General features: G+C 56.2%; 18 protein-coding genes across 77 annotated transcripts; 7 read left to right on the plus strand and 11 right to left on the minus strand.

Annotated features, from left to right (window-relative positions):
* The first annotated feature begins 1797 nt into the window (after window positions 1-1797).
* On the plus strand, window positions 1798-20481 carry GRK6 (G protein-coupled receptor kinase 6). Of its 4 annotated transcripts, none has more exons than XM_085236479.1 (16): window positions 1798-1960; window positions 4513-4608; window positions 7000-7112; window positions 7424-7501; window positions 7742-7842; window positions 9114-9206; window positions 9513-9576; window positions 10130-10259; window positions 10903-11047; window positions 11596-11633; window positions 11757-11846; window positions 11934-12142; window positions 12405-12542; window positions 12844-12981; window positions 13183-13317; window positions 14723-16164. In XM_085236479.1, exons 1-16 carry the CDS (start codon window positions 1909-1911, stop codon window positions 14771-14773), a joined length of 1671 nt encoding a protein of 556 aa, XP_085092605.1. In that variant the 5' UTR covers window positions 1798-1908; the 3' UTR covers window positions 14774-16164. The 4 variants fall into 4 exon arrangements, with proteins under 4 accessions (XP_085092605.1, XP_085092604.1, XP_085092603.1 ...); XM_085236478.1 differs by having other exon boundaries at window positions 1799-1960; window positions 10130-10270; window positions 10857-11047; window positions 14073-16164; XM_085236477.1 differs by having other exon boundaries at window positions 1799-1960; window positions 10130-10270; window positions 10857-11047.
* On the plus strand, window positions 20408-21583 carry PRR7 (proline rich 7, synaptic). Of its 2 annotated transcripts, none has more exons than XM_085236481.1 (2): window positions 20408-20549; window positions 20642-21583. In XM_085236481.1, exon 2 carries the CDS (start codon window positions 20757-20759, stop codon window positions 21336-21338), a length of 582 nt encoding a protein of 193 aa, XP_085092607.1. In that variant the 5' UTR covers window positions 20408-20549; window positions 20642-20756; the 3' UTR covers window positions 21339-21583. The 2 variants fall into 2 exon arrangements, with proteins under 2 accessions (XP_085092607.1, XP_085092608.1); XM_085236482.1 differs by having other exon boundaries at window positions 20547-20856; window positions 20950-21583.
* A 93-nt stretch (window positions 21584-21676) lies between these two features.
* DBN1 (drebrin 1) lies at window positions 21677-31493 on the minus strand. 4 transcript variants are annotated; one of them, XM_085236473.1, is made up of 15 exons: window positions 31276-31493; window positions 27526-27581; window positions 27327-27439; window positions 27094-27168; window positions 26873-27019; window positions 26702-26779; window positions 26473-26624; window positions 26322-26385; window positions 26182-26241; window positions 25976-26090; window positions 24688-24828; window positions 23932-24060; window positions 22629-23200; window positions 22446-22548; window positions 21677-22382 (listed from the first exon to the last, which is right to left on the minus strand). In XM_085236473.1, exons 1-15 carry the CDS (start codon window positions 31359-31361, stop codon window positions 22312-22314), a joined length of 1962 nt encoding a protein of 653 aa, XP_085092599.1. In that variant the 5' UTR covers window positions 31362-31493; the 3' UTR covers window positions 21677-22311. The 4 variants fall into 4 exon arrangements, with proteins under 4 accessions (XP_085092599.1, XP_085092600.1, XP_085092601.1 ...); XM_085236474.1 differs by having other exon boundaries at window positions 24688-24825; window positions 31276-31492; XM_085236475.1 differs by lacking the exon at window positions 24688-24828 and having other exon boundaries at window positions 31276-31489.
* Window positions 31494-33301: 1808 nt separating this feature from the next.
* Window positions 33302-49530, minus strand: PDLIM7 (PDZ and LIM domain 7). Of its 34 annotated transcripts, none has more exons than XM_085236633.1 (27): window positions 49405-49530; window positions 48165-48271; window positions 45468-45619; window positions 45144-45174; window positions 44396-44568; window positions 42845-42990; window positions 42562-42598; window positions 41915-41953; window positions 41661-41806; window positions 41346-41382; window positions 40785-40823; window positions 40502-40659; window positions 40187-40223; window positions 39677-39715; window positions 39131-39550; window positions 38593-38634; window positions 38310-38464; window positions 37995-38031; window positions 37378-37416; window positions 37116-37270; window positions 36853-36886; window positions 35895-35953; window positions 35522-35756; window positions 35257-35437; window positions 34961-35081; window positions 34412-34527; window positions 33302-34200 (listed from the first exon to the last, which is right to left on the minus strand). In XM_085236633.1, exons 2-27 carry the CDS (start codon window positions 48267-48269, stop codon window positions 34114-34116), a joined length of 2820 nt encoding a protein of 939 aa, XP_085092759.1. In that variant the 5' UTR covers window positions 48270-48271; window positions 49405-49530; the 3' UTR covers window positions 33302-34113. The 34 variants fall into 34 exon arrangements, with proteins under 34 accessions (XP_085092759.1, XP_085092758.1, XP_085092772.1 ...); XM_085236632.1 differs by having other exon boundaries at window positions 49401-49525; XM_085236646.1 differs by lacking the exons at window positions 44396-44568; window positions 49405-49530 and adding an exon at window positions 43626-43642 and having other exon boundaries at window positions 39131-39158; window positions 39396-39550.
* An 81-nt stretch (window positions 49531-49611) lies between these two features.
* On the minus strand, window positions 49612-52598 carry DOK3 (docking protein 3). 3 transcript variants are annotated; one of them, XM_003210334.5, is made up of 5 exons: window positions 52095-52598; window positions 50818-51108; window positions 50649-50736; window positions 50394-50566; window positions 49612-50317 (listed from the first exon to the last, which is right to left on the minus strand). In XM_003210334.5, the coding sequence occupies exons 1-5, from the start codon at window positions 52149-52151 to the stop codon at window positions 49640-49642; spliced, it is 1287 nt and encodes a 428-aa protein (XP_003210382.2). In that variant the 5' UTR covers window positions 52152-52598; the 3' UTR covers window positions 49612-49639. The 3 variants fall into 3 exon arrangements, with proteins under 3 accessions (XP_003210382.2, XP_085092808.1, XP_085092806.1); XM_085236682.1 differs by lacking the exon at window positions 52095-52598 and adding an exon at window positions 51433-52060; XM_085236680.1 differs by lacking the exon at window positions 52095-52598 and having other exon boundaries at window positions 50818-52060.
* Window positions 52599-52751: 153 nt separating this feature from the next.
* DDX41 (DEAD-box helicase 41) lies at window positions 52752-58122 on the minus strand. Its single transcript, XM_003210335.5, has 17 exons — window positions 57969-58122; window positions 57800-57898; window positions 57565-57724; window positions 57419-57493; window positions 57112-57172; window positions 56374-56510; window positions 56075-56147; window positions 55755-55908; window positions 55512-55648; window positions 55132-55294; window positions 54902-55033; window positions 54648-54719; window positions 54286-54382; window positions 53771-53920; window positions 53554-53625; window positions 53182-53292; window positions 52752-52994 (listed from the first exon to the last, which is right to left on the minus strand). Exons 1-17 carry the CDS (start codon window positions 57990-57992, stop codon window positions 52858-52860), a joined length of 1854 nt encoding a protein of 617 aa, XP_003210383.2. The 5' UTR covers window positions 57993-58122; the 3' UTR covers window positions 52752-52857.
* On the minus strand, window positions 57800-66609 carry FAM193B (family with sequence similarity 193 member B). Of its 4 annotated transcripts, XM_085236628.1 has the most exons (11): window positions 66287-66609; window positions 64496-64735; window positions 63620-63842; window positions 63120-63329; window positions 62273-62687; window positions 61101-61296; window positions 60547-60783; window positions 58984-59998; window positions 58711-58786; window positions 58503-58600; window positions 57800-57898 (listed from the first exon to the last, which is right to left on the minus strand). In XM_085236628.1, the coding sequence occupies exons 1-10, from the start codon at window positions 66578-66580 to the stop codon at window positions 58504-58506; spliced, it is 3003 nt and encodes a 1000-aa protein (XP_085092754.1). In that variant the 5' UTR covers window positions 66581-66609; the 3' UTR covers window positions 57800-57898; window position 58503. The 4 variants fall into 4 exon arrangements, with proteins under 4 accessions (XP_085092754.1, XP_085092753.1, XP_085092757.1 ...); XM_085236627.1 differs by lacking the exon at window positions 57800-57898 and having other exon boundaries at window positions 58216-58600; window positions 66287-66608; XM_085236631.1 differs by lacking the exons at window positions 57800-57898; window positions 66287-66609 and adding an exon at window positions 65745-66235 and having other exon boundaries at window positions 58216-58600.
* Window positions 66610-67123: 514 nt separating this feature from the next.
* On the plus strand, window positions 67124-71235 carry LOC100551379 (lateral signaling target protein 2 homolog). Of its 6 annotated transcripts, none has more exons than XM_085236674.1 (13): window positions 67124-67661; window positions 68274-68414; window positions 68488-68625; window positions 68730-68932; window positions 69006-69095; window positions 69179-69268; window positions 69357-69458; window positions 69529-69759; window positions 69871-69989; window positions 70060-70173; window positions 70376-70474; window positions 70583-70698; window positions 70773-71235. In XM_085236674.1, the coding sequence occupies exons 1-13, from the start codon at window positions 67257-67259 to the stop codon at window positions 70896-70898; spliced, it is 1974 nt and encodes a 657-aa protein (XP_085092800.1). In that variant the 5' UTR covers window positions 67124-67256; the 3' UTR covers window positions 70899-71235. The 6 variants fall into 6 exon arrangements, with proteins under 6 accessions (XP_085092800.1, XP_085092801.1, XP_085092804.1 ...); XM_085236675.1 differs by having other exon boundaries at window positions 70586-70698; XM_085236678.1 differs by having other exon boundaries at window positions 67470-67629.
* Window positions 71236-71609: 374 nt separating this feature from the next.
* MXD3 (MAX dimerization protein 3) lies at window positions 71610-73041 on the plus strand. 2 transcript variants are annotated; one of them, XM_085236683.1, is made up of 5 exons: window positions 71611-71919; window positions 71996-72025; window positions 72099-72213; window positions 72299-72470; window positions 72542-73041. In XM_085236683.1, the coding sequence occupies exons 1-5, from the start codon at window positions 71681-71683 to the stop codon at window positions 72649-72651; spliced, it is 666 nt and encodes a 221-aa protein (XP_085092809.1). In that variant the 5' UTR covers window positions 71611-71680; the 3' UTR covers window positions 72652-73041. The 2 variants fall into 2 exon arrangements, with proteins under 2 accessions (XP_085092810.1, XP_085092809.1); XM_085236684.1 differs by lacking the exon at window positions 71996-72025 and having other exon boundaries at window positions 71610-71919.
* Window positions 73042-73131: 90 nt separating this feature from the next.
* On the minus strand, window positions 73132-74930 carry PRELID1 (PRELI domain containing 1). 2 transcript variants are annotated; one of them, XM_085236685.1, is made up of 5 exons: window positions 74718-74930; window positions 74302-74527; window positions 74120-74233; window positions 73824-73902; window positions 73132-73447 (listed from the first exon to the last, which is right to left on the minus strand). In XM_085236685.1, the coding sequence occupies exons 1-5, from the start codon at window positions 74807-74809 to the stop codon at window positions 73317-73319; spliced, it is 642 nt and encodes a 213-aa protein (XP_085092811.1). In that variant the 5' UTR covers window positions 74810-74930; the 3' UTR covers window positions 73132-73316. The 2 variants fall into 2 exon arrangements, with proteins under 2 accessions (XP_085092811.1, XP_010717294.1); XM_010718992.2 differs by having other exon boundaries at window positions 73132-73415; window positions 74718-74929.
* A 6-nt stretch (window positions 74931-74936) lies between these two features.
* On the plus strand, window positions 74937-77231 carry RAB24 (RAB24, member RAS oncogene family). Its single transcript, XM_010719061.3, has 8 exons — window positions 74937-75130; window positions 75540-75608; window positions 75688-75766; window positions 75851-75918; window positions 76028-76127; window positions 76430-76480; window positions 76572-76634; window positions 76829-77231. Exons 1-8 carry the CDS (start codon window positions 75014-75016, stop codon window positions 76891-76893), a joined length of 612 nt encoding a protein of 203 aa, XP_010717363.2. The 5' UTR covers window positions 74937-75013; the 3' UTR covers window positions 76894-77231.
* A 101-nt stretch (window positions 77232-77332) lies between these two features.
* Window positions 77333-134520, minus strand: NSD1 (nuclear receptor binding SET domain protein 1). 3 transcript variants are annotated; one of them, XM_085236625.1, is made up of 23 exons: window positions 134366-134520; window positions 133479-134116; window positions 120232-120367; window positions 116907-117079; window positions 112316-114899; window positions 108799-108920; window positions 108361-108652; window positions 106862-106971; window positions 105721-105790; window positions 104854-104972; window positions 100468-100611; window positions 99925-100048; window positions 99394-99594; window positions 97936-98115; window positions 97414-97570; window positions 96935-97140; window positions 96297-96409; window positions 94939-95208; window positions 93497-93613; window positions 91795-91936; window positions 91216-91322; window positions 88413-88617; window positions 77333-85370 (listed from the first exon to the last, which is right to left on the minus strand). In XM_085236625.1, the coding sequence occupies exons 2-23, from the start codon at window positions 134094-134096 to the stop codon at window positions 83035-83037; spliced, it is 8526 nt and encodes a 2841-aa protein (XP_085092751.1). In that variant the 5' UTR covers window positions 134097-134116; window positions 134366-134520; the 3' UTR covers window positions 77333-83034. The 3 variants fall into 3 exon arrangements, with proteins under 3 accessions (XP_085092751.1, XP_085092750.1, XP_085092752.1); XM_085236624.1 differs by lacking the exon at window positions 134366-134520 and having other exon boundaries at window positions 112955-114899; XM_085236626.1 differs by lacking the exons at window positions 133479-134116; window positions 134366-134520 and adding an exon at window positions 130878-131025.
* A 4786-nt stretch (window positions 134521-139306) lies between these two features.
* On the minus strand, window positions 139307-144651 carry FGFR4 (fibroblast growth factor receptor 4). 4 transcript variants are annotated; one of them, XM_085236669.1, is made up of 18 exons: window positions 144298-144595; window positions 143307-143576; window positions 143126-143215; window positions 142871-143037; window positions 142666-142789; window positions 142274-142464; window positions 142056-142194; window positions 141780-141973; window positions 141473-141618; window positions 141251-141372; window positions 141057-141167; window positions 140796-140986; window positions 140533-140655; window positions 140384-140454; window positions 140023-140160; window positions 139849-139954; window positions 139605-139779; window positions 139307-139515 (listed from the first exon to the last, which is right to left on the minus strand). In XM_085236669.1, the coding sequence occupies exons 1-17, from the start codon at window positions 144377-144379 to the stop codon at window positions 139633-139635; spliced, it is 2412 nt and encodes an 803-aa protein (XP_085092795.1). In that variant the 5' UTR covers window positions 144380-144595; the 3' UTR covers window positions 139307-139515; window positions 139605-139632. The 4 variants fall into 4 exon arrangements, with proteins under 4 accessions (XP_085092795.1, XP_085092798.1, XP_085092796.1 ...); XM_085236672.1 differs by having other exon boundaries at window positions 139307-139779; window positions 144298-144651; XM_085236670.1 differs by having other exon boundaries at window positions 139307-139779; window positions 141780-141970.
* Window positions 144652-148073: 3422 nt separating this feature from the next.
* Window positions 148074-157007, minus strand: ZNF346 (zinc finger protein 346). Of its 3 annotated transcripts, XM_085236308.1 has the most exons (8): window positions 156853-157007; window positions 156649-156752; window positions 156489-156581; window positions 155489-155639; window positions 154390-154629; window positions 152119-152187; window positions 151692-151785; window positions 148074-150360 (listed from the first exon to the last, which is right to left on the minus strand). In XM_085236308.1, exons 1-8 carry the CDS (start codon window positions 156911-156913, stop codon window positions 150255-150257), a joined length of 918 nt encoding a protein of 305 aa, XP_085092434.1. In that variant the 5' UTR covers window positions 156914-157007; the 3' UTR covers window positions 148074-150254. The 3 variants fall into 3 exon arrangements, 2 of the variants coding, with proteins under 2 accessions (XP_085092434.1, XP_085092435.1); XR_014886492.1 differs by lacking the exon at window positions 152119-152187 and having other exon boundaries at window positions 151692-151840; window positions 156853-157004; XM_085236309.1 differs by lacking the exon at window positions 152119-152187 and having other exon boundaries at window positions 156853-157004.
* Window positions 157008-157039: 32 nt separating this feature from the next.
* On the minus strand, window positions 157040-158424 carry LOC146543335 (uncharacterized). The gene has a single exon (XM_085236931.1). It carries the CDS (start codon window positions 158422-158424, stop codon window positions 157183-157185), a length of 1242 nt encoding a protein of 413 aa, XP_085093057.1. The 3' UTR covers window positions 157040-157182.
* Window positions 157308-190563, plus strand: UIMC1 (ubiquitin interaction motif containing 1). The gene is made up of 14 exons (XM_085236932.1): window positions 157308-157446; window positions 160693-160844; window positions 167139-167229; window positions 171362-171486; window positions 171791-172945; window positions 176198-176262; window positions 178112-178200; window positions 179060-179139; window positions 182297-182456; window positions 186925-187003; window positions 188508-188628; window positions 189869-189932; window positions 190222-190425; window positions 190532-190563. The coding sequence occupies exons 2-14, from the start codon at window positions 160695-160697 to the stop codon at window positions 190561-190563; spliced, it is 2415 nt and encodes an 804-aa protein (XP_085093058.1). The 5' UTR covers window positions 157308-157446; window positions 160693-160694.
* Window positions 190564-190618: 55 nt separating this feature from the next.
* HK3 (hexokinase 3) lies at window positions 190619-195790 on the plus strand. The gene is made up of 20 exons (XM_085236306.1): window positions 190619-190981; window positions 191106-191285; window positions 191375-191429; window positions 191494-191656; window positions 191892-192040; window positions 192116-192235; window positions 192316-192411; window positions 192488-192587; window positions 192660-192843; window positions 192964-193119; window positions 193200-193433; window positions 193505-193809; window positions 193886-194025; window positions 194145-194264; window positions 194353-194448; window positions 194569-194668; window positions 194776-194959; window positions 195038-195193; window positions 195310-195543; window positions 195627-195790. Exons 1-20 carry the CDS (start codon window positions 190758-190760, stop codon window positions 195772-195774), a joined length of 3144 nt encoding a protein of 1047 aa, XP_085092432.1. The 5' UTR covers window positions 190619-190757; the 3' UTR covers window positions 195775-195790.
* A 56-nt stretch (window positions 195791-195846) lies between these two features.
* On the minus strand, window positions 195847-206392 carry UNC5A (unc-5 netrin receptor A). Its single transcript, XM_085236307.1, has 16 exons — window positions 206166-206392; window positions 200135-200356; window positions 199869-200012; window positions 199676-199779; window positions 199423-199603; window positions 199173-199340; window positions 198910-199074; window positions 198649-198837; window positions 197966-198259; window positions 197816-197903; window positions 197488-197656; window positions 197172-197405; window positions 196951-197100; window positions 196715-196879; window positions 196467-196645; window positions 195847-196334 (listed from the first exon to the last, which is right to left on the minus strand). Exons 1-16 carry the CDS (start codon window positions 206266-206268, stop codon window positions 196169-196171), a joined length of 2721 nt encoding a protein of 906 aa, XP_085092433.1. The 5' UTR covers window positions 206269-206392; the 3' UTR covers window positions 195847-196168.
* Window positions 206393-210421: the final 4029 nt, after the last annotated feature.

Here is a 210421-nt window from a genome sequence, read left to right on the forward strand (position 1 = left end):
AGAGGAGGCTCGGCTTCTCCAGCTTCACAGCTCAAAATAGAAAATCTCAAAACATTAAACTTTTGCTTGGCTAAAAACAGCCACCGGCGCCTGGGAGCCGGAGCCCGAGGAACGCCGGCCCAGGGCCAGCTCTGGGGTGCTGCGAGGGATGCATGGCCCCAGTCAGGGCATGGCATGGCCCCACTCCCCGTGGGGATGCTGTGGGACAGGCCCAGCACTGGCCCTGCCGCGGAAGGAGCTGCCCTATCGGCACCGCCTGCTTCCCTCCCGCAGCCAGCCTTCAGGCTTTGCACAATTAAACAGCACTTTGCATCTAAAAATACCCATGAACGTGATGGGGGCACAGCTGGTTCAGCTGTGGAGCAATGCTTCGTAACCCACAGTGACGCCCTGGATGGGTTGCTCAGTCCCCTTCCATTCAGGATTTACAAAATCAGCTTTATCCCCAGCAGCATCACCCTTATTGCTGCTCAGCTGCTGAGCAGCACTGCTGGAATGGTGATCCCCTGCGAGCACTGATTATTCCTGCCTCCATGTATTACTTGCGCTTGCTGGATCTGAATTGCATCCTGTATTTTCAGGCTGTTTCTCACATTTGTCCAGATTAGTTTGAACGATTGCTCTGTGCTGCAAGAAGCGTGGGTTTGCAGAGCTCTCCTCAGCCTCAGCTCCTCTGCAGAGCCCAAAGCAGCTCCACCAGCAGCAGGATACCTGTGCTTGCTGTGATGCAAAACGCTATTGAGGAGGAAACAAAGCTGCTACCTATGGGACCCATGTGCAAACACACGCATACAGAGCAGCTGCATTTGAGGCTTGGGTTAAGTGTATGTCACCTTTAAAAGCAGAACAGCTCTGAAAGAGGGAAGCTCTCAGCGTGAGCTGACGTGGGGACCAACACCGGAGCTCCTCGTTATTGCTGCAGGGATGTAACCAATGATGCAACATCTGATCCCCAGCAGATGCTGGAGGATGCAGCAGACACAGCCATTACAAATTGCACAGGCAACGAGCGCTTGCAATAATGCCTTATTATCGGGAGAGATAATGAGAACAGGAACCGGTTCTTTCCTGCTCGCCGGCAGGGCAGCCTGGGCCGGCCCCCAGAGCACAGGCTGCAGGAAGGTTGCCATGCAGTGCTCTGCTGGGGGGGGCCACAGAAACGCGGAGCACCGCGAGCGCTCGGGGACTGCCCCATAGCGACTCGTTGGTGAGCGGAGCGGGCAGGAGCCTGCCGTATTGCAGCCTTCGTTCAGTCAGAGCCCACAGCTGATGGAAGGGCAGCGGGAAGATCATTAAGTGACCAGAAAGAATGAGCCACCAAAATCAGCAGCAAACAAAGCACAACCAACCCCACCACCATCTGCCCAAAGCCCACCCTCAGCACTGCACTATAAGCAGCCTCTTGACCCCACCCCTAAGCTACGCTCCTATCATGGCCCAGTCCGCCGCGGAGTGGCAGCTCTACAACCCAATCAGAGGCCGTAGTAGGCGGGACCCTAGGGTGGTGGGCGCAATTACAGCTTGCCCAATCCTTGACCGACTCTGCCGTGCGCTTCTCTGACTGACACCTCCGCCTCCAATCATCGCCCGCTCCCGGCCCCGGATAGCTCTTCGCCAATGGCCGCCGCATGACGCGCTCTTCTCTCTCTCCGGCCCGCCCCCTCACACCTCCGCCCTCTTCGGGCAGGGGCGCAGCGGAGGGGGCGAGGCTTCCTGGGGGGGGGAGCCTAACCAATGGGAGCGCGGCGCGGGAGGAGCGTGGGCAGGCATTGGTGGGTTGGGCCGCGGGGGGCGGGGCGTAGCTGCGGCGGCGGCAGCGGGGGGGTGGCGGCGGCGGCGGCGGGGCTCGAGCGGAGCGGAGGGGAGCGGCGCGGAGCCGGGCGGGAGGTGGCGGCGCCGCCCGGGCCCATGGAGCTGGAGAACATCGTCGCCAACACCGTGCTGCTCAAGGCCCGAGAAGGTGAGCGGTTCCCCAGCAGCGGGAGGCGCCCGAGATGGGGTGGCAGGCCCGGGGCCGGGAGGGCCGCGCTCCGTCCCGGGGCCGGGGGTCAAGGCCTGCCCGCAGCGCTGGGACGGCCTGGAGCCGCGGTGGGACGGCCGGGCTGCGCCTCTGAGAGAAGCTGCCCTGCAGCCGCGGCTGCTGCCCGCCTCCTGCCCGCAGCCCTTCTTCCGGGGGGCAAAGAGGGGAAAAAAAGTTCATTTCTCGCCGGCACGTCGCGCTACGACCGCTTGTACCCGCGCAGGGCTGAGCCGTGTGCCCGCGGCCCTCTGTCAGCGCGGGCATGGAGCGGGGCGAAGCGCGGGTGGTGCTGAGGGACGTGGAGCTGAGCCGATCCGGGACACCTCGAGTGGCTGAGAGAGAACTGGGAGCTCCGTCACACGGCTGTCTGGGCCTGGCTTCGCGTAGGGTGTTCATGAAGTTCATGAGATCGCGTAGGGTGGTGGGGAAGCACGGCCCCTCTGTGGCTGTGGAAGGGCCGCGTTGTGCGAATGGCCGGGCCGAGTAGTTTCTGAGCCCAAGGGGCGCACTGAAATCCAGTTAGAGGGCTTTGGAGATTAGATTTGTGGGAGCAAAGAGCATTGAAATTAAATTTCCCTGGGCAGAGACCATTCTGAACTGCTTGAAAATCAGACTTCGTTCAGATACTTCAGGCGTGGAAGCTGTCGAGCAGCGAGTGGGAAATCCAACCGTTGCCATTGTGGTTTAGCTGAAGTCAAACCCAGACAAAACCAAAGAGCAGCACTTGCAACTTCAGGACGTGAAACTCCTCTTGACACGGAGCAGCCAGGAGCACAGCTTCTGCGGTGCTGTGGTTGAAGTGGAGTGTGGGGCTGTGTGAGAGGTGTGGCACAGCTGCTGTCCTGCTTTGAGGTGCTCCTCTCCGCCTTGATGGAGAGCACTTGGTGCAATAAGGCCCATGCACACGCCTGTGCTCAGTGTGCCATCAGGGTGTGAGCAGCAGCGGGCACAGCAGGATGGTGATTTTCCTTGGAAGGATCTTTCCCCTCTTGTTCCCTTTGTCTGCTGGCTGGTGGCAGATGGGATGTGACCAGTCTCAGAAATGTGACTGGGTCAGGCCTGCTTCCCTCTTGCCCTGTCCTCTAAAGGAGGGTTGCTGTGTGCTGCTGAGACAGAGCTGCATGGAGTGCAGGTCCACACTGAGCTGTTTGCTGCGTTGCCTGCAGGGGAGCACAAGCTGCATCTTCTCATCCTCAGTGTGTCATGGGACATAACTGCCTTCTCCTACATGCTCGTGGAGAGTGCCTACACTCCTGTGCTCTCACCTACCGATTGTCCCTGTCCTTGTTTGTGACTGCGAGTTGTGGCTGACAAGGTGTCGGCGCTGTTGGTTTCTTCCACCCCTGCTTACCCTTGAGTCACTTCCTTCCTGAGTTTGTACAATCGTGCGGCCCAGCTGCCACGGGGGGCAGATGCAGCACAGCCACCCAGCGGTGCCAGGGCTCACAGCTGCAGCCACGCTGTCGCATCCCATCCCACCCCACTTACATGCCTGTACTGTAGGTGCTGGCAACCTGGAGCGTGGGTATGGGGAACATCTGAGGACCGAATCACATCTGCGGTGGAGGAAAGCATTATGAAACTGTTTCTCAAGAGCTGATAAATGGTGTTCTACACTGATTTCAGAGTACTGTGCCTGTGGCCCGACTCAGCAGTGAGGTTTAACGCATTTCCAGATTCAGGGGGGAGTTTTTGTGTTTGTTGGCACTGAGCAGAAGGAGCACAATTCCTAGAGGTTGGCTGATCTGAGCAATCAGGCATGCAAGTATTCCAGTACTTAGTGTTTGCTGTGATGTAAATTTTTTGGTCTATCTAGGAGCTTTCCCACCCTTTGCTACAGCATTGGGCATTTACTCCAGCACCTGAAGATGGAATAATATCTAATTGTTGGATCTTGCTTTTCTGAGGCTGGCTTATCTCTGTAGAACAGTGGGAGTGTCCCCACTTCACAGGTGGGAAACTGAAGTGATGAGCCTGGGGCAATGCAGTGAGTTGTCTGTGGAGCTGGGATTAGAGCAGGAATTCCTGTCTCCCAGCTTCATGTCCTTTCTCTGAGAGCCCCTCCCTGCAGTAAGCAATCAGTCTGGAATGAGTAGGTGGCATGAATCTTAACTACAGCAAGAAACCGGCAGTGAAGAGCTTCACACCAAGCACAATTTGGCCTCAAAATGGCCTGGGAGCCAAGGCACAGAGCAACCTGTGGCTATAGGCACTCCTCCCTCTGCCATGATTTTCCCATCTTAAATACGAATGACTGAAATGTCCAGAGGAAAGATCTTACTGTCATTGCTTTGTTCTGCCTTTTGAACAGTCGGAGCAGTCGGTCCTTCCATTTCCTCTGGCAGTCAGCTGAGGCTCCAGCATTCCTAGCCTTCTGGCTGGGAGGCAGCGATACCTCTTGGTGCTGCTCGGGCTCCTGGTGCAACAAGATTCATCTGCAGTCAGACGTCCCTCATTCATAGCTCATCCTGCCAAATTTGTGTGCCCTGCAGGTGGTGGCGGAAACCGGAAAGGCAAGAGTAAGAAATGGCGCCAGATGCTGCAGTTCCCACATATCAGCCTCTGCGAGGACCTTCGGCAAGCCCTTGGTGAGCAGCAGGGCTCTGGAGTTGGGCTGTGGGGCAGGTGTGTGGCTGTGACCTGTCCGATCACAGGTGATCTGAATACAGGTGAGCCGTGGGAGGGTCAGAGATGGGTAATAGGGCACAAATCTTGGCCAAGGATTTGGCCAATGCAATTAAAGTGCAGGGAAGGAACAGTGGGCAGGTAAGTCACAGCCGCATGGCGCTTGCTGTTGATGTACCCGCAAGCCTTCTAGATGGTGAGAAGATTCAGTAGAGATACGTGTCCTTCTCTGCACAAACAAACCTGCCCGCTGCTGTGAGCATTGCTCAGGAGTGCCTTTGCATAAATTACAAAGGTCTTGCTAACATCTTCCTGTTTCCTTGGCTGATGTTCAGCTGCAGATCTCAGCTTCTAAAATTAAAGCAGGAACTTTACTTGAGCAGAATTGGGTTCTTGCTGTGCAGTATGGATGAGAGTTGTACAGCTGAGTAGGGCTTGGTCTGCGATTTTAATTCTGCACTTTGTACTCTTCATGATTTTAATGTTTGTGCAGCAGGTTTGGTCCTGACATCGTATAAGATTGTTTGAGGAGTTGACTTGGAAGGTGGGAGTGATCTGCTTTCTGGGAGGGGGAGAGCTTGTTTAAGTTGTCGCTCCATATTCATCTGCCAGCTGGAGAGCGGCACAGTATTGACTTTGTTTCAGAGCAGGTGTCGCCAGGCTGACTGGGTTTGGGATGTGTCTGCAACTCCAGTCCCCAGTTCTGCACTGCACAGGTGTTCCAGGTCCTGGTACAAGGTCCTGGAAGTCGCTCAAAGTGGTTCCATTTGGAGGCACGTGGGACCATAGCACTTGAAATAACAACCACATTCACCCAGATTATAACTTCCAAGCCCACAACACCCAGTTCGGCTGCTTCATGCTGGGCACCACCTCCGTGGCTCTTTCCACAGCCACTGCAGTCAGCTGGAAACTGCAGCCTTGATACTGGACATGCTGCCTCACTGTAGCAGGTCCTGAGTACTGAGGTGCTTCTGCATGGGCTGTTCTCTACACAGCCACCCTTTTGTAGGTGTCATGATCTGTTTTCTAGCATTGATGTTCATTTTTGTTATGCTGCCCATTTGCTGGTGATGAATGCTGGTGGTTTGTCCATCTCCATTGTCCCACTGTCCCGTGATGCTGTGGAGGTGCCTCCCAGCCTGTGCTGTCACCACTGATGCCCAGTTCCCCTTGCAGAGCCATGAAGGCAGGTGGTGGCTGCCTTGTTTGGTTTCCCTCCAGGAGAGACATCCCCAGTCCCTGTGCTCTGGTGGCTTTGTTGTCCCCTGGCAGCCAGATAGAGGTTTGTTCACTTCCTGTTGCAGAGGCTGGGCAGGGTCCCCAGTGTGGTGGTGCTGCTGCAGAATTGGAATTGTGTGCCATGACTACAGAGAGCAACCTAATGTGTGCCTGGGCAGCAGCAAGGTGACCAAAACCCCCAGTTTTGCTGACAGCAAGCTCCCATCCTCTACAGCAGTGGGGAACTCCTTCCCCTGCAAATGAGTAAACCAGCTGGGGCAGCCAGGATGGTGAAGCAGCCCCCACAGCAGTGGAGGGGGGGAGGGAAGAGGGGATGCACAAGCAGTAGCGTGGCCCCTCCATGCTTGTGCACCACCAGGAAGCCACAGCTTCCTCAGGAGAAGCTGCTGCATGATGGGGGGAAGCCATCAGCACCAAGGAGCACCAACAGCCCAGGGCAGGGTGAAGCGTAGAACTGGAAGTGCTTTGGATAGTCAGAGGTGTGTGTGCCTGGTTCAGAAGACTATGGGGAGATGGGTAGGAGGAATCGCTGGGGGATACCCAAGTTCCAGAGGGGCAGTGGGACTTGGCTGCAAAGAGGTGGCTGTTCCACGGAGCAGGGATGTGTGATGGTGATGTGCAGCATTAACGGGACATGGCTGGAAATGGTTCTCCCCACGTTGGCGCCGCTGCTTTCAGCAGGCTTTGTGAAGCAGAGTGATTTGTGAGAGTTATCAGAGCAGCCCTCGGCCTGGGAGTTCTGCCTCAAAACAAGCTCAGTGCGTTCCACAGGGCCCACGGAAAGTTATGTATCTGATCACTATGGAGAGAGGATCAAGAAGAGAGAGCCTCTAGCCAAGCAGGAGATACCGAGATCCCTTGCTTAAGACAAGATGGGGATACTGTACAGAAGAGCAGTTCAAACCTGTTAGGGAAAACCTTCCATAGAGGGTCATAAAAGCTCAGCCTGTGGCTTCTTGTCCCAGCTGGGTGCATTTCTGTCTCCTGGGAGCCTCTTGGGAGCCATGGAGCCCCTGAGCAGCCAGAAGCCTCATCACTGCTGCTCGGGGCCAGGAGGAGGGCTGCAGCTGCTCCGTGGGGCTGACAGTGTGTGATCTCCTCCACGTTTGCAGAGCGGGACTACCACAGCCTGTGTGAGAAGCAGCCCATCGGCCGTATGCTGTTTCGGCAGTTCTGTGAGACCCGGCCTGAGCTGTCACGCTGCGTCAAGTTCCTGGATGCTGTGGTAAGAGCAAAGCCTGTCAGGCTTCCTTGAGAAAGCAGAGATGTTCTTGGCATCCTGGGCATGGTTCAGTTGGCTCTGGGTGTTCAAGCTATTGCCAGGTACTTCTGGGCAAGGAAGTTTTCCTGTGAGTTGCAGTTTCTCTGAGATAGGGCTGGGCCTTTGCTTAGAGAGGTGTTTGCCAGAGATCTGGTTCTCCAGGAAGGCACACTGTTGTGGTACCTGGGCAGGGTGTTGCTGCTGTGCAGCTGTTGCCTGGTAGCAGGGCCTGGTTCCCAGCTGGGCCTGTCCCTGAGCGTGTTTGCTTTTCGCAGGCTGGGTACGAAGTGGCTCCAGATGAGAAGCGGAAGGAATGCGGGCAGCACCTGATTGAAAAGTACTTGAAGCCAAAGGTGAGTAAGAGGGCTGTGTGTGCTGCCTGCAGTAGTAGAACAGCTGACAGTTGTCATTACCCATGTCCTGCTGCAGTGCTGGACAGGATTGTGAGGATAAAGTCCACCTCGCAAGTGCCTGTGCTGCTTTTCGCACTTATCCTGAAGCAGATGAGCACCCGTGTGCTGTTTCTGTGGCTTCTCCTTCCTGACAGGACCCTTGGGCTCTGCTGCCCACTGACTCAGTCCCTTTGTCCCCAGAGTGAGGACCATGTGCCTGAAGTCCCCTCCCAGCTGGTGGATGCCTGCTGTGAGAGGCTGGAGCAGGAACCTTCCAAGGAGCTCTTCAAAGAATCCACTAAGTGAGTTGGAGGGCTGGGCCAATCCTGCAGCTGTGTCACAGCACAGTGCTGGATGCTGCAGCCAGCTCACCTCATCCACTCCCTTCCTCCAGGACATCAAAGATTGATGCCAGGGCTGGGACTGTGCGGGATGGGGCTAGGGTATCTTGGGGCTAGCAGTGTGCAACGCAGCTCCAGGAATCCAAGCTGCTGCAGAACCTTTGTCACTCCTCTCAGTTTGTTATGGGTTTGAGCTGCCACTTGGGAAGATACCATACCAAGAAAGCCTCAGAGGCTGGCCACGCTATTTCTAGTTTTGTGCCTGGATCTGGTGGGCACACATTGTGCAGAGCTGACTGCAGCAGTTTCAGTGCCAGCTGTCCTCTCCCGCTGACCACAGATGTGGCTGTTGTGGCTAGATCATGGTAGCTGTTGCTACAGCAATCTAAGGTCACTTCAGCTCCCTGAGTTCATCACAGAAACAGTGTCCGAGGTCATGGCTCTGGGTGCGAAGAGGAAGCTGTTAGATAAACCAGGCTTACAGCCCCCACCCCTCTGTGAACAGTAGCAGCAGCACATTGCCTAATCAAGTGCAGGGCTGTGGCAATGGGTTTGCTGCAGTCTTCTGGGGAACGTTAACTCTGTGTGTGGTAACTGGTGCCCTTGTCTGAATGCAGAGCCTCCAGGCTGGGCCCTGCCTTCTCTTGGCAGGCTCTGAAAGGGAAAGAGCCCATCTGCTTCGCCTTGATGCATGTCTCCAGTCTAGACACTAAGTCTAAGGCTTTCTATTCCGCTGGGCAGCCCTGGCACCAGTCTCTTAGGCAGTTAGCTCTCAAGCAGGATCCCCTGTGGCCTTTTGTGCTGGATATTCATCTGAAACTGAACTCAGTGCCTGGTACTGAATGTTGCTAGTAGCTTTCAGCAACTGATTACAGCCTTGTGCATGCATTTGCCCAGTGAGGGGCAATTGCAAAGAGTCCTATCGCCCCCCTTTGTCCTACAGCCACAGCTGCTGCTGAGATGCCATAATTATCAGTGCCAGTCCTGCAGAAGGCAGTCCCAGGGTGCTGCCTTCGTCACAGTTGTGCCTCCAACGCACCTTCCTTTTGGATCAAGACTTAGCACAGAGGGTGGGCTTTAGAGTCAGGGCTGTGCAGGGTGTGTGGGTGATTCAGTGCAGCACGGTGCTGGGTGAGGGGATGGCAAAGCCACAGGGCTCCTGGGGCTCCTCACCTCCCGCTCTGTGGCTGTGAGCAGCTCTCAGCTGCCTTGCTGGCTCTGCTCTCTCCTAGGCTTATCCACGACTACCTGAGTGTGGCTCCCTTTGCTGACTACCTCGACAGCTTGTACTTCAACCGCTTCCTGCAGTGGAAATGGCTGGAACGGTAACATCCTCTGGCATCGCTGGGAGATCTGCACCCTGCAGCACTTGGGCTGCATGAGGGGTCCCTAGGGCTCATTTGCTGCTGGGCCAATGGCCTTTGCACTTCCTTTCCTTCAGGCACCCCTGTTGGCACAAGGAGCCTCTACCAGCTGCCCTAGCCTTGCTTGCTTGCAGGGAAGCAGGTTCTGCTTGAGCAGGGGTTTCACAGTTACCCACAGGCTCTCAGGCCAGGGTGTGGGGGTGGTTTGAGTTTCAGCCCCTGTTCTTTTCCTGTTTCCATCTCACAGCAGTTTCCTTTGCTCCACAGGCAGCCGGTGACCAAAAACACTTTCCGCCAATACCGCGTGCTAGGCAAGGGTGGTTTTGGAGAGGTGAGTGGCCAGCATTTCCTCTGTATTTGGGGTGGACAGGTGGGATGCTGTAAGCTGCTCCAGCACTTGGAGGCAGGTGCTACTGGCTGTGGGATTTTTCTGAGATGTTCATCTGTGTTCTGTGCTGGACGCTGCTGTTCTTTGGGCATTGCATTATCTCAGCTCCCTTATGATAGACAAGAGCTCCCATCTTGCAGATATGGGAGATGCAGAAGGTGGTTGCACGAAGTAGGCAGCGTGTACATTGTGGTGCATGGGTTGAGAATAATTTTCTTCCCAGTCTCTTTACAGGGGAAACTGCAGTTCTGAAAACTGCTGCTCTTTCAGGCTTCTTTTTGTTTCTAGTGTGGCCTTCTGTTTTTGCAGGCAGCAGCCTGCTCCTGTGGCACCTTGAGATGTTGCTGTTCCCTGTGTCTTTGTGGTCCTTGCTCACTTCAGGATGGGGCTGAAACCAGGACAATCTTCACCTTTCTGTGCCTCACTCCAAGAGCAGAACCTAGACTCCCACTGGAAACAGCAGTGGGAAGGTGCTGAGCCTTGTCTCCCACTCCAGGTTTGTGCCTGCCAAGTGCGTGCCACAGGGAAGATGTATGCCTGCAAGAAACTGGAGAAGAAACGGATCAAAAAGCGGAAGGGAGAAGCCATGGCTCTGAATGAGAAACAGATCCTGGAAAAAGTGAACAGTAGGTTTGTAGTAAGTACATAGGAATTGCTCTCACTTTGCTGCAGTGGTTGATTCTTCCCACAACCAGCTGGCCTGGCTCTTCTGTGCTCCTCACACTGTGTGGAAAGGCAGGAGCAGGCTCTGCCTACGGAGCAGGGTCCCAGTCACAAGGCTTGGGTCTGGCAGGACCTTTCACTGCCTCCACAAAATGACCTAACTGCCTCCAGAATGCCAAATGGGCAGAAGCCTAGCCCTGTGCTGTGGTGGATAGCTCTCTCCCTGGCTGTGCAGAGGTGTAGACCATCTGAAACCTCCCACTATGAAGGATTCATCAAATGGTGCCTCAAGGTTGCTGCTGGGTGCTGCTTGCCACCAGAGGGGAGCAGTTCTAGCTCAGAGAGATGAGCATCCTTTCTCTCTGAAGAAAGCTGGGGTGTACAGGGGCAACTGGGCACTTCCAGATCCTCCCTGAGTTTGAAAATCCACTGTCTGCTCTACAAAAGCCTATCCTATTGCTGCCCATATCCTGGCTTCTTGGGTGACAGTGCCCATCAAAGTGTGGGTGTCTCCCTCTTCCAGCTGTGTCTTCTAACAGCCTTTCTGCCCTGAATTGCAGGTGAGCTTAGCCTATGCATATGAAACTAAAGATGCTCTCTGCCTAGTGCTGACCCTCATGAATGGAGGGGACCTCAAGTTCCACATCTACCACATGGGAGAGGCTGGCTTCGAGGAGCCCCGGGCAGCTTTCTATGCTGCTGAGATCTGCTGTGGCCTCGAGGATTTGCACCAGGAGAGGATCGTGTACAGGTGCGTGCTGCCTGGCTCCAGCTCAGGCACTGGCTGCAGGAGCAAGAATGTTTCTGCTGCCTTTACTATCACAGCTGGGACTGTCTGCTCAAGAAAATAAGCTTGCGCTTGAAAGCAGCACAGAGCTGGGTGAGAGGAGATCAGGAACGGAAAGCTGATCTCACAGGAGATGCAGAAAGGCATAGCCTTGTACTGGTGAAAGATCACTAATAGGTTGTGAGTGCTTATGATTGCCTCAGAGAATGCACTTGGGTGCTCAACTTCACAACCAGTGTTGACACTGCTCCTCTCTTGCATGGCCTGCCTTATCTGGAGTTGTGCACCTGAAGAGAAGGAAGTAGATGTAGGCTCAGTGCCTCCTGGTGGAGGGCTGAAGGTTGCTCTGCCTGGGAGGGGGATCTTACAGGGCTAATTCCAGGGTGAGAGCTGCCTGCAGCAGGGCTTTGCATCCCTCTGCTGTTTACCTGTGACTTCTTGAGATGTCACTGATCCCTGTGTCCTTTGCTTTCATAATGGGCTCCTTGTTGATCAAGCTTCTTCCTTCCTAGGGATCTGAAGCCTGAGAACATATTACTGGATGACCATGGTGAGTGCAGAGCCTAGGTCCTTTTCCCTTCCTATACTTGAATCAGAATTGCTCCAAATTCTTGGTAGCTTCAAATATTATCTCATGACTTTGATTTGTTAACTTGTGCCCTTCTCTGCACAGGTCACATTCGTATCTCAGATCTGGGACTGGCTGTGCATGTGCCTGAGGGCCAAACAATCAAGGGACGTGTGGGAACAGTTGGTTACATGGGTAAGAAGTGATCCTGGTTTAATTAAAAAAGTAGCTTCTGACTGTGCTGTACTCTCCCTGACCTCACATTTTCCTGCTTCTGTATAGCTCCAGAGGTGGTGAAGAATGAGCGCTACACGTTCAGCCCAGACTGGTGGGCACTGGGCTGCCTGGTGTATGAGATGATTGAGGGACAGTCCCCCTTCCAGCAGCGCAAGAAGAAGATCAAGCGGGAGGAGGTGGAGCGGTTGGTGAAGGATGTGCAGGAGGAGTACTCAGAGAAGTTCTCGCCCTGTGCCCGCTCCCTCTGCACCATGGTACGACTGCAACCCTGTCCCCTACCACCCCTTTGCACACAGCAGCCGAACGTCAGGACTGCTCCCTGTAGAGGCATGGGTGGGAATGAGGTTTCCTTGCTCTGACACTGGTAACAGGAGGGTCCAGAGTGCCTTAATTCCTTACTCACAGATGCCTTGTGAGTGCGTGTCGTTCCTAAAGACATACTGCAGGAGTCCACCAACCTCAGGCTGCTCCTGCCTGAACTGCTCTGCCTGGAACACTGATTTCCTTATATTACAGCTCCTGTGCAAAGACCCTCTGGAGCGCCTGGGCTGCCGAGGAGCTGGGGCTAGGGAGGTGAAGGAGCACCCTCTCTTCAAACACCTCAACTTCCGGAGGCTGGAAGCAGGCATGCTGGATCCACCCTTCAAGCCAGATGTAAGTGCCTGTCCACCTCCTGACCTCTTCAGTCACTGATGCTCTCAAGGGAAGAAGGAGCCCTGCATTGGCTCACCTGAGGAGATGGGGTCCATCGCTCTTGTTTCTGGGGCTGCTGCTCTGGCCATTCACCTGAGGGTGGGCTGCTGGTCACAAGTGGTTCTGACCAGTGCTCCCTGCGTGGCAGAACAGAGCTCAGGCAGGCAGGTAGAAGGGGCTCATGCTTGGCCAGTATCCAAGTTGTTTCAGTGGGTGTTATCATTGTGCAGCCTGGCATTAGAGCAATGTTTGTGCTGTTTAGCCCCAGGCCATCTACTGCAAGGATGTTCTGGACATCGAGCAGTTCTCCACGGTGAAAGGAGTGGAGCTGGAGCCCACGGACAATGACTTCTACCAGAAGTTTGCTACAGGAAGTGTGCCCATTCCTTGGCAAAATGAGGTGGGTGGGAACTAGCATATTCACCAATCCTTTTTTGCAAGACAGGCCTTTGCCCCTGTTTGTGCTCACTGTGGCTGGGTGCAGCATCCCACAGGGCAAGCAGCAGGAACTCTGCTGTTGCTGCTGCCCTTGCGCTCTGCTGGGCCCTCAGTGACAGGCTTTGCATTGCAGTTGCTGCAGCCATGTTTTGCCCTCTTCCAGATGATAGAGACAGACTGCTTCAAGGAGCTGAATGTGTTTAGCACAGATGGCACAGTGCCCCCAGACCTGGACTGGAAAGGGCAGCCTTCACCACAGCCCAAGAAAGGGTTACTCCAGCGCTTCTTCAGCAGACAGGTATGAGTGCTTGCCCAGTATTTCTTGCACAGCCCTGAGCCCTCTCTCACTGATGCAGAACTTCAGGAAGGTGGGCATGTAGGGGCAGCAGATATGAGCCCCCATGCTGGGCTGAATCCCAGGGCTCTCAGGAGGTCCCTTGCAAGGCTGCAAGGAGCCAACCCTTGCCTGGCTGATATTCACACTGCTGCATGTTGAGGGGGCTGGTATGGAGTGTCCTGGCTAAACATGCTGCAGTTGCACAGAGAGTGATGCTGCTGATGGCACTAAAATAGCAAGTCTTCTCCCTTCCTACATGAATAATACCATCCTTGAAGAAGACCTTCATCTTGCTATGGTCTATATGTGCTTCTGGAGTCTCCCAAACATTTCTACTAGGCCTTGAGCAGACAGAGAGAGCAATGCTTTCTAGGGATGAGGAGAACAGAAACATGCGTCTGCTGTGGGCTTGCCTGCCTGTATGTCTCCACTGAGCCAAACAGTATTTGCCTTCTTTCCAGGACTGGCAAATTTTGGGCTGCTGCCTCAACAGCTGCTAGCAGCTGTGGCACTCGAGCATGGTTGGCTCCAGCCTGCTCTGGACCCACTCCCAGTCACCCGGTGCTGACTCTGACTTCCCCGTTGAGTTCCCATTTGTGCTTAACTGTTGTGCTTGCTGGGAGACACAGCTCTTCCGTGGGCAGGCAAGACCTGCCCAAAGATGGGCTGCCTCATGCAGGGATTGAGCTGTGATTTGCCACGTTTTCTCTTTCCAGAGGTGAGCAGTCTCTCCTGGCTGCTCTGCTCAGGGAAATACCTGGTGGCCCACGGACATGGCAAGATCTGGGAAAGAGGAGTGTTATCCTTCAGTGTCTAACCCTTTCCCCCAGCAGAGCATAAGCTGTTTGTTGTTCTAACTGCCCCCTGAGCCACTAATCCTGCTCCCTGCTCTTGCTGCCTTCCCCATTGTGGGGGAAGCTTTACCCTCAGCTTGAGCCAAAGCTGCCCCTGTACTGCTGCAGCTGGGAGCTCTGCTCCCAGGGGGCTGCGAGAAGGCCAGGGTTCCCCTCTCTCTTCTCTTTGGATGTCCTGGATACACAGAAAAGTTGAGATACTGTGAAGAGTTTGGCATTGTCCCATGCTCAGGCTCCCTCCCCAGGGCTTCAGCTGCTTTCTGTGACCTGATGAGTCCTGAGTGAGGCAGACTGTATGCGCTGGCACTGAGCTGTCTCCCTGGGTGGCTGTAGTCTATGGAGCCCATCTTCCCCCCAGCTTCTGAGCCAATCAGCTATGCACTCACAAGTATGTCTGCTAGGAGCTTCATTTCTCTGCCAGAGGGCAGCTGTAGACCAGGTTGTGTGACTGTGCTTACCCTCTGCTTGCTGTGCTCCTCTCTCCCTCCCTCTCGTTGCCCCTCTGACTTCAGGACTGTTGTGGGAACTGCAGCGACAGTGAGGAAGAGCCCACCCGGCTGTAGAGCACAGCCTGTTCTCCAGCTCCTGGGACCCTCTTGCCTCTCCGGGTGCCCAGAAGAACAACAGCCCAGCCTGAAGGACAAGGTAGCAGTGGCCCCACGAGGTGGATTTGTTTACAACTTTACATGTCTTTTTCTGAAGACTGTGAGGATGGCTCCAGCGCTGGCAGCAGCACATGGCACCTCTGGCTGTGCGTGAGCCATCGTCCCCAGGACAGAACTGGACACTTCTGAGTGCTGCTGGGGATGGTGCTGCTGCTGCCCACCGACTGCCACTCCCCTCTGGGGTCAAGGGCAGGAGGGAGGGATTGTGCTGGTGTGGGCCAAGGCCAGGCTGGAGCAGCTCTGTTGACACATTCCATGGTGTCGAAGTGGCACTGCAGGTGTATATTTATATATGTCGGTCTGTACATATCACATGTCAGTTTTTAATCTATAGGTGGGGGCCTGCACTGCCCCCACTCTGTCACAGGCACAAATGTCCTCCTATGGGGGGAGTGACAGTCCCAGCTATGTACCAGGGAGTCCTGGGCAGAGGCCTTCCGTGCCTTGAGATGCCTAAAGCATCTTTCCTGGACCTTTCTGGCCCTGCTGAGGCGTCCCTGGCTCCAGAGGAGTCCATTGCTCAGCCCTGAGGCACAGGAGAATGCTATGCCAAAGCATCTCCCTTTGCATCCTGGCAGCAGAGCATCACTGCCTCATCCCTGCTTCCCTGCCTGCCAGAGCCTGCTTTCTCCTGCCTTGTCTCACGTGCTGCAAGCTCCTGGGCACTGATCCTGGCCTCTTCAGCCTGCTGGCAGCCTGCCTGCAGCACAGCAGGATGCGGCCACTCCCCCAGCACCTGGCCAGAAGCTGGACCTGAGGGATAGCCCTTCCCTGCGTGCTGCAGGGTTGACCCAGCACAGTTCCACCAGCTCAGCTGGTTTGCCGAGGACACAAGCAGGCCCGTCCTGGCTCGGTTTTGATGGCTGTGCTCTTGAGTGTAAAGCTCTGACAGAGAGACTGGTCCTTGCCCAGGGCTATGACCCTGTGTGGGTCATAGTGGGAGCAGGGCCAACCCGCAGGATCCAGTAGAGCTGTGCCTGAGGGCAGGGCATTGCTATAGGGGCCTGAGCCTCCAAGGGGGTCCTGTGTCCCCCCCAGGGAGCTCAGCCTGGCTCTCCTGCCTCTGTCCTCCGTGTCATGTCATGTCCTGTCTTGTGTATATGTGTCCTAGCTGTGTTCCTAGCAATAATTGGTCTTGTGTGTGTGTGTGTGTATGTGTGTGTACGTGTGTGTGCTGCTGCCCTGTGCTCATTCTGAGCCAGGCCCTGCGGCAGGGCTGAGCACCAACTTGGACCTGTGGTATCATTTGCTTGCCTTGCACTAAAGTTTGAAAGTATTTACATTTTTAACCTTTTGTTAAGTGTAAGATTTGCTGTGCCTTGTGCTGCTGCTGGGTCAAGGTGGAGTGAGCCAGAAGTGCAAGCATTGGGCTTGCTGCATTTCGGGTAGAGCTTTGCTTATGGTGGAGACTGCAGATGGTCCTCTGGCTTCTGCAGGGCAGTTTAGGTCACCACAAGGTGCACAATGGGCACAAACCCTCACTCCACTGGTTGTCCAAGTGTGTGTGCTGCCATACCCTTTGGAACACATCCCCAAGGCAGCCCTAGAGCTGACCCCATTATGCCTGAAGCGAAGTGCTGCTTGCTGTCCCCTTATGCAGGGGAACAGCATCTCCAAGTCCCCACACCCTGCAGAGGTACGCCCAGGGCTTGGGGCCAGCACGGCTGCCAGGAGGGGATGCGGGGGGGACATCCTGGCTGGAGCCATGTGGGGTAAGGCGGTCGGTGGGCTGGGAGCCCAGTGCCGGTAGCGGGGCTGGTGGTGGCCTCGTGCGCAGCGCGGGGTGGCCGCACACAGCTGTGCAGGGATGAGAATAGCAAGTAGGGATCGGTAACTAGGGAACAGTTGCCATGGGAGCGGGCCGAGGAGGAGTTCTCACACTCGGAGGGGGCATCTTGGGGTAAAATCCAGGAAATTTCTGCAGCTCTGGAAAAAAGGAAGGCATGGCGAGGAGTGGGGGGAGCTGCACCCATGGGAAAGGCTGGTGCTGCTGCCAATCGGCACTGTCTCTGGCCTGCAGCACCCAGGCACAAAGTCCTGGGGTCACTGTTTGTTGGTGGGCACTGTGGCTCTGTGGCAGGGTTGGGGCACTGAGCATCCCACAGAGCCACAACTATTGCACAAAAAGTGCTCGGCCTTGACCAGCAGCACCTCAGCCCCAGTGCCTGGGGCTCCCTTGCCCCCATCTATGTGCCCACAGGTAGGGAGCAGCATGCAATGTCCGTGCTGCTGCACAGCCCCTGGAAAAGGCCCAGCTCAGCGAGCCAAGGAACATAACCCTGTGTGAGCCGGGGCCTGGCAAGGGGCTGTGGGGTGCCCAGTGCCCTGCCCTGAGCCGTGGGGTGGTGGAGGCAGCGCCGAGCACGATTTTCAGGGGTGAAGGATGCTCTCAGCTGTTGCCTGGGCAACGGCTCCTCCTCCAGCCCACCATGTGGCTCAGGGAGCGCTCCCCCGCCTGCCATCCCCCCCCCACCCTCCCGCCGCCGTGGGGAAGGCAGCTCCCGGCCCCGGGGCTGGCGGGGCCGCGGGCCCGGCTCCCAACGCAAACCGGCGCCCGATCCCCACCACCCATCCTCGCCCTGGCCTGACGATGCCCGCCGCGCCCCGCGCCTTGCCCGTGCCCGTGGGGAACCTCCCAGCCCCACCGCCCACCCCCGGCGCTGCCCTGCATCCACCGAGCCGTGCCGCGCTGTGAGAGCCGCCGCCGGAGCCGGGTTCCAGCGAGGTGAGTGATGGCCGCAGCGATGGGGACCGCGGGGACAACGCCAGAACGGCCTCCCTCCTGGCACGGCTGCGGTGCCCGTTGTTCCCAGCCCGGCCCTCGGCCAGCACGGAGGAGGATGTCCTTCCGGCCGGGCCGTGCACGACAACGCGCTCAGTGTGCGGCGCCCACGGGGAGGAAGCGGCGGCGGTGTCACGGCCCGTGCGGGCACCCCCGCATTGTGTCACCGCCTCGTGGTCGGATCTGGGTAGCCGGAGGGCGCCGTGGCCTCGTGCCGGCGCTGCTGCTGTCCTGTGCCCACGCTGCCGTGCTCTCAGCAGAGCCACGCGGCACCGGGCAGTGCCCGAGCACGGTGATAGCAGAGCTCTCGTTCCTTGGGGTGGCTGTGACAACGGCTTGGACGTGCCGTGGAACAGCTGGTGACAGCCCCCCGGGGGCGAAGGGCCACAGCAGGGGGACGGCGCTCGTGTGCAGGGAGGGGAAAGGGGGCACAGAGCCCTCAGCGCCCAGTGCCACCTCTGACCCTGGAGCCACGCCGGCACCTTCCGCCCGGCGCAGAGGCCGCCATCGGCCACCGTGGGTCACAAGGCGGCGGGGGGACGGCCGGGGTGGCTGTCCCTGTGGTGCCACTGTCCCTGCGTGGCTGTCACCGCGGACGTGAGGGCGTGGTTGGGTGTCACCCCTCGGCACCCACGACCACCACTCCAAGGCGATGGCATTGCCACGGTACGGAGCTGCCACCCCCCGCGTCGAGCGGCTCAGCCGGAGCTCTCGGCACCCATGGCAGGATCCCCTCCGGGCGCCCGTTCACCCTCCCCACCCCCCCCCCGTCCGGTCCCAATCATTCCCCGCCGGTGGCCGCGGGTCCCGGGGCGGAGGCGCGGGGGGCTCCGCCGGCTGCCGGGTCCCTCCCCGAGCCGAGGGCGGGGCGGAGCGGCGGGGCGGGAGCCCGGGCGGGGCGGCGCGCGGCGGCGGCGCGGGAGCGCTCACCGGAGACAAAGGCAGCGCCGGGAGGCGGCGGCGGCGCCGCGCACCGGGCGCGCACCAGGACTCCCCGCTCCCCCGCCGCCGCCGCCCTATGGAGCCGCCGCCGCCCGCAGCTTGAGCCACGTGCGCCGCCGCCGGTAACGGGAGCCGCGGAGGGAGCGGGCGCGGCGCCCCCGCCTGTTGCGCGGCGGGGAGGGGAGCGAGGCCGGGGCGGGGGCGAGTGGGGCCGTCGGCACCGGGAAGCGGAGGAGGAGGGAAGCGCCCCCGCCCCGGCGGAAACGTGCGCTCCCGGTGGGGGGAGGAGGAGGAGGAGGAGGAGGAGGAGGAGTAGGAGGACGACGTAAGGGGCCGCCGCGCCCGGCACCGGCAGCGGGGAGGTCCCCGCCGGGTGTCCCCATCCCGCCCCCCTCATGCACCACGCGGGGATGCACCGGGCACCGGGACCCAGGCCGAGGTCAGAAGGGGACGGGGTAGGTCTGGCCCAGTTCGCGCTGCCGCCGCCCGGCGTTTCCGCTCCGCACCGAGGGAGCCGCGTGGGTGTCCCCGGCACCCCCAGACCCCACGGCACCGCCGCTTCCCGAACACCGAATAGCCCCGGCCCCGACATTCCCTTCCCACCGCCTTCCCCGCTGCATCCGCCCCGGTCCCTGGCAGCTGCCATCTCTCGCCTTCCCTGGCCCTGCCACCGCCGCTGTTCCCTGCTCTGTTCAGCCGGGTCTAGCGAGCTGCTCCCGCACCGTGCTGCCCTTAGCCAGCAACGCCAGCTCGCGTTTCCCTAGGAAGGGGACCTTGCTCCCCCAAAACGCTGCCTCTGCCCCCGCGGCAGAGCAATGGAGCAGCCCCCACCACCCGGAACAGGGATGGAGTGTGTTTCCCCAGCTCCTCCGTTCCCCTTCCCTCCTTCCTTCCGGCATGGCTCGGCCCTCTGGCCCAGCTGCTCTGCCCGCTTCCCCTCAGCTCCCCGTCACGCTGTGTCCCTGCCGTGATCCCTTCACTGGGCACACTGGCTGTGCTCTGTACTGCCTGGGGAACCTTTGCTGAGCAGGGGCACGTGGCACCGCCGTACTCTCCCTGTCCTCGGCTGCTGCTCCGGCACTCGCACACCTCTCCGCTCCCCCGTTGTGTTTTCTCCCACACTGCGATAACAATAATCCTGACGGGTGCTTACGTGCCAGTCTGCCACCACCCATGGGTGCTGCTGGCTGCTGTGTGCAGCCCCCCCCGGGCACAGCACTCAGCTGAAGGTGACCGAGCTGTCAGCCTACCTACAGCTGCACTGAGTCGACAGTCCCTGTGCCACCTCTACCCACATGTCCCCGACACTGTCATGTGCCCCCTGAAGCCACAAGGCCACCAATGGCTGTGGTGCATGAGCTTCCATGGGCCACGTGATGCAGCTGCTCACTCCTCCTTGGGGCACCCCATGGCACCCTATGGGCACCGTAGGCACTGTGACACTGCAGGGCAGTCAGTACTGGGTAGCCATGTATTTGGGGCACAGCACACATGAGGATGCCACGTGGCCTCGAGGCACATCTGACTCCTGCTCCAGGTGCTCAGCCGTGGCAGGGTGTATGCTGGGGAGATGCGTGGGGGGTGTGTGGGGCCAGGCACGGCTGCACATGTGGAAGTCATTGTGAGAATACTCACGCTATTTTCTGTCTCATTGCAGGCTTTCCCTCAACCCTGTCCCCGTTGGCCCCCTCCCAGCAATGGGCAGTGGCTGGGCCGGGCACCGTGCCATCCCCGTGCCCCTCCACCTGACCCAGCCCCGCGGCCCCATGGCGAGGACGGAGCCCTGACGGTGGGTGCCCACGGGCCAGGAGGAGACGGCAGTGGGCACGGCATGGGGAGGCCATCAGCCGCCTTGAGCGCATCGTCCCTACCGCCACCCTGAGCACCCCGACCCCAACCCCGAGGGCAGGGAGAGGCGGGGGCCTCCCGCACGGGCCGGCGGCGAAGATGGTGATGTCCCAGGGCACCTACACCTTCCTCACCTGCTTCGCCGGCTTCTGGCTCATCTGGGGGCTCATCGTGCTGCTGTGCTGCTTCTGCAGCTACCTGCGGCGGCGCGTCAAGCGGCAGCAGGAGGAGCGGCTGCGGGAGCAGAGCCTGCGTGCACTGGAGCTGGAGCCGCTGCACTACGAGGGCTATGGGGGCAGCCCCCCCGGCATGGCCGTCCCCCACCGCCTGCGCCTGGAGCCCCACCACCACCACCACCACCACCACCACCCCCACATCCCACCCCCCCAGCCCTGGAGCTGCCGGCACGGTAAGGAGCGGCCGCGGAGCGCGCGTCCCCCCCAGTGGGGAGCACGGCGGTACGGGGGCCACGCTGATGCCGAGGGGGGGCTTTGCCCGGCAGAGTCGGACCTGTCGAAGCCGCCGTGCTACGAAGAGGCGCTGCTGATGGCCGAGCCCCCCCCACCCTACAGCGAGGTGCTGATGGACACGCGTGGGCTCTATCGCAAGATCAATGCGCCCTTCCTGAGCCACGAGCGGCTGGAGAAGCAGGAGCAGCCCCCCAGCTATAAACCCCTCTTCCTGGACACCGACTACGGCTCTGCGCTGCACCTGCCCCGCTCAGCCAGCCCCGGGCCAGCCTGCCCGGACCTCTACCTGCAGGCAGAGTGCTCCCCGCGCATGTTCCCCAGCTGGACGGACTCAGAGCTCAGCAGCAGGGACACCTTCGAGCCGGGGCCGTGGCACCTCCCGGTTTCCATGCCCCTGTTCGGCAGGACTACGGCTGTCTAAGGGAGGGGCCGCAGCCACCCAAGGGTCCCCCTCCGGAATGGGGGCACTCAGCTGCCCTCTGTGGGTACCCCATCCCCGGCGCGGGCCATCGCCGCCAGCGCGGAAGGGGCTGGTTCCCCCTCTCGCCCCCACCTGTCATCCCCTGCTGGCACCCCCGCAGCCAGGGGGGCTTGGAGCCGGGCTCGGACTCTGCTCTGTTTCTTATTTTGTTTGTTACGGTTTGAGAATAAAAGTTTGTGGATCCAGCTCGCCTCGGATCCATCGCCACACAGGGCAGAAGGGACCCCCCCACACATCCCTGCTCCGGCCCCCCCTTCCCCCTGGCAGGCAGCAGCCCCTATGGGAGTCGCTTTATTTATTAACATACATCAGCACGCCGCCGTTACAGAACTTGTGCTTTCCAAAAAACAGTTATACTGTATGGGAGGGGAGGGCCAAGCGATGGGTGAAGCAGGGAGAGGGAAATGGGGATGGGGCAAGCCCTGCACTGGGGGCTCCTGGCGAGGAGGGGGCCCCCATCCCTGCAGTGCTTTGGGGTGGGGGCACCGCCGGCCACAGCCTCGCCTCGGTAGGGTCATTTTATTGCCATATTCATTTATTATTATTATTATTATTCCTTTTTTTTAACTCGTGCAAAGTACTGGGGAGGGGGGGAGGGGGCAAAAAGAGAGTGGGGCCCCCATCCCACAGCCGGGCACCACGGGGGTCTCATGTATCCCCCCCAGGATGGGGGGCTGGGGTGGGGAGGGGCCTACGAGGAGTTCACGGGGTGGGGAGTGGGGGGAGGGAGGGCTGACACGTCTCCTATCGACAACTTATAAAAGAGAAAGAGACGGGAGGGGCTGTAAAAGGCACCCCGGGGTGCTGCGGGGCGGCCCCCCCGGCTCCCATCCTGCGGGGCCCCAGCAGGGAGGGGACCCCGGCCATGGCCGCTCGCACCCCGCGCCGGCGGGGCCTCCAGGCTGCACTGGGCCTACAGGCCACCCCCGAAGCTCTCCTCCTCCTCGGGCAGCGGGTCCGTGTCCCAGCACGTGATGTCGATCTCTGCGGGGATGGGGTTAGGAGGCACCCCGCAGAGCCCCCCCCATTCCTGCCGTGCGCACTCACCTGGCGGCTTGTTGTAGAAGACGGGCTGCGGGGCTTTGGCCGACGGCTCCTCAGGTGGCGGGGCCTCCTCCTCCTGGGACTGGCTGAAGTAGCCCTCGCTGGCCTGCGGAATGTGGGGTGCCGCCATTTGCAGGCCCCGTGCCCTCACCCCACCCCGCTGTGCTGTGACCCCACGGCCCTCACCTGCTCACCGCGCCCCGCCGTGCCGTCCTTGGGGCCCATCTCCCCGTTGGTGATGGGGGGCACCTCGTGGCCTTCCTGGTAGCCCTCCTGGTAGCCCAGCCCCGTGGGATGGGGCCCACCCACCGTGGCCTCCTCCTCCTCCTCTTCTTCCTCCACCTCCTCGTGCTGCTCCGCATCACAGAACGTGGCGGGGGGCTCGGGCAGCTCGTCCAGGCCCAGCAGTGTGCCTTCTTCGGGGGGGACCGGTGGTCCCGCAGGGGTGTCGGGCAGGGGCCAGGTGCTGGAGGCGGCAGGGGCCGCACCATCGCTCTGCCACAGCTCGATGAGGGACTCGGCTGCGCCAGGTGTCTCCACGGGCTGGGGATCAGGCACGGTGGGCACTGGGGACGGCTCGGAGGGCTCCAGGGCCACCAGGTCCCCCAGCACGTCAGCCCCCGCTGTCCACGCCGGCCTGGGGTCGGGGTCGGGCTCGTCCCCCGGCGGCTCTGCGGCTTTGTCCTCAGGCCCAGGGAAGGGCCAGTGCTGCTCGGTCACTGCCGGCTCTGCCACCTGGGTGCTGGGGCTGGGGGAGTCTGCAAGGGGGGGGACAGCGGTCAGAGCCCACCCTGAGGATGGCTGAGGATGGCTGAGGACGGAGGGCAGACGGGGGGAGTTTTGGGCTGGGAGATGGTGAAGGGCGGGTGGGATGGGTGGGCAGCGATGGTGTTCTCTGAAGAGGCAGTAGGACATGGTTGGGGTGAGAGGAGCGCTGGGGAGGCAGAGGAGGGCTAGGAGCTGGGAGGCAAAGGGAAGGAAAGGGATGGGAGTGCCCTGGGAAGTGCAGAATGAAAGCGGGGATGCACGGGGGGACACAAAGGAAACAAACATTGCAACAGAAGGTGCGGCAGGGCAGGTGTGTTCCCTAGGATGCAGTGGGGATGTAGGGAAGGATGCACTGGGGAATGAGACACATCCAGCAGAGAAGCACTGGGAATGTGGCAGCCATGGTGGGGATGCACTGGTGTGACACAGCACTGACAATGGGGAATGCACCATGGGCTGCACCAAAAACAGCAGGGGAGCAACCAGGAATGCAGCAGATATATGAGGGGAATGCATCAGTGGTGGTGGGGATGTAGCAGCAGGGAGCAGCAGATGCGGCGCAGATGCAGCAGACGGCGGGAATGCAACAGAGACGCATGAGATGCACCGGGCAATACGGCGAGGATGCACTGAGAGGTGCAAAGGGGACCCTGGGATGCAGCAGCAAGGGATGCAGGTTTATGAGGGAGGATGCAGCAGGCAGCGTCAGCCCCTCGCCCACCTTTGGGCGTTGCCGGCGTCTCTTCAGCCGGGGCGCGGGCACGCTGCTCGCCCAGCGGCGTGGAGGCCGGGCTGGACTCGCAGGGGCTGCAGCCTGCTGCCGAAACCTTTCGGTAGTCAGACTGGCTGCCTGCAGACAATGGAGACATGGCTTGGGGGGAAATGCTTGCATTGGGGGGTGAACACCTGAATGGGGAGGGAGCGGTGCCCCAGCAGTGCCCCACAACAGTCTGGCCAAAAGCTGTGAGACAGACGCACATTGCCACGTACCCACCCCCTACTTGAGTCCCTTCCTTGAGCAGGAGGGAGGCCTGGTGCAGCAACCCCTGTGCCCCTCTGGGCATCCCCACAAGCTGCAATCCCCTGCTGTGGCACGCGCTGCCCATACGCTGCCCCACTGAGCCCTGGCACAGCCTCCGCTCTCTGCAGGCATCACACGGTGCCCCCTTTCTCTAGCTGAAGGGGCACAGCATCATGTGCCCCCTTCTGTCCCATAGGCACAGCTCCACATGGTCCTGGACACAGCCTCATCCATCCTTCACTGCCCCACAGGCACAGCATCACATTCCTGGGCATGGCTCTGCCTGTCCCCATTTGACTCCTGGTGCACTGCGGGGCACAGGAGGTGCCCCTTGGCTCCCTGTGCTTGGCTGTTGATCCCACAGCTCTGTCCTTGCACCCCCGTCCCGCAAGCAGCAGCACTGGGGAGGGGTGCAGAGCGAAGGGGCTGCGTGCCCGGGGGCTCCCAGCTACCTACATGGGAAGAAAGAGGAGAGATTTGGGGTGCGGTGGCAGGTGATATAGGGGAAGGGGGTCCGCGGGGGGGAGGAGGAGGAGGAGGAAGAAGAAGGTGGCCCACTGTCAGCTGTCTTTATGAAAGGACAGTGCAGACGACCTGCTGAGAGAAAGACAGACAGACGGACGGAGAGAGAGAGAGCAAAGAGATGGGTCAGTCCCTGCTCAGAGTGGCCATGGTGGGGCCGGGACACCGAGGCACCGGGATGGGGGAGGACGGCAGGGAAGCAGCACTGACAGCACTGACAGCAGGATGGCAGAACAGCAGGACGGCAGGACAGAAGGACGGCGGGACTGGAGGCAGCACAAGGCCGGGTGAGCAAAGGGGCCAAGACACAGCCTCGGGGCCATCTGTCTGCTCAGGCACAGCACAACCCTACAGCAGGAACCCACAACACAACCCACAGCAAAACACACAGTGCTGCCCCAAGGCACAGCCCCATAGTGTTGCTCCAAGGCAAGACTCCACAGCACAGCCCCACAGCAGGAACACTCAGTGCAGCTCCACCCCAGCACAGCCCCCAGCACAGCCCCCAGCGTGATCCACAGCACAGCCCCACAACATGTCCCCATGGCAGAGGCACACACCAGAACAGCCAGGCCCCAGAGCTGCAAGCAGAGCCCCAAGGCTGCACCTGCACTGTGGGGCAGCCCAGCACCTCCCACCAGCCACCCCACCCTGTAGCCAGGACTCTATAGAGGGTCCTGCTGCCAGGGCCAGCAGGTACCACCAGACCCAGAATGGGCATCCTGCCCACTGTGTACAATCACCCTGGCACCGGGGACCCTTGGGCACGTACACTGTGGAGTACACAATGTGTGCCATATGCATCCAGCCAGGGGCACACCAGGTGCCCCACATCAGCCCCACTGCAGTCACACAGCCCCAGCCCCACCTCTGCCCTTTTCAGCCGTCAAAGCTTCCTTCCCAAGCCAGCACCCGGTCCCCAGGACGCCACCACAGCTGGACCATGCTGCCAGGAGGTGCAGAGGGCACCCAGCCATGAGCAGTTTGAGCTCCCCCACTGCAGGACCCTTTCTTTGCAGCTACAGCCCCATCCCAGTGGCAGCAGGTGCAGGCCCACCCAAGGAGTTAAGGCAGTGGTGGTGCCAAGCAGAATGACCGTAGTCCTCCCAATACCCAGAACCACAGCAAAAGTGGCAGCAGAGGACACCCACACCTCTGTGGATGAGCTGCAAGTGCCTCAGTGGCACTGAACTCATGTGCATTGTGCCCCTCAGCCCCTCACCTGTCCTATGGCTGCCTGGCGAGATGGCGTCACTGCTGCCCGATGCCACCCGCTCCTGCTGCTTGAAGAACTCCCGGGGGTTGTCGGGTCGCTGGGCAATGATGGCAGCGGCCTCCTGCAGGGGGGAGTAAGGCTGGGTCCCCCTGCCCAGACAGTAGGGGGCTGCCCCACACCAGGTCCCAAACAGCTCTGGCTTCTGAGCTCACCTCCACCTCTGACTCTGATTTCCGGAGCTGCTGCCTGTCGTCCTCCTCTTGCTGCTCCCCCTGCAAATATACAACACCATCACCCAGGCACCACCACCCCTGACACCACCACCCGGTTCCCAGCTCCACATGGCACTTACAAAGATGGACTGCTCCTTCAGACGCTGCCGGGCCTCTTCTGCCTCCATGCTCTGCTGCTTCCTCCTGCAACGGGGCCGGGAGGAGAGCTGAGCGTGGCTCCCCGCAACCCCCAGCACCCCTGACACCCCCCACCCCCGGCTCGCCCCATGCCTGTGCTCCTCGATCTGCTCCTCGCGCTCCCGGTAGCGCCTCTCGCGCTCCTCCTGCTCCAGCCGCTCCTGCTCCATGCGCTCCTGCTCGAACCGCAGCCGCGCGTCCAGCGCCTTTTTCCTCTCCTCCTCCTTGCGCAACTCCTCCTCTTTCTGCGGGGATGGGACGTGGGGTCATCAGCCTATTCCGGGGACACCCTGTGCCCTCTGCCCATCCCTCGCTGTCCCACCTTGGCTTGTTCCCAGAACTGCTCCCGGTTGAGCCGTTTCATCTCCACGGTGGCGTCGGTTTTCTGGTAGGTCGTGCCCTGAGATGGAGCAGAGTCAGAAGGTGGCAGGGACAGAGCTGGGATCAACATGGGGGACACCCTGGCCCTAGGACATGGCCATGGGGACATTACCACGGGCTCGGCATTCTCATCCTCGCGCAGCCGCAGGCGGTGCAGCACGGGGCTGGAGACACGCGCCAGCCCGTTGGAGAGCCGCTGCCCGATGGCCCCCGGGTCAATGTCTTCCACACTGCTGGCATTGACGATAACATCTACACCCTGGGGGGGATGGGGGCAAAACCCATCAGAGACCCCCCCCAGCAGGTCCAGTCCCCATCCCTGGCATTACCCACCTGGAAGAACTCTGCGATCTTGGCCACGTGGCTGGCACAGGCACACTTGCGGGCGTCAGGCACATCCTCGCCCACCTACATCAGCCAGGGGGATGCTGAGCCAGGGGGTGTGTGCCCCCACCACCTCGCTGACAACCTGCACCCCCCGTGGCCACTCTTTTGTGCCTCTCTGCAATGGCCCCGGCACAGGACCACGGGTTCAGCAGGAGGTGTCCCCACGCTGCCCAACTCACCCAATTGACGAGGACATATTTGGGGAGCACGGCCTGGGGCTCCTTGACGCTGCAGAAGCCGTACATCACCTTCTGGATCTCAAAGTGCCCAGAGAGCTCCAGCAGACCTCCTCCTGGCACAGTGCACAGCACTCTCAGCACACGACAGCCCTGCACCAGGAGCCCTGGCTGAGATGGGGGTTGGGTGACAAGAGCTTACCTCCTGATGCTGCCAGCTTCAGGTCATCGGAGCCATCCTCGTATGTGTAGAGGGCCCTGGGGGGGTGCAGGGGGTGAGAATGGTTCTTCAGAACACGAGGCAGCCACCCCACCTCCCCTGCTGACACTGATACCAGGGCAGGGTCTGGGGACTAGTGGCAGTGCCAAAGGTCCCTTAATCTGCCATCACACAAAGGAGCCAGCACAGACTCCATAGCACAGGGCACTTCTCCTGCACACAGAATGTGGGGCAGGGCACTTCTCTCCACCCCACAGTTCACAGCTATGGAGTAAGGGACAGGGACAGAGGGGTAACTTGGGCACAAGGACCAGCTGGGTGCTGCCGCACTCACCCCGCATGACGCAGTGCTCCCAGCTGCCCACACACCCATCCCTGTCCCGCAATCCCATGGGGTCAGCTGGCTATGGGGACAGCCCAGCACCTGCATGGGGCTGCTCACGTTCCTGGCTGCGTGAGCCATCGGCCCGCCAGGCACCAGGCCGGGGGAGGACGCCAGAGCTCCAGCAGCAGCAAATCAATGTGCCGCCGGGGTGTGCTGGGGCCGTCATGGAGACTGTTCCTTGGAAACCATTCCCCGCAGCTGGGAAAACCCCCCCGCACCCCCGCTGTGCCCCAATGAGCCCACCTGGGGCTCCACAAGACCCCGTGCACGTCCCCAGGTGTGAGTAGGCGGCAACGTGGGGGGAGAACGCTGTGCCCTGAATTGGTCCAGGGCGGGTGGGCGAGGGGATGGCTGTTGCTAGGCAACCAGCATCCTCCGTCACTATGGCAACCCCCCATCCCAGCTGGGATGCAGCTCGCCCCGATGACGAGGTGATTAGTGGAGGGGAGCGGGGGAGGCAGGCAGGCAGGCAGCGGTGACCTGGCGGGCACCCAAACCCACCACCGTCACGCGCTGTGCCCGGGGGGCCGGAGCCAACCGTGCTGGACTCCCCCCCATCCTTCCCCCCCCCAAATAATCCTTTCGCCGAGTGGGCGGGCAGCTCTGCCAATCAGCAGCAGCGGAGAGCCAAAATCCCTGCGGTGCTGGGGAAGGAGGAGGCCACCGGAGTTGGTGGCTTCCAGGAAGGGGATGGGAGATGGGGATGAGAGATGGGAAGTGGGGATAGGAAGTGGAAGTGGTGAGGGAAAGCAAAGATGGGAGCAGGAATGGGAAACGGGTGCCCCCCCATGGGCAGAGCCCCAAACCGGAGGCACACAGCTCCATCCTGGGCCTCGGCTGCCTCCTTCCAGCTGAGAAATAATGGAAATTTAGGGCCTTGCCTAACAAAGAGGGGGAAACGAGGCTCCCTCCGCCCTGCAGCACCCGTAGCCCCTGATCTCCCCCCAGCCCTGCTCTTGCAGTGAGCCACAGATAATTGCACCAACAAGATTGACTTTAATCCGCACATCCAAATCCAGCTAATCGGCCGCCTGAGCCAGCGCGGCTCCCAGGCTGGAGGCAGCAGGGCGGCTTCACAGCGCCGGAAAAGGTGGCAGCTCCAGCCCTGGCCCTGCTCTGTTCCCCCAGGGACAGGGCTGCAATGTGGGGGGCTGCAGGCAGGACCGGGGGTTCATAAGGCAGAGGGAGCAGGATGCAAAACTAGGGCACAGCCAAGGCAGAGCAGCCAGGGCACCCACTGCCTGCTGCCCACCCAAAGCTTCTCCCATACAGGGCAGCACCCCAAACACAACGCTGCTGCTGGCACCCAGAGGTGCTCCTGTGGCTCAACACTGTGGGCACTGCCCTCAGAACAGCCCCTGTTCCTGCATCAGGAGGAATAATTCCAGTGTCCCCAGCTCCGCACAGAGCCCAGAGCATCACCATGAGCAGGGACCAACAGCACCACGACCCCACGGACCACCTCCTTCCATGCTTCCATCCTCCCATGCAGCTTCCCCAGCACCTGAGCTGTGAGATCACCCATGGGTGATGTAGGGACAGACAGGGAGCAGGGATGCTTGTGACTGGAATCTCCTCATCACTGCCAAGAGACCACTGCCCTTCTGCAGCCCCTATTGCTCTGTGCCAGGCCACAGCAGTTCTCCTGCAGCTGCCTGCCCCCCACGTGGGGTCAGAAATGGGGGGGTGCCCTGTTCTGCCTGCCCCAACCCGGGCACATGTGTTTCCAATGTGGCTGCGAGCTCCAGGGAGTCAGCGTGCTCAGAAAGCAGCACCAAATTCCTTTCCTATCGAGTAATGGGCCCCAGCAGCCTCCGCGAGGCTGGGGAGGGGGAGGGGAGCCTCGGACCCTCCAGGACTGGGCTGGGGCGGGGGAAATCCCAGACTAAACATCCCGTGGCCACGGGGATCCCGGCATCCCCCGAGCCAGCCTAGAACTGCACTCCAGCACATTGTCCTCACAGCCCCAGCTCACCCTGCCCAGTGCCAACATTTGGGGTCAGTCCCACCAGCCACGATGGGCATACGGTCCCCTAGCACCACTCCCCATCCCGCACTAGGCACTAGAGTGGGCACTAGGCCCTGCAGTGGGGATGCTGCTGCTGCTGGCACCGAGCACGACTGGTGATGGTGGACTGGAGGAGATGGGGAGCATGGGGCTCAGCCACAACAAAGGAGCTGTGGGGTTCAGTGCTGGAAGAGGGGTGGCCCGCTCCCAGCGCTCGCCTTCCCGGGAACCGATTCTGCTGCTCTCAGCAGCTTCGGCAGGGAGCTTTGCAGCGGATGCTGGGAAGCCAGATGTACCCTGGGCTGACAGCTGCCTCCTGGCCACCGACATGCACCGCACTCACCCACTGTGCCGCAAGCAGGGCTGCGGGGACCTGGAAAGTGGGACTGGTGGGGAGGAAGCAATGCTCAGGCCCACACCAGTGGACACCTAACAGGAGAGCGCACGCAGCCTGGCAGGAGCTCAGCATGCATGGCACGCACCAATACCAGCTTTTGGGGTGCCCACAGCACCCCCATGCGAGCACCCAGGGGACAAGGACAGGGGGTCCTGGAAGGCAGCTGGGCGCTGGAAGGGTGGCAGCAGTGGGGCTGTGATGGGATTTGCTCCTACAGCAAAGCTGCATTGTAGACTGGAACCACCGGGCCCCCAGCACAGGGTGCCAGAGGGATCGGGCTGCAGGTGGAACACCCCAGGGTGCCCCCATCCCCTACCCCTGCCCACCGCATCCCAGTCCCAGGGCACCCCGCACGGCCCTCCCGGGGACCAGGCACCCAGAGCTCCCCCCGGGGCTGCGGGAACCGGGAGCAGCAGGGCCCCCAGTTCCTTCACAGCTGCGACCTGGCTCTGCCGGGACCAGGCTGAGGGCTCCCCATCCCCCCCAGCCCACCACCAGACAATGGCAAAACTCCGCCGCATCCCAGTACCGGGCCCAGCACCGAAGGTTCCCCCAGGCCCTTCCCACCCGCCGCTCCCCACGCGCGGTGCCGCCGAGAGGAGGGAGATTGGGGGCTCGGAGCGGGGCCCCCACGTGCCGCCCGGCGCAGACAAAGCGGGGCCGCGCCCCGGCCCGGTGCGGTGCGATGCGGCGGGCAGGTGCGGGAACCGGGGGCGGCGGGCCGGGCACACCCCCTCCGCCGTCCCGCCGGCCCCGCCCGCCTTTGTGTGCCGGGGCTCCGGGCCCGGCGCAGGTGGCGGGGGGCGGCGGGGCGGCGCGGGGGGCGCAGCGCGGGGCGCGGTCCCGGTAGTGGCGGCGCGCTCGGTGCACCGGGCGGCTCCGCGCACAAAGGGCCCCGGGCGGCGGGGACAAAGGGGCGGCGGCGGCGGCGGGCGCGCTCACCAGTCGGTGGGGCTGTCCTCGCCGATCACGTCCTGGTAGGAGGCGAGCAGCTCCAGGCGGTGCGCCGCGAAGCCGACGCCAGCCATGGCGGGGCCGGGATGCTGCCGGGGGACCGGAGGGACCGGCCGCCTGCCCGCCTCCGAGACACTGCCGCAGCGGCCGGGCGGAGGGGCGAGCGGCGGGGAGGCTCCGCCCGCCGCCGCGCCCGGTCCTAGCGCCGCGAACGGCGGCCCCCCCTCCGCCCCGGCCCCCGCCCCGGCCCCCGCCCCCGTCCCGGCCCCCGCTGCTCCCCCGGGGCGACCCCTGGGGCACCCCCACCAGCACCCGCCGCGGGGCAGAACTCCTGGAGCGGGGTGCTGAGCTCGACCAGAGGAGCTGCTCTGCACCCCCGGCCCCAAATCCCGACTGCGCTCCCTCTGGGCACCCCGAATTCCGCGGATGCGCCCTCGGTCCCGCTCTGCCCCGGGATCCCCGTGACCTCAACTTCCCGCAGCCCGGGCACCCACAGCCCCGGAGCTTTCACCTCCGAAGACCCCGCTCTGCCATCTCTGCCCCTGCGCGCCGTTGTGCCCTCGCTGCTCCGGGCCCAGCCTTTGTGGGGTTGCCAATAGGATGAAGGGGACCCCTTCATCCCCTCTCATTCCAGCTGCTGTCAGATGTGTCCCTCTGCTCCCAACCCATCCTGGACCCCTCCAGCCTTCGACACGGACATCATCTCCCCCACGTTGTGCCTCTGCGTGAACCCACAAAGTTCCTTCCAAGCTGACCCCGTCTGTGGTTCCGGGGTTTAGCAGTTTTCCATTTACTCCCACACGGGTCAGCATCCTCCTGGGAGGGACAGACACGGCCTCACGCTGCCCGTCCCACGTCCCCATCCCAGGCAGGAGCCGCGCTCGCAGAAACCCGAGCATGGAACTACGGGGTGCCGATCCCTGCAGGTCAGGGCATCGTGCCCGTGGGCGCAGCCCGCGCCCCTAAGCGCAGCGGGACGCAGCGCAGAGCTACTCCCTGCCCACGCCCTGCTCGCAGCAGTTCCCGAGCCGGAGCCGCCCTGCGAGCCTGCGGGAGCAGGGCAGCAGCTGTCGAGCAGCTGCCGGCCGGGGCCGCCCCGCGAGCGGCTCGGCTGCCTCGGGGGTGGGGGCGGCGCGGGGAGCCGCGGAGCCGCGGGGCTTTGTTCTCGGAGCGGAGCGGCGCGGCGCGGCCCCTCCCCGGGCTCCACCTCCGCAGCCCACCCGCGACCCTCCTTCCTGTGCGCGGTGAGGGCGGGGGCCGCTCGGCACCGCTCGCAGAGGCCGTCAGGAGGGAGCGGCGGGCGGCGGGGCGGCGGAAGGGCAGAGCCGCCGTCGGGTGCGGGGGGGGAATTTGCCACCTGCAGAAGGGCGAGCTGGGGTTCCGCTCCCGCAGCCGGCTCCTGCCCCCAGCAGAACGTTCCAACGGATGAGCGAGGCGATTTTCCTTACCGTTGCTCATCACGTTATTACTGACCGCTACAGCTGTCAGTTCGGAGCGCTGGGAGCGGCCGTCCCCACATGCACTGCTCCGGAGCCCGCTCCAGGGCGGCGGTGCCTCGCGCCCGTCCTTCGGGACAGCAGCTGCGCTAACAGGCGGACGGTTGGCTGCACTACGCCGAAGCACGGCCAGAACCGCTGTGCTCGAGCTGCTCGTGCCGGTGACTCGACCCCTGCATGGGCACTGAGGCACGGCACGGACACAGGGACAACGCCGGGTAAGTGGGGATGCCCTTGTGGGGTCACAGCTCAGCGCTGTTGTTGCTCTGCCCCCTGGATTAATTACTGCTTCCCAGCTCTCTGCTTGTTAAAACCAGGCAAGGGCGACCCAGGGACACGGATTCTGCCAGGGGGCAAAGGAGGAGAAACCCCAGGAAACAAAGCTTTCCCTAGCAGCTCGGTGGAGCTGAGTCAGGCCACAGGGCAGGGCTCCAGGCAGGAGCAGGGTGAGGGCCACGTGTGACCTTCCTGGCCCCACCACACCACGCTCGGCAAAACCACAGTCCCCAAACAGCAGGCACTCGCAAAAAAGTGTTTATTCAAGGCACTAAAAGCACCGTGGCTACATCAAATGCAGCCCAACCGGAGAGTGGGGGTTTGGGAGAGGCATTTACAGTGCTGGGATAGCGGTGGCACACGCTCTTTGGTAGGAAGCAGTTTTCAAGCCTGATGGGAACCCTTTAACCAGGGGCTGGTGTGCACTCCCAGCCCACAGCCAGGGCAGGCATGGCACACAGTCCTACTCCATGGCATGGCGGTGCTGCCACTAGACAGCCCCACGGCCTCCCCAGCTCCATGGCATGCAGCCATGTGGGGGTGGGTAGGAAACCACCAGCAGTCTGCTGGGCTGTGGGGGTCACTGTGGGCAGGGGGAAAAGAGCCAGTGCTCAAGCCCCGTGTGCTGAGTATGAAGCTGGGGAGGCGAGGGAAGGGGCAGGGGCTGGGGGCTAGAAGCATCCCTGCCCTGGTGCCGAGTGCCAAGGCAGCTGGGCCCCATCAAAGCAAAGGAGCAGCTCTGCTGCAACCAGACCCTCCCCAGCTACAGCCTCAGCACGGCCACAACCATTGTGTTGAGTACCTTCAGGGCAGGAGACCTCTGTGGCATCCCCTTCCCCAGGCTCCTGTGTCAGCTAGGGGGGCACAAAAGAAGCCAGCCAGATGGAAGGGGCCAGTGCTGCTTCTGCCAGGGCCTGGCCAGGAGTTGCCAGGAAAGAGGCAGGAGTAAGGGGAACGGGTGAAGTCTTAGCCTGGCTCCCTGGGGCAGGGAAAGGGGTGGGAAAGGAGCATGCAGGAGCAGGGGCATGCATGGGCACAGCTGAACTCTTGCCCCTCACACGTGGGAGAAAGCATGGCTCTTGCACAGCGGCTTGTCCTTCTTGGAGTAGAATGTCTTCCCTTCCAGATTGGTCTGGCAGATCTGGGGAGGAGAGCGCAGGCAGTCAGGAGGGCTGAGCCAGCCCCCAACGTCCCCTCCCATGCTGAGCCCCAGCCACCAGCCCAGAACAGATGTCAGGGAGCAGCAGTCTGAGCCACCAGGACAGAGCCAGGTGGAGAAAACCTGATGGCAGCATGCACCCCGTGTGAGACACAGCTCACAGCAGGGGGAAGCAGGTAGGCACATGGCTCACCGCACAGACGAAGCAAGTGTCATGCCAGCTGAAGCCCAGCGCCTCCAGGAAACGGTCCCCAGCATCAATCTTGAAGTCACAGCCACGACACTTGGTGCCAAACATCTTCTCATAGTCTGTGAGCATAAGCAGAGCACAGGTCAGTGGTTCCTCCAAGACTGCAACCCCTCATTCCTGTGCCGCAGGGCTGCAGCACAGCTCTGGGACAACTTGCTTCCAGCTTTGGAGAGGGGCAGGACTTGAAGCACAAGAAAGCACCGGGCACTTGGGGAAGGGTGGCCCTTGCCACCACTGGGCCACAGGGAAGAAGTGAATCTCCCCAGCCAGGATGCAGCTTTCACATTTGATGTAAATCATCCATCATCACCATGGCAATACGCCAGCAATGGCACCACCCAGCACCAGGGAGGATAGGGATAGAGGGTTCATGGGGGTCCCCTCCCTTCCCTGAATCCTGGGGAGAGCTCCACAGCAATTCAATCCTCGGTCCTACCAGTGGGCAGTACCCCGGGGCTGTGTGGGGTGACGTGGGTCCTCCCCTGGTCCTACCTCTCTCGCAGTAGGGCTGTCCCTCCTCCATGTAGAAGGCACGGTTGCGGATGGGAGTTTTGCAGGCTGCGCAGGTGAAGCACTGCACGTGCCAGGTCATCTTCAGTGCATGCATGACCTCCTGGAAGAGAACCGCTATCAGCCAGGAGGGAGCACCCCACACCACAGGGAACCCCCACAGAAGGCTGAAAGGAACAAGAGATCCCTGTGGCAGGACGAGAAGGGACAGGGCTGGGGACACATGGGTAAGCAGGGAGCAGGGATGGGAGGTGCAGGGCAGACTGAAGGACACTCACCCCAGTGATCTTCTTCTTGCACTTAGCACAGCTGGGCGCGTAGCGCGTGTCGTAGCACTTGGGGCAGAAGATGGAGCCCTTTTCCTCAAAGAAACCACCCTCATCCAGCACCTTCCTGCACTGGCAGCAGGTGAACTCCTCGGGGTGGTAATAATGTCCCAGTGCCACGAGGTAGCGTCCTCTGTGGTGGGACAGAGCCACATCAGCCACAGCGGGGCCTGGCAGTGCCCAGGACGGCGGCAGGGCTGCAGAGGCCGGGGCTCACCTGATGATCTTGTTGCATTTGTAGCAGAGGGGTGTGCGGCCGGGGCCCTCAGGTGCCTGCTGGGCTGCCTGCACAATGGAGCTGCGGTTCTGCATGGGGGTCGGCGTGGCCGGCTGGCTGTGCTTGCTCAGCACTGTGCTTGTCTTGTCTGGGGCGTAGCGCTCAGCAAATGAGGGGTCCACAGCCCAGGGCGGGCGGCTGGTAGGGCCAGGGGTGGCAGCAGGGGTCCTGGGAGCTGCACAAACAGAAGCTTCTTGAATGATGTTCCCAAGCCCTTTGTATCCACTGGTAAGCAAGATGCATCCACCAGTACCAGCCCTACCCATATCTCCACTCCCCTTGCCCCAAACTCAGAGAAAGTATTTTTTCTCACCCAATCCTGGTTCTGTCTTCATTGCTGCTCCCAGGGACGGGTCCGGTACGGAGACCTGGCTACAAAACAACCAGTTAATCCTGCTGGCCACACTCACCCCCAGGACGCAGGCTGGCTTGTGCGTGCAGGCATGACCCCCACTCTGCAGCCAGGAGCTGACCAAGTCCACATGCCCAGCCAGTAGCTACTTTGGTGCTGGGCATCGAGCCAAGCACCTTCAGCCCCGCAGCACCCCCAGGTCTGTGGCACCCAGCAGGGTGGGAGCACAGGGCCACCGTGCTCTAATGCTGAGGTGCTGTGGGCTGGCCAAGGACTTGGGGCATCACACACACTGCTACTTGCTCCGATGTGACAGTGTCCAGGCACACTTCCACCTCTCACACAGCATCCAGTAGTGTGGGGAGCCCTGGGCCAGCTCCAGCAGAGCCAGGAAGGGCAGGGATGGGTTGGTACCACAGGGGGCAAAGTCCGTGCTCCCCCAGCACCCTGCCATCACTGGACTTGTAAGAAGCCAGGGCAAGCAGCACCCAGAGGAGCAAGGACAGTGTCAGATGGAAAGCCAGTGCCTTTGTGCCTCTTGAGGGCAAGGACAAGAAGGAGCTAGCTATAAAAACACAAGTGTTTAATTGCAACAGAGCAAACCAGGCAGATCTGGAACTGAGCGGTCACAGCATGAAGGCAGGAGGGATGGTGGAAAGGCAAAGCTGTGTCGCAGCCCTAGCCTGTGTCCTTCCTTGCTTCCATGCAGGGCCTTGAGCCTCAGGAACTCCCCACCTGATCTCTAAAAGATGCACAGCACCTCCCAACACCCCCAGCAAGGTCTGCCAGTGCCAGCACACTCCTCCTCACCCCAGCTGCCCGAGAGACCACAGTGCAGCTCAACCACCCCAGCGCAGTGCCAGCAGTGCCCACAGGCCTGGACATACAGCCCAGGAATCTGTGCTTGCACCCCCCTTACCTGGGCTTTTTAATAAATACATCATCATCTTCCACTGAACGCAGCGGGAAGAAAGGAGGAGACAGAGTCAGTCAGTGGCAGCACGGCCCCACACAGCGCAAAGGGACGAGGAGTGGGTACCCCTCCCTGCTTCCCCCACACCAGCACCCCGGGCACCACACACACATGGCCAACACACAAACAACACAGGAACATCATGGCCACAGCCCGGTGCCACCTCGACCCACAACAGCAGGCAGCTCCAGGCAGCGACAGGGACTTACGGCCATCAGTGCCCGTCAGCCGGGCCAGTTTGCGGAAGGAGCGGGACTGGGAGGTGCCGGTGCGGGGCTGCCAGTCCTCAGCATCCTCCATCAGCCGCAGCTTGCCCGGGTCACACGCGGGGGTGCTGGGGGGCTCCACGTGGGGCGGGGGCTGCCTGCAAGTGACAGGCAGGCACTCAGCTGGCACTGACCTGACCTTGCACTGCCCAGATGACAGAACTGCCCGAGGGTTTCATATGAACAAACCCCGCCACAGACTCACCGCGGCTCCTCCGTACCACAGAACGATACGTGGGGACTTCTGTGGTGTAGAGAGAACGGCGGCACAAGGATAAATCACAGGCACACAGCACAGTGCATTCCCCACAGCCCCCACGGTCCACAGCCCCCACAGTCCCCAGCCCCCACGGTTATGGCAACAGAATTTGCTTCCTCCAGCTCCCAGCTCCCCTGCAGTCCCACCCCAGTACTGCTGCTGAGGTATTGGTGCTGTCCTGGATCTCCCGATGCTCACAGCCAGGCTGTGCCAATGCCACCAGATACCACTGACTCTTTGTGTCAGAACACTGAAGTGCAGTGCAGCCTCCCTACCGCTAGCAGTGCCCAGGGTCCTGCCAGGGACACCCAGACTGGGGTCAGCCCAGCATCAGGGCACAGCAGCAGGGGACAGTAGCAACGTGGTGCCCGGGCAGGACCCTCACAATGAGATGGTCACAGCTGTGGCCCAGTGCTGGCAGTGCCCATTGCAGAGGTGAGCTCAGTGCAGGTGCTGAGGCTCTGTGACCACCTCAGCTCTAGAAAGAGTGAAAGGACAGAGAGGTACAGGGAGCAGGAGGTGACAGGCAGGACAGCAGAGGACAGGAGCTGCCTGCTCCTTACCTGGGCTTCCTAACCAGCTCATCCTCGCGGTCCTCAACTGAGTGCAGTGGGAAGAAAGGAGGAGACAGAGTCAGTCGGCGGCAGCACGGCCCCACACAGCACAAAGATGAGGACCGGGCACCCCTCTCTGCTTCCCCCACACCAGCACCCCGGGCACCACCGCGTGCCCACACACGGCCCACAGCACACTCGGGGCTCCCACAGCCCCACACAGCCTGCACCAAACACAGGGATAACGTGGGGCCACCACGGGCACAGCCCGGTGCCACCTCGACCCACAACAGCAGGCAGCTCCAGGCAGCGACAGGGACTTACGGCCATCAGTGCCCGTCAGCCGGGCCAGTTTGCGGAAGGAGCGGGACTGGGAGGTGCCGGTGCGGGGCTGCCAGTCCTCAGCGTCCTCCATCAGCCGCAGCTTGCCCGGGTCACACGCGGGAGTGCTGGGGGGCTCCACGTGGGGTGGGGGCTGCCTGTGAGTGACAGGGGCAGGAGCTCAGCTGGCACCAACGTGGACCTGGCCTCGTCCAGCTGCCAGCATGGGGCAGCCATGGCCAAGGCCCCCGGCCCACGCTGACTACTGCCACGGCCCAGCACTCACCACTGCTCCTCTGTACCACTGAATGACCCACGGGCATCCCTGCTGCAGTGACAAAATGGCAGCACAATGATGAATCTCTGGCACTTGGATAGTGTTCCCTGTGCCTTATCCCCAGCCCCTGGTGACAACAGCAGCATCCCAGGCAGCTGCCCAGCTCCAGCACTCACTCACTGATCCAAAGCAGGAGGGTTTGCAGAAGGGAAAGGCAGAAGAGCTGCCCCCAGCAGGAGCACTCAGATGCTGTCCCAGCTCAGAGGGATACAGACTTCCCCCACAGTCCCTGCTCCTTTCCTCACACAGCCCAGCCCCACAGAGCAACCAGCAGCATGCAGCAGCTCTGTCTGGCCCATGGGTTTCAGCACTCTATTACAGCGCTGCCCAGTGCCTTCCGACACCCACAGCGAGGTCTGCCAGTGCCACCACACTCCTGCTCATCCCAAGAGTACAGCTCAACTGCCCCAGCTTAGTGCCAGCAGTGCCCACAGCCCGGCCCAGGACATGCAGCCCAGAGCTCATGCTGCACCTCACACTCCCTTACCTGGGATTCTTAACAAACACATCTTCCACTGAGCACAGCAGGGAGAAAGGAGGAGAAAGAGTCAGTCCGTGGCAGCACGGCCCCGCACAGCACAAAGGAATGAGGACCGGGCACACACTCCCTCTCAACCCCAAAACCAATGCCCCAGGCACCACCACAGCCCACAAATGGCAAACACAGGAACAAGAAGGGGCTACCACAGCCACAACCAGCTGCCTCCTCAACCCACAGCCAGAGCCATCTCTGGACACCCAAAGGGACTTACGGCCATCAGTGCCCGTCAGCCGGGCCAGTTTGCGGAAGGAGCGGGACTGGGAGGTGCCGGTGCGGGGCTGCCAGTCCTCAGCATCCTCAAACAGACGCAACTTGCCCGGGTCACACGCGGGAGTTGTGGGGGGCTCCACGTGGGGTGGGGGCTGCCTGTGAGTGACAGGGGCAGGAGCTCAGCTGGCACAGACCTGGCCCTGCACTGCCCACCCAGTGGCATAGGGCAGCACTGCCCAAGGGCCCAGCATGTGCCAACCCCTGCCACAGCCCAGCACTCACCACTGCTCCTCTGTACCACAGAACGACCCGCGGGCATCCCTATGGTGCAAGGAAATGGTGGCAAAATGGTAAATCACTGGCATGCTATGTGGAGAACTCTGCAGAGCTGACCCCCAGCTCCACGGAAGCCTGATCCCAGTAAAGATGCTGGCAGCACTTGGACTGAATCAGCCGCCACAAAGCCCCACAGGCTCCCTTGCATGAGGTCCCAGTGCTGCCCTGGCTTTGCCAGTGCCACCAGATCCCAGTAAGCCACTGTGTCTGGGATGCCATGGTGCAGTGCAGCCTCCCTGATGCCAGAAATGCCCAGGGTCCTGCCAGGGACACCCAGACCGGGGACAGTCCAGCATCAGGGCACAGCAGCAGGGGACAGTACCAATGTGATGCCCAGGCAGGACTGTCACAATGAGTAACTGCCTCAGCTCTAGAAAGAGGGAAAGGACAGAGAGGGACAAAGAGCAGGAGGTGACAGGACAGGTCAGCAGAGGACAGGAGCTGCCTGCTCCTTACCTGGGCTTCCTAACCAGCTCGTCCTCGCGGTCCTCAACTGAGTGCAGAAGGGAGAAAGGAAGAGATAGAATCAGTCGGCGGCTGCATGGCCCCACACAGCACAAAGGGACGAGGACCAGGCACCCCTCCCTGCTTCCCCCACACCAGCACCCAGGCACCATTCTAAGTCCACACACGGCCCATGGCACACTCAGGGCTTCCACGGACCCACACTGCATGCAGGGATAACATGGGGCCATCACAGCCACAGCCTGGAATCAACTCAACCCGCAACCGCAAGCAGCTCCATGCAGACCCAGACCCGCAGGGACTTACAGCGGCCATCAGTGCCCGTCAGCCGGGCCAGTTTGCGGAAGGAGCGGGACTGGGAGGTGCCAGTGCGGGGCTGCCAGTCCTCAGCATCCTCTATCAGCCGCAGCTTGCCTGGGTCACACGCAGGGGTGCTGGGGGGCTCCACGTGGGGTGGGGGCTGCCTGCGAGTGACAGGCAGGCACTCAGCTGGCACTGACCTGACCCTGGCCCTGCTCAGCTGCCAGCATGGAGCAGCACTGCCTGTGTGCCCAACACACACCAACCCCAGCCACAGCCCAACACTCACCGCTGCTCCTCTGTACCACAGAAGGACGCGCGGGCATCTCTGCAGTGCAAGAAAATGGCGGCACAATGGTAAATCTCTGGCACGTGGCATTTCCTACAGCTTATGCTCAGCCCCACCGACCTCTGAGCCCAACAACAATGCCGGCAATGCTTGCCCCATAAAAGCCACCGCAAAGCCCCATGGTACTTTGTGGTACTGAGCTTCCAGTACTGCTGCACACCTCCCAACATCCCCAGCCAGTCTCTGCCAATGCCACCAGACCCCACCAACGTGCTGTGTCTGGGATGCTGTGGTACAGTTCAACCTCTCCAGCACCAGCAGTCCCCGGGGTCCTGCCAGGGACAGCCCAGCATCGGGGCACACTGGCTGGTGACAGAGGCACTGCAGTGCCTGGGGAAGGGCCATCAAAATGAGATGGCTACTGCTGTGGTTCAGCACAGAGGTGGTGAGCACAGTGCTCTGTGACCACCTCAGCTCAAGAGAGAGAGAAAGCACAGAGAGAGACAGGGAGCAGGAGGTGACAGACAGGACAGCAGAGGACAGGAGCTGCCTGCTCCTTACCTGGGCTTCCTAACCAGCTCATCCTCATGGTCCTCAACTGAGTGCAGTGGGAAGAAAGGAGGAGACAGAGTCAGTCGGCGGCAGCACGGCCCCACACAGCACAAAGATGAGGACCGGGCACCCCTCTCTGCTTCCCCCACACCAGCACCCCGGGCACCACCGCGTGCCCACACACGGCCCACAGCACACTCGGGGCTCCCACAGCCCCACACAGCCTGCACCAAACACAGGGATAACGTGGGGCCACCACGGGCACAGCCCGGTGCCACCTCGACCCACAACAGCAGGCAGCTCCAGGCAGCGACAGAGACTTACGGCCATCAGTGCCCGTCAGCCGGGCCAGTTTGCGGAAGGAGCGGGACTGGGAGGTGCCGGTGCGGGGCTGCCAGTCCTCAGCGTCCTCCATCAGCCGCAGCTTGCCCGGGTCACACGCGGGGGTGCCAGGGGGGTGCATGGACTGCCTGTGAGCGACAGGGGTAGGCGCTCAGCAGGCACCGTGGACCTGGCCCTGCCCAGCTGCCAGCATGGGGCAGAACCCACACGAACCCCTGTAACAGACCAGCACTCACCACTCCTCCTCTGTACCCCAAAATGACACACGGGGACCCCTGTGGCGGCGAGAAAATGGCGACGCAAGGGTAAATAACCAGCACACAGCATGGACCATCTCCCATGGCTCATCTCCAGCCCCATAATGACACAGCAGCATTCACACCAGTCCAGCTCCCCTCCAGCCCCACACCACAGTCACAGCACCTTGTACCAAAGGCCCAATAAAGCCCAGTACCTCCCAACAGCAGCAGTCAGTCCACACCAGTGCCAGCAGGCCCCATCAACCCACTGCGTCTGCAGCTCGGCCTCCCCAGTGCCAGTAGTGCCCAGGGTCCTGCTGGGGATGCCAGCCTGGGGACAGCAGCAGCACAGTGCCCAGGCAGGACCCTCATAACAGGACGGACACAGCTGCAGCCCAGTGCTGGCGGTGCCCATCACAGAGGCGAGAGCAGTGTGGGTGTTGCAGCTCCATGAATATCTCAGCTCTAGAGAAAGTGAAAGGACAGAGAGGGAAAGGGAGCAGGAGGTGACAGGACAGGACAGCAGAGGACAGGAGCTGCACTCGCCACCAGCCATGAGTGTGAGGCCAACAGTGGGGGGGGTTGAGCCCCATCCCCGCAGCACCATAGCCGAGAGCCGTGGTACACCCTGTGCCGCCCCTTACCTGGGCTTCCTAACCAGCTCGTCCTCGTGGTCCTCAACTGAGTGCAGCAGGGAGAAAGGAGGAGACAGAGTCAGTCAGTGGCAGCACGGCCCCACACAGTGCGAAGGGATGAGAACTGGGCACCCCTCCCTTCTTCCCCCACACCAGCACCCCGAGCACACCGTGTGCCCCCGCACGGCCCATGCCACACACAGGGCCACTGCAGTCACAGTGCCATCACCTCACCCAGCAGCCAGGTTGACTCCAGGAACCCGCAGGCAGCCCCAGACCCGCAGGGACTTACAGCTGTCTGTGCCCGTCAGCTGGGCCAGTTTGAGGAAGGAGCGGGACTGGGTGCTGGTGTTGCGGGGCTGCCAGTCCTCAGAGTCCTCGATCAGATGCAACTTGCTGGGGTCATATTTGGGGGAACTGGGGTGCTCCTGTGGTTTCCTGTGAGCAACAGGGGCAGGCGCTCAGCCAGCACCGTCCTGCCCCTGCCTGATGGCACAGGGACCGGCACACACCACTGCCCCACAGACCCATAGGGATCCCCACAGCATCCCCCCTGGGGCCATCCCACATCTCTTCAAGCTCACAGCAGTAGCACAACAGCACATATTTGACACATCACACATTGCCTTCCCCACCCCACACCATCAGCAAAGGAAGGGGCCATTAAGGATGTCTTCTCAGGACAGATTTCCCATCTCTGCAGTTTGAACCCAGCCCTAAAGGCCAGGAGGAGAGAGAATGGGGCAAGGATAAGCCAAGATCCAAATCACACGCAGGTGAGCTGCATGGTGCCCGATAAGCACCAATGATGCTGACAGAAGGGTGCATAGCACAGCCTTTCTTGTGCTGGAGAGGGACCTGGTGTAAGGACACCCTGACGCCCTCGCAGTCAGCAGCACCAGGCAGCACTTACACTTCAGGCTAAGGACAGCTTGCAGCAAGGAGCTGTCAGCCTGGGGACGCTGAACCCCTGGGCTAACTAACCCTGCCCAGAGAACAGGGCACCACCGGGCCACTAACAGGGCAAGAGGCATGCAGGAAGGCTAGAGAGAGCAGGCAAAAGGCTTACTGACTTGTCAAGGCTCTGCACCTGTAGGAGAGAGGGAAAGAGAAAGGGAGAAAAGAAAGAAAGAGAAGGAAAGTGAAATTAGACCCACAGAACCCAAGAAGTTTCCAGAGCTCAGCTACAGCCTGTACCACTCTCCCTGCCCCTGCGACACGTGCCCATCTCACCCAGGGCTGAGAGCACAATGGGCTGTAGGAGCAACAGACCTGATCATGCCATCCTCAGCCCCACCAAAACAGGCCTGGGTGCAGAGAACAGCCAGGGCCATGTCCCCCACTGACCAGCTCCAGGGTCCTGTGGGCAGGAGCGGCAGCAGGCTGGGCACACAGCAGCAGAGCACACAATGTGCAGACTGGAGCCTCCATACAGGGCTCAGGGCTGGCATGGGCAGCACTGTGCATGGCTCTGTGGCTTCCCTTCGCCCAGCATGTCTCGGCAGCATTGTGTCGTGGCCCTGGGCTGGTGCTGCTGATTGCAACCACAGCCTTCCTGCCCCTTGTCACAGGGCTGGCAGAGATAGCAGTGAGCATCCTGCTCCAGCTGTTGTGCCATGCCCTCCAGGGCTTTCCAAAGGCCAGTGCAGGAGGACACAGCCCCGAGCAAGGAAGAGGCATGTGTGTGTGTCCCCACGTGTGGCAGTCCTGTTGTTCAGTCTCAGCACCTCAGCACGGGAACCACTGCCCATTCCCACCCACGGATGCCTGGCATGCAAGGTGCAGCGGGGCCGGGCAGCGGGTTCCCTGGTATTCTTGGAGAGCAGGATGGACAGCAACATACCCATTGTGCTGGGGGGTGCAGGCGGGCGCCAGGGGCACGTACGTCACGGGTTTCGTCACCAGCCCGGGCCGTGGGTTCGGAGGCGAGCCGGCCCCGAAGGGCCGAGCTGTTTTGTTGAGGGCGGTGCTGGGAGCGAAGTTATATTTCAGGGGCTCAGAGCAGGGGAGTGAGTCCTGAGCGAGACAAAACACACAGACACGGGCTCATACGTCAAGCAGCATGCAAGGGACAGCCCTGGCCAGGCAGCACGGCAGGCAGCCAGGTTGGGAATGCTGGACCCATTCTTGCCCGCAGAGCCTTGCAGTGACACATGGACATTGACATCATGTGCGGCTCTGCCAGTCAGGTCCCCTCTCTGCAGGGCATCCAGCCCAGGGACACCAGACTGCAAACTCAGCCTGAGGATTAGTAAGTGCCCCGTGGTGGGGCTCTGCATGCACTCATGCTGCTCACAACCATCCCAAGGCACAAAGCAGAAAGCATGCAAGTGGCTTCTGTCTAGGAGCCACTGGCCCCAGCCCTGCCTCCCCATGCAAGAGTGAGCTCCAGCGCTAGCGAACATGGGGCCCAAAGGCTGTGCTGCAGCTGCTGTACATGCGGGGAATTTGCGAGCCTTCCATACACATCCCGGTCCCCAAGAAGCCCTTGGGCCCCAGGAGCAAAGTCCGTTTCTCTGGGTAAGCTCAGAGACTTCCCCACCCCCAGCCCAGGGCTGAGCAGCTGCCAGCAGTGCTGGAGCAACACCTACCTTCTGCGGCTTCCCCAGGTGGTTCTGGGCTCTGCAAGAGAGGACACAGTGAGGCAGATGCTGCACGTGCCCAGCATTCATCATGGCTGGCATGCTGACACCAAGGAACTGTAACCAGGCAGCACTAACCCGCGGTCAGAGGTGATGGCTTAAAGCCGGGATTGCCGCAGATGGGATGAGCCCCATCCAGCCAGGGCTGTGGGAGATGTGTGATGCTGCCCCATGGCAGCAGGGCCATTGGGCTGAGGGAGGCGATGGGTACAGGGCCACAGCTTTGTTCCAGCTGCACCAGCACCGTAAGTTTTCAGGATCCACACATCCTACCTGCTCAGGGTGAGGCAGAGTCTGTCACCACAGGCACGGATCCTGTTCTGGGCCTCGATGTGCGTCATGGCGCTGGTGCTCTCCCCGTCGATGTACAGCACCCAGTCGCCCACTCCCACACCGGCCTGGGCAGCCTTTCCACCTGGAGTCAGCTGCAGGACAAAGAGTGTCAGGGAAACCAGCAGTAAATGGAGTGATGCTCTTGTGCCCCTGAGAGCCACAGAGAGGGCCACTGGGCACACCCTAAGCAGCTCCTAACCCCATTACTGGCAGCTCTCGCAGCACAGTGCCACTACAGCCCGAACACACTGGGCCCGATGCAGAGAACCCCGGAGCTCCATGTGTTCCCCAGTTTGTTATCCCAGAGAGCCTCTCTTTCCTTGTAGCAGCTGAGCCCTGCCCCAGGCACCAAGCTGCAGCACAACACTGCTGGGAGACGTGCCAGCACCGCAGGGACAGCACCAGCACCATCCCTACAGGTGGCCCAGGGACAGCACAGGCGTTCTGAGGCGATGCCCAGCAGCAGAAGCTGTGCTGGCTCAGCTGCAGCAGGAGGTCGTGGAGCCGGCCCCAAGGTCCTGGGGCAGGAAGCGAGCAGGGTGAGTCAGGGCCCGTCATGCAGCCCACAGCTCACCCCATGGGCTGCAAACCACAGGCATGCTCCCAGCCTTCACAGGGGCGGGGAGAGCCCCCTGTATCTTCCAGCTATGTTGTGCTCCTGCCTTGTCTGTTTCCTTCATCCAGCCCAGCAATGGGGCTGGGATATGCCTGGACCACCCCCGGACACCCCCATTTCTGTTGGAGATGAGCAGGGCCCTGGCCCCTGCACCACTGAACACAGCTCTCAGGTATCGACAGACAGACACTCAGACAGACAGACGTGGGCAGGCCGCAGCCATTCCTGCTCCTCCAGCACAGAACAACTCGAGGCGTTTGGATTCAGACCAAGTATTTCCTCAAGCCCTGTTCAACATGAACATAAAAGGAGCGAGCCAGATTCCCAGCACTGTCAGAGGGCTGGAAAATCCCTGCCACTGAGCATCACGGCCCCATGCGCAGAGCCCAGCCCGCCCTGAGCACAGCACCACGTACCCCGGCTCCACTCCCATTCCCAGAGGGACTCAGCATCCCCTGCAGTACCTCTGGCACCACCTGGCACAGAAGGATGCCGGAGGCAGCAAGCAGCTCTGGCCGGCTCCCGGCCACTCCTGCAAGCCCCAGCTTGCTGCACCTGGGGCTGGGAAGCAGCATGGGTTTAAGGCAGCAGTAGGAGCTGGGAGAGGTTTTCACACGGCTGCCTGGGCAGGGGGGAGTATGGCAGGCTGTGTCACGCTGCCGCACCCAAGCTCACCAGGAAAGCCCTTCGGCAGGTGCCAGCTCAACAGATTCCAGCCAGGAGCTGCTCCAGCCTTCCCGTTTCCTGCACCATGGGCTGAGGCTCCTGCCCAGCCCCACCAGTCACAGCTTCCTTCCTTGCCTCTCCGCCCAGCTGGGCCTTTGTCCTCACACCTCGGAGTGCCACCTCGGCTGGATGCCTCTATCCAGGGCTCCAAGTCAACCAGCGAGGTGGCAGGCAGGCGCAAGGGAGCATCCTCCTTGGCACTGGGCAGCCAAGGTGCTGGGACCCTGTAGAGCCCTGCCCTGCCGGCAGCATCTCCCCAGGCCCTGCAGTGGGGCTGCCTGCACGCACGTCGCTGCTGCTCCATGAGGCCCCAGCCCTGGGCTCTCGGAGGCTCTGATCAGACCCTTTGTTAAGCCCTGGCTTGCAGCCAAGAGAAACATTTTTTAGAGAATAAACTTGCTGAAGCCGTCTCTGTTCCTTGCAAAGATTGGTCGGCTCCAGGGCAGCGGCGTGGGTGACTCCGGCCTTGCACGGTGCCCCTGGGGTGGGTGTTGCAGAGACCCGTGACCTGGGATGGGCACACAGTGCAGGGGACAGGCCCCACGCTGTGCCCAGTGCTGTGCTCAGAGCCACAGCCCTGTGCCAGCTGCCCCAGCGTCAGCAGCACGGGCGGTGCAGACACATTCCAAGGCTTATAAGGCAATTCTGCAGCTGGAGCTGCTGCAAGCACCCGTGGTGCAGGCCACCCAAGGACGGGGAGCCACACAAACCCAAGAGACAGCTTCGACCTGGGTAAGTATCACACGAAAAGCTCCCACTGGGCGCCCCAGATGTAAGCAGCTGGCAGCACATTTTGTGCACATCCCTGCTTCAGAAGCGGGCTGGTTTTATGGATGGGACCTGTCCCAGGACCAGTGGGAGTGCAGTCTCAGGCAGAGAGCCTGCACAAAGCTGGCCCCGAGGCACTGAGCCTGGTATTGCAGTGCAGACCAGGCCGGTCCCACAGTTCACGCACACAGAGAGCTGCCCCCGCACAGGGCTGGCTCCGGAAGAGGCCCCCCTGCCTCCCACCGCCTCCCACCGCACCGTGACACTGAGGAGCCTGCGCAGCATTTCACATCGCTGCTGCAGTTCCCTGCCCGGAACACCCCCAGCACACATTCCCCCTGGCCAAACCAGAGCTGATAAGGGGCTGGGTGGCTCTAAGGGAGCTGAGCAGAATGAGAACCAGTGCTCCAAGGCCCAGCTTACTCACATTCCCCGTACAGCTCTGCCTCAGCTGCTCGGACACAGCTGCAGCTTCCCACCCATGTACAGGAGGAGGGAGGGTGATACCAGCTCTCGGCGGCTCTTACCCTGGAGATGGAGAGCGGCATGCTGAAGTCCTTCCCTCCCTGCAGCCGGAACCCCCAAGGCGCCGGCCCGTTCAGCATCACCTTATAGGACTCCATTTCGCCCATCTCTGCAAAATGGAAGAGGGTGTGATCCTGACATCATGCTGCATGGGCACGACGTGGGGAGCAGGCGAGGAGGGGGCCCAGCAGGATTGGGCAGGAGGAGACAGGTCACACTGCCAGCAGGAGCTCCACCCTGACCATCCCACAGCGTGGTTAGGGACGCACCCCACATCCATCAGCATCTCCTAAGGGGCACTGGAGCCGAGGGGCCAGAGTAATGCACAGAGCGAGACTCAACCATCCCAAACTCGGGATGGGTTCTGCCTTGCAGCACTGTTACAGAACCTCGAGCTGCCAGGAGCTGTTCCAGGCTGCAGAAAGGCAGCAGCACGGAGGGATGGCAGCCAGAGGCGTTTTGCCTGGTGAGCAGCACAGCAGCACACTACCACCGGAGCCGCCTGGCACAGCAGCTGGGCTGCAGTAACAGCAGCAGCTGGTCGAGCAGCTGTACCTGGGTGTGAGCCCATCTCCGCAGGGTTCTGGGCAGGAGGGATGGATGCCCCGTGCTCACACTGACAGCTGTCAGACGGCCCAGGAGCAGGGCACGCGTCTGTACCTTGTCTAAAGGGAACCGCCAGGACCTCCTGAGCCCTACGTGGCGAGCAAAGGCCCGGCTCTGTGACATCTCCCCGTGCCCCAACGGGGCAGAGAAGCTGCGAGGCCGGAACACGGAGTGCCCCCGTTCCCCCCAGCCCGGCCCGGGCTATATAAGGCGTGTAAGCTGACACCCGCTGCTCCCCGCTCGCTGGGCGCAGGCTGCGTGTCAGACATTCCCCAGCACGGAGCGGCCGCGCAGCCCCGGCAGGGCTCCCCGCTCCGAGGGCTCCGGCAGCACCGGGCCGGGTCTGCTCGAGAGGGGGGGCGAGATAGAAGCCCTCTCCAGCGGAGGTTGTGCCCTCTATCAAAGGATGGGCAGAGCCACGTCCCGCGGGGTCACCGAGTCCCGCGGAACACAGCCACGCCCCGAGCCCCGCTCCAGCCTTGCCCCACGGGGGCCCCCTGCCCCAGCCAGCCCCACCCGCCCCACGCAGCCTCCTTTTCCCCTGACCCAAGCAATCGCCTTCCCCCCCCAGATCCAGGACTCAGGCTTGGTCCCCGCTCCTCCCCACACGCCGCGGTCCCGCCCGCACTCACCCACCCGCGGCAGGGCAAGGGGCCGAGCGAATCGCGCCGCAACGCGCGAGCAGAGCAGGCGGCTGGGGGACTCGAACACGGGCACCGCCCCCTTCGCCGACCGGCGCGAGCTTATAGAGGACCGGAGCGGGGCGGGGCGGAGCCGCCGCTCGATTACACCAATGGCGGAGGGTGTTACGGCGCCCTCTGGCGGCCGAGTGCGGTGCCGGGGTCGGACGGTGCACGGCCTTTATTCCCGCTCACGACCAGTCCCGCGCGCCGGGGCCGTCCCGGCTCAGCAGCCGCACCAGTTTGGCCCGGAGGGTGCGCTGAGGCTTCGGCCGGGAGCGTTCCTCCGCGTCTCCTCCGCTTCCTCCCGGCCCCCAGCGCTGTCTGTGGGGCTGGGGGGCGCTGCGGGCGGGGTAGGAGACGGTGGCCTCGCTGCTGTGGCCTTCGGGGGCCTGGCGACAGCCCAGCTCCCAGCGCCCTTCCTCCTCCTCTTCCTCTTCCTCCGCCAGAGGCCGAGGCTGGGCCGTGAAGATGTTCTCATAGAGATGCTCGGGGAGCGGCTTGCCAGGGCACGGCGTGAAGTGGGGCTGCTGGCCCCGTGCAATGGAGGCATACAATATAGGACCAGCAGCCTCCGGCTCCACAGCGGGGAAGCGGAGAAGGTTGGGTGATGGATGCGAGGCCGAGTATGAGCCCGACTGTGCCCGCCCCAGCGTTGGGCTGTGCTGGGGGTCTTCAGCATCTGCCCCCCAGGGTTGGGTACTGAGGCCTTGGGCTGACAGTTGGGGCTGGGGGCTCTCCCGGCCCTGCTGCTGACAGGCGATAGCGGTGGCCACAGCCCGGCACAGCTCCGGAGCTCGCGGGGTGCTGAAGGTGAAGGTGCCCTCGCCTGAGTCGCTGCGGCGGCCAGCCTCGAAGGAAAAGATGTTCTGCTGGGACAAGAGGGCAGGGTGAGGGGCTGACACCTGCCACAGGCAGGTGGAGGCCCGGGGAGGGTGCACCTACCTGATCTTGGCCGAATTTGCGGAGGAACGGGTAGGGCCAGGTGAGCAGGGGCTGCTGGGACTGCGCATCCTTCAGTGTCAGGCTCTGGGGCAGGGCTGCCAGCACGTAGTGCCCGTGCAGCTTGCAGCGGGTGGCTGCCTCCGTCCTCAGCACCAGCACTGGGAACTCCGTCACTGTGGGAGCAGAGTGAGGTCAGTGCTGCTGCACACCCAGTGGAAAGCCTCCCCCCACCTCCGGCCCCACTGCAGCACGTACAATCCTGCCACGAGGAGTAGAGGCAGTTCTCCTCCATAGGGATGGGCTGCAGCCCAGTGCTGCTACTCTGTGCTGCTTCTTTTTTGACCTGGAACAGAGGGAGGTGAATATGGCCCCCCCAGCACCCTCATCCTCCTTGCCTGGAGCAGCTGGAGAATGCTGGGCGTACCTGAAAGGCCAGCTGGCAGAGCTGCTCGATCCACTCATCCCGCTGGTCAGCTGCCAGCACGTAGTTCTTCTCCGTAGTGGTGAGGTAGAAGGCGGCAGTGGCTTTGGGGCAGTTCTCAGTGCCCATGGGGCCAACGGAGACACAGTCAGACAGGCGGATGACACGGCGGGTGCAGCGCCTCAGGGAGGTGTCAGGCACTGTGCCGTCATCCCGTGCATCAAACTTCTCCATACGGGCCACACCAAAGGGGCTGGCAGCAAAGAGCTGTGCTCGCATCTTCCTCCAGGTCCGCTGGAATGGAGGAAGGGTATGGATATGGGGAAAACAGTGACAGCAGGGAGCTGTCTGCCACGTCCACGTGGCTTGGGAAAGGGCGCACAGGAGTCTCTGCCTATAAGGCTGCGCACTGCAACAGGGCAGAGAAAGCTGTTCTGATGCTGGACCGCCATGCAAATGAAAGCCATTTTGAGCTGCTGTGCTCCTGCTGGCAGCTCGCATCTGCTGCACACAGCCAGGCCCTGCAGCTTGCAACCTACTTCCTCCCAGGGGAGGCTCTGCAGCACCCGACCCTCCCCAGCCCATCACGAGATGGAGGGGCTGCAAGCCCCCACTTACCTCAAGTGCACAGCAGAGCCTCCGCCCTGGAAAACAGATGTGGTAGAGCGCCCAAAATACCCATCAGCCTCCCACATGGCAGAGCACCAGCCCCACGCACATGGGGGCTGCATGCTTCAGCTCTAGGACTTGGCTCTTGCGGAGTACCGAGGTGGGAGCAGTTCTGTTAGCACACCATGGGTAGCCCTGCACACAGTGAGCACAGAGCACTCTGTGCCGTGAGAAAGCTAGCAGGAGGCAATCTGTGAACACGCAGCTCCAGGGGCTGCCATGATGTCACCCATGATGTACCCACAGATCCAAGCACACAGTCATTGCTTCTCCCACAGCACTGCCCCAGGGCCAGGTTCAACCCAGCAACCCACCTGCTGCCCCTGCTTGTGCACACACAGAGCTGTGCCTCAGTAACACACCTTTATTGTTTCATTGCACATCACACAATGACCAGGCAAGGTCACTGCCCATAGGAGTGACCACAAACTACTGCGCACACAGATGGGTCCCCTCAGCTGTGGGAGAGCACCACCACTAAAGCTGGAGCCTAAAGGGGTCCAGCTCTGCTCACTCCCTTCCCAGATGGTGGGGGGCTCAGGCCCGGACCAAGCAGCATGCCAGCAGTACAAACCCTATATCCAGCCACAAATCCACCCTCTGCCCTTTACCTTTCCAAATTTGCAGTGCTGTACATAGAGGATGCCATCCTTCACTGGTCTCTCCATGGGCCCAGCGCTGCCCCAGCAGCCAACACAGGGCTCTGGGGCTTGGGCTGCTGGCAGCACAGAAATGTGACTGCTTCAGCCAAAGCAACTGCATGGGGCAGACTTCCTTCTCTCTGACACTTCCCCTTTTTGGTGTGTGGGATGAGAGGCAAAGGCTGGGCCACAGGAGGTGTCCATCCGCCCACCCCTTGCAGCGGGGCAGAACGCATACTGCGAGAGTACAGGCAGCTCTCAGGGGACAACCTGACATAAGCACGGCGCGCTTGGCTTAGCCCTGGCTGCACCAGAGCACCACTGGTGTTAACAGGAACAGCTGACGATGCACAGATCAAGGTGAGAGGAAGGAGATTGTGAGGCTTTAGAGGGGCTGGATAGAAGTCCCTAGGCATGGGCAGCAGCCCACCAGCCACAAACCAGTCACCCCACCTAGAGTTTCCCCCACCACTCCCTGTCTGCCCAGCACTGCACAGCAGTGTGACACTGATGTATCGAGCTGCTGCAGCACAGCTCCACGCATTTCCATCTAGGGCAGGAGCTCAGGAAGGCTGAGCTGCTGAAGTCCCAAAAAACAGGTCACAGAAGTGCAGAAGAATCTTCTGGTACGAGGTTGGTCTGTGCTTTGGAATGTGAACCCCAGGTCAAAAAGATGCATCCAACCTCCTCTCCTGGTCTGTGCAGGGGAGTACTGAACAGCACAGTCCCCAGGCTAGAAGTCCATAGAGCTGTGGGCTAGGTAGTCCTTGCGGCCAATGTTGCTGACTTGCTTGGTCTGCATCGCCTCCAGCTTAGGACAGTCAGTGATGCGATGGCCCAGGCCACCACAGAAGGCACAGCCCCGCTCACCTGCAATGGGAAGAAGGAGATCAGGCTGAGCTGTGTGCCAAGCCAGGTGACAAAGCAGGCACCCAGCAGGTAGGGAGACAGGAGCCACCCCATGAGCCTGAAGCGATGGGAGCTGGGACCCTGTCTGCAGCCCATGTTACTCTAAGACTCCCACAGAAGTTCCCCATCCCAGCACAGGGTTCCTCACCTCCAATGTCCAGCATGGTCTCATCCCCACAGTGCAGCACCTGGAGCACAGGGGGCACCTTCTGCTTCGCCTCCAGGAGCAGAGCCTTCAAGTCCATGAGCACCGACTCATCTGAGGACAGAGATGCAAATCAGATATAATCCTAGCAGAAGCCCAACACAAGAATGGCAAAGAATGATGTGCAGGGCCCTGAGGCCAGCATCCAAGTGGTGACAACGCCCCATATCACCACCTCCTCTCTGCGAACCATAATCACTTTTCCCTGCTTGCATGGGAACACCACCCACATCCAAGCAGCAGCAGCTCTTTGTCCAGCTGCATCGCACAGCTGCAGCCCACCCCACAGGCTCCCTCCATCCCACAGTTTCTCACCACAGGCTTTGTTGATGAAGGTGGTGGCAATACCAGTGTTGCCTGAGCGACCCGTACGGCCAATACGGTGAACTGCAAAGAAACAGACAGGATCAGGCCTGGACAAATGCAACATGACACCTCTGTCCCAGTGACCACAAAGATGGGTGCACAGCCCTCCTGGCCTGCGGCCACCCAGCTACTCTCCCTCAGTGCCTCTGCTGGCCCCATTTCCCACCGTAGTTCTCAATCTCCTCTGGCATGTCGTAGTTGATGACATGCTGGATGGCAGGGAAGTCCAGGCCCTTAGAAGCGACATCAGTGGCAACCAGAACATCCTTCTTTCCATCTCGGAAGGCCTCAATGGCTTTTGTCCGCTCCTCCTGATCTGTAAACATCCAACACAGAAGATGAGTAGGGTCAGAGCTCCCAGTCCTACCTCTTGCAGCAACCACTACAGCCTTAAAGCTGAGCATTACAAAGCCTAAGCCTCTCCTGTGTGAAAACCTACACATCCTTTCCTGAGATTAAGCAGCAGAGGGACTCACAGGTCCTGTAGGGAGCTAGCTGCACGATGCTTACATCTGCTGTGAGAGTAAGTAAAGCTGCACTCCCTACCAGAGGTCCTGACACTGCCCCAGTCCATCCTCACACAGTGACAAACAGCTATTTGCTGGGACCTCCCATGCTCATACACCGTGCTGGAAGGAGTGGGATCAGACAGGACCACACCTCCACAGCACCCTCACAGACCTTTGCCTCCATGGATGGCCACAGCTTCCACACCCTTGAGTAGAAGATACTCGTGGATCGCATCAACATCTGCCTTCTTCTCTGCAAAGATCAGCACCTGCCACAACACACATATCATGTAAGAGTGGCTTTTTTGTGTGCTGACAAAGAGCACAATCCCCAGAGAAACCCACTTCCTCTTGCTGAACAGAGGCCACAACAGTTTTGTGCCCAAGACTTGTATATACACAGAACACAGTTCCTTCCTTCACCAACCCCAGTACAGAGCAGAGCCTGGCAGCTGCATCCTCTACAGCTGTGCTGCAGAGCTGCAGTGCTGCCCCCAGATGTACTGCAGGAGCAGCTAAAGCATATTTACTCACAGGTGGTGGGGTCTTTTGCAGGCACTCAAGGAGATACACCATCTTGGCCTCCTCTTTCACATACTCCACTTCCTAGGAAGAAGCACAGAGAAAGTTCAAGCAGACAGCAGAGAAACCAGCACTGCATGGTATCCCACGACCCGCTGGGAAGGAGGACCAACCACATCTGTTCTCGTGGGGGAGGTACTGTCTGCTCTCACAAACTATGTAGGCCACCCATACATGGCGTGGGGGGGAGCTCCCAAGTACCTCACCTGCACAACATCCAGGCTGGCAGCACCTGCTCGCCCAACATTAATGGTGATAGGCTTCACCAGGGCACTCTTAGCAAAGTTCTGGATCTTTTTAGGCATTGTTGCACTGAAGAGAAGGGTCTGTCGCTGGCCCTGCACAGGGAGCAAAGCACAGGCAAGGATTTAGTGCTCATCCAAAGGTGGGTGCAGGGACTGAGCTAAACAGTGCTCACATCTTCTCAGCCCAATACCTTAAAGTAGGAGAAGATGGTGCGGATGTCTCCCTCAAAGCCCATATCAATCATCCTGTCAGCCTCATCCAAGGCCAAGTAGCGGCAGATGTCCAGACTCACCATCTTTTTCTGCAGCAGGTCCATGAGGCGGCCAGGGGTTGCCACCATCATATGCACACCACTGTGTGATGAGAGAAGGCACAGTCAGGCACTTAGATTTCTTCCCATGCAGAAACATATACAGAAGGGCTTACAGAGCTTACGTGCCAGCTGGCACATCAACCTTCACCCCTACACCTCCCCAAAGCTATCCAGCTAGTATGCCACCCCTCAGTCCCCTGCTAGAAATAAAAAGAGCCCAGCTTCAGCCCCACAGGACGCTCCCCACAAGGTCTTACTGTTTGATCGTCTCCATCTGCTCCTTAACAGACATTCCCCCAATGCAGAGGGCACAGCGCAGCGGGGGCAGGCTGTCCTCCTGCAGCAGGCGACAGTAGTACTCAATGATGCCATGGGTCTGCCGGGCCAGCTCTCGCTGCAAAGGAAAAAAAACACCTTAATTCCCCACACAGGGAGCACCTGAAACTGTCACTGAACATCAGTGAGCTTTCTCCCATGCTCCATGCGCCCCAAGAACTCACAGAGGGACAGATGATGAGTCCATAGGGTCCCTCTCGCTTAGAGAATGGCAATCTCTTCTCTTGCTCCAGGCAGAACATGATAACTGGAAGAGTGAACACCAGAGTCTTCCCAGAGCCAGTGAAGGCAATGCCAATCATATCCCTTCCTGAGAGGCTATCAGAGAAACAGGCCAATGGTGAGCAAGAGTGTTACAGGAGAGGACAAAGCTCCAGATCTGAGCAGGGTGAACAGAGCTAGAAGAGAGCATGCAGTTGGTGCTGCTAGGTGGGCTGGAAGCAGCAAAACACCGCCTAACCTGGGACACGAACAAAGCACTTACATTGTGGGGATGCCTTGAATCTGTATAGGCGTTGGCTGCTGGATTCCTTTTTTCTTCAAGCCCCTCAGGATAGCTGTTAGAAAACATGGGACATGCATATTCAAACCTGCTTTCCCCCTAACTCATTTTTCAGCCACAGCCCTCTGATCAGTGAGGAATGACCCTCCGGTCAGCAGCCAGCTGATACAATCCCTGTTGTGAATTTAAGCTGGGACCCTGCTAACAGAGTATTAAAGATCAAACAGCTTTGCTCACTGCTGGACACGAGTCTCCCCAGAAAATGCTGCCCCCAATCCCACCTGCTGGAAACTTCATCTCCTTGAAGCTCTTGATGGGAGGAGGGATGCCTTCTCCCTCGACAAGGATGTGGTACTTCTTGCGCACGCGATCATGCCGAGCCTCTGACATGGCCAGGATGTAACGAGGTGCTCTCCAGCTGAGAAAGCAACAGAAGAAGTTCAGAGTGCAGACTGTCCTAGAGAGAGCCAGCTGACCCAACAAAGGATGACAAGAACTCCCTGATGGGCTCTGAAATTCCACAAAGGAAAACAGGTGACCTCAAGGAGCTTCAAGAGCATCTCAGAACACCCAAGCCAGTCGTACACAACAAAGATCTCCCCAGAGTCCAAGTAAGGAGCCTCAATACAACAGATAACAGCAGCCTATGGATAATGGGTAAAACATGCCAACATCATTTAGACCCATTTTCATTATTTCCATGATACCTCCTTGAACATCCTGGGCTCTCCCTCTCTCATTCTCTTTGTCTCAAGGACCCTCAAGGTCTGAAGACTCAGCTCAAGCCTTTAAATTTTACATAAATGCATACATAAATCTTACTGCATGGAAAATAACATCCAAAGTGACTCATCAGTCTTTCAATTTACAAAGAGTAGTACGTAGTCAATAAGCCAAGCAAGTATAACCCAGAGACCACAGAGCAGTTCTCTTCCTACCAGTCTGTATGGCCTCTAGCTGTTGCCAGCTGTAAGGAAGTGATATTTTGAGAAAAACAACCCCCACGTTGCAAAACATACCTGGTTTTAATTGGATCATCATATGTAATGCCCTTCGCCATCTCCTTCACTGACATCAGTGCTGCAAAAACAAAGCCAATAAAATCAGTGAGAGCTCTCAGTCTCCATGCCCACAGACAGCAGAGCAAGGTGAGCTGGGGCAGCACTTCTGGACAACCTGTTGGAGCCTGGGGCCTGCAACTGCACAGTCCCAGCAAAGTCAGGCAGCTGACTGCTAACTGAGGATCCTCACTGTGATTTTCTTCTCCAGTCCCAGGCTGTACTGCTGTCCAACAGCTCTATAGGACACAGGGGTGCCAGCGCTCACCTCGGCCCTCTGCCACGCTCTCCAGGATCTTCTCCTCCTCCTTCAGCTGCTTCTCTTTGGCTGACTCCTTCCGGGCTGAGGAGAGGTAGGAAAAAAGTGAGAGTGCCCACAGCTCCCAGCAGAGCCCCTCCCCACACCGGCCCTACCCTCTGCCTTCTCCTTGAGGTGCTGGTGCTGGTCCAAGAGGCTGATGTTGGACTGCGGCCCCAGGGGGATGTCATCCTCATCCCCGCGCTGCTCGCTGCCGCTGTCCCGCTGCTCCTCCTCCGACACCACCTTCCGCCGCATCTGCAGCAGCTTCTGCAGCTGGAGAAGAACCGCGGGTTGAGAGGCGCCGCACCGGTACTGAGCCCAACCCCCAGAGCCCCGTTACGCCGTTACCATCTGCTGCTTGCGCTGCTTCACCGGCACGTAGGGCACGTAGTCCTCGTCGTCCTCTCCCGACATGTCGGATCCGTCGGCCATCTCTTCGCGCTGCCTCTGTGGGGAGACGTGGGGTGAGCGGAGCGGGCGCGGAGCCGGGGTTCGCCGTTAGCGGCCTGGACTTCACCTTCCGCTCCGCGCCCGGTTCCATGGCGTCGCCACCACTCGGTAGCCTCGCTGCCCCGGATGTAAAACGGGCACGCCGGAAGTGACGTATAACGGGCGTACTGTCGCCTAGCAACACGGCATTGCCTCCTCCCGCGCGGGAGAAGCGACCCTACGGATCCCCTCAGAGATCAAATCCGCGGAACGCGTACAGCACAGTACGCCCCGCCCCGCCCGCGGGGCGCGAAACAAAGCAGCAGAGGCTGGGGTTAAATAAAATAAAAAATTAAAAAGTTCTTTATTGGGTCCAGCACAGGCCTTCCCCCGCGGCGCAGGGAGCCGGGCGGAGAGGGCGAGGGGACGGTTGGGGCGGGGTGACCCCGCGGTGGGGAAGAGGAGGCGGGGGGAGCCCCGGGGGCCCCGCGGGGCAGGTGAGCACCGGGATCCCCGTAACCGGGAACCCCATAGAGGAGAGCCGGGGCCCCCGGGAGGGAGTGACGGGGCACAGTGAGGAGAGCGGAGCGGCCGAGGGTGGGGGGGGGGGGCGGCCCCGCACCTCACTGCGCTGCGCTGGAAGTGGTTTTCTTCAGGGTGAAGTTGGTCCAGTTCACGGCCACCTTCTGCCGCGTCTGCTTGGCAGAGTCCAGACAGAACCTGGCCGGGAGAGAACGGAGCCCCAGTGAGCGACAGAGCCCCCAGAACCTCAGCCCCCAGCCCCAGGCAGGGTGACCTCACATACACCCTGCCAGGAGATGCTGTCTCACCTCTTGAAATACTCCACTTCCCGGTCAGTTTCATCCATCTCTACACTATCTAAGTCCTTGGGCAGGAACACGTCATCTGGCAAGCAGAGCACAAGGTTACCACAACACGGCAACACCCCTAAAACCCAGCTGCTCCCAGCAGGACAGTGCCAGGGATGGGACCCCCACACACATCAGGGCAGGACAGGAAGGAACCTGGCAGCAGGCAGGGCAAGGGCCGGGGAAGGGGCCACAGCAGCAAGAGTTCGGCAGGGCAGAGCTGCAGGCACTCACCGATAGAGGTATTCGATTTCTCCACCTTGTTGCGGTTCTTCCTGCTCTTGCCCTTGGGCTGGGGGGATCCCCCCAGGGCAGCAAGGGGAGGCAGCTGCCGGTCCCCAGTGGCTGGGGTGGGCAGCTGCACCAGATCTGGCAGCTCAGCTTTGCCCTCTCCCCTCCGACCTTTCCAATCGCCGCTTCTCTCTTTCTCCGGTCTGGCAGTGCCACAGCCCCAGGGTTGCCCCTTGCCACTCTCCACCTCAGTGCAGCCACCCGCCCGCTGTGGCTCTGCAGTGCTGGGCTTCGAAGGGTGCTTGGTTCCCAGCACCTGCCCCTTCACACCAGAGTTCTCCAGCCTGGCCTGGCCACTGAGCACCACAGCACTGTCCCCTTTCTTCACCTGCCCGCTCTGCCGCTTATTCTTTCGCTGCCGACCCCCTGCCAGCACCTGCTCTGGTGGCTCTGACCCCTTGGGCTGCGGTCCCTCCTTGGGCTCTGGGCTCTGCCCACCACAGTCCACAGCAGAGTCCGCAGCCTTGGACTGAACCCAGATCATGCGGGACAGGCTGGGCACGGCGCTGAGGCGCTTCACCACACCGTTCTCGGTGGCCGTTGGGGCCAGCGGCAGCTCCCCTGGCCCATCACCCCATCGAGGGCTCAGCTCACCCCGCAGCAGTGTGTGGCTCTTGGTGGGGCCCAGGCTGAGCGGGGCAAGGGCCAGGTCTATGTCCTGCAGGTCAGAGGAGCCATTGAGGTGGGAGATCAGGTTCTTCTGCTCCAAGACAGCTGCCTTCTTGGGGAAGTCATTGACATCTAGGTTGAGGTCATAGACACTGAAACTGGCCCGGATGGAGTCCTTGATGGTGTTCTTGATCTCCTGCAGCCGGCTGCTGAGGAAGCTGTTCACACGCTCCAGCTCCAGCTCTGGCCACTCCAGCAGCTTCTCCTCAGCTGGCTCCCTGCTCTGGTTGTTTGCAGGGGCACGCTCTGCACGCTTTTGGGCCTCTGCCTCCAGCTGGGCTTTCTCCTCCTGCAACACAAGTGAAGATCAGATGGGCCAGGCAGACGTGTGCAAGCCACACACCAGCCTAGTCAGGCAGCAAACCAATGGCCAGTGTTCAGCATGGTTTTCCCAAGCCTTCCACTATCTCCAAACTGCCTGAACTGTTCACACACCCCCTGCAGGCACCACAAAAGCAACCGTACTGCACAGATGACACCACTCTGGGCACGAGGCACCAGTGAACAGCACAAGCTTTCACAGCACAGTTTTCCACTACAGAGGCACACTGCTTGTCAGAGCTAGAACACACAACAGAGCAGCTTAGCCTCCCCCCAAGATGCTTTGGGCAGAGATGCAGGGAAGTTCCCAAAGAATTAGACACTGATGCTAACTCAGGAGAAGGGCACAAAGCTCAAGAAACCAAATGGATCGAAGTGAGAGAATGCAAAGCCCCATCAGAGCAGTCTTGCCCTGATCTTCTAAAAGGAGTAGGACAGACCTCCCTCTTGCCCACTTCTCCCACCTTGCTTAGCCAGGCAGGACATGGAGCAGCACTTCCCTTTGCCCAGCCTCACCTTCTTCTTCTGCTTGTGCCGTGCCCGCTTGGCAGCCTTGGCACTGTTCAAGGGCTTGGGCTCTGTGCTGTTGATGTAGTCCAGCAGTTCATCCACATTGCGGTGGTCCACAGCGGGCTCTCCTGAGCTGCTGTTGTGCCCTAGTTTTTGTGGCAACTCCTCTTTCCTTTTGGTGAGGCGTGAGCGCAGTTTCTCCCGAATCTCAGCATAGTTGCGGCTTGTGGGAGCGGCTGGTGGCTGTGGGAGGTGAGAGCTGTCAAGCTTGGCAGGTATCAGAACCAGTGTGACATGCAGGCAGCCCCAGCTTCCACACTAGTCACCCATCGCTCTTCCCAACCACTCCTGTCCCCAGCACGACCTTTACTGAACTCCTTTCCAACATAGCTACAAAGATGATTAGAGGCCTGAAGCATCTTCCCGATCTGACAGGGTACACATACCGGCAGAGAAAAGCTGTGGCCAGACCTTCCCACTTCCATGCTTTCCACACACCAACTTTACACCACAGAGCAGAACACAAAGACCAGAGGTGACTGAAGAGTGGTCTCACTCACCGCATTGTGGCCGAAGAACTCACAGTAGCAGCAGTCACAGAACTTCCCATCTTTCTGGTTGGTGGAAGAAGAGGTGCAGGAACTGCGCTCTGAGCTGCTGTCCTCATCCTCCCCAAGACCTTCATCTGCCTCACACGGCTGCGGCGGATGGCAGCTGGTACCATTCGGGAACTTGTGTCCTTTGCAAGACGGGTCCCTGAGGAGAATGGTGAGAAGTGAGTGCAAGCAAAGCAGCTCAAAATCATCCCACTGGGTGTATAAGAACACCCTTCCCAGGCACCCTGTGCCAGAGCAAAAGGATTTGCAGGGAAGACAAACCCCAGCCCCCTGCACCCTCCTTCTGCAAGGAAAATGCAGAAGGAGCCTGTGACAGAAGGTATTCCTAACTCTTCACCCCCCAGCGCTTCTAGCAGGCAGAAGGCTGGCCCACCAGAGTTCCAGAAAGCAATGTCCCCTGCAAGGCCACGAGCTGATCCCAGGGCAGGGAGCGGTACTCACTGGGGGTGGCAGGTAGCACAGGTGAGAAACACTGGAACTGCATGCAGCTGCCAGACATCCCCACGTGCAGGCAGGCCCGACTCCCACAGGCACAGACCACCCAGTTCAGGGACAGGGCAGCCAGGCATGGCCCACAGCACCACTCCTCTAGCTCCAGCTCGAGACTTGTCTGGCCCTCCGCAGGGAGAGCTAATCAGCAGAGAGGAACCAACACCCTCGACTCAGCATACTCTCTTCCAAGGCACAGGTAGCCCAAAGAGGGCCAGGGGAGCAGGCGAGCAGAACCACCAGTCCACAGGCTTCATCTTCTTGAAAACCTTTGCCCAGTGCCTCAGCTGCCCGATGGGTCTCACTGACATAGGTCCTGTTGGCCAACAGCAGGTTGACCAGGCGGTTTCTTTGGGTCTTTTAGCTGGAGGAGCAGTAAGCAAGCAAGCAGTCTCTTCTGCACCACAGTACTAAAGGACAACCGCACAGAGAAGACATGTAGGGAGAAAAAGAGCTTAACCCTTAAAGACCAGGGGTCTACAGCAGCAGAACTGGCCCACAAACACAGGCTTTCTGCACCACCATTCCAGAGTGGTCAATCCCTCCACTGGGGAAATTGCATCCTTGGCAGGGGTGGTATCACCCAGGGAGGAGAGGTTGGAAACATGCGGGGCTCATCCACTCACCTGTTTGTCCCGGGTAGTTGGTGGGAGGCAGGTGGAGGGATGAGTGAAGTACTGCAGTGCCCATTGCAGGGATGAGTGCAGCCCGAAAGCGGAGGTGGCATCTTCAGCAGCGGCACATTGGCAGGGGGCAGGTGAGGGCTCTTACACGACCCTGGGCTGTGCGAGACTGTGCCAGTGGAAGGGGACTCAGATGCTGGTTTCGGGGCTGCCGCCTGTACGCTGGGTGCAGGGAAGAGTGCAGCCTGTGGGGTGGTGCCCAGCGGAACGTGTGGAGGGGAGCCGAAGGGTCCTGGGTGGGCAGGCATCTGCTTGGAGGGAACCAGCGCTGGTGGCTGGGAGGGGAGCCCAGTGGGACTGTTGGGAGGAGCAGTGAGGTCCGAGTGCTGATGATGCTCTGAGGAGTGGAAGGCTTCACCTGCAGACAGGCAGAAGCAGAGACAGTCAAGTGACAGGCCACATTCAGAGATATCCTACAGCCCAAATGCACGTGGGTCCCTGAGCTCAAGCTTAGGCCAGCTTAGAGAAAGGCAGGAGACTTTTGCCCCAGGTTTCCACTAGTACCAAAAGGCACCATAGCACCAAACTTCAACCAGAGGGCAATGCACGGGGATTGGGTTGCTCCAGAGGGAGCTGAACAGAAAGCACATCTGCATGGATTTTTTCTACAGTGACAAACCCTGTCCTCCCCACCCAGGCACTCAGGTTAAAAGCAAAAAGTCATCCCTGCTTGCAATGGGCCTCAGCAGCTTCATCTGCCCCACAGGTGGCAAAACATGGGAAAAGGCACAGGGGCAGAGAAGGCAGTGGGCTGGGAGGATGAGGCCAGACCTACCCCTGGTACACGCACCTGGTGGGGTGGCCCTCCGGCACATGCTTTTGAACTGCTTCGGCAGCGTCTTGCAGAAGTCAAGTGAGGTAGGCAGAGGCGAGCCTGGGGCAGCACTGCCAGTGGCGGGGGAGGTTGTATGGCCATAGGGACAGGCCTTGAGCCCCGCCACCATGGCAGGAGCCTGGCTGATGCACTCTGGAGAGAGAGCCAGGCTGGAGTGCTTTTCACCTGCAAGGAAAGCAAAGCTAGGGCCTGGCTACTGCTGAGTGTCTCATGGCCATTTCTGGTGGGAAAAGCACTGCAGCCTTCAGCACAGCACTTCTGCCTGCAGCCACTCCACTCCACCCTGCCTGCAGCGTGGCAAAGCAAGAAAATGCTTCAACGTCCCAGTTACCCTCTGCCTTTGCTGCCCTCTGTTGCTTGCCCCTGCCCACCAGTCAAGTTGCTTGTAAGGATACAGCCTAAACCAGAGACCAGTGAGAAAACTCTGCTCAACCCCACGACTGGCTTCAACTCACCTAGTGCAGCAGGGGGGGCCCCGAGGGGACTGCCCTGTGTGGCCCCGTTGGTATGCTGCGAGTTCCAGAGGCCCGAGAGCTTGTGAGCAGACAAGAAAGAGCTGGGGTCCCAGTCCCCTGAGTTCCCGTGGCACGAGGAGGAAGAGGAGGAGGTGGAAGAGGAAGAGGAGTGGGAACCACCCCCACAAGACTGCGACTTGCAGGATGTGTGGGATAACGAGACCTGGCAGGGAAAACATAGAGTGAAGTAGGAGCAGGGTGGGAGCGAGGCAGGAGACCTTTGCCCCGGGATGTTTTGGCCAAGACCCTCTCCACTGACCCCAAGCCCCTGCTCCTCTCACTGCCTCTACCCAGCAGATGGCCAGCCGGGTTTCAGAGCCCAAGCCAACAGCCAGGTGGATGTCAAAGGCCACGTGCTGCTCCAGTTGTGTTCAGCGTGGGCCAGGGTTAAACAAAGCCACACAGGAAGTCACTGCTTTGCCCTCGAGCTCTGCATAGGGGCAAGATCCGCCCTGCCATGCACTGCCCCTTTCACCTTGGCAACTGCAGCTCTGGCAAGACCCAGCGTGGCAGCACAGAGCCAGGCAGCGGGCAGCTTGCCACAGGGCCAGTGCAGGAGGAGCACAAAGCATAGTGCGGCAGGGCTGGCAAAGCAGCAGCACTGCCAGCTCTGCCAGGTAGGCAGCTCCAACACCGCACAGGCTGCCAGACAAGCCTCTGCATCATCCCCTACCCCTTCTGAGCAACACCCGAGGAGCTAAGGTTGGAGCGAGCAAGGGGCCCGCAGACCCAGTTCACCCCACAGGACAATCAGCACTGCAAGGCCACGCTCCTGGGAGCCCCAGCCCTTCCAACCACTGCTCCCCAGCCGCGTACCGCCAGGGCCTGCTCCTGCACTGCCCGCCGCTCTTCCTCCTCCACGCTCTTCCGGCAACTCTGGCAGATCCACAGCGGCATTTCTCCCAAGAGGTTCTGCACGAGCGTTGGCACAAAGTCTGGTGGCAGCCTCTCACCCGGAGAAACCAGCCCATTGTGGGACGGGCCTCCCCAGTCCTTGCGCTCACGGTGGCAGAGCAGGCAGCACGTCTGCACGGACTGATTGGCGGTGGGCAGCACCTGCAGTGGGACACACAGGCCACAAGTCACCCGAAGGACCTGCTGCAGGACATCAGGTCAGTGCAGGTGCATGAAAGATTTCAGGATGCTGACTACAAACCAGAATATTTTTTGCAGGCTGTATGTGGATCTGCACCTTCTCCCAGTAACACAGAGCGGCCTTGGGCTGCCCAACTGCTGTCAGCCCAGGATGTGCCAGCTGTGGGTATTTCAGACCCCTGGGAGAATCGTGCTGTGCTAAACCACCAGCCAGCACAACAGCCTGTGAGGCCACCAGCAACTCCCACTGTACCTGCGGTACAACAGCACCAAAAGGACTCCTAGAGCAAAGCGCAGCCCACAGATGTCACCAGGTAGGGTTGACATGGGGTCCCTCAGCCACAACACTCCCTGCTCATTCACTGCAGAACCCCACGGCAGCGCTCACACATCCCAGGCCCTCCCGCCTGCCTCTTTGTTCTGTGCAGCTGGCGGCATCAGGGTGGTGCTCTCCCCACACAGAGCGGCAGGGCCAGGGCTCACAGCCCAATGCCACAGCATGCACCAGGGCCCAACCCTCAGCTCACCGGAGGCCCTGCAGCCAGGACGAGCCCAGCATGACATGAGAGCCCCTATTGTCTGCCACTGCGGTGGGCTCCACAACAATGAGCACACATTTAACTGCTGCCGTGAAACAGATGGTGTCTCCTAGGCCCAAGGTGAAGCAAAGGTCAGAGGCCAAGGAGAGCGCGGGGGACACACAACTCCCCTGCTCAGCGGGGCAGCCACGGCCTGGGTGGCTCTCGGGCCATCCCATGTTTCAGCAAGAGCGGGTGCAGCTGCTGCTCCGTGCGACGGGATGGCGTTTCCCAGCACACCCAGACCACGCAGGCGGAGCGGGGGGCTGTGCCCCGAGGGAGGGGGGGATTGTGCCCCATGCTCCCAGCAGCGTGCTCCGCAGCCAGGCACCGCGGGGACGGATGGGTGCCAGGCAGCAGCCCGCAGCCCGCTCAGCCGCTGCTCCTCTCACCTGCGGCAGGGCCGGACCTCCTGCCATGGTCTGGAAGCAGATCCTCGCAGCGCTCCGTAGCGCCCAGGGGAGAGATGGCATCCCCCGGCGCGGGGCTCTGCCCGGCAGAGGGCACGCGGGGCTCCTCCCGAGCGGAGCAGCGGGGATGCAGCGCCGGGCGCGCCGGGCACGGGGCTGGCGGAGCCGCCCTTATCTCCCGCGGCTCAAGGCGAGCGGCGGCGGTAGACGGGTTCCCAGACCCCGCCGTGGCAATTCCCTCGTCGCCGCGGATGAGGGCCGCGCCCCCCGCCCGCACACGCCGATGGGAGCCCCGGCACGGAGCCACCCGGCAGGGAGCCACCCGGCACGGCAGCGCGGAGCCCCGCGGCCCGCTCCCATCTCCGCGCCCCACGCGGACGGGGCCCTGCCCGCCCGTCGCGCCCCGAGAGCCAGCCCGGGGTCGGCACGGCGCCGGACGGCCCGACGCGAGGCCCGCCTGCCCGGGCCCCGCACCCTCTGGCCGCCCCTCGGAGCCCCGCAGCGCCGCGCGGCCGTCTCGGTACCTGAGGGGCGGCTCTGCCCGGCTCCGCGCTGCCGCCCGCCGCTACCACCGCCTCGGGCGGGGCGGGCGGCTCCGGCGGCGGGGGAGGCGGCGGCGGGGGGGCGGGAGGAGGACCGGCGGCTCCTCCGGGACGTTCTCGGCGGTTCGCGGCGCCTCCGGCCGCCGCCACCTTGTTCCGCCTGCGAGTCATGGCGAGCGCGGCCCGCCGCAGACAGGACAACAGCCAATATGGCGGCGCGGCCCGTCCGGCCCCTGCCTGGGGGGCGGCCCGGCGAGGCGAAGCCGCCGCCGCCATCTTCCGAGCGGGCAGCGCCGCGCCTTATGGCGCCCCCTGGCGGCCGGAGGTGGCGCGGCGGCCGCGCGCGGAGGCTCCCTTGGGTCCCGGCGCGGCGCCCACGCGTGGGGAGCTCCGGCGTCGGCGGCGCGATCCTCAACGCCGGGCACGCGGCTTTGCACCTGCAGGCTGTCGATCCGCTGATCGATCTCAGCCGTAGTGCCTGACACGAGTGGGTTCGCAGCCCCTCCGCTCCCCGCTCCCGGGATGACGGCGCTACCCCCACCCCTTGGCAGCGTTCCGACCACGCAGCCCTGCTCTCAGCACGGGGGAGGTCGCAGAACCCCGTGCAGGTGAGCCCTGAGCTCGGAGTGGGGCTTCCCCAGCCCACGTCCCGCAGCTCCGGGCTGCCCCCAGCGCTGTGGCACACCGCGGCCACAAACTCCCGGCTCTCAGCACCGACACAGCCGCCGCCGAGCCGAGCCCCGCCGGCCCCGGGGAGCGGCCGTGACTCAGGGACGTCCTCCGCCCTGAGGTGGAGCTGACAGAACGGAGCGGGCTTTTCTGCCCGTGAATCGCCCCTGTCAGGCCTTCAGACGTCTGATTTATCGGCGTCTGCAACTGTGGCAGCAGCCACCTGCTGTGTCGCAGCCGGGAACCGTCCCACAGAGAGACTCGTTGCACCCCATGGATAGCAATGGGGCTGGCACCGACGGAGCCCCGGGGATCGAGGGGGAAGGGAAGCGGGAACGGAGCACCCACACGGGGCACCCCGGGCACCGCGCCCTGCCCGACGGTGAGAAAGCGGCAAGAAACCGGTCCGTCGGGTGGCGACCGCTTCCCTGCACCGGGCCTTCCCCAGGTTCCGCCGAGGGCAGGGGACGGCCTGCCGGGTTCCGGCGACCGCGGTCCCGAAGGTGGGCAGACACCGCCCCGACCCGCCCCCGGGCGGTGCCCGGTGCCGGCCCGCCCCGTTGGCGAGCGGCGGGCGCGGGGAGCCGGGCGGCGGCAGAACTCCTGGTCACGCCATGCTGCCCGCCGCCCTCCGGAGGTGGCTGCATCGGCCCAAGGTGAGAGTGGCGGCGGCTGTTCCCCGTTCCCGGTACGGCACGAGCAGCCCCGACGGGGCGGCCGCCAGACCCGGAGCTGCGCTGCCCACGCGCTGCTGCCGGTGGGCACCTGGCGCCAAGAATGGGGGGGGAGGGCGGAGCCCCCTCGGTGCGGAGCGGTCCCGGGGGTACCGGGGATGGGTGGCGGGGCTCGGGCGCTCGCAGGGAGCGAAGCAGAGCCGGGCCCTCCTGGAGCAAGGGGGGAGGAGGAAGCGGTGCCGCGGGCCCGACCGGTGACTCACGGTGTGGCGGTGCCGCGGGAGCCCGACAGGATCGGGCAGCTTCGGGGCCGCCCCAGATCGCTGGGACCGATCTTCGGCAACCCCGACCCCGCAGCCTCGGCCACCACGGGAGAGTTCTGGGGAGCGGCGGGGCAGGAGTGAGTTACCGGTGCCCCCGCACTCCCTACCCGCTTCCTGCGGACCTTTCACCTGCTGCCGTGTTTACGGCCGTGCACGGATCTGTGCCCACACTGCCGGGATGAGGGCGAGCTTGTTCGTCCTGCTCTGCTCTGGAGAATCTGAGGCATGGGTGGGGACAGCGGGGTGGTTCCATCTGGGGCCCCGCCGTGTGTCAGCTCCATCGCTTGTCCTCTCTGCCTGCAGCGCTCTGACCCTCGGCTGCTCTCGCAGTTCTTCTTTGCCGATGAGCGGGTGACGCGGGTGGTGGCCGAGATCAATGGGCTGGATGCTGAGCTGGACCCGCAGCAGTACTTGGTGCTCCTCAACCAGCTCCACCTCAGCCAGGTACGGCACAGTGACCTCAGCGCATGGCTCATGGCTCTTGGGGTGGCCGCGGTGACGTCTCTGTTCCCACCAGGCTCAGCTGCTGGCCGTCATTGAGCACATCATGGAGGAGTGCATCCCCACGCAGAGGCACAGCCGTGATTACCTTGTCAAGTTCCCTGAGGAGCTCTTGGTGGACAACCTGGGGAACCACATGTTGTTTGCTGCCGAGGTCAGCCCCTGAGGAGGGGATAACAAGTTAGGGGTGAGCTCCAGGCTCCGTCCCTTGGCTTCCCTTGGTCCCCCTGGTTCCTGACACATCCCTGGTCCCGGCAGTGTCTTCTGGCAGGGACCTTCCTTGAGGTGGAGGAGACTGACGGGGCACAGCTGAGGCCGCGTGCCAGGAACCTGCTGTGCAGCCTGGAGCTGGTGCGGGCACTGCTGCGGGAGCAGAGCCTGAGCCATCCCAGCACCTACCCTGAGCCCGTGCGGGCTGCGCTCATCCAGTTTGACCGCCTGTTTGCCGAGTTCGAGCTCAGGTGGGGACCGGGTGTTGAGGCTGTGGGGGCTCAGTGGTGTCCAGTGGCACCTCACTGACCCCCAACTTTACAGCTATGTGTCCTCGCTGGTGACAGTGAAATCCCCTGATGAGATCTACAGGCAGCAGGAGATCATTGTGCTCTTCTGTGAGACAGTGGAGAGGTGGGGACACAGTGTGCTGGGGAGGGCATGGGGCATCCTCCTGGCATTACCCCAGCCCCATTGTACGGCTGTGTGCTCCCCAGAGCCCTGCGTTTGGGCTACCTGACCCAGGAGATGATTGATGGCTACGAACCACTGCTGATGTTCACCATCCCTCGCCTGGCCATCATCAGGTGTGTGCAGCCCCCTGCCCCACCAGGAGTGCCCAGAGGTGCTCTGTGCTGATCCCTCCACCCTATGTTCTGTGCTGTCCCCTTGCAGCGGTCTCCTCATCTACCCTGAGGGTCCCCTCAGCCTGGAGCGCAGCCCTGAGCAGATGTCACGGGTGTTCAGCCCCTTCTACAACCTGCTGACGAAGATCAGGTATGTGGGCAGCAGGGTAGGGAGCAGCAGTGTGGGGGTGACGTGGGGTCACGCTGTCCCCTTCCTGCAGGGATCTGCTGCGAGTGCTGTCAGCAGAGGAGCTGTGCCTGCTGGAGAGGAGCCTCTGTGCAGCTGAAGCAGAGGATCCCTGCAACTCAGTCACCCCACGAGCGTGGGGGGAAGCAGTGCCCAGCGTGGCACCCCCTACTCCATGGGATCTCCTGGAGAGTCCCCACACCACCCCTGTACACCACAGTTTTACGGGGAGGTTGGGTGCAGTGGACAACCCTTGCACAGAGAGGCAAGTGGGGGTCTGCTTGGAAGGGAGCACGGATGAGGTGCCAATCCCTGCCTGGTGGGATAGGGTTTTTTTGTTCCACCCAGTGGGTGACGATCACCTCCCCACACACAGCCCCCAGAACCCCCCGGGGCCGTGGCTGGAGGCCACACTGGGTTCCCGCTGCTCGGAGCTGCGCTCCCACTACAGCAGCACTAAGGACATGCTGCACACCCTCTTCGTCTGCATTTCTGGTGAGTGAGTGCTGCGTCCCCCTCCCGACCCCATGCTCCCAGAGTGCCCTGAGCTCACATCCCCATACAGGGGTGGCTGATCAGCTCCAGACCAACTTTGCCAGTGATCTGCGCAGCATCCTGAAAACCGTCTTCAAGATTGTGGCCTCACCAGCAGAAACCTCAGAAGAGACAGGCGGCAGTAGTGCGTAACAGGGCTGGCACCGAGCATGGCTCCTCCTGTCCCCAGGGAAATGGGGCTGTGACAACAGCGTGGGGACAGCATAGCCACAGTGCCCAGCTGGGGATGCTGGCAGCCAGGGCATGCCACATGTCCCACCCATGGGGACACCCGTGGGACTGAGCCCTGCCCCAGTTCAGACAGATAAATAACTTTGTCCCCACAGAGGATGAGGACGGCGACCTGCGTGCAGGTGATGTGCCCCACGTGCCTGACTGCCCCCTGTGCCCCAGCCCCAGAGATGCCACCGGGCTCCAGAGGGCAGGTAAGGGGCATTGGGGCTGGAGGGCGGTGCAAGCTGGGTGGCTGTGCTCTGATCGGGGCAGGGACCCCTGGTAACCCTCCCGTTGCTTTCCCCTTCGCATTTCCCCAGCAGGAGCGCACAGACGGCCCGAGTGGGTGCCGGACAGCAGCTGCAGCCACTGCTCTGCCTGCCGTGCTCCCTTCACTCTCCTGCGCCGCCGCCACCACTGCCGTAGTTGTGGGAAGGTACGGGGGGGTCGCTGGGCCGGGTGTGGGGCTGCGGGGCCGTGGTTCTACTCGGCGCCGCTCTCTCTCTGCAGATCTTCTGCGCCCGCTGCTCGCCGCACGCCGCTGCGCTGCCACACTACGGCCAGCCGAGACCTGTGCGTGTCTGCACGCACTGCCACGCCACGCACCTCCCGTCCTGGCGTACCCGCACCCGCTGAGGGGCCCTGGCTGTGGGACGTGGCCGTGGGGCTGCTGGGCGGATCCCGTACCCGTAGGGCCAGGTGGGCGCAGGACCGCTCACTCCGCGCCCTCACAGCCTGGCGCTGCTCCATCCCCAGGGCTGGAAACGTGCCTTGTTGCGGTTTTGCTTCGTTGTGTTTTTTGCAGGTGAACTTTGGCTGCAGTCGGGCCCAGGGCAGAGTCTCTCCCCCCGGGGACCGTCATGAGAAGGGCGCAAACAGCCCTCACGTGACCGCACCGCCCGGGGGCCGACGCGGGCCGGGCCCTCGGGGGGCTCCAATACCGGAGGAATCTTAATAAAGAGATGGAACCGCCGCCTGGGCCGGGCCGAGTGCCGCGCCGAGTGCCGCGCCGGGGTGGGTGGGAGCTCACGCAGCGCGGCAGAAGAGGTGCGCGTGGCCTGCAGGTGCAGCCAGGGGCGCACGCGAAGGTGCACGGCTGTGCCTGCCGCCCCGCGCGTCCACGTGCACGCAAGCACGTGCAATACGCGCCCGTTCAGAGCACACGCGCGCCACGTACGCACGCCTGCGACGCGCGCGGGCCGGGCGCGCACACGCTCACGACACTTGCGGAGACGCGCAGCCGGTGCGCGGGGAGAGGCCGAACGCGAAGGGGCGTGGCCTACCGCCGGGTGGGCGTGGTCTACCGCGGGTGGGCGTGGCCCCGCCCCGCTCCGATTCAAATTTGAAGTACGAGCTTTCCCGCCCGAAGTTGTTTCCCCGGCGCGCCGACGTCAGCCCCGCGGGGCCGCGCGCGGCCAATGGGCGCTCCCGTCGCCCGGCCCGGCTCCGCCGCCACCTCCCGCGGCGCCCGCACCCGGCGGGGCCCGGCCGCAGCCATGGAGCGCGCGGCCTCCAGCATCCAGGTGCTGCTGCAGGCGGCCGAGTTCCTGGAGCGGAGGGAGCGGCGCGACCGGATCCCCCCGTGCCTGGCGGAGGCCGAACACGGGTACGCCTCGCCGTGCCCCGCGCGGCTCCGCCAGGCCGGGGACGGCGGCAGGTGAGCGGCGGGCGGGGGGAGACGTCACCGCCACCCGGGGCCGGTCCCGGTGCTGACGGCCCGCGCGCTCCCGCAGGTCGGTGCACAACGCGTTGGAGAAGCACAGGTACCGGCGGGGGAACGGAGCGGGGCGCGGGGCCGGCCGTGCCCTGTTGCGCTGACCGCCGTCCCGGCCGCAGGCGGGCGCAGCTCCGGCGCTGCCTGGAGCAGCTGAAGCAGCAGGTGCCGCTGGGCTCGGGGCCGGCCCGGCCCACCACGCTGAGCCTCCTGCACCGCGCTCGGCTGCACATCCAGGTGAGCTCAGCCCTGCGCCGGTGGAGGGGAGGGGTCCGCATCCCTCCGTTCTCCCTCAGTCCTGACCGCCCGCCGGGTCCTGCAGCGGCTGCAGGAGCAGGAGGTGAGGGCGCGCCGAGTGAAGGACCGCCTGCGGAGCCGGCAGCAGAGCCTGCGGCAGCGGCTGGAGCAGCTGCTGAGCCCCGGCGGGGCCGAGCGAAGCCGCGCCGACAGCCTGGACTCGTCACAGCTCTCGGAGCAGTCGGGCTCTGACGGAGGTCTGTATGAGGGTGGTGGAGGGGGTGGCATCGGGCGGCCGCTGGGCGCTGACCCTTGCCCCTCTGCGCAGAGGAAGCCGAGATCGACGTGGAGGGTGCGGGGCTCGGTGCGGAGCCGCTGGTTGGCTTCTGCACCGGGAAAGACCACAGCTACTCCAGCCCCCGCAACCCCTGGTCCTGACAGCGCTGTCCTCCAGGACACCCGCCACATCAACCCGGGGCTGTGGGGGGCATCGGGTGCCTGGTGCATCCCTACCCCCCAGGTGGCTGAGTGGAGCTGGGTGCAGCGCTGGGCGCGTGGCTCCCAACCCCACTGCACAGCAAAGCACTGGGGGGAGTGGAAGAAGCACTGGCAAACAGCCTGGCCCCAGTGGGGATGTGCCAAGATTGTGTACAGTGGGCACAGGACTGTACCCCCCCCTCCCCCCCCAGATGCAGCTACAGGCTAGCCCTGCTGGAGCCAGGAAGGGGAAGTGAGCGTGCTTAGCAATGCTTTGTGCTCCCACCATACCCTGACTCCTCTCTCTTGTATATACCGACACTATTATTGCAGTAAAGGCAGTTGGTTAAACTGTGTCTGCTTCTTGCCTGTGGCTGGCAGGACTCACTGCCTGCATCTGTCCCCCAGAGCTCTGCTCCAACAGCCCAGCCCTCAGCCAAGTCAGAGGTGGAAGTTGACTCTTTAATGATAATTACATCTTAGGATCTAACAGCAGCTGATTGTCAGACTTTTACAGTTAAAAATATAAAATCTAAGGAGGCTCCTATCTGTTCTGGTGTAGCCCAGCTCTTGCCTGTGTCCAGCTCTTTACACGAACTGCTTCTTCTTGGTGGCTGCCTTGCTTGCTAGGTCCTTGGCTTTTTCTGTAGCAGCCAGAGCTGTCTCCTTTGCTTTCTCAGTTGCTTCCTTTGCTGTCTCCACCAGGGTTTTAGATGGAGCTTCTCCTGAAACACACGAGTTGTTGACCCTGCCCCAGCTGAAAAAAGCTGGGTGAGCCATGCTCTGCTTTCTCCTCCACACAGGAGAAGCACAGCCCTGTGTTCCCAACCCACATGCATTACAGCACGTCCCAGTGAGTTCCAGGCACGTGACAACTACTGCTTTGCTCTCCCTTCTGTCTATGCTCCACCCCTGCTCAGCCTCCCCACAGCACAGCCTGGGCCTGGCTGTGCTGCCTGGCAGCTCCACTCCGGAAGAGCAGTTGTTCTTGTGAGGGCAAAGGCAAGGGGCAAAGATGTCACAGTCAGTTTAGCTCAAGCTGGGGCCTACACATGGACTGGAGTGATGCCAGCATGACCTGCATCTCCCAGAGACTTGTCCTATCCAGCTCTAGCCTACCCTCGGTTGTTTACCTTGCATCCTTGCTAGCACGTATTCAAATCCTTTAGTGCTCTTGGTCACGTTGCTTTTGAACCTGGCCAGACCAAACTCCTGCAACAGAAAAACTTATGGAGGTGCAACCAGTGATCCTTCCTTGGGCTCTGTCCCAGGCTGAGCAATCCCAAATGCTTGGTGGCTCTGGACTCCCCAAAAGGTCACAAAGATTGGGAAGTGATGGGGAAAGGGGGAAAACCAGCACAGGGTATGGGTACAGCAGTGACTGAACTCCTGAAAGAGACAGTGCAGCAGGGGCTCTAACAGCACTCACCTGGACTGCCCGTGAGACGCCAAAGAGGCTGGAGGAGACCCAGGCCTCGCGCTTCACTTCAGTCCAGCTGCTGTTCTCAGGGTTCACCCGGTAGATGCAGCGCTCCTCCACCGCCTGCAGAGAGCACAGCACAGCTGTGAGCACTGCCCGGGGGCCGCCCACACCCACCCACCTACACCTACCATCAGGCGCGCGTGATTAATGTTCCAGGTGAACGTGGTCATGGTTCGGTTCTTAGGGTCCACGATTGAGTCCTCCAGGATGTAGACGGAGTGGGCGACGTTGGCCGGGAAGAAGCGTTCGGCCCAGCGCGGCATGCGGTTGGTCTTGGTCAGGAGCCGCCGGGAGAGCAGCTTGTGGTCCGCCGTCACCTCCCGGTGCACGATGTCCTCGGTCAGGACATGTTTGCTGAAACGGAGAGAGGGGAAACGACGGTCAGAGCCCGCTCCCGGCTATCTGGGCCCCGCCCGGCGCGGGAGGCGGCAACTCGGGACCCGCTGGGGGGAGCGGAGGGCGCTGGGCCTGCGGAGCCCCGGGACAGGGATTCCTCGGGGCCTCTCCGGGGGATGAAGGAGGACCTCCGGGGGCTGCGGCGCACCTGTAGGGGTTGGGGTAGCGCTGCCAGAAGGCGGCGAAGACCTGGTCCCAGGGCCCTTTGAGGACGCCCAGGCTGGCGCAGTACTTCCCCATGGGCTCGGGCTCAGGGCCGCGCCGCCGCGCCCGTTCCGGCCCGCGCCTGCTGGGCGGCCGCCATGCGGCCCCTACCCTCGCCGCGCACTTCCGCCTCGCTCGCACGTACTTCCGCCGTAAGCCCCGCCCCCATGCACTTCCGCCGTACGCCCCGCCTCATCGCGCCGCCGCGTCGGCCGCGCCCCGGCCCGGCGCGGCGCGAGGATGAGCGGGCGGCGGGTGGACGCGAAAGTGGTGCTGCTGGGCCAGGAGGGTGTGGGCAAGAGCAGCCTGGTGGAGCGCTGCGTGCACCGCCGCTTCCGCGCCGGGCCCTATCAGAACGTGAGGATCTGCGGGGCGGCTGCGGCCCGACTGTCCCCTCCGCGTCCCCCGGCGGTCCCCGGGTCGGGTGTCCCAGGGCCTCCCCGCCGTGTGCTCCTGTCCCCCTCTTCCCCTCCACGTCCCCGGGCCGGTCCCCCTGGATCGGGTCCCCGCGGTGTCCCCACGACTCCGCTCTCCCCGCGCTCCTCTCTATATCTCCCATGTCACCCTGCTGTCCCCGGAGCGTCTCCCTCACATCCGTCGGCCAAATGGCCCCCGTCCCTCTGTGCCGGCCTCCGCTGCTTCTTCGTGTCCCCACCCCAGTGTCGTGTTCCACCGCATCCCCAACTCGTGGGCTCCCCCTTTGTCCCCATTTCAGACGCCTCTGTGTCCCCCCGGCCTCACCGTACCTCCACCACTTCTTTTGCAGACGATCGGGGCTGCGTTCGTGGCGAAGGTGCTGTCTGTGGGGGAGCAGACGGTGACACTGGGGATCTGGGTGAGTGCTGAGCACAGAGCACCGTCCCTGCTCACCCCCTGACCTTCCCACTGCTGACTGTTCCCCCTTGTTTCCCCAGGACACAGCGGGCTCCGAGCGCTACGAGGCCATGAGCCGCATCTACTACCGTGGGGCGCGAGCTGCCGTCGTTTGTTACGGTGAGGGCTCAGGGTTGGTGATAGCGACAGTGGGTGTGGGGGACACATGGGGGCCTTGGGCAGGGCCTGACACCTCTCTCCCAGACCTCACCAACAGCAGCAGCTTCCAGCGCGCCAAGTTCTGGGTGAACGAGCTGCAGAACTGCGAGGAGGTAACGCTGAGGATGAGCTCTGTATTGGGGTTGTTTTCTGGGTGGGGGCTCATAGAGAGGCTGGGGACAGGGAGTGGTGGCAGTGCCTGCTCTCCTTGTGCTACTGTAGGGCTGCCGAATCTATCTGTGTGGCACTAAGAGTGACTTGCTGGAGGAGGACCGGAGGAAGCGAGACGTTGACTTCCACGACGTGCAGGACTATGCTGATGGTAGGGCCTTTCCCACCGCCCAGATCCCACAGGGCCCAGCTGCTGCATCTGCCCCTCTCTGGGGGCTGCGGGGGCTCCCTGGGCAATGGGGCTTTGGCTATGCCAGGAGCCTCCTCAGCATGGCGTGTCCTGGCATGTGGGCCAGGGCTGGTGCCAGCTGAGCCTGGAGCGGTGCACAGTTGTGTCCTGGGCCCCTGCAAGTGCACTGGCAGCAGCCACAGCTGAGGGGTGGCCCTGGTGACAGCTGAGCTGGGGGCATGTGCTGTGCCCACAGCAACAGCTAATCTGGGCCTTTATTTCAGAGGTCAAGGCAGAGCTATTTGAGACCTCCAGCAAGACAGGACAGAATGTGGGTGAGTAGCCCTATGCCGTAGCAGTGCCATGAGCGGCTGTGTGTGGACGTGGGGCACTGTGGGCACCCACACTGCGCCTTGATCCCTGCAGATGAGCTGTTCCAGAAGGTGGCTGAGGACTACGTCCACTTCACTGCCTTCCAGGAGATGACAGGTGAGCACCCACTGCTAGAGGGGCCACATGGAAAGTTCAGAGAACACACACTTGGGGAGCTCACAGGTTCCTTTCTCCTTTTGCTGTCCCTGTAAGCTTTGTTGGGAAGGATGTTCTCTCTGGGCTTTTGGATGGGCTACGTTCAGCATCTCTGCACAGATCTGTCAGCAGCCGCCTTCTCTGTTCTCTTCCAGAGGAGAAGGGTGTTGACCTGGGCCAGAAAAGCAGTTCCTACCTGTACAGCTGCTGCCACCACTGAGACCTTCAGCCAAAAGGGAATTGCTGTGCGGGCTGCCTGCCCGCTGTTCTTTGGACTCCGTCTGTTTTTTACCTGCTGTATTTTAGCTGTGTGAGAGCTGTCTGCGGCACGCAAGGGAAGCGCAGCCCCATGGATCACTCTGCTCCCTGGCCTCGGTGTGTGGAGCTGCGCGGTGCTGGGAGCCGCAGGTGCCCACCGAGGTGCCCCTGCTGCCTGTTGGCAGAGACCCAGCAGCACCCACTAACTTATTTTCTTGGAGATATCGCCCGATTCTTTGCGGATTATTTAAGCGTCTTCTATCACGGTGTACAATGTAAATAAAATGCATTGTGGTCTGAGACTGGGCTCACAGGCATGATGCCGGCGCTGTGTCTGGTGGCTGTAGCCCAGCCACTCTCACCTGCTGCCCAAACTTATCGAGACAAAACACAGGAGGACATCGAGAGTAAAGTTAAACTTTACTTTACAGTAATTTTTCTTCTATATACAAAGAATTACAGTACATGTTCTGGGAGCACCTGGGCAGGGCAACCCTCTTTTCATTATAAGTTTCACATACACAGCCAACAGTCTAAGGGGAGCAAAATGAAAGTAATCAATGGTCCAAGACTCTCCCCTCTCCCTCTTCTAAAAATAATATACATGCTGGAAATATGTAGGTTTCTCTCACCCGCTCTGGCACTCCCGCTTAGAACTGACACATGAGACCCGGACAGCTCAGTGTGACCACGCGACCCCGAAGCCCCCCAGATGGGCACCCCCACTGCAGCCACTGCTTCCTTCAGCGGGGCCTGAGGGCCACAGACCTCTATCCATCAGCACCCCGCAGGCAGCAGAGCTCGGCCTTGAGCCCACCATGTCCCCTTGTACCCCTCCCTGACAGCAAGGGAGGGGAACAGGTAGCAAGGGCATCCCCTCCCTTGGTTCTGCACGCCCAGGGGTATCCCCTCGGAGCTGGGATGGGGCCACACTCCCCGAGTGCACCACCTAATGACAGAGGATGGTTGGAACCCGGCGCAGTATCTGACACAGCCACTCTCATCCCCCCGACCGGCCAGGGCCACCCCAGCTCCAACCTAGCTTCCCCTTGAGCTCCCTGGTGCTGCTGCTGCTTCTCCTTCTCAGAAGTTCCCAGTGTCTTTAAAAAAAAAAAACAAAACAAAACAAAAAAGAAAAACCAACACAAAACCCAGTTCCTTGAAGTCAACAACTTGAAAACATCAGAAAAACAAAAACTGAAACCAGCTCAGTACCAAACGGACACACAGAACATGCAGTTAGCGGACGCCTGGCTGCTTCACGTGGCTCCACTCGCTCCCTGCGCTCACGGGGCTCACTGCTGCGAGTCTCAGAGCCACCACGAATGGGAGGAACGTGCTCTCCCCCAGCACAGGAGACGTGCCTTGTCCTGTTTCGGTTGCACACACCAAAGCCCAGCCCCAGCGACAGCCCTCCGGCCCACGGGCTGGGAGCCGTGAGTTCAGCCCTACTGTGCTAAGCTGCCGAACGATTTACAATAGCACCACAATAGCCCAAGAGCTTAACCAAGGGCAAACTGATTAAAACTTTACCTTGAAATAGGACATAGCAACACCCATTTCTCAGATTTCCCTAGGAGGTAGATTCAGTGCTGTAGGGACTGTCCATCACTGCCACTTCCCCAGCCCAGGCGCACGCCGTCCCACTGCCCTCGACTCGGATGGGATCGCTGTCGGAGAAACTTCCCCCCCCGAGCTGCCTGAGGGGCGTCCCCAAACCCACCGCCCCCGGCAGCCCCTATTGGCATCGCTGCTGCAGGAATGATCAGCACAGAGCCTTGGGGGCCAAACCACAGCACAAGCGCTCGCCGGATGCAGGTGGCTGCCTCCATCGCTTCCTTTCAGAGCAGCTGCACATTTTGCCACTTTGCTTCAACATTCACTCGCTGGCAAAGGCTGAAAGACTCATCGGTAATTTAGGGCAAAGCACATTACAAGCAGGTTACAATTACGGTTATTCCAAACACCAAGCAAAATCAAGTTAAGGCTGAAATTAAACAAAGCGTTGAAGGTCTGAGGTTGCTCACACCAACACACCTGCACCCTGCTGTAACACTAGCAGCACAAGCAGCTCACACCACGGCGTGCTCGGGTTAAAGCAGCTGATGAGGCATTACATTTAGGTCTGCTTTTTTATTCTTTTCCCTCATGAAACACGGCTGCAGCTCTTCCAGCACTCTAACCCGCATCTCCTCACCTTCATACAGGACTGTTCTGAAGCTTTAATCACACGTCCCATCTCCCAGATTCAATGGGCACACCTGTAAAGCTGTGCCTGGGGGGGTTAATGCCACATTGTAATGCATGCACCAACAGTACGAGCTGGATGGTTTGTGCATGGAAGTCATTCTGGTTTGGTTTTGTTTTGTAAAGAGCAAAAGGTTTAAGCTGAGAACAGCAATAAGGAAAGCTACCGTGAGCTAGCAGGCATTGGAGGATGGTGTGGGGTGATCCCTTATGGCATCGCTTTCCTACCAGCTTCAGCAGAGCCCTGGCAGACAGCGCAGCCCCCACGACCTGGAGCACAAGGGCCGAGTCCAGCAGGAGGTTGGTCACTGCCTCCAGCACCTCGCAGCAGGCGAATCCTGCCCACACGAGCTCCTTCACCAGCCCAGGCGCCCACTGCAGGGCACTGAATGGGGCCATGCTGTGAGATTAAGGCCACAGCAGCTGCCCCCAATGCACCGCTTGAAGCAGGGGCAGCCCAGCCCACCAGCAAGCACACAGGCAAAGCACATGCATGGCTGCCGAAGATTCCAGCCCCTTGTGCAATGGGAAGTGAGGCCAAACCTACAAGCGCACTGCCACGGGAGCTCCACGAGCATCCTGGAACACAGAAGTAGCAGCTGCCCCGGATTCACCCTGTTATCAGATCTCTCTCAATAAAAAAAGTGCTGTTGTCACAGTACAGGAGCTGCCACCCTGCAGCAAAGCTGGCCAACCTCTACCTGCAGCATCACGGGAGCTTGGAGCAGACTTTCAGCCATTCCTCCTGCACGAGCAGCCAACCACGGCTACGTGTCTTCTGTTGCCTTCCTCTATGTTAACCAAACCCCATGATTCAAATTGGCTAAGCCTTGTAAGGCAGCAAAGAGCTGCAGGAAATGAACCCAGCTGCTTCAGTACACGCCTCCAAAGCTGTTCTACCAGCTGCCACCACCAGCGAGAGGCACCTCCTCCTACCAACCACCTCCTCCTACCACCCCCAGGTGAGGGCAGGCTGGGCGCAGCAGGGGACCTTTCCCCATGCTTGGTCAGGATATTTTATGGGGTGACTCAGCACTCCCAAAAGCACGAACATACAGAGCCCTGTGGATGTCTGAGAAGCACTTCTGATCTGACGCATCACCCATCTGGGCTGGGAGGGAAGGGCAGCTCACTGAAGTCAATGTTTCGATGTAAATGGAAGGGAGCAAGGTGGGAGCTTGGATCTTCATGGAAAAGGCATTAAGGGAGAGAAGAAGAGAGGCAGGGTACAGTCTGCTGCAAGGAGTAAGGCCGTGGTTTTGAAATGCCATGCAACAGTTCAGTCTGCATTCATTGCTGAAAACAAGCTTGTAGATAACTGCTCGCTGCGGGAAAGGTTCTGCTGTCGTGGACCTCACCCTAGTATTGGAGCACACGATTCACAGAAGTGATTCTTTTCAAACCTGCGCTTGTGAGAATTCATCGAGAACTCCTCCATTTTACAGATTTAAAAAAGCCTGCACCAAAAATATTCACAGTTTATTTTTCATGAAACAAATAACTAGTTAACACGTGACAAAGCAAAGCGGAGTCGGACAGAGCAGCGCAGATACCTGCATGGTTACAGCTGGAGCTGGCGGGGCGGCTGGCACGGAGGTAACCCTACTTACACAATCTACATGACTACATCCAGCTCATGGGAAGGCCTATAAATGCGAATTCAAGGTTTATTTTCCTTCTCACACATGATAAATACTTAATATACTTATCCTCATGACCATTTCTTTATTTTGTTTAGAAAAGTTAAATGCCCTTAGATTATCTTCTCTCTCAATGGCTCTGAGGAGTTGTCCTGATTCCCTTTGTGCAGGAGTCGTGCAGAAACACGAGCTGCTTGCATTTCCCGTTTCAGCAGCAAGCAGGAATGGACCTGCCAGTCTTCCCGGAAAAAAACATCATTAAACATTAAGTTTCCATAAGCCATAAAGCTTTTTGAAGTCGCTAGCTATTCTATAAAGGATCTGAAATGATTCGGACTAGAGAAGAGATGCACCACTCACTGGTAACGTCCCGCTCTGCCAGGCACGCCTGGCCTTCGCAGCAGGGCATTGCCGTGGGATGCCCACATCAGCAAAGGAGAACGGGTCAGGATTTGTCTCAGTACAAGTGTCCGCCTCCCCTCAAAGAAAACTGCAAAGCTTGTGACCACATGCTTTGGGAGCAGCAAGCACCTGCACACCAAGAGTGACCAAGGACCTGCTTCCACATCAGCAGGAAAGGGTCAGCCCGGAGCAGAAGCCTCCCCTTCCTGAGCGCCCTGCAGACCTGCCCCAGCGAGAAGGATCCACTGGAGCGGCGGTGCTACCTGACCAGCAGAGCTCAGGCATACCAGAGGTCAGGTGATATGAGAGCAGGAGGGCACGCAGGGTCACTAAGGCTCCCTCAGCAGGCAGCTGAGCCCCGCCGTGCCCAGGGCACTGCCCACCACACACCGCTCCGGAGCGCACTGGGACGCTCCTGTACACGGCCAAGCACTCTGCTGCCTTAATGCTTGAGAAAGCTGTTTCCACAGCAGGCCTAGTCTGGGCACCCACCAGGTGACAAAACAGCTCCTCAACTGGAAAAGGAAGAAGAGTTAAAAAGCAAGCCAGCCAGCTGCTAGAGCCCACTGTGTTCCAGTGTGAGAACTACGATTGGGTCGGAAGGACACACACGCACACATACACACACACACACACCAACATAATCCAGTTAATTCAAGTCTCCTTTGGTTGTAGGCGAGTTAAGCCAGAAGTCACCCAGGGGAAGGTGTTGAGGTGGATCCCGGTACAGACACGGCCCCTTCGCCTCTGTGCTGCAGAGCAAACAACACAGGCTTCGCTCGCAGCTCCGCAGCGCATCGTGCTGCTGGAAGACCTGGTGTGATGCAAACACCTCCTGAACACATCTGAGGCAAGGAGAGAGAAGACTGTGAAATCTGCTGGCTCACGGTGACCAGTTGAGAAGAGAGCGGATGGAAATTTCACAGGGAGCAGCGGCACGCCGTGCAGGCCATGCACAGCACCAGGGGGAATTTGCTCTGCCTGACTGCTATTGCTGCTTTATAGGCCGCGATGTTTGCCAAGTACAGGAAACACTCTGCATGTCCTGTGCTAAGGGATTAAGACACAAGAAGGAAAAAACTGCCAGATGGCTTCTTCCAAGATCTCTCTTCTCCCTAACTTCCTTCAGATTCCCTGTTTCTTGGACCTGGGCAGTTGAGTAAAGGAGCCTACGTGGATATTGCATATTGCTGGAAAGCACCGCACTGACCAGGTGCAGCAGGCTCCTCTCCTAACTCAGCTGGAGACGATGCTTGTCCTTCAGTGAACCGCGCACGCGGCACAGCCCAGTGAACACACGGCCCAACCTCACACAGCAAAACCCTGCAGGGCAGACAACAGATAAACCTCGTCCCTGCTTCGACAGAGTGTGGCAAGAGTACACGTGACTGCTCACCGATCCCTGCGGCATCTCCGGCCCCAGGGCAGCCTCACTGATCTGCTTCCTCTAAGCAACAAGAGCGAGGCCCCTCGCTGTTCTGGGGAACCTGCCTATGAATTGGACCTGGAGCTTGAACACGCTGGATCAGTAACGTGACCATTTCAGTGGAATTTGAGATTTTACCCAGAGTGGACTCTTTATTTCAGCTTTACCATTTGCATAAGGAAGAGGAAAAGGTCACGGATGCTCTCTCCCTTTGGCTGGGCCACACTCAGACTTAAGTGAATGTCCTTGCTCATGTCACGAGAGAATACGGATGGGATGTGCATGGGTTAGGGGCTGGGCTCAGGGAAGTGATTAAAAAAACGAAACAAAGAATTTCCCCCTCCCTAAACATTAAAAGACTGGAACCTGCCTCCCACGTTCACCAACCTCACTTTGGCTCTGAGTCGGCCAATTCGTGACAGACAGAATCCTGGTTATGAGCTAGCGCTGCGTTTTGTTCAGGCAAAGGGTCCTGCCCCCGAGGAATATGTACTTTTCCAGACAGCCAAGAAATCTGCTCAATTGTCTGAATGTTTGTGACAATCCACTGCGTCTGCTCCTGGGGTACCGGTGCTTCCCTGGCAGGCCGTGGAGTCTGCTCAAACACGCGCAATCTCTCTGATGTCCAAGGGGTTTGCTCTGTGGGGACCGAGGCCACTTCCCAGCTAGGCTGAAGTGTCGGCTCTGGTAGCTTCTCTGCTGTCCGGGGAGACTGCTCTGCAGGCGTCAGGGCTTTTGCAGTGGGCCAGTGGGTTTGCTCGTGCGTCTGTAGTTTCTCTGTGGGCCAAGGTACCTGTCCAACATGCGTCACAGCCTTTCCAGCAGACCAAGAGATCTGCTCGCCAGCTAACATGGTCCTCTCCTTCTGCTGGGGGCTCAGCTCTGCAGCAGGGGCTCCCCTCTCCTTGGGCTGGGCGTTCTGGTCGACGGGCCGCAGCGCCTTCTCAGACAGCAACAGCCTCGGAGCTGAGGCAGCCGGGGGTTTGTCCAAAACTTGAGGCCGAGGAGCCACAGCAGCGGCCAGCTTGTCTGATGCCTGAGGCCACGTGGCCGTAAGAGACGGGGGCCTCTCCAAGAGCTGAGGCCGAGCCACCCCAGAGCCGAGCGCCTTCTCCAGAGGCAGGGGCCGCAGGGCCCCAGAATCGGCAGCCTTCTCCAGAGGCAGGGGCCGCAGCACCCCGGGGCTGAGAACCTTCTGCATGAGTGGGATCCGCAGAGCCCCCGAGCCCAGAGCCTTGTCTGTGGGCAGCATGTGCGGTGACCGGGAGCCGTGGGCCTTCTCCAGAGGCAGTGGCCACGACACCCCTAAGCTGGAAGCCTTGTCTGTGGGCAGGATCCGTGGCACCCCTGAGGCAGGAGCCTTCTCTGGAGCGAAGGCATGGAGTGCCCCAGAGCTGGGAGCCTTCTCCACGGCCGAGACTCGCACTGCCCCAGAGAAGGAAGCTTTCTCTGGAGGTGGGAGTCGTAACACACCTAATCCAGGAGCCTTCTCCATGGGCAGGATTCGTGACACTGGGGAGCTGGGGACGTTTTCAATGGGCAGAGGCCACAGCACCTCAACATCAGGGCTGAGAATCTCCTCTGATGCTGGGATGTGCGGCATTGCAGAGCTGGGAGACTTTTCCACGGGCTGAGGCTGCGGGCTCTGGGCAGAAGCTTTGCTCAGCAGCTGAGGCTGCTCGGCCACAGGAAGCTCATCCACTGGCTGGGACTGCAGGGTCCCTGCCGTGGCGAGAAGTCTGTCTGACAGCTGCGGATGCAGGCATTTTGCTGGAAACTCATCCAGCAGCTCTATCTCCTGAGTCTCGGTGTCAATGAGAGACTTGTCCGATAACTCCAGAACTTCAGCGATGGCCGGAGGTTCATCTGACAGCTGGAGCAGGGCACCAGCAGGAACCAGCGACCCGTCCAACGAATGCGGACTTCCTGGAGGAGATTTGCTCTGCAGATGAGGCTCCGAGGCATCGCCAGAAGACTCATCCAGCGGCCACAGCACCGCGTTGGTGGGAGGTTTGTCAGGCTGCTCAGGCTTCAGCGCTAAAATGATGGGCTGCTTCTCCGGCTGCAGCCGTAGGGACAGGGCAGCCTGGGGCCTGTCTGACGGCTGCAGGCGGAGTGACAGCGTAGTGGGAGGTTTGTCCGAAGGCTGCAGCCGGAGCGACAGGGTGGTGGGGGGTTTGTTGGATGGCTTCAGCCTCAGTGACAAGGTAGTGGGGGGTTTATTTGATGGTGGCAGTCTCAGTGCCAGGGCAGCAGGCGGTTTGTCCGGTGGAGGCAGTCTCAGGGCCAGGGTGGTGGGGGGCTTGTTTGAGGGCTGCACCCTCAGGGCTAAGGTGGTGGGGGGTTTTTCTGACGGTGGCAGCCTCAGCGCTAGTGTTGCGGGGGGCTTTTCTGGTGACTGCAGTTTGAAGGCCACAGACTGAGGCAGCCTGTCCAAAGGCTGAATGCTCGGGTCTGTATCTGCGGGCGGCTGCTCTGGTGGCTGGGTGTCGTCGCCGTTAGTCAGTGCTCCCATGGGAGGGACATACTCACGGATTTCTCCTGGCTCTAGAGGGTTAGGCCCGCAGGGATCGTGCTCTGTGCAGCTTAAACGTCCGTCCAGCTTGGAGATGAAGAGCATGCCTTCCCGGTGCTGCTTGCAGAAGGATCTGGGGCACATCTCACAGAAGGAAGCTGCTTCCTTACCACACATATCACACTGATGCCATGGGCACTCCCATTTTCCTACAGTACAAACAGAGAAGAAAAGACATAACTTACGAATGGTATAAAGAGAAGATACATGCCCAGAATCCCTCCTGTATAAAGATAACACCTCTGTGATACTCCTGTGCAATCCTACGTGTTCTTCTCAGTATCTGCCATAGCTTCTAGGCTTGAAAGGCAGTTAACAGGAAGCTGCATCCTTGGTAGCAACAAGAAGCAGCTTATATTTGTCATAACTGTGGTGTGTCAGGTCATACCAAAAGTCCATATGGCTCAAGTATGACACTAACCACAGGTCTCTAGAGAAGAGTAAACACCCCGATTCACACACCTTTGTCTCTCTTATTTCCAGGCAAGAGCAAGAATTTCAGAGCAGAAATGTGCAATAGACTTTTTAAGTACATCTTTCAGGTTCATTTAAGCCTTTGTTAGTCCTAAGCCAACATCCTCCCTTCCTGTTTATTAGAAAGTAGAAGAGGGCAGTGGACATCAGGGAGTACATTTCTCTTGTCTCTGTAAATAGAGGCATCTTCCTTACTCTGTGTACAGCCTATCATAAAACCAAGCTGTGCCCTGAGGAGTTCAGTATCCACACTGAACCTATAATGCTATCAGTATGAAGACCATCATCAACAAAACAAAACAAAAACGAAGTCAACGTGACAGTTCATAGCATTAAAGCCACAGGGAACCACTTGCATCCAGAGTACACAACACAGAGGCTCTGAGCTCACACTACAGGATCAATGTGGCTGCCTTTCCAAAGATGCTTCCTGCACCTGTGCTCCCCACGGTGCCCCGCACTCCTGGGGCCGCTGCTCAGAGCAGCTCCTTGCAGGGCAGTACCCCCAGCACCTCGAATGGAGCCACAGACATCTGCACAGGCAATGCTGGAGGGTAGCCGTGGGCACCAGCCAGGCCACAGCCCTTCCTACCTCCCTGAACCAAGCCCACTCATCTGTGGTTTTGGTGAGCAGCTTCTTTCCAGACAGGCAGAAGACTGCAGTTCTGTGCTGAGCAGCTGTGGTCATTTCTCCACGCTCTTGTGCAACATCAGCTTTCCACCCCCAACTTCTCATGCTGCTTTTTCCCCTGGGCTGAAAAGAACATGTAGTAAGTTTTTCCCCTGCTTTGAAGCCAGTCCAAGGCTTCTGTTTCGGTCTCAAAATACATACATAGATTTTTTTTGTGCTTTCCCAATTTTCTGACATCATTTTCAGGGCACAGTTGTTTAAAACCACATGCGTTCTCCCCTGTCACAGGCTCACAGTGCTGCAGCCCAAGTTACCACTGCTCCCCCTGTTTCCCTACAGTGTAGGGAAGCCCCTTCCCACCCAGCATGCGGTGAGCTCTCCTGGTGCACTGCTGCTGAAGCAGAACAGCTGCTCTGAGCAGCCACTTTCACCAGCAGAAAGATTCTGGGACTGTTATTAGAGAGGTCACTCGTACAGATGGAAAATAAAGTCAGTCAAACCTGCCAGTACGTTTCAGGAAGGATAAATCACATCAAACCACTCTAATGGTCCTTGACAGGATAAAAGGGCTAATGAACAAGCCTACTCTCCAGGGACAGCCCTGAGCTGAGGAGCTCTTGGAAGAGGGATCACACCATTAGTAACATGCAAACAAGCAGGAAATTCCAATTACTTAACAGCAATGCCCATGACAGAAGAAATACTTGAAGTAAAAATTGGTGTACCTTTGATGTCCTGCATGATATTCTAAAGGAGCAAACTATGAAATTAACAGCCTACATAAAAAACAATTAAATGGCCACAACTGGCTGCAAATCATTCTCAAGATCTAGCTATTAATGATCTTCTGCCAAACAGAGGGGTTTTTCAAATGAGGTCCTTCAGAAGTCTATTTTAGTTATTATTTTAATATCTAGAAGCAGAATAGCAAGTACTCTTACAGAACCACAGATAACCACAAGGCTGTGAGAAACTGCAAGTATCTGGTTAGAGAGGCTCAGAGCTCAAAGTGACACTGATACACTGAACAAATGCTCTTGTACCAACAAGGTGCAGCCAAATAAAGCAAGGCCAGGGCAAAGAAGGACCCTAGGAGAAAGAAATAAAATAAATATGGGAAGATGATCAAGACAAGAGGACTCAATTACGATAGGGCAAATACAAAATGACTTTAAATAGAAGTTATTTTTACAGAACAAATCTGATCTCATTTCCTGAGACATTTTATGTAAAACTCAAAATATAATTATTCTATTCTGTTGATGTTAACAAGGTCTCACTTGCAACATTAAAAATATATGCAGGCAAATGGAACGCATTTCAGTACAGACCAAGAATAATTCCAGAAAATAAGAGTGGAAGAAAAGACTGTTTGTTTCATCTGGAAAAGAACTAAGGAGATGGCATTCCTCCAGAATGTAAAAGAATGGGTATCAGAAGTGTTGTTTGCTGTTTCAAATCAGGCTGTTAGGAGAAGCTTTTCAAAGAAGAAGCCAGAGAAGAGGTTAAATGCTGGATTCTCCTTCCAAAACTTAACGCATGCTTTCTGCCATCTACAAAATATGCTTCTAGCACTCGTATTCTTTCTGTCAAGCTGCAGCTAAAGGTGCTAAACTCTCAGTTCTGCTCCCCAGGAGCTCTGGCAAAGCTCTGTCACAGTAACAGCCACTTCCAGAGCCCTCCTGTTACACACTCCCAGCTCACTTCAAGCATGTCGGAGAATGCTGCACAGAGAATCTGTAATGATGACAGTATTAAAGAGTTACAACTCCCTAAACCAATCAATTCAATGCAGTTGTCTTTATTAACTGAATTTATAATCTCATCAAACCTAATTTAGTGTTTTGCTGAATTATTCCACTTAAAAAATTATCTGGTATTGCTTATATTCTTATCATTCAGTTCTTTGGTACTCGATCTCATATTGGTTTTTCCATCCTCCTGACCTGACAGAAGTCAGGCTAACAAGCCTACCAAGACATGAGTCAGGCTTTTACCTTTCTGAACTGGAGTTAAACCTAACCGTGTAGATGCCACAAGGAGAGCAGCACCTGGGATCCATGCCTGTACGCCATGTTGCACTGACCTGCGGGCCTCTTGGTCAGGTTGAGGCAGTCAGCATGGTACACCTTGGGGCAGCCTGCCTTCTTGCAGGAAACCAGCTGCCCTCCATCCCCGCAGCTGAAACACTCATCCTCCCTCTCCTTCATCACCTCCGCCTGCGACCTGCGCTTCATCTGCGGCCTTCTCTTCAGCTTCTTGGACTTCTCCTCGCTGAGGGTGGGCTGGCTCTGTGGGAAAGACGACGTGTTAACACAGGGATCAGTTTGTGGCAAGGCCGTTCTCTCCCTGCAGAAGCGGTTCTCCCTCCCTGAGCTCACCACCAGGGTACATTCCCGTGCTCACCAATTAACGCTTCCAGTACTCATCCCCGATCTCTTCTGCCTCTGTTGAGTTCATTTCTCACAAACACAACTCGCAGATGATGTCTCATAGGCCCTTGCACACTGACATTAACTCCTCTCAGTGCACCCTGACCATGTTTCTGTGTTCCCAGCTGCATGCTGGCGCTGAACACAGCAGCTCCTTCTCAACACAACTGCTTCACATTGATGAACTTCTTATTGCAGATTTGTTCCTGTATTGACCCCAGTCACTACACCACAGCCCATCCCAGCACCCAGTTACTCCTCTGCAATTGCTGATCCTCTCAGCACTGATGGCACCGGACATCTTTTTCTTATCACAGGACGCTTAAGCTACAATGCTCTCCTCAACAGCTGTCTTAAAGGCAGTTATGCTACAGGTCCCAAAGATTGGCATCTAAATAGCCTAAGTGTTCACTTCCTTGGCTTAAGGTGTCCTCTTTGCACATCCCCCCACCCTTTCAAGCCAGGCCCTCCTAATCCCCAGAGCTCACCCAGCCCAGGATAAGCCTCCCATTGTACCAGATACCCAGTGATGAGACCTCCCATGCCCAGTCCTGGGAGCAGCCTTATCAATGAACTACCAGTATAGCTTACATAAACAGACACAAGCTAAATTTTACAGTTTTCCATTAATCTTTGTGTCCAAATGCACATTCTGCAGGCAGAACCTCCCTGCATGCTGAGATGTGGTGGCTTTAGCATTGCATAAATATCAGGCACCATTTTTGTCATTCTTCCATCAAGATAATACCAAAAGCACTTAAAACTCTTTGTCTCCAGGCTGCAATTTCAGAATTCTGCAGTGTTGACTCGCTCATTGTGTCTCACCAGGGCGCCAGCTTCTTGATGTTTGCTTCCCTCTCACATATTTCTGTTTTTACACCATCCTTTCCACAAGTCAGGTCTGTCTTATCATTGTAAACACAGGTAATTAAATCAGTGAATCCAAAGGCCACACCTAAGCTATTCCATCTATTCTCGCTGTCTAGCACTTTGGCCACCTAATTAGAAGAGAACAAGGAAGACCTTTCACAGATAATTTGAATTATCTGAGCAACCTTAGCATTTCTCAGTTTTTCACTGCAACAAAACAGTCTCCCGAGCACTCTTAAAAACTCTCAGTTAGAAAGATCACTAATATGGGCAAACTTGAGCGTAGAATCTTAGAATTCTTAAGAGTTCGAAGGGCCATCTGAGGGCCATCTAGTCCAACTGCCCTAAAATGAACAGGGACACCACAGCTAGATCAGGCAGCCTGATCAGCTACATTTGGACTTCTTGCATCTTCAGGACGATTTAAAAATGCATATTTTGTGGGATGAATTCGCCAAAAATAAAGGTACCGTTTGCTTGGGTATTTATTTCTTAGCCCATCTCATCAGGATGGAATGAATCACCTCACTCATCACATTAATGTCAACTTAAGGGCACCTTTCTCTGATTTCCATCATGCAACCTGTAATTTCAGGGCAAAAATGGTAGCAGTCAAGCCATGTATGACAGAGGAGCAGCATGTAATATACTGAACTTTAAATTGCAACCAAAAAAAAAAAAAAAAGAACTTGAATGCACCAGGTGTATAATTCACCTCACCTCTCAACCTCTGAAGACATCCATTTTTTATAAGCTAATTCATCTGCAAAACTAAGCTCTCTGCAAATTTCACAAAACTTTCCCCACATATTGACAGGCCTTCACAACCGTGCTGTTAACCCCTAACTGTAGACACCCATATCCACACACCAGAGCAAAGGGGTTCTATACTGATGTGGTGAAACTCTGGAGACAAACTAACAGCTGAAATTTAGCTGCTGACAGCTGGGAACTCAGCCAACTGCTTCTTTTCGTTCCTTTTCCCCGTGAGAACCAGCTCACACAAGGACGTAATTGAAATCAATTCCTGCTACTGAAACACTGCAGTTACAAACCAAAGTTTTCAAAAGTCAGTGAGTTCTAAAAGGTAGTGATTTTTCTACTATGGACGTGGCAAATTTATTACTTCTGTCTGATGTGTACTTTTCAGTTGTTTAAACAAAAAATGGGGAAAAAATAGCAACTTTCTTCTTATTGCAGGGAAGATGCCTTAGCTCTAAAGCAACTCTGATCTAAAGGAATGCAGTTTGCTGGCCTTCCACGCATTCTCAAAGTTTACTCAGGCCTTCACAAAGAGAAATGGGCTGAGTTGAAGTTTAGACTTTCCCATGCTCATCCTTTTGTGCTCTATTAAGATGGAAATTGCCATGATGAGCAGAAAATTCTGTCATGATTTGTAGCAATTCATTAGTAAATTCAGATCTAAAATCTGCACACTCGATTCGAATGTTCATCTAAATCCAACCAGCAATGTTCCCATGGCCATGCTGAAAGTGAACTGCCCTTCCTGAAGCCTCTGCAACAAACATACCACACTTATGCAAAGAGGTCATTTGGAAGAACGGAAGCTTACGGCAGGCACCATACCTTTGGCCGCACTCCTAGGAAGCCGCTGCAATTTGGAGCACCACATTTGCAAACTGTCTTTCCATTTCCCAGACACTCCAGATTGTAGTTGAAAGTCAGCTCAGTCCCTGGCACAAAAGCAGATAATAGCCAAACAAGTTGTAACAAACTATGCGATAGAATGCCTTTATTGCCAGAGTTAAAACACTTTTGAGAGCAACCCAAATGGCTGTCCCAACTACACATGGGTACTCTATTACTCCACCCAGAGATCTGTGAGGACTGAGAATTTAACTCAACTCTACTCTACACACACACTACATCCATAAAAAGAGCATTCTACTCCATGCTTTAGGATGCTTAGTTCCATTTCTTGATCTTGTAAGTTAGATCCATAAAGCTCTATCTGTAGCGTGGATGCCCTTGTTTCCCTCTGGCAGTGCTGATGTTGTAGCCAGTGTGAAATGGGGAGAATTTAAATGTGGAAATAGAAAAATTAAGCATCTCCCTCAGCGGGCTACAAACCATCCATCCCTCTCTTCCTTACAGAAAGGCTCCCATGCTTTTAACTGCAAGTACTGAGAGAACTGGGTTCCTTACCAGCTTTGATATTTACAATTGCGAAGAGCCCAACCCGCGTATCACCGTTCACACACCATTTCTGAGTCTCACAGTTCGGCTGGCAGCAATGGTTCATGAACCGAGCGTAATTGCCCTTGGGACCAGCATCAATGATTCGATCCTAGAATTGAAAAAAGAAATGAAACCAACAAACTACATTTAGTAACTATCACACCCCACCCAAGCAGAGGTACCAGCATGCCAAGAAAGTATTTTTTTGGTAGTAGCATTTGGTTGCTGGACATCAGGACATCCTGCAAAGCGCCTGAATATAGCATATAAACATATGTGTATATGTTTTAACCAAGGGTTAAGTCCAGGTGTCACTCTGTTGCCCGGACAATCAACAAACAGCTGATCCATTTCCACAACTGGTATCTCTGCTCAAGGCAGGCAGACAGCACATCAAAGCAGCCTCCTGCCCAGTACCTGCCCTGGCATCTTCCAAGAGGCACAGTCTCCCAAATAGCCATGAAAGCACTACCACTGCTTTCTGGGAAATCAGCTCTTTCTGTAAGTTAGTATTGGACACCTACCATGTCAGCACACCTCTAAGGTGGCACTTGCAATTCCAGACCCTGACTTCTGCTTAGGAGCAAAATTAGAGAATCCTAGAATCACCAAGGTTGCCTACCACCAACAGTTCTCACTAAACCATATCCCTCATCACAACACCTCCAGGTTTGATGACTCCACCAGCTCCCTGGGCAGTCCATTCCAGTGCCTGACCACTCTTTCAGAGTAGTACTTCCTAAATCCAACCTGAATGTCCCCTGGTGTAACATGAGGCCATAAAATATCAGTTCCTATTTCTTATGCTTCAATGCATAACTGGAAAACAGGAACAAAACATAACCTGAGGTGCACTGCTGTACAGTATACTGGCTTTTGTAGACTGTTGGAGAGGAGAGAGAAGCCGCAACTGACATTTGGTTTTGTCACAACAAGGGAGATACAAGGACAAGATACAGTCAGTGAGCATTTCCAGCAAGATGAAGGGAAGGTCAGAAAGCAGCCATACCATTATGCTGTTCCATGCACTGTTTTTTCTTCTTATACCTTTCCTAATGGTTTCCTTCAAGTCTTTCCAAGGTTGAGATACAAGGTATCAGAAGATACTGACAAAACGACTTACCTCTGGGAGTCAGGAGCTTACACCACCTCGGCCTCCAGAATCCACTGAGGAGCCTGTAGGTGTAACAAACCTCACCTCTCTACACAGATCTGCAAGACCTGAGATTTCAGCTTAAATGTCAGTCTCATTGTGCCTGGTGCTTCTACATACATACATACATACATACAGTTGCCCACTACGGCACACACCAGCCCACCTCAGGACTGTGTGGCTCAGCTGCTGGGAAGGATCCTAAGGTTACAAATTTACTGTGTTATGTGGAAGAGCAATGTTTCATTCTCAGTCAATTGCCCCCAGACGAACTATTGCCTTGCTTCTGAATAAACTCCAAAGAGGTTGGCTCAGACTTTGTTTCTAATCCTAAAATCCAGCCCAAAGCTTCTCCAAGGCACGTTCTAGTTACTCTTTCAGTCTTCACTTTAACGAAAATGCAGACCAGCTCAACAGAATCTCTTAGCATTACTTTCTGGAGAACACCGCTGTGCCTTTGTTGCAATCATTTTACTTCTGTCTTCACTCCTGACAAAAGAATTTCCTCCCACATACCTTATCCAGTGTCAACATGTAGAAATTGGTGATATCATGCTCCTGGGCGTAACGGATTCGGGCTCGGCACTCCTCTTCATCAATTAGCTCCCCAACATACTCATTAACAAATTCACCCTGCATCAAAGAAGAAAAAAAGAAAACAGGCTGCTAGGACATGACAAATTCCCTCCAAGACGAAGGGACCTTTGTGCTACAATATGGTTCCTGTTTTCTTTGTGGAAACTTCAAAAAAACTTCCCTCTGTGCTTTGCAGTCAGCTCGAGCTATAATTTTATTAACAGTCCTTAATTATAATTCTGTTTCACACACACCACAAATCACTTGACATAAATTAAATAAATCAACAACAGCTATCAGATCATTCTTTGCACGGTGGGAAGAACTAATGTTCAGGAACAGCACAACTAAAGCACAAGGGTAGTTCTTCGCTGCAAAGCTCAAAGCTGCACAGCTGTGTTCCAGAAGGAAAAGTATCCCTCTGGGGACCAACCACACTGAGCAGCACGATGCATCTAGAGCACCTGCTCCTGCAATGTATTCCTGGAGTTCACCTGCAGTGAAAGCACTACAGAGACCATCAAAGGGAATCACAGCTCTGCTCCCCTGGGAGCAACAGGTGCCTCCATTAAATAATTGAGTTCTGCTCTTTCCAGTCTGTCTGTTAAAAGTGAAACATAAGGTGCATACAATGGCAAAGAAATCCTTTAACTTACACAACAGGCAGTGAAGCCTAAACAGGACAGGCTTGCCATTTTCCTAGATATCAACCCCTCCCAACAGTATGTCGTTCTCAGTCTTTCTCAGAAACTCTTCTCTTACTATGCCATCTAATCTTCTCTGTTTCACTTCGCTCTTTCTTAGCTTCAAGGTTCTTCTTAGCTGCAATGCTCTTTTTCCTTTGTTCAGCATTGATGTGTGCCCACGCAATAACTACTCTCTGGATCTGAAACTTATCTGCAAGTATTTTAGCTGTCTCCAAGGTAGTACTTCCCACAACAATTGCAGCCATCTCTAAGATGCTATGCTTTGTAAGATTCAAGCCTGACCTCAGTTTCTGATACAAGAGTCCCATGCTAGAGAAGTCATGCTATTCAAGAATGGATGTTATGGGCATAATCAGTTCCCTGTCTGGAAATCCTGAGCCCTATCTCCTACTTCAGTATTCCGGTGAATTCATAAAGCCAACCATCCACACAGGCAGACCAAGCAATCACTTTTTTTTTATCCTGTGGGACATTAACATACAAGGCATTTTAGCTGAGCCAAAATGAGCTTGTCAAGACTACAAAAGTCACATTCATCCACTTCTTTCCTAAATGGCATTCAATGGCAAGAAAGCCTTTCAAATTACAGAAGGCAATTTTTCACACCTATGCAAACCGACAACGAGGCAAGAGAGAAGCAGCAAGAGAAAACCTCACGTAAAACAGAGCACGTACCTTTCTGATGTCTGTTTTGGCCTGTAAGCCCCAGCCTCGTGCCAGCGTGCGGAAGATCTGCACCTCGGGATACTGCCGCTTGGAGAAGCACTGGTTCTGACAGCGCTCTCCTGCCGGGCAGACCAGGGGGTGGCACTCATAGAGCAACATACGATTGATGCATTCGGAGTCCAGGCCACATGGGTTTTCATCTGTCGGCTTACAGTTACAACGTGGTATCTCAGACAGATCTGCAGTGAAGATCTGCACCTTGCCCACCGGCCGGTTCACCTTGAATGCATGACAAGGACGTCAGCTGCTTCAGAACAGGTCATCGCAACAGATGCTCCTATACCCAATCATTGCCTATGAGCTGACAGGCTGCAGTGCAAACTAGTGACAGGAAGGGGTAAAAGATGCGTACAGGCACATATGCACTTCTGAGCACACTATTTGAAGTGGTAAGCACTTAGATGAAAGAGTTAAGGAAGACACAGATCCCCCCAACAGCACCACCTTGTGTATTCTGCATCCTCTAAGTAGGGAAAAAGGCTGCAAAGGGTCCCTCTCCTGTATCACTGTGACTACACAGAGCGCAGGTGGTCCTACCTTAAAATCTTAGCTATAAACAAATGCCAGCAATCAGCTAAGCTTTCATAGCTTGAAACATAAAAATGGGAAGGAGCAGAGGGAAGTAATGAAAAAGAGAAACACAGTCCTTGAGTCACTGGTTTCTGATCCCTCTGGGCCCACATCTCTATCCTATGCACGCACTTGGCCCAAGCTCTTCACTCAGATCACCTCACACCTGTTGGGGATCCTTGAAAAAATGACTGCTCCAATTCTACCTCAAAGACAGTCCTAAGCCTGAGGAGTTCCTTAAAACTCCACAAAAAGTTCGATATTCTAGCATATATATCTAATTTCATATTTTTGTTCAATCAATACAGAACACTACAGAAACAAAATAAAAACAGAAGTGAAAGACTCTGCCATGCTCCACTGTGGGTTACCATCCTCCTCTCTGCTCTGTATCTTGACTGTCTATCCCACACTAAGTTGCCACCAGCAGCACTCGACACCTTGGGTGATGCCAGCTCTCTCCCATAAAAACCCAGACAGGTAGAGACTCTTCTTTCACATCACACAACTGACATGGAACAGCACAGAAACAATCCAGGTCTGCTGCAGAACAACAGAATACTGGTGTTCAGCTTCCGCACAGTTCTGCAGACACGTGAATTGTTTCTGTGGAGGATGACTGAACACAGCCAGATGTCCCAAGAGTAGAAATGTTTCTGTATTTCTGTAATTCACCTGCACTGATAGCTCAAGACTTCTGTACCTGCCCTTCTCCCCTCCCCCCATCCTGCCCTCACCTTGATGTGTTTGTAGGGGGGAGGTTTCTTGTCATTCTTCTTGTCTTCCTGAAGCTGTCTCAGTTCCTTCTGTGCCTTCAGTTCTTCAAACCTTACCGCAGCTTCGTGAAGAGCTAAGTGAAATAACAGGGTGTGTTATGGGAAATTCACTCTGCTCACACAGAGGTGGGCTGCCAGAGTACACCCAGCAGTCTCAGCTCCACAAGCAAACATCGTTGGCAAAATACTTTTAGAGGCAGAGATTCATAAAGAGAACGTGATAAAGCAACAGAGCAGTCGCAGGCAATAACAATGATTGCAGGAAACACCCAAACAGTCAGCTAGCTTTGGCTTTCCTTTGGGAAGAGGTGAATTCGTAACTCTCAAGAGCATTTTTATATACAGATAATGACTGTACTAGGTACAAGGAAGCTGACAGAGCAGCAGAAAAGCATTCAGGATCTGCACACCCATGTCCATCTCTGTGAACTCAGACCAATCAACATTCCAGGTGTGCAAGAAGATAGATCAATAGCTATTCATTCTTCACATTTAATTCAGCTTTAGCTCTAAAATGATATTTTTCTGTTACAAGAATATCTACTCCAGACAGGAAGAGAGAAACAGAACATGTACCTTCCCAGATGAAGACAAATTACCTTTCTTGTATATGCCATCCACGCCCTTCCCCATCTTGTCTTTGCTGCTGACATCACCTTCCATGTATGGGAACACACGGGCCTGGTGGGTCCACAGGTAATCTTTGGAGCCGAAGAACAGCACAGGGAACTCGCCGATGTCGTGTTTCATTTTCTGGATGTTGACAGGAATTGTCCTGGGATGGCAGATCTCAGCTGGCCACCACCTACACAACAGAGGGAAAGGCAGATGAAAAATCTGACTCCCCGGCTCCCACGCTCCCAGAAGCACAATGCTGCATAGAGATGGGGAAAATTGTGAAGGCTACCAGTAAGGCTGGAGGAAGAAAAGGAAGGCATGCGCTTCAGCAGCTACATGCATGCAAAAATATCAGAAGCTGCTTCACTGTACCCTGCAGAGAGAATCAGCTTCTCATCTCAATCACCACGATCATCACTTGAAGAGGGAACAGGGACAAATCTGTTCTACCTTCACCTACCTGTAGCGCCCAACTTTCACCCAGACGACTTCCTTGTAGTGTGGCTTTTTGCCTGCCTTGCAGTCATTACAATACCAGCTTCCCTCTGGCATCTCAATGTTTAGACACTCACGGTGAAACGCAGCCGGGCACGACTCGCAGCATAAAAGGCTGCCCCCTGCAAAGAAAGAAGGAATTTATCAGGGTCCCTATACACAAGCCCTGGACTTCACAATTCCAAACAGCAACAGCTGGGAAAACAGCACAGTGTTCTTTTGCAACCTTATTTCTGACAGCCCATGCTCTACCTATGCAGCACAAAGAACCCCTCTAAAGATCCAGAAAAAGCCCTAGCCTGAGCTTGGACTTAAGTGGGGATGGATAGGAAGGCAAGCTGTTCTGAGCAGTTCTCACTGGAACACTCCACACAGACAAAGCTTCTGCCTGCTATAATGATCTCTTCCCATAGCACATCTGTTGCTCTTTTGTCATCTACATCAGGGCCTCACACAGTGACAGGGAACCAAGTGCACGCTGTCTCACCTTCCGAGCAGACAAAGCACCAGCTGACGTTGACGTGCTCATGGTTGCGGCAGCCCCTCCGTGCAGTGAAGTGATTGGGACAGATGATACTGTTGGAAGCGAGGACCACGGACCCAGCAGCGAGGCAAAAGTCATTGGAATGGTATGCGACCGGACACCGCACACAGCGCATCAAGCGACCTGGCACAGGAACACATCAGCATCGTGGTGAATTCCAGACAAGACCGAGTCTTCTCTTCCTCCCAATCCTATTCTCTATTGGTATCTGAGCTGAAAACAACTAGCCATTGGTGATTTTTGGAAATGGAAATTTTAATTTCTACAGAGCATCTACAGCATAATCCCTGTATTGCTATTGAATTAATACAAGAAAAGATATATAAAAATAGATCTGCATTTGTAGGTAATATATAGGAAATCAAATTATTTGGAAGTGAAAAACCTTCTGCACTCTGTTCAGAAACAGTTCAAGAGTTCACAGATCAGGACTGCTTTGCATCATACACAGATAATAAGTACATCAGTGCAAACAGTAATTAGAGAGTGGGTATTCCAAGTGCGTAACCAAAGGTAATGAAAACAATCCAGGAAGTTTCTGAAAACATCGGCGCTTGCCTCTCCACTTTATCAGATTTTACTCCGAAATTCCAGAAAGAACTCAGAATTGCCTGAAGGCTTACTTCATCCAAGATTGCTCAGCATCTTTTCAGTTCCTCCCAGGAAACTGCTGACAGGGAGAAGAGGTGGAAAGAAAGGAGTAAATCTGACCACTGAAAAACAACCACCAGAGGGGGTCCATAAGGCAAATGTACAGCTGAGAAGGTGTCAGCTGCAGGCTTTATGCCGTAAGAGCTTCTTCTGTTTCAAGCACTGACACGTGGAAGATGACTTTAACACAGAGCCTGAGGGTGAGAATACAGCTGATACTATCATCACTCATCCTGAGATACCAAAGATTTAAAATATAAATAATAAAAAAGCAGTTTTAAAAGCAAATCATGAGAGTTCAAATTAAAAAAAAAAAAAAAAAAAAAAAAAAGGAAATAAAGCAATTAGTTTTTACTACGCTGCTCTCTATGCCATTGCCTAGAGAGCCACTGCTGCTAAGCAGGCACTGGCTGCAGCACTGGCACAGTGAGAGGTGTGTAGGAGAAACACCAGTGCTCATGCAGCTCTACTGAGAGGAACATGGCCTCGCTCGACATTCAGGCATCCGAGTGCGTGGGCAGGCAGGAACACTTTAGTTGCTCAGTCTGACCATCAGGAGTGCTGAGGAGCAGCAGCCCTGCCCACAGACAGCACCCTTCCCACCCTGAGAGAAGCAAATGTTACAGCAAGCGCTGTAGAAAGGACAGAAAAACAAAGAACTAGTGGACCAGGTCACTGCAGGTGGGCATGAAACAAAGAAAAAAAAAAGGCTTCTAACTGCTTCCCTGGGACCATGCGAGATTCCAGTACCTTTAGATGCAGAGATGTTTGTTGGGTTAGCAGCATGACAAGTCATGCATATGTGCAGAGAGCATCGGAAGCCCTTGTTCTGAGTGACCGTGGGTGGATACTTCTGTATGCACTCTTCATGGTAATATTTCCCACAAAGGGGCAGCAAGCACCGTTTTACATCTTGCCCACAGCTCTTGCACACGAAGCAGGTATGGACTCCTAGAGAAAGAGCAGGCACACAGAATGGCCAAATAAAAACATGTCGCTTCTGTCAGGACACATATCAGCACACTACAACCCCCCACATAACCCAAATCACAGGTCTCTGCAGTCCTAAAGTTTCACTGTAAGTCAAGACTGAAAAAACATCCATCTCTTGCCCATCACAGTCTGGATAACCCCACCCTGTCTGCCTCAAAACAGTAAGATCAGTTAATTAGAAAATGATCATCGAACTGAGAAGTGACAGCCAGGTAGCAGCCTTACAAGAGGTGTATCATTTCAGCAAAAGGAGTGCCAGTTAAGGAGGCACTCAGGAAAGTTACATACCTGTGGAACACTCATTGCAGATGAATTTGCCTGTTGGCATCTCAGAGAGCCCAAGGCACTGCAGGTGGAAAGCACCACAGCACTGAGCTTCGCACAGCAGCAATTCCCCTGGCTTCTCACAGATCTGTGGGGTAGGAAGGACATCCATCAGCTCTGAGCAACCCCTTTTCCAACCCAGCACAGACAACTGTCAGCAAGTCCCCGTAGAAAAAAGACGAGCATTCTCCTTATGTCAGTAAGTTCAGGCGGTTAGCACATCACCACTGCCATCTGCTATCCCATCCCTGCTACCATACATCAGTTAAAATGAATTGTACGTTGGTCACATCTTCCCAACATCCTTAAACTCCAGCAGGATTCGAGGCATTCGCACAGTTCAAATTAGGCTACTAGTTAACTGCTGTCAAAACCCTCAGAATCACACAGCCCCCAAAGAACACTTAGAAGCCACCTGGGTTTAGCTGGGGCACAGGTGCATACCAATATTAACATAAAAAATATTTAGAAAAGCAAAGTTTTCAAGAGATCTCCTCAAGAGGCTACCTGACACACGTTCTCCTTGAGAGCTGCTCCTCCTCCACGCTCCCCCTGGATCTTTTTGGATGAAGGCACTCCATGGTCATTCTCAGACCCCTCTTCATGTCCCCCTTTGGGGCTTGTAGAAGTCCCATGAACCAATGCCTCCCCCTTTAAAAGGAAATTCAAAATTAGGGGCTGTCGGTGCTTCCCATCCTGACCTGCAGATTATAAATCCAGCCATCAAGCACATCAAAGTTTGGCAGTCAGTGTTACCCACGCTGGAGAGAACCACATCTCATATGTCTCCACCAGAAGGTTTACAAGAAAGGAAAGGAAGAGCACTTAAGTTTATTAGATCATTATAAATACACACCGAACACATTTTCTTTTCCTGTGTATAACCCCTCTTTGAGGAAAGAAAGTCAGGGCTGAGAAAGAAGAGTATTATTATTCATAGAAATGTATCAGGTAGGATTGCATACTCTGAAAATCAAGTCCACCAGTACCAGAGAAGCATCCTGAATGCTGACGTCTGCTTGCACTGATAATACTAGAAAAAGATTGCAAGCAATCCTCATTGTAGTCTTCTCTTAGCAAGTAAGTCAGAGTTCTCTTTATACTCTTCACAGTATGCGCTTGTAGACTTCACAGTTGTCAGGGCAGGCAACCAGCAGCTGCTAGCTAGCAAGCAGCAACTAGGGAGCAAGGCCCAGCTGCCCCTCCAGAGCACACAGGTCTATGAGCCATTCATGCTGCACCAACACGCTGCTTTTAGGAACCAACCAGATGCTTCAAGCAAGAACTTAAATACTCTGCCTTATTTGTTTTTGAAATCTTGGCTCACTGCAGACAGCTGAATGATCTCAGCACACAGCTCTTCCTGGGTCAAAAAGCCATCCCTACTGTATGCCCAGAAAAAAAGGCAGTACGCTTTCAAGACCTTGTTAGGAATTTAGACTCAGAAGAAGCAGCAGCCACCACTCTCATACCCTGGAGCCTGCTCAGGGCCAGGTGTCCAACTAACAGGCAGGAGAGGGAGCTTTGAGTTACATTCTATATCTGAGAATACCCATCTGAGTCGTGGTGCCACTAAAGTTCCTAAACTCAACTGAATACACTCTGCACACCTTATTAGTCTGGGCAAAAGAAGTTCTGGGAAAGCTTTACGTCCTTAAGTTGGAAGAACATGAAGCCAGCATTCTGGTCAGGTAACGATGCTTCCTTTGCTTGATTTTTCATTCCTTGAATGCACCAGTACGTTTTCGTTTGGGAACCTTTTAAAACCATGTAGAGCAACCATGCACAAAAGCACTGACAGAATATTAAAGCACACAATACAAATACGAATGGTGTAAGTTTGCTTTATTGAGCACAAAAAAGAAAACTCCCGGCTACAAACTAGTGACAACCCAATATACCACACGGTGTACAACCTCACAGACTATCATCACATACATGCTGGAGGGCTGGCAGTGATGCAGCCTGCAGGAATACTGAGATGGAGCACATCATTCCCTGCCACTATAGCCCTGGCAGAGGGGATGGAAAGGTCTCTGCAGCGTTGGTAACCATCAGCTACAACATAACAGATGCCTTTGCCTCTGCATACAATGACATCTTAGGTGCTACCTCTGATACTTCTGGTCCGCAGCTAATTTCTGCTAAGAATGCTGTAGTCTGCCACAAGACAGGCCTCTGGCTCAAGCATTTGACTTGGCTCCTGGAATGCTCCAGGAGCAGCACCAGTAACCAGTGCTCCAGGGACTGGTTACAGCTCAGATCCTCCTATTCCTACATAGGTGCTCACTCTTCTGCTCAGCTCAGCAGTGACCTCAGGGTTGCAGGGGTCACTGTAAGGAAGAACAAGAGCAGAGTTAATCAACTACTGGTGTGGACAATGTCAGCTACAGTTCCTACCTTGCGCTGGGACCCCAGTGCTACGAACACAAAGTAAGCTTTGCCCCTCTCATGGTCACTGAGGATCCCTCCAAAGGGGCAAGGCACTGGTTAACAAGCACCACTCCCGTGGTTAATGAATATCTTCCTACTGTATAAAAATTTTCAAGAGTTTTGGAAGGAGATTTGCTAGAGGTAGGAGCAATTTAGAACTGGTCCTTCTGTCTTTCTACCACAGCTGCTAGAACTGCTTGTAGTGAACTCAGACCATGTTTCACAGGCTATCTGGAATGACTGTCTAAAGTGCATCTTAAGTTACATACCACGGACCTCTTTTCAGAGCTGCAAATACTTGCTGTTAGCAAAAATCTTAACAACTGGGCCCACACCACCCAGAGTGGCACAGCACGCTCTACGGCTTATCTTTTCGGCCTCAAGATATCCTTTTTAATTACACAGGTACCTGGCCAACCTGTACATTTCACATGTCAGGGATTTTAGTGTATTTTTAATCAGTCCTACCAGAAACACAAAGAGAAGGGAATGTCAGAGCTGGACAGGGTGGGCAAGGCCAGATTATTTATGCCTGGTGAACGGGGAGAAGGGGAATCACTCTACAAGACCATCACTCAGGAGGATCAATCACACCATTCTATTTCCCCTTGTCAGAATGAGCACTGTGAAGCAACATACCTCCTACAGGGGGCAGGTCTCATCGTCGATCTTCTTCCAGAGCTATTTCTGCTGTTGTATCTGGCACATCCTTAAAAGCCTGGCCGGTTCTTTGGCACAGCCTGACCTTGGCTCACAACCTTGACAATCATTTCAACAGCATTTTCCATTCTTTTTCTTGGTGTCTTGCTGCCCCGATGTTGTGAACTTGCATTCCTGACTCCAGATAAATGGAAGGGCAGAGAAAGCTGCCTAGTTCAGCCCAAGGAGACAGGCTTTCCTCTGCCCTCTGAAAGCAGCTGGATCCAAGGTTTTATTGTGCTGAATCATCCAAACATCTATTTCTTCTAGCACCACTCAGAAGAAAATGAGGTTCCTGCCTGGTATGTGGACAGTCACTTAAGGACCAGTGTGGTGTGAATGCCAAGTGAAAGTGTAATCACATCTCTATAGCAGCCCAATACTCACCGGTATCCATTCACTCACCAATGCCAAGGGGTGAACACACACCTCAGCATCTCAAGAAACACAATCACAGAAAAAGGGACATTGGTAAAAGGTGTCAAGTATTGACATTACATAACTTCACTCAACATATATCTAAGGCTGGAGGCAGTTAAGACTCCCTGGGCTTCCTCTGCAGTGAACGGTGTGTGACATTCAGAGCTGTGGCCTACCTGCCTTGCTGCTCTGAACTGCCTCCTCATTTCTTTGCTATAAAAGATGTGCAGAGAATTTACTAGCTCCAAACTGAGCCAACCTCTCAGAGGGTACCTAAAAACAGACAGTGTTAACTACCCTCCAGCACTGGCAAATGTATTTGTACAGGCTTCTTTGAAACACGATTCCAGGTGAGCACACTTCAGAAACAACTAACCAGTGCTCTTAAAAAGGCACAGGAAGGTTTATAGGGCCTGGAGGTATTACCCCGAACTTTATCACCCCCATTAGAAATGCTTTTCAAAAACCAGTGGCAGTAGACCTGGCACTGCTCAGACAACTGGTGCGGTGTTTGTGCTCTGCTGGAAGCTGTATAACAATAACAAATATAACAGTATACGTCTATAATTGGCTCCTGAAATACATACTGACTATCCTGACAGAACAGCCTGCTGCTGAACCTGGGCCACTGGAAGTGAGAGACGATGCTGTGAGAGGCCCGGAGGCGTCCTGCCTCTCTCAGGAAAAGTCTTGCTTCCCCTACACTTGGTGATACCTGGCTCACTCCTAAAAGGCAAAATGTGCTTGTCAGAGATATTTGTATGCCAGCTTTGCTATGGTACAGTAGAAGGGAGTTGCCCCAATTATCCCTTTCTGCTGGATGGCAGAAAGTAATCAGGCTCCTGTGAGCAGTCACAAACAGTTCCCCCTCCATCCCCTCCAACATGGCTCTGAGCTCACCCTGGCATGCAGGGCAAATAGAAGAGTTTGAAGTCCACAACTAGTGCTTGCACTTCATATCGGTGTGCAAAAGGGCAAGATACCCACCACCAGAAGACAAGACCTTTCACAGCAGTTAGGCCTCCTGACATGCAAAGCAAAATGCCAGTCAAATCTTTGTTCTGTCATATCAGAACAGCCTTTCTCCTGGAGAACTAGCAGAGCAGCAGCTGAAACATTGAGCCTGAGTTAAGCAGCCATCACAAAATAATTACTAATCAAGGTGATACCTCCAGCTTCAACCCCAGCTCATGCAGCTACATCAGGGAGACAAAGTCCCAGCTGAGACACTAATCTTGCATTCAGCCAGCCAAAGACTACTTGGCCGAGGCTGTGCACAGCACCCTGGGAAGTAGCAGACAGACTGAAGGAACGACAGTGTGTAGGAAAACCCAACGGTACCTCAGAGCGTGGGGTCTCCCCCAGCCTCTCCCCATTTTTCTCCTTCTTGGAATGTATTGCAGCAGAGGAATGGCGCGGTCTCTTCCGTTTGCGCTGCTTCTCCAAGAGCTTTTCAGAAGCTGGGATGCAACAGAAAGGCCATTCAAGAAAAATGCAGAAATAACAATTGGCTTGCTACCAACTTCCACACCCTGACTGCTTCAATCTGGCTCCTATTTTCTTTGAGGGCATAAAGCCTGGGGCAATGCAAGCCTCCAAGACAGGTCTGTCCTTTGTCCTACAGCCATCAGAGAGCCTGGATAACATTGACTCATAATGGTTCCAAGTATGAACTCTTCTGTTGATCTGCAATCATCACCACTGTCAACTTTCCTGAGACAGCCCCCCAGCAGAAAAGAGGAAATGCTATCAACACAGAGCTTACACTGCTATTCAAATGCTGCTAATTACTTCCTCCTGTCATTATGCAATACAAATTCACTCGTGGTGACACCAATGTGACATAAAGGCACGTGGAGGAGGGAATACAGAGCAACTGCACAACTGTCCACTCGACAGAGCAGGCAGTGTTGAGCAGGTCAAAGCATGCCATCAGGCACACTGGTACTGTGGTGATGACTTTCCTACAACCATTCAGACTAAGAATGGAAAGTGAATATCTTCCCATGGAAATATGGACCCAATACCTCCATTTTCCATAGGGAAGTAAGAAAATATATTAACAGTACTTCCAGATAAACGTACTTATTTCTTCTGCCACTGCCTCAGCTAAGGCGTAGGACGTATAAAGCTTTACGCACACAACTCCCTCTAAAGCCACTGATACAAATCACACCAATGCATCTCCGCTGCACTGCATTCTCTTACCTTCTCCCAGGTCTGGGAAGTGGGCTGGTGAGTACAGCTCCGAGCTGTCGCTCTCTGAAGGGCCGGTGCCCTACAAATACACAAGAAACAATTCAGCAGTTGCAAATCAGAGATGCACACTCCTCAGCCACTAAGCCTCTTTACAAATGACCGCAACAACTACTTCAGAGCATGAAATCATTGATGGTTAGCAACTTCTCAAGAAGACATTTGGTTTCTGTGTCTGATAGATCCCACACGGAAAAGTCGGGCGAGGAGGAATGAATGCTGAGTTTGTCAGGTCTCATGCTCCCCAGCATCCCTCACTGTTTCCTGAGCTCTCCCCAAAAGGCTACTAACACCCCAAAAACCGCTGGGAATAGAGACTCTTCTGGCTTTACATTTTTATGAAGCCTATGACTGAATTGTTCTGGTGTCTCTATTATTCAAGCACGATGACTGTATTAAGACTCTGCCATGGAGAAAGAAAGAATGAGAAAGGCAAGAAAACTGTTATTAACCAACCTCAGAAACAGTGATGCTATGCCTTGTACACATACAATGCCCAATATTAGTCTTAGTTATCCGCTTTTTTCAAATCATGTCACTGGATTTTGAGCACTTAGCAGAAAAGATCAGCAATTTATTTAAAAAAAACTGCGTCTAGCACTGCATGCTACATGTGTTACAACTCCAGCCTCTACCCTAATACAAGTTCTATGCTTACTTACCACCCATCAGCCAACTTGGGAATGTAACAAATGAAATACTATTCGGAGAACATCTGACAGAAAAGGAGAAAGCCTTAGGTTCAAGTTACAGTGTAACATAACAGCAATTCCCTGTGACAGAAAAGCTCTGCCCACAGCTTCCCAGCCTGTATCCAGATGACTCATTTTTCCATATAAATCAATGGAGAGAGGAGACCTCGCAGCCAAAACTCCCCAGTCCCCATTACAAGTGGGAAAGGGTGGGGAACACCTCTGCATTTAGCAGATTTCTTCACCATAACACAGCAAGCAGCACCTTTGGGAAGGGTGGACCTTCACTCCTGGGCCACAGCCAGCAACGCACAGCTCACTGCCTGTGCCTCCTGCTCAGCAGGGCCTGCTGTCCAGGCTCATTTTCTATCTGACTTTCAGAAGTACTGGAAGAAAAATACCTTCTTTGGGGGAGTCCACTCCTCCTTCTTTGGCATAAAGGCAGTGTCCAAATCATTGGATTCCAAGAGCTTTTTAGTGGGCTTCCTTTGACGCTTGCTCTCAAAGTTTCCTGCAATAAAACTCTTGTTAGATAAACGAGGATTTTCTTAGCTTCAGTCACACTGAGACCATTAAGAAAATGCCAGCCAGTGGTTCTAAACAATCAAATCCACCTTGTCTTTTGGAGCACAAGCTCCCCAGGGAAAAGAAACAATTACCTCTACAACCTGCACAGAAACAGACCTCCATTTGGACCACCTTCAGGCATACCTCAATATATAACATTAAAAAATCCAACCACGGAATAGAGACCACGAACTTAAAGCCAGTAGGCAACCATCCTGGCAGTGCAATTCACATCGTGATTTCACAACTGCTCCTCCAGCACAACCCAGCCCTCCCATAATGACAAACACATCCCTGCTTCTTCCTGCTCCCATTCCCACAGCACCCACATCAGCGTTCACGCTGCACACAGTGAACAGACTGAAGGGTGTGCTCTCAGATAGACCTGGGACAAAATGCCCCAAGGAATCCAGCTGTAGGAGTCAGCCTCCAGCTCAAACTTCGTGCTAGCCATTGGGAGACAACAAGGTGATAGACGTGGGCAGCAGTAAACCCTTAAAACAACCAGGAAATTGTGATGCTCTGTGTGCAAGGCACTCCATGGAAACAGCCTATTACCTCTCCTACCCTGTTCATCCGCACCCTTAATCAGCTTGGCTGTGTCCTCCCTACAACACACGGCTCTGCACGCAGCAACATCAAAGACTTCAGCTGCCTTGTGGAGGGTCAGCACATCACTGCTCCCTGCCACAGCCCACGCTCTGTGGGCCTCAGCAGTTCCCTCAGCAGCGGGAAGAGATTCACTGCCTCTGCATACTGCATATCTGCAACCACTGCTGCACTGCGGGCTGTGCCTGCATCTCCAACCTCAGGTTCCCTCCTTCAATCATTGCAGGTTTTTTGCTTCTACCTGTCACCCCTCTGCCCCACAAATAACACACTCTCTGACCTCTCAGTGACTGTAGGTCTCCGCCTGCTTGGTCTATTACTACACATACGTAAGTGTGCCTATATACATTATCTATCTACATTTATAATTGCATAAATAAATATTTACAGATGCATATTTTAAACAATTAAACAAAATGATTGGCCCCTTAGAACAGAAACAACGTTCTCTACAAGCTTACATAGCCAGAGCATCGGAGCTTTGACCTTGGACAAGTCTTTAGACAGAACAGTAACTGCAGAATCACAATGTGCCACTTCACCAGGTCACACATCTCACCTGCCCCTCTTTTCTCCTAGCACCAGTAATGGTCACTGAATAAAGCAAAGCAAACAAAACAGAGCTCAGCAGCTACTAACCTTTATACTTGGGCTGAAGAAACATTTCAAGTGAGCTCATGACATGCTCACTTGTGGGAGCAGAACAACACAACCTCCCACTTACCTGATTTCAGGAATCTCTCCTCTGCATCTGGAGAAGCAGAAACTTCAGAAACATCAGAGGAAGACAGCACAAGCTCTGGAAAATCGGACTGTCCTTCTATGAGCTGCTCACTGGGATCAGAGGCATGGGGCTCTAGTTCTGAGAAGGAGCACTCAGCTTCAAGGATGGGAGGGGACTCTTTGGTTGAAAATGGAGTTGAAACCAAAGGACTGGGCCCCCGCTGCATCTCTCTGTCAGGACTGCGCTGTGCAGGAAGACCTCCTTCAAATCCAGACCTTGCAACAGAATTCACCTAACACAGCGAAACATGTTGGTGAAAACGTTCACCCTGCACAGCCTTGCACGCAGCATGAGCGCTCAGCAAGCAAGACCAGGCAAAAGCATGTAAACTGGAGCACAACAGTAAAAGCCACGAAGAGCACATTTGCCTTAACCTACCTTTTGCAATTGCTCCTGGCTTTTCCTTGACTTTTTCTTGGGTGCAAATAAGTGATCATATTCTTCTGCATATTCCAGAAGCCGTTTACTTGGCTTTCTAAGGCGTTTCCTCTCTGAATGTACTAAGAAAAAGGAAAGCAGCTTCAAGACTGTGTTTCTGAGATTATCACAACAAAAAATCCTCCTCATGACCCGCAGGTAAGAGCTGCTCCTGCCTTCTTCAAAACTCTATACAGGAAGATCCTTAATACAGTCTTCTAATATTCGAGCTCCCTATTTCCCCAGCCCTGACATGGCAGGTGGGATTGCTAAGGACCGTGGCGACCTCAAGCATTTCAGATACCTGAGAGACTCCTAACAATGTGACCCAACATCACCTCACACAACGTACACTTAGCCTTCTTGTAGTACTTTCCCCAAAACCTACATCTGTTAGAAACTCAGATTCATCACTCTATTTTTCCTGTCAATCCAAACTCCCATGGGTTTACATGCAGGGGCATGGGAAAATGCTGCTCTCCCTAACACACTTTGGTTGCTGGCTCTACCAGCGCCGTGTTTGTCCAGCTCCTTCCCTTCCCTCCTCCCTAGCACATTTTCTCATGTACTTCAAGAGCCCTGAATTCCCCATCTGCTACTGCAAGCCTATTTATTCCTTTTGCTTCCCAACAACAGGTTCTGTGCTCAGATCAGGACGTGATGAGGGAGCTAACTGTCCTCCCAAGAGGCTGCAAGATCCTCAGGGCTCAGACATCTTTTTCTTTACACTTGCACAGCACTGCACCATTGCAAGGGAAAAGCCTGGCACCAGCTATTTCTCCAACACAAACAGAACCAGAGCGAGCTCCAAGGAAGGGCCCCGGCACTGTGTCACCTCTACTCAACAAGCTGCAGAAGCAAGACGATGCTTACTGAACTTCCTCAAATACCTGTGACTTTTCCTCTTTATTGGTTTTCACAATTATTCTGCCTTACTCCAGAAGACTCCTCCTAGCCACACAAACATTCGTGGTCACCTGGAAGGTTACAGTAAGTTTTCTACTCTTTACTTCCTTTCCCCCTGCAGGAGGTGGGGTTTTCTTTTTTGAGCAGAAACATTTTATTAAAAAAAAGAAAGCATTCCAATGCAACGCTTGGGATGTTGGACAAGATTGCTACACCTTATTGTGGCTTTGTGGTTAAAACAAGTATGAAAATGTCAAAGTTGGCCAAAAGAGAAGAAAGGAACCACCTTTCCCAACACAACTATTTTCAGCTGCTAACAATCCCCTGCACAGGTATCCAGGTGCAACCCACGTTGGCACACAACCAGTTCTAGGCCTAGCGTCTTCATAAGTGACTACTGAGAGTCCCAGAAGCAGCCAGCAGCGCACACAGCACTGCAGCAGAAAGCGAGACTTAACTGCTTTATTCTTCCCCTCAAATGACTCCTGTACAAACGCAGCCTGGACGGCAATAGCAAACCATGCACCTTTAAGAAGCTCTTACTTGTGCAAGTTCTCAGTCAGCGAACGCGACCGGCCCTCGCTTCTGCCTTATTTAGTCTAAACCCCACTACAAATTTTGCATCAAAAATACGCCGGATGTTGCTTTCAGCTACGACGAGGACTCGCATTGATCGAGCTCAGCACAAATTACACAGTTGTGAATGCGATCTTTTGTGGCCCCTTCCACGCCTGCCTGCGGAGGAGGAGGATTAGTCACGTCTCCTCACAGCGCTGGCACAGGGAGGAAAGCCACTCTCTTCTGCAAGCGGCACTTCTAACGTCCACACTGCCCTCCCTGCTTCCTACATAACAGGCCTCGTCCAAAACAAAGGGAGGAAGACACGTTTCAACCAAGGGACTTCTCACAGCATTAACCTGCTCCGTCAGCCCTGCCTCGGGGATGTCACAGCAGCTCCTCACAGGGAAGCTTTGGTGCCCGCTTCCAGCACACGGGTACGGGCACGGCTCAGGTGTGCTCCTGAGGGCAGGGGCACAGATTGCGCCATGGCTGCCGACCTGCCATTCCTGCCAGCAGCCCCATGACCTGCACAGCCCCAGCCAGTTCTGTGCCGCAATGGGAGCCACCTGTCTTCTGCAGCAGTTCCTCTCCTTTTCTCTTTGCACTGCCACTGCCTCTTAGCAGCTCTCTCTACAGACTCACACTTTTCACCTCTCAGCTATGCAGGGATGCTTCAACTCCAAGCCACCTGGAAGCCACCAGAACACAGCTGAGCCTTCGTGCACACCAGGAGCTCGCTTCAGAGGGCGCAGCTCCTCCGTGCAGCCCCATCCCAGAATGAAGCACGCTTCCCACAGCCTTTCTAAAGTCCTCAAAAACACACAGCCATGGCCAGAGTAGTTCAGCAAATGATTAAGCTTGCCATGATTTCAAAACAGGATTTTTACCTGGTGTGTTACACCCTGTGGGTTCATTTTCTGTGCCTGCTGTGACATGCCTTGGTTCTGTGACCATTAAAGCCAGATGCTGACTTCCCTGTATTGAAACAGGTGTGCAGCAACCACTTGCTAATGGCACAACACATCGGAATGGGCACACGGAACAGAAGAGACAAAGCACGCTCAGGTTCTGAGTGAGGCCCATCACTCATTTACTGGTAAACAATTTAATTTTGTTTGGCAAAATCTTTGTAAAAAAAAAAAATCATTTTAGTGCTTTCCTGAAGGCTTGCCTCCCTAGATTCTTTGAGAATGGTATGTGTTAAATGTGGTTCTGCTTGACCTAGTCCTCTCTCTCACTGTGTTCATTGTTTTGTTTGTTTTGTTGTAGGGGGGAAGTAGTTTTTATTGTGCTTTTGTTTGTTTGTTTTTGCTTTCCAACCAAATTTCCAGATTTAGTTACCCATAAGAAACTCACCCATATCTCTGTGGGAGAGGCTGACTCTGTGCACCCCTCACTTCTCTCTTCCACAGCCACCTCCCTTTGGATGAGGTTGCCTCACCTGCACCCCAGGCTCCCTGAAGCTGTCCCTGTCTTCTCCCCCTTACCCTCAGACAGCCCCACCAGTGCCACGAGTTAGGGAATGTGTGGGGTTCCTCACTTCATTATTAGCAGCTAATAAACTCCCGTACTAAAATACAAAACAAAACAAACAGCAAAAAGAAAAGTGCTGTCTTAATGAAATCCTACGCTCTAAGTCAAAACTTCCTAGAGCTGATTTATCCAGCTAAGACCAAACACAAAAACAACTGTATGAAGGGATACACTGAAGGAAAAAAAATCCTTGACTCAGAGGATCACAGTTTTACCTTTCACCATGGGGGAACTACTGATGTTATATATTTAAACTCTAACCAAAAGCTAAGCAAAATTCCATCATCACTCCATCTTTCGTTCTCTGTGCTTAAAGAGTCCCCCCCAAAAAAACCACCGTATCTCTTTTTCTTCAGCTCACAGAAATATATACACCTCCACGTTGTCAAACAGCCCAAAATTCTGTAAACTTATACTTTAAATGAAAAATTATAAATGTATACAAATACACATTCTGGCGCAAGTCCAGCTCCCTTACCTTGTGCAGAGAATTCAGACTGGGGAGCAAAGTTGCCAAGCTTTGTTTCTGAGTCCATCACACTGTTGTTTGGCTTACCACATACATTCAAACGTTTCTCAACTAAGTCTAAATGATTCTCACAGTCCTGAACTGTTAGGTCTGCCTCAAGCACCTTTGAATGAGGGGAATGCCTACGTCCCAAGCACTCATTTCCCTTCAGTGAAAAGCCATGAGAATTCAGGCCAAAGGCACTCTCCAAGTTTCCTTTTTCCCTAGATCTACTGGTGTGCTTATTAGATCTAGCACTGCTTTGGTTAAAACGCTGCCATCGCTTTTTAGGTGCTACGTGATTTACATCATTAGCCTCATCACCAAGAGAGCTCTCACTATTTGCCTCTGAATCCAAGTCTGGACTCTCCCCATTTTCAGCAGAAGTGCATCTCTCAGTATTTCTACCAGCTTCAGGTCTCCTTCCAATACGACCTAAATTGTCATCAGATAAACAAGCAGAGTCTTCATCAGTTGAATGTTCTGTTAAATCAACAGACTCTTTCCTCCCAGTATCTTCTGCTTCATTACCTAGAGGACTGGGAACCGAACCGTGCACGCGGAATGCATGTTCTCCTGAATCTCTGGATAATCGACTTAACAACTTACTTGGCCCTCCTGGTTTTAAGTCCTTTCTGTTTGAAACTGTTTTATCTCCAAGCTTTGATGACTGCTTAGATTTTGAACAGTTGCGTTTGGGCACGCAATTTGTGCCATTTGTCCCAGAAACAGCGGCATTCGCGGGCTCCCTTTTACCAGTGCCAATCCCCGGTAACTTGGTCGGAGGATTGCGTGAAAGCGAGGAGTTGCTTATACTGGAGGAGTTCGGATTGACCGTTTCCTGGGCACAATCTCCATTCTTTTCTATTTTAAACGGGGGACCTACGATAGACAGGGACGTCAGGCCGCTCGCAGAATTGCCTCCAGAACCATCTGCTGTGCTGGTATTTCGATACGGGACCATGTTCTGACCAGTCATCAGTTGCTGCTCTTTCGCCTTACTGTCATGAATATCCTTCAACATCATTAACAAGGTGCTGAATCTGTAATTTGGCTCAATAGGCAAACGACCGTGACCAGAGGCGGAAGAGAAAAGTAAGGGTACTGTGGCCTTTGGAGTGCCAGAGTCACTGACATCATCGTTCATGGATCGATACGAGAGCTCCTTCAGCTCTGACAAGACGTGTTTCACCACAGCTGTTTCTATTTCAGCAGAATCCCTGGGTTTCTCATGCATGTTGTTTAACAGTTTCTGACCATCAACTTTTCCGCTTCTCGGAAGAGAATCTCTCTGAAGGCCAGAGAAACCTTTGGTATCAGAAGAACAGTGATTCAGGCCACCCTCCTCTTCTGCAAGAGAAGGCTCCAACCCAGCAACTTTTTCTTTATGTTTGCATTTTATACTCCTGATCCGAGGCAATTTCATGTTTTTCAGTTTTAAGGTTGTTTGATTTGCAACAGCAGACCAGGAACTGTCCTTGGAAACACTTTGGGGAGTAGCGTGCTTGTTTGCTAGGGAAAGATTGTCATTTCTCACATCTGAAGAGTACTCAAGAGCTGTCAATGACATCTCAGCATCAGAGGAGCCTCCTTCAAGTTCCCTGTGTGCAAATTCAGCATCGAGTCTGCTGGTCACCGAACCTCCCAGAGGTTTGCGGTCTCTGTATGACTTCTTTCTGGCCCTTCTGCTGCTTTTCTGGGAAAAATACATGGAAAGCTTAATGTTTCCACTTGACGTCATAGGAAATTCCTTCTCCATTTTATCTGAAGAATCACTAACTTCAAGAGTGCTAGAGGCTCTCTCTGAACTTTGGTCCACGGTATCTACATCACTGTTCCCACCATCTGAGAGGGAAGAGGATGAATCTGATTCAGTTTGCTTTTTCTCAACACCAGCCTCAGATGCAGAATAGTGTATTTGTAACTTGGAACTGCACAGAATGCCCAGGGAGCTTTTATCTCTCTCCAAAGACGAGTTGGAAAACAAATCCCCTTGGAGGGTGTTCTTCAGGGCATCACTTTTATGACTCCCATAGTCCGACTTTAAAGTTATATTTTCAAAACGTCTTTCTCCAAAGGAGGAGAGCAAATGGTTTTCCCTGGTGCTGTTGGATGCTGTTATGCTCTTTGCAATTCGGCGGAGTTCATGAGACGCATGTTTCTCTGGTAGGTCCCCAACAATCAAACTGTTAACTATGCTCTCTGATGTTTCTTCTTTGATTTCTCCCTTGGAAGCTTCTTCTCTCATGCCACTCTTTTTTACTCTAGTCCTTTTTCTGCTCTCTGAGCTCTTTTTCACGTGTGGCTTAATGTGCGATTTTCCTTTTTCATTGGCTGAGTGTTTGGAGTCAAATGCCAAGGATTTAAAACAGCCGTTCAGCTGCCTGTCCTTTTTGGCTCCAGAGCCATTGGAATAGTATTCCGACTGCACTTCCTTCTTGCTGTCCAGCTCGCTGGAGTTCTGGCTGCACTTTTGATCCTCTGGCCCCCCGAGAAGCATGTCTTCTGCCTGTCCAACACTGACTTCCCATTTAGCCATAAACCTCTGGGGAACCTTAAAGTTGGAGGAGACAAAAAAAAAAAAAAAAAAAAGAAAGAAAGAAAAAAATGAGGGGGTAACCAACAGGATAAAAGCGAGATAAAGACAGACAAGGCACGGAACGGAGTGACAGTCCTGCGTTCTGCACCTTTAAGACAACAGACTGACAGAGACTGTGCCTAAAGGATGCAGAAAACAACTCTCCTGGGTAAGCAGCCCGCACTCCTATCAAGCCTAGTGAAAATCCTCGTGCATTCCCCAAACACCAAAACAGTCCCTGCAAACACTGGTGTCCCGGTGACCAAACATCCCGGCACGTCAGCGCATCCCAAACACTACAGTGTGTATGGGGAATGTGTATGGTATGGATCCCTGGCACAGAAAAGCACATTTACAGCCAACAGGCCTCTCAACGCAACTGCAACATCATTTTCTCAAAATATTTGAATAGCCGTGTTTGCTTTGCTTGTTCTTGATTCTTCCTGCATCCCTTGAATCGGGGCACAACTCCACCTTCCCTCTCATCAACTTACCTTGGTACAAACATAAAACCTGTACCACATTTAAATACGCTGTAACAGGTTCCATGTGTCCTTTACACAGAACTCTCACAGCTTCAACTCCACCCTTAGCATAAAATAAAGGGCATGCTGCATACCAGACGGGAACCCCTGCTAAACATCTAAAAACAACAAAGCTACAAACTTGATTTTTATCTGCACACATTGTTCTTGGCTGCACAACAGAAAACCAGAGGATTCATAACACTCCTAAAAACCAAAATCTATTCCACAACAGCAGGAACAACTCAAATTTCTGATTCTTGTCCCTTAAAAAAAAAAAAAAAAAAAAACATCCACAGCAACAAATGATTGTTTTAGCAGATTAACAAAATTTTACAGGGTCCAGTAGCAAAGCAGCGAAATGTTCTCAGCTTTGCAGCAGGTCTTGGCTTCCAGGTACACAAGCCTGGACATTTATGCAAGCTACACACATTTGGTTTCCTCTGCTGCAGCCACACTGGTGCTGCAATTTACATACAGGGGGAGATTCTAGCAAGGAAGCATTTTAATTTCTGGGACCAGAAACATTTCTTGTTTGCATATAACTAACTGCTGGGGAAGGTGGAAATACAGGTAACAAAGGTCTTAGAAAAGCTACTGAGCATACCCTTGGAAACAGACAAGCCAGAAAAAGAGCATTACACCCAGGAAGCTCACATCTGCAAGAGCACGTTTAATCCAATGGCTTCTCACTAACACAGGTTAAGTACTTAAGCGCTGTTAGAAAAAAGGAACAGACACTGCTCCTACTATGTGCCTATCTGCTCTCTCACAGGAATGCATTAGTCTGTTCATTTCATTTCAACAATTCTGAAATGCGAATTTCTCCAGTTATGACTCTAAAGACAGAGAACAGACCTCTGTGTCACATTACGTTACGCTGGCTACAATTGCTCAGGGCTGTTATGCTTGGAAATGGAGACGATGCAACTAGCCACAAAACTCATTCCTACAGGCTCACTGACAAAATGTTTTCCAAGTTAAATTATAAGTCCTAACAGGTTTCCATAAAGAGAAGCAGGACTAAAACCCCCACTGCTTTATCTCAGTCCATGATCTAGTTGAAGTACATAACTCCACCTCTACCTCAGATCAGCCAAAAGACACTGCAAGAGAGCACAGGAAGTTACTTAAAAGCACACTGTAATTGGCATCAGGAGAGGGCTTCACTGCAGAACAAACCTCATGCTGATAGGGACCTGACTCCTCTGCCTCTCAGAGCTCTGCAGGGCAACAAAAGCAACAGGCCACACCCCTACATAAACATAAAAGATAGCCTACAAACTCCCAGCTGCTTGTACGCTCTGCTGGTTACAAGGATGCAAAGAATCACTCTCTGGCCCTGCTGCAGCAGTCATTGTCACAAAAGCAAACTGTCAAAGTGCAACTCCAGGCACAAAGGAATAATCTTTATTGTGCAGATTCAGGAAATCAAAAACAGAGAAAGCAGGTCTTTCACCTTATGTTTGTAGCCTTTTTCCTTTTGCTTTCCTCTTCTCCGAAGAACAGGCAGCTCTTCAAACTGATGTCTTCCTTCAAACAAAACGATAGCTTTTCCAGCAACCCAGGCTTTCTCTGAAGGCTCTCCTAAGGCATCCACGTAGTACTCTCGGTATGGCCTCCGATTGGAAACTATTCCAAAAGATTTAACAGAATTAACCCCTTGCACACAACAAAACAAAGACAAAAATTGATCACAGAAAGCAGTAGCAATCTATCAGTTATTCGTACAAAGGTTTTTGCTTAATAACATTTCCACACAAATGCCAGTTCTGACAGTTCCTGGTCAGAACTCAGGAAGATCCTTCTGCACTGCTGAATTCATTGCTTTCTTACAGTGACTAACAGGGCTAAGATGATCTGTTTCCCTAGAGCAAAGACTACAGTCTGGCTGCAAAACAAAATGGGAAAATATCCAAATGTTTTTTGTTTTTTTTTTTCCCTTCAACAGAGGTAACACACGAGGCAGCCCACTTCTTGTTGCTCCTCTCTGATGAATGACTGCACAGCCCATCCACTTGGCTGCTGGGAGGAGGAAATGGTGCACCAGCAACTCCCAGAAATAGGATCCTGCTGGATAGCATTTACCCGTGCAGGCCGTACCTCCCCCTCCACATCTTGCTCCATACTTTGCTAACATACAAACCCTTATTTTGGACATAAAACATTAACAGTAGTGTTTAAATAAACACACAGATGCACACATTTGCACTATACAAGCAGTACATGCATCGTGACAAAGAGCCGCTTATAAAAAGTTAATTCCATCCTGTGGGCACTGTGGTGCACAGCCAGGGAAGAAAACCATAAGGGCACAATCACAACTTCCAAGATTTTTCAGAGGTGTTTCCTGAGCAAGAGCACTTCATGGGCATGAAGCAATGAAGAACTGGACCAGTACAAGGTAATCTGGTGAAAGAGGACGTGTTTCGGGAACTGGAACAGTGCCAACAAGGCTTGCACACGAGATATAAACTTTTCCCTGTGATGTGTGCTTCACGCTGTCCTGGGAATACCTTCACCAGCTGAACATGCAGCCCGAGCTTTGCAGCCCCTTTTGTTTGTGCTGCCTCCTCCCGGAGCGCCCGCACTGTGCCAGCAGCCTGGCACCAGCAATGCCAGCACTGACATTCTGACCTAGAACAGGTAAAGGAGGACGAATACTGACTGGGGTAAAATCAATCCAAGGACAAAGATGACAGACCAAATCCCATCTACAGTACTGGACTCAAGCCCCTGTCTGAGCTTCAATTTTCCAGTTCCAAAAATCCCAACATCACTCAAGAGCTTGTCAAGAAAAGACAAGCTGCTTTAAACATAACACCACACCTCAAACTAGGAAGAGAGGAGCTTTTTGCACAAGTGATGAGTTTGAAGCAACCTGCCTTATTTTGAAGAGCTTGTTCCCATGACAACAAGAGAGAACTAAGGCAGAAGGACCATGCTTCCTACAGTGTGTGCAGAACCCCACAGCTCCCTGCTCCCAAAAGCACCTGAGTTCAGATCCACCTGTTCTGCCATTCACCACTCAGGGAGGTGAGATAAACAAAGAATGACAACTGGAAATTTTTTCTCAGAGCTATCTTCATCTCAACATGGATAAAACACAATGGGAGATGCTATTATATAACTGGAGAGTAGACTGTGCTGGAATTTGTTAGTAGCATGTTCCCTCCCTGCAGAATTCCTTTATTAGAAATTATTGTACACAGGCTGAGAGGGGATTGCTGGACAGATGTATGTATTAAATCCTGTCCATAATTTCATCGTGGGTGGTAGGACACAGGAAAATATCCTTAATGGTAATTTGAGAGCTCGAAAGGGACTATTTACACCTGCACACTCAGTATTATCTAGAACAGGATGGATGCTTCCCAGAAGATGAAGAAGAAACTGGAAAACCAGTGAGAAAGACTACAGCAACCGAGCCTGCAGTTGACGTGAGCACAATACAGGAAAAGCTACTTCATGCCTCTAGAGAAATAGCAGACAGTTCTGAGTCTGTGGTCAGTAGAAAAGTCTATTCATTCCCAGCACCTGGTTCTTAGGCTGCCGAGGGCTGGGGAGCTGTCAGATGCAGAAGGCACCGTTCTCTAGGGATTTCCCATTACTCACAGTACAAAACAAACCAGAAGAGGAAAACCGGAAGAAATAAATAAGCCTTTCAATTTGTGGCAGTCTCCCCATGGTAGCCAATATGATCCTAAAAGCAGTGTGAGAGCTTTCAAATAAAGAGCAATTTCCAAACAATTACTTCTCTTCTGTTCTCTTCATCACATATCTATGCTCCTCCATCTTCACATCGTGTGACTCCCATCCTTTCTGGGCTCTACCCTCTTCTTCCCTGTGCTCACACACGTGCAGCTGTCTTATTTCCTTCCATCCCTTTCCCTCACACTCAGCTGGCTCTTAGTCTCACTAACACACTATGCCCTAAGCTTTCACACATGTGGCTCCATCACAAGGTTTTTCTGATATAACCCCATAAACAGCCCCCTCCTTCCCAGTGCCAAACAAGGCCAAAAAAATCACTTCCTCTCACACGTCCATGTAACACCTTAAGGCATTCAGCAGATACGCTGTTTCACCCCAACTCCACTTCAAAGCCCCTCCTGTTCCCCATCCCCAACCTGGCCAATTCCCCAAGTCACAGCAGACTTGGGTTGGAAGGGACCTTAAAACCCATCTACCCCAACCCTTGCTGTGGGCTGGCTGCCCCCCACCAGATCAGGCTGCGCAGGATCCCATCCCGCTCATCCTGATGCTCATCCTGAGCACCCCTCGGGATGGGGCACCCACAGCTCTGGGCAGCACCACCAGTGCCACACCAACCTGAGTAAAGAATTCTTACTTAACATCTCCCCTAAATCTCCCCTTTCAGTTTTAGCCATTCTCTCTTGCTCTATTGCCATGAGACCATGCAAAAAGTCAGTATCTCTCCTGTTCATAAGTTTCACTCCCCACTCTAGCCCACCCAGCTCTATGTGCCCGCCCTTTTCATACTGCACTACTCTGCCCTCACCTCTCTGATCCACCTTTCTCTCCGTATCTTTGTCAGGAAGCTGTTCTTTCTCCTGCACTGCCCTGCACTTTCTGGATATTCATCCCCTCTTATGCTATGGAAACCAAAGCCTACACAACAGCTGCCTGTGCCACTTCCTCAGCTTTAGCCCCATCCTCCTGTCAGCTCCCTGGTGTAGTTCTGCTCAAGGTCTTCCTTTTTTTTTTTCGTTAATAAAGAACTATACAACTCCTCTACTTTGCAGTCTGAGTAGATACAGTACCTTTCATTTTTGAGTGACAGTCCAGCACTGGGTCATGACAAATTGTGCATGGCCACCACGGGCGTCTGTTGAACTTGGCCCAAACAAGATCCCCAACTTCATACTTCACTGGAGTAGGTTTCTTCTTGGCTCGGATCTTTGGGGAAAAATCAGAACACAAGAAATCACTAAAGCTCCAGATGCTTCTAAAGAGCCTTGCCTCCCCCTTCCCTGTATGCAGATTACATCTGGCCACCAGAGATATTTACATGAAAAAGCAAGTCCTGATTTTACTTAGTGGCTCCTACACCTTCAAAGAATACCATCATTCTTCTGATCCTTCTGAGAGAACAAAACAATAAACTAGGGTTTGATTTTATTGGGTTGGGTTTTCTTTTCTTGGCTTTTTTTTTTTTTTTTTTGCCCTTCCAATGAGGAATGTAAGCTGGTAAATGACTGCACTCAGAGTTCATCCATTTGTCAGAGCAGGGCAATACCTTGAGTCACAACCAGCTCCGGTGACTTCACTAATACCAACTGCTTCATTTCAGAGGTTGTGATGTACAGAAAAAGTAATGAAAGACAGTGAACTATTCCTGACTGGAATGAGGTGATGAGAAGAGCAAATAAAAGAGTCGGTACATACAATGCTAATGACTGCCTCAGTTCTCACATATGCTCAGGAAAATAAGCCTTTCTCATAAAATATTTGAAATCTCATATAAGTACAGAGAAAAAGAAAAAAATAGCTTTTGTTCTAATGTTGGGTTTATGCGACCACAACTGCCATTGCTCTGCCCCAAGAGCAGCAGAAGTGCAATCACCCCCCTGTGAAACACACAGACCCATCTGTTTCCTGCAAGGAGCAGCTCTGCACAGACACCCAAAAGCACTTCAATTCTGAGGGCATTGCAGCAATCAGGAGAACATCAAAAGCTCACAACACAAACACCCAACAACACACACACCTAACACTGCTTACTGCCATTCCTGCCTCACCATCGCCAAGCAGAAAGCAAATCCCTCTGCTTCCCAACCTATTGGTTGGACATCAGCAGTACTGGGGCTGGGGTAGGGATCCTGGAGCTGGCCTGCATTGATGAGCTGTGCCAGGACAGAGCACTGGAGGCTCCCATGTGCCTGCTGTGGGTCTGTGGGTCACCCTCCTGTTGCCAGCACTTGCTGATGTCCTGGCCCGGGTGGTTTCGGCACTATAAGAGCTCTGAGCAGGTATTTTTGCCAGCAAGCATCAGCAATGTGCTTCCCATTAGAGCTGTCATGGCACAAATACGCACCTTCTTCTCACTTTACATTTTCATTGTGCTCACCACTCTTTAAGGCACATCTCCTGCAATTCACAGTTCAACATCCTAGTGACTAAACCACAACAGATCTCTCCAATAAACAGCATATCCCACCGCAGGTCAAGTTTTATGGGATCTCTCCACGTGGTTATAGAGACTACAAAAGGATACAGTTCTCTGTTAAATGAAATAAAGCAGGTAATTACCCTATAGACGCCATTGCTGAAATTCCTCTCACTCAGCCATCAAAAGCCCTGCAATAACTTACTTCTGAGCAAGAGCTCGGGAGGGCAATGGGAACAGACATGGGGCAGGGCTGCTGAGCACAGGAGGCAGAGGTGCAGACCTGATGGCACTTCAGACATTGATGCTTTTTCAGATGCAAACCCACTTTTTCTCCTTATCAGTGCACATGCTCTTCCTGTAAAGGTGACATTTACCCCAGATATTTTATGCATTTTTCAACACCAGGTTTCAAGGTGTGCATACATACTGTAACAAAACGAAACTCCAACGTGCTGCAGTGCACACAAGACACCTGCATCCCAAAACTGTAATCCTAGTGCAGTCAGCTGGGCCAGCAGCACAGCTATGTGAGGATTTGCCAAGTCATCCACACCGATTCACCTGAGCGACACCCCCAGCCCCCGCCTGGAGGCAAGTCTGCATTTAAATCACCCTCCCATACCAAACACAGCCGCCTAAGGAAAACTTGGCTTTCAAGAAGCTATTCAAGACAATGCTTCAGCACTTAACTCTCTTCCCAAGCATTCAGCAGGCTTTTCAGCTCAGTCTGTCCGCAGCCATTCTCATGCCTGCCTTGTCCTTTCCCTGGCAGCTACAGAAAGCATCAAGAGGATGCAGGCTGAATTCTTGCACTGCTCCTCCCCTCTCTAAAAGTAGTAGTTATCATTTCCAGGTATAAGTCTTCTCCTTTAGACTGCTGTGCCATGGATACCTGCAACCCGCAAAGCATGCATTCCTCCATCAGAAAGGAAACAACAGATTTCCCTCTAAGTACAATTACACTAAGATTAAACTGGTAATAAATTCCAATGTCCAGAATTTCAGCCCTGCAGCAACGATGACTTTTCCATAAACTAGAGAAAGCCCCACGTTTTCTGAACTCATAACCAAAGTACCCAACTTCAGATGTAGCCCTTACATATGCTCAGAACAATTAACGTTTATCCACAGGGCATTAAGATGTTCACGTGTTTAAAGAACAAAACCAGTGAGAGGCTGCATTGAGGGCAGGAGCCATGCTGTCACTCCAGTGGAGATGCACTGCAGAAATCTGAAGGAGGTGAGAAGGTTAGCGAGGAAGGACAGCAGTGACCTGCATCATCTGCACTCACCGTTACAGTCTGTGTTCTCAGACGTTCTCCCACAGGGAGTGAGCGTTGTCTGCTCTGTTATCAGCTGTTTGGCATTAATTTGCTGTTCAGATGAGACAAGCTACAGTCTAAACTTTAGATTATATGCAGAATTTCAGACCGTTTTGTGTTATTTTTGGAGAGAACAAGAACATACATTGCGGGTGTTCTTTAAACAAACCCTCTCCACCAGTACTAGACCCTCAAGAAAAGCACCGACTACTGAGAAAGTGACACTGACTGAGGTGCATGACAGGGCAACACAAAGACTTCTGCCTTGACAGCCATCTTCAGAATCTGTATTATGCAAAAACACATCAGCCTCGGTAACTTGCTGAGTGAAGCTGAGCGTCACCTCTCATTTCATGACGTATTCTAAGTCCTCAGCTGTCCTTCAGCAATCTTCCTCCCTTTAAAATAACCACATCATTAAATAACAACAAAAACAAAGCTTGTCCTAGGCCCGCTCTCAGCTCTGTCACCTCACGCTGCTGCTCAACCCATTAATCTTGCTGAAAAAAGTAGTGCAAAGCACAGGGATGCACACGCTGCAGGCTGCACCCTCCTGCAGCACTCGCCATCCCTGGAGCAGCTCGACTGTGCTGCCACCTCCAGCAGGGCACAGCCCATAGGCACCACTTGTCCCAGCAGTGGGACTGGGAAGCTGCCATCCCAGCCAAGTGCAGGGACACCCAACTGCATGCTCAGCCCTCAAGGCGAGATCTTCTGTGCTATGCACCCCAACAGCTCAGCCTGACAGGGCTGCACTCAGCACAGCCCTGCACACTGGTAATTCAGACATCCTTTGGAAAGCCAGTGTGGAAAACCAAGGCCAGAAGAACCCCTATGGCTTATTTCTTAACTATAAGCACAATATTATTTACTCAGTAAGGCAAGTGACAGAATATGCTATTGGGAAGGCTGGGGCAGCAGGACAGGCCACGCAAGGAAAATGTTGAAAAGAAAGAAGGAAGCCCAGACCCACAGCAAAAACAGATGCTGCCTGGCCTGGTACAGGTGGGAGCGTATAGGACAAAAGCCAGGGAAGAACACACAAGGAGAAGCACATCCAGACAATAATTAAACAATAGAGTACAAACAATGACACTAACAGCAGGCAGGCCAAGACTGTGTATTTCCTTGCGTATTTCCTTGAAGCACAGCAGATGCCTGCCAAAGGTCCTGCAGTAGCAGCCTGGGGTATCTGTGAGCAGACCTCATCACAGGAGCAGCTGCCAGGTAGCAGTGAAACTCTGACCTAAGTTGGATCACAAGGCAATGCTGGAAGCAACACCCAGGGCTCTCTCTGAGCCTCTCCTTGCTGGAGCAGCCCCTCTCTGAAGCTTTGGTGAGTCCGTCTCCTGTCTCCCACCCTGACTTTTCTTCCTTAAGGCTCACTGATCAGGAGTATTCTTCCCGAACACGGGGAAAAGAATGGCAGCGAGTTCACCTGATTCTAACCAGGTACTCCTCTAGTGTTGCTGAATCTGAAGCTCATCATCCCAGCAAAGAAACACTAACAGGACAAACCTGGGACACAGAACTCGTATGCAATGTCTGCTTCTTACATAGTTTAAAAATAAGACTTCTACCAGGGTCCTCCTCTTTCCTCCAGCCTCCCATCCTGATGGGATCCACTCTAACTTCATTACTTCACTCAGCTCCAGCACTTGTGCACCGAGAAATGAATGAATGCAGACAGGATAAGACGGGACTTGGGAAAGGATCTTTGCTCATGAATATGTTGTGTGAAAAGACAAAAAGATGAAATGAAGAATAACGATGAAGCAAGACTAAGAATAGAAATTAATGACTGCTTGCGATGAAGTACAAAAAATAAAACTGACATTAGAAAAGATTCTTCTTTTAAATAAGCTTTTGTGAAATCAAAACCAAACCTGACCAAAAAAAAAAAAAGGAATGGAATGAATATTAAATTATATCTGCTCTAAAGCTTAAGCAGTATTTGGAATGAAGCAAAAAGAGGTCAAAGTGCACCCGTGCAGGTAGAGCTGTGCTGGAGAACGCCCAGAGGGAGGGCCAGCCCTGCACGGGAAGGCTGAGCATTGTGAAGACAAAAAAACCGACCTAACAACACAACAACACGCAAACCACAACACCTGTATGGTGAAATCACCACAGTAAGCATGCCAGCACTTCACCTCACGGCAAGCGGTGACGCAAAGATGGAAATGAGAGGCCTGCTGGAGGGCCACAAACAGCCCGCCTCACCAGGACCATGGATGTGCTTTGTCCTCCCACAGCAGGAGGATCCCTGGGGACCGACCTCAGCATCCAGGGCCCGACCCGGCCTCCAGCAGCCTGACCTACATCCACATCCACAGCACGCACAGTGACCTTATCTGGGACGTGATCACAAACAAGCGTTCAATACCTGCTAATTCAGTGTTCACTAGTGGAACATACTGCAGAGACGGTGACAGGAGAATTTCTGTTCTCTGTGTGCGTCTTGATACATGTCCTCTGGCTAGCTTTTACATACCCTGGCCCAGGCTGTACAGCCTATAAATGGAAAGGCTGCTATGCATGTAAGCAATACTGTAAAAGGTTAAAATGAAGAGAGTTGGTAGCATTACACTGAGTATTTCATAAAGCCTCAAGCAACTGTTTCAAGTTCAGGAGTCTGAGACGGAAAGACAACCAGGTAACAGCATCTGTTTCACCACCTTCTTAATGGTGACAACGTTTGCTTAGGAACTGAACAGAACAGCAGTGTGATATGAAGCTTTGGGACTTTGGCATCGCAGTAACCAGAAACAAACAGCAGCAAGATGTGAGGCAGAAGGGAGGAGGAAGCAGCTGGGAAAGAGAACAGACTTATCCCAACACCCAACGAAGAAAAATCCACAGATAGAGAGGATTTCAGAGCACTGACAGAGGATGAACTATGCCCAGCAATGCCCATGTTTGCTTGCTTATCCACATGCATTTCCAATGATAAACTAAGTTTCCTTTAAAGCTGGATTCTTTAATCCACACTAATTGTTTCAAGAAAGGGAGGAACTGCAGGCATCACCAGAACCTCACTAAGCCTCACAAAGACACTGTCAACAAACATTTTCTTGCAATCCATGAACTAGTGAACAACTGAAATGAAACCAGGTCATCAGATACGCCTGATTTTCAACCGTATTTCTGTGTTCCTTTATTCTATCAAACTATTTACAAGCAAGGCATCTGATAAATGCAGTGATCGCTTTCAGAAACAACATTTCAAAACCCATGGAACGAAAGCCATATTCAAATTGCACAAAAATATTCACTGCGACTTTGGCTGTAACCAGAAAGATGCAGTACCAGAGAACAGCATGTGCACACTGCAAGGAGTGAATGTCTATTTGAAACTCAGTAACTAAAAACTAGCAGTTTGGGATACAGTGTATGTGGAACCACTCGCACTTTTGTTTCTTAATTTAATCCCAGGAGCTCCTTTAGAAGCAATGAACACTTAACTGGGACTTGCGAGTTTCCTTTTCTGCAGAAATTTTGATTTCTCCACAGAAGTGGGGTGAGATCCCACACTGTTAATCACAGTGCCCTGACACCACTGAGACAATAAGACCACAACCTCCCCAAAGCCACAGGTATCCTCATGGAACTCCATAGAAGCATTCTTCCAAACAAGACGATAAACACAACACTCGCTCACAAAAAGTTCTTAAGATTTCAGCTGCTTTTGCTGAGATCTCCCTACTAAAATGAAACCAGTTTTTGAACATGAGCAGTAAAATAGACTTATACTTAATTACCTCTTGTTACTAGCACTTTGAGCTACATCCTGAGGAAAGTTCACGCTTCAATCAGGTCCTGCAAACTTGCATTTGAGAAGGTTCTTAACCCTTCCATTGGGAATCCTGCTTTGTATGCGCTCACCCTCATACTGAGCACAGCCACCAAGCTAAGAACCATCTGATTGTTTCACTGCTGTGAATCAGAAATCCGTGGGCAGTCATCACATTATCCAAAATAGTAAGCAGCCTGAACAGGTGTTTGGGAAAACCAAACAGACCAGCACCAGGACAAGTGAAGGAACAATTAAAAGGAGATAACCATCCTGCTCCGCACCCTTCTTGCATCAGGTAACAGGAAGGTTTGTGTCTCTCCACCAACAGTGGGAGGGTAACTCAGTAATGCACTCTCTATTCCAAAACAAAAAGAAAATTCTCCATTTCTTCCTAAAAACACCCACACCATTCTCTGGGTGTTGGGTTGCTCTCTCCAGCTCAACGCTTCGGGTTTTGCATGCACAAAAAACTAATTCTGCATATTTAAAAGTGAAAACTAAGTCCCCAGTGCAGTGCTTCAAAAAGCACCTGAAAGTTAACAGCAACTATTCTGCTATTTTATTACCAATAAAACTGTTTTGCTTTTTCCTCCCTAAAGACCCAAGCAGCATCCATGCGCAGTCTCAAAGAGCACTCAGGACCATCCTACACCGTATGTAACCCACAGAACAAGTTCCCTGTCAAGAATTAATGCAAATAAAGCCTTGCTAAGCAACAAGCAGGCTGCTTCCTCAGACGAGCACCCCACCTGCTCACACCAGGGTTAGCCGGGCAGCAGTGGGAGGCAGGCTGCCTTCCCCAGGTGGGCTCAGCACTGGGAACACTCCCTGAAGTGCCACCCCACGCACATCCAAGCAGAGCCATGGCTGCAATGCAGCACTGTGGGGGCTGGCAGATGGATGGACACATGGGGCCATCAGTCCTGCCACTTGTTTGTAGCTGGACCTCAAAGAAGCTGTGGTCAAATTAGTAAAAAGCTGCAGCTCAGGCTGTGCTAGAGATGTGCATGATGGCTTTCTGAGCAGGGCAGCTCTCTGCCAAGTGCTGGCACACAAGGACAAGATGGCACAGAAGGACTTTTCTCCTCATTATTTTTGTTGTTCTTCTGAAAGAAGCACAAAGTGAAGCTCGATGGAATCTCAATGGTAACTGCACAAAGTCAACACGTCAGCCCGAACGTGTGCTTTCCCATCCCTCAAGAGAGGCAAAGCACACTCCTGGATTCATCAATGCTTTCGGACACAGAAGAGATTGCTGTGCACCAAGTCCAGCCTTATCTCTGCGGAACACTCAATCACTGCTGCAGAAACCGCCGTGAGCAGCTGCACTGAAACAGCTTTCCAATTTGATAAAAACAAAGAGAGGAGAGATAGCAATGCTGCAGCATCTCACGCTCCGCTGGGCAGCGGGTGGCCAGGAGCACCCAAGGACCAGCTGAACCACAACTGCACACCCAGACAGGGCAGAACCAGCAGGATGGGATGCACATCCCCACCCTCGGTGCTGCTTCACACCACACCAAGGAGCCCTAAAACCCCTGTGCCTGCACCAGCTCCACATGATGCTTCCAATCCCAGACCGGCCTTCTCACAAGCAGTGTAGCAACAGGGAAGGAACACTTTAACTTCCAGTAAACGTTCCATGCCAGCACACTGTGTCTTTAGCAGCACTGCAGCCTGTTGCCAGCCCTGTGGTGCCCTTCAGGTTTTGCTGCACACCAAATTCAAGATGGTCACACACCAAATCCAATGCCTGCAATGTGTTCTGCAGCTCCACACTCTGCACGCTCACCTCCATGGAAAAATGCTCCGAAGCCATAGAAATTACACAAAAGAAAGCAATGCTATTGTTGATAGGTCTAAATTCACTGTACAAGAGTCTGCACCTGGGAAGTGTTTAGGGGTCCACAAATCACCAGAGGTTGAAAACTGCTGCTCTAATTCAAAGCAGATTCTCACAGACCTTTTTCCACCCATTAACGTGGAAATCCTGGCAATGCCTTAACCACCATAAAGGACTTAACCCCATTTCACTGGGCAAGGACTGCGCTGTGCAGCACAGATGGCTCTGTGCAGACAGAACAAAACATCTGTCACCTTTTCCTGGTACCAGAAGTGACACTAACGTGATGTTTTCACAGATTCTTGATGGACATGCCCAGCCCTTGCCAGGAGCTTAATTTTCTTCCTTCAGGTTCTTCTGGTCCCTGTATCATTCCCAATGGCTGTACACAAGAAGTTGTCAATCACAAGCAGGAAAAGCTGATTTATGTTCTAAGCAACAACAGTGAGAGTTAATCACTGCCCTTAACACCGATTTTTGAGTTAATAATGTATTTTTAACATACACAACCTCAACAATAATTGAAATAACATCACTTCTTTTCCTTAGGCTTAAGTAGCTTTTCACCCACCTTCAGAGCTGACAGCTCTTGGGTGAGATACGGGTTTGTTCAGTTAACGTGAGGACATTTTGAAAGCGAAACCTTTCCATGTGGCTCTGCTCAACTCCACTGCTGGACCAGGAAGCACCGAGGTCTAAAGAAGCTGCTCCACTCGCAGGAGGCAAGGCTACAAACGGCAGGCACAACAGAAGCATTTTGCCCTGGGGTCACGAACTGCTGTAACAATATCGCACTGAGCCACTGCCACAAGTTTCACCAAGGCTTTGGAGGAAACTCTAACACCATCATTCTCTCAACACGAAATGTTACAAAAGCCCCAAGGTCCGGGAGCTGCCCCTCCCTTCAGAAGTCACCAGCGAGCAAACAGAAAGCAGAGGGGCACAGGGACTCTCAAAGCCCACCCTGTGCCAATGGCTGCTCCCCTCCCGCAGCAGCAGGATGCACCAGGTTCACCACATCTCGTACCGCCCAGAACCAAAACGCTGAGTGAAGTCTGTGCTCCTCTGGCAACAGCCCTATGCTAAAGGCTTGACCAAGGGTTGACTATTCATGACTGTGAAAAGCTTATTAACCAGGACATGGCTTAGTGAAGTCTCTCTTACCCAAACTTGAACTTTTTATTTGAACTTTGAAAATAGAAGTGACAGAGGTTTTTGACATTTTGTTCCACAAAACCACACCTTTGAGACTGTCCAAAACACACCCCTGGTCTTGCTGTTTGCAGAGACCCGCATGGTCCCATAACGACTGCAAAGGCATCGATCACACACATTCCACACCGCGCTGCTTACCAAGAAACCACATCATTTTTGGTAACATCACATGAACAAACGGAACCTAATCAGAAATAGTAGATTAGAGAACAAGTACAAGCGAAACAAAAAGAGCCATCGCTGCCAAATGCTGGGATAAATGCTCCCAGGAGCCAGTGCTCAGCCCACAGGGACACGCACGGCTGTCACCTGGCCCTGCAGCGCAGCAGCCATCAGCACACCACAAATGGGGCACGCTGTGCTATCACAGCCCGACAGCCAAAGGCAGTCAGGAACTCAAAATGTACGGTCAAGCTGTGATGGAGCCTAAGACAGTGCCCAAACCATGGAAACATCCACGCTCCTCTGGATGCCCACCATGGCTGAATCCCTTTGCGAATATGTTTAGCCCTGCACAAAGCATGGAGGCACTTTTAAACGACAGAAGGAATCACTCCAAACCCAGGGCCCCGGCAGGTTTCACAGCCTTGTGAGGTCCAGCTCTGCACCTTCTAGGAAACATCATCCCAGCAGCACAAGCCTCAGCAGCGAGGGTTCTGGGAAAGAGCACAGGCACAGAACAGAGCCTTCAGAATCGCCTACAGAACGGCAAGGGTTCCTTTACCTCCGGCCTGCCAAAAAACGGAGCCACAGTAACCCACACACAGCAGGACAGACACTTTGTAACAGCAGCACAACGCCGTGGCTACAGAATGCAATAGAACCCTTCAGCGTATTAGGGATTAATCCCAGGCTTAAAGAGATCACTTCGCTGGCCACTCGTTTTTTAAGCACCCTGAGCACGCTACACACCGTACGGCTCTGGTGAACCAAAGCCCAGCAGCCCCACACCCCGTGTGCATGGGCTCCTGCACGGCACAAGGCTGCACACCGTGCAGCACACGAGCAATACCTCAGTTTCAAGCACTATATACCACGGACTAAGCAAATCCAACATACTTTGTGGGCAGCAATTAAAAAACAACGAGCTGGCAAAGCGAAAGGTAATTAGGTACAACACTTACGTTTGTAAAAAAGCAAAACTTCAACATGAGAACGACAGCAGGAGCAAACCCGCCTCTCCAACACTGCAGCACTGGAGCTCTGGCAGCAGGGCACAGTCCAGGGACAGCCTTGGGCCCCAGCGCCCACCCGACTGCAAAACACCGCGGCGGCGGGACAACCTGCAAGGCCAGGAAACTGCTGAAGGCAGGCTCGCATCGAGCTGATAACAGAAAAATGTACAAAGCGTCCATCCATTGCGGTGTAAATGGCCACGATCCAACAGTACCACGGAGGAGCCATCAGCTGCCCCCAGTCGCCCCATTGTCACTTCGGGAGCAGAACAATGGCCCAACAACGCCTGCTGTCATTTGTCTCAAAACCGGGCGCTTGGCTTTGAGTTTCAGCAAACCTTCACCGAGATTAAGGCGGCTGTTAAGATAACTTCGGAATATGCGCATCCCTCTTAACACCTGAATGCTACCCGGGCCGGGCGTGCCAAGAGCTATTAACAGCCCCATGCAACACAATGCCCGCCTGCCCACCCGGGATGCGTCCCACAAAGACCGAGCCAAGTGCCGTCCCTTCTGCGGGAAGCACCTCTTGGCACTTGGGAAATCGGCCTTTTCAGAGTTCCCAACGACCCAGCGAATCCTGAAAGCTTGCAGCAGTGCGACAGGCTGCTGTTTGCACGCTGTCCTGCTGGCAAAGCTGAAGGGGCTGTCGGTTTGGGAATAGCGGTTCTGACCAAGACCTGCTGCAAAGCGAAGGAGAGCGTGGGTAAATGGGGTTATCAGAGCGACTCCGCTACAACAGGCTGCCCTAAAAATAGCGGTGTGGAGCTCCTGGGTTTTGTTTCGTTGTTAGGTTTGTTTGGGTGGTTCTGGTAGGTTGTAGCAGGCTCTCAGAGAAAGATGGCTCGAGTCACCCAAAACCAAAGGGGACAGGAATTAAATGCCTGAATGAATAGAGCATCTGAGGACAAGCCTGGCTATTCCTATAGCTACTGTGTCACATTCGAAATAAAAAATGTGAGCTCTATCTCAGTGGTAACCTGGCACAGGCAAAAAGCTCTCCCACCCCACAAACAGCAGTGCTCAAATGAATGACCTCTCTGACAACCTGCTCTCATCAGAGGGAAGATGAAGAAGAAGGATCTCAAGTTGCCAACAACAACAAAAAAGTTTTAGCAGTTCTGTGAGGTTAATGGTACACCAGGGCGTGCAGGACGGCAGCTTGACTGAAAGTCAGCCCTTCATTCCAGGGCCGAATAACAGGCTCCATCACAGTCATTCTCGCCATTCAGGCTGCAGCACCACAGTGCACGCAGCAAAGCCACCGATAGTAGAAGCAAAACGTTGTGAAAGTACCTCTGCTCGCTTCTGTTTACAACGTGAGACCCTCCCACAACCGCATCACCGAGCACATGTCTGAGAGATCCCCGCTCCACTCAACAAAGCTACGCACCGACCTCAGCCTGACAGCAGCCTCTGCCTCAGAACACCGGGTCTGAGCTTTGCACACAGCACCGCTGCTCCCAAAGGCACACGCTGTGGGGTCATGCCCTGCAGTGCCCCAAACCAACTCCCGCAGCAAAAACACAGCAGGTCCCCCAACGAACGAGGGTGAGAGCATCCCCACAAACACTGCAGTAGCATTTGTCTGGCAGCAGCGGCCACGCTGAAATGAGAAAGAGCGAAACGGTTGCAGGATCAGTGCTGTCACACGGCTTACATTCCACACCTGGCATCAAATCATACCTCAAACCTGGAGTGAAGCAAGCTGAAATCAACAAAATCGCATTTAAAAACAAAGCACTCGAGGAAAGCACCGAAGATCTCTAAGAACTGCTGCATAACGGATGTATGTGCCTATAAATAACTCCGGGAGCTCAGCTGAGGAATGCTGAAACCCATCCCAAAGTTTTACTCGTGTTCAAAAATGAGCTCTGTATACGTCATGTGCACACAACTGCTGTCAGAACTCGGAGCTGCAGCACTTCTGATCGTTCCGCACGTCTGGCAAGAACCCAATGGAATGCGAGCAACATTTAGAAAGAGATTAAAAAAATAATAACGGGGGATGCCCGGGTGTGGTGGGGAAACGTGGGGGGACAGCCCTGCAGCTTGGGACCTCACACCCAAACAAAGCTCTGACAATCCAGCTGCTAAGAGATGAGAGAGGTCCCTTCCTGACCCATCACCTGCCCGAAAACACGCTGAGAGCGGAGTGGGGGAAGAAAAAAAAAAAAAAGGAAAAAAATCCCAGCAAACTAATTATGCAGCAGTGACGGCAACGATGCCTACGTTAAGAAAAAATAATAATAAAACAATTGCTGTGAGAGCTCCGTGCGATAAAGGCACGGCCCGCCCGGCGGTGACAGCTGCGTTCGCACCGCGCACGTGAAGGCGGACGGACGGACGGGGCCGCGGCCCGGCACAGCGGCTCCCAACGGCGGCAGCGCTGGTGTCAAATCTGTCCCTCGGCAAGATGGCTGCCAGCAGGCCGCCGCGATGTCAGCTGCCAGCCGCGGCCCGGCCGGGCCCGCAAGATGGAGCCGCGCCGCTCCCCCCGCCCGGTGCGGCCGGCCGTCCCCCCGCTCTCCCCGCCCCGGCGCCGCTTACGAGCTGCAACGCGGCGCTGCCGGAGGGCTCCGCGCTCTCCCCGGGGCCGCCGTCCGACCCGGGCAGCTCCGCCGGCTGCAGGCGGGGCGGCTCCGGGCTGCCGGCCCCGCGGCTCTGCTCGGGCTCCTCGTCGTCGTCGTCGTCGTCGTCGTCCTCCTCCTCCTCGTCGTCGTCCTCCTCCGGTGTCTCGTTGCCCTCGTCCTCCTCCTCTTCTTCTTCCTCCTCCTCCTCTTCCTCCTCCTCCTCGTCCCCTCCGTCCCGCAGCACCAGCGGGAAGCCCAGCGCGGCGGGCTGCGGCCCGGCTCCGCCCGGCAGCTCCTGCGGCGCGGGGGCGCGGGGGGGCGGCGAGCCGGGGTCGGGCAGGGCCTCAGCGCCGTCGGCGGGGCCGCCGAGGTACTCGGCGCTGATCATGGAGGCCAGGTCCTGCAGCCGGCGCAGCGGGATGTAGCAGGAGGACGGGTCCTGCCCGAAGCCGGGCTTGGCGGCCGCCAGCTGCATGGCGGGCGGCTCGGGGCCGCGGGGCTCGCCGAACGGACCGCCCTTGCGCTCGGCGGCCGGCAGCGAGGTGCCGAACGGGACGAGGCAGCTGCGGCGGCTCACTTCGCAGGCCTGCTCCATGCCGGGCGGCGGGCATCCACCTGCGGGCGACAGCACAATGGGGTCAGCCCGGCCGCCCGCGACAAAATGGCAGCCGCGCCCCGGGGCCCGCTCCGCTCCGCGGCCCCGCGCGGGCGAGAGGGAGGGAGGGCGAGAGGGAGGGAGGAATGGAGGCGGCCGCCGCGCCGCTAGGCCCGGGCCGCGGCCCCTCCAACCGGCCTCGCTCCGCTCCTCGGCTCCGCTCGCGCGGCCCGCTCGGCGAGAGGCGGCGCCCGCCGGGCAGCGCTCACCTGCGGCCGCCGCGGCCGGCTCGCCGCCGCCTGCCCCCGCTGCGGCCCGAGAAGGAGACGCGCCGACCCGGCCCGGCCAGGCCCCGCCAGCGCTCCTCCGCCGCCTCCCTCCTCCCTCCCCCGCATGCGCGCGCCCGACGCCGCCGCCATCCCGCCGGGCGCGCGCTCCCCGCGCCTGCGCGCGCGCCCCCCGCGCCCGCTCTTGGGGTTCGGCGGCGGCCAATCAGCGCGCGCTCGCGCGCCCCCCCCAGCTTTCCCCCCCCTCCCCTCCCCCACACACACCCCGCGGCGGGCGCCCCCCCTTCCCCCCCACCACCACGGAGCCGGGCCGCTCAGTGCTGCCTCCCCCCGGCGCGGCCCGGCCCGGCCCCGCTCCCACCTGCGGCCCGGCCCGGGCCGGCCCGACCCGCGCACATGGCGGCCCGCGGGCCCCGCATCCTCAGCGGCGGCCCCGGCCCCGCGGGCACGGCTCGTGCCGCGCCTCACCTGCGGGCCCCACCGCCCCCAGCCGCCGCGCGGGGCCTACGGGCGGGTGTCGGGCCCGCGGGCGCCAACAAAATGGAGGCGTTCGGACCCCGCGGGCACCGAGCCCGGCCCGGCGCGCTGTCCCGGCCATTGTCCACCGCCCGCTCCGCTCCATTCCCCGGTTCCCCGCCGCTCGCCCGCGCACCGCCGGGCACGGCCTCGCCCGCGGGGAAGCGGCGGCCGCGTCCTCGTCGGGCCCCGCCGCGCCGCGCTCCCACCCGCCCCGCCGCCGGCCCCGGGCCGCCCCTCCCCGCACACCGGCGGCGTCCCCCGGGCGGTGGTGGCGGCGGCTCCGTCGCTCCCTCCAGCTGAGGCCGGGGGCTCCGCCACGAGCCGCGCGGGTCCGGGAGCCGCGCCGCGCCACGACACTGCACGGCACGGCGCGGGGCGGGGGGCAGCGGCCGGGGGCAGCGCGGGGCTGTGGCACACACCGGGGCGGCGCTGCCCGGACCGCGTGCCGCCGCCGCCTCGGGGCTCGGCGCGGTGCTGCGCTGCCCCCCCCGCCCCCGCCGCTGCCCTTTGTTTCCCGGCCGGGCAGGGGCTGCGGGGCCGCTCGGCGCTGCGCTTCCTTCCCGAGGCCGCGGGGCTCCGCTACGGCCGGGCGTCCCGAGCGCCGACAGTGACCGCAGGTGGGCACGGCGGGAGGGCGGCAGGACGCAGCCCGGCCCCGCGTCGGGCGCCGCCCCGCGCCCCGCTGCCCGGCGGCACCGCCCTGCGACCCGACGGGACCACCTCGGCCGGCCGGAGATGCCCCGCCGCCGTCTCCGCGTCGATGTGCCATCGCCGTGACGCGGCCCGCGTGGGGCGCGGTGCCCCATAGGAACGCGGCTCCGCGCCCTTGCCACTCGAGGCCCCGGGAGCGCCTTTCCCTCCTTCCTCCCGCAGCCACGTGCCCCGCGCCGCGCCGTCACACTCCCAAAATAAAGGCAGTGGTTTTATTTAGTGCCCCCCGGGGGCGGGCAGGGCTCCGCGTGGCGGCACAGAGCGGCTCCGCGCCTCGCAGCCCTCCTGGGGTTCAGCGGTGCCAGGATGGGCCCCGCACGGGGATGAGCTCCCAGCTCGTTCGCCCTTGTTGTGCTGGGGGGCGGGAGGGGGGACGGGTGCTGCGGGAAGGGCCTGGTGCCGGGGACAGAGCACGTGGGCACCCCCAGCGCGGTCTAAGCCCCTGAGCCCCGTCCCGGTGCCCCCACACGGCACCATTCCCGATCCAACCCGCGCTTGCGGGGCTGCCATCGTCCCTGCAGACGCTCTTCCGGCCGCCGCGCTCCCGCTCAGAGCACAGCACAGAGCCATGGCCGCCTTTGTGTGCGCACTGCGGGGTCTCTGCCCGAGCCCTTCCCCGCGGGACTCTCCCTGCTGCGCCCGCTCGCCTTCCCGGCGGCCCTTGGGCTCTACCGCACACACAGAACGCCGTGGGGTGGGCTGAGGGCCGGGGGGAGCGCAGCCCCGGAGCGGAGCACAAAGGGTTCTGGGAATGCGGGGTTGGCGAGCACGGGCGAAAGGGTTAAAGCTGGCGGGCAGGGGGAGGGCTGGCCGGGCCGGGAGGAAGGAAGGAGAGGAGGAGAGGAGCGGGGAGCATCCTGCCCGCAGGGCCGGCGGGGGGCCCCTTCCCCGGGGAGCGCGCGGCTCGCAGGCCGCGGGCCGTGGGGATGGGCTCTGCTTTGTGCCGGTGGCACCGTGCCCGCGGCCGCGCCATCTGCCGCGGAATCCCGCGGGGGTCCCCTCGCTGGGCACGGTGCCACCTTCTGCCCTACCCGCAGCCCCCGAACGTCGGTCCCGGGACACGCGGGGGCACGGGGAGCTGGGGAGCCAGAGCCCCGGAGCCGGTCACTGGGCGCCAGCACGGCGTGGGGGGACGGGACCGCTGCAAAGGGCGCGGGGCTACGGCACAGTGCTGGAGGAACGGGCTCGCCGTTCCGCTCGCTGCCTGCGGAGCTGGCAGCCCTGCGCCCGGGGCCAGCGGTGGCCGCGATGCCCCATGCCGGCTTCGTTCCGTTTTTCCCCGCAGATACGTCCCGGGAGCCGGGAAGGAGCGGGACAGCGCTCGACCGTTCCGCTGCCGCTCTGCACGGAGCTGCCGCCGCCGGCCGGGAGATGGGGCTCGCGGCCCGCCCTGCCCGCACAGCCCCGCAGTGCTGCGGCCCCGGGGCTGCCCGCAGGGTGCGGGTGTGTGCGGTGTGCGCCGTGCGGGGGGAGCGTGTTTCTGTGCAGGGGGGCCTCGCGTGCTCCAATGGTGTGAGTACACCGGAACCTGGGCGCGGTACTGCGAGCGTGCATGCATGTGCGTCCACGGGAGGGTGCGAGCGTTGGGTTTTTTGTACGGCGTAGCAGTGCGGCCCTGGGGGTTTGGTTGCAGGCAGATGTCCGGAATGCGGATGTCTCGCTTTCCTCAGCCTTGCGCCCGGGAAGCAGCGTGGGATACCATCACGCGTCGGACTCGTGGTGCCCTTTCCCTGCCCTCCCTTCGTTGCCTGGGGCCGGCTGTGCTCACGGAGCGGTGTGAGCAGAGGGCAGGAGCCCGGCGCCTCGCAGCCCCCAGCCGCACCCAGCAACCACCCAGCCCCGGGGCAGAGGTGTTCTGCATCCCACAAAAGCCAGATGCTGCCGGGAGATAAGATCCCAGCTTCTTTGTTTTGGGGAGAAAAGCCAAGAGCACCCTCCCTCCCGATAACAGAGGGTCGTTAAGCGGAGGCATCTCCGGCAATGAGCTGGCATCAGGAAGCGGCTCGGTGCCCCCATCACTAAGCATCACCCCCAGGACTCAGGGCTCTCCGTGAGCAGCGGAGCAGGAAAGGTCCCACGTCCCGCGTGAATCAGCCCCGGCCCCGCAGCGCGGCACCTTCCGGGGCCCGGTGCCAGGGCCCGGAGCTGGGGGAGGGCGTGTGGGAACGATGCCTCAGGAAACCAGCGGGATTTACTGGGCTACACGCTAAATCCCCCTCACAAAAGGGGCCTGTTCGTGGGGACAGGATGCCGGTGGCTCAGCCACACTTGTTTGGCCAGCAGAGCCTGGCGGATTAAGGACAATTGGTTCAGCCCTGACAGAAAATACCAGGAATGTTCAACAATAAAACCATCCTCCAGTTGGTGTGAGGCTGCGGGACGCCCCGGCGGCCTCCCCTGCCCCATGTCCCATAGCCCGGTCCAGCCCGGTGCTTCCCAGCCCCGGGATGGAGGGGATGCACGGGTGTGCAGGGCAGCAGCAGATCCTGAGCAGTGGATGGGGCACAGCGATGGGCACTGCTGGGATCCCAGGAGTGGTGCTGGGGGCACCCATGTGCTGGATTGTAAGGATGAGCCCCCAGTCTGTGAGCACACAGATCAGGGGACGTGGCACAGTCCCATCCCCAGGCACAGCCCAGGGATGGCTCTTCTGTGGCTCAGGGGGCCAGGACTGGACAGCCCCCCCTGCCTGGGCAGTTTGCCCTCCGGCATGTGAATGCCCCATTCAGGGCTGTGCTAAATGCATTGGTTCTGGCACATTAGTGGACAGCTGGGATCCTTCCTCGGGGCAGGGAGACTGTAGGGCCGGGGCAGGTTTCACACCTGCTGGTGGTCTGGGAGCCCTGGGGGGAGGTATGTCCAGGGAAGAGGGGGAGCAGGGCCCCATGGCCACGAGCTGGGAGAGGGGAAGCAGGGCTGGGCTCCCTGTGAAGTGGGGAGGGGGCTCTGGAACAGCTCCAAAAATACATGCAATGCAGCCAAAGGTGGCTGCACCCCAGTGCCAGCACAATACAAGTGTGTAGGTGAGACCAAGGGGCCTCATTCCACCTGCCCTCTGGTTGGGGCACATTGCTCCCCAGAGCCAGCTCCCATATGTGCTGGGGGCTGCTCCCCTTCACTGGAGCTGCCCCTGCAGCTGGAAGCTGGAGAAGGAAACAAGATCCCAGGGCTAACGGCCCAGCAAAACCCAGCCCTCGCTGGAATGGAGGAGCCAAGGTGAAACCCTAGATCCAAGGAGACAGCTGCAGCCCCTGCCTGTCCACGTTCCCTGCAGAGCTGAGCTGGGTGCAGCAGGGCAAGGTGGGCACCAGGAGCAAGGCCTGCAGTTCCCAAACCCCACTCCCAGGGGTACCAGAGTTAGGAGAAGGCAATGCCCATAACTCACTTTTATCGGGTGTCCCGGGGCAGGTCTAGGTGGGGAGGGGGGGACCCCACTGTGCGAGGCCCAGGGCTCTTTCCCAGCCTGGGAGCCAGCAGCAGTTGGTGGATCAGTTTCAGGGCAATGCTGGTAGCGGAGTTCACGGTGGCTTAGCGCAACAGCAGCTAATGGGGAACAGATGCAACAGTGCTTTGTGCTCGAGTGGGGCTGGAGGCACAGGACCCCACTTCCTGCACCTGTGGCACTGCCCCCCCGGGCAGCACTGCCTTCCTCCCTCACCCCTGGGAGCAGCCCAGAAACCGCACCAAGATCTATTAAAAAAAAAAAATAGTAATAATTTATCAGCTCGATATTTCATGTACATAAATATTCATCTCTATGGCTATGTACAGAGGCAGGCAGCGAGGCTCCGCCCAGGAGCCACTTCCATTGAAGCACTGGACAACAGCCGACTCTCCAGGCGATGCCAGGGGGGCCCCAGGGTGATACCCACCTCTGGGAGGCAGGGGCTGACGCTGCCAGGCTGCAGGCTCAAAGCAGAACCGTTGAGGAGGAGCTCAGTCCCCAACAAGCAGAGCCCCAGAGAAGTGGGGAACAGCCCCGTGTGGATACCTGCTGGCATCGCCTGGCCATGCCACCCCTAAGTCCTGCCACTGGGGCAGGCAAAGAGGCAGGGAGCGAGCGGCAACGGGTCGTGGGTGAAGACAGAATCGTCGGAGGAGCAGGTGCTCGTGGTGTCCTCACAGGAGGGAGAGTACTGCTCGAAGGGCATGGAGAGGTCCAGGTACTGAAGAGGACACAGCGCTGTCACTGCCTGCCCTGCGCCCCTGCAGGGGCCGTCCCCTCCTCCCCTCACCTCCTCCGAGATGGCCGCCAGGATCTTGTCCAGCCCCTCCACCAGCTGCTTGAAGGTGGGCCGCTGTGAGGGGACCGCGTGCCAGCACTCCCGCATCAGCATGTACCTGGGATGAGGGCACGTTATGGGGTGCTACTGCCCCCCACTCACCCACTCCCCAGCGCCAGTACTCACAGCTCGTGGGTGCAGTTGGATGGGCAGTCCATACGGTGCCCCTCCTTCAGCAGCTTGAAGAGCTCCTCCACGGGGATGCCGGGGTACGGGGAGCCACCCAGAGTGAAGATCTCCCACATCAGGATCCCAAAGGACCATCTGCAACGTACATGGCACAGGACTGTGTGACTGTCCCAGCCCCCTCCCACAGCAGGCAGGGCCCTGTTTCCCCCACCCTGCTGTGCCCTGAGAGCGGGGATGAGATCTTTGCTTTGGCACTGGCCAGAGCTTCACCCCATGGAGCACCCCTGCCCTACAGCTGAGGACCCTACAGTGCTACCTCACCCTGAACACATGGCAGCCCTTGGGCCCCAGCACTCACACATCACTCTGGTGGGTGTAGACACGGTCGAACAGGGCCTCAGGTGCCATCCACTTGACAGGCAAGCGGCCCTGCAGGAACAAACCTCAGCTCAGCCTGGCTTATGGATTTCCACCCATACCCTGCCCTGCACCTGGCCCCACACTCACATTGCTGGTTTTCTTGTAGTAATCAATGTCATGGACATCCCTGGCCAAGCCAAAATCAGCAATTTTCATCACATTTTCTGCTGTGACCAGGACGTTGCGCGCAGCCAGGTCTCGGTGGATGCACTGCCAGGGGGAACACATCACCCCAGGTGTGAGATGGCAGCTCCCACCCTAGGCCCCCCGGCACCACTACCCCCAGGAGATGCCCAGCCTTCATGCCCCACATTGTGGCACATACACCGCCATCACACCACCATCCCTACCCGCCTGGACTCCAGGTACTCCATGCCACGGGCCACCTGGTAGACGCAGGACACCAAGTCCTTGAAGCAGAGCTGCTCCTCATGCAGCTCCGTGATGTCAAAGGTGTAATCAGGCATGGGGGGCCGCCGAGCCCGCAGGTACTCGCGCAGGTTGCCCTTGGCAGCAAACTCCACTATCACATAGAGGGGCCCTGGGGAGGACACACAACGCTCAGCCTTGCCCCATCCACCCCAGCAGCCCCCTGGCCCCGAGCCCCTCACCATCCTGCGTGCACACTCCCAGCAGGTTGATGATGTTCTTGTGCTTGTCCATCAGCTTCATCATCTCCATCTCAGAGATGAGGTCAGCCAGGTCCTTGTCGGTGGCGTTGTCTGGGGACAGAGGGTTGTGTCACCGCGTGCCGGGGTGACACCAGTGCAGCAGCTGTGCCCAGATGCCTCAGCAAAACCGTTACCTTTGAGCATTTTGACAGCCACGGTGACGGCTCGGTCCGGCCACTGCCTGTCGATGCCGTACGCCTCCGCCCGCACCACCTGCCCAAAGCAGCCCTCACCCAGGGGCTTCCCCAGCACCAGCCTGCCAGGGGAGGCAGAGCCATGAGCACACCGAGGGGCGGACCCCGCTCTGAACCCATGAGCAGCGGCACTGCTGACCCCAGCCCTCCCCAGCTCCTTACTTTTCTCGGGGAAATTCCCACTTGGAATCCAGGGGCAGGTCCAGCTCGACGACGCCCGCCAGCATGGGGGCACAGCTGGAGGAAAGGCGGGTGACACGCATCAGCGATGTGCTGGACTTCCCTGATGAGCTGGAGTCCAGGGAGAACTGCAGGGACAGCACAGCGGCCTTCAGACACCTGGGACTTATGCTGAGACCCGGTGCTGTTGGGAGCAACTGGGTGAGGGCAGCCCTACAGACAAGGTGACAGAGACAGGTGGCAGCAGCAGGGACAGTTGTCATCAAGGTGCCCCCAGCTCAGCCCTCACCTGTCGGATGAGTGGGAATTTGGAGAGCTTGTGCACAGCCATGGGCTCCAGGGGCTGCTTGCTCGACAGCGTCTGCATGCGGCACAGCACCACAATGATGAGGGCCATGGCCACAGCCAGCGAGCCCGACGTGTAGATGATGATATCGGTGTACTTGGCCTCAGGGGCCTCTGCTTCATGCACCAGCTCTTCTTCTAGAGGGAGAGCACATGTTAGTCCACACCACAGTCCCTGTGCTGCTTCTAACCCTAACCCTAGCCCTAATCCCAGCCCTACCTGGGAGCACAGTGAGCCATGCCGACTGGTAAGAGAGGCCGATGGAGTTCCCTGCCAGGCAGGTGTACTCGCCTGCATCCTCCATGGTGACATTACGCAGGTACAGCACCTCCACCTCGGAGCTGTTGATATCTGCCGTCTGTGGGCAGAGCGAGGGACCGTGAGCCTTCCCGTGTGTGGACAAGCTCTGTGTGCCCCTGTCACCCCCCGGATGCTACCTTGAGCACTTGCACGTAGGGCACCCCGTCAGGGCCGTAGTTGCTGCCGTTCACCTCAATGTGCTTCAGCCACTGGATGTGGGGCTGGGCGTCGCTGTACACCTTGCAGAAGAACTCCACGTCGCTGCCCACCAGGGCAGTGGTGTTGGCAGGCAGCCCCGCCTGCAGGATGGGCCGGTGCGGAGACCTCTCTGCACACAAGGTATAGGGGCAGCGTCACCACAGTACCCAGAGGTGTCCCAACCCCACCTCCCTCAGGAGCTGGGACACTAGGGCTGCTCAAGTAGAGTAAATGAGGACGGGCTCCTCCACCTTCATCCCCTGCAGCCCATCTCCTCTCCCCAGCACAGTGGCAGCAGGGACCCCTCCCGGCACCACCTGCAGACCCTCACCCAGCACGTCCAGCAGGTAGCTGTAGCGGATGCTGCCAAACCTGTTCTCCACCAGACAGGTATAGTTGCCACGGTCAGAGGGCACCACACTCTCCATCACCAGGCTCCAGTGCTGGTGCCGGAGCTGCAATGGGCAGCAACAGGTTCAGGGGGTTGCAGCTGAGCCAGACACCAGGAGGGGATGATGACACAGGGGGACCCTTACCCGTATGCCCCCGATGCGGTGCTCCCCCCGGAACTCGCGCCCGTTCTTGAACCAGCGGATGCTGGGGCTGGGGCTGCCCGAGGCTGGGCAGCGGAATTTGACCGTGTTCCCCGCAGGGACAGCATAAAGCTTCTTGTCCATGCGGTGTGGGTGAGTCCAGTATGGTGCTGGGGAGAAATAGCAGGCATTGCGGGATGTGGCTCACGGCTCTGGGTGGGGGCTGCCCCCAGTTGCTCCCCCCATGGCAGCACTTACCTCTGTGCACATAGATGGGCTCCTCGCTGCGGTCTCCGTGAGGACCATCCCCATTGCTGTCTTCATCATCATCACCCGATGCCAGCGAGTCTGCAAGAGAAAGTGAGTCACGAGGCATGCCCCTGTCTGCAGGATGGGGAAATCGGGTGGTGCTCCCCTCAGCGCTGCTCTGGACCCTCACCCACTACAGAGATGGTGAGGTTGCGCAGGACTTCCCCGGAGCCCCGCGCCCGACACACGTAGAGCCCCGAGTCCTCGTAGGCGACCTCGGTGATCTCCAGTACGCCCTGCTGGAGGCGGACGCGGGGCCCGGGGAGCAGCAGCCGCGATTCCTTGTACCAGACTACGCTGGCTCCGCTCTGGTTAGCATCGCAGTACAGCTTCAGCGCATTGCCCGGGTCCAACAGGAGGTGTTCCTCCTCCGACTCCAGCAGCGGGCTCTCAAACAGCTCTGCAGCCCGGGAGAGATGCGCTGAGCACCGCGCACATCGCGCCCCGACAGCAGGGTCCCACCACGCTTCTTTCCGGTGTGCACAGCACACACACAACGGCACAGTGCCTGGCCGCCCCGTCCGGCCAGAGACGCGTGCAAGGGCTGGACTCTGCCCCCGGGCACTGGAACAAGGCTTCCCCCGCTGCCGCCTGGCACTGCCGTGTTCCCGGCCAAGGCCACCCATGCCACAGTCCTTCCAGAGGGGTCTGTGGCACAGGGTGCCCGAGTCCATCCTGCCGCACTGGGATAGGAAAGGACTGGGAGCGCTTAGCATCAACACCTCCCCACACCCCCCCGCCCCGCGGGCCTGGCCCACGCTGGGTAAGCAGTTCCAAAGCAAATATTCTGCTCCGTTCCAAACCCTGAGCCGCTCGGAGTAAAACCACCGCCGGAACAAACCAAAGCAGCGGCGGTTCAGCGACCGTACGGCTGCGCCGGGACCCGAAGCTCCTGCCCCGTCCGCGTGCCCCACGCGCTGCCGCCGCGCCCCGAATCCCGCAGCTGTCAGCACCGCGTGCGCACCACCGCACCACCACGGCCCAACCGCCCCGCACCGGCACCGCCCGCCGCACCGAGCCCAGCCCGCAGCCGGGCTGCCGACGCGCGAAGGCTGCGAGAAGCGGGGTCGGGAAAAGCCAGCAACGGAGCCGCCCTCAGCCCCCCCCCGTCCCACCCGTACCTGGCTCCATCTCCCCGCGGTGGGAAGAGGCCGGGCCGGCCGCCAGCAGCAGTCCCGCCAGGACGAGCCAGAGCGGCAGCATCTTCCGGGCCTCCCGCGGGAAGCTGCACGGCGGCGAGGAGCTGCGCTGCCCCGCGGCCGTCGGGCAGAGCCGGCTCTGCGCGGAGCCCCGACGGCGCGGCTCCTCCAGCCCCGCACCGGCCGCGGCGGGGAGGGCCCGGGCAAAGTCCTGCGGAGCCGGGCGGGCTCCGCTCAGCGCCGCGGCCCCATGGCGGCCCCGACTCTCACCCCGCCGCGCTGTGCCGAGGGCGCGGGCACTTTGTAGGGCGGTGCTCGGGTTACGCGGCGCCGCGGGCGGCCTCGCCGGGGGCGGCCCCGGCCCCGCCCGCTGCCCGCTGCCCACCCCCCGTCCCCCGTCCCCCGCCCCCGGGTCCCGGCCGTGCCGCGGCGCCGCCCACAGCCCGCAGCCCGCAGCCCTCGCCGCGCGTTGCCGGGCGCCGTTCTCGTGGCGGGGCGCGCGGGCTAATTGCCGCCGCTGCAATTAGCGCGGCGTTATCGCTGCCGGGGCCATCGAGTGGCCGTGACCCCCATTAGGAGCCCATAAGGCTGCGTCGTAAAACACCGCGGGGCTGCGAGGCGGGGCCGGCCCGCCCTAATCCGCGCCATAAACACCTCTCCCCGGAGGGACCCCCGGCACCGGGAGCAGTCCCGGCCGCGTCCCGTTTCTCCGGTCCGTGCGGGAACGGAGCCGGGAGCCGAGCCCCGGAGCTCCTCCCGGAGCCGCTTTGCGACGGAGCTGCGGTGCTGCGCCATTCGGGGCTGCCGCTGTCACCCCCATCCCGCGGCGCCGCGACTTCGGGGCGCAGCAGTGCCGCATCCCGTGCACGGCCGCTCTCCTCCTGGGCTCCCGCTCCCCTCTTGGAGCCCCCACGGCCGCAGCCCCCAGCAGCTGTTCTGCACAGCGCATTCCTGCCGACGCGTGAAGCGGACGAGAACATCAATTTCACGGAGAGCAGTCGCCTCCGCAGAGCTTTGCAAAGTGCCGGAAGCGCAGAAAAATGTTCGGTTCGGCTCGATTTGAACCAAACCAAACCAAAAGAGAGGGGCACGGAGATGCCCAGCGAGGAAGAGGCAGCAGCCGGGCCCCCGGTGGTGGGAGCAGCAGATCCCCCGCGGCTGTCTGGGGAGGGATGCGCGAAGCCCTGCAGGAGTGCTGGGAGCCTGGGATGGGCATCGAGACCCCCCATATGCCTGCCTGGTTCCTGCAGTGGGGATGGAGCCAGGTGGGCACATGGGACCCGTGCCGGCAACTCGTCCCGTGCCAGGATGGGGCATGGGGGTGCGAGCTGCAGGGAGCTGCTCCCCTCCCAGCTGAGGGGCCGGGGGGCTTGGACTGCCTTGCTTGATTTATAGCAGCAACTGAAGGCAAACAAAAAGCCCTTCACGGCAGCACAGCCCACCGCCTGCTGCCCGCCTCCGGCAGCTCCGCCATAGCACCGCCACGCCAGCAGCTCAACAAGGGGGGATTGTGCCAGTGCCGGATCCCTGTGCCACAGCACAGCCCTGCCCTGGAACCTCGCTTTGCGCCACAAGGAACACGCGTTCCCATGGCCACTGAGCTGCGCAGGGTGGAGGTGCTCAGAAGTGGGCATGGGGTGGATGGGGCAGCGGGAGCTGCTCTGCCCTGTGCCCAAGGAGGGGCGATCCCCAATGTTTGCCTGTGCCCAGCCAGATCCACAGCCCCGCTCGCGTGCAGGGCCCTGCAGCAGCAGCACGCATGAGGGGCTGGGCGCAGGGGCTCCATCCTCCCACCCCTGCCCCTTCCCCCAGGCAGTAAATCATCCCCGCTCCCGTCATGAAAGGCCCATGTATGCGCTGCCGGCGCAGGGAGCCTGCCTGGTGCCAACAATATTGCTCTTGGAAGGCAGCCGGGGCTGCGGGAACACAGCCGCCCCTTGTGCCTGGCCCCAGCGCTCGCCGCCGGTCCTGCTGCGGTCGCACCTGCGGCCAGCGTGCACGGCCAGCAGCTCCTGGGGGGGGGCGGAGGCCAGGAGGCTCTTTCCTCCTGGAAGTTTCTCTTGGCATCTCCTGAACGGCTGTTGTTTGGGATGCAGGTCCCCGGCTCTCAGCACCCTGTACGCGTGGTGTCGGGATGCTGAGGCCGAGCGAGTGGGGCCACAAGAGCCACGTGAGAGTACCCACCGGCTCTCTGCAGCCCCACTGCCCTCAACACTTGGCATCACTGCCCCAGCCAAGCCTGCAGCCTGCTGGTCAGCCATGCTGGTGCCTGCTCCAGCCTTGTGGGTGCATGGCTGCTAGGCGTGGAGGAGCTGGCTGTGGGACACAGGTCCCAACCCTACAGCTTGTCCTGCAGAGTGGGCTCAAGGCAGGAGCTCAGTCCCTGCTGCCCAGGGAGCAGAATGCTGCACTCCTGCTGATCCTTATCTCCCACAGGGAGGGACCGATGGAGCAACCCGGCCAGGTTAAGGTTTAACCAGGCACCACTTGGCAAACATGAACCTGTTGTTCCCTCTGGGGAGGTGAAAACACAGGGCCTGGCAAAGGGGCTGCGGAGTGAGGGACGTGAGCCTTAACTAAGCCCTCATCAGCAGGCACTGTGCTCCTTCCAAGGCAAGCAGGGAGCATCCTGCAGCACAGCATGGGCTGCATCCTACAGCTCCTCTGGGGGCAGCCATGCCATGCTCGGGAAAAGTCTGTATGGGTGCTGCCACCCAGGATGCTGCACACCCCATGTGCTGAGCAAGCCGTGCTGCAGGACTCAAAGCCAGGATACCCCAGGAGCCACCCCTGCGTTCCCAAACCCTAATGGCAAGCAGGCACCCAGCCCCACATCTGCACCCGATTTACTTGATGGAGACAGCAGGACCACGATGGAGGGCAGTGGTTAGGGCTGCAGATGGGGCTGCGCTCCTCCCCAGCTGAGGGGGTCCCAGCGCCGTGCCGGGGCTCAGCTGGGCAAGCTCTGCAGAGCTGGCTATGAAAGAGCAGGGGATGGCAGCACCTCTATGGGGATGTGGCCGTGGTGGCTCCACGCCCTGTGCTTGCTGCCAGCATGGAAGGCGCTGGGGCTTGGCCACGGCAGCTGCAGCCCCGGCACAGCCAGGTGCTGCCCGCAGGGGCCTGGGCAGGGGCAGGCAGCACTGCTGTGGGACAAAAGGGCCACAGTGTGCTCTGCCTCCCCCAGCACACCACCCCATTGCCAGGCCGTAGCTCCTGTGGCACCGTGCTGCTGGGCACCTGTGGGTGCTGCAGTATGGTACCAGGATAAGAGGTGAGAGCCAGCTGGACCCGGCGACAGGACATAGCCTGCAGCTAGGCAATGGGGGGCACCCATCTAGGCTGTGCTGGGAGCACATCCTGCCCCAGTGAGGCGTGGTGCAGACAGAGGAGTGGCTGCACACCATCGCTCTGCTCCCTAGCTGCCAGAAAACGGCCCAGTGCCCCGTGGCTGTGACGGATGTTTTCAGCACAAGCAGCACAACAGTCTGCAGGAGTGCCAGCACTCTGTGTGTGCAGACTGTCCTGCCTCCCCCTTGGTGACGTTGGTGTGCTCCAGGCCATGCAGACGTGCCAGTGGAGCACAGAGGAAGGCACTTGGTGGCTCTGTCTGGATCTCAAGATGCCTGGGGATAACAGATGGAAACACAAGCCTCCCACCCCTCCCAAACAAGTCAGAGGTGTCTGTATCCTCCTCTTTGCTCTGAAGGATGGCAAAAACCCAGGAAGGACTATAGTAAAGAGGCAGCACCCAGAAGTAGTAATAAACACTCTATTTGGAGAGCTTCACCTTAGGGAAACAGCAGATACATAAACATCATGTACAGAGGAAGGCAAAATTGTCAGTACACAGAATGGAGTCACACACCAGACTGGGCAGTGCTGGAAATGGATACCTCTTGGTGTCAATGCACAGCACATCTAGCAGGCACCTGCCCTCGTGCAGCGAGACGAGAGCTAAGCAGTGGAGATCGGAGCTGGAGGCCATCCAGTGCCACCAGGCACACAATGCTTCCTTTACTTCACTGCAATTTTCTGCTGGTTGATCAGCTTGCTTAGTTTAACAAAACTCCCTCTCAAGCAGGAGGCTAAGGTCAGCCCTCAGCATTACAGCAAGACTGGAAAACATCAGGAAGGCGAACCCAGCCCAGCAGGAGCCTGTCCTAAGGGGAGGTGGCAGATCCTGTGCAGGGTGCAGGCAAACAAAGCTCGTGCACAGCCTAGAGCAGGGAGGGAAGGCGCTCACTCCAAGTGCGGAGATTAGCAACCAAATCTCTCTCCTTGCTTAACCTGACCAGCACACGCAGGGTTTTGGATTTGCCCCCCCAGCCTGGCTCTCAGCCTCGCAAAGGCGGCAGCTGCTCAGCCTGGAACGCAGCACCGGGAGCGCAGGGCCCCAGAGTGCCCTCCAGCAGCTGCTGCAGCAGTGGGAGGCAGCGGCTCTGCTCCGCACGTCCATCACCTCTGCTCCTGTCGGCCAGGCAGGTCTCTGTCCTCCCGCCCCGTGGAAGGAAAACAATGCCACTTGCCCCAGGCTGGCCAACTCTCAGCTCCACAGAGGCACTGAGGCTGGGACAAAGCCATGGGGTGCCTGACATGGAGCACTGGAGCTGAGCACAAGGCCAGCCCGACAACAGGGCTCCTGCGGTGGGCCGGCAAAGAATGGCACTGCCCTAGCTCAAGGGCAGAACATCTGAAGAACTCATCCTAAACGCACAGCAGCCTCAGATGCCCACCCTTCCTTCTCGGGGCTCTCCTAACAGATTTGGTACATTAGTAACATGAAGAGACCATCTATCTTAATTTCCAGGTTTGAAAGACAGAACATCTCTTCTCCATGATGGTACAAATGTGTAAGAACTTTGAGGAGAGGGGCTGGGCAAGTAGTGTCTAATGAAGGGCTAAGTCAGGTTTCCAAAGAACTTGTAGGTTTTCAGCCAGCAAACAATTCAACCAAGCTATACTACAGTACTCTGTTATTTCTATACTTATCTCCTCTTTTTTTTTTTTTTTTTTCCTTTAAAATTCTCCTTCTCTATCAATATTTTGCTGGCAGTAGAGAAAACACACTTACGCACAGACCCTCACAGAACCTATGATGGATTCTTCCTGTTCACCTTCCTCTGATTGCATTTGGGTCTCGGAGATTTCCACCACTGCCAAGTTTGTCTGAGATTGCTTTAAGTTATGAGGGGTAAAGACACACACAGTGAATGATCACATACACCTGTTTCCATAGGAAACCAGGCTAAACTGTTTCTTCCTTCCACGTGGAAATCCTCAGAGCAGAGGGCTGAGCTGCCTGGAGAAACAAGAGCTCTAACTCCCCATCAGCCCTCCGCTCCCACCAGCAGCGCTGTACATCACAAATCATGACTACTTGTTAGACACCAAACAACACAACTCCTGAACCGCAGTGCTGCGAAAGGCTCTGATGGCAATCAGTGGCCCAAGGAGTTCTGCAAACAAACCTGCCCAGAGGAGTCATGACAAGAGATGCCACGCTGCCATTTCCTATGTTAGGTCTGTAAAAAGCCAGGCAACTCACAAGGTGTCCCATTCACACCTCTAAGCACGGGCTGCTGGCCTCCAGGTGCAGGAATCCACTATTTGCTCTGGTAAGGGAGGAGGTAGATGTTACCAGCCTGTTGCCAGACTCTCCTTATACCAGATACACACTTCCTCTCACACCGCACCCACCTTTACAGGAAGCAATTACACAATGAAAACTACTCTAAGGGAGTGAAGTATTTGCTGTCTACCAAGTCTCTTCCAGCTGGATCCTTTTTCGGACAGATTCAGTCCCTGTTCTGCTCAACGGGTGCATACAGGAGGGTAGGGCTTTGCTTATCCAGAGGGATAATGAAACCGTTGTGGGCTGGCAAAGGATGTGTGTTCTTGGGCCACCAACAACTCCAAGAACAGTGCTGCAGCTTGCTCTAGAAGTCTTGGCTGAAGTAACTGTAGCCTCCTGGAGCCGTTGTTTCTTCCCGGACATACTGCTGTGGTGGGAATGGTCCTACAAGTGGCCCTGCTCCTGGCATCCTGGACATGGGAGGGAGAAAGAGGAAAAGAAGGGAAAAAAGGAAACAGTGTCAGAATGGCTCTGACATCTGTCAGCTGCAATCAGTGCTCAGAAAACACGGCTGCCAGCAGAGTAGCAGCCTACTACAGACAAGTCAACAACTTGCCAGAAAAGCTTCCAAGTGGATTCTTAGCCTGTGTGCGTGTGTGGTGTGTAAACAGACACCTTTAGGATGGCAGAATTAGCTATTGCTTAGCTCAAGGACCGTGAAGAGCTTCCACTACAAAGCAAGTATCCTGGCTCCTTTCAGACTGCAGAAGCTGGCCTGGAACATGACTTAACAGCTAAATCCAGAAGCAGCTTTCTGAAAGGGAGTTATTTGGCTGGAAAAGCTGGGACAACATCCATGTCCTTAAAGTGAGCGGTTATGCCTGCATGTTGGGAATGCCTTCAGTGTTATCTTTCTAGAACGGGATAAATTCAGGCTAGATGTTTGCCATCCACTGGTCCTGCTGTGCTTTTCAAGAGTTGGCCTTCATGAAGGAACAGACAAGGCTTATGCCTTCCAATCAAATACTCAAGAGTGTAACGGGGCTGTTATTCCACAGGTATGCCATGCAAGATTCCAGTTTTCCTTTTGGTCTTTCTGGGAAATTCGGTCACCACTTCAGGCAGTATTTCCTAATACCTCTTTCTTCTATCCCACTGAGCAGCTTCTAAGCCGTCTCAGCACCCCAGGTCAGTTATCAACCCTCCTTAACGTAATGCTTTGAAATCAGAGATCTGAACTTTGCCAGTGTCCAGAATAAGTACATTTAATGTTAATCATTTCCCTGGCAGAAGATGAACAGTACGTGCAGGGGATTATCCCCTTTAACTCACTAGTTCAGAAACACATTCTAGGTTTCTGGAGCGTGCTGACTACGTGCCAAATTTCAGAACAAGCAGCTCCAAGAGAGACCAGAATGACAAGCGGACCTCCGCTACATCACACTTTGCTTTAATTCACATCTCGGGTCTTACAGAAGTGCCGTTTAACAACAATCAGGATGGATGTGCTCCCTGCAGAGGGCCACGCAGACCTGAACCTCTGAGAAATGAAAGCAGCTGAAAGGCATTTTTGCTACAGCAGCATCCTCGAGCTGTCTGCAGAGGGAGCTGCTGAAGAGGCTGAGGGGGTGCAAACCTACGCTGGTTAATTGGCTTCAGAACAAACAGCACAAGCTTGCAAAAATATTGTTCTGTTTGCAAGGGTCAGCTTGAAACACACATGCAAAACTGCATTCGTGCTATATTGAAAACAGTTTGAAAAGCAAGGCTAGAAACAAAGCTAAACAAGAAAGTTACTTACTGATTCTTGTGTTTGAAGCCACTGATGTGAGCTTGGTACTGCTCTATGGAGTTCAGTACTATGTTACATGTGTTGCAGGGGTAGCCCTTCCCAGCTGAAACAGACATCAATGTTAACACACACAGCACAGCTAGCCAACAACTTGGTGCCTGAGGTAGAAACAAGTGAGATAATCAATCACTTGATGTGTTAAATAACTGCTAAACAAAGCAAGTAGCAAATGAATAGCCTGACCAGGCAGGGAGGTCACAGGATCCCTTACCCCACCAGATACCGGTCAGCCTCTGGTTAGTGGTATGAGGGAAACAGCCAGAAAACCTTTCCTGATCAGAACATGGGTTTGTTATCTACAAAAACAAACACACATTTCCTGTAACCAGTTCACAATATCAGATGAGGTGAAAACGTAGCAATTAGTACACCAAACCTGATGTTCTACTGCCTCTGTAACTCCACTTTTCTCCAAAATTCCCACTTCTCCTGATCTGTACATCTCCTAACAAAAAAATCAAGGGAGATAGTAAATTTGTAAATTTGATGTTTCAATTAAGAAAGAAAAAAAAAAAAAAAGCAGCCAAAGGAGATTATACACAACGTCAAATTCCACAGCACAGAGCTCTGCTAAGCCCTGCAGAGGTGCCAGTTGGGAATACTAAACTCTATCCTCAGGCCCTTCAGTTACAGTCAGTGTATCAGATAACTGAAAAAAAAAAAGAAAAAAAAGTCTCTAACAATAGTTGCAGGAGGCAGAGCAGTGGTTGTGTGTATCATGACAGCTCCTCTGGAATGAAAGTTCTGGGGGTCATAGATAGCAAACAAGCAAGCAAAGCAACAGAGCTGGCCACATAATGGGAAAGTCCTGGCATACATCCCTGCAGCATTACGTGCTCCTCAATTCCAGCTCTCTGGGGAAGGGCTCTGCCTGGGAGTCTCACAAAGTAAACACTTCCTTAAGGGGAAAGGGGACAGTCACTCAGGGGGTGCAGAGCAGCATAATCACTGAGTGAGAGGCACGACACGTGGCACAGCAGATGTTCCCTATCTGGCTGCTGCCCCACACAGATTTCAGACTCCAGTGGCACCATTTAACTCTCAAAACGGCTGAGTTTGGATGTGAAGGGCCAGAGGAGCTGTCACAGCCCTCACACCCACCTCCCTTCACAACTGAGGTCAAGATATCACTGCTGAAAATCAGGTAGACAAGTTATTTAGGGAACACTCCAGCAGCACCCCACATGAATGGCTCCTAGAGGAGCTTTAAGCAGAAAGGCATCTTGGCTCTGCTGTGAATGACACATCTTCATCTGCTGAGGGTCAGATCCCATGGGAACGTATGTTTAGAGAACAGAGCCTTTACAAAAGCATAAGTCTGATTTCAAGCCCTGTTTTGTAAGAGAGAACAAGAAGTTTGGGCTGGGAAGAACTCTGCTGGCATGCCAGCTTGGCATGGCTGTCAGCACATAGAGACAGGCAAAGGGAGCAGGAAAATACATCCCTGAGTGCAGCCTGTTGCACCAGAACAGCTCCACACTATGCCACAGCTCTGTAACCTTGCCTGGAACGGCTTAAGCAACAGAGAGATGTGGATGGAGATAGTCCAGCTCTGTAAGCTCTCCACAGAACACATCAATCACATGGCAACAGCACTGCCCACTTACCCAGCTTGGGTTGGGGCTCCACAGCCTGAGTCACAACAAGATGGAACCATTGATCAGGCCCCACTAATTAGGTAAAGAGCAGATGGGCAACACAAGACACGAAGCACCTTTTCCATCTTCTACATGACTGCACAATGTGGGAGAGAATATTACTGGGATAATTGAGTTTAATTTCTCATAAGTGCTAAAGGTGGACCGCAAAGAATTAGAATAATTAATCTTCTGCTTATGGGCATTTTTATGACAGAGAAAGAAGCTCTTGAAGAAGATTTTAAGATGATTTGTCTGCTTATTATATACTTCAAGCATCCAGCAGGGTACTACGCACTTCCTGGTCCAACAGAAGGATGCTAGAAGGAACAAGGGAGTTCACTGTGAGCTCCTAATGCTTTCACTGGACTCCAAGGGCTTTCATCATATATAGAAGCACTCATAAGGAACAGATCATAAACCAAATGAGTGTTAACTGTCTGCCTAAAGTTCCTCCTTAATAGCTCAATTTTTTCCACATTCCTGCTTGCTCCGGAGAGAGTTGCATTAGTTCATCAGATGAAGTGCCCACACAGAGGCAGAAAGCATTCAGGGAGAAATCTCTTTGGCTTTCATGCGCTTTGAAGCAGCAGGTGCAGTTAAACCTATTTCTTCCATCGTTGCCTAGTCCCTTAGACATTTTTCAAGCATCAAATGCCACTTTTATCTTTCCATTTTGGATGCAATCCACCTAGCTGGAACAGCACTGGCCAAAATCCCTGGATTATCCACACAGAGAATAAAAAGGACACGTACTTGATGAGACAACATTGCAAAGCACAACTCAAAGTTCCTCACCAGCAGCTACAGTCTAAAAAACCTCTCCTGCTGCCAAGGAATTACAGTACCAACCAGATCAGTCTTACGGGCATCATCAAGATCCTCACCACGAGCAATCCTCCCCTGCTCCCTCCACAGAGAACCCCTCGTTCAGAGACCTGGCAGATGCACACTGCTGCTCTCCCACCCTGCTCTCCAGCTCCTTACCAGCCTGCCTGCTGAGAACTCACCCAGGAAGGACGATGCCGGTGCGTCAGGAGTTCGGCCATAACGTGCCATCAGCTTGTGTTTCGTTTCTTGCTTTCTGTGCTTCTTGCCTACATAATGTTGTTTTGCCATAAGGGGGTTGTTGAAAGTGGCATGGCAGAGGCTACAGAACTTGTCTGGGTCTGTAATGTCCTTCTTCTCTTCATTAGAAGATACAGTAGAGGTGGGGAGGGTAGCAGGATGTTTCTGTGGGGGCACCACTTCTGTAGGATGAATCCAAACTCTTGGTCAGTTAGATAGAAAAAAAAAAAAAAAAAAGTAGTTTTATTTCCCCAAAACATGCATTAAACAAACAAACAAAAAACTCCAAAACTAAAACCATAAAACAGCCCCAAAAGAAACCTAGTGAGAGGACGTAAGACCTCCAGATAAACCCGTGTTGCTCCAGTCTCCTCCCTTATTGCTCCTGGAATAACTGGAAGGCACATGGTAAAACAACTCCCAGCAGGGGCACAAACACCAGAGAGGAGCTAACACCTGCAGACTGCTCTCACAGGGAAGTGGCAGACACCAGACCAGGCATGCAGCCTCCCTTCCTGAAGGCTTCTCATAGTCAGGGCCTTCCTTGAGAATGGGCCACGGCAGACAGCAGAGGGAAAGCGCGTGGTCAGGACGAGGACACTTTCACACTTCCCAGTGTCACTCTCCCAGCTTCCAGCTGTTTGCAGCTCAGAAGTCCCTGAACCACAGAAGCTACAGCTCTGTAGCTGAGCAGGCCTGACAAATTCATCTCATGGGCATTTCACCAGTCGCTTTGGTCCCTGGAAGCTTTAAGCAAGCATCACATCCTGTGATAGATGCTTCTACAGCTGCATGAACAACAACGGGCTCTGTCCCATTCCTTGCATGCAGGAACATTTAGCCAAGCCATCCTACCAAGCACTTTGCTGGTAAAGGCTGTGGATCTGGAGGCACACTGCTGGCTTTCCCTGTTTCACAGGCAAGACCACACACACACAAAAAGGATGACATGTCCAATGGCACCTCTCAGTGGAAAATCATCACATGCAGCATTTTCCTAGTTTGAGCTTCACAACACAAAAGCACTGCAGACAGACTTACCTTCCACTTTAGGGGATTGTTGCTTCACATTCTTGGCATGAGTCTTCCCCAGGTAGTGAGACGTGGCCACAGCAGGAGAAGAAAAGGTCATGTTACAGATGGGACAACACTTGTTCCTGTCCTCCCCATTGGTGCCTTCGTGCTTGCTCTCCTGTGCACACAGAACCACAGAATGGCTGAGGTTGGGAAAGTTTGTTACTAGGAGGAATTCTAAGGCATTCAAGAAACTAAATCATCTGAGACACTGAATGTGAAGTTGAAGTTGATGTTGTTTGATTGAATGGGACTTTGGTGGCACAGCATCATTCTCTCCTTCACTGGACAGTGTTCCTGCTTCAGATTCTCTTTTTCTCAGTCTCAGTAAAACATTGCAGGTAGAGGAGCTGTTGGGGCATGGGCCCAGCACAAAGCTAACTGCACGGCAGCAAGAGCCGATTTGCCCCCTGCTCTCTAAGGTGTGAGCTAAGGAGCACAAATGCTGCTATCAGCTGGGCCATCAGCAATGCCAGCTGGGCAGGCAGCAGCAGTCACTGTTAGGCCTCGCACTGCACTGCATGAGGGCAACCTCCTTCATCCTCCCCTCCATCCATACGGCAAACCTATGAAGGTTAGGGACTAAAGCTGAAGCAATCAGAGAAGTAGAATCTGTTTCCCAAACGAGTCATGGAGCAGACAGCTGGCAGGTGTTCTCCTTACTGACCAAGAAGCTGAAATAAAACTTAAAAAGTGCAAAACAAAGTCCAGCAAACCGTGCGCCCTGCACTGCGCTGTCAGTGAAATGAGATGTCACACCGTGATATCCCTGGCAACTTGCTGCTCCCCTGCTCTTCTCGGAGGGCCTTTCAGTAGGAGGCAACGAGCAGTTCTTTAGGAGGGAAAGGCGACAGGAGCCATACTCACCGACACGGCTTAACCACAGAGCCCTTTCTAAGAGCACAAGGGAACAGAAGGGCAGCGCCCAGCTCAGCCCACGACCCCCCAGGCCCGGTCCTCGTCTCACCTTGGCATCCAGCTTCATCTTCTTCCCGGACGCCAGCTCCTCCTCGCCGTGGATGGAGAGGTACCTCCGCACCTTGTTGGCGTGCTTCTTGCTCTGCGGGCAGTGACAGCGTTACCCGGCCCTGCCGGCCCCCCGCAGCCCCGCCCGGCGCGGTGCTCACCTGGTAATGCGCCAGGCGCTGCGACTCGGAGATGAGCAGCGCGCTGCACACCTTGCACTGCGCCTCGGTGAAGATGTGCCCGTTCTCCCGGATCAGCCGCTCCACTGCCAAAACACGCCGCGCTCAGCCCGAACCGCTCCGACTCTGCCCGGCCGCTCCCCCGGGGCCGCCCGCCGGGCCGCCCCCCCGCCCCGGGCCGCTCACCTGCCTCCCTGCCCACCGGCAGCGCCGCGGCGTCCCCGTTGCTACCCGCCCCGTCCGCCATCTTGGCCGCCCCCGTCGCTCTCGCGAGAACCGCGGTCGCCAAGCGACGGCGGGCGGGGCCGGACGGCTTCCCGCGGGAGCGCCGCGCGCGGCACGTGCTGGCGGGGCGAGGCGGCGGCGGCCATGTTGGTTGAGGGCGGCGGAGAGGCGGGCTCGCCTCGTCCCCGGCTGCGCGGTGGCGCCATTTGTCGCCGCGATCGCTGCACGCGGAGAGGCGTGGCGTGAGGCGGACGTTGGACGTTTGTTGATTCGAGGCTAGAAGGCCGCAATTCAGTGAGGCGGCACCGCTGTATTTTTTTCTCCGTGTGAACTCGACCAGGATATAAAATAAGGCATCCTGGCTGCCCTCGAGAGGCTCTGAGCGGAGGAGGTGGCGCCGTTCCTCCCCGCTGCCTTCGGGCCCCGCCGCCGCCCGCACGCGACATGGCGCCGCCCGCCTCGCCCGGCCCCGCCCTTCGGGCTCCCACGTGAAGCGACGCCGCCGCTGCCATCTTGAGTGAGGGCAATGAGGCCTCCTCCGTAACTTGAGTGCGGGTAAGAGACCCGCTGAGCGCGGCTCGGGGCTGCACGGGGGTGGCGGGAGGCGGCGGTTCCGTGGCCGCGCGGCGGAGCGGGGGCTGCGCGCGGGGTCCCGGCAGATTCCAGGGCCGGCTGCGGCCCGCGGGGCTTTCCGCAGCGCTGCCCTGCCCGGGGGCTCGCCGGGAGCTGGGCCGCCGCCTCTCTGCGAGGGAGCCTGGGGCCGCCCCTTTCCTCGGGGTGAGCCCGGAGCGGCCTGGAACCCGGGCGGGTGCCGGCGGTGCCCGGCTGGAGGTGGTACCGAGGTACCGAGCGGGCTCGGGGTTCTCCGTATCGCCCCACCGCTGTGTCCCGCGGCGGCCCGCGGAGACTCCTTGTGGCCCGGGGCTCCGGTACGGACCGCACGTCCCCGTCCCCTGCGGTACCGCCGGGTTGGATCCTGCCCTCCTGCTCCTCGCAGGGCCGGCCCGGCCCCGTTCCCCTGCGGTACCCGCATCTCTGCCCGTCCCTCGTTTCGCCCGGTGGCGGCCGCTCCCTTTCCCCCACGCCGCTGCGAGCTCCGCGGGTGGCACTTTTGGAGGAGCCCCGACCCAATCCGTGCGGCCGCGGGTCGGGAGGAGGGCTGAGCAGCACGGGGTGCCTCCGGTGGGTGCCGGGGGGGCGGGGGGCAGAAGGCAGAGCTGTAACAGGCTCGTTTGGAGGAGCTGTGCAGCACGAGGAACTCAGCGTCTGCTGCCCTTCCTGCAAAGAGCCATTCCGTGGATGAACCCTGCCAACGCCTCCCGTCCCCCCGGGGTGCTGCAGGCCGTCACGGCGCAGAGCATCAGCTGCTCCCAGCGTGGGGGGTCCGGGGCTGGTGGCTGCAGGGAGCGCTGCGTGGCGCTGAGCTGCGTGCACAGCGCTGCTGTGTGCCTGGCAGCACCACGGCCCTCCCTGTGAGCAGGAGGGGTTGTTTACCACACGCCAGCCTGAGTCTCGAGCGGCTCCAAAACTCATCCGGGGATGAGAGTCATTCGTTTTTGGCTCCGTTTTCAAGCATTTTTCAAGCTGTCACAGCTTGGCAGGTCTGGAGCTGCAGTGTCAAGATTTAGAATTATTCTGTCGGTAATTGCTTTCTGATTCATCAAAATGATAGATGAGAGGGAAAATGACAAATAATCACAAGTTGGGGATCTTCAAGGATATCCCTAAAAATGTGCCTGTGGAAGCGTGGCGTGTGCGAGGCCCCTTGTCAGGGGGTCACCTTTGCTGCCAGAGCGTTTGCAAGAAATTCTCTTAAAGTCGTAAAAAGTGAAAAATTGGAAAACGAGTCTGGGAGACAACAGGCAGAGGTAGATTTGGCCAATTCAGGCTTTCTTTCACTGTCTGAAAGCAGACATTGGCGCAATGGATACCAGCAGCGTCCTTTGCAGAAGTGCTGAAAGCAAAATGCAGCTTCTGTGCACGCTTCCTTAGCTGGGGGTGTGCTCTGCTGCTTGTTTTCTTCAGCTCTATCAGCTGGGCTAATAAAAGCCGTTACTGCTCTCCTACTCACAGCCTCGCACAGCTACAAGTGATCTCTCCTTCTCTTGTTCCCTTAGTTACATTCACAGAGAGGCTCTTTGCCACAACTCCCTTCATTTTCAGCAGCGTTGTGGGAGTTGTGTGGTTACATCTTTTACATCTTTTTTTTTTTCCCCCCTTTTTAAATGTTGGAGGTAGGTGACTCATCGTAACTCCAGCTGATACTGCTCGGTGATCTCTTATTTAGCACAGTGCATCGAGGAGTGGAGAGCTGGTGATACCAGCACGGATTTTAAGAGGAATCAAACAGAAACGCTTTGCAGTTCCTTGTTGCTGTCTGCTGTGTTTTGCCATTGTCGACTCCAAAAGCAGTGGCCCTGCCCGGGCTCAGTAGCGGGCCACAGGAGGTGTGCTGAAACCCCTGTGTGTGCCGCTGATAATGGGGTGCGGTTCCCTGAAGCCGGGTGGGCAGAGGGCAAAGAGACCAGTTGGAGCAAAAGATGAAAAACAGAGGAAGTATGACAGCAATATTCCAACAACAGCCAAGGTTCAGCTCAGCTGGAGCAGAACAGCTTTGTTTTGCAAGAGCTTCTCCATAGAGCAGCGCTTGTTTTAATTTTCCCATCCCAAACAGACAGGCGTTTCGGGACTGCAGTGATGATTGCAGCCGCTTCTGGAGCTGTGCGTGCAGTTTGTACAATATTCTGTCTTTAGAGGGCTCAGCAAGTCTTCAGTGCAAATCCTTGCTCACCGGATCATCATCTTTTGTCTCCACACCAATGTGTGCAGAGGAGACAGGCGCAGGAAGCTCTGCACGCTGCAGCAATTCAGAGGCAGCACATGTCCTTCTCTTTGTCCAACCTGGGCCGAGTGCTGCCTGGCTGTAGAGGGGGGACTGCACCGCTGTTCTGTAGTGCTAATGTGGCTCTGAACTTCATGCTTGCAGCGTTTCCACGTGTAGTGGCTGTTTGCAGTTCTGCGATGCTACAGAAGAGGGTTTGGCTCTGCATTGTGTAACGCAGGGTCTTCTGTCGCATCTTGTCTGCCTCTTATTTTAGACCTCAGCAGCGCATTTGAGCTATTTCAGTGCTCGCAAAGGGAGGCAGAGGGATCCTGGGAAGGACATTGGTCTGGGAGCCGTCCAACTCGGGCTGTATTTCCAGCTCTGCGCTGTCTGTGTGTGACGAGGGGCTCATTGCTCACTGCCCTGCGCGCTTCCTTCCAGCAAAACCAGAGCTGATGGTGCTCAGCCACATCGTAGGGCTCCCTGGTTCCCAGCTCAGGAAGCACTGAATGCTGTTGTTGCATTACTTGCTCTGTTCTCATCCCGGTCCTCTCCTCCCAGTCCCCTTGGCTTGATTCGGCTCCTCGTCCAAGTGTGTTCTGCACCAGGGCTATGTGGGGGTGGGAAGCCTGGGGTTGTGCTGGGAGCACTGCTTTGGGCAGCTTGCTGGGGAGCATTAATGGTTGAAGCGAAGAGGAAAGCCTCGTTCTGTTGGAGCAAGGACTCTGGGCGAGGTGCTTGTCTGTTGCTGTTCCCCTGAAACCCTTTTTTGCAATCAGCTCTAATAAAGTATTCTTAACTAAACGAGTGGTGACAAGCACGTGTGGCTCCCAGTCCTGCTAAATGTACCACACTTTGTAATAAGGTTCTAATGGCTGCTGTATTTTGCCTAAAAACAGTAAAAGAAAGGGCTGTTCATTAGGGGAAATCTAAATGAGAGGGAAACAAATGGCTTTTAGTCTTTCCCTCTGTTTCAGGGATGCCAAGGAGAAGGAAGACCGCGGAGGGCCCTGACTCTCGAGGTCAGGATGGAGAGGAAGAGGAGGAAGAGAAGAGGCGTGCAGCCAGCGCCAAGAAGAAACGCAGCTTTGTGGACGCGTTTATTGTTATATCTGACAGCGATGGAGAGGTCAGTGCTCAGCCTGTGCCAGGCCATGCTGCTGCAGGAGCACCCGTGCGATGTGCCGGGGCATCTCGTGCCATTCCTCTTCTATTCTGTGAGATGATTCCAATCTTATTTGACTAGGAAATGAATGGTGTGCTTGGTGAGGGTGAGTTATGAGTCTGGGATTTGATAACCAAATCCTCTCAGAACAGAATTTGAAACGTAATTTAAAAGTAACCTTTCCTCAATCCCTTTACAAATCTTTTTTTTCCATAATTTTTATTTGATTGATTCCAGCTAAACCACAGAAACGTGATTCTGTATTATCTGCAAATAGATAAGAGAACGACTCAGAACACAGGCTTCGAGTAGCTCGGGCACAGCTGGTGTCTGGTAAACTGATCCTGAATTACAGAAGTCTGAATTTTTAACCCGTTGCCGTAGGGTGTAAAGGTGAGCCGTGCAGCGGGAATGACACAAAAGCTCAGGTCCAGTCCCTGGCATCATCTCATCAGCACGAGCCTCACCCTGCAACACTGAGATGTTTGTGCCTGTTACACTGATGCTGGGATACGTGTAAGAACTCCCAGCTGGAAAAACCTAGAGCACTGAGAATCTGTCGTCAGCTTGAGGTACATGAGAGAAAATTATTAGAGTCATTTTTTTTAATGTGTGACTGTTGAGGCTTTGCTCTGTCTTGCCAGTGATTTGGGATCCTAAGCTGCTTTTTGTAATTCTACCATTTTCAAAAGCATTTCAGTTCTCTCTCAAGCTGTAGATCTTAAATCAAGTCCTTTTCGTTCCCACATCTGGAGCATGAGTCTCTACAATAAGGCGATTATCATGTGAGGAGGGGAAAAGCACTAGAAATAAACAGTAAAAAGCTGTAGGGCAAATGATATTGGATGTTTTTTCTTCGCATTGTCTGAGTTCTTTCCCATTGGGAAATTCCCTGAAAGAAATGGAACATATGGCAGTAATAGTTCATTGGGGTTAAACCCTTAGCTCTGCAATATGCTAAGTTAACTTCAGATGTATGCTGCATCACTGGCCTTTATTGTGAAACCTATAAGGAAAAAAAGAAATCAGCAGCTGTAAGAGATGCTGCAGTACATAAAAGATCAGGACCTGTTATTGTCTACAATTATTCATCTCAATGTGCACGTATCTGAAAAAGAGGAAACAAACGTCTCTTAAAGCACATCTATAAAAAGGTTAGGCTCCCTGACTGTTCTGTAAGTTTGTCTATAAACAATAAATTCTGATGGCATAATCGGTCATATTACAGAAAAGGATATGCTCAGAGAGGCCGTTAAAGAGCCAATTAGGTTCTGTTTAAGTGACAACAGCTCAGTCGGTTGAGTGAGTGGATTTATTCAGTTCAGTCTCTTTCTTTCTGTGAGTCATCAGCTCCCAGATCCAGTGCCACAGTCTCTTGCAGCGTTGTTTTCTGCAAAACCGCCCAAAAATTCGATTTGCATGGGATCTCAAAAGAAAAAATCCTGTCTGTTTTGTGTAACTGTCACAGCTCTTCAGTGTACATCAAGTTGGATTTCAGTTTCAGACCCTGTAACTGTTGTTCTTGCTCTAGCAAGACCTTGTTATGTGTTTGAGAAGAGGTGTGGGAAACTCAGATCAATAGCAATTTTAGAGAACAATACATTCTCAATTAATCTTGCATCTGTTAGGACATGGTTCCTTATGAATCAAAAACTGCAAGGACAATTTGGGCATCATTGATTCAGTGGCTTTCTTCCTTGGCAGTCTCTTGGCAGGTATCTATGGAACAAGTCCCTAGTTCTGCTTCCAGACCAGCAGATCTTGTAGCAGCTGCACCTGGAAAGCCTCCAGCTTCTCACTTTTGATGATCTTTGGCAGACTGCCTCTCCCAGGAATTTTTCAGTCATGCTGGATTATCAAGCTCATCCATGTTATTTTGCCAAATTTTCTTTCTTTGCTCATGTCTGTGCTGTGGCATCTGCAGAGCTGCATCAGAAGGAATTTTTCTGGACATGAGGCTTTTTGATCTCTATTATACATAATCCTGGATTCGGGGAACTCTTTTTTTTTTTTTTTTTTCTTCTTTTTTTTAAGGGCCAGACAAATTAGGAACAGTCTCTCTGGCTTTGTGGAAACAAGAGGAGATGATCTCCTTTGTGTGCAGACTGCTTCCCTGAGAGCACAGACATGGCAAGTGAACAAAGTCATTCCTGTCTCCCCTGACTGTTCAAATCCTATGGAGCACTGGGTGCCAAAAGGCGGGTCGTTCACTTGCACCCAAGCACACAACATTCCTAGCAGTGCCCAACAGAGCTTTCTCTGAGCATGGCAAGTCCTGCTTTGCCTCGTGACCCCCCCAGCTGGGTTGTTGGTTCCCTTGGGATTTTCTGAAGTGTGGTTGTCACCCGGCAGGAGGGGCAGGGACAAGTGCAGAGCATAGCCAGAGGCCCAGTCACTGTCCAAATCCAGTCGATGGATCTGCAGATGCTAAAATCCTGTTGATCCACTGTGGAACCTCGCAGGGGGCTCATGTAAAGGTGGCTTAAACCATTTCTTCTGGATGGATTCTTTGTGAGCTTTGCTTGCACTCGTAGCATTCACATGAAGTCTCATAGGCTCTTTCTGCCAGATCTGCCATCCATCAGCTCTACAGCCTTTGGGGAATGTGACGGTGCTGGCTCGTTCCGCATGGCATCCAGTGCCTGCCTGCCTCCCCACAGACACTGAACATCCCTCTGTCTGAGTATTCCTGCTCGAAGATGCTCAGAGTCTGAGTAAATACTGGCATTTATCGATGTTCTGGATCAGATGATGTTTTTGGGAGATAGAGGGAGAGCAGTGTTTAGGCACTGCCTGGACTAGCTGGCCACTGAAAAACCCTCTTTTCTTCCCTGGCCTCCCGCTGTGTGTCAGAAACCACATCTGGCAGGAGGCTGCTCGTGTCTCCTTGTTCCACGCTCTGCTTCCAGCAGGTTTGTTCTAATGAACTGAAAGACAGAGCAGAACCAAAACAGATTCTGAACTCAAGTCACTGACTAATAAAGTAGGGTGTGATATTAATTTCAGCAGCAGCCTTGGCTAGAACCAAACATGGCACTTCCAACATCTAATTAGCTTTTAAAAATAAATGAGTCTGGTTTTCATCTGCGTATTTCCCATGTAGGATGCACGGCGTTTGGCTGTGCCCTATTGTTAGATGGTCCCAACTGCTATTGAGCAGCAAAATGAAGCAGACCTTTTGACTTTGTATTCTGCTTCTCCTGTAGCCTTTCCTTCTCTGAGTCAATAGAAGCTGATTTCTGTGGTTGATGATGTGGATTCAAGGGAGCAGGATGTGGGAGTCTGGCGAGTCGCTTCCATTTATGGGCTTTTAGAAGCAAGCAGAGCTGTGTCTGTTTCTGCTGGTGGAGCTGGGTTCTCCTAAGTACGTGCAAAAGCATCTTAAAATGGGAATTTGATTTCCTGCTGTCTGTTGAAACCAAGCAGGTTAAAAAACAAGGGAGAAGAATAGCAGCTGCCATCCACCAAGTGTGTGGGGAGCTTTGGAAACCCATTTTTTCCTTGATCTGTGTACAATGCTGACAGTGAAATTGCTCATAAGAGAGCGTCATAAATTAGACTGTGGAGCCTGACACGCAGAAAGAGAATTTGGATTCCTTCTGGCCATTACACTTTAAATTGACGGTGAGGGAGAGATGCTCTCCAGGTTGGCACTGAGCAGAGGTGTGCAGCTCCTACCTCACCTCAGCTGTAATAATTAGTTTCCCCTGGAAGTTGTGTGTTGGAGATGACCTTGTAACTAAGAGTATTGGTGGCAGTCTGGGAATATTTTAATTGATTAAGATTATTTTTGGACTAGCGATCTTATTAGAAAGGCAGTTGGTTGAGTGGCCCCCTGAGTTCCTATTATCCTTGTAGACAGATGAGCATTAAAAGGTTGGGTCAGGAGGAGCAAGCCCTGTTATCTTCCTGTGATTCCTTGGCCCCTTCATTTCCTAGCATCCACGCCCACATTTATGCAGAGCGCTCAGGGCCTGCGGGGCTCTCTCCCAGCAGAGGTACAAACAGCCATAAATCCTAATTAAAAGGTACGTTCTATTTTCTGGTTTTAAAAATAAAAAAGATTTAAGAATTCCTGGAATTGAGACGTGTGTGTGTGTATATTTTGGCCCATCAGGATTAATTGGATTTGCTTCAGCAGTTTGCTGTGCTGTGGCCGTTCAGTAGAACGCTGCTGAGCAATTTAAACACCTCGCTCAGATGTATGAGGTTGGTACAACACGTGTCCTGCAATCATTTTGCTCCTGCCACTGCTGCAAATGCCAGTGTTGCTCAGGTCCCAGCACAGGGAACAGAAACGCATACTGGAGACGCCCAGGACGTGGGCACACCGTGACCCCAACAGCTCTGGAGGTGCCCGAGCCCAGCGCTGCCCTGCAGTGCGTGCTGTAAATGCGCGCCGACCAATGGCGAGTTTGGTGTGCTCGTAAATCACGTCAGTGCCCTGGAAGAGAGCTGCAGATGAGTGTCAGGTTGACCTTCCGGCAAGAGCAAGAGTGATGAGGGAAGATTGATGCCTGGAGAGGAGAGCTGGGGATTGGTGGAGCCTGCAAGGATTGCATTGCCCCAGAATTTGCAGTATGAGTTTAGCACCGTTAGACGAGCGGAGGGAGAGGAGGAAAGCTTTTGCTTTTCTTCCTCCAGCACGCGCTCCTTGCTGTGATCCCACTTCCTGAGGGGTGAGCTGCCCACAGGGACACCTCAGAAATGGAGAACAAAACCCAAGTTTGGCTGGGGACTGGAGGGAGCCTAAAGAAACACCCTTAACGTGAGCAGGAGTGTGTTGCTCTCTTAGTATGAGCAGGCTCTGAAGTCGGTGGGAGTGAGGAGTGAAGCAGGTATTAGGGGACATGAAAGCTGTGATGTATTAGGATTTCAGGAAACCACTTAATGGCACATCTTGCAAAACCTTACTTGGATAAATAATTCAATTTTGTCTGTATAGTAACGTTCCTGGATTGAAATCCTGCTAAAGAACTGTCAGCAAAGGCTGGTGATGAAGAGAAGAGAGGCTTGTTCTGGGGAGATGTAAAGCTGAGGCCGGGGGGATCAATACGAGGGCTGTGAGTGTTTTAACACCCTTATTAATGATCTGCGAGAAGGAGCAGGTGATGTATATACATTAATAAAATCTACAGATAGAGCTAAAGCTGAAGACATCTGAACAAAGCTCAGTGCTGAGGTTTGATCCAAAGGACTCCACAGGTTACAGAATGTGGGCAGAAGGAGCTGCTGACATTGGGAAATGAGCAGAGCCTCCCTTTGCAGGAAAGCACTGCCCCACTATGAAGACCCAAAGGTGACATGAGGCAGAAGTGTGGGGCAATTTGCTGCAGGTCTCGTGGACAGCAACACCCAAATGAGGGCTGCAGGCGGAGTTGTGCGAAGTCTCTTCCTGGCCAGGCGTGGGTGTCTGCCTCAAATGCTGTGTTTGATTCTAATCCTACCTGATTTAGAGAGACAAATTGGAAGGGGTCCAGGGCCAGCCTTCGGTGATGTGTACGCCCTCACTTAAGCTGTTAGGACAGCAACTTGCATAAATGTGTGCCAATTAAGCCTGTGACCATTCTTGTTGCAGTCAGCGTGCTTAAAGCAGCATGGGCTGGGGTTGTTCTCATGGGTGATGTTGCTGGAGGCCACTTGACTGCAGATTTCTGAAGTATTCAAGCTTCAAAAATGACACAATTGTGGCAGTTCTCAGGGCGCTGTGATGATAGAATGGCACCAGAACTAAATGCAGCTGGCTTCTGCCCTCGGGATGCATTTGGGGGGTCCCCAGAAATGGCTGGGATTCTGTTTTTGGCCACCTACAGTCATTTGGGCTGAATACTGGCGGGTTGAGTACTGGGAGCTGAATGGCAGCAGACAGCCCTGGCTCGCAGGTATGAGGTGTTCACTCACAGAAAGGTTTTATTTCTCCATTTTGAGTGCTTGTGAATGCCGAAGTTTTAGCGAGGCCAAACACATTCTCTCTAAAATCATAGGCAGCAGGTGCAGAGCTTGGTGGTGACTGGCACGAAGTCTATTGTCTCTCCTACTTCTCTGTTTATGTCAGTCTGTAACTCTTTTTTGCTCGTTATGCTCATCACACTGCTTTTAATAGTTACAGAATGTGCTTGAATTATGTTTGAAATTCAAATTTCACACAAATAGCGGCTTGTTCTTGAACCAGTGTTTGTGTCAGAGTGGAGGGGGGGAGGGAGCTGGTAGTATTTCCTACATATTGGATGCGCTCACCATATTTTTTTTCCATTACAGCAGGAGTCAAAGGAAGACAGCGGATTGCAAACGAAAAGAGCAAAACAGCAGCTGGATAGAACGAAGTTTGCTGCTAAAAGAAAAATTGCACGTAGGTCTTGAGCGTGGGGCTGGGGAAGCAGACTGGTGCTGAGCAGCTTCTGCTGTTTGTGTTTGAGATTATTTCCCTTGCAGAAAGGCTTTGAAGGGGCTTGGGACACACAGCTTCCCTTCTTAGGGGTAGAATCTGCCTTCTGAATGTCGCTTGCTTGCACCCCGGTGCTTCCAAGATGATTGTTCAAGATTGTCTGTACCTCACCAAGCTTTGAGATCAGTTCCGATCCAAACCTGATCCGAAAGCCCCTTCAGACACAAAGTGCTTTCCCATTCAGACCCTTCTGCTGTAAATTGTAGCACGGGGCAGCCAGCCGTGCTGGCCATTGTGGCAGGGGTGTGACGAACAAGAGGTTTGTTTTACGTCACTTTGCTGTTACATAAAGCGTTGGTGCACCCACATCAACAGTGCTGTGTGCAGGTCTGGTCTCTGCTTCTCAAGGACGAGGAGAGGACATCCAGGAAGAAGCTGCTTGGGTCATCACGAGATGGAGACGTGGGCCTGGGACCCCGCAGCACAGGGAGCGAACAGCTGTGGTGTGGGATCAGTCTGCATCAGGAAGCAGTGCAGAAGCTGAACGCGGAGCTGTTGTTTACCAGCTCTGGCAGCCAGGGTGCATTCGGTGGAAATAGCAGGAGAGAGGTTTAAAATGGGTGAAGGCAAGTAATGCTTCACACAGCATGTAGTGATCTCCTGGAACTGCTTGTCACGGGAGGTTGTAGAGAGGTCAGCATCAGCAGCTTTAATGAGGGATTAAATGCATTCACGGACAACAGGTCTATAAACAGACGCTAGAGGGAAGGGGCTGGAATGTTCCTGCTAGCATCTCTCGCAGAGTGGCTGTCAGTGCTGTGGGTACACAAGCAGAAGGAGTGCTGTCAGCGGTCTGCGTGGCACTGTTGGTTACAGCCACCGTACAAGGCAGGCTGCTGCTCTGCCCCAGCCCATGGGCTCACGTTGTTGTGCTCTGCAAGGCAGCCGGCCAGCCGGCGTGTTCAACTCAGACAAGTTAAATTCAGACCGCTTTAAAATGAGAGAGAGGTTGTCTGCTGTGAAGCACAGAGCAATCGCTGAGCAAAATGGAGCCCGCCGGTGCTCTGCGAGCGGCAGCAGTTGGGCTCATCAGCCCTCAGAGGGCTTGTGCGAATTAAATTGTTTTTAATAGAGGCCTTAGGCCATGGCACGGAACAGCCTGGCTCTTGGTGGGAGCTGACATCCGCTGTGCGAGCCTGGTGTAGGAGGGGGGGGAGAAGGGCTGAGCTCTTTTATTCCGCTTTCTCCTCAAAGAAGCAGCACGCAAAGCTCTGCCCCTCTGTCACGGGGGACTTGTGCTGCATTTTTAGGTGCGGAAACTCTTGATGCAGGTCTTCCTCTTTCCTTGGTGGGTGCCAATGCGGGGCAAGGCTTCGGTGCAGCACAGGGATATGGTGTGCGTGCGGTGCTGGCTCGCTTCCCTCCTCTATCGCAAGCTGTAATTGGGCTTTTGGTGTTTGCCTCTAGGCAAATTAAGATTCGAAATAGTAATTATTTTTTCTCGGGGTCTTTAAGTGAATCCTTTGAGGTGTGAGGCGAATCGGTCTTTTGTAACCATTTGGTGCTTCTGGGTAGAGAAAATACTTTCTCCTCCAAACTGGAAAATTGCAGATATTTGCAGGCTCTGGTTATGAAGCGTGTCCTCCCATCTTCGCTTTGTTGTGGTTTTATTCGTTGTAACCTAAAGCCATAACTAAAATCTATCTGTGACGTTTCATCCCGACGGGATAAATGGGAGTACAAAGACGTGAAGAAGTTTCCCTCTCCTTTGCTGGGTGTAGTCGGTGCTTTAAAGCACGCTTCCATGTTTTTACTGTAATTGCACTTCGGGTCTGTGGAAATACCGAGATCCTGCATTTCCATTATTTTTGAGTAAATCTCTTATTAGTAAGTGTTAGAGCTACAACTAGCGGGGTTTTGCATCTAATTCACTTTGCAAATGTCAAAATGGAACATAAATCGCTTAGCAAATTGCCGTATTAGCATTTAAAAAGGCTCTGAAATGCTTTAATTTGTTTAGGGCTGTGATGTCTTAAAAACAGCCTCCCCCTGACCCTCCCTCCTTAGGACAGCATCCAGTGGCCTCCAGCAGCCTCCAGTGGCCTCCAATGGCCTCCAGCGGCCTCCGGGAACCAGAGCGAGCTCCAGGCTCCTGCTGCTTACTCCCAAAGCAATACTTGCATGTGCCAGGCAGAGGCCACAGTGCTCTGAATCTGTGATCTGCCGCCATGATGACCCCAGTAACCCACCTCCAGTTGGCAGAACACGGAGACGCGGGGCCGTGGCACGCAGGCCTGCCCCAGGCTGTGGGACGAGGAGCACGTTGGCTCTCTGGCAGCCTTTGTGTAGCCACCAGCACGCCAGGTGGAATTCAACTCGAGCATTCCCCGTCCCCAGAGCATCTACTCAATTGGAACATGAACCAAGTGCGTTTTGTTTGTCGCTGGTTTCTGTGCCAGAGGCAGCATTTGTCTGGCACGTTCCCTGTCCCCAGAGGGGAAATTGCTGTGCCAGAGAGGGAGAGGAAAACAAAATGTACAGTAGTAACTCGCCAAAAAATGTTTCTTTACACTGAGCTTCGTGGCTGTTGATAGCCCGAACGGGAGAACACTTAGGCCCCCGTTTTAATTTAAGCACGTGGGAAGTCTCGTGTTGTGGGAATGATCACGTGCACCGGTTCCCTTCCACGTGTCAAAACGAGTGGGGTCTGGCCTAATTGCCATGATGGCTTGGGCAGGGAAGCAAGTCACGCACTCGCTGAATGCTTGGGAGGTGTTGGTATTGTGAAGAGCTGCCGTGGGGACAGGAGCCTTCTCGTACCCTGGGCTGTTGTGTGAGAGCGTGTTTTTCCCTGGTCCCTGCTGGCTGGAACACTACAGAGTGACTTTGTCCAAGGACAAAGGATCCCCACGAGCCCTGTGTGTGCTATTGTCTGCCTTCGCCTCAACCGCTGCCTTAATTCTTCAAGAAATTATTAAAGAGAAATTACGCGTCCAAACCTAAGTGCTGATTTAGTAGGACATGCGAGGAAATCTAACGGCTGGTAATCAGAGCAGCCAAAAAATGCTGCAAGGTGCATGTTTCAGAGCTCTCGGAGCCCATCAGAGAGCAAGGCGCTTGGTTTGTGTGTGAGATGGCTGTGCAGGATTCTGCCTGAAGGAGGGAGTGGGTTTTGAAGGAGATCTGTCAGTCTGCTGTGAGTGTGAAGATGCATTTTTCAGCTCCTGAGAGTGCTGTTGAGTTGTTTTCCACGCTGCGCTCTGTTCTGCAGGCATCGTATATTTTGAGCGTAGTGAAAATGTTGGATTGAATCTAAGTAAATAAGTGTTTTCCAAAGTAAGTAGCCACATTGTTTCAAAATAGCCAGTCTCAGCTTCTGGTTTGCCCTGAATGAGGAATATTTCGGGAAGAAATTTTCTGCTGGAATAGCAGTTATGACTGTAGGAAACCTGTTTCCCATGCATGACTGACTCAGTGATGCAGTGGAGTAATGATGTGAGCAGAAAGGGGATGTGTGCATGTAAAAGATCCTTCGTAATACCACCGAGCAAGTAACATTATCCTCCATGGAGCTTTCCACCTGCAGCTTGGGGTGAGCAGCGTGCGGCTCTTTTGCTCTTGGTTTGGTCCCCTGTGGTACTGCAGACATCTTTGTGTCAGAAGACAGCGAGAAATGCTATTTGCCTGGAAATAAAGTGCATTAAGGAGGATGTTCTCTTTATCCTGCCTTACTCCTGACTCTATCCTGTATAACATGAGCACGATTTGACAATCTTTATTCTCCGTCCTTTCACACGCATTCTGTAGCTCTAGAATATGTTGTTTGGTGAAGGCAGTAAGGCATTCCCTTAATATACCCAAAGAGTCAGAGTTCAGACTGCTATAGAAACCTTAACAGTGGTCCCTGACTTGTGTTACTTGTTCTGTTTAGTGTTGCTGATGCTTTTCCAGGAAAGCTGAGGTTTATCTGCTTTACTCTGCATTCCTCCTGGGGAGGTGGGACTCTGTGGACATCTCTCAAGATGTTGGATAAATGTAGGGTGTTTGCATACACCTACGGCTGTGACATGACTTTATCCTTTTTTTCCTACTGTAGAGATGACTGAAGAGGAACAGTTTGCACTGGCCCTGAAAATGAGTGAGCAAGAAGCCAGACAAGTGAACTGTCAGGAAGAGGAGGAAGAGGAACTCTTGAGGAAGGCCATTGCTGAGAGCCTAAATGTAAGTGTGCTTCTGTGAAGAGGCTTACTACGGTTCTTCAGCAGCATCTCTTTCTGTGTTTGCTTTGCCACGCTGCACAAAAGAAGACTTTACTGGATGCCTTGCAGTTTCCAGCAGGAGCTGGAAGCAGAGCAGTCACAGTGTAGATGTTCTGTGCCATTTCTAGTGAGCGGCACAGGAAGTCTCCTGTTTTGGGGTACGCTAATTTGACCTGGGGATGCAGCACACAGGTTTCTGCAGTCTGTTCTTGCTATGCCCTGCTGATGGAACGCACCTCTCAGAGAATCAACCTCTTGTCTTTCAGAGCTGTCAGCCCTTGGATTCCTCCAGTGCAACCCCGCAGTTGTCTGTGGAAATGCTGGACACACAAGGCCAAAGCCACCCAGCCGAGCAAGAGGGCTGTGGGATCCTGGGAGGCCTGGCGCCTCGCCCTGACACCCCTCGCTCCAAGGGCAGCTCCCACTCACAAAGCAGCAAAGCTGATGGGAGTGGACAGATGGATGTTGCCCGGAGCCCCCTGGTAGTGTTGAGGAGGTTAAGCCAGGAAATCGTTGAAAGCTCACTAGTATCCAGCATAATCGTGTCTCCGGGGAACAGCCAGCCTTTGACAAGGTCAAGTGAAAAGTCTTCCCCGCCACCTAGGAATGATTCTAGTAACATGTTACCCAGCACCCTGAGAGAGGACCTCATCTCTTTGAGTCCCACCTTTGGCAGGGTTCCTTCAGGTTCCTGGCGGCTGACACCTCGGAGACTGTTCACAGGCCCCTCAGGCTCTTCCAGAGCAGCAGACCACGAACCACAGGAGCAGCCCCTGCCCTGCTCTGACCATTCTGCGGGAGAAACCAGTGCTGGGAGCTCAGCCCAGCTCTTGAAGAGCTGTACCACAGAGCAGGGTGGCAGCCCCAGGATGAGTGGTGCTGGGGCAGGTACTAAGCACACCCAAAAATCCAGGCGTGCTGCCATGGTCTGTGTTACCACAGAGCAAGCAGAGCAGAACGAGGTGTCCGACTCTTCTCCTGAGCTTTGCATGCTGAATGTGGCAGAGGAGAAGCACAAGGAGGAGCTGAGAGACACGGTGCACTATTACTGGGGAATCCCATTCTGCCCCAAGGGGGTGGACCCCAACCAGTACACCAGTGTCATCTTGTGTCAGCTGGAGGTTTACCAGAAAAGCTTGAAGCAGGCTCAGAGGCGGCTATTGCATAAGAAGGAGTTCGGTAACCCAATTGTGCCCAGTTCTTCCTTAAGCCAAAATGAGCTCGGGAAAGAAGAGCAGATAAGCAGAGAGAATGGGGTTGCTGATGACACAGAAGATGGAGATCCAGGCACTCAGAAGGATTGCGAGAGCATCACCTGGCTCCTCCCTTCAAAGAAGAGGGAGGCAGAAAGTCCAGGGCACAATGTGGAAGAAGAGAAGAACTCTACTTCTGATGATGAACCAACCACGAGCTACTGCCAGGTAAGAGCTCTGCTGAGCAGCTGTTGAGCAGCCATGTCTTCCCTCCATTTTAGGGTTCAGTCCCTTCTGCAAAGTCGGCACTGCTGATAAGTGCTCCTTGTACATTTAGAGGCTTCCTCCCTAACCACACTGCTTACTGTGAGAGAGAGACAGAGGAGAAGGCTGCAGGCTGATTGGCAGCACGCAGTGGTCGGGCCATCATGCAGCCTGGCAGCTGTCCATCGCTGCACCACTGAGATAAAGACTTCCAGCTGACACTTCCCTCTCCAAGGGGTGTAGCCTGGCAGGGCGTCAGGACAGTGAGCTCAGAGACAGCGTGTGCCACCGGCAGCTCCAGTAAACCAGTTAGGAACCTGCGGCCATATGGAGACTTTTTGTGCCTTCGTGGCTTTTGTCCTTGCAGCACAGCCTTCCCTTTTCCATCCACGTGTCCGTTTGCGTTCGTGTGCCTCCACCCTGCAGGTGCTCTTCCCCCTCATGGTCCTGCAGCTGGGGGATGCTGGCAGTGCCGTGCTGCACGTGTGTGCTGCCTGCCCAGGGTGCTGTGTCACAGCAGCACTGCTCGCTGTCCTTGTAACTGTGGCCGGGCACCTTCTCCCCACGCCTGCTTGTTGGGGCTGCTAGACGCTAGGTGTCAGCCTCTGTCTCCGTCAGGGCTCTCGTTGGAGCGGAAGGCAGCTTTCTGTCACTGCTAAGTTTAAACAGATTGCAAGTCAGATGAAGTATTTATTACTGCTGTATTTTAGGTTTGTGTCAGCCTTTTCCAACCCTCATTTTTCATAATGACTTCACTCCCGGATCATTGTATAACTTTATCTTCTCTACGACTGAAGCCTCGACTCTGTTGTTCCTGTTTTCAAGTGTATTTGATCATTTACCCTGGTGTTAGAAAGATACTTAACTTGTTTTGTGATATTTATATTCTGTCTTGTAATATTGAACACTTAAGAAAAACGTCATGTCTGCATTTTCTGGTTGCAGAAAAAGTGCAGAGCAGTCTGTGCTGAAAAGTGACTTTCCATGACAGTGCTTTGGCTGAGGCTTAGCAGATATGGATTGAAGCAAGCCTTAGAGGTGACCTGCAGAGGGAAGAAGCCGACTTGGGCCCTCCTCCGTTTCTTTTGGATAGATACAAAAGCCCTTAAGATGAACTGCTTTTTTTCATCCATGTCTTTTCCTTTTTCTCTGGAAGGTTGGGGTACCTGCAGATCTGTGCATGTGTGCACCAAAGCCCTCAAGAAGCAGCAGCAGCTGGGGGGGGCATGAATTTTGAATCAGTAGTGTAAACTGTAGGGTGTATATATATATATATTTTTTTTTTTTTTTTTTAATGAGCTATTTAGTGCTAATGCCTAATTAATTCTTGGGGAGAAAATAGGTTTTAGTGGTGCTGAGTGGGAACTCGTAATGTACTCATCCTGACCACAAGAGCTCTCTCAGAGAGCTCTCAGTGTATGCAGATGTGGTCTTCCTGATATTTGTAAGGTGAAAAACCAAGAGGAGGAGTGAGCTTTGAAATAGCAGCCCAAGCCCCAAATTTCCCAGCTTTTTACTTACTTGGGAGAAAATAATTTCTAAATACCCTTTCATCTGCCTTATCAGTCCAAGCCTGAGAGGCTGCTCCCTTCTCCCTTTGCCTCTCTGCACAGTCACATGCTGAGGCCAATGCAGGTGATTTACTTGCAAGATCGATATGTTTGATGTTTGCTTGTGCCTCGCCTCCATTTTTTTCCTCTATCAAATCCAATTCCACCGGCAGTGACAAAGCAGGGACACAGGGCAGCACTGACCCCTGCTGCAAGTGATGCCGGGGACCCTCCAGTGCCACCAGGGTTTGTTTTGCTGGGGGGGACAGTGGGAGGTTTGGGGGTGTGCGGGAGCTGGAGACATCCATGGGGGCTGACAGCTGCCCTTGGAAAGCCCCATGCCTCGTACCAGAGGAATGAGGGTGCAGAAGAACTGCAGTGAGCACCTGCCACCAAGCCACCTCCGCACAGCATGGGTCATTGCTGGTCCCATCACTGGGAAGCTGCCCTACCAGTCTCAGTGCCAAGCACACGTTCCTTCTTAGCTTTTCAAATAAGGTCAGGGGCCTCCTGGTCTTTTGACAGATTCAGAGAAAAATGACCCAGTTCTGTAGAGTTAGAATCTGGTGACCTGAATTAGTGCCATACCTTAAAACATACGTACCGCGCAAAACAGCTGCATGACGCAGTGTTGTGATCAAGGCAGAGGCATTTTTTAAGATATCTGCAGTTCAGCGGATAAATAAATAAAAATAAAGGAGGAGCTGTTGGTATTTTATGTTAATGATGAGTTAGGCTGTGAAGAAATAAGAACAATGTAGATAAAACAGAGGGAAATCTGGCAAGAGGCTCTGTTTTGGGACTGGAGCTGATGGAAGTTGAAATCTATGGCAGTAATCAGGCTCTGAGAGGAAGGGGGAGAAAAATCCTTTGGATTTCTTTGAGAAATGGCATGAGAAATCACAGGCCTGACAGCATGGGCTGCTAATAAAGCGTTGTAATTCCATCTGATTAGAGAATGGCAAGTGTAATATGTACACTGAAGGAGAATAAAGGGATCTGGGTAATGACTGGCGTGCTAGCCTGACCTCAGCAGTGCACAAGGCTTTTGAACAAATTTTAAAGGAAAGAATAAGTGGAGTCATAGAGGTAAATGAAAAATGGGATGAAATGCACATGGCTTTACAGGCTGTAGATTGTGCAGGTTAATCTGTTCCCTTTCTTTGATAGGACAGCTGATTTCCGAGCCAAGAAAAATGCAGCAGATCTTATCTACACGCATTTCAGAAAAGTACTTCTGGTGGTCAGACATCGGCTGTATGTGTTGATCAGGTCACCCAAACTCAGGCAAATAGATTTTAAGCTGGAGCAGGTGAGGGCTGCTGGAGGACACTAAGCCCTGGGTTGTTTAGCTCAGCACAAATGGAGATGTAGAAGGGCTGTGATTGCTGCCAACTTCAGACACGGGGAGCAGGCAGGGGCTGGGAGGTGATGGACAGGGTTGGCCTGGGAATGGACGAACACAGCCTGTCCAGAGCACATCTGCTACACATTATTGCAGAGTGAAGGGAGGAATGGAGTCAAGAGCTGACTAGTTCAGGATGGATACTTGCTATTTCTGGAAGAAAACCCATGCCATGGACAGAACTTGGTGACCCAGCAGAGCATGTCCAGCCCTGTTAGCTGTGTGCATTGTTTTATATAATATCAGAATTTTCCTTTTCAGGCCTCCCAGGTGCTGTCCACAGAGGGTGTGCGTGGAGATGGGGAGCCCATGCGAACTGCACAGAGGTGAGGAGGGGTAATTCAGCACATAGGGTCTGTGGGCTCGCTCTGTAGATGTGGATTCATCCTTTCTCCTGGAGCAATTTGAAGCATGGGCTCGCTGAAGCCAGCCTGGCAGCAGCAGACCTTGCTGAAAGGGCTGCTACAGCTGCTGCTCTTACATCCCTGCAACTACACGGCTCTGGAGCACTGTGTGAGAGAGGAGAGGCACAGCTGGGGAGAAGAGATCACTTACTGTTTTTACTGTATAAAACGTGCAAGTGCATCCTTGTACAAGCGAGATCTTACTGTACAAGTAAGAGGACTTGATCCTTACCCTCTGCAGCTAATTTGACATGGTACAGTAAAGCTGGAGAGACGGGTAGATGAGCTAAAGGTGAGTTAGAGCAGTGCAGTCACGTGGGCTGTCTGAAGGCACATATGCAGCACAGTGAATGGTTTACTGGATTTCTGTGTGTATTTTTATATTCTTGCTGTACTGCTGAAGAGGAAAGCAGGGAGGAGGAAGCCAGACGGCACTGCCTATCAGCCAAAGATAGAGTGCAGTGCTCCAGAAAAGCCACTTCAGCAGATGACAGGTGTGGGACAAGTCAACATGATTTTCCTCACATTTAAGTCTAGCCTTTTTTTTTCTTCCCTTCCTTCTTGTGGGATGCAGCTCAGCAGCAAAGGCTGTGAGAGAGGAAGGTCGAATGGGAGAGGAAACAACGAGTAATTTGGAAGAGAGGGTGGATAGTCTTATGGTTCTTTTATTTGCTGGGTTTTATCATTTCAGAACAGTCATCTTTCCTTAGATCTGGCAGAATTGGCCCAAATAGTTGGTATCCATCTGCAGAGTAGGAAACCCTCTGCTTCCTGGAGGCCACTTGGTCTGATTGTTCTGTGCTGTGTGCATTGCATGGTAGATTGGGGTTTTAATAAATGATTATAGGCTTTGTTACTGGAGATAGTTGGTGTAGCAAGAAATGCGGTTTGACTTCAAATTGATTAGCCCATTTCATAAATGTCATAGCAAGTTGTGTTGTGTGAGTCCTTTTGAAGTGAGCCCTGATGTTAGACACAGAGTAAAACACGCTCAGCCTGGATTCATAACAAATGTTCTGAGATGCTTTATTTAGAGAGAAAAGCCACTTGTGATTTCCTATCAGAATTTTGTTATTTATCATAAATCAGCGGTGGCTGTTCTCTCCTCTCTGAGGCCTGTGGTTGAGCTTAATAAATCTTCTGTTTGTCAGGATGGGGATTCATGTTTTTAAAGTGTGCTCTTGCATACTTGATCAGACTAATCAGGAAGCCATACAAAATGCTGAGAGTGTCAGCATGGGTGCCAGACTCGCTCAGCAATGCCTGCCTGCTCCAGAAAGACATTGTGTTGTGCTGGTGGGAAAAAAAAACAGTGGAGAAGGTTAAAGGGAGAGGGACGGCACCCTGCAGGTACAGCTTTGCTGCAGGGAAGCCCAGTGTTGTGCTGCGTCTCTGTGCCTTTCCCCCTAAGTATTCCCTTCCTCAGAGGGCAGATAGCACAGTGCTAACACCTGCACAGCCCCCAGAGCTAAGAGCAGAAAGAGTCAGGAAGGTCCCGCAGCTGTGAGCAGGTTTTCTCGTTCCCCCCGTGTGAGGTGTTGATCCTTCATGTCTTCTTATCAGGGACCTCTCTAAGCCAAAAAAGTTCTTCTAGTGGTTTGTGTAGAACAGCATTTCATACCAGTATTCTTCTCTGTTATCCTGATCATTTCTGGCTAGCAAATAACGACCACCTGGAAATGAAAGAGCTGTGTTAGCTGTGCAAGGCAGGCAGGTGTGTGCTGTCACTCTGATGGATTGGAGATTTATATTACATTTATGTTTTGAACAGCATCTGCATGTTGACCCCACTTGGCAGTAAGAGGAGCCCAGACATTGCCAGAGAAAACTCTGCAGAAGAAGAGATCTCTGTTTGCCCAGGTAAGAGGCACCTGGGAATGTTCTGAGTTTTGAACTGAAAATTTTACACTTATAAAATTCAAAGAAAAAGGGAGAACTTTCAAGTTGTTCGAATCAAACAATTCGAGTTTATCCAGGCTGGAATTATCCAGGTAAGATCCCCTGGTTTTGGACCCTATTCCACTAAGGCAGCATCCCAGTTCTGTGCACGGGGGTGGCTAGGTGCCGGCTGCTGGAGAGGCACAAGAGATTCCCAAGTGCCAGGTGTGCTCTCTGCAGTGTTATCAATAAATTGTCACATTTTTCACTGTCAATATATGTAAAGCACGCTGAAATAATTCTTGTCATGAATTAATTAAACCTGTTTGGGGCCAAAGCTTTTTTTTCCTTCCTTGAGCTCTCCTATCATGTTTGAGATTTTCCAGTTCAGAGTTCTGGGGGAAGGAGCTCGCGAAGAGCCTGCTCCTTTTGATGAGCAGCTGTGTGGAGGTCATAGCAGCGGTGCTTGGAGGCATGTTTTGTTGCTAAGGAAAACATGGAGGTCTGAAGACCGCAAGATGGGAGCGCTGTTTGCCTTGCTGCTCAGATAGAGCAGCGTACTGTTCTTGCATTGTCTCTATCCCAGCAAGCATCCCACGTGCTTTCCCTGTGTCTGGTCTCACTCCCCATGAAGCTGCAAAGCTGCAGTGGCTTTGTCCTCACACCATTGTGCTGTGACTCTTAACCCCTCATCCAACTGTGTTGTTGCACGTTGTCTGATAACATTTGTGAGAAGTCTAAAAAATGGTTTGAAGCTGTGAAATGCCTAAGTTGCAACAACAAATGAGAAGAAGGTTTGGGGGCCGCAAACCTGTGCTGACATGGAGCTGTCTTTCTGCAGAGACCCAGCCGAGTCCATCGGAAAGCATTGAGCCAGAGAGAGAAGAGCTTCCCTTGGTCAGCAAAGATTCACCCATGCAGGTAAAGAGCCTGGAGCTGGGGAAGCATTTCCAGTGCTGCTTTCTTCAGCTGGGCTGTGCTAGCACTTCCCGCTGGTAGCTGGGTGCATGGGCTTGGGTGGCATCCTTGTAAACACTTCCCACTTCCTCTGCTGCTTCATAGTTCCGATCCCTTTGGCTAGGGGCTGTGTGCAGCTGCATCTGGAGCCTTTCAGCCTTGTAGCTGGAGTGTTGTTATAAATTCCAGTTTGCTCTTGTATGCTGCACAAACTGCTGTGCTGAAGGACATTGTCACTAGGAACAGCAGCACTGTTGCTTGTCCAGGGTCGGAAGAGTAGTGCTGTGGGGATCAGGATTGCAGAGGGACCCCAGGAGCTGTGAGAGGGGTCCCAGTAAATCTCAGCCACACATATTGTGGCACATTTTGCCCTGTTACAGTCCTCTGTATGACATTGGCATCTAAAGACTCTCTCCAAGAGGTTGGGATAAAGACAATAAGGAGTTGTTGAAGGCTGCTGTTGGTTTAAAGTCCACTGAAAATGAGCTGAGCCCCAGAATCCTGATTTATATGCAGTGATAGCTCCCAGCAGCAGTAAGCCAGTGGCAGGGCCACTCTCTTACCTCCCAATCCAGATGTGCGCTGTTGTGTGGCTGCTTTCCCTGTGTTGTCACACCTGTGCAGCAATTGCCTTGCAGCTGTCACTGTAGCGACATCTGACTTCAGTTCCTGCTTTTGATAAAACTCCGTTTGTCTATTAATTTAGAGAGTGATATCAAAGGGGTTGCCAAGTACTCCTCTGGCAGGGTACATGAATACAGAATCATACAGCTCTTGACAAGAGGATTCATTTGTGGAAAGCTCACTCTGGAAACCTGCAGCTTGTACAGTGCATCTGCAGTTCCCGTGTCTCATTGTCACAGGCCTCTTAATAAACCAGGTTCTGCTCTCGTGTGCCTTTCATTCTGCAGGTATCTCAGAGCACTGCTCAGTCAATTAGAGACTGCAGCGCTCCTGTGCACAGCCCTGGATCCTCAGCCCCCAGGGCACAGTCGTGACCCATTTGGCTGCGGCAGGGCATTAACCTGTCCCTGCTGCTTTGCAGAGCGTGCCCCTGGGTCTTACACCTTCACCTGGACAGCTGCTGGGCACGAGGTGAGCAGCACGGCGCTTCCCAGGGATTGTCACAGCGTGGTCCTTGGCAGCGGGTACCAGCCCTGGGCCTGCAGCCTTGCAGGGAAGCAGCCATCACATGGATCAGCAGTTAGCGTGAAGCAAGCACGGACCGTGGGGACAGAGCTCTTCGTCACAGCTGCTGAGCTGGGGCACAGGAGCCTTGTTCCTGAGCTCAGCCTCCAGCATCGCTCTTGGCTGGTTGCTGGCTGCTGGCTGCAAGCACTGTATCCTATGGGCAATTTTCTCTGCTAAAGAGGAGAGGCAGCAGTCTGTGCCTCCGACAGGGCTCTGCAGTTGAGGTTTTCCAGGCTGTCACCGCAAGGCTTTGTACACGTGGACTTGGGACTCTGGTGTCTTGTGTTACAGAACGTTGCATTTCCATTTAAAATTAGTGATTTACCACCGAATGTAGGTGGGCAGGGTGTGTGGAATCAGTGATCTCCTCAGACTGATTTAAAAATGGCAGCTAGCAGGAGCAGCGTCTGCTGCTTTTCCCATCACTTTTTTTGCTGCGTTGTCAGACCAGAATAACGCAGGTTTGATCTGATCATTCATAGTTGACACATCCTGCTTTTTATGACTCCTCTTTGTAACGCGCCGCGGTGAGGACTTCACAGGATGTAGTGACACTGAGAAGTGAGAGCAGGGTACAAACGCTAATGCTGCGAGTGATGCGCTGCAACAGCTTGCGTTTGGCTGGAGGGATTCTGGTGGCAACTCCTCCGTAGAAATCTGGTGCTGAGTCTCCCTGGAAATGAGTGCGTGGTTTTTGGGGTCAGTCCCATAGCCTGTCAGACAGCGTTGCGGAGAAATGAGTTTTCTGACTTGATTCTCAGTCTAAGACCCCATCGTGCTATTTCTTGCACCGCTCCTCTGAGTCAACAAAGCCCCGTCCTTCCCTTTGGGACATAAAAATGAGAATGGATGCTCAGGATCAGACCCTCGTTTGGCAAAGCAGTGTTCCGTGTGACAACGTGCTCCAGCAGCACCGAGCGTCTTGGCTGGCTCTGGTTACTGCTTCCCTGAAATTACACCGCTGAAGGGATGCAGGCAGCAGTTTTACTGCATAGTGGCTGCATGTCTCTGCTTAGCCCCAAGAACAACGAGCTCTCCTTTATTATTTCCCTTCAGGTTTCTTCTACATGGTTAATATTGAAATATTTATTTTAATGGGGGGAAAAATGGCTCTTTCTTAAATAGGAAGAGATTTTGTAGCAAGCCTGACTAGGCAGAGATCTAATTGTGAGTGATATGGCAGCAGTCTGCTGTGTCTTGGAAACATGCACAGCGTAGGGAGCAGTCTGTGTCTCCGTGGGTGTGTAGCAGAGCACCTTTGCAGCTGTGTAACCAATGCAAAAAGACAGTGCTGGTAAGTGAGAGTGGCACCCAGCGAACAAACACGAGTGGTGACATTTTGCCCTGGCGAAATGCCCTGGTTAGCAGTGTTGTGTGATGTGGGCTACCTCTCTCCGTGCTCTGTTTCCCCTCTGAGCAGTGTCCTCTGGAGGAGGTGGAGGAACACCCCAGGATCTGAGACCCTGCAGCTTTCTTTCATCCCAGAGGAGTGTTCCCAGACAGCCCAGCCTCTGTAGTGTGGATCATGTCCAGGAACTGATGAGCGCAAGTCAGGTGTTGAACTCCCGCTTTGCCCCATGAATTTCCCATCAGTTTCGCTTCTGAGCTTTCCTGATTAATGGAAGCCTTGCCATTTTTCAGCAGTAGTGTAGGTGATGTTTGCCTTAAGTGGTGTGCACGGCTATGCAGGGAGGTGTCACCGTGATTCAGCAGGACACACTGCCTTTGAAAGAAGAATTAGGTATTAGAGCCCTGCAGTTTACTCAGGCAGTGGTCTTATTTCTGACCTGTGTATGAAGAAGAGAAAATAAAACTTTCCAAGAAAAAATGACTTTATGGGAAGGTGAGCAGCTCCAGCTCTGCAGTTACCAAAAAAAAAAAAAAAAGAGAGAGAGAAACACGGCTGTCTCTTTTCCCTCTACTTCTATAGGCTGGTGGAGATGGCAGTGCTCTATCTGAGGGCAACGACACGGCTGCTGACCACGTTCCGTGCCCACTGTGTGACCGAGGCTTCCCTGCTGCGGAGATCGAGCTGCACGCCATGTACTGCAATGGCATCGTGGGAGAGGATGCTGCCACGGACAGCCCAGGTCTGCCATGTGCTGTGTCTGCACATCTGCTCTCTGTGCTGGTCCCCCCTTTCCTGCTGCTTGCAGCTGGGTGCTGGAGTCCTGTTCCTCTCAGGGTATTTGTGTGTGATGTGGCAAGTTAGGTTTGTCTGCCCTGCCTTGGTTCATCTCTGGGCTGGTCAGGAGAACGTTATTGGAGACTTTGGAAGTTTCTAGAGCCTTCCTCACAGAGATCTCTGTGATGTCTTTCATAACTGGCCACATTGTTAGTCCTTTGGAAGATCTGTATTATTGCACAAGTATGTAGCCCTGGCTACTTCACACAGTACTACCAAGACACATCTATTTCATATTGTGAGAGGAACTGCACAGAATTTGCCAGTGGTAGAAAATGGCACTTCCAGAGCCATTCGGGTGAGCATCCTTCAGGGCTCTCAAGAAATGAGAATGTTCTGTAATGCTCCAAGTACAGCTTCTGCTGTGCAATGAGTCTGACATTTGCGTGTGCAAAAATGGCTTGTTCAGCAGGAAGGCATTGCAGGAAAGTTTTCCTCTCGTTCCTCCAAAATTGCAAAATGATAGCTATTGATTTGGGAGCTCAGTTTTTTCTCCTTTATGTGAAGAGTGAGGCAGAGAAGTGTGGTCAGAATGTCCATATTAAATCCTCTTTGCAGCCTTCTCTGTGTCAGATTTCCGTAGCCAACCTTTGTAGAGCTTAACTGAACAAATACATCAGTTGGTTATCAATGTATTCAATAAGTTATGTTTTAGCTGCTGCTTGAAATGTAAAGTCTGTGTTAGCACAATGTCAGGTAATATCAAAGTGGTAGCTTGTAATAAGATTAACTTTTCAGGTTGTGAATATATAATTTTCAGTTACATGCTGGGTTATTAAATACAGCCTAAATCTGTGATGTTTGAGCAATTTGAGCAAATCAGAGCTGATACGAGAACTGTAACATGTACATTCCTCTAGTAGGAAGAAGTTTCACCCTGTAATCTTAATGCAGAATTGATGTAGCTTTAAAATATGTGGTCCCTGTTATACAGAATCACTGGGGATGTGACATGGGTCCTTTTAAGATAACATGAGCCAGAGTAGCAGCTGATACTGTGCACGCTGAATCCTGGTGGGGAGTTCTCTCCGCAGGCACAAACCAGCTCCTAAAGCAAAGGGGCAAATCGTGAATTGTCACAGTTTGTCTCCCATCCTGATAAAGGTCTTATCTGCACTACAAAGCGGAGCAGTTTTCAGCAGAAAGCACCTTTGGCCCCATGGTAAGCTGGTCCCAAGTGTGCCTGGATTGTGAGTGTATCCATTGATCCTGGGAATCCTGTCTGTGATCAGGAGAAGGCTTAGAACTTCTTGGCTGTGCAAGAGAATTTGTTCATTCCTTTGGTGTTGGCTTTTAGCAGGGCAGAGTTCAAGGCTGGCCTTTCCACTCTGCCTCCAGACTGGTCTCCCTAGGGATGATTGTAAGGGTGGCTATTTTGGAATTGCTCTGCTGCTATTCTGCCTTGTTCAGAACAATTCCCCCTGAAAGAAAACTAGCCTCAAATAATGGAGATCTTGGTCTACAATAATGGCTCTAAGCTGAGCAATGGTTCTGGGACAAAATCACAGGAATTTGGGTTTTCCATTGCCAGTTATTCTAATATTTTCACTGTACAGACCAAATTTACTAGCCATAATGCTTGTGTTGCTCAGACCAAGGCTCTTCATATGGTTCCCTGTGCTCTGAGCTGTGCACTTGAGCCTGGAGGAGAAAACAACACGGAGGAGAGGTACAGTGATGCCTTTGGCTTGTAGGGCACCTCACTGCAGTTCCCAGTGAGTAGACAAGGACAGACAGAAAGGTTCCATTTGATGGACTGATCAGCAGGATTTGGGATGAACTCATAGGGGTTTAGTTCACCAGAGGTGAGACAGTAGCTTGATGCATCTGTGCAGGGACAAAAGAACTATGCTTCCAGAGCTGTCATGTTGGCACCTTTAGCTAAGATAACATTCAGTGGTAAAGTTAATGCATGGGGGGGGGGGAAGAAAATCTTTCAGTGTTTTGTATAAAGAGGCCAGCTCAGGCTGCTGGTATTTAAGGAGAGGCTTTCCAGTGAAGTAGCTGGGCAAGAGGGGCTATGGTTCCTTCCCTTGCAGATGTCCGTGGTTGCCCTGGCTGGGTGCCCAGACCACCACACGCTTGGGCAGTACGAAAATCTCATCATGAGTTTCCATTTTCTTGTGGTCAAAAAAGGAAGGGCCTGCTGTTGCTTTAGCTGTGGCATTAGGCCGAGGGAGGCTCACATCTCAGGTTTCCAGCTCAGTGACTGCTGCTAATTCCAAGTGAACGAGTGAAGCGGTGGAAACGTTGTTCCAGCTCCTTCCTCCTTCCCGCAGCCAGCTGAAGGGCTTACATGTGTGAGAGGATCTCCACGGAGCTGCCGAGCCATTGCCTGCCGCTGCCCTGCTTGAAGCTGCCGGTTTCCCTCTGGATGTGAGCCTTGGCTGGTACTGAGCACATCAAACACACTGTTCCCATCGTCCTCCGCTGATGCACTCCCATCTTCCCAGTTCCCACCTGAGCCTGGGAAGATGAGGATTTGGTATATTCCTCCTTCCCCAAGTCCCAGTACAACTTGGTGCAGCTGTCAATCTTCAGAGCAACAGCAGCAGCAGTGCTGGTGCAGTTAAAAACCTCATGACATTAATAAAGTGACACTAATACAAAGAGCAGTGGGATGGATGCAGAGAAAAGCTTCACCACTTCTTAAAGACAAGATGCCGGGAATCCTGCCACTGCTGGGTCCTGCACGTAAAGCAGTGTGGCTGGTAGGGAGAGCAGGGGAAGGGGGCTGGTGTGTGTTGGCAGGGCTGTCCTCACCAGCGCTCCCAAGGGTGCAGACAGTGGGGGCCAGCCCTGCTGTGCCTCAGAGCCGCTGGCACCGCTGTCCCCATTCTCCGCCCCACACTTCTGCTGTCAGCATCGCAGCTGGGGGTCCTCCCCAGGCATCTGCAAGCTGGTCCCAGAGATCTCTAATGGGCCCATTATGCCAGATGTGTTCGCTGCTTTTGAAAGAAAATAGAACTGATTAACACCTGAGCTAGTGCACGAGGCTCCCGAAACAGTGCTAAAGGAATATTAACAAGTGCACGCTGCTTCAGAGAGCAGCTTTCAGCACGCTGTCAAATGCATGTTGGTGGGGCTGCGGGCATGCTAGGTGGCTGGGGGCTAGCTGTGGCCATCAGTCCTCCTCATCAGGCTGCCACTTCAATCTGGGCCAGGCCAAGTCAATGAGACGTCTGCCTGTGAGAAATGAGCTGCTGGAATCAGCCGTCGCCCATGAGACAATGCCCGCAGCCCAGGAATGATCTGGAAAGGGAATTTTGCTAAAACTCTGAAGGATTTCCTTCGTGCTGCACAAAATTTTGTGCCTTCTCATCTTCATCACAGCTGATGAGCCAACAATCACAGCTTTGCCTTGCCTGTAGCTTGGACTCCGGCCTCTCCGGTTGCACACAGTATGGCAGGTGATTTTTCTGGGCGGTGCAACAGCTCCATGCATTGCTCCCGTGTCCCACGTCTGCTGCTATGGAGCTGGAGTCTTGGATGTCCCTGGTGGAGCAAGCTAAGCTGTCTGATGTGCTCCCTAAGGATCTTTGCTGGTGGTGTGTCAACAGAGATATGCTGAGAGGAACTCAGCTGAAAGAGACAACATTTAGACGTGCTCCCTGCAAATGCCCAGAGAGCAGGTTTGGAAGGGCTGCTCAGGCGTGTGAAAAGAGCAGAAACTGTCAGACCTGCTGTCAGCATGCTGGTGGGGCTGGGGTCTCTCTGGCCACCTACAGATCCTTATAGGTGCCTTCCAACTTGGGGCATTCTGTGATTCTCTGGTTCTTCCCTGCAGCCATTGGAGAGCAGTGCCGGTGCGACTCTTCATCCAGAGCTGTGTGCAGGCAGTAGTAAAGATCCCCTCTATTTTGCATGGGAAAGGAGAACTGATGGCCTGCAGGGCTGAATGTTGTAAACTTCTCTTCCCAGCAAGACTTCCTCCTTCTACCCAACCTGCAGGCTGGTGCCTCCATGCTCTCCCTGCAGCAGGCAGGGGGTTTGCCTTGGCAGTGAGCGGTGCAGCCATGCTGGAGCAGCGGTGCATCTCCTCTGCCAGGCTGTTGTGTTGCTGTGTGTCAACTTTAAAATGACTGTGAACTGTGTGCTGTTGGTTCAGCAGTTTCTGTCAGATGACAGGTTGGAGTGTGACACGGCGTGCTGTCTTTCAAGGCCTGGAAGGTAACTTCTTACATATCCCTGTGAAAACTGTCCAGCTGACCCTTGGCTGGAAGGAAGATCCTGCCCATCCCAGTCCAGTAGTTGTCTCGCTTTGCATCGCTCAACTGCAGCGCTGAGTGAAAAAGATTGAAAGGTGCTGTGTTTGGACATCCTGCAGGATGGCTGGGGATGGATGGCAGTAACCGTTTCTGTTTTGCTTCCAGTGCTCACTCGGGGTCGGAGAGAGTCACGAAGTAAAGCTGCAGGTGGTGAAAACAGGCAGACGTCCTCAGGTTCTGACAAGTAAGTAGGTATGCTGCTCCTCCAACGTTGTTTCTGTGCCCCAGTTCCGCCTTGTACCTGCAGAAGTGTCTTTGTCCCCATGCAAATGCTGGCTGTTGGCCTTGTAGTGTTATCTCCCTAAGAAACCGCCTTTACTCAGTGCTTCTTGCCGCAGTGCTACGTATGTTTATATCAAAACAAAAGAAATTTGCTGTTCTCAGATTGTTTATTTTTGCAATAATTTCCTTCCAGCCACTGCACGGTGGGTCAGGGTGCGTGGTCTCTGACTTTGGGGGGGGGGGAGCTGTAAAATGCTGCTAACTCAGCTGGTTTCTTATGGGGGATTGGAGCTCAGTAACCCTGAGAAAAGAGGAGGCCGGGACGGGGAGGCTGTCAACATGGCACCTGTAGTGATATTCTTAATTAAATTAGACTTTCAGAATAGCAGTGGCTTTGTTTAATCTCTTCCCATGCAGCCCCTCCTCCTGCCACCCACACAAAGCATCATAAGAGAGGATCTGACAGTAAAATCCCTGCTATGGAAGCAATTTTGCTGTTACAAACAGTGGATGGCAACATCACTAATGGAATTAGGCTAATTATAGAGAGGACAGCTTCTGTTTAGACACATTATCTGGGTAATCAGCACTGACTGGAAAGAAAATATGGGAAAAGTACTGCAGAGTTTTGCTCGATGGGGGCTCTCCATATGCATTTTGGAGCCTGGAGTGAGTTTTACTGGGAGAGAGCTGCTTATCAAACTGAACACGATGCTGCTGGGGCTGCTCCTTGGGGGCTCCCGGTCCATTCCTGAGCAGCACCGCAGGTGGATGCTCTCCTGAAGAACCAGTGCCCTCTTCTGCATGGCATGGTCCCCTCTTGAGAGCTGGCATGGTAGCTGTGTAAATCCAAGCCTGACCTCCATCTCCTTTCACCAGGCTGATTTTCTTCCTAGGCACACTTGATTTTCCTGAGCCTGGGCATCTTCTGTACAAATTAGGGGGTTTGAGGAGCACAATGCAAGAGAGAGGGCACCCGTGCCAACCTGCAGCAGGAGTGTGTGCTATGGCATGTTGGAAAATGGAGACAGTGCAGAGAAGGACTTGATTTACTAGTCAGACAAGTTCATCCAGCCCTGGTAACATGTCTCTCTGATTTAACACACTTGGTTTGCTTTTCAGGCAGAATTTAACTCCCTTTTGCAAAGCCCTCGCACTTCATTTCTGTGGATTTTGACAGGGTGCTTTATGTCTGGGGAGAAATCAGCAGTGTTGGAGATAGTTAGATGAGCAGATTTGATTACAGTCCCGCTGCTACAGCAGCAGGATGCAGAGGAGCAGGCAGGGAAAACCGATAATCACTCAGTCTTTGTGATTGGTGCTGGCCTGACCCCACTGAGCCAGCCCCGATCTGGTGACACATCTTCTCAGTGGCACGGTCCAGAGGAGGAAAGTCACTGCTGGTGGCTGGGAGCCCAGCGCAGGGTGAATCCTAATGCGGTGCTCTGTCCTTTCCTGCCTGGCAGGTGTGAGAAGTGCTACCTCTGTAAGTCACTGGTGCCACTGCTGCAATATCAGAGGCACGTGGACAGCTGCCTCCAGGCTGCTAGGCAAGCTCAGGGAACCAGGAGGCTGCGAAGCACCAAGGTGAGGGGCCACCCTGCAGACTGTCTCCTTTGCTTTGCACTGGGTTTGGGGCTGGGTTGCCAGCAGGAGCCGTGTCCCTGGTCCCAGGGGTGAGCTAATCCAGCAGAGCTGCCAGCAAGCTCTCCAGCAGGCAGCCAGCCAGCCCCGCTGCCAGCAGCCACGGTCCTGCAGCCTTCCTCAGCTGAATAGAGACACCGTGGAGGGCAATGTCCAAGTGACAGGCATATCTGACTGTCCGTGATCCCCTTCCCATGGGGAAGGCTTTGGAGACAAAGTGGGAAGAGCCACTCGGTGCCTGGAGCATCTCAGGAGAGCTGCAGGGAGGCGTGCTGGGGGTGGAGCAGGAGCCCTGCAGGCAGCAGCTGCCATGCAGTCCCTCACCAGGTGTTGGTCCCCGCTGTGCCGGCTCCTGCTCGTGGCAGCCCGTAGGGAGGGTCCTTGCAGCCTTCCCACTGGTTCCTGCCGGCAAATCCCTCACATAGCAGCTTTGCCTGCACTCAGAAATGTGATTCTCAGCATGAAGATGCAACATGATGTCTTAGTTTCATATAATCCCTTAAATCCATCACAGGCCTCAGCCCTTTGGGGATTCAGATGCAAATGATGAGATTTCTGGTTGATGATTTTGGCTGGGATACAGCCAAGCACTGCGTGGCTCAGAGAACTGTTAGGGCATGGCTCCATGCATGTGACCAGCTCTGGGAGCTGTTTGACTCCATCCCTGTGCCCTATGGCCACCTGAGCGTGGGGCTCCTGCCCGTGGCCACTGGGGATGGGGCCAATTCCAGAGGCCCTTGGAGACGGCTTGGCAACGCTCTGGGTTCCTTGTGACTCTGCCTTGTGCTGAGGTGGGTGGGAAACGGATCACACTATGGGAGAGCTTCCTGGTGGCAGCACTGGGCTTGCAGGTTCCTGCCACAACCCATTCTGGGGTGCTCAGCAGCTGCAGCCCGGCAGCGAGGATGTCAGTGCCCTCTGGGGCAGGGAGCAGTCAGGAGAGGGGACTTTGCTGAGCCAGCAGGGCTGAACACAGCCAGGCAGTGTGCCCTTAGGAGCACTTAAGAGTGCCCTTCTGTGCACTACTCATCTGGCTGTGGCTCTGCTCTTCTGCAGGGCTCTGCTTTGTTAACCAACACCTGCCTTGTGGTAGGGCTGCCCCATGGTTTGTGCTGCACGGGCACCCAGAGTGGATGGGCCCCTCACAACAGTGCTGTGACGGTGTTCTCTTCTCCCTTTACAGGTTGTGGCAAGGCACAAGAGGGGACTCCTCAGCGTGCTGGAGCTCTCGGAGAGCAAGTCTGCAGGTGGGAAGCTGCTTTCTGTGCCTGCCAGCTGGCTCAGGGCTGCAGAACATCCCTTCTCCTCTCTCTCTCTCTCTCCCTTTGGTGGTGGGTGGCTCTGAGGTCTGGCATGCTCCTGAAGCTGGGCCTTTTGGGGCTGAGGGTCTGTTCCACATCCCCGCAGGACACGTGGCCTGGCTTTGGGAAGGTCATGGAGATTCATGATCCTTGAGGTCCCTTCCAACCCTGGCCTATCTGTGATTCTGTGAAGGTCGCGGCGCTGCCCCGAGGCTGATGGATGCTCCTATTGCAGGTGCTGAATCGGGGACCCACATCCCTGGAATAGACGACCAACGGAACCCCACCGCGCTGCCACACGGCGCCGAGGATGAGGAGAAGGCCGAGCACAGCGCGTGCTCCCTCCTGCCCCCCCCTTCTGGCGTGTCCCCCCCGGGCAGCCCGCCGGCCCCCCCCCCGCCCGTGCCGGCCGCCGCAGGAAGCGCAAGTTCTGAGCTCGGCCCTCCTCCCCTCTTTTCTACGTTTTGTACGGTCGGCGCAGGAGCGCCGGGGAGGAGGGACTGCGTGTTTTATAGGTGCCTGTGCCGCTGTGCTCTCTGGTCGAGAAATGGAAATATATTTATGTATGTTTTTATGAAACTGCGGCGAGAGACGGAGGAGCGGTGCCGTTTTTCTCCGAGGGACGGGGAGGGACGGGAGGGGTTGGGGGAGCCGCCCGCTGCCGGCCCGCAGCTCGCACCGCGCGTCGCCGCGTGCCCCGCGTCCCCCCCGTCTCCGTTCCGCTCGCGGGGCGGTGGGTCCGCATTGGCCGGGGGCGATACGGGCCGCCCAATGGCGTGCGGGGGGGCCGCGAGCGCTGCATCTGTTGCCGAGGCAACGGCGAGCGGCGTTAGCAACCGCCCTCCCCCCATCCGGTTCCATCAACGCCGCCGGACCCCCGCCATGTCCGGCCCCCGAGACAGCGGTGCCCCCGCCCGCAGCTCCAACGCCTTCCAGTGGCGGGGTGTGGGCCCCGAGAGGAGGGGCCGGCTGCTCCCCGCGCCCGCCCTGAATCGGTGAGGGGCCGTGGGATGGGCGGCGGGGAGCGAGCGGGGTCCCTCCTTTTGTGTCCGTCCCCTCCTCCAGCCACGGTTTGAACGCCCCCTCCCCGGGGACGGACCACCCTCCGGCCTCTTGCAGGTGCGTGGGCACGGTGATGTGGGAGCTGCACCCTTCGGCGCTCGGCCTCAACGACGGCCCCTTCGCCATCGTGGGGCACAGCTGTGCCCTCTACCCCCGGCTGCCGGGTCGGGACAGCGACCGCGGGACACCGCAAAGCCTCAGTGCTGTGGATACGTGCAGCTGGGATGCGGAGGGGAGGTGGGGAGGCACAAGCCGGGGTGGGGACCCTCAGCCCCGGTGCGGGGTCTCAGCCGGGGCTCAGCGCTGCCATTGCTCCCTCCGTGCAGGCCCCCGGGGAGCCTCCAGCTGGGAGCTCAGGACAGGGGCCCCTCCTGCACGCCGGTAAGTTCCGTCCCTGCCCCGTGTGCACGGAGAGGTGTCCGCAGCTCTAACGAGCCGCCCGCAGGTACAGCGGGCGCTGCTGGCGCTCACTCCGACGCTGGAGAAGCTGCAGGAGGTGAAGGGCCGCGTGCTGGAGGCCCTGGAGCAGGGGCTGAGCCAGCGGAGCGGGGGACGTTCCACCATGCGGATGCTGCCCACCTTCATCTGCTCCACACCCGATGGCACCGGTGAGACGGCTCTGCTGGATGCGGTGCCGGGGATGAGTGCGATGGGAACGGGATCCTCGTGCTGCTCACGGGGCCGGGAGCTGCTCCTGTGAGGCTGGGAGCCCTTCCCTCGGGCCCTGCGGTGGTCCCTGCTGGGAACTGCCGCCCCACCACGAGCATCGGGATGGGGCAGGGAGAGGCTGTGGCGCTGGGAGCCGGGGTCTGCCTGATCCTGCCTGTCTGTGCTCCTCTGTAGAGAGCGGCGACGTGCTGGTGGCGGAGCTGTGCCAGAGCCACGTCCGCGTCCTCTGGGTTACCCTCACGGGCGACGGAAACCAGAGCCCACAGCTGATGTACCACGTCTTTGAGATGCCGGAGGACATCCCGCAGGGCTCCGGGGAAGCGGTATAGGCGGCGGGCACTGCGCTGGGGGCTCTCGGGGTAGGGGAGCAGCTGCCCACCCGTGCCGTGCCTTCACAGCTCTTTGACTTCATCGCGCAATGCGTGAAGAGTTTCCTGGAGGAAATCGGCAATCCCCAGCACCGCCTGCCCCTGGGCTTCATCTTCCCGTTCAGCTGTAGGCAGACGGGACTGGACAAGGTGAGCACCGCCCTGTGCTGAGGCCGCCTCTGCTCCCCGCTGTGCCGGGGGACGACGCCTCGTCCACGTGCTCTCCGCAGGCAGAACTCATCTCCTGGTCCAAGGGCTTCCGATGCACTGACGTGGAGGGGAAGGATGTGGTGCAGCTGCTGCAGGCGGCCATCAGCAAGCAGGAGGTGGGTGCTGGGTGGGGGTCCCGGCTGGGTGGGCTGTCCCACGCAGAGGAGCTGATGATGCCACGCTCCCGGGCAGCTCTGCCACGTGGATGTGGTGGCCCTGCTGAACGACACGGTGGGCACCATGATGACGTGCAGCACACGGGAGAAACCTTGTGAGATCGCCTTGGTTGTGGGTGAGCAGTGGGGCTGGGGGTTGTGACGGGGCTGGGGGCCATGGTGATGCTCAGCCCTCCTCGATCCTGCAGATTCGGGCACCAACTGCTGCTTCATGGCCGAGTCACACCTCTTGGAGATGGCAGAGGTGACCAGCGGGCGGATGTGTATCAACAGTGAGTGGGGCTGCCTGGGGGACGACGGCGCACTGGATGACATGCTGACCCCCTATGATCACCGTGTGGACCAGGAGTCCTCCAACCCTGGGGAGAGGAGGTGTGCTGCTAGAAAAAGGTCCCGGGGCTCCCCGTGGGCACGTTGTGCCCTGCCATTGTGCTGCTCCCAAAGGGCTGAGGGTTGTGCCCAGGGAAGGAGGTGACACCCTGCCGCACACAGGTTTGAGAAGCTGGTGGGCAGCCTGTATCTGGGGGAGATTGTGCGGCACGCCATGCTCATGCTGGCCTCCGAGCAAGCACTCTTCATCGGGAAAAACATCTCCATCCTGGCGACCAAAGCTGTGCTGACAACCCAGCAGGTCCTGGAAATCATGGAGTGAGTGCCCAGAGCCACAGGTGGGTGCCCACTCCCCAAGCAATCAGCTCCACGAGCCAGCACACTTCTCTCCTTTGCAGCAACGAGGATGGCATGGCCAAGGCTCAGGGCATACTGGAGGCTCTGGGGCTGCAGCCCAGCGAGCGGGACTGCTGTCGGGTGCAGCAGCTGTGCCGGGCGGTGGTGAGCCGTGCTGCTGCGTTCAGTGCCACGGGCCTGGCGGCCGTGCTCAGCCACATGTGCCGCAGCCGGCAGCTGGAGCGGCTGGTGGTCAACGTCGGGGTGGATGGCGGGCTGTACCACACCAGCACCAGGTGAGGGGACATCGGGCTCCTGGCCACGCGATGCCTCGTGCCTGGCCTCACCGTCCTCTTCCTGCCCGTAGGTTTGGTGAGATCCTGCGCAGCGTGGTGGGGCTGCTGGCCCCTGAGTGTGCGGCCAACCTCATGCCCTCAGCCGATGTCAGCGGGCTGGGGGCGGCCATGGTGACGGCGGTGGCTCTGCGCATGGTGGCACAGCGGAACAAGGTGGAGCGGCTGCTGGCCCCACTGCGGCTCAGCCGTGCCGACTTGCAGCGCGTGCAGGCACTGATGAGACAGGAGATGGAGCGCGGGTTGGACCGGGAGAGAAACGCTGAGTCCTCCCTCCGTATGCTGCCCACCTATGTGTGCCACACACCTGACGGCACCGGTGAGGGATGGGGTACAGTAGGGAAAGGTCCTGCTGGGGGTTCTGTGGTCCTACTTCCCCTATATGCTCCCCACAGAGAGAGGAAAATTCTTGGCGCTGGACCTGGGAGGGACCAATTTCCGTGTGCTGGTGGTGCACGTGGCAGAGGACAACATCGACATCATCAATGAGATCTACGTCATCCCCACGGCCATCATGCAGGGCACCGGCGAGGCGGTGGGGCAGCACGCAGGGACAGGGCGAGGGATGGGAGCTACCTCTGTGCCACCAGACATGGGGTGGGAGAGATCCCCCACCCTGCATCCCCCCAGTCTGACCGCAGCCTCTCCCCACAGCTCTTCAACCACATCATGGAGTGCATCATGGACTTCCAGATGAAGCAGGGGCTGATGGGTGAGGTCCTGCCACTTGGCTTCACCTTCTCCTTCCCCTGCCAGCAGCTGGGCCTGGACAAAGTGAGGGGGCAGCTCTGGCCTCGGGGCGTGGGGAGGGGGCTGGGGTAGGATGCTGCCCACGGGGGCTGCCCTGCTCATCTCCCTACAGGCTGTGCTGCTGAACTGGACCAAAGGCTTCAGTGCCTCTGGCTGTGTAGGGCAGGATGTGGTTCAGATGCTGCGGGAAGCTGCACAGCGCAAACAGGTGGGAAAGGGCTGGGGGATCTGTCCCCTGAGCTTGGTGTTGCCACCCTGCACCCCGCTGGGGACACCAGGCAGAGCCATCAGTGCTGCTGAGCCACGTGTCCCCATCTCCTGTTTGCAGCACATGGCGCTGAAGGTGGTGGCTGTGGTGAATGACACTGTGGGGACCATGATGGCCTGTGGCTACCATGACCCCAAATGTGAAATTGGCCTCATTGTCGGTGAGGAACACCTCTGCCTTCCCTGGGGTTCCCCACTGCTCACCCCAAACCGTGTAGCTGTGGGTGCCAGGCTGGGACTGGTGAGAGACACTGGTGCTGGGTTGCAGGGACAGGGACCAACACCTGCTACATGGAAGAGAGGGCAAAGGTGGGCACCATGGATGGGGATGAGGGTCGCATGTGCATCAACATGGAGTGGGGCGCTTTCGGGGACAACGGCTGCCTGGATGACTTCTTCACCAGCTTCGACCGGCTGGTGGATGAGAAAAGCATCAATGCGGGCAAGCAGAAGTAGGTGATGGCTGTGGGATAGGCAGGGTGCTATGGGGTGCTGGGGGCACTGAGGCAGCAGGGCTGTGCCCGGAGCAGGTTTGAGAAGCTCATCAGCGGCATGTACCTGGGTGAGATCGTGCGGCAGATCCTGCTGGCGCTGGTGGAGGAGCAGGTCCTGTTCTGCGGCAAGTCGTCCCACAAGCTGCAGAACAAGGACATCTTCCAGACCAAGTTCCTTTCCACCATTGAGACGTAAGTGCTGCAATCCTACGTGTTCCCGTAGCCCAGGTCTCCAGGCAGCACCCCAAGAGGGGACGCCACCTGGGGACGGTGACAGCGCTCCTCACAGCAGCCCTGGGTGGGGGCAGCCCCGGGTTGGCCCTAGTGCAGGTGCAGGGCATCCTGAGCAACCTGGAGCTGGACGCCAGCTACGAGGACAGTGCGCTGGTGCGGGAGGTGTGCCAGACCGTGTCTCTGCGCGCCGCGCACCTCTGTGCCGCGGGGATGGCCGCCGTGGTGGAGAAGATGAGGGAAAGCCGCGGCCTGGAGCAGCTCACCGTCACCGTGGGGGTGGATGGCACTTTGTACAAGATGCACCCACAGTGAGCGCGCTCACCGGGTACCCGTGCCCTATGGGGGGTGTGGGGCAGTCCCCGTGGCACTCAGCTGCTGTCATTCCCTACAGCTTCTCCCAGAACCTCCAGCAGATGCTGCAGGAACTCGCGCCCCGCTGCAATGTCACCTTCCTGCAGTCGGAAGATGGCTCGGGGAAAGGGGCCGCACTGGTGGCGGCGGTGGCATGTCGTGGGGATGACCCCTCCTCCCCACAATAAAAGGCTTTGCTCTGCACCTGTGAGTTCCCAGGATGGGTGTTACGGGACTGGGGCACAGCACGGAGCCCCGCGTAGCAATATATATCGAATTTATTTACATTCACATCCGCCAGACCCCCCCGCCCTGCGGCACCGCTATGTACATAAGGCCAAGTGTAAATACTTGAATGCACTTAATACAGAATTAAAAAAACGGTCTTTACACAACACGGCACGGGGCCCGGGGCCGCCCAGCCCCAAGCGCAGACAGCACGACGGCACCGCACGCACCACGCACACACGGCACCCGGCCCGGCCACCCAGCACCATGGGGACACAGGCCAGGGGCTGTGGGGCAGCAGTGGGGCCCAGGGGCCGGCCGGGGCCCCCACCCTGCCCCACAGAGCCCAGGAACTCAGCACTCAGCTTCGGAAACGGCGAACAGGGCACTGTCCTGCTTGCCCACCTCGGCCACAGCGGCGGCCAGCTGTGAGAGATTGCCATTGGGGAAGTGTCGGGCCTCCCACAGGTTGAGGATCATGGCCGTGGGGCTGGGCTTGGAGGCGTAGAAGCTGACATGGCTGTGGGGCAGAGGGATGGCATTGGGGTGCAGGGATGGGGATGGCCCTGCCGTCAGCTTCGCCCCATTCTCATGGGTATCAGAATGCAGGATGAGGGCAGATGTCCCTTCCCCATCTCTGAACCCATCCCACCTGTCAAGGTTGAGTTTCTGGGCCAGCGTCCTCCAGTCGGCCCCACGGGCACACGGCGTGTCCAGGCTGCTGATGATCTTCTGGCGGATGAGGAAGGGGATCTTGAAGGCACTGGGACCCACCAGGGCCGGGGAGCCCACCTCACTGTCAGGGACCAGCCAGTCTGAAAACCTCGTGTCCTATAAGGGAAGTGCCATAGAGTGAGTGCAGCCCAGGGGTGCTGGGGGCTCCCCTTGCCACGCCCTCACCTTGGCGATGTTGCAGTTGATGGTGAAGCTCTGCCCATCGCCCTCCACCTGCCAGATCCAGATCTTGCAGGCCAGCTCGCAGGTGCTGGGGCTGAGGCGCTCCAGGGTGAAGGTGCAGTGCAGGTAGGGCTGCAGCCCGCTCCAGATGTGGTAGAAGGGGATTTCCTGCAGCAGGACATGACCGGTGGTCACAGCTCTGGGTGCTGCAGCAAGCCCCCTCACTGCGTTCTCCTTACCTGGTAACTGGCAAGCAGCTTGCTCTTCCAGAGGGAGCTGGGCATGTCGTGGATGGAGAGCCGCAGGTTGTGGTAGCTGTCTTTGAAATGCAGAACACGGGGGGTCCCGATCAGCTGCCCTCCCATCTGCTTCTCCAGCTGCATCACCTCCTGCGTGCACAGACAGTGTGGGGCAGGGCCCAGGGGGGGAGGCAGACATCCCCCCCATCGCACCCCAATACCTTCAGCGCGTCCTGCGTGTCGCTGAGGCAGTAGACACGGATGTTGTACTCAAGCGAGGGGCAGGCGGTGGGCGCGAAGAGGACCAGCTTGAGGCGCTTGGAGGCCGCCATGCTGAGCGACTCGCCCACCAGCGCGAAGCGGCCCAGCTGCTCCGTGAAGATGTAGCACGCCTGTGCCTCCAGCTGGCAGTAGTACAGCTCGGTGCGCGGCTCGGCGCCCAGCTGCAGCACGTCCTGCGGCAGCGAGAGGCGCGATGTGAGCACGGAGACCCCCTCGCTCCCCCCAGCAGAGACCCCCGCCCTGGTGGGTGCTCACCTCCCACGTCCCCTCGCACGACTGCTTCTTCAGCCGCAGGCTCCAGTGCTCAGCGCCCGCCTCCACGCAGTGCCCCATGGCCAGGATGGCGGGACGGGTGAGCAGCACGCCGGGGGGGCCGCAGCTGACGATAGGGCTCAGCAGCGTCTGGCAGCCGGCAAGGGGCAGCCTGGCGGAGGGACACAGGGTTGGGATGGGTTTGGTGTGGTGGACAGCCCTACAGTTTCATCAGCTCCCCGGAAGCCTGGGGAAGGGCAGAGGGCTGGGTTTGGGCTCAGCGCAGTGGGCAGCCCCGTAACCCCAATCACTTGGCAGCCCCAGCACCTACCTCACCTCCTCGTGCTTGTGCAGCGTGAGGTACACCTCGTAGATCTTCCCTCGGGGGATGGCGTCGGGAGGGATCAGCAAGCTGACACCTGTGGGATGGGGATGCTGAGCCCATTCCTGGCGGCCCACGGCCCCCCAGTGTCTGCCGTACCTGTGTTGGGGATCATGAGCCGCCCCCCCAGGAAGTTGAAGGTGCCGTAGGCCATGTTGGTGGTGCCGCGGGGCAGCGAGCGGAAATAGCTCTGGGTGGAGAGCCGGGCCATGAAGTCAGCTCCCTCGGCAGCAGGTGAGCTGTGGTGTAGCGTGTGCCGCCCGGCGCCCAGCGGGCTCAGCAGGTGTCCGTTGGGGAGCTGGAGCTTGGCAGGGCCATCCTGGCGTGGGCACAGCGAGCCCTGGTAGGTCATGGTGGTGGTGCTGAGGTCGGGCTGGATGGTGAGCAGGTTGTCTGCGGCACAGAGCAGGGCTGTGGGGCTAGGTGCCATTGTGTGGGACATGGGCATCTCTGAGGGTCCACCTGGGTACAGAGCCCTGCATCCAGAGTCCTTTGGGATGCAAAGCACTGACTATATAACACAGTGCCCAGAGGCCACTCGGTCACTTCCCAGGGACTCTATAAGGTACAGAGCGCATTCCCACAGCTCCGGGGACACAAAGCACTGACCCTTTAACTACAGTCCCCGTGGGGGACTCCCAGGGGCCAGATGGAGTGCACAGCTCCTACCCAGGGTCTAGAGGTCTGTGACACACTGAAACCCCATCCAGGGCCCAGAGAACCCCCGTGGACTGGGGGACACAGTGTCCCAACAGCAGCTTGAGCACACATCCCTCACTCACCAGCCTTGCTGGGCTTGATGCTGACGGGCTGGAAACCAGTGGTGAGGATGGAGGAGTCTGCCACGTCGGCATCCAGCCCACCCTTCTTGCGGCAGTACACCAGCACGCCCACCAGCAGCAGCAGCACCAGGCACACGGCCACGGCAATCAGCCCCACGTACAGCGCCAGGTCCTCGGCACCCGGGACGGCTGCATGGAGCAGAGCATTAGCACTCCACGAGGACACTGAGGGCCCCCCCATGCCCTCCCCATGGCACTCACTGGGGCTGCACAGCTCGGAGGTGCAGTTGTGGGTCTCCAGCTCGGGGCCGTGGCACTCCTGACCTCCATTGCGGGGTGCAGGCTCAGAGCACTCGCGGCTCCGCCAGTGTGTGCACTCGGCCCCACACACCGACCACTTGCTCCACTCCGACCAGTCTCCATCCACTGCGGGCATAGCGGGCATCAGCCACCACCACCATCCCCTGTGCCCCTTCCCTGTGCCAGGGCTGAGATGGATGCACCCATGACAGGCACAGGGGTACCTGGGCAGAGGGTGGTGCAGGCGCTTTTCTGCACATTTTGCCCCTCGCAGAAAGCTCCCCCATTGAGGGGCGTGGGGTTGGTGCAAGTCCGGCTGCGCTTCTGCCAGCCCCGTCCGCAGCTGGTGCTGCAGCCTGACCACTGCGTCCATGTCGACCAGCCACCATTCACTGTGGGAAGAGGAACCCGTTGGCTGGGGGACAGTGGGAGACGCTGTGGTGGCATGATGAGGAGGGAGCAGTGGGGCAGTACCATAGACAGTGATGGCGGCAGAGGCGCTGCGGCGGCGTGCCACGATGTTCTTGGCCACGCAGGTGTAGTTGGCAGTGTCGGCCAGGCGAGCTTGGCGCAGCACCAGGCTGTGCTCCGGCGTCACCAAGACGTTGGCATCCAGCGCCGGGTCCACCAGCTCCTCATTGCGCAGCCACTCCACCTGTGGGGCACAGGGATGTCACCTGGCACAAAGGGGCAGGCGGAGACCCCTGGCGCATCACCCTCGGCTCACCTCAGCAGGAGGGATGCCCTCGGGAGGGCGGCACGGCAGCACAACACCCTGCTCGATGGACACCTCCCTGGCTGTCGGCTCCTGTTCAAAGTTCTTGCGCAGATCTGGGGAGGTCAGAGGTGAGCAGGGAGGGGTTCCAGCAGCCTGTGCCCTGTCTTCCATGAGGACCCACTGAGGCTGCCCCTGCACTTACAGGCGATGCGCACAAAGGCTTTCTGGCTCTTGGTGGTGCCGGAGGAGCTCCATGCCACGCACTGGCACCAGTACTCCTCCAGACCAAAGAGCTTCTCCACTTGCTGGCGGGTGATCTCAATGCGCACCTCCATCACGGGCAGCCCTAGGATGGGATGGGGCACATCACCTGGGTCCCCACCCATCTGCAACCGCAAGAGCGATGCAGGATGCTCCCCACACCCACAGGTGCTGCTGCTCTGGGGAAGCGGTGCCACCAGCACTCACCAGTGCTGCGGTCAGTGCTGCGCTGCGTGATGTGGTCACCTTGGTGCACCCACTCCCCATTGCACTTGAAGTAGATCTGTGTGGCAGGGGTGGCGCGGCAGGCCAGGCTCACTGCCTTGTTCTTCACAATGTAGACATCATCGGGCTCCAGCAGGAAGTGGGGCAGCAAATCGGGGGACACGCCTGATGCAGGGCTGGCCACTGTCACACTCTGCTGGGCGCCTACAGGGACACGGGGGATCAGCCACCTCCAGGGACACCAATGGCCCCATGTCCTGCAGCTGTCCCCCCCGCCATGCCACCAGTCCCCCCCCCCCATCTGTCAGCGAAAGGAGCAGCACAGTGGCTGTGCCCACTGAACCCACACCGATCCCTCATGTCTGCACTTAGCACTAATGAAAAGCAAATGGAGTGTGACCAATAAGGGACATCGCTCACTCCCCCAGGGCACAGCACAGTGCCCGCTGCTCCCATCCTCCTGAACATCACCAGGGCCGCATCCTGCCCGCTGCATCCTACCCAGTGGGAGCCATGGAGTGCACACCCCACTCCCATGCCATGAGGTATGTTGGCTCCTGGGAGTGGGCACATACATGGTACATGGGGACTAGTGGTGTCCCCAGTGTTGGGATGGCATCTCCGGTGGTGTCAGGCATCCCTCAGCATTGCCTGGGGCTGTGGGAGCCACACACGAGGACACCACGGGGATGGTGACACTGGGGACAGGGCACGTGGCACGGCCTGGAGGTGCCCGTGTCCCCAGCCCCACTTCAGGCACCCGCTGCAGAGAGAGTTAATAAAACAGGGCCCTAAATAAGCATTTGATTAACAAACGATAAAATAGCGATTGTGTCACCGAATGAAGCTGTAATTGCTGCTGCTAATTGGCTGGTTAGGATTTAATAAGCAATTAAATGGGATGGAATGCGCAGTAAATAAGTGCCTTCGTTTGGTACCCGCCCGCTGCCCCCCATGTGCCCACTGTGCCCCCACTCATCACATGGGGCACAGGGGCTCCTGTCCACACACACAGCGGGGACACGGGGGGCACTGGGGACATGGGCATCCCTCAGGTCCTGGCTGAGCCGTCTGGGGGGGTCAGCACACACTGCTCTCCCTAGATGGACAGGGTCTCTCCACGGCAGGGAGCAGTGCTGAGCAATCCCAGCTGCCATGCCCACTGGGACGGGCAAGGTGTGGCAGCTCATTTACACGGGGAAGATGAACGGCCATCATAACGCGCCGGTTATTACCCCATCAGCACTTTTACAATGTCACTAGCAATTAATTTAATTAAAACCCCTGTCCGGGATAGACAGGCATTTCATATTTCACTGCTTTAATAACCCCCCCAGCCGCAGCCTGGGGCTGGCCTGGGGGTCATGGTGCGGACATGGGCTGCAGTCCCTCCCCGGCAGTGTGGCCACGTGTGCCAGCAGTGACACAGGGCCCTGCGGTCCCCACGGCTTTATCTCATGGGTACCCCTTACACCTCCCACCCATGCACTCCGGGGCTGTGCTGGGCAGAAGGGCTATCCAGAGCCAAATATGGATGAAATCACCACTTTGCCTCCACACAGCAATCAAGCTGCCGGGCTGCGGCTGGCATGACGGTGAATGGGTGAGCAGAGCTCTGGAGACCTGCCTTTCATCACCCGCAGAATGAGGCCAGAGAGCTCTGAGGTGGGTGTTTGTCCATCTCAGCTACGTGGAGGCATGTGGGAGGCAGCGTCCCAAGAGCCACCCCAGCCACCCCTGCAATCCTGGTGGGCAGGGTGAGAGCACGGGCAGCAGACTGCGGGGATGGGCACCGAGTGCAATGCAGCACATGGAGCTCCTGGGGGGGAATTCCATCCTGCCACTGACACCAGCAGCGCAGCGCCACAGCACACTGATGGCACCGAGTTTCAGTGGGGCTGCAGCCACGAGGCAGGGCAGCCATGGTGTGGGTGCTGCATGCAGCACGTGCACCCCAACCTTCACAGGCACCCCAAGCAGCCCTGGCTCTCCCTGCACCTCGGGCACCCTGAGCACAGCCATCCCAAATACCTTCAGGGCACCCCATGCACCAGTGGCGTCCCACACACTGTGAGCACCCCATGTGCCACAAGCTCTCTGAGCACCACACGCCTCACAGACCCCAGGCAGCCTCCGCTGCAGACACACCAAGCACCACGGACACCCCACGTGTGCGCGGGGCTCCCACACTGCGCGCTCGGCCTCGCGCTCACCTGCTGCTGCGTCACCATGGAAACAGGAGAGATGCTCATGTCACCTTGGCAAGCGGAGCCACCTAACTTTGGGGAGGATGGGGGACGGGGATGGGGGGCTCCAGGTCCCGCTCCCCTTCAGCACCCCCACTGCAGTGCAGGGAGCACGGCCCCGAGCAGCCGCCGTCTCAGCAGCAGAGCGGGTAATTGGGACGGCAGCTTGATAAATCATCGCCAGTAAACCTAGTGCATTAGGCAGGGCTTTATTATCAATTATCCCCCACCCACGTGGGCTAACGAGCACACCGGCAGCCTAATGAAGGGGCAGCGTGCCTGGGCCTGCACACGGGACCTCGGGGTTCTACAGGGCCGGGTGCTCCCCGTGCCAGCAGAGGAGATGTGGGCACCCCTTCACCCAGCACTCTGGCTGTCACCCTGCAAACACAGCTGCTGTGTGGGGACATGGGAAGGTCAGCGTGCTCTTGGCAAGGACGGGCTGCCCATGGGTGACTGCAACAGTGCCACCAGCCCCATGACACCCCTGTCCCCAACACAGAGCTTCATGCCATCCCCGTCCCCAACACACACTTCCCCCCTGTCCCTGCAGTAGGGTGGGGACCCAGCTGCCAGCCTTTGCCCCCTCCAGCTGTGCCCCCCCTGGGATCTCTCCACATCACCGTAGGCTCTGCAGCCGGCAAATTAAATCCCCAGCTGGAGCCCCATAAATCGTGCCCCGCGCCAGGCCTGGCACTCCATTAAAATGAAAGATATCCTCACACTTTGCAGGCGCCCAGCCTGCACCCCGGCAGCAGGTAATTAAAGCGATAATTGCCGCTGATTGCACCCGCCTAAACGAGGGGAAGGAGGATGGCCAGGGGCAGAGGACGCTTCCAAAGGGTGCCAGCATGGCCTGGTGATGGGGTCCCCTTGGGCAGGGGCTGAAGTGGCAGTGCCAATCCTGTCCGGGAACACAGCCAGTGGGGTCGGACGCCAACACCGGGCAGGACTGTGCCCTACAGGTGCCAGCCAGCCCTGCAGCCACGTCCTGCAGCGCTGCAGGAGGGGATCACAGTGTGCCCAGCTCCTGGCAAGCGTGTGGCAGCGTCTGGGCGCTGATTAAGCGTGTGGTTGTTATGAATGAATTAGTCAGGCGGGTTTGCATGACAATGGAACTGCCTAATTATGGATTTTAGCTGATAATGCTCTCCCCATTACATGCAATTAGCATGTGCCAGTGTGGGCACAGCTCTGCAGGCTGCACCCTCGCACCGCCAACGCCACCCAATGTGTGCCCACGCCACAGGCACACCAGAGCATCTCAGCCACTGCACTATGGTACCCAATGAGCTCTGCTTCTGGGTGCCTCCCTGGCCCCAATCCCCCTGTAGGCTGTGTGCCATGCCGTGCCAGCCCCACAAGCAGCAATGGGAGCATTGTGTGGAGAGGATCCCAGCTTCATGTGGTGCCTGGGGACTGCCCTAGCCCCATGCTGGCACCAGGCCGTGCTGGGGATGGAACACAACCTGGGGTGAGCTGAGCGGCTTTTCTGGCTCTCCTTTAACTGACAGTGAAGAGCAAAGCGCGCTCTGTCCCCGCTGGGAGGAGCGTCAAGGTCACCCTCAGCCCTGGGTCCCTGGTTGCAGTGGGAGGGGAACTGGGTGGTTGGACACACACGGCCCTGGTGCTAGGTCTGGCCCCATCCCACCCACAGATTCTTGCCCACATAGCAGTGACCTGCAGCCCCAGCATGCCACAGCCCTGGGGCTGGGAGGGAAGGGGGTGGGACATGAGAATGCCCCCAGGATGCAGAAGGGATCCTCATGTGCCCTATCTGCAGGGCAGCACACAGCCTGCAGGAGCAGCCACGTTGCCAACAGCCAGAGCAGGGCAAGCACTGAGGGTGGGATATGTGTGGTATGTGGTCTCCATGCTGACACCTGAGTGACCCCAGGTGGGACAGCACCCATGGCCCAGCCCCAAGCATCACCGCCAGCATCCCATCCCTTCCCACCAGCACCTGCCAGGCTCCTCCAGGTTTGATGTAGTGCCAGCCCTGCGTGGCACCCAGCCAGAACAAACAGCCCTGGGCAGGTTGCGTCTGCCACGCTCGTGCTGACAGCTGGCACGGCAGCTTCCCGGCTGCCCCACGAGCACCAGCACTGCCCTGCTACCTGCCCTGCTGCTGGGCCCTTTGTGGGATGCAGTGAGCTGGAGGGGTCAGGCTGTGCTCTGGAGGTCCCTGGAAGGGGGTGCCCAGAAGAAAGGAAAGGGTTCTCAGGCAGTGATGGGAAGGATTCTGCCTCTGTCCGTACCCACCCACCAGAGCAGCAGCTGGGCAGTGCAGCCCCGGCACCTCAGTGCTGGCTCTGCCCTGCTGCCCATGGATGAGTCCCAGCCCATGCAGCTGCTCGTGCCCTTCCCTGTGGGCACGGGGAGCAGAGCGAGGACTGAGGACGGTGCTTCGTGGCTGCAGGCAGGGCCCCGGCGCAGGCACCTGGGTACCCAAATCCCCCAGCATCTCTGGGAACGGGAAGGGTTGCCACGCCGTGCCGGACTAGAGGGGTGCCCAAAGCACCGAGGCTCAGCCCACCGTGCCGAGCAGCGGCCACGCAGGTGGCTGGGCTCCGTCGCGCCGCGGACGGCTGTGAGCTGCCTGCCAAGCGAGCGATGCTGACGGGTGAGCTCCCGCAACGCGCTACCCGGCACCGCTGCTGGCACCGCCACCCCTCGGCTGCCCGGCTCTGCCACTGCACATCCAGCACGGGGCGCAGCCACCGTCCCGCACCTCCTCTGTCCTCTGTCTGTGGGTCACTGCGGCCCCGCGGTGCCATGAGGACGGCCGTGCTCCATGCCCAGCTGAGTGCTGGTGCCGCGGCACCCTGTGTATGCGGTGCTCTGCACCCAAAGTGGCTGCAGCCAGGGAGCAGCGTGCCACCCGCTGTGCCAGCTCTGCAGCGTCCCTCTGAGGATGGGGCCATGCGGGGAGCCCTGGGTGCGGGGTGCCCGCCTAGGAAGGACGTTTGCGGGAAGCAGAGGGCTGTAACCCTACCCCCCCCCATAGTGCGGGGTGCGTGCCCAACTCATCCCAACCGGGTGCCACCGCGCCTGCTCTGCGCATCGATTCCAGGCGAGGGGACGTCTGTGGTGGTGGCAGCGGGGGGTGATGGCCGAGACCCCAGGCTGCAGAGGGACCCCCTACCCCGTACCCACCCCCCCGCAGAGCTCACGTCCAGCTCGGGCGCAGCTCCCCTCCCCCAGCTCGGTCCTTTGTCTGCAGCCGCCACTTTCAGACTAACGTGACACCTGCCAGGAGCCGCCACCACCGGCACCTCCCTCCCGCCCCGCAGCCCCCGGCCCGCCGTCGTTGGGGGGGGAGGGGGGTGAGCCGACACAGTATCTCCCGTCCGTGCGTACGGCACACAGGGGACAGCCGGGCTGCAGCGACACCCACACAGCTCCACGGACCCCACGCCGCGGCCACCCAGACTCAGTCCCCAGGGTGAGGATAACCCCGTCCCCCGCGTCAAGCCCGCTGCTCGGACGGCGGCGGGGACCGCACACACTGGGTGAGGACCGGCGCACGTAGCAGCGCCGTTTGGGACACCCAACGACCCACGGAACAGAGGTGCCGTGGGGCAAAGGGACACGCGTGGACGCGGGGCGGCAGCGCCCGGCTACGGGCACCGCGCGGCGGAAGATGCCCCGTTACTCCGCACCGGGGGCAGCGGGCGCAGCGTACAGAGGACAGCCCCCCGCCGGGCCCCCACCCGCCGCCCTCCCGGTGCCGCTCTCCCGGGTGACCTTGCCGCGCAGGGACTCACCGGCGGCGGCCAGCAGGGCAGCGGCGAGCAGGGAAACGAGCGCTCCCGGTGCTGCAGCGGCGGCGGCGGAGGGGGCCCGGCGGCGGCGCGGCCGCGCACCCATGGCGCGCCCCGCGGAGCGCTGCGCGGGGCGGCGCGGGGCGAGCGAGCAGGCGGCCCTCAGCGGGCCATGGTGCCTCCGGCCCCGGCCCCGGCCCCGGCGCTGCTGCCGCCCGCGCCGCGCCGCCCCGCGCCGCTCCGCCCGGCGCCGCCAATGCGGGGCGGCCGAGCGCGGACCCGCCCGCGGGAGGGACGGCGCAACAGCTGGGCGCGCCCCCGCCGCCGAGCGGGCACGGCCGCCCCCGCCCCGCGCCCGGCACGGCACGGCACGGCACGGCACGGCACGGCACGGCACCCCGCTCCCGCCCCGCGCGCCGCCCTCTGGCACCGCACTGCCTACCCCGCGCACGCACCGGTGGGCCGCTCCCCTCCCCGAGCAGCCCCACGCGTGGCGCAGCTCTGCACGGCCCCCCCCCTCCGGCCCGGAACCCGGACCCGGTGTGCCTCCCGCGGTGCCCACGGAAGTGGGGCTACTGGTGACATGTGCCACCCGCTGGCGGCCACACACTGCTGTGGGTACCATCCAGCGCCCCACTGCGGACAGAGCGCGGGGGCTGCCCTTCCTGCCTCCTCTTCCAGGGGAGAGGATTTATTGGGGTGCTCAAGCTGACATCGACCTCCATGGGAATCAGAGCCCAGAGCTGCTGAGATGCTTCTGTCCCCACTGCAGCCCCTGATCCCAGCGGCAGGACCAGGGCAAGGGGCAGAGGCAGAGCGAGGCAGCAGCTCCAAGTACAGTGTGGAGGTAATTTCATCAGCAGCTTCAGGAGCAATTAACAACTGTTCTGACGCCTTCGGGAGCTGCAGTAGGTGCTAAGGCAGTGCGCATCTCTATTTGTCCCACACAGCACTGGCAGTGTGGGGCAGAGCAGCACAGCCCCGGCTGGGTCAGAGAGGGGAGAACCACTCAAATCTCCCACAGTTAAACCCCCCATCGTTGAGGTCCCCCCTTGCTGATACAGTCGTGTGCATGGGCAGGGATGGGGCATGTGGGGCAGCACCCCGGGATGCTCCCAGCTATCCATCCTACACCTCAGACCCCAGCATATCCCACACATGATGGGTTTGGTGGAGAGGACCTTCAGCCCCATATCCATGCCTGGGCAGGAGCCTGGCACAGCAATAAGCCTACTTCTTTGGGCTGGCTCATTATCACTAATGGCATTCGCATGGAAACAGGATGTTTTCGCTCCTTGAGGCTCCATCTGCTCCTGCTGCAGTCACCACACACACGTGAGCTCCAGGGGGCTGCCATGGGAACTGGGATCCCACTGCATCCCCAGTAGGGTGAGATCCCATTGCAGCGTGGGGACCCTGGCCCAGATCCTGGACCCCTTGGTGTGGTGTGGGGCAGGGATGCAGGGCTGGCTCTGCCCCATTGGCACGGTGACACTGCCATGCTGGCGCTGGGCTCTGCCACACGTGTCCCTTGTCACTCTTGATGTCCCTCCTGCGCCTTGGCCCAGTGTGGCAGAACTGTCACTGGGGAAGCGGCTGGGCGCTCTGACGAGTTAATAGACACTAATTAATACAGATTGGGGAGATCACTTTCAATTCTGCTCGCTCTCCCTCTTGCTGTGGGGAAGCCAAGGAGGTGGACAGGCTGAATCCAACCCCACTGCCCTGCCACACTTCGGGGACAGCACTGTGTCTTCTTGGCTGTCCCCATGGCACCCCACTCAGTGAGCTCAGTGCCCAGTGCCTGGACAGCAGGACGGGTGTCCCACAGCCACCGAACCCTGGGGAAATGCTGGAAGTACCACCCCCCCGGGTACTGTAAATGGATTATTACTCAGAGTAATTAAGATGGAATTAAAAATTAATTCCTTTCTCCAGCGTGCCGCGGTCGTGGCTGAGCCGTGTGCTGCAGCCCTAAGTGCCAGGGCTGGTGCCCAAGAGCAACTGCATTAGGGCAAAGTGCCACCTGGGTGCTGATGGCATCACACTGGGTGTCCCCAAGGGACACGGCTGCATCCCTGGGGACATCACCAGCCCTCACCACGTGCCTTGTGGCCGAGGTGCAGCCCTGCCCATGACCTGGGCAAGGCCAGCACCGAGGCTCCCCACACTCCCTTGAAATGCTGAAATATATCTATTTCTAAGCTCGTGTATAATGGATCACCTTCGCGCTTCCTTCCCATCCATTCATGGTATTTAAGGAACTGGAATATTAAACACCATTGTATTAACGAAACTGCTGCCTGCCTCTAATTGAGTTACAGAGAGAGAAGTGCTGACGAACAAACAGCGTGCAGTGTGTCCTGGTGAGCAGGACGTGGCTGTGGTGCTGTGTGGCACGGCATGGGGCACAGAGCACAGAGCACAGCACGGGACAGCACGGCATGGCATGGGATGTCCCAGCCCTGTCCCATGTGATGGGGATGCTGGGATGCAGAGCCAGGAGTCTGAGCTCATCCCATCCACATGAGGAACAGGAAGATTATGAAAATGAAAAGTAAATAAATATGGATGTTGAGGACCTAATTCTGGTAAGAGGATTTTCAAAATTAGCCATTTGCAGGAGCAGATTAACTGCATCTAACGCTGGGTGCGGGAAGGACCCTATTAAGGCACGGCACACCCGACCCACCCTTCCCACACAGCCCACAGAAACGCTCGCTGCTTTTGCAGGAGACGGATTTGTTGTGCTGGAAAACAGCCGGCTGTGACACGAGCCCAGGCACGGCGCCGGTGCCACCATTCCCAGCCACTACAGGTCCCGGGGAAACGGTAACACCGCGCCAGGAACCACCTGGGCTGGGATGCAGGGGATGGGGCAGCGGGCAGCGAAACCGCCGGGTTGCGCACCCAGCGGGCACTGAGCGCAACCCCGCACGGTGGGTGCTCTGCCGGGGGCGGGTGCTGTGCGTGGGGCTGGGGGCACGTCCCTCACAGCCGGCGGCACCAGGAGGCTGCCAGGGCTGGCGGAGGTTCTCTGTATCCTCGTCTCGGATTTTCTATCCAGGCAGCCAAGCAGAAATCTCATTACAGCCCAGCACAAAGGCAGCGTCCCCGAGCGTGGCTGGGAGCTGGCGCGGGCACGGCCGTGAGCGTGTGACGGAGCGCAGGATGGGGTTTTACCCTTCCTCCCCAACACCCTGCAGTGCCCCCACAGCCCTGCAGGGCTCCGCACCCGGCTGCCCCAGACCCTCAGAGCCCCTCGCCCTGACCCAGCCGCGCTATGGGGTCGGGTGCGTGTCTGATGGGTGCTGATCCCAGGGCTGGGTGCAGCCACCCTTCTGTCCACCGCTCCCGCAGCAGCAACAAAGGCAATTAATTAGTGGGGCGGTCGGAGAGCTGCCAGCAAAGAGCTCGGAAATCGATGGGTGCATTGACTGCTTGGGAAATCCCAGCCCTCCCAGTGGGAGCTGGGGAGGGGGGGGAGTTGCAGGCTGCGGTGACAGCAGCCCCATACTGAGGGACAGCAGGGGGCACACAGGGAAAGGACGGGCACACGTGGCACTGCCAGCAGCCCTGTTCCCTGTGCCATGCGGTGAGGACACGGCTGTGCTAATGGAGGCCCTCCCCCCTTCCCAAGCTGTTCAGTTGCATCTGTGTCACAGGGAGATGTGAGCTGCAACCTTCGAGGGGGTGGCACTAGTGGAGGGGATGAGGCTGTGCCACAGGCAATGTCCCACTGTGCCCCAAGGCATGGGCTGCACGCGTGCCACGCTGTAGGCACAGCGCCTGGTGGGGATGGGGGTACACTGAGGTCATCGCATGGGGACAGCAGAGCAAACCCCAAAGCCCCCATGGCGATAAGGACATGGGTCAGAGTGGAAGGACACCTTCTGCAGCCCTATGAAGTGCCACAGCAATGCCTGCAGGCCCCCTGGCCACGTGGCTGCTGTCCCTGTCCCCATACCACCCACCCGCTCCCCCCACCCGCCTCTGCCAAGTGGGGAAGTGCCAGCCTGTCCCTGCGGGGAAGGAGAGTGCTCAGCCGTGTTGCAGGAGCGCGGCTGCCACCGTCACACAGATGAGAAGTGACAGTGAGGGACTCTTCTCAGGTACAGGTTCCCTGCAGCACAGGGCACGAGATGCTGTCCCCCTCTGCCCCTCCTCTACCTCTGGCACTTAACCCTTCCCCTGCCACGCTGGCCCCTCTGTGCCCATCCCTCCATGCAAGCTACCCTATGCAAACACCACGGGTCATA

The sequence above is a fragment of the Meleagris gallopavo genome, chromosome 15 (assembly GCF_905368555.1).
Source record: "Meleagris gallopavo chromosome 15, MGAL_WU_HG_1.1, whole genome shotgun sequence".
NCBI lineage: Eukaryota > Metazoa > Chordata > Aves > Galliformes > Phasianidae > Meleagris > Meleagris gallopavo.

Bases quoted from the DNA above. Each gene is read 5' to 3' on its own strand.
- GRK6 (XM_085236480.1), top strand. From the start codon at position 1,909: ATGGAGCTGGAGAACATCGTCGCCAACACCGTGCTGCTCAAGGCCCGA. The intron at 7,113-7,423 runs GTAAGAGCAAAG...TGCTTTTCGCAG, and splicing joins TCAAGTTCCTGGATGCTGTG to GCTGGGTACGAAGTGGCTCC. The intron at 11,048-11,595 runs GTGCGTGCTGCC...CTTCCTTCCTAG, and splicing joins CAGGAGAGGATCGTGTACAG to GGATCTGAAGCCTGAGAACA.
- PRR7 (XM_085236482.1), top strand. From the start codon at position 20,547: ATGGTGATGTCCCAGGGCACCTACACCTTCCTCACCTGCTTCGCCGGC. The intron at 20,857-20,949 runs GTAAGGAGCGGC...TTTGCCCGGCAG, and splicing joins GCCCTGGAGCTGCCGGCACG to AGTCGGACCTGTCGAAGCCG.
- DBN1 (XM_085236473.1), bottom strand. From the start codon at position 31,361: ATGGCTGGCGTCGGCTTCGCGGCGCACCGCCTGGAGCTGCTCGCCTCC. The intron at 27,582-31,275 runs GTGAGCGCGCCC...GCACCCCCCCAG, and splicing joins GAGGACAGCCCCACCGACTG to GGCCCTCTACACATACGAGG. The intron at 27,440-27,525 runs GTAAGCTCTTGT...GCACTGTGCCAG, and splicing joins GAAGCTGGCAGCATCAGGAG to GAGGAGGTCTGCTGGAGCTC.
- PDLIM7 (XM_085236633.1), bottom strand. From the start codon at position 48,269: ATGGGCGAAATGGAGTCCTATAAGGTGATGCTGAACGGGCCGGCGCCT. The intron at 45,175-45,467 runs GTAGGATGTGTG...CCTCTCTTGCAG, and splicing joins CTCTGCCTCACCCTGAGCAG to AGCCCAGAACCACCTGGGGA. The intron at 39,716-40,186 runs GTAAGGAGCAGG...CTTGCACCATAG, and splicing joins GAGCTGGTTAGGAAGCCCAG to GGATGCCCGCGGGTCGTTCT.
- DOK3 (XM_085236680.1), bottom strand. From the start codon at position 51,399: ATGGGCTGGGGAGGGTCGGGTGCTGCAGAGCCTCCCCTGGGAGGAAGT. The intron at 50,737-50,817 runs GTACGCCCAGCA...CCTCTGTTCCAG, and splicing joins TCTGCCAGCTGGCCTTTCAG to GTCAAAAAAGAAGCAGCACA. The intron at 50,318-50,393 runs GTAGGTGCACCC...TTGTCCCAGCAG, and splicing joins GCAAATTCGGCCAAGATCAG to AACATCTTTTCCTTCGAGGC.
- DDX41 (XM_003210335.5), bottom strand. From the start codon at position 57,992: ATGGAACCGGGCGCGGAGCGGAAG. The intron at 57,899-57,968 runs GTGAAGTCCAGG...GTCTCCCCACAG, and splicing joins AACCGGGCGCGGAGCGGAAG to AGGCAGCGCGAAGAGATGGC. The intron at 57,725-57,799 runs GTAACGGCGTAA...GTTCTTCTCCAG, and splicing joins AGCAGCGCAAGCAGCAGATG to CTGCAGAAGCTGCTGCAGAT.
- FAM193B (XM_085236628.1), bottom strand. From the start codon at position 66,580: ATGGCGGCGGCGGCTTCGCCTCGCCGGGCCGCCCCCCAGGCAGGGGCC. The intron at 63,330-63,619 runs GTGAGTTGAAGC...CTTTCCTTGCAG, and splicing joins GGCCCCCCCTGCTGCACTAG to GTGAAAAGCACTCCAGCCTG. The intron at 61,297-62,272 runs GTGAGTGGATGA...CATTCTCCTCAG, and splicing joins CAACTACCCGGGACAAACAG to GGACCCGTCTTGCAAAGGAC.
- LOC100551379 (XM_085236674.1), top strand. From the start codon at position 67,257: ATGGGGCTGGCACCGACGGAGCCCCGGGGATCGAGGGGGAAGGGAAGC. The intron at 68,415-68,487 runs GTACGGCACAGT...TGTTCCCACCAG, and splicing joins ACCAGCTCCACCTCAGCCAG to GCTCAGCTGCTGGCCGTCAT. The intron at 68,626-68,729 runs GTCAGCCCCTGA...TGGTCCCGGCAG, and splicing joins ACATGTTGTTTGCTGCCGAG to TGTCTTCTGGCAGGGACCTT.
- MXD3 (XM_085236683.1), top strand. From the start codon at position 71,681: ATGGGCGCTCCCGTCGCCCGGCCCGGCTCCGCCGCCACCTCCCGCGGC. The intron at 71,920-71,995 runs GTGAGCGGCGGG...GCGCTCCCGCAG, and splicing joins CAGGCCGGGGACGGCGGCAG to GTCGGTGCACAACGCGTTGG. The intron at 72,026-72,098 runs GTACCGGCGGGG...TCCCGGCCGCAG, and splicing joins AACGCGTTGGAGAAGCACAG to GCGGGCGCAGCTCCGGCGCT.
- PRELID1 (XM_010718992.2), bottom strand. From the start codon at position 74,809: ATGGGGAAGTACTGCGCCAGCCTGGGCGTCCTCAAAGGGCCCTGGGAC. The intron at 74,528-74,717 runs GTGCGCCGCAGC...TCTCCGTTTCAG, and splicing joins CGCTACCCCAACCCCTACAG to CAAACATGTCCTGACCGAGG. The intron at 73,903-74,119 runs GTGAGTGCTGTT...TTTCTGTTGCAG, and splicing joins GCGTCTCACGGGCAGTCCAG to GAGTTTGGTCTGGCCAGGTT.
- RAB24 (XM_010719061.3), top strand. From the start codon at position 75,014: ATGAGCGGGCGGCGGGTGGACGCGAAAGTGGTGCTGCTGGGCCAGGAG. The intron at 75,919-76,027 runs GTAACGCTGAGG...GTGCTACTGTAG, and splicing joins AGCTGCAGAACTGCGAGGAG to GGCTGCCGAATCTATCTGTG. The intron at 76,481-76,571 runs GTGAGTAGCCCT...TGATCCCTGCAG, and splicing joins CAAGACAGGACAGAATGTGG to ATGAGCTGTTCCAGAAGGTG.
- NSD1 (XM_085236625.1), bottom strand. From the start codon at position 134,096: ATGGAGCAGGCCTGCGAAGTGAGCCGCCGCAGCTGCCTCGTCCCGTTC. The intron at 95,209-96,296 runs GTGAGGGCAGGA...CATGCATTCAAG, and splicing joins CCCCCTACAAACACATCAAG to GTGAACCGGCCGGTGGGCAA. The intron at 93,614-94,938 runs GTACGTGCTCTG...TCTTTGATGCAG, and splicing joins CCAAAACAGACATCAGAAAG to GGTGAATTTGTTAATGAGTA.
- FGFR4 (XM_085236672.1), bottom strand. From the start codon at position 144,379: ATGCTGCCGCTCTGGCTCGTCCTGGCGGGACTGCTGCTGGCGGCCGGC. The intron at 141,974-142,055 runs GTAGGGCTGGGA...CTCTCCCTCTAG, and splicing joins ATGGCTCACTGTGCTCCCAG to AAGAAGAGCTGGTGCATGAA. The intron at 140,987-141,056 runs GTGAGGGGCTCG...TGTCCTCCCCAG, and splicing joins GGGAGTGTGCACGCAGGATG to GGCCCCTCTATGTGATAGTG.
- ZNF346 (XM_085236308.1), bottom strand. From the start codon at position 156,913: ATGGCGGACGGGGCGGGTAGCAACGGGGACGCCGCGGCGCTGCCGGTG. The intron at 151,786-152,118 runs GTTTGGTGTACT...TGTCTGTTTCAG, and splicing joins CAGAGGCAGTAGAACATCAG to CTGGGAAGGGCTACCCCTGC. The intron at 150,361-151,691 runs GTAAGTAACTTT...TCCCATGTCCAG, and splicing joins GGCTTCAAACACAAGAATCA to GATGCCAGGAGCAGGGCCAC.
- LOC146543335 (XM_085236931.1), bottom strand. From the start codon at position 158,424: ATGAGTTTTGGAGCCGCTCGAGACTCAGGCTGGCGTGTGGTAAACAAC.
- UIMC1 (XM_085236932.1), top strand. From the start codon at position 160,695: ATGCCAAGGAGAAGGAAGACCGCGGAGGGCCCTGACTCTCGAGGTCAG. The intron at 167,230-171,361 runs GTAGGTCTTGAG...TTCCTACTGTAG, and splicing joins TGCTAAAAGAAAAATTGCAC to AGATGACTGAAGAGGAACAG. The intron at 188,629-189,868 runs GTGAGGGGCCAC...CTCCCTTTACAG, and splicing joins GGAGGCTGCGAAGCACCAAG to GTTGTGGCAAGGCACAAGAG.
- HK3 (XM_085236306.1), top strand. From the start codon at position 190,758: ATGGCGTGCGGGGGGGCCGCGAGCGCTGCATCTGTTGCCGAGGCAACG. The intron at 192,588-192,659 runs GTGAGCAGTGGG...TCGATCCTGCAG, and splicing joins TGAGATCGCCTTGGTTGTGG to ATTCGGGCACCAACTGCTGC. The intron at 193,120-193,199 runs GTGAGTGCCCAG...TCTCCTTTGCAG, and splicing joins CAGGTCCTGGAAATCATGGA to CAACGAGGATGGCATGGCCA.
- UNC5A (XM_085236307.1), bottom strand. From the start codon at position 206,268: ATGGGTGCGCGGCCGCGCCGCCGCCGGGCCCCCTCCGCCGCCGCCGCT. The intron at 199,780-199,868 runs GTAAGTGCAGGG...TGACCTCCCCAG, and splicing joins AGCCTTTGTGCGCATCGCCT to ATCTGCGCAAGAACTTTGAA. The intron at 199,604-199,675 runs GTGAGCCGAGGG...TGTGCCCCACAG, and splicing joins AGGGCATCCCTCCTGCTGAG to GTGGAGTGGCTGCGCAATGA.